The sequence below is a fragment of the Tyto alba genome, unplaced genomic scaffold, assembly GCF_018691265.1.
Source record: "Tyto alba isolate M040663 unplaced genomic scaffold, T.alba_DEE_v4.0 Super-Scaffold_5, whole genome shotgun sequence".
NCBI lineage: Eukaryota > Metazoa > Chordata > Aves > Strigiformes > Tytonidae > Tyto > Tyto alba.
In genome coordinates, this window is record NW_024881326.1 from 8,871,153 (window position 1) to 9,151,784 (window position 280,632).

The 280,632-nt window shown below is 39.7% G+C and overlaps 1 protein-coding gene across 3 annotated transcripts; it reads right to left on the bottom strand.

Moving 5' to 3' along the window:
• Positions 1–12,607: 12,607 nt before the first annotated feature.
• Positions 12,608–238,656, bottom strand: MAMLD1 (mastermind like domain containing 1). 3 transcript variants are annotated; one of them, XM_032996076.2, is made up of 6 exons: positions 238,622–238,656; positions 46,127–47,396; positions 45,687–45,913; positions 16,636–16,782; positions 15,067–15,148; positions 12,608–14,780 (listed from the first exon to the last, which is right to left on the bottom strand). In XM_032996076.2, the coding sequence occupies exons 2-6, from the start codon at positions 47,274–47,276 to the stop codon at positions 13,762–13,764; spliced, it is 2,625 nt and encodes an 874-aa protein (XP_032851967.1). In that variant the 5' UTR covers positions 47,277–47,396; positions 238,622–238,656; the 3' UTR covers positions 12,608–13,761. The 3 variants fall into 3 exon arrangements, with proteins under 3 accessions (XP_032851967.1, XP_042663318.1, XP_042663317.1); XM_042807384.1 differs by lacking the exon at positions 238,622–238,656 and adding an exon at positions 95,956–96,299; XM_042807383.1 differs by lacking the exon at positions 238,622–238,656 and adding an exon at positions 95,956–96,299 and having other exon boundaries at positions 45,687–47,396.
• Between the last annotated feature and the right edge of the window lie 41,976 nt (positions 238,657–280,632).

Genomic DNA, 280,632 nt, shown 5'->3' on the forward strand with positions numbered 1-280,632 from the left:
TTGTTTGGTGACTGTCTTCTCCTTTTTTCCCTCCTACATTTCTAACCCATCTACTGGCACATTTCTGAGGAGCTTTTTCTTACATGCCTTCCAGCTTCCAGTAGATATTAACCAGGCCTTTCTCCTTGGATCACTCCTCTCGTCACTCTACATTTTATCCCCAGATAATGTGTACTACAACCACAGTTCAAACAACAATTTCCACTCAGATTTTTCACAGCTATGCCTCTTCACTGCAGATTGGCATGCTTTCCTAACTGAACTCTTGGCTTGTGTCTCTATTACCTTCTTATGACTGTTCAGTGGGACTTCCCCTTCTGCTGCACGCCATCACACATGCCCCGTGCGTCCCACACCTGCATGGTCAGATGCTTGAAGATGATGTGAACTGGAAGAAACGTGCTTTGAGTCAGCTGACTGATGATTCACCTGATGGCTATTTGGATCTGCAAGAGCATACGTTATTAAAGTTTTATGTGTGAGTGGGGTTCTGGGATGTTTAGGCTATCTCTGTATTTCTGAGCCTGGTCCTCATTCTTTTGTATTGCAGTATGTGGTGCCAGGGTCATTATCAGCCCAGACAGCACACAAATAAATACTGCAGCCTCCAATCCCTGGACCATCTGGATTAAAACTGGTTAATTGACAACCCTAATGTCGTTTTAAGCTCAGTACAGTTAAAATAGTGTTAAGTCTTCTTCCACAAGTACTCTCTACTTTATCTATTACATTATTATCTGCCTGTATATAATCATCTTTGACTCAGACCTTTTCCTAGCCCTTTATGTTCAAACTATGTCTAAATCTGACCATATAGCTAAAACTCCCATCTTCTCAAATCTCAATTACTGCAACATCCTTTCCTTTGGCCTTGGAAAATATAACCTTGTTTTGCTCATACTTATTGGGAACGTTGCTACAAAGACCATTTTTCTTAGTCTGCCATTTTCACCGTGTTATTCCTCTCTTTTCATCCCTATGCTGGCTCAGCCTACTCTATCATGTCAATCCTTACCTATGTGTCTTTACTTTGGAAGGCCTTGGTAGCCTGTCTTCACCTTACTTGCCATTTCCATTCACTGCTGAGATCTAACTGCAGCTTGAGTCAGCTCATGATGCCGATTTTCACAGCCCACTTGTAATACATTTAAACAGGTTCTTTTGTGCATTCAGTTGGCTGCCTTTTATTTCCAAGTGTCCTATGAACAGCCCAAAAGTTACTGAGAGTTTTTCTTCAAAACTCTTCTCAAAACTTTCCTGTAATGTTGACAGCACTGTGTCACATTTCTTTATGCTGCCTCTCCTGCCTGTATTCCTCAGTTCTCTCATTTCATACTCTCTAAAGCTCTCGGGGCAGCATCATCCTTTGTGTTGATTGTGATCCATAACAGGGTCTTGTAGCACGATGGTAATGCAAATAATAAATACACATGGAACTGAGATGCCAGGGAGAACCTAGACATTACAAGATTGATGACAACAAGATGCAATTTGGGAGCATAACCATACCTGATAATAATATTAGCTTGTTTTCCTACTATTGTGGAGAGTAGAGGAGCAAAACTAACTGGAGGTGGGGAGTCTACATCTTTAAACAAGTGCATGGGTCAAGTTAAAGATGTTCTATGTCCATCTACCTCACAACATTTTTTGCTCAGTTAAAGTTGCTGTTGTGACAGATAAAATGGAAAAGTCAGTGTAGTGTTAAACATATCATACATACGTAAGTATGTCTGCATTTTCACACATGTACATTTTTTTCATTTTATGAGTTAGATGTTAGAAAAGATATGGTATATCAGTGGTTCTTTTGCTTTTCTAGCACTGTGCCACTTACACCTTTTGTTTCCTGTTATTGTCCTTTGTTTGCTAATTTGATGTTTATTTTTGTCTCTGCTACATAAAGACTGCCAGATTTAATTCTTTTAAGCTGTACTTTAAGACCGCTTTAACCTATTTCTATCCAGCTTTTCCCTCAATTAGCCTAATCATTTCTTTATCAAGTAGCATGTTGCCAAATAAAACACCTATAGCCCCTAAAAATAAAATGAAAAAAATCTGGCCCTTGCTGCTTGACTCACAATAGCAGTAAGGTGAGTTATATAAGAGGCTGGTTGTATTTCTGGATCCTGAAATCCCCAGGGGGCTGGAAATAGCAATTGTATTTTGGGAACCATTTTCAGAAACACTGACTGAATATACGTACTTGTTATTGTGAAATCGGGCAGATGCTAGCTTTCAGATACCTAGGTTTTGCATGCACAATACCGCTGTCACCAAAACCTGGCATGTGGCAACCGAAGCATACATATACATATATATATATGTATAAGTGTGTGTATATACAACATTTGTTGTGACTAGTAGACAGATACCTCCTATTAGATGTTGATTCTTTGTCTTCAAAGACAGAGAAAATTAATATCAGGTATTTCCTGATCCTATATTTAGGTAGGAAGAATCCTCATTATTTTCTCTATGCAAATATTAGAAGCAGTTAGCATGTTTTATTTGAGAAATAGTTGCATTTCACAGGAAGGCAAACTCATTCTCACATGCATCATACCTAATTTGCATAGTAAGTAAAAGGTTTTCGGAGAACTAGAATGAAGGTGGAAGAAAAGAACCAAGCAAATGGGAGTTAGTAATATCTGCTGAATTACCAGAACTGTTAGTGGAATTAATTTTAGTACTGTCAGAACAATGCCCCAAGTTAAGAGAAATTGAAGAAAATCCTCTTAAATTAAATAGCACACAAAGGAATAAGCTTGCAGTACACTTAAATGTAAATTGCAATAGAAAGTTACTTGTTAAATGTGTAAATATAGCTCGTAAAACAGAAGGACCTTTTAGACAAATGCCTGGTAAGTGGTTTGCTTTTGCTCTGTGCTCTGAAGTTCTCTGAAGGGCTGAATTTTCATTCAAATCCTGACACAACTCAAGTGACACGGGGCAGCTGAGACTCCAGCAGTGAAGTTAAAGTTAAAATACCTTGTAAAAGCACAGCACATTGGCATCAAACAGTTTTATCAGTGTAAAAAATTGTGTAACATGGACCCCCCCAACTCACTTCTATTGTCAAGGTCCACACATGCACAATTTAAGCCACAGTAGTGGCTGAATAACTTAAAATTCAGCATGTAAGAGTTACTTTAAGCATCACTTTAAGTAATCCAATGAGCACAACAGAGACAGGCTGTCAAAAGAGAGTTATTGCATGCTCTATTCAGAAATTCAAATGCTTTTTTTTTTTTTTTTTTTATAGTACAAGAGTCACAGCAACTGATAGGACAGGAAGGGAAACATCTTCACCAGCATTTACTACTCACAGTGGATTATTTGTGCATTTTGAAAACACAGCAGAGCCTCTCTCAGCTGTCAGTCCCCAATGAAGAGGAGTTAGCTTTGAAATTCAGACAGGCTCCAGGCAGCAGGCTGTGGTTGCTGAACAGCAAAGAGTCCCGAGGTCACAGGACCAGCCAGAGAGCCTGCAGAAAGATCAGCACTGGGAAAGCCCTTCCTCTTTAGAAACGTGCACCTATTTAGATCAGAACATATTTTTGCTTGATTTCCATGATAGTATTCACTGGCATATCATCAACAGAAGCGACTGTTTATGCAGGTAGGCAGTCAGTGAGTTGGCAAGCTATTCCAGGCACCACTACACCCCAGAACATTACTAATTTCTCTCTCTAAAGCCCAGTGGATCCATTTATTCAGGAGAAATTCTGCACTCTCAGGTGTTGGTGATGAACTTCAGGTTGGATTCAAGCCTGTATCAGCAGAGGCTGCCAGTGCCTAGCTAGAGGAATTGAGAATATAGTTTCTTTTGGGTTCTCCAAAGCTCATGCTTTATTGATTTGGTTTAATTCAAATTTCCCCATACTATGCTTTATAGGGAAAATGGATCTAATCTTGTTATTCTAAGGTGTTATTCTTTATAATAAAAAAAAAAATCTACCACCATGGTCAGTTTGCCTAAATACGTCATGGTGGGGAGAAGAAAAACTGGATTTCAGATGCAATATTCTTTCGCGTTGTTAGAGAAAATTGTAATTTATTGGCAGGATTAAAAACAACTGGCGTTCATGGTGTTAGCAGGAATCTCCATTGCAGCAGTCAATGAAGGGTTTTCTCTTAACACCCATGGGACCAAAGATCATTCCTGTTAGACTGAAAGGGCCATGCTGCTGTGGATCAGCTAGCATGCCTCATCTTTGCACTCTGGTGAGTAGGGGAAAATTTTTTTATTATGAAGTAGAATTTCTTTAGTTGATCTAATGAGTGAAACAAACCCCCTCTCAGCTGTGCAAAATCACTGAGATAAGTGGAGTCTTCAGAAGCCCTGCATATCACATCAGATGCTGATACAGGTTTCATCAGACAATTAGTAAAGCTTCAAGGAGACACCTGAAAGAAATAATGGCTTTTATTGGAGCTAATGCAGCCATTTCTTCCATGAAGTTTCTTGTGAATAATTCTTGCTAGAAAAATTGTACATGATTTCTTTTCATTTATATTTTAATGCAATTTATTATACAACAGTGACCTCCATTCAGGGTTCAGAAGATCAGAGTACTTACAGTAATCTTCACAGCACTTTATATCTCCAGCTAGAGCTTACATTCACAGCATGAAAAGAATAAGAAGTTAATGTACCAAATCAGAAAGTCTCTGTGTGGCAGTGTTAATCTCAGTGTTGAGCTATTATTTATTAGTAGTATTATGGTAGCGTCTAGAGATGAGGGCCTCATTGTGTTGGGCACTGCATAAAATACACAAAGAATATATTTGCTCTTTAGAATAGCTAACAGTTTAAGTTTGAGGATGATTTGAGGATGTGGACAAGAGGTACTACAGCTATCATTACTGCCACAGCCAGAGGCAAAACTATTTTCATGCTTATTGTGGATGCTGACACCAGGAATAAAATTACCTACTGACAGACAATTAAAATGAAAACATTATTCTGGGATCAGACCTCAAGGTGCAAGAAGATGAAAAGAGCCTCCCTGTCTGATTTCATGCCAGGCCAAGCACAGTTGCAGATGGTGTCTTGCTACACTCTTGGGTACATTAGCCATCCATAAGAAGCTCAGGAGGTGTCAGGTGTTTGTGTTTCTAAACCAGTCGATCATGGAGATGTCTGCAAGATGAAACGGTGGGTAAAATGGTGAAGCAGTTACATATCCCTGAGAGTTAGAGTGCTGAAAAAGCGTGTGCCTGTGATGGCAGGTCTACACATGGTTTAGCATGTTAGCTCTTGGCATAGGAGCTGGAAATGTGGGCATGTTTTCTGGCTTACACACTGGTAACCATTCCAGGATGCAATGACCTTTTTTTGCTACCTCTAATAAACAATGTTTGGCTCCTCTCTGTTGAATGCTGTATTCATATCACAACTCACTTCTAGCCAGTTTACTCTGAGAATGAGTCTAATGGAATAATTTCTGTGTGTCTAGGCACCCCCCACACACACTAGATGATTTTGAACTGTTGGTTAATTGTACCAAATTCAAAATACACTAGGGATCTCAAGATAATTAAGTTTCATAAAGTAGACAGCCAGGGAGAAGGGGGTCACTTTCCAAACACTCACTAGTTCACCTCTTAGAGCTTTGGATTCCCATCAACCATTCTTTACAGCCAGATATGGCAGTGCACAGGTTATCATCAGGTTTGAAGGACTATGTGAAGAAAATAAAGGAAATGTATAGGTGTGTGAGGAGATACAAAAAAACCCAAACAAAAACCACAAAAGCATACATAGTTAAAAAGTCAGAACAGCTATAAATGCCAGATCTGTAAGAAATCACTTCCACTGTTTGGGGAAAAACTGGTCAAGTAATACTTTAAAGATGAATTGTGAATCCAAGAGCAGATATCCTCTTGGAGTACTCATGTGTATGAACAGCATGAATTCAGTCTCTGAGTGGTTGGCTGCAAATAATTACAAATGCACAATTGTCCACAGAAATAGTGAAGCACCAACAAAACACTAATTTTCCAGGTAGGTTCAGAGCGTGGCCTGAAATTCATTGGTGTAAAAACTCATTTCCCTTTTCGGCAAGGGATTGGGTTCTCAGTCACTCAAGCAGTAAAATCCAGCCTGCTGCAGCCAAACATTTACAAGTATTTAGTTTAAATTTTTCTTTGGCTACTCTGTCACCCGCCACATGCTGCAGGAACTGCTGCTTTTGGCCTGAAAAGGCCAGTTGTAGGCTAATCTGCTTTACATGGCCTGTCCTGTGTTGGGAGTGGGTGCTGCAGGAGGCTGCTATGGTACCAGAAGGCTCCTTGATCTGACTGACACAGTAAAGCAAAGATATGGGACTAATAATGATATTTGGCACTTTTATAGTCCTAGCTGCTCAAAGTACTTTATTAGTGTTAACCAATTACCCCTCAAACTATCTCTGTGGAAGGGGGACTATCTCAATTTTATGGGTAGGTAAACTGAGGTGCACAGCTTGTCTGGGACACTAGCAGCCTCTGATTTACAGTGACAAGCACACCACTGGGCTCAAAAGCCTCCCCAGACAAAGGGAAGGGCTCTGCAGAGCAGCAAAGGAGTATCCCATGGCAATCAGCTGTGCAAACCCACCCAACCACGCTCCCAGCTCTCTACTACCAAAGAGACACCGTTACATTTCTGCATGTTCTGGTTTGAGCGCAGGCTCTGGGGGAGGTGATCGTGCTATAGGATTTGGGGAAAGGTCATCCCTGTGCAGAGGGGTCACTTGAGGCTGGAAGTGAAGTCCTAGCCCTGAAATCTATCTCCAGTGCACTTGTGTGCTCTCTCTCCCTCCCACTCCCTCTATCCTTCATTTCAGGTTCACCCCAGGCAATGTTACATTCCCAGCTTTGGCATCGTGGCCATGGCCAGTCTGGCATTCGTGTGGTAATGCTGCACCCTGCTACCCAGGGCAGCAACCGTGGCCCCAGACCACACGGGGGGGAGCTGTGCTGCACTGAGACTGAAACCAGGCTGCTCCCCACCCAAACACGTGTCCGTCATCCCCACTGCAAAGGGAACCTCCTGCTTCCTCCGGAGATGGATCAAAACTCAGATCTGTCCCTTTTCTCCTGATGTCCCCTGCCAGGTCTTCTTTCCCCTGCTAGCTGTCTGGGTACTTGCTGCCTCAGTATTAGTATACTACAGTTCATAAGCCAAAAACCTTAGCAGAGTAAAGATCTGGAGGTTTGAAGCAGCAGTAGGACACTCCACCTACTCTTCAAGATGCACAGGTGGCACTTTTAAAGAGTTTGTTGGCAGGAATATTGGCCAAGAAGAGTGAACCACTCAAGTTTTCGCCATGAGCCCAGCTCCTCTGGCAGGACGAGGTGTGCCACGTCCCAGAGCTGGGAATAAGGCTCTGAGTAAAGCAAAGAGCTTGCACAGAAGATAGGTGAAACCAATGGCTCATCCTCCCCTGCCTACCTGCTGGGCTGCATGCTCTCCTCGGCCGGAATGAGCCAACTGGCTCTTGAGGTTAGAAAATTAAGACATGGAGGGGCCTGACTCACAGTCCCATTTTGCCCACAACAGGCCATACAGAAACAACCAGCTTCTCCTCCCAGATCTGTAAAACAAAGTCCAAACTGGTGCACAGCTAACAACGGTAATACTCAACCCACTGGCTGTGAGATGTGGCTGCCGGTCCTGCTTAACCACACTTGAAAAATTCTACTGGTGTCTGCCTGCCTCATTAGGCACTTAAATATCTTTGGGATTTGAGTCCTGAGCCTTTTGTGCCTCACGGTCCCCCGCTGCTAATGGATATCATCAACTATCCTGAAAAGGGCACAGGAAAATATATATATTTATTAAAGATTGTGAGGCTCAAACAGGGGGTTAATGGGAACTGCTTAGGCAAATAGTGTAGCCAGCTAATAGGTGAAAAAGAATAATAATTTATGGGCTGAGAAGAGGAAAAGAACACAAGTCCTGGTCTGCCAGGTAATTCTGTTTCCCCGGCTGCCATACAAAGCCGGCAGGTCTGACAAGGAGCAGTCTGTAAACTTGAAACAAAGCATGTTTCTGCAGCTGGACGGAGTCAAGCACAGCTCTATGTTAGCAAAGAAAAAAAGAGATTTCACAACTTTATAGCTTTGGGCTCGTTTCCCTTCAGGGATTGAAAATAGGCCAGTCTTACCACCTCCTGCCACTGCCCCAGGTCTTGTCTGTCCCAGCCATTCATCAAACACAGCACAGCTCCAGAACATGAGACCAAGCAGGGTCACCACTCAGGTCCTTTTGCTCCTTGAAAAGGGATTAAGACAACATTAGAACAGTTAAAATGTCCTTTTTTGATAAAAATCCAACTCTGAGCTTAAAATGACATTTCTTTTTTCTTCTCCAACCAAATTATTTAAATCTCAGACATTAAATTACAGGATCATAAACCTTGATAAGGACAAAAACAACGCGATGCACAAAACCCAGGAGCTTCTCCCTTGTTTCTGGCTCTGACACATGTGAGACCAGCATCAGGGTTCAGCCGGACAGCAAAAGGCCCTTTCGGCTGTGAGGACAAATCATTGCTGTAGCTGTGGGTTGTTTTAATCGACACATACCTGTGATGCAACCCAGACCACTGTCATGCCAACCTCAAGAAAAAAAAAATCTCTACTTCCCGAGCTTAGGGGAGCAAAGAAACCAGGACCTATGTCCCCACCATGTGCATGGTCATGCATGCTTGGCTACACAGACAGCACACAGCCCAACTGCAACACACACACAGCCCAACGCAAACAGCCCAACACCAACACAGAGAGCCCAATGCAAACAGCCCAACGCACACAGCCCGACACCAGCGCACACCGACCAACGCAGACAGCGCGGGCCCTTGTGAGGCAAATGGCTGCCTCAGGCAGAGCGAGGATGAAAGCCAAGTCCCAGACCTGCCACGTAATGGGAAATGGATCAAGACATGTATAAAACAGCGTATTTGTTCTGCGCAGTGCTGCAAAACCATCGAGTGAGCAGGGAAGGAGCAAAGAAAATGGCTGTGATTAACTACAGCTCTACTGGTTTCAGCCCGGCTGCTTTAATAAGGCGCCTTTCCCCAGTTTTATGCAGGATTGTACACAGGAGGCCTCTTGACCAGCCAGAGTCTTAAGTTCTCAGTAACTCCTGCAGCTGCCAACTAGTACTTGTGTTTTAGCTTGCCCAGGAGAGACCCTTATTGGTATTTAAAACAATTTAAAACACCTCACTCTCTTCCAGACTTTTTTTTTTTTTTTTTTTTTTTTTCTAATTTGCTATATCTGCAGCAGGGAATAGAAGGTGAAACAGGCATTAATTTGGCATCAAGCACCAAAACCTGAGCTCAGCCTGAATAGATGGCCGGGCAGATGTGCCAGGGTCAAGTGTCCCCTGGGAGCATGTGCCACCTGCCCCTCAGCGCAGACGGGCGGCAGAGCCGGCGCAGCGGCCGGCCGCTCGCCCTCCCGCCTCCCCTGGCCCCTGCCAGCCCTGCAGCTGGGCGCTGGCGTGGAGCGGGTCCTCTCCCAGGGCCGCCCTGCACGTCCCCGACGCCTCTCCCACAGCGCGGGGCCGTCAGGGCAGGACTGCGAGGCAAGTGCCAGCCTCTCGCCAGGTGCTCGCTCCCGCTCCCAGAGTGGTGTAAATCAGGGGTTATCCTGCTGCAGGCAGTGGAATAACTCCTGATTTACAACATCCTACACGAGAGGAGAACTTGACCTTACACTTCAACAGCAGTGCAGCTTCCTTTGTTGAAAGCTTCTTAAGAAAGACATGTAATCAATCCTGGAGAGCCACCGAGCAGCAGAGCTCAGGTTCTGCGTAAGTCAGGGCTAGGCTTCCCAGGGAAATTGCCTGATCCAGGCTCCCATGACATCTGTCCCTAGGCACTCCCTGCATGCTTTCTGATAGGTGTTTTTCTGTTTTGCCTTAGTCAAAAATGGGGTGCTTTAGATTAATACAGTCCACAAAGAGAATTTTTTTGTAGTAAGTCCAACTTACCTATGCTACTAACCTTTCATACAGACAGGCTTTTAGTTAGCTCAGGTCTTTGGAAATTCTGGACTTTATAGGCACTTGATGTTATTTTAGAATCCAAGAGGAAAAAGCTTACTGCCTTGCCTCTGCTTTCATGGCCATAATTATGAGGGCAGTCTGGTGATGTAACTTGTTTGGGAAACAAATGATAGCTTTCAACAGCGAGTGCTGTCAGACACTTCATTCCTTGTAACTATTTTAGAAAACCAAATTCATTTTGCACTTCCACAGCACCAGATACTGCTCTTATTTATGCTTGTGTAAATCCCGTGCTATGAGACCTATTCCGTTTTTACACTGTGTGCAAGGCAGCAGAATTTGGCTCATGGTGTAATTTTACGTACACCTTGTGGTGTGATCTGCTAGTCCAGTGAATACAATGGGAGAACCATGCAGACATACTTAGTCTTCCTCACTAGCTCTAACTAGTCACCTTAGTGGTAGGGACTGTGAAAGAGAAGGCAGGATCAGACGCTGGGCATTTTCACACCTTAACAGAGAAGAAAAAGGGAAGGCAAAGTACAAAGGTATTTTCTGTAGAACAAAACAGACGATTTTTTGTGATAGAGGCATTATCTGTTATAGCCTGACACCAACCAGAACTCAGAACTGCAGCGCTAGTGCTCTGGTTGCTGAAATGTTTCCCCGCAGTCATCACGCCTTCACCCTGCACATCCCTGCACTTTGTGCTCCAGTCCGAGCTACAACCCAGGCAGAGCACTGGCCATTGCAGTTACGTGCTACCCTCCCAAAAGGTATGTTTAGGAATCAGAAGTTACAAATACAACCAGAGACAGCAAGATGATAATAATAATACTTAGTCCTGTTCTTCTAAGCTTCATATATTCCTGACTCCTCACAGCACCTCTGTGGCAAGGAAGGATCATCATTCCCTCTTGAGACGTGAGGAACTACAGTATGGAGGGGTGAAAAGCTCTACCAGCTCAAAAGCTAGACAAAAAACAGAGCGAAAACAAATGGGTACACAGCACAGGTACAAGATAAACTGCTTCGCGTGAATTTTGTGGGAAACAGCTTTTGAAGACTTCCCCCCGCAGCGTTTGTAACCCAAATCCTGCAGAACTGAAAAGCTGAAAGGTGCATTGACACAAACAAAATGAAGAATGAAAAGAGGGCATTTTTGTTATTTTTATTAATATCCTAAAGACGAGTGTGTGGGCAGTAGCCTTCTCTGCCATCTGTGACTGCTGTGCTGCTGGCCCGGAGGGGGTGAGGTGCTGCTGGCTCCCAGACCTGTGGTCAGACCCGCTGCTCCATAAAGCAGCGAGGCCCGGCCGCAGCCAGCACTGCTCCCTGGCAGGACACAGCTCACGACAGAAAAGCTGCTGAAATGGTGCCAGTTTTCACAGCCAAACAAACTCACCTTTGTCCTCGCCACAGACATACTCACAGGCATTTCTCCCCCTCTCTACTGTCTGGAGGCGAGTCGGCATTTCTGTCTCATTCAGACACTTGCTGAGTTTTACAGCCCGTTTTGGGCAATTGTTTGGTGGGGCTGATTTCCTTTGCTGGAAAAACTGGCTTCTTTCCTCCTCACCATGCTTTCCCACAAGTACGTGCCGTTCTCAAGGTGAAGCCAGTTAGGAGTCATTTCCCTTGGAGCCTCTTGCACCGCGAGGACCTGCCTTTGCCATCACGAAGCCTCACAGATCTCTGGCAAGGCCTGGGGTGGTTGTGCTTGGGAGAGGTCTCCTGCCCACCTGAGCACTGGTGGCAGAGCTTGTAGTTGACTGCTTTAAACTCTGACTGCCCCTCTCATTTTTGACTTCAGGAGCTGTTTTCTGCCATCCAGCTCTGGAGAAGCTTCTAGAAGGACACACTCCAGGGTGCCAAACTCCTCCCTGCAGCATGGACCAATTTGAGGGAGATTGCCCCCCAGGAGATTTCCTCAGGCTTGCCATGCCCACAGCATGCCTGGGACAAAGGGCAGCACCAACACGTCTTCTCCACCAGCCCTAGGAAGCTGGGGCGGTGTCTGGCTCTGTTTAATTTTAGCTACAGATTCTATTTGTGCATTTATTTAAGATTGCTAAAATTTTCCTGTTCCTTCCTACCCTTCCTCCTGGCCTCACCTCCCCCAGGGCAGGTACCAGCTCTACCGTCAGACAATTCCTGTGTCAAAGGAGTGACATGCTGTTCCTGCCACCGCCCTCACAGGCATCACAGAATGAGCAAGGGGGGACTGTGCCGCAGCCTCCGAGCCCTCCTCACTGCCTCACACCGGGCATGGCTGTTTTCTGATGGGCCAGCTGGTACGGGCATTTAGAAACAAGAACTGTTACTTAAATAAACATTGTGCTATGTAAAGAAAAACTCAACAGAGATTAATTTCATGTTTACCTATAATTGCACTGGAAAAGGAGAGTGGGCCTAAGAAATCCCACCTTACAATAAAATTAAAGCCTGCTTCAATTCTTCATCTAGCCCATTTCTTTTACTAACAGCACACACACATTTGTACAGGTTATTAGATTGGCATTGTAGCATCCTGGACAAATCAAATTAATTCAAATATCTGCAGATACAAAACGCTGTGGCTGAGAAATGAGCACGTAAAGTATATGCAGTTTTCCCCTGGCAGTTTATTATGGTATGAAGAAAAAAAAAACATTCTGTGCTTGAAGCTGACGTTATATTACAAATGTATTGCGAAGTATGACGTGACTATTAAAATATGATTACACAAAGTATGAACATTTTAAGAAGTTTACAGTACGGTGAATCTTTTATAAACAGACTCTTAAATATACATAGGACAATAGTAGCTGACAGAAAAACATCAAAAATTAACTATTAATGTTTATAGACTTTTCCCCTGAAAAAAGTCTCACATTAAAACAGAAATTATGAAAAGCCTTAAAACCAGGAACAAATCACCTGTACACTACAAATATACATGGCAGAGGCGTGCAAACCAGAGCTGCCTTTCGGCGGCAGGGTACAGTTGCCAGGGAGGCTCGGCAGCGTCTGCCCCGCGGCGTCACCCAGCGCGGGGTGCACACGCGCTGGGCCGCAGCAGTAGCACGCAAGCACACTCTCGCTGTCGGACAACGTTGTCGGGGTCGAATCGACCTACCGGAGTGTATCAAGTCGAGAACGTGCCCGGGTTCTTGCAAACGGATCTCTGCGGGCAGATCCCTGGCGGCACTGGGAGCCCAGGTGGGACCCACACACCAGCACTGGGCTGCGAGACTGAGCTACGAGGGAATCAGCAGCTCCTTTGATGGATTTTGGTTTTTTAAATGCAACTTTTAAATCTTTCCTCTTGCTATGGGAGAACAGATGCCACATTTGATTTCTGCTTAGTCTGGTTGCAATGACACCCCTAGTTCATGTGTTAAGTTATGTCAAAAACATAAGTATTTTATGCTGTAATACACAGTATTACTGAAACTAACAATATTATTTGCATATTTATAACAAGGTATAATGAAATCCCTATAATAAAACCAAAAGGTATGCTATAGATTTATTTACAAACAGTCCAGCAAAGAAGTATAAATACTTCCACATTTAAGGTTTAGGAAAACATAATTTACAAAATATTCAAATATATACAGTCATCTGAAAAACTGCCAATATTAAACTTTGATGCAGGCAAAGAATTGGCTGAGTCTATTCATTCTGTACTAAAAGAGGCGGCGGCTTTCACGGGTTGTCTGTTATGTTCAAAAGCCATACATATGTTATATACAACGAGACTGCTTCTCTCCGAGCTAAACATGTCCGGAGCTTTGAGCATGCTGTCCCAAAATGTCGTCTATCATTGTCAGATTGTTCAACCACTCTTCGTCGTTGCTGCTGCTGTTCTTCATGAGGGAGTCGAGGAAGTCAGTGTCACTGCAGTTCGCGGGCATGATCGAATTGCTGTGCTGGGACACAAAGTCATACTGCGGCAGCTCGGCAGCAGCGCTCATCCTGTTGAAGGCGTCGGGCGGCTGGCCCGTGGAAGGGTAGCTGGGCGGGCCAAGGCCCGAGGCAGGATTGAGCTGGTTAAAACTGGACACTCCTTGCGGCATTGATTTCATAACATTCATAGCTGGCAACGGTCCTCTGGTTAAATTGTGTCTCAAGTTCTGATTACTCATTGAACTCAAGCCCTGGCCAGACTGCCCCATGCTCAGTTTTTGCATCTGTCTGACCTGGACGCCGGGAGCGATCTGGTTGGGCGGCACTACAGCCTGCTGCGAGAACTGCTGACCCGGTGCACTTGGTCTCACGTTCTGTTTGGAGAAGAGAGTGTTACTGGAGAACTGCTGCATGCTGGTATCTATTTGGCTTTGATTTGGCATTCTTGGCACAGCGGTCGGCGTCCACATCTGGGCAGATGAGTTGGGGTAGACGTTAGGGATCCTTGGCATACTCGGCTGCCTCAAGTGTTGCTGAGTTGCAGAGTGATTTGCTAAGGAAGCAGAACTGAAGCCTGCCATCGGCATTCCCGGCCGCACAGCAGAGTGGCTGTGTGCTGTTTGGCACCCCGAGTTCATGCCCAGTGAGTTCTGGCTTGGCCGCAGTGGGACACTGAAGTCAGAATTAGGTGGAAAAATCCCCTGCTGCTTGCCAGGGTTGTGTGGAATCATCACCATCGTCCCACTGCTCTGGCTGGCGGTGGCAGGGGCCATGCCAGAGCCCAAGGTGCTCTGGAGCATGGCTGGGTTAGATGGCAGCATGCGGTGGTTGGGCGGAGGAGCTGGCATCACTTGGCTGCAGTCGGCAGGAATGGGCTGCTGCACGGCTGCGTACAAAGGGACACGTTAGCTGGTGAGCACACGTTCACCCTGGAAACATGGCAGAGCCTGAAAAGCCTGCTGCTCCATCCTTCTCTTTCATTACATGGGCCTCTCCTCTGTGTTCTTTGTAACATAATTATTAATGGATTGATAAGGAAATGGGTGAATCTCATGATATGTGATAAAATGCGAAATGCTTTTATTTCAGGACAGAGGATCATTAAGCGTCCTGTATTTAATCAGAGCCCAGGCTCCTCGAAGCTTTTTATAGTGCACTGTTTCCCTCCTTACCTTGAAACTGATTGATCTGCTGAGCCGCAAACAAGCTCCTCTGCTCAGATGTTACTCCCAGCATATTTTGTCTCTGCTTTTCCTGGAAAACAAGGGGCATATTAATCAAGTTACAGTCTCTTGACAAGCAAAAATAGCAGCTGACACTTGAAGTGTAGCCACTTAACAACCTCTCCCTTACACACACACACCCCTCTGATGAGATTCAGCCCAGACAGTTCATTTCAGACCGGATCTTAATTGTTCCCATGCCCCTTCTTGCAAAGGTGTCCTGACAACAGCCCAGTATTAGGAAGCGCAGCCTTCAGCAAACGCTGTGCAGGCAGCCCAAGGGGAGCTGGATGAACATGGAGACCCTCGTGTTCACCAGCTTATGAGTAAAGTGCAGCACAGCCGGAGGCTGTAGGAATCCTGGTGTTTCCCCTGTGCCTCTTGTGCTGACTATTTGGATGTGTTCTATGAAGTGCCAGATGCGGGGACAAAAGGTGTCCAAAAGTCTATTAATGAACAGAATCTGTAGCAGCATTGCAGGGACATGCTGACAAACAGGAGACTGCTGGTGGCCATTACCCTGTCCGGAGGATGGCCTCGCTCATGTGTACCATCACCTTTTTGTGCTGGCTGCCACTTCTAACCAGAACACAGCAGTTAACCACGGGACACCAGGGATCCTTAGCAGGTACTGCCTGAGAAAGACATTGCTGGCTTCCTCCAAGTGACCCATTTTGCATCTCCCACTATTGAGCCCCAGAACCCACCACTGCACTCGCACCGCTGCTGGGGACGGCGGCTGTGACCTGGGGAGCTCTCCATCAACAGTGGAAGCTGAGGCCTCACGCCTGCTGTGTTAGAGCAGCACAGGTAAGCTTGAAGCCGACTGGTGACAAGGAGACAGGGTTGGTTTTGAAAGGGAGTTTGATCAGTGAGCAGGACAGTACTTTGTTGAGGGTTTTACTGAGCTACTCTTCTCATGTCATTTCCCATCCAAAGAAATGAGCCTTCTTGACCCAAATCCAGCAGGATGCTCAGAAAGCCAGAGGCACATGTTCAGTGCTGCCTCACCCAACTCATCTGTGGGAGTCTCCCATCCCTGCTCCTTCACACAGCATGTTACAAACCTCATACAGGGACTTCTGTTGCTAGAGTCCAGCCAAGTCTAGGAGAAAATGGAGCCTAACATCCGCTCTGGTAAATCTCCAGGGAACCAGGAAGGCAAGCAGGGGGAACATCTCTCCTGGGGCTGACTCACTCTCCAAGCCTCCCTTCTCTGCATCTTCCCTCCCAACTCTGTGGCTGACCAAGGATGACGGCAATGATATGGAGGTGACTGAATCCTTCCCTTGCATGCAAGTGGGCAGATCTGCACTCAGACTTGCTGAGCAGCACTTGGCCTTGGCCTCTCTTGGGCATGACATCCTGGACTCACCACAGCCCTAGTCTGACTCAACCCAGCAATTCCAGGTTCAATTCTTAGTGTTTGCTGACTGGCGATTTCGCCATTCCAGTTATTCCTGTCCTTCCCAGTGAGGGGGACAGCACAGCAACCCACAGAGGCACTCGGCATCGTACCTGCATCAGCTGTCTTTTCATTATTTGCTGCTTCAGTAAATGGTTCCTCATCGTGTACCCATTCACTGTGGCGGGTGCCGGCACAGAGCCTCCGCTTGGGATGGAGCCCGGCTCCTGAAGTCTGGCAACAATTCCAGGATTTTGATCCTGCCAAGAAAGATGAAAAAAGAAAATTAATCTCATCAGGGAGATAACAACAGAAGCCCTTACCGTCTCTGCTGATGCCCTCTCCCTGGTCTTTGGCTGTACCAAGGCCAAAACACCTTGTAAATTCACATGGACCTGCAGGTCATGGTGAGGACAATGAGGGGCAGGGGACTGTTCTGATTTCTGAGGAGCAGCACAGGAAGAGGTGAGAAAAGCAAAAGGTTAATCCAAAATTCTTTGTGACTAGCCCAAGGCTATGGGACTGATTCACTACCATTACTGGAGTCACATGGCTGCCTGGCTGGCAGAAGGGATGTGAGTAAAGCGTCACATTTCCCACCAGTTCCCCAACTGTTACACTGAAAGACATAAGGAAAGAAAAGTTGCATCAGGGTAGGATTTGGCAACTGAACATAAAGAAGAAGCCTGCAGTAAAAGTAAACAGCAAATTAAAGGCAAAAGAGGGGAAAAGGTGCCATTAGACCAGGGACCCAGAAAGATGAGGAAGACATGGGCCTGGGATTGAAGTGGTTTTTGTGGGTTCCATGATCAGACTAACAAGGAGAGCAAACTGTGAAAGGAGAAGAGAGCATGCAAAAATGCAGGGCCAGGTCGTGACTGGGCACAAATCAGTAATGCACTGGGCCTGATTCCTGGCTGGTGCGAACTTGCCTCGCTGTAAGTCCCCAGTGAAAGATCTGAATTGATTTTCACCAGCTGAGGACTTGCCTCTAAAGAAAGAACATTGTGGAGAGAAGAGAAAAAAAATTCACAAGAACACTATGAAGACACAACACAAAAGGGAAAAAGAATTTTAAAAGTACTGAAGTCTAAACATCTTATGAGTTGGCAGGTAGTCAGAGAAATACAAGAAAAAAATGAGGGAAGAAGTCAAGGCCTCACTGAGGACAAGGGAAGTGATTCTGGAAGTGCTGTACCCCGGCACAGTAGTACCAGTGTATTCCCCTTTCTCCATTTTCACATCCAGCTTCTGTATTATTTATGATGTTTTGTTATTATTGGCAGGGACAAGTATGTATATTATATTCAGCATCCTTAGCTGGGCCATGCTTCCTTTGTTTTCAGAATGGAAGCCCACATCCTTTGTTTGAGAATCAATGTTATCAGGAGATAAGCAAGAAGAAAATGGTTGCTGCCTTTTGACATCTGACAATTAGAAGCATGCTCAGATGGGGAAAACAGGATACGAGCCATGTTTGAGAGTGGCCAGAAGAAAGCCTTGGAAGGCATCTGTCACCAGGCAGGCTTCTCAGGCCTGGGGCACCTTTCCACAGTAGCTTCACCATGAAGAATCACCCAGCTCCTTCCAAGATATTCTTTGTAAGAGCGATTACCAAGGAGGTCACTGAAATTACTCATTTTTATGGTGCCTCCTTTTGTTGTAGCACTTCGGTCTATTATGCAAGAGCACAATTGATGAAATGTAAATGCCTGCTAGATAATTTACTAAAAGACACAAACCTGCAGCTCATCACTGCTCTCATTATCATTCCTATTCATGGGCAGTCTCATAAGACTAGACTTTATTATTGGTGCTTTGCTTACAATTCTGCTGGACATCTCTCCTCCTCCCCCTTCCCTCCTACCCATTTTACTCCCTCTCTCCCACAGAAAAATAGGGAGGGGAGTAAAAAAGTAAGTATGATTTACTACAGATGTAAATATGAAAGTTCATGTAAAGCTAGCACTCTGCTTTCATGTCAGACAGGATTCTGCAGCCATAGTTAAGCTTTGAATAATGCAGATTGCCTCTAGGGGAATATTTGAAAGTGGAGAGATTCAGTTTGTGTACTCTGCACATGAAAGACACTGAAATGTTCATACCACCAAAATCCCTGCCATCTATCCAATTTCCTCCAAACTTGTCTTGTTGCGTGCAGAGGGTCTGTGCTTACTGAAGCAAATGAGTTTAGAGCAAGGACAATCATTCTGATGTCTTGCTCAGGGCTATTGCATTAACAAGTCATAATATTAAAGTCTCTTTTCCTAATCATGTCCACCACATTCTAATTTCTCCTAAACATTATCAAGAAAATAATGTTGATTTTTCCATGTTATTAATGGTAAAGAAGTGTAAATCACATTACTAATTGCGGCTCTTGTGCTGTGGCAGTAGAACAGCTTAATTATATGGGATTTTCTGCAGGCACCCTATAGCAATAATGACAATCAGTGAAGTTCATTTGCAAATACACAGAATGGGTCGCTGAGTTTTTCAGAGCAAAGTTGTATAACACTTAATTAGCCAGTAAAGAAACAATCTATAGATATAAATTTTGCTTTGGGGGAAATTAGGACAAAATAGCATACATGAGAAGACAAGGAATGAGTTCAAAATCTTGCCTTCTACAGTTCACATTTAGGTTAAGCCAAAAAAGAAAGAGGAAAAAAAAAAAAAAAAAGAAAAAAGTTCTCTCTTTTCACCACTAGTGGGAACTACTGTATTCCCTTACAATAAAAAATAACTATTTAAACGTCATGACTAAGAATAGATCTGGTGTAGTCTAAAGGACACTGCTATCTGTACCAAAGGTTAATGAACTTTAAACATTTTTCCTTTTCATCACTCCCCAAGAAAAATCACTTTCCTTTCCATAGTAAAGCCAAGCCAAACAAGCCATAATCTTGTCTATAGTTTGGACTATGCCATTTTAAAATCCAGGAAGACAGCAAAGAGAGAAAGATTCTAGTGTCAAAGTTGGGAACGATGGAAGCGGGTGTTCACATGCAAAGGGTCGTGTGGCTGAGCCAGCTGTAAGCTACACTGGATGGTACAGAAGGCTACGGGGGATTCTGATTCTTCAACTTCTAAAAAACTGTGTTTGCCTGTAGGTATCGGGGTTTTTTTGCCATTTTTCCCTCCAAAAACTCATATTAAAACATCAAATGGGCAGAATTCCTAATCAAACGGCATGCCACACAGACCTGGAATTGGAGAGCATGTGTTGGAGAGCATGTGTTTCTGTTGCTAGGCAAACTGCCGCACAGCAGGGCCGGAGCTCCTGCCACACTCCCCACGCTCTCCAATGTGGCAGTTTCTGTTCACAAAGGCACCGGGGCTAACTTAACGGTTTTGACTTAGTATCTCATGCGCTAGTTTTGAGAGCAAGGAGAAAAGAATCAGGTTCCAGGTTTGCAGGAAGGTATACTGTTCGTGTCAGTATTCTGCTGCTGACTGCAACCGTAGGAGCCGTTGCACAGCCCAGTGAAACCAGTCCCTCCCAGCCGCCCAGCCGGTGCACAATGGCAGGCTGTTCAGGCTGGGCAAACGCATCTGCAGATTACTGCGTCCAATTGTAGTGAGCGTGGGTCTGGTCCAACAAAATAGTCAGGCAGCCACTTAATGGAAAGTGTGTGAACAGTCCCACTGAGACCTACCACGTATGTTTATGAATCTACATCCTTCTAAAAATCCACTGATGAGCTCAACCTGCCCAGCCCCATCATCTGATTACATATAAGATGCACAACTGCAGTAAATAAGCACAGAGATGAATTGTTCTGTGTGAACGTGGTTGATAAACTCCAGTCCTCAGCACTTAGTTATATATCCAGTAATCACTTTGTGGCTTCACTTAAGCGAGAATGAAGAAATTTATGGCCTCTAATTCCTCTGAATCCTCATTAACAAACAGTCCAAAAAGAATTTAAAAGCAAGACTTTCTGAGGATCTGAGCTAGAGCTTTAATTGCTCTTTGTCAAATTATGTAAAAATCCCTCTAATCTTTAATAAAGAGCATTCATTGTTTTTTAGGACTATGTGAAAACACTAAACTCATTTATCATTATTAAAGTTTCCCATCTGCTCTTACGGTGTAACTCCAAAGAATGTAACAAAGAAATGTACATGTTAAATTGTATTGACTTAAGCCCAGAGCTATTGGAGATGTACAATTTATTTCAGCGAGGGCATGAAGGGGACTGCAGGCTGCTAGACAGAGTCATTTGTCCAACACTGAAAAGACAGTTATCTGCACCAAAATGGCTCTTGGAAAGGCGCATTTGCTTTATAAGAAATAAGCTGCCAGGTGAGACCATTCAGCATTATGTTACAGACCCAGACAATAAAACTAAGCCATGAATTTCAATAGTTAACAGATGGACTAATTAAAGACTGAATTCTTTGTGGTTCTAACAGATAACCAGGTCACAGCAAGGTTACCGAGAGAGACACAGGCAGCTTTGCAAATTTCAGTAGATATTTGCAGAGTTGGGGAAGAACTGCACATCCTAACTGAAAGTGTTAGCAGCAGTGGAAGAACAGAAACTTGTCTAATTAAAAATGTGTACAGTACCTGCATTTAAAATGTTTATTCCATTTCCAACAACACTGCTGATTTGAGAAATATTCCCTCTGCTTTCAATGGGGTATCCAGCTGAATCCAGTAATTATAGAGCTTAAAACAGAAGGGTTGTTGGGATGATCCACAGCACCCCAGCATGAAAGGAAAAGACTAAAGGAAATGGTTCACTCAGGGTAGATTTTTGCTGTAAATACGACAAAGGGACAAACTGCTTTTTCTACCAAGTTGGGTTTTTTTTTTTGGTAACAAAAGATAATATAGCTTGAAGTATTTACTGAGACATCACACAGTAAACAAACAAACAAACAAACAAAAAAAAACAAACAAACAAAAAAACAACACAAAAAAACACCCTAAAAAACAGAGAGGAAAAACATGGCTACAGGACTTGACAGGAGCCTGTGCTACTGCCCCGCTCTGCGGCCCTGGCTGCTCGGACGGGGGACACTGGGTGGATCAGTATTCACAGCAGGGACAGCTATTCTCTAGGGGTGGGGTGAAGTTTCATTAACCGAGTTTTGTTCTGTATTTTAAGAACATCTGTTACATATGGAGAGTTCTGTACTCTGCTGAGGAAATGCAAATACTAGTTTCAAACTAATGCCTCTGCATTTCCCTGTGCTCCCGCCTGCCTGCCAGTGCATCGTCTCCAGTCGAGTAGGTGCGCTGCATCTCCTTGGTGGGGCTTTCATGCCCGGGCAGGACTTCGCTCTGAAGTCCAGGACTAAGACTCCTAGGCACAACAACTCTACAAATACTACAAACTAAGCAATTAAAGCACTAATAGTATTAAAGTTGCCTCACCTATAGAATTTCACGGTTGTAAGAGTTTCATGTTTGTATCTACAGAGAAGCCACACAGAAATACCCAGTGTTTAGTAACCTTGTGTGGCCCCATAGAAAGTCTTGATGCCACCTTTATGAAGGAAGATCGTTGCTGCCACAGCTGTTAACCCAAGTAGATACTAAGATGGTGAATCTGTTTGGCCAATGCATACAAACAAATCGAACAAAAGCCAGGGTCACAGTTTGGCAGAATGATCTTGTCAGCCCACTCAAGAGTGTGATGTCTGTGAGATGCCATGATCATTTGCTTCATGGAGAAGTCAGGGGTTACATATGCTTCATGCCTTTAACAGAACTCTCCATTTGCTCTTTGGAAGTCTTCTATCTGTTTTCTCTATTCTATTCTGGCCACAATTCATAGACGCGCTTTGAGATAAAACAGCCTTTCAGTTCAGAAATACTCCAAAGCTTTTTGTTTGTTTGCATGTTTGTTTTAACACAATGTATGAACACTGATAAAACAAACTGTGCAGCTCAGTGGATCTTTTTTTTTACCAATTTTTCACCCATTTACTTGATATACAAGCACATGAAATACTACCAGACTCAAGTTTCTAAGCTTATCTTGGGGGCTGCCAGTCAGGAAAGGGCTTTGTTTGGAGATTGTAAGTGATCCATGGGTATATGGTTTTGTTAAAAAAAAAAAAAAAATTCTTTTAAGTTTTTCTTTCTTTTCACGTAGCATGAGCATATACATCTTCCTTCAAAGGTAGTTATCCTTCTTTACTAGGAACAACAAGATCACCACACCTGGCTAGCAACTGTATCAGGATCTCCTCCCTTCAAGCAAAGCAGATGAAACACTAATTTCCCTATAGCTGCTCTTATACTGCATGCTGTTCAAAACAAAACAAAATCCCATCAAAGTATCCAAAGTACTTTAAAAAATGCACCCAGAATTTTAATAAGATGGAAACTGAATGCACCTCCCCTCTTAAAAAAAAATAATCTAATTAGTAAAAGCTTTTGTGCAAAGACTCTACCAATATTTTCAGAGCTGGTTTCATCTATCAAAACATGCTGTCGAAGAGCAACAGCAATCAGAGCAACAGAAAGATAAAAAATCCAGAGTGAATTATTGCAACAGTGATTTTTCTCTTTGATGAAAGCACATCCTTTAGCAGGCAAGTTTAAATCAAGCTGCGATGCTGTTACCAGCACCATGTTGTTAGAAAGAACATGGGGAACGGCTTTGGGAGCAGCCAAGAGCCTGAGGCATAACATGGATGGGAGAGTTGGTGTATCACAGACACACACAACCTCCCAGGGACTACAGTGCTTGTAAGGAAGCATGATCAAGACTCCAGCAACAGCAGCTCCCCTGAAAATAGATCCAGATGAATTCCCAAGGCCATGGGTGAAGGCAGCCCCAAGAACATCTTTGCTCCACCATCCTAAGTGAAAGGCAAAACTTTCAGGAGGACTAAGAGATTCACGGAGGTTCTGCCAGACCCCTGATAGCAATGGGACCTGGGTACCTGCAGTGTTACACACTTTTCCACCTAAGAGCAATGCTCTAGGGCTGGACTCATCCCCACCAGTCTTAGTACCACCACACTTTAGCATAAACTATATCTGTTGCTGGTTTTATGTGCATACACCCAAAGATGCAGAGATGGGTGGTTTGTACCTGTCTATATAACGTATAGTCAAGATCCAAAATTGAATTCTCGGAAAAGAACAAAATATTTATATTTGGCTTGTACAGCTATCATGATTCTCCAACCCTTGACGCCACTTTCTCGTTCCCATGGAGGGCAGCTTGCCTATAAATTCAATGAGATAATCTAAAACTGTATTTATCTCACCCAATTTCAGCTGGTAGTCCTTCTGCCTGTCTCTACAAGGTTGCACTAGCTGTGATGACAAACTACAACATCTCGTATCTATAAAGTGGTTTGACTGAAGTAATCCTTGTGTTATGTCAAGGCATGCTCTCAGAGGTGTCGATGAGATTCAAAAGGAGCTGGGTTAGCTCAACACCCAGCAGAAGCTGCTACAAAGAAATGCAATGACTGGCTGGTGAATTTATGTATTGGGGAGAGCAGAAAAGAGCTGATCAAAAAAAAGGAAGATTTCACTCTAACAAAGTGAAAGTCAGGAAATCTTGAGCTAATGGGAAAAATCAATTTTCTCTCTGCCCACTTCTGAAAAGCTCTGCAAAATGCAGTGAGGTGGTCTGGATCACAAAGATTTGGCAATCCCTTGATTTCTCTAAGTTAATGATTCCATGATTTTTTTTTCCTTTTTCATGCAAAGGTTCAATTTGGAGAGGCAGATGCCTCCAAATTGTTCACTTTCAATAGCAGTTGGCTGCCTAACCGCTTCTGAGAAGCCCTTTGCATGAAAACCTGCCCACATGCAAAACTCAACAGTAAACACTCCTGATTTCTCATGTAAGTGCACAAACAAAGCACACTCTGGCACAAAGTGTCACATCACTTTTTCAGTAGAAAACCTCTCATAAGCTTACTTTTTCCTAACAGATGAAACTATTCAAACACCTAAAATGGTTGTATCAGATTGTCTACCCAATCAGGGGCCAAAAATCACCACCATGACTTACAAAACAAAATGCAGTGATAAAGAATATGCTAAAATAATGGATACAAAATAGGCAGTGACTAGGTAGTCCTCATGATCAAATTTTTAAAACCAAGATATTGACATGTTAAAAATGAAAAATGTATTCAGGTGACCTTGAGTATGGGGAACAAGAAGCGATTCCATTATTTTTTAAAATGGAAATTATTATTAAAACACCCGAAGCTGAACTCCTGTAACCAAGTCAACTCAATCTCTCCTTAAAAATTCCTTTTCTCCCCTTCCATTCAGATTGTATTTACAAACTGTAGATGTCTCATTTTTTTCTTGTGTCATTTCATTATTACAGAGTTGAGATCACTAGCCATCTGCAGCTTCATTTCATCAAGCCCTGATTTGTCCTTGGAGCAAGGTCATCTGGGACAAGAACATAAAATGCTGCTTTCCTCAACTGACAGTTCTTTATGCCTTCCTGTAAATATTCCCCACTAATTTTAAATAATTTTACCACTTCATACTCCCCCTCACACACACTGAAAAGGCTGATATACACGCATATTAATAAGGATCTTGTCATTTAACCACTGCATGACATATTAGAAGCAATTAATGGTGTTTATTTGCTGATAACATAGGCATTTCAAACTCCAGCTCAAGAATCCTTGGCAGCTTCGTGTGACTTGCAGGATATTAGCTATGGGTCAGAAGTTGGGACCCCCCCCATTCAGTATTAGCATATGCTTGGAGCAACTCTGTTTTCCATCAAGCAGAAAAAAATGGCAGTCAATGCACAAAAATTACCAGCTGCTATATACCCTATGGTGGGTGAGTGATAATAAAACATCACTAGGTGTATGTGGGTTCATTCATCGAAATCAATAGACCAGTAAGGAAAGATTTCCAGGCGCATCAAACAATGTTTCAAGCTAAAACCAAAGATGGAACATGGAATTTCTACTTGGATCAGATTTGACTTGCCATAAACTCTGGAGCATCTTCACTGAAACATAGACTGCTGCTTTGGATTATGTCAAAACCAAAACAAACCAATCCCCGCCCTAGAAAAAAAAAAAAAAAAGCAGAAAAAAAAAAAAAAAAAGCAGAGTAAATTAATTTCAGAATATTCATTCTTTATCACACCCATAAAGCAACTAACTGAGTGATTGAGGAATAATCAGCACTAGCTCTGGGGGTCAGTCACCCCCCTGGTCTCTGGCTGCAGATGCTGGCAACAGCAGACTGAAGGTCTCGGCTCTAATCTCCAACCCAAGGTGCATATCTTTTGGCACCTGGAAAATTCACTACTGGGCTGATGTAGTGGATTCTGAGATATGCTCTGCTGTACGCAGCCATCTGGCTCCCAAATAATCATCTAAGAGTTTTTACCCAGGTGCTTTTAATAGCCCCACTAGTCCTACACATGAAGACTTGCACATCATAGAGGTCTGTCTGCAAACACACCTGGATATATGCTGTGCAGGTAGGCACACGAGCCCCTGATGAGTTTACTTGCACAAACAAGTGTCCCTTTGGACACACAGGGGAGGGTTAGCTCATGAGACTGTGAGCATGCAATTTCTCAGGAGATGTAGAAAATGGGATCATTAAAGGTGAACTCCCAAGCCGCCTCTAAAGGAGATGATCTTGAACGGTGAGTTTGTTTTGTGACTGAGTCACGGGATAAAAGCTGGCCATATGGGCTCGGGCTCACGTGACCAGGTTTAGTTTTCAGTTCCATCATACATAATTTCTTCACGTGACTATGGACAAGTGGCTTCATTTCTCCCTCTCTCAGTTTGCCCCCAAAAGGAATTAGTTACTCCCTGAATAGGAGGATGAGGGTCAGTTCCTGGGGCAGCATGAGGGTTATGTCTTCAGCCTCCTGCAATGGTGCCTCTCCCATACTCTCGTGTTATGACCCCAAAGACCAGCAGCAGAGCTGTGCTCCATGCTGCTCACCAGTGAGAGGTTGAAGGGCTTTTTCTGCTTCACTCCGCATACGAGATTTGGTCGTGTCCTCCTCTCTGCATCTCTCCTCCGGGTTCAGCCACAGCTGGTTGCATCTCAGAACAGCACTAAACTACAGCAAGTTGTAATGGTCCCCTAAGGCCTCTAACCTGGCTGCACAGACCAGCGGAGCGCAGCATGTCCCAGCCACACGTCCCATGATCTCATGACTTGCCCCTTATGTGCCCGCAAAAGAAGCCGCTGCAACAACTGTGGACATCACCACACCTAGAGAATCCCTCGGTGCCCGGCTGGGAGCGGCGTAAAGAGGGCTGCGTGCTAGAAGTCAGCCCTATGTTTTAACTGGTATAAAAAGAAGAGGCTGGCTGAGGTAGTTATGGGCAAGAATCCTAGGGTTTTCCTGCAAGTCTTGCTTGATATTTTATCATGAGAGCTTTTACAGCGGTGAGAATAGTCCTGCTTCACTCCACATCCTCTCCTGCATCCCTGGCTTCGGCCCCCTCCCATCCCCATTGTATGTCCTTTGTCTTTACATGGCAGGAGATACTTTTCATTCAAAATTTATCCACGATGAAAAAAGCATCCAGTGCCTCCAAATACCACCTTTTCAAGTCAGCCAACATTTCCCTGAAATTCTGTGGGATTTTGGTGCCTCTGTCACTTAAGATAATAGGAGTCTAAGAAACATGTGCCTTTGAATACTTGGCCAGCTGCACTTTTGCTGTAAGGAAAGAGGGAAGCGTATAAAAGAAGCAAGGAGGCTGGAGCTAGTCCGCGGTGCCTGCAAGGCAGAGAGGTTGCAGAGAACTCACAAGTATTTCTTCCGTGGAGACACCGCATGTCAACAGTTAACTTCCCTTTGTTCCTATCCAAATGATTAAGGTTAGAAGCTTGCCTGGTGACATCACCAGAGTTTAAACATGCTGGATATGGTCCAGGGAGCCAAAGTTATTGCTGACCCCATGGTTACTGATCCGCTCCGCAAGTAGCTGATGTCTGCTCTCACTTTATGAATTATTTAATGGGTTAAAGATTGGTCAGATCTTCTTTATGCAATGTACAGCTATACAGTGGGCAAGAGGACATAAACATGCATTAACAAGGTTAAAGTCATATACTGTAACTACACTGTTTTCAGCTTGCAGCTTTATTGACTTAATCATGCCGGCACCGCAGCCAACAAATCATTAAATCCATTCCATTCTTTTGCCGGTTACCAACCACAAAAACAGAGGCAGGCAAACACGAAGCAAATCTCAGAGGGGGTGGGGAGCAGCGGCGGGGTGCGGGGCAGAGGGAGAACAGTGGGATCACTATGGAGCGCCGCGCTGGCCTGTCACTGCCAGCACAAAGACGCCAAATCTGTCTTTACGGACTAAGTGGTTTCATGGTTTAAAGTGACACACTCATTTGTTCCTGTTTTGCAATGATTATAGAAAAGAAGAAGAGGTGTGTGTGTGTGTGTGTGTGTGTGGAATAAAAAGCAAACTGAGCTTCTTCATACCGTAAGAATGTGTGTGTGCGTGTGTGTATCCTCGCAGAGCCACAGATCTCATCTGTAAACACACCCCAGGGCCAGGGCAGAGGAGATCTGGGCACTCGCTGCACCCCAGGGGTCTCGGGCTCCACACCACACTCCCTGCTAATCTGCAGTGAAATGCAGGCATAATTAAGAGTTCAGCGTAAAAGAAAAAAGACATGGAGCATTAAATCAGTCCTTCTGCTGCCCTCCAGCAGCAACTCTGACCACAGCGAGCAACGGGAGAAGTCCCCATTTTCAGACTGAAGTAACAACTTCACTTTCAGACAAAGGCTTTCATTTTTGACCTGGCACTTACTGTAACTTTTCATATCCATATCCACATCCAGGCCGCCCCCAGAAGATCCCTGATTTTCAGCAGTGCGGAGAACACAAGTGCCCACTGCAGTCAGCAGATTGCCAAAATACTGTTTCTAGGTCATGTTCAAGACATCTAGGTCTGAAAACGGAGCTGTCAGCTTATAAATTCTGAACCCTTCTGATCTTTATTTGTCACTGCTGTCGTCCCCGTTCATTTCTTGATGGAAATCATCTTCTCTCTCACCATAAAATACAAGTGGCTTGTTCTGTGCTAGGGGAGCATCACGTCAGGACACGGCTCCTCTGTTACAAGCAGGCTATGGGAGGAAGAATTCAGCATGAACTCTTGGAAACTTTCAGACATGAGTGTGTTCTGCTTCTTTCAGGCTAGACCCAGCCTATTTGCAAGCCTTCCTCCACTGAGAGAACATGAAATAAGCTCCCCCTGCCTGGGGAAGACTCAGCTACACCAGGAGAAATTCTTAGCCCATTTCTATCTATTATGAAAAGAAGGGGTGGCCAACAAGCTCCCTTTTCTTCACCTTCTGGGTACAGGCTGCTTAGAGCTCCCTGTAACAATAACCCAGATTTTTATGTCCTACCAGTGCAAAGGCTTGGCAGATACATTTGAATCTTGTCCTGAGATACACCACTGCAGATCTTTTTGAACACTGTCATTATTTGGTTTTATAGTTGTTTTCTTTAGACCCAAAGAAGCCTTCTTACAGTTTGAGTTCCAACCTTGCCTTCTTTTGTTTACTAGTCTCCAGATCCTTATCACCAAGAGATGTCTCCTGGCTCCATATATTGCAAATAAACATATCATTACTCGGTGCAGGAGGCAGCCAGAATTCCTCTCAGAAGCAGCTGCCCAAGACGTCGTCCCCCAGCCACTTGCCTGCGGTACTGAGGTGGTGGAACACCATCAAAGCTGCTACTTTCCAGCCACCGCACTACAAAAACAGACAGAAATGAAAATGCGTTCTGAGGCAGAAGTCAGCTATTTAAGGTACCTATATGACTTTCAACTTCACACGCTTTTGTATATTGGATCACCACAGCTGCTGCTGCTTCCAAAGATGGAGAATAAAGGTATATCCAGCAGACAAGGGCCAAGCCTAAGTGTGTTGTCCAGGCTTCCCTCACCACAGAACATCCATCACATCTCCAAGGTGCACATTAGGGTGAGGTGAAATTACTCTCTGAAGATCTTTTCCTCCACTGGCCACAGGAGGAGCCTAAATGATGGGAGCAGGAAGATGAATCCTAACCTGTCACAGAGGAAGGCTGACAATGGAGAGCACTAAACCCACATCTCATAAGTCCCAAACCAGCACTTAACCACGCAATTATTTTGTTTTTTGCCTGGGGCTCAGCAGCCCTGGCTCCATGGTTTGTGCTCAGCAGAGTGAGCTCTGCTTTACCCCACTAATGCCACCTCCCACCACTGAATCCCAGCTCTGCAGCGCTCCCCACCAGCGTGCACCCACCTTTGCATTTGTGTGTGCTCGCAGGCCAAGCCGGCAAAGCGGGGGCTGGTGTGATGGACACGTCAGCCTGGAGAGCATCTTATCATTTGACCTGTGCTTATCGAGAGACCATGGAAATGCAGAGGAGGCTCCACTGCCACGGTCATTAGCCAACAAGCTGCTTCAAAGGGAACTGACAGTTGTGGTGATGTTTTAGGACTGACACACCCATCCAGGAGTAACACACCAGTTGGGCTATTTATAATCCCTGATTCTAGAGTCTTAAAATAGCACTGCTTTTACTTTTGCATTTTAGGCACGCTTGTATATTTAAGCAACTCCATTCACAGGCTCCACATCAAACACATCACAGCCAGTCTTGGAAATGAGAGCGTGCCCTATGTCTCCCCCCGAAAGCAGAGGTGAATTCCCCTCTCCCCATGGCCCCTATCTGCTTGGCCAATGTGATCAGAGTCCCCAGGCCTATTTTCACATATAGACTGGGTCTTCCAAATGCACAAAGCAAGGGACATGCAGCTTGGGCCTGCAAACATCCAAATGCAGGAGAGCAGCTGAGGTGTTTCACAGCCCGCAGTACATGGCCACACGTGTGCTGCTCTTATCAACAGACACTGCAAAGTCTCTGAAGGAGTTAATGGGTCCTACAATAAAGCAATCCTGATTGTTTGTGTTTTTCTTAAAAAACAAAGGTCAATATACAGAAGTTGTCAAACAAACCATGGCTGCGTGTGGGAAAGGAGAGCTCTCTACAGCCTCGGCACAGGCGTAGCTATTTGTTCTCTGCTCCCTGGTGCCACAATGTACCTTGGTTGGCATTTCTTAATGACTGGAGCATCCACCTGCTCTTTGTAAAACAATTATAAAATATTCAGGGCAGGAGAAAAAAAATTCCTCGCACAGCCAAGGCTCCATCAGACTGCATAGGTGTCAAATGGTAAATCGTTAGGCATTTTGTTTTAATTGCAGAGTTATTTATACCCTGGAACTTGTTATTAACAGAGGAAAAAACAGAACCTATTGTTACCCATAATTAAAGGGACTATTATGGGACTGCAAAAGCATGGATGGCCCCAGCCAGACCACCCCTCCTTTGATAGCGGTGACTGGCATGGAGAGGAACATTAAATAGAGGCCCTGTCTTAAAATACTTCATCCAAGAGCTTCAGAGGGGTCAGTCCCAACATGTGAACCCCATTTTTTGCACCGAGCCTCATCCCCCAGCACCCCTCCTCCTGTCTCTGGCCACAGACCTGGCATAAAGCAGGGGTGCTTTGGGGAGAGGATACTGCAGGGGTGCAATCCCACCCTTCCCTATCAGCAAACCCTTTCTGACCAAGGGGCACACGGATAGGACACATCCTGGATTTGGCTTGAAGTTGCATAACCATCCTTGTTAAAATTCAGGATTAACAGGTTATATTTTCATTTGTGAGATTGTTATCTGCCCCGAGAAAGGTTTCCAATTTCACCAGCACTAATCAGGACGCCACAATGGATTTCCGGTCTCGGCAATGAGGCTTGAGAGCCTTTGTACCTTGTGGAGCCAGTTTTAATTCAAATTTAACTGGCAGAGCTATTGTAGGCTGTATGTTGAACAGATTAGAAACAAAAAGAAGTCACTTACATGTTACTGCACCTTATTACTAAATCCATTTCTTACAGACACAAATCCCTCTGACCACCAAAGCATCTGGTAGCTGTGCTACCTCTCCAGGAATTACACCCTTCATCTCTACAGTGGCCCTGAGCCAAGATCCCCATTACAGTTTTGTGCCTTAAAAGAAACATGCCAAAAGCCTGCACTGGTGCCCACCTCAAGTTCTGGTTTATGCTATTAAGGATATCATAAAAAATAAGCAGCAAATATTTCCTGCATAAAGAGATTAGCCTGCCATGACAGCCCATGCTCCCAAACAACGTGGGGCTGCATGCCCTGCACCGTACTGTCGGCTCACCGGGCATTTCATATTTTAATGCTATCACCCAGACATGACACCCTGGCAGAGGAGATGGAGTCAGCCTAGGAGGACAGTCAAGTACGAAACTACTGATGCCATAATTATAACTGGGAGGCCAAACAGACTCCCGAGAGGGACTATCTTTGTGGACAGAGAGGGGAAAGGCTCATTGACAACTGGCTTTACCAGATGAGTAAATTAGACCTGGGTTATAGCCTTCTTGTTCTCCCCCTGCCTCTGCCCCCAAGGACTGTGTGAGTCAGTGGAACTGGAGGGAAAATATACACTAAATTCTACAAGTGCAGGAATTAAAGAGACATCTACAGAGCTGGCCTCTGGCACTTGATACCAGCTGCAAAATTGGGTTAGCTTGACATTGCTGCTGGAGGTGAACAGACCCAGGAAAGCTGGCTGAGCAGGAGGTGGCCAAAGCCTCTCTCTGCAAACCAGGTGAGCTGAACGCTGACTGCAGTCTCATTGCTAAGGCACAGAGAGACCTTTTTAAAATTTTAAATCTGGGAGTGGAGTGACAGCAATTAAGAAAACAAACTCTGTTTCCTGGACAAACATAAGATTCAGACAGTTTGGGATTATGAGATACACGCAAATCTGCAAGCCTGGCCTGAGCCAGTTTCTGAGGGATGGAGACCCCTGCAAGTTCTCTGAAGTTCAAAAAAACATTTTCCTTTAATAGTCAGGATAAGAACATTTCAGTGTCAAGACTCTTTTACCGGTGAGAGCACCACCAGATCAACCCCAACTGACATTCAGGCTGCCAGGCAGCAATCTGGGAGATCTCTGTAAACGGTATCACAGCTCTGGAGCGGAAATCTCAAATGTCTCATAAATCCTGCTGCAGGGAGTGCCACATCGCAGGGGGCTCATTCGAAGGCTCTCCCGGTTTGTCCCCTCAGACAGGATGCCAGGACCTGCCAGCGATGACACCCAGCTGCCTCTCCTCAAAGGAGGCCACCTGAGACGGCTGCCTGCCGCTGCCCTGTCCCAGCCCGCCCCTTGCCACAAGCAGTGATCAGAAACCCATGTACAAACTAACCCAGACAAAAAGCAACTAATTACTAGGTTATGCCAAAGAATCTTTTTTTCCTTAATACTCTCCTTTCTGAGGGAAGGGTATAAAGGCTGATAAAAATGAGTCCAGAAACCTCTGGTACTTCTCGCTAAATTGGGGAGGTTTCCTTGGGGCTACAGCTGTGGCTGCCGCCGGGGTCAGCTGCGAGGAGGGAGAAGAGGGCAGGGGAGGGAGAAGGGGAAAAAATGAACAGCTGCACAGCAATTAAGCCTGCCTCTCTGCCTTACTGTCCAAAGCAGGAGGCAATCTAATTCAGCCTGGTGCCTCTCTTCCTTCAGCCGTCTGGTGCCTGCCTGGGATTCAGGAAAGGGGCTGTCTGACTGCCCACTTTGTCTGCCGAGCCAAAGGGGCCCTTCCCAGCCACAGTTTCCAAAGGAAAGAGATCTTGGCTGGCGGTGTCTCTTCTTTTCTGAGAAAAACATGCGCTGAATGTAGTGGCAGCAGCTTTATAACCCTCTCCTGCCCTTCCTCAGCAAACAACCAAAGTGGAGTTGGAGCAAGAAAATGACCCTGCTGGCTCCTCCGCTCAGCACTTGTCTCCCAGCACAATGAATCAATTAGCGTCCAATCATTATTGTGGTAACTGTATCTTTCACAAGCAAGATTTTATATAGAGATAGAATAGGATGTTTTCTGCTCATTTCCTTCCTGTCATTCCAATCACGAACTACTGTTAAAAATACAATGCATTTAAAGTCTGTAATATTTGCAAGCATGTGTTCCAGTTTCCCCGCTGAACCGCTGGTCTTTTGTTTTCTGCACAGTAAAGGTATGGAGGAACAGTGATAAAAGGGAGCCTGTAGTGCAACTGGGTTAGAAACTCACACAGGGCATATACAGAAGGTCATCTCATTTTCATGTTCCTAATATCAAGGATTACTTTAATTCCTTATTCTGGCCAACTGTTTCAGTTTATAATCCATGGCGCAGGACTCCTTCCAGCATGTCTAAAGTGGTACTTGTTCTGCCTATTTCTTCAGAAACTGGCAAAAACGTTTTATTTGGAAAATGTTAGTGTAGCAGTAAAAGCCTTTTAGTACCCAGTCAGAAGGAGAAAATAGGCTCTGTTGGGAGAACAGAGTACAATTCAACTTTACTTTTGGTTAAATTTGACAGTAATCTAGACAGCAGGTAGGTACCCTCCCTCTAACTTAATCAAGACAGAAATAGGCAAAAATGTGTATTTTAAATGCAGCTAGACAGAATTTCATCTTATGAAAAACATCAATACTGTTATTATAAGCAAAAAAACCCCAAGAAATCACAGAGAATGCAAGATTTTAGCTTACCATACAAACAAATGCTTTATCAAGTATGCAATTTGAGGAAACCTCTGTAAACTAGAGCACAACAATTTCCTATATCATCAAACTACAATGGAGCAGTACACCCAAGTCAGGATTTCCACATCAGTTCCCTGATGAAGGTCACAGTTCTTTATAAAATTAGAATTTATAGACACATAGATATCTGCCACCTACGTAGGAAAAAGCTCAGACTCTGGACTGGGCATAAAATGGATTTGTCCATTTCTGCGCTCATTGGCAATAATTTTCTTAATAAAATAGTCTTATTAAGAGGGAAGTTTTTCTTTTCTTTTTTTAAGTAAAATACAACATAAATAAATGTTGGGGACTTTAGACAAAGTCCTAAACTATGGGAAAACACTGGCATGTCTAGCAAAACTTTTTTCAGTTAAAGATTTACTCACATTTCAGGACCATCACACAGTCTATGGTGATGTTATCAGTATTTCTCTGTTCTTGCTGACCTTAAGCACTCTTAAACCATTAAACACATAATATTTTCTGATAATAGAATGCCATTCACATTTCAGTAACAATAATTCACATTAATGAGGTAAGAACTTAGACATCAAATGAGACTATCTCTCTTTGAGAAATATTAGCACACTTTGGGGAACCATAGAATCACAAATAATGACATCAGGAGTCCAGCACTACTTCTGGAGAACTTGCAACTCCTGGTTACATCAGTAGGAATTTGAGATGTGTAAGGATTGCAAAATCAGATGTTAAACTGCAGCAAACAACACAGGTATGGGCAGTCTGCATTTTTGCCTTAAGCAAACAAGAACCAACAAGACTATTAATGAAAGAAAACAGCACCAGTTTCTAACTGCACATATTAGTAGGCATTAAAAACAACTGTATTCCTTAAGTGAGTCATTATATCGTCAAGAAAACTTTTACAAGAAACTTCATGTTGTTTACAAATTTCTCATTTACATTTTTTAAAAAATTCTTTCCTTCCCACTCATAACACGCACACCAACCTCAGTAGAGAGAGCTGCAAGAAACAGAAACCTGATGCTTAAATTAAAAAACAGAGAATCATCAATATTGACTCCGGCACCTTCAGGTAACAGGTTCTCCACTCTTTCTGCTAGTTGAATAACTAATGCAATCTAAGCACGAACCTTCTTATCAAACTAAAACAAGATTACTCAGCTTTCTCCTGGCACAGAGAGATGCAGTTCTTTAGATGCTGCAGGCTGCTCGCCTGGTCCGGGGTGTGGGAACGGCCGCGCTGCCATCAGCGCTCCCCGGTGCGGCGCTAGGCACAGCGCTATTGCCGAGCCAAGGACGAAACATACAGCAGGAATAGCTTAATTCCAGCTCTAAATGAGCTCAGCGGGGAATCTAAACAGTCAAGTCAATTGCCAGAATCTGCACTTTTCAACCTCGTTCTGTTCCTTTGATCAGACTGAATTTTGAGCTACGGCGATTAATGGACTAATAGAGGAAGTCACAGGATATCTCTTGGGAGAAGAGGGAAAGCAGAGAAAAGTATCTCATCCTTGTTGTGCATCTATTCTGCTAAATGCCACATTTCCATGTAGAAAACTAAAATGCTGCTGCAGAAAGTGTGCTGACTGAGCTGGAAAGGAGGAGAAAAAGGGGGTTGTATGAAACAAAAAAAATAATGCTCATACGATCATTCATTCACTGCTTAAACACGCCCTTCGGAGCAATGGTAAAAGAAAACAGACTATCCAAACAAAAGTGCTGTGTAAACTACCCTTCAATCCAACAGTAACAGTTTATACTTAATAATGCTGGAGAGTAAAGGAAGTACGAAACACATTTATTATGCAAAAAGAAGCTTCCAAAAGCCCCGAGTATTTAAGTACTGAGAGAAATGGATTTGTTTATGACAGGGACACATACTACTGTTATCCCAGGATAGTATGCCCTCATCTTTATGGAAAGGGAAGAAACACATTAACATTAGCAGCCTGCAATCACCAAAGAAAAAGAAAGGGAAAAAGTCTTTGTTAGGAATTTTTTTTTTTTCCTCATTTGCTTTTGTTATTGCTGTGCCTGAGAGAAGGGGGCAGCTTTTCTTCATTCAAGGGGCAAATTTTGCTTCTGCAATTTATGACTGTAAAAAACAAACCCCAGAGGACCGCAAACAATCAACAGACTGATTAAAACATAAACTTATTTGAAGTTTGGCATATTTACAAAATGCTGGTACTAACCCTCAGGAAAAAAACAAACAAACAAAATACCAACCCCCCCCAAAAAACAACAAACAAAAACACAACAGACAAAAATAATTCAAATGTAAACTTGAGCTGAAGTAAGAACAAATGTATCAAAGCTTCCAACTCTCTTTTTCTGTCGTAGCACCAATATGTCATTGACAATGATTACTGTGACCTTTGCTGCATCCTTCTCCTCCACCTTTGGTCTTTCTTGAGCATACAAAGACTATATACATACATGATTCACTCTGCTCTCAGAAATAATCCTGTAGTTGTCCTGGAATGACCTCCCACTGCGTAAATTTAGGTGTGTGTGTTTGAATCCTTACAAGATCAAGCTGCTAATGTAGTATCTTAGACAAGGATATCATACTATTTTGTCTGCATTACAGGGCTTACCCTCCTTGTGGGTCTCTTATCAATTCAGTAACGGGGAAAAATAGCTCAGCACAGCTTGTCCATAACCTGCATTCACATCTGTATCTATCTGACACCGATCTAAGGTATTATGCTTTCATTACTTCAATGAGAAATGTTAAATAATTTTGCTGGTTATATAAAGAATATTATATATGCTAAAGTAATGTATTTCCTATCTTCTTCTTTTAACATTCCCATATGCAAAGGGTTAAATTGTATTATAGGATTACTTTTTGTTAACAGCAGTGCTTTTAAGAATTATGTACTGATAATGATAATATTTGCTTTTATATATGCTATAAAAAAATTAACTTTAAACCGTACATGTAATGAAGTGATTAGCCTTCAAAGCCCTAAAAAGAGCTGCTACATTCTGATTGTGGATTTCTATCAATTATTAGTGCTGGCTGCTTGAAATACTCCAAAGTGCTCGAGACAGAAATATTACACAGCCAACATGGCAGACTGATATGCCTCCTAAATGTACAGTTTTTGAAGACAGCTCATAATAGTGTTTGGCTTTTAAACCTTAATGTTAACAGCTTTGATGGGACTGCTTCTAATTTGTATTTAAGACCCATTACCTCTTCCTCTAAGCAATCTTCGTGAAAGATCATTTGTTCTAGGGGGATATTTGCCATCCAGCACAGCTCTGTAATGGCCGTTAATTCACACCATTTTGCTTGCTCCTGTATTAATCAGCAAACTGTGAATCATCCCAGTGTTTCCAGACCCGCAGATGTACGAGAGAACCACCGAGGCCAGTTCAGTTTCTCTCCCCATTCAGACGTGGAGACAATATCAGTTCCTGTTTACAGCCACGGCTTTGTTTTCCCCCACCCACACACTGAATTTTCTCCAAAATGCCCAGAGAAAGAGAAAAAAAGAGGCTGAGTTCATTTTACCAGGAAAGTTATTTCTAGGTATTGCATCTGAAACAAAACATGTTTGTACTTTTATTTTGTGTGCAGCGTTTGCTGCAGTGAGAGAGAAATGACAGAGGAGCGGAGCAGAAGGACAAAGTAGGCTGCTCCAGTCACCCCACCCTGCCGAACCGCCGTCCGGCGCCAGGCACATGATTTAACAGCATCTGAGGGCCTCTCTTATTTATTTGTTTGCTTTTTATTCTAATTGTTAAATTAGACTTTGGTTCTGTAAGTATTTCTGCCCTGTGGAATATAGATGTAATTTTAGACTACTACAAGACAGCACCAGGTAGAAACCACCCCAAAAATCAAGGTACAAACCACGCCCTCAGACTATCACTGAAAAAAGTATTAAAATAAATCATTAATTTAGGCATCAAATTTGAGGTAGTAAGAAGGGCACGGTTTTAGGGAAGTGAGCACATTTTCTGAAAGCCAGGCTGCTTTTAGTTCAAAATAAGCTCCCCTAACTGCCATTTACTAAGAAAGATGCAGAGAATACGGGCAACAAACAAACCTATCTTCCACAAATGTGGGAGAAAATGGAATTAAGATGCTCTGATATTAATGGGAATTTACAGCACAGATGAAACGAGTTGGGTGTACAATCAGGTCATGAAAACCATTTCCTCATTGCTATTCATCAGCACACCGTGCCACGAACACACCTTTTCAATATAAGAATTATGGGTGCACTGACTTGTAAGTGAGGATGCAAGTAGTGTGTCTTACCCACCCCTAACCACTATTCATGTTGTTATTTGTAAGAATGATACACAGAAGGAAGTTATAGCATTCATTATGAAGCCAAACAGTGAGAAGGTCACCAAGGCTTTCCCTAGATTCCTAGGGAGTTTAGAACTTCATTGCATCTAAGAGCACAGCTGTCAAAAAATACCGGTTCAAAACCTTTTGCTCAACTGCTTATAAATGAAAGATTTCTGCATATGGATGTTTTGGGTTTCTTTTTGTGGTAATAAAGAAAGCAAAATGGGTTATTTAAAAAAAAAAAAAAAGGGCGGCAAGAAAATCTGGAGTTGGGGCCTGATTCAGCCGGTGTTTAGCCCAGGAAAACTTGTGAATACTGCTACCAAGCTGCCTAGAAAACCCGAGAGAAACTGCCTACCTAGGCTGGCAGGATCAGAGTGGTTTTAGTGCAAACGGGTGTCACAATATGGTTTTACATCAAATGAATCAGACACTTTTTAGCATGATACCACCACTTTCCCTACACCTTTGAGAGAAGAGGTTCTCTCCCACCCCGCACTGCAGAGCAGAAGGAAACAACCGTCTGCTGCTTAAAGCTCAAAACCACAAAAGCAAGGGTTTGGGTTTTTTTTAGAGTTAATGCAGAACCTCTGTGTGATGGCACACTCTCTTCTGCTCAGCCCACGGCTGTGCAGCCCTGCCAGGAGCGGAGTGGGGGGATACAGCACTGACATACAGCCTGTGCGCGGGGCACCAGGAAACTCATTAGAAGCAGCCTGTCAGGCTGAAATTCAGTGACTTGTCTTAAATTTCTCTGGGATAAATCACATTTCCATCTGTGTGTTCACAGTACATGAGCCCTGCTTCCTCTTGTCTTTCTCCACCAAACCCCTGGTCAATACCACATCAGCCTGTACTCACATCGCTTCATCGTCCTGCAGGTAACAAAGGGAAAGAATTTCTTGAACACCTTGCAGCACCCCTCACTGGTGTTTATAATACCTCCCAAGTCTCTTTTTACTTTCCAAGTGGATTTTAATTTGTCCAGCATGAGATTCTCCTAGAGTTGTCTGTGTCCTAAGAGCTAAATTGCTGGCAAAACGTCTTCTATTTTATTAAACAGGTCATAACTAAGGGAAAGACCGTGCTGGATTGAGGGAAGTGCTGCAGCTTTGATGTAGTGTCCACATTAATTTCAGATCCAAAAGGAGGGCGATGGTGAGGGTAGGAAGGGATGTTCTCCACATGGTGTTCAGAAGGATTTTATCTACTTACAAGCTTCTCCTCTGCAGATTGTTTCCCCTAATAATGTGATATGTGGTGTCTGAAAGTGCTTTCAGTGTAACAGATAGCTAAACTGGAAGGAATGATTGCATTAGGCAGAGCTGCTAGAAATACCAATGCCTGTAAACATCTTAAAATACAAGCCAAAGAACTGGGAAGGTTAAGACATGGCTACAAGGTCTCCACTACAACAGGGAAATGCTTTGAAATACCTGTAATGTAACAGAAAACAACAACACACACAATTTAAAAAACACTGCAAAAGAGCAATGCACTAAGAAGATCAGATGTGAACTAAGTTTTTTAACTTGATTACTGCACTTCTGAAAATGTCGTATTACCTTTGGCATGTTGAGGCCAAACACCGCATTTCTTTCCACAAGTTTACTCCTTATTTTCCAAAATCTATCTTACATTATTTATTCATAGGGGAGGGAGGGGAAGGGAGAAGATGGCAGTCCGATAGTTTCAGTCAAGCTTCTTTCAGACTCTCTTGAAAGAATGGAGGGGAGAATCTCCAAGTTTGGGAAAAAAAAAAAAAAAAGAAAAAAATCAACTCAGTTGCAAGTGCATGGATAAATATAAATTCAGAAATGACCATTCAAGAAGATGTTTTTACATCTGTGGAGAGGTCAAACTCCAGGCCTGTAATCCAGATTCATCACCAGCTTCCTTTATTCACCTATTCAAAGGCACTTAATTAGCTGAAGGGCTTGTTGTTGCTTTGCCTTCAAAAGCTCTCCATTCCCTCAAAGGCTTTGCTTGGGTATTGTGCTACCATTGCCCTTTGAAATTAAATCTGTTTTTCTTCTCCACAGCATTAGTAAAAGAAAAAAAAAATAGAAACTTTTTCCAGATAAAAAAGGGAAAAGGGAAGGGGAAAGGGAAGGGGAAGGGAAGGGGGAAAGGGAAAGGGAAGGGGAAGGGGAAGGGAAGGGAAAAGGAAGGGGAGGGGAAGAGAAAAGGAGAAAAGAAAAAGACGAGGGGGGAAATACTAACAGAACTCCATTCAAAGTAGCTTTAAAGATAAATTTGACACTTAAAGAAAAAGGGCGGGGGGGGCGGTATGTGAAACTGCAAATGAAATCTGGCCAGTACTTCTGGTCTTATTATTAATACATGATACCGTAGTTGTTTTATGTGTTAGGAAGACTCCTTGTGACATCTTGGAAATCCCAAATAAAACATGATTTCCCCCTGTACTTACAAGAGGACTGTATGTACTCAGATGCTGTGGGCTGCGTTCTTTGCTTTTCCAAACTCTTAATCAATCTGCATCAGAGCTTATAAACATAAAGTGCTGCTGAATCAGAACAGTCTTACCTAACAGTCATAGTGCTCTGACTTTTCACAGGCAGAAATAACTTCACATAACACAGGATGCCCCGGAATCAGTCTGTGGTATTAACATTTCTGTTTATATTAATAAAAGCTGTATTTTGTATTGCATTATATTTATTTAACCTTTGACATCTAAGCTTCGGGTCAGTTTGCTCTTTATAACTGCATTTCTTCTTCAGCTTTGTTTCTATATTTAGAGAACTCATGCTCAGAAACAAGACTTTTTGTTTAATTTTTTTCCCCTAGTATATTTAATCTAGCTCAGGGGTTTTGGTGTTTCTCTGCAACCTATAATTTTCTCTGCCAGCTCAGATACTGTATTGCTGCTTTTACCACAGTTAAAGAAACTCTGTAAAGTCCTTTTCAAAGGTTTTTTTAGCCTTCAGCATGTTCTTCACTATCTCATATGCAGTCCATGTGTAATAAAATGTAGCCATTTTTACTGCAAATAATATTATTTTTCTCTCTGTCTCTTCTCCCATCATTTTTCCTCTACCATCATTTTTGGCAGTGGAGCTGAAACAAATATACCCTTCACTGACAATCCAGTATACAACTATCTGGATGTCAGCAGGAATGCAGAGAGCTCTAAGAATAGCACATTTGGTTCCTAAAGTGCAAGTGGATCTCAGAAATGAACAGCATGTCCCACCCAAACAATAGCTGTTTATTAGTTACATCCCCCCCAACAAAACAACCTTTTAAGCCATGGTTTGGTTTTCAACATTTTACACACAGAGCAGTGGGCAATGCTGCCCTCCTTCCCAAGACTCAAATTTTAACTCAGACAAACTTAGGCTTGGAAAGGTAATAGTCACCCAAAGGGTTTCTTTTATTCCATCCTGACTTAAACTGAAGAGATCAACGGCTCATTTTCCTGCCTTCACGGGAACCCTCCTTTCCATTCGCAAAGACCTGTGTCTGTTCTTATATTGAAGGAAGTAAAAAAGAGCTGTTCTGGAAACAGTGATATTGTATCAGCACTGCTGAAGGCAGAATTGAGCCCAATATATCTGACATGCCAGAATAGGAGATCTGCAAGTACAAACTGTATTTAGACATGAAAATCGGGAAGATGCCCAACTATTCAACCTGCCTGGGCAAATGCAGCTTTTCATGCACCCAGAAACAGCCCATAAAGTCAAGTGGCTAAGCTTAAGCCCAGAAAACAGTGTGTGATAGTGCTGGAGACTATCTTGGACTCTCTGGCATTTACTACCATCTTTATATTGTGGATTTATGAGTTCAGACCTTTGAGTATAATTTCACTCAGCAAGCAACAGTCCTACATGAGTAAAATGAAAACCTGCATATATCCACAAGAGCAATGTTAGCACCATCAGGCTTTGCAATATCGCACAATGCAAACTGTCAGTGCCTCAATCAATATCCATCAATGCTCAACAATAAAGACATAGAGCTTCAGATGGGAAAAGATTAGCCCTTATCAGATTTACCAGTTGTCCAGGCAATACAGGATCTGGGATGCAGACTGATTACACTTAAGAGATATATTGTTAAGTATGAAAAGGGTAGAGCTGTGAGGTGCCAGTAGTAACCCAGCTTTTGGAGTGTGGAGCCTTTGCTTTAGTATACATTGAAACAACAGCAAAAAGCTCACTCTGGGTCTATGTCCCAGCCGCTGCTCTCTTCCCCATGTTGCTCTGCCTGCTACAAGGATCAAATTTCATGGTTTATTGTTCTCCCTCCAACTGGCCACCATCCACATTCTTCTTCTGTACAAAGCTGCACCTCTTGCTCAAAAGAAGAGAGTACTATGCCTTCTTTTTATAAATTTCAGTCACATTTACAAACACACACACACACAGTAAGAGGATGACTTTTAAACACTAAACATTTCAGGGAATGCTGTTATTTTTCTTTGAGCAAATTTCTGTGAATGAGGCTAAAAAAGACAATTTTCCACCAGAAGGTTACTGATTTTTGAAGATGCAGAAGTCTCTCCTGTCTTCTCAATCTTTAACATTTTGCCTTTTAATGAAACAACTGCTCTGTGCTTGAAAAGTCCTATTCATCACCTGCCTCAGGAGAGAATTGGCACTGAGATCCTTCAAAGCTCAAATTCAGCTCTGGGTACAATGCTGGCAATCAAAACCACACTCAGTGGAGCTACTTCACTATAATGGAGTAAACTGGTACACAGCATGCTGGGTCCAAAATTTCAGTATCAGTATCTCAATGTAAATGTGAAATCTATTGCAAACAAAGAACAGATCTACATACTAGATTCAAAGAAATGTAGCAAGTTTATCAGAATTTTAAGGATTCCTAAGCAAAATATTTTTTCCATGTAATTTTTCTTTTAATTCAGCACTTAGGATCCATTTTCTTCTATGAGATTTACAGTAAAATTATCAAAACCTAACCACATATTCAATTCCTGAACATCCACCATCTTTCTTCAGCAGCTCAACAGACTGTAAAACTGAAGCACTGTCATCTGGTGTATAATTATTGTAATAAGTCTTACTTGTAAAATGAGGGAGGCACCATAAGCTTACCTAACTAGTCTGAAAATGTAAAATGTAATCATTGTCTTAACTGCCCTTGATCTTTACTGATAGCCACCAGATTATAACAACTCTCTGTCCGACGGTTAGAATCAGCTAAAAATACAGCACAGGCAGAGCACTAGGAAAGTTGCTGGAAGAGGGGGTATTTTGGCTAATGAAAGAGACTCACTGCAGGAATTTTATTCCTCTTCTTTTCTTTTTTTTTTTTTTTTTTTTTTTTTTGGCTAATCAATGATGTAGTGGGTTCAGAGGTGTAAGACAAAAATGCAAAGCAGGGAAAACTAGGGCACAGGAAACCTCAGGAATCCAACAGGGACGTGGCAAGTCCACACACCCAGCGGCAGAGCCAGAAAAAAAAAATGCTCAAAGGTTATGGACATACGATCAAAAGCAATCGTGTTACTGCAGTTAACAACTTACTAGCCATCATCCGAGATGCAGTGAGACACCATGGATGTACTCTTCACACACTGCCTCCAGAGTAAACCAACTGATGGACAGTAATTCATGAAGCCACAGCAATTTACTCACTTTGAATTGTACATCCATCCATACCCCTAGATCCCAAGACAGCAAGACCCTCTGCTTCATGTTTAATTTGGGTCCCACTGAACACAAACAGGTTCCTCACGTGCTTAAAGCAACAGAATTGCTTCAGGCCTTCAGTGAATTAGGGGCCTTATATTGATGACCCTTCTAAATGAACTATATATGCCATTTCATTACTTGTTACTTATTTGGATAAGCAAATTCAGCAAAGTCACCAGTCGTTCCCAGCTGTCTGTTTTAAGCTACTGTATCGAAGCAAGGGAATACTGAGCATGCGTAACTTGGAAAAGAGTGAATCAATCCTAAAGTAGCACAGTGGACATGTATCTCATTGATTTACCACTAAGAAGCTGACTTTTAGTAACTACTCCCTTATTTCTCATTGCTATCATAGGACAAGGTTACACCAAACCACCTACATTGAAGAAATCTACCTCTTTAAGAACCAGTCACTTAGCAGAGAAAAAGATCAAAGAAACCCAGGCTCTGGAGTGTACTTCCCAGCTAAGCACAGCACTCTTGAGCAGATCCTAGCAGAGCTCCAGGGATCAATCTCTGGTTTGTTGGGTGAAAAGTGTTTCAAGCCTTCACGAGGAGTTGATTGAGTGCCTGTGTGCACAGCTAAGCAGCTTGAAGGATTCTGCTTCTGAAGTATTGGTTCAGCCTAACAAAGTACTTGGCTTTGGTGGTGAGGTTCAATGTTTCCTACAATTCTTCCTAACAAAAAGACAGCTATTTATTCTTCACACCCAGGCTGCTCTCAGACTGAGTCCCCAAGCCCTTCGCTGCTCTGAAGTCCCTGTTCACAGTGAATCTCTCTGATCTGGGATAGCAGAGGTTAGTGCTTCACACCTCTCCCTGAGTCTCAGGGAGAAGGGCTGCTGGGGAGAAATCAGGTCTGTGTCTCACTCCTGTCAGATGCATTTTTGCATTTACCAGCTAGCTTGGTAACACAGATCAACAAAGGGTGGGGAATGGCCCTCATCCAAAGCAGGGCATTGCTTCTGGCAAATGCAAATAACAGGTATTTCAAGTCTGCTTCTTTGCTATTTGGGAGCTGTACTGTTTGACCTGCTGTCCATGGAGTCATATTTTAACTTCACTTCTCACCCCACCTGGTCTTTTCTAGCTTCACAAGTATAACACAAATATTAATTTATTGACGGGCACTAAATAAATAAATAAATAAAAAGATATTCCCACTAGAAGGATGACGGGAAACATGTTACAAGAACATCTCTACAGCTTACAATATAAGCTAAATAAGAATACCACCTATACATGTAAAAATAATTTGTTTTAGTTGTATGAAATGTGTTTTGCATAATAGCACAAAGTTCTCCACTGGGCTGAAAGAGAAAATGCATGGTGGAATTATAGTACATTTCAACTAAAGAAATAATTACTCTGATAATGCCAGAATGTTGTTATTGCCTAGTCCATGTACACACTATCCACACCCCAGAAGTTTAGTGACGTCGCATTTGAAACACAAAGGAAAGTAAAAATAATAAAATAAATGACTCAGTATTTTCACATAAGCCCTATAAGACAGAAGAGGCATTCTCACCTGTCTGCTTTGAGATGGCAGTGTGGCAGGCTGCATGTGTCTCTGCATCCGATGTGGCTGTATCAGCTGTCGAAACTGCTGCTGGAGAAACTGGCTGCTGTTAGCCTGCTGGGACTGCTGCGTGGCTGGAGACTGCTGCTGCTGCTGCTGCTGCTGCTGGAGATAGTGAATGAGGGACTGCTGCCCTTGTCCTGCTGCCAGAGGTGACATCTTTTGAGTAGCTGACTCTGAGGCAAAGTGAGACAGTGGCTTGGTGTTATTGAAAGAAAACTGGTCTTGGCTAACAGGGCTCTCATTCACCAGACCTGGCTGTAAGCTACTGGATGGCTGCGGCATAATTATGTTCATATTTTTGGACTGGTTTGTAGTCATTGATTTAAAAAGCGAGGTCTGCATGCTTGTGGGGTTGCTGGTGGGAGTGATGTTAGAAATTAATGTACCTTGAGGACTGAAGGGCTGCTGATGAAGAGCTGGACTTGACAGCTTTTCTGGCCTGTACGGTGGAGAAGGTCCAGTATTTGTGGAGGCTATGTTGGCAACCAAGTTGTTCTGTGGACTTTTAATGTTGTTGGCTGGTAAGCTGGCTGCTGTCAGGGTGGGCAGCATGGAGCTCTGCGGGCTGAAGGGCTGCTGGTTCAGAGCTGGACTGGAGAGCTTCTCAGACCCATAAGGAGGAGAAGGGCCATTAGAAGGGGTGCTGCTGGAAGTCATGCTTGAAAGCAGAGTGTTTTGAGGACTCTGAATGTTGTTTCCTGGTAAATTATTAGCAGGCATGCCAGACACCATAACATTTTGAGGACTGAAAGGTTGATGGTGTGGGGATGATCCTGCCCTGTAAGGTGGAGAGAGACCAGGAGGAGACATAGTTGGCCAGCTGGGAGTCTGTACTTGTTGCTTAGTAGTAGACACCTGCTTGCTAGCTGCCAGTTGCTTTAGCTGCTGAGCGTGCCAGTTGGAGCCGGGTATGTTGGGTAAGGGTACTGGAAGCATAGGTGGTGGCTGGTTCTTGCTCTGAGCTGCTGTAGAGATGGGCGATGCAGCAGGTTTGTTTGAGGGAGGAACTTGGAAGTTAGCTCCAGCAGATGATGGTCTCATCTGAGGAGATCCTCCACTGGTTGGATTGCAGCCTGGAGAAAAATCTTTGTTAGCAACATGGTTCTCCAAGTGGGAAGTCTGTGGGGAGGACTTTGGAGTGGTACTTATGCTTGGCTGAGAATGACTCAGCCCAAGTGGCTCTTCAGCCTTGCTGCACAAAATCTTTTCCAGATCCAGGTCATTGGGAGAAGGATCAGGCATTTTCGTCAGCTCTTCCAATAGATCTTGCAGCTCTTGGTCCACAGACTGTAAGCTGTTTCCTTTCTCATCATAGTGGACAATGTTATTGTTTTGCCCTCCTATTGACCCCTTCTGATTTATTTCTGTGTTGGATGGCACTGAAAACGGGGAACCAATGCCACCACCATTCATGTGATTGTTTTCGAGGAGCACTGGGTGACCTGCGACTCCCAGGGAAGAAGCGCTGTGACTGGTGGAGAATGGAGAACTTTGTATTTCTGGACATGCCACACTGGGATTGGCACCTTGGCCCATGGCAAGGTTTACGTCGTCAAGACAAAGTCTTTTGCTATCGTTTGGGAAAATGACATCAGGCACACCACCGGAGGCAGGAGAGCTATCACCTTCCAGTTTTCTTTTAATGGATCCCTGTAACTGCAAATAAAAAAGGAAGAAGAAAGGATCTGTTATTGACCTTATTCTAACATGCTCTGAAGCTCCATACTGTAACACTGGGTTGGAGATAAAGAAAATGAAATAATACAATTAAAAAACCAATCATGTGAGACAAATTCAATCAGGATTTAAGTGGGTGCAACTTCATTGAAATCAAAAGAGTTATGGTCAGATAAAGGCTAAATCTCACATGTTAGCCTTAAAACAGATGTTAGAGCTATAAAATACTGTCTGTCATGTGAACTGTAATAGAAGTTTTTAAAATAGTTTCTGGTACCATTTCAATTAAGACATTATACTCCCTGCCTAACAAACATGCCAACATTTTTATGGTAACATTTTTTAGGTCTAAATGGCAGATCTGAATGAAACCCTGGTCTGAATTGAGTGACCTTCTGCCAGTGACTCAGATTAAATTCAGACCCGAGACAACTAAATTGTTTTACATTCTCTATAGGCAGAACATCTGAAATAACGGGCATACTTTATAAACAAGCCAAACCAAAACAAATCCTCAACTATCTGAACAGAATTTCAAGAGTCCTAATCACAGATGTTTCAGACTTCAGAAACACTAAATAACAGCTAAACCTCTTAATTTTTGTTTATTCTTCTAAGTCTAAGGAAGTATGAGTTTTGTTCTTTTGAAGGACTGCAACTCATTCATAAAAATGGAAATGTTTTCAAAATACAACTGTATAAATATCTTGATCTACAAGAAATGATAGAGTTGTAAATCTGCAAATCTCAGGGAAGAAAACCTGCTTTCTACATATAAAGGAAGTGAAACTGAAAACAATGCTTCTACTAATTCAACATGATATGGCAATCTCTTCCAAATATAATAATCTGTGGCTTTCAATTTTAACAAGCATGATCTGTATGTCACAGGATTAATCAGACATTAACATTGCTGCTTCAAGTTAAGGGAAATAAGCATTACGTCCTTGTTTATCAATAGAGGGAGATAACATTTAGAAAAGTATATAATCAGCAATGGGAAAACCATAGAAAGTCACTGTTCCTCTAAGCCCGCTCACAGTAAAGCCCCTCCCAGCTCTGGCTGACAAGTGCAAGCACTGCCAGTCATCTAGTACCATGAAAAAATTTCAAATCTAATAACAGCTCGTATCTCCAGAAAAAGCCCCACCACCTAACCCCAGCGTAACCAGATCCACTCTAGGGCTGTGGTGGGTATGATGACCTTCTAAATTTTACACTAATTATTAAGCACATCACAGTTTTGCCTGAGAGTCACTATGCAATGGCCAACAACTTTGGTGCTCTGAGACAAGTGTCACAGGACCATCACTGTAGGGTGTGCGGAGGCTGCAGGGCACATGAAGGTCAGTGTGCAAATGGCCAATGTCCACCCCTAAATTCAGCCTGTCTTCAGGCAGTCAACCACGAAAATGCATTGTTCTGACCTGGGAACATAGGAGAGCTGCCCGGTGGCTCACGCAGCTGGACTCACACAACTGCTCTCTTGTCACTTATTTCTAAATTGGTGGGCAGAGAGAAGATTGCAGATTTGTGCCTACAGCTGCTTACACTATAAATGTAGTTTAGGATTACTATTGTATGTTGCCCTGCTAGCATACAGCTTACACAGACATTTGGAGGTGAGAGGATGCAAGTTAAATGTACATGGTCATCATGGCAGATGGAAAAGCAGACCTGCATACTACGGAGAGCTGCTGATCAGGAATTAGGAGTTCACCTACCCTCCATCAACAGGCACAGCAGTTTTGAATGGCATTGTGGCAAAGAGACCTTTTCAAATGGATATTTTGCTCTTACACTCTAAGAGGTATCCCTTACTAGAGCAATCAGTGCTTCTCTCCTGTGATCTCCAGTTGCATTGCTTGAATGTGGGTTGCACTCATAAAACCACTGGCAAGTGAGAACTGACACTAAGCGGGAAGATGTGTCTTCAGTGCACCACTCACTGGTTACCTGACAGCCCTCGCTGGTCAGCAGTGCTACGCGTGCTTTGCATCGTTGCTCTGCAAGAGACTGTCTTTACATCACAGCCGGAGACAGCTGAAGCATCAGTGATTTGATTATTCCTCTGGGCTGGCCAAAATTTGCTTAGCTTTAGGAAATGGAACAAGGCCAAAATCTTCTCCCAAGTGTTGGTCTAATGATGGATGAAATTGTTTTTCTTCATTTTCTTTGATAAAACTAAGCCAGAGTTGCATGTTTCAACACATGTTGCCCTGTGTAGGCTGAAACATGTTGGTAGAGCATAACTACATGTATTTAAACCCAGACATGTATAGAGAATATTTACAGGGGCTTCACACATCCAAAACAAACACAGTGTGTTCCCAAGTTGCACCCTGGGAACCCTCAGGCAGGAAGTGGTGGGGGATCTCCCATACTTGGCCAGCTGACATGCTGGCATGCGTGTCCTTGCCAGTGCTTCTTTTGCCATAGGACATTCCTATGCTCTGAGTTACTGGGGAAAAATTTGGGCTTTCTAAACACTTTGAAAAATAGTTTTTTAACTGTTGCACTGGGGAGTAAATGTGATGGGAAAACAAAACTCCATTTCCCCAAGATTATTATTAGATATAAACAGATAAAATAAGGCCATAGCTTTCAGATGGCGTGGGCATTCTAAAACTGGGACAGGATTTTTAAATAGGATGCTCTTGCTTAGCCCTTGTGAGAAGCCTGGCTGTAAAAGAGGAAGTGAAATTAGCTGGGTGTCATGTTGTCTTGAAAAGCAAGACTCCTGTTTCCCAGGTGAGTATTTGCACCAGGACCATAAAATCCAGAAGACCAATTTCCCCCAGTGAAGGCAGGTATAACTTCACACAATTTATTAGCATTGCTTTTGCTTAAGATAGACTATATCCCCAAATTTGAGAGAGAAAGATACTGTCGTTAAAGCAACTAAACAAATCATAAAATAATTTTGGTTAGAAGGGACACCTGGGTGTCATCAGCCCCCTGCGTCAAGCACATCACAAATGAAAAAAAAAAATAGATGACTATTTCACCAGGCACTTGAGTATAAACTATTAACTACATACAGAAACCCCTTCCTGGGCTGGACGGGCTAGCTGAAAGGTTCGTTTCAGTATTCCTCACTGAAACACAGGTGGTTGTTACTCCCGCACAGCGTGATCCATGCTGGTGCTGGCTGTGAGGAGTCAGCAATTTTCCCCCCAGCTCCCAGTGACTGCTCTCCATGAATGTGCCACTGTGGCTGCCCTGAGCAGTGCAGGGGAACAATGATGCAGTTCCGTATTACGGGGACACTGGCTGAGTCGGTCATGCTAACAACAGTGGCAGGGGATAATCACGGAGGCACTACAACTTTTAGGACCAAGAGCTCCTGATCGAACTAATTCAGGAAGCTGCTTGTTGCAGATCATTCACCTAGTACTCTCAGATGTCTCACAACCATCTCTTTAAAGCCCATCTATCCTTTTCTAGACTCTTCCCTTACTAAAAACATTTTTACTGCCCATTTTCTTCATCTGGACCTGGAATCCCCAGGAAGGAGCTGATTTATTCCAACTCTTTCTCCTGTCCTTTGAGAGGGATTATGCTATTTGACAAAATCAACAGAAACAAGAGCAGCACCAAAATATGTTATTCCCCTTTCTCTGCTGATTAGTGTATTGGTCAGCTCTGTTTCAAACTGAATACCTGAGAAATCAATAGAAATATTTTAAAAACACACACACGCACACACTTAAGCTGGCTGAAGGCTGCCGTGGCTAAGTATGGGAAAGCTTCATTCATATGTGCAAGCAAGGATGAAGCAGATAAGCAACAAAGGGGTTCTTGCGACCTTGTCAAAATTCATTAAAATGCATTAGCATGCACAGGCTAAGTTCTGCTTGGGGATACCTGGGAAACAAAGGCAGGCCCTCCAATTTGGGGAATATCCAATTATGAGTTCTCCATTATCTCAGGTTTGCTTTTAGAAGCGAGAGTGCCATGATCCCAGGACTACTGTTCTCTCAAAACCAACAGGCTGTCTTTCTGGGAAAGACTCAAGTTACAAGCAAGTATCACTGCTAGCTCGCAATGGCAGTATAACAAGAATAAATAATAACTATTTACTGTGACCCATCCAAGGAAGCTATACAGCTGTGGCTACAAACATCTAATTTGTCACACGCTACCTCCTCACACAGAACTGATTCTCTGCGTGTGGGCAGAGCGCTCCACAGGCTTCTCTTGTGCAAGGAAGAGAAGGTGGACTCGGCAAGCGAAACTAGTCCTCAGCTGCACCCTCTCCTAGATTGAGCTCCCTGAAGTTGCCTGCTCAGGTGACTTTTAGTTCCAGGCAGTTTCCAAACTTAGGAGGTAGTGCTGGCCTTGAGTAACTGACTATTTCTCAATGAAGGGACAAAGGAAGGCTGGAAGTGGCAAAAACTGAAGCAGAGAGAACAAATCGCTAATAAATACACACTGTGGTGGTTCCACTGGATTTTAATAACCAACTGAATGGGCATTTCTGGACTGGCTCCCTGCTTTGCTGTCACTCAGCCTTCCTCCTTTCTTTAGTACATCAGCTGTCCTCAGTTGCCACTCCAGGTCTCCACGTGAGCCAGGCTGCCCCATTGCCCTGCTGCCAGCTCCAGTTAATTCTCTGCCCGTCACTTGCTCCTTCGCCTGCATGGTTTCTGGGAGGAAAGAGCCACCGCGACCTGTTCGGGAGAGCCTTGTTTCTCCAGCCTTGCAGTCATCCCCCTTCTGCCAGTAATAAGCCAAATCTAACCAGAGATTCCTATTTAGGTCAACATAATGTAGAAATGAGAGAGAGGAAAAACGTTAGCCGAGGTATTTCTGTGCCTCTTCCTGGCTTCTGCAGCCTGTCAGAGATTCAAGCCTTGATTTATAGCAACCGCAGGGTGCTGATTATTGATCTGCAACCACCCCACCCCACTCACTGCCATTGAGAGATCCAGCCTACAGCAGCGATTCCCACACCTACACAGCTTCTTCAAGCGAGAACCGAGCCCGATGGGACGCTGCCTTTTTGAACCGACGTCTGTAGAGCCTGTGCTGAGTTCTCCTTCCATGGCTAGTCCACTTGCCCCTGTCACCAGCATGCACCATCATTATTGGAGACGCTCTTGATGTAATAACATGAAATCTATGGATCCATGACTGGCATATCCAGAATAGGAGTCAGATAACCTTCTTTCACTGGGAATCTCAAGACTCTTGTAACTCTTGGGAAATCCCAGGTGTTGGCTTTTCTGTTTGACTGAAGAAAAGAGAAATTATGGTAAAAGGAGACAGGGCAGGTGGGGAAAATATCAGCCTCACCACAGATACTGGGATTTGCTAGGGTTGTGGCAGCTTTGCACAAAGCCTTTTAGAGCAAGACACCAGTGACTCAGAAATCTGAGGAATCCAGGTCACCAACAGACTGCTAAGACCTGGCATATCTGAATAAATTTGACAGAGAGAGCACATTTAATTTTTGGTGGAAGGGCTGAACAAAACAGAAACCCAAGATGAGTAGAAGTCTTTTTTTTCCAGTATTTTTTCAAGGTATATTGCAAACTGTTTTTTTCCTCTACAAAGTATAAAACCTGGGTCTAAGGTTTGCTCAGCTGAGCTGACCAGAGAATCTATCACTCTCGGTCTCTTTCAAACACTATACACTGCCAAAACTGGAAGTATGTAATTGCCAGAGGCAAACTGCAGCATTCAGCGATCAAGACTTCAGTCTCTGTGGCTTCAACAAGCTTCAGCGAGAGCTATCTGCCCATCAACCCAAAATGTTTCTATCTGTTCTGACAAAAACAGTCATGTAATGAGAAAATGAAACTGGCAATTTTCCATATAAAACAAGAAAACGTCACAAATTTTTCTCCTGTGCCTTAAATACAGAATTTGGAAAGGTTTGTGCTATCACTCATTTATCCACATCCTAGATAGATTTAAATGTCCTGCTAAACTTTGAGGACAGTTCATGAAAAAGAGGTGAGAATCTGACTGTGTGTTTGAAGGCTGGAAAGTGGATCTGATATAATACTACCTTTTAAATGGCAGCAGTTACTTGCAGCCCTGCTTGAACTCTCAGATGTGCTGCTTTTGGTAGCAGGCTGGCTTGCTACTTTGCTACATAAGCAACAAAACCCAAATGCTCATGGGCAAAGATCCCATTTAACTACAGAAGAACCCGGCACTGCATTAAGTGCATTTAGCACATCTGCAAATTTCCATTTGTGCATGCTGGCTGCAGTTTGGTAACAGAAACTCACATTATATATCTGAATCCAAGAAAAAAATGCCTCCTGCTGACCAGTGAATAGCCACAGCAGTCCATGACTATGAGGAACATAAACTATGCTTTAACAAAGTCACATCTTGGGCTACAAGGAGAACTCAAGGAGGCTCCAGCAATTAAAAATACTATTCACTTTCTCCATACTAAGATTAAACATAAGCTAAAATCACATTCTTCCTACTGCTTTAGGCTGTTTGACTCTTCTGATTTCCAGTGATTTCAGCATGGACGGACGTAAAGTTGTCATTTCACATTGTCAGGAAAGAGATCACATTGCGATTCCAAGCTACCAGAGACGTGTTTCACTATGCTTAAAAATAGCAATACCCCAACTCCTCAGCTAAGGAGTACCAGAGTAAAGTCTGCTTCAGGGTCTGTTGCGTATTTGCAGGCTGGAAAGGTGGCAGATCCATTTGTAATGAGGTGTGGTAGTGGAGAAAGGAGTATGAATAGGGAAAATTCACAGGGTGGATTTCCTTCTATTCATCATGCTCATGGAAATAGGCAACTGGAAGGGAGGATGTAGGAAGAACTGGGGATGTAAGCAGTCATTCTAACCATGAAAGGACATTGGTTATTACCTAGCTTGTATGCATTATGTGGATTATTTTTACCTGCAACTACAGCTGCTCCCAATTTATAATTTACAGTGGCAATATGAAATCTGGCATATTTAAAACAATTATATTAACATAGATTGGAAGTTGCTACTTAGGCTATGCACATGTAAAATGCCTCCTAAACACTGCTGCTACATTTGTAGAATTTGATCTCCCACCAGCACAACAAACATCAACTGACTTGATGGGAGCGTACTGTGATCCTTTGCCCCAATACTGTCACCACTCATTGTGATCTTCTCCAGTTACTCCCTCAGTAAATCAGGAACTTCAAGCTGTGTTAAAAGTGAAAGAAGAAAACAAGGCATGTGCTTTCTCTTAATAAAGGTGGCAATGCTCCCTGTTGTGAGAGCAAAAATGTAGGAACTAACAGAGGAGTTGCTCGCATGCCTGTGTGCATCACCTGGATCCAGGCTGACAGCCACACCTCATGTATGTTGCCAGGGCACATGACAAGACATTTTTCCTTGCTTGCACTGTTGCTCCACAGCTACGATCAATTCCCCTTCCCTGTTACATTGCTGCAGTACAACAGGTCTCTTGTTTGACTGCTAAATATATGTGAACTTTTAAATGGTGACTGCCAACCTGGCACTTTCTTTTGTCTACGTGACCTTCTTCCCCAAGTCACCATGCAGCATAGGAAGTAATCCTGGCTGCAAATACTCAGAACTGCACCATTTAGCTGGTAAGCACAAAAATCCAAAACATCATGACTATACAAAACCGGAAAGATGTGATCTCACAATAAGCTTAAACCACAGAAACTAACAGGAAATTCAACCTGGACTACCAAGAGCCTAAGGTATTAGCTTAGTTTTCTAAATCTTAACCAAAAATTAAAGGGAAGGAAATACTACAGATATGATTTTCTCATACTCATCTGTGTGAATACAGTTACGCTCATAATGCCAGAAATATCTATATCCTGATTTAAACCGGAACATCTTACAGACTACATAGCAGCAAGTTTGTGAACAAAGTCTTTCTAATCACCCTTGTGTAAAATTACAGACAATATCACTAATGTCCATGTGAAGTATCAATGTAGGATCAGTTCCAAGGAGAAAAAAAACACAGCCAAGAATATATCTATTTGGCCATTCCACACAAGCCAGTTGCATGCAAGAGACCAAGTAACATTCAGTGTAAAGAGAAGAAAAAAGAAAAAACCCTAAACTAGTAGCTTTGCTACTTTTCAGGTCAGACAGAATCACCAATCTCATTTAGAAGGCACCAACAGAGATCTGCCCTATCAAAACAAATGTTCAGAGCCTTCCCATCTTTTCTTTCCTTAGCAATTCATCTGCTTTTGTTATTAACGACACTGTTAAAATGGAAATTTTTCCAGGAGAAAAATTGCTGTTGACAAATGGATCTGGAGGAACAGGACTACTGCTTGCTCCTGTGTTGTACTGCTAGCAGGAGATCTCTGTACAGTTGCCTCTTAATTAGTCATCTGAAGACTTACAGCAATCACGTCACGCATATTGTTTGGCTGTAACTTCCACATTCCATTTAATGACAAGTGTTATTAACTAGACAGCTGAAGACAGAACAAGTTCTCTGCCTCTCAGCTTTTAAGCTGTAGTACAAGAGCATTTCTTTCATATCTGGCCTTAAATCAAAATCAATCTTAGACTCAACACCTTTCCATCACTATTACCTCATCTTACCTCAGTTTTAATACCAGCAGTATTGTTTTATATCTCTTTTTTTATAGTCCATTAATTCCAAAGTCCTATGGAACACTTTCCAGTAATTTTGTAGACTACATTAATTTCTCATGGCAATAGCTAGGGTGAAGAATTGCAGATCCTCTCCACTGAGCAAAAAGTGATGGTTTTCCTGCTTGGGTCTACTGGGATTTGAAAGATTTAAACCCCTAACACTGGCACAGTTACACAATGACCACAAGTTAACAGGAGCTATGTATAAGAAACAGTCTGTATATGTTCCTAAATTATGAGTTAGGTTTATAATTTACTACATAACCAGATAAAACCCAGTCTGACTCTTCTTTTCTGCTACATATTGCATTATTTTTAAAAATCTCAGAAGACTTACTCCTGTGGTTTTATCAAACTACAGGTTCCATTTTGTCAAAAGGTATGGTTGGGGAATTAACAGCCTGGAGGCAAAGCCTTCAATTAGGTCAAACCTGGGGCCAACAAGCTCTCAAATTCTCAGAACAATAAGGAACAATGGGATTTCAGTCTGAAAAAAAGGCTTTTTTGTTTCAACAGCTGAAGTATTCACACTTACTCCCCCAAAGAATAACTGCTCTAACTTCACCCGTGTGGCTGCACCTGAATGCTAACTCTGTGCGGCCACACGTCTGACTGCTGAGTGGCCTTCTGCTCACGTTCTGTACTGGAAAGCAATGCATTACTGCACCCAGAGCTCTTCTCTAGGCTTGTTGCAGGACAAAACATTTAAAAGACTTGTTTGAAGTTTCTCCTAAGTGGTGGCAGAAACTGGAACACAACTCTAAGAAGGATGGAACAAATGGGCAAGGAAAGGAAACATCCTACACGACTCTCTTCCTACCCATTAATTGAGGGCCTCTGTTAGCCTCCTGGATGTTCCTCTGCCTTTCAAGAAATGAAACAATACAGAACCATAAAAACAAGCCTCGCTTAGCATTAAAAGATCATGAATCTACTGAGTCTCTCACTGAACAAGGGTGTAGAGAGACGTCTTAAACAGCCAGAAGTAGGAATGTTTTGTAAAGCAGAAGAGTCTGGTAGTGAATATTTAATTTCTTTCTGACTACTTCATTTTATCCTACCACCTTTATCTTTACCTACACAGCAACTCCACTACTCTCAGCATGCATTAACTGGAATAGGAACACGGTTCATTGGCAACACGTTACTTGTAGGCTTCCTTCTTTGTGGACCAGCAAGATGACCGGACCAGCATGCAGCTATGGCTTCTACATCACACACACTTTGAGCAGTATCTGTTACTTATCCAGGGACCTTTAAACAAATTCTGCAAAACAGTGGTGCTAAAATCCTAAAACAAAACAAAGACCCCCTGCCCTCCACGTGAAGCCCTCATTCTGTATAAAGCCACTGAAATCCTGGCTTCAATGAAATAAATATTTTGGGACACTCACTTCAGCAGGCATGGGATTTCAATCTTTGCTCTTTCATTACTATTAACTAAAGGAGCGAATTAAAAATACACAGGATTTGGAGAAATTCTCTCCAGCAGAAAACGTAGTGCTTAAGTTACTCAGTTTTTAACTAGAGAACCTCTCAACTTGCTATAGATACCAATTCCCCTCTGTCCTAGAAGCAATGTTAATCACACATTCATCACTGCAAATTGACAACATAAATGCTGACTTGTGCAAACAATGTTAGAGAAAATGGTGTTCTTGCTGCAGAAGTGAATTACACAGCCTTTCAAGCTTTCTACACTTCTCAGTTTTATGTAAACTCTAATTTCTAAGCCTTTGTTCTGCTTTTAAAGGTCACACAGTTGAAAGCTATGAAGCATAGCATGTGTTCCCACTGATATTAAAATACTGTTTACTAAATCATGAATATAAATGTAAAGAAGAAACTGTTTGCAACCTACTGTGTTAATAAGAGACGATTTATCAGACAACGCGGTTCCAAGTATCAACACGTGAAATGTAAAATCTGATCTTAATCACGCAACGTGATTTTTTTTTTGTTTTTCGAAGTAAAGTCTCCACATTGCCATGCAATCACACTAACTTCTGATGACACTGTATTTGACTGATTAAACTCTTAATCTTGCCAATGCTTAACTTCAGGAATACAAGCGGTCTTTTTAGATTTGAGCATATGATTGCACATTTGCAAGATCAGGGTTTCATTTGCATATTCAAATTGCAAAACTGCATCTTCCCTTTGTCTGTGTAAGGCCAACTATAGCGCTCCAAATGCTAAATAACCACCGTAGAGTTGGACAGTATTTTTAGCATCTCTATGGTGCACTTCTATCTTTAGCTGCTGTGTTCACAAACAATCCCCCAGGACACTGCATAGCTAACATAGCTCAGACTCTTCACCATGTTCAACTTTTCTCCCAAAACATGGTGAAAGCAGACTATACAACAGGCCAGTTCAGGACCTACCTGCCAAAGTTTCCTTAGATGCATTGTCCCGAGCAGAGCAGAACTATATCAAAGTACTAAAACATTAAAGCATTAGAGCATTCTGCTCTGGCATGGTGATGGAGGTTGCCGTGACTTCCTCTAGGGAAAATACAGCTCTACACTTTGAGTTTGCACTGTGTAGATAAATCAAGGAGGACAGTGAAGGAATTTTGCATGTTGTTTCCTAGCAGGATGTGCCCATGGGTTCATGGCAAATTTCTGGTCAAAGCTTAACCCTGCAAGAGAAGTTAATAATTGAACTTGCCAAATCATCACAATTTCTAAATCCAAACGCGTCTTGTTTTTACAAAGAGGCATATTAAACCAGTGAGCCATTTTATTAGACTCATGCTCATGTAACAAAAACATGTGTTAGCTCTTGAGTGCCAAGTATCATCCTGGAGGGTTACCAATCCCTGTTACAGATCTTGTAGCCAGACTGCAGTTATCTGTCATAACAGAGGAGGTAGTTTTGAATACACAGAATGAAGCATGCTGCTCGGTTCAGGAATACTTTACATGGTCCTGATCTCTGTAAAACTAGGAAGGATATGTGCTGCAGGGGGAAAAAAAAGATCTTGAAACTGCCGACTGTAGTGGGACTATTCCATGGAAGACTCCTGGATGGCTGGGGTATGGCCCCAAGCTTGCTCCTTCATTCCCTAGAGGAACTTCTGAAAATGGCTGCAACACCACCAGTTCCAACACATAGCTGTAGCAGCTGGGTCAAATCTGAGCGCATAGAAAATGTTTTTAGAGTCATCTGTATGAGGCGTTTCAAAACTACAGGTTTATCACAAAGAGAGAAAAAACTCATTGTGGGAATGGCAGTATTAATCAGATGATTGACCTTTGAAGCTTCAAGTCTGAAATGCTTTCCACACCAAGCTGGAGCTGCATGTGGAGACAGCCTCCGATATCTTGATTTACAGAGGAAGTACTGATGGAATCCTATATATCCCGTTAATGGTGAAGGGGAGGAAATTATGTAAAGGAACTATGTTTTTTTTTATTAAGTGCCTTAGCTGAGGTTTGCAGATGAGCCTAAACACTTGGCTCCAATTTAATTTCAAGGGGACAGGATAACTTGAAAACCTTTAGAAAACCTTAGACCTTGTGACTGCTTCACAAATGGGCTCCTCATTTACACTTCTCTCCCATTACTACATGCCAGCAAACACGCTGTTATTAAAATTCTTCAAATGATAATGGCACTTTCCAAACAATCTGTTCATTAGCTTACTCTACCCTACCACAGGTATGGCTGTATGTCTGGGAGGTGTGAGAACTGGGAAAACAGCATCAGGGCTAGGAAGGCGTCCCTTGGCTCTGCAGCAGCACCAGAGCAAGGCTGAGATGCACGGGACACAGCAGCCAGGCAGCAGCATGCACTGTACATTATATACTATATATATTACTATATATATACACTAATATACATATCTGTGGGGTTTCTTCTTTTTTTTTTTTGGGGGGGTGTGTGTGTATTATTTTTTCCTTTTAAGCATAGCATGCATCCAATCAAGAATATCACGGTTATTCATTGGAAATGTTCACATTATGTAACATGAGCTGCAGGTTAAGCAGAAAAGAAAAAAACCTGAAGGTACTTTAGTTTTTCTGAGCCCTTTCTTACAGGACTTAATTTTTAAATGATTAGAGGCTTCCCCTCCACCCAGAATGCAAGGTTGACATCCTGGGGTATGGTCCTCATCCTTCTAAGGCCTTCTCAACTGAAAACTATGGGTTGCATGACTTGGCCTTTACTAAGAAACAGTGATATTACAGGAAAACTCACTGCTTACTTAGAAATATCAACAGTAAATTACCCTTCTATTTTCTAATACAGACACAATGTCTGGAGTTTAGCAAACACATTCTTGAAAGGTCAGAACACTTAAACTGTATGTACCTAGTTTAGGATGAAAAAAACCTGTTGTTGCCTTTTAGTTATGACACGTCAGTTTACCCGCAAGACTTACATTACTTCCCCTAAAAGTTTTCAAGCTCAAGAACATGCTTTTCTCTCAGTGTTGGAAAGTGAAGGTAAAGCTCTTTTTCTGTATTAAATTATCACAGCTGTCACTGAGTCCAGTGATTTGCCAAGAATACAGCCATTCCTCCCCAAAGGCCTTCAGCCACCAGCAGACACACACGTGGGGACGCCCTGTCCGCCTTCGAGGAGAAGGGGCTGGAGGAACCCAACGCTCCTGGATAGCAGTCGATGGCATGTCGCTGCCCAGACCATTCACACCAAACTTTGCAAATCTGAAAGATCTAGAAAATCTCCTAAAATAGAGAGCTGAAGGGTGGGTAGCTCTTCATTTTTTCTGAAAGAATGGGAGGAACTTCCTCTTTCAGTTACAGTTACAGTCTTGTGAGGATATAACTGCTGTAACGATCAGGAAACAACTGTCATGTCCGGATGGCTACTGGGGAGCTGCAAGGACCTTGCAAACTGGGAACAAAAGTTTGGATTTGCTGGAAGTGCCCAGATCTGTCACGAAACACTGTTGTGTTCACCTTCAAGTTTCAGGGTATTAAGGGAATTCAAGGAGCACCAGTGCAACCCTAGCCCAAATAGGTGAGGTTTACTTCACTTCAACAGAGCTGCTTGAGATCGCTTCATCACTTTAGACTGTATTCCTTCCCTGGGACTCAGACATCGTGAAGCCAAGGCTGCACTAAGCCAGCTCTGGGACTAATTAGCATAGGTGAGCGTTGCGCTAATGCCACTGCACTGGGCCATGCTGGGACCTCAGCAGGACATTGTGTGCACTGTGCCCAGGTAGTCTCAGCAATCTCAAGCTGAATTGTACCAAGAGAAAGTCCCCTTAGCTTATTCAGTGCTGGTGAACAGGGATGTCTTAGGCATGGTAAGATGACTGTCCTCTATAAGAAATGACAGCCCTTCAGGTGGAAGTTGCTGAACTCCAGCGGAGAAGCACTGTCAGACTGCAAATGCAGTGGAGATTGAAACAGGTTAGCAACTAAAAAGTGGTTGATGTACGAGTTATTTCATACCGGCACAGAGGCTGTCAGGTATTGCTTTGTAGAAGGGAACGCAACTTCTTCAAATGGATTAACTTGAGCACTTCCAAGTGCTTACCACGGCTGCAACCCCTCACCTCCATCCTTATCAATATGCAAAGCTTCTGCCAGCTTAGCTTTGATCCTTGACAGTATTTCCAGCATGCATTGTGAGCACTGATACACATTTCACAAGTCTCCCATTCCCAAGTTCCTAATGGAGAGCCAACTTCTTTTCTGAATCAAATTTTCAGTAGAGTCCCTCCTCGTGCCCACCAGTGCCACTAGTACCACACTGTGGTGTGGCGTGTACCCAGCCCAGTGCTCATTCCACCGCTGTGGTTGCTTTGGAGGAAGAGAGCTTCAGTTCTTCAAAATGAACCTATTTCCTATCGAAGTTGCTTGCGGGGACTGCAGAGAAACTGTACCTGGTTTCCCGTGCTTCAGTCACTAGATTTGCCAGACATGATACAGGAAATGGGCAGGAAACGTCAACCTTGCGTATCGCAGCAATTCTTCCCCTTCGCTCCATGCCACGTCTGAGCAGTGCACCAAGACCTGACCTTGCACTTTTTAGCGTGGCCTTTTTTATACAAACATTTGAGTGAGATCTGGAGACAAAAACAAATAAAAAGCCAAACCCATTGCCTAATTACTTTTTTTTTTTTTTTAAGTGAAAAAGGCTGACACCCTGTTTCATATCTATTTGTACTCAAATCTAAAACAAACTGTGCATTTTTAACTGCATGAATTTTGAAAGATCAACAAAAATTTAAAAACTCAACTTAATTTTTTACTCCTCCTTTTACCAGTGTACAGACTGATAAAGAACTGATATTCCTGGAGCACTGTACAGATGTGAGAGGTGCTGATGCACAAAAAAGGTGTACTATGATTGAGCACATGAGTTAGGAAGTTTCAGATGTCATATTTCTCCCTCTCCCTTTTCCAGTCATCTTAATTTTGCTTCCATTAAAAAATCCAAGGCAGAAACCCAATGAGGATCTAGTCCTTCACCTTGCTCCTTTGTGCAACCATTTGGACAATGGATGCAAAATAGTACTTTTCTAACCTGGCAGAATATTATATTTGCTTTATCCAGACGTAAATGACAGCGTAAGGAATAAGGAAGTGGAATCAGATACAGTGTATATTTCTCTAATAAAACTACCCCTATTTTCCTCTTAAACACCTTAAGTAGAAATACAATTTTCCTCTTTTGTTTCCCCATTAATTATATATGAACAGGGAATTATAAATGTCAAGTGTATCTTCAAAGGAAAAATGCACAACAATTTATCAGTTCTCCAATTAAAAAGTAAATAATCTCCTTCTTCCTGGATCAGTCCTTTCTTTTTACAATAATTGTCTTACTTTTTTGTAGTTTCTATTTACTGCCAAGAAAACATGCCTTATTATATCACTGGAGAATCTACAGGTCCTAATTGATCACCCACTATCTCCCAGATCATGCCATGTGTACTGCTGGTAATTTTTGAAAAATCAAGTCTGTATTATATTTGTTCATGACCAATTAAGGATTAAGTCACAAGATTGAACCCAATTTGAAGTACTTCATGTTAGTACACAACGAGACACCAGAAATAAGGCATGGGAGAAATGGGGTGACAATGGGGTGGACTTTTGATTTAAGGAAGTTTCTTCTCCAGCAGAATACAGCATGTTCCTTTACACGGTGTTTCCTGATTTTTGCAAGATAAAACTGTTCTGTAACAAGACAGACACTAAGTCAGAAGTGTCAATATGAGTAACTCCCTGAAAATAAACTTTGCTCATTTACAATACAGTGTTTCTAATGTAGGACATGACACTAATCTGCAGGGAAGGAGCTTATCCGGTTGCCTGCCAGCGAGCGGCACTGACAGCAAAGCACAAGGCCTGATCCTTCAACCCAGCGAAGAAAATGTTATTCCCTGCAAGAACTGCTGCACGAGCGGATCAGACGCCATGTCACCACATTTGTTCACCAAGCGGTTGCGCAAAATGAGATTTTGCTGGTTGATAAGTACCTCCCGGTGCCAGGGTGGCACAGGTGCCGTGGCGCCCGGCGGGACGGGGCTCTGCTGGGAAGGCGTCTCCGGCAGCTCTTGCACAACGACTCTGAAAACCACCAGCTCATCAGGACTGCCCATTTAATTACACCAAAACGGAGCTGCGACAGGATTCCTAGACAGCTCTTGCATTGCCACAATCTGAATCTCTCATTGCCACATATTAATTTTGGGTTTCTGAAAGAGGTTGAACTTCCTCCTTCCCCCCCAAAGTGTGTAGAAGCTCATGGATTGAATGGGAGGGAAGGAGAATTAACAAGTACAATTCCTTTACTTGCTAATGGTTTGGGCTTAACTCTAAAGGTAATGCAGGAATAAGGAGGAATTTTTGTTACCCCTTAAAAATGTGTTTATCTCCATATGAGAAAGTGGCAGCAGCCTTCACCAGCACGTAATACATTCCTGGCTTCTGAAACACACGGCTGTCAAACAACTGAATACTTTTAATAGAAACCTGGTCCATTAACGAGCTGAACCATCAAATAGTCATGCAAGAACAGAAAACAACCCCAGGAAGAGCTGCTGTCTTTCTATGCTGAACAAAAAGCCATTTACAGTAAGAAAAATAATGCAACCTCTATCGTTTCTTTGCCTCTCTCTCCAACACATCTGCACACAACTTTCCCTTGGATCCTGATACAAATTTAAAGAAGCAAAGCTTGCCTTTTCCTATGCTCACTTGTTCCTGGGTGCTCCTCTGTACAGATGTCCTCCCAGGACCCATTTTGCCACATTCCAGCGCTAACTGCGGCGCTCATCGGGTCCAGGCTCTCCGCTGCCTTATGCATCAGACACATTTCTGTGTGGGTATCTCAGTGCTTGCCAGTAATATTTTTTAAAATAAAAGCAGAATTTGGTCTTTTCCTTTCTGAAATCTGTCTTTGTGATATTCTATATTCAGAATAATCTCTATTCTGCTTTATAATGGGACCTGAGCTGCTGAAACAACTGGAAACTTTCCTGCTGATTTCAGTGGGCATTTCTTGGCATGTCTTCTCACAGTTAGTTCTTTTGAGAATGAAATGATCGCCACAACTTTTGTAGCAATACAAGTGCTTATTCTCATCTTCCACATACCTGTGCATATAAAGAGATTTTATTGTTTATGCATTCATCATATCTGACTTGTTTCAAACCCCATGTGCAATACAAATAACCGAACTACATGGAGGAGAAAGTATGTGTCTAACACAAACAATTTTAATTCCAAAGCCTTAGACAACAATTGAGATAAACCTAACATCAACTGCAGTGCAAGCTGTGCTGTGCGATTCAAAGGGGGCCCTGAAGGTGCAATTTGCATTTAATGCTTTTGCCGTTAGCTCAAGCTTTAGGTGAAACAAACAAACAAAAAACCTAAACTTCATTAGACAGGTGAAATAAACTGAAGGTGAAGTCTGTGGCACTCTTACTCCATGTGAGAAGAATCATGCTCACCTGACATGCAAGGTGATGCTACAACCTGTGATGAAGATTTAATTTCTGAAATTTTTATTTCTGAAAAAGGATCAATCCCTCACATTTTAAGTATGTTCATGAAGGAATTCTTAACAACAGTAAACCCGCATGCAACGCTTTCCTCAAATCTTCTGCCTTCCACATAGGACAGCTGCTTTCTAGCCAAACCACTGGGCTATAGAAATGGGCTGCTCTGATGTATAACTGAGGTGTTTAAAATCAGTCAATCTAATTATGAACTTGATAGTACACAACGTCTGCAGTCAGCAAAATTTAAAAAAATGCAAAATATTGATAAGATCAGCCAAATACATAATGAGGGAGTTATTAAAATGCAAATTGCCTGCCTTCTGGTACCCCTGTTGTGTATGGCACAGGACCCCAGAGTCTGCATTCAGCCCCAGCCTCCCTCTAACTCCATGCTGGCTATGAGGGGGGAGAGAAACGGAGCTGGGGAAGATGACTGGGAAAAGCTATCACAGGCCAACTGGATGGGCCCCCACATCATGGGGTCCCCCCAAGAGAGACCGTGACTGCATGGGAATGGGAGGCTTTGTGATGCATAAGGAACAGGCAGCCCCACACACATGGGACCCCAGACCTTCATGGGATTTTAGAAAGGCCCTGGGCTGCAGAGGGAAGCCAAACAGCAGCAGCTCAGGGCTACGTCTTGTTTGGGAGAACAGCCAGAAGTGAAAACTTTTTACAAGTTAGTAAAAGGCACTGCATTAGGACTTAGTCAATAAAAAAGTCCAAAGAAAGGATGTGATGGAAATCCTCTCTATCCAACCTATTCCAGGATGCTTAGACCTGGCTTTGAGAAGAGAAAGTCCAGTGCCCTTGATCTGGTTTGAGAAGTCCTATCTGGAAGTTGAAAGAGGGTGTCATTACAAGCCATATAGTTCCCTTCTTTCTCATCTCTGCCCCCAACTTGTTCTTCTAATTTAAATAGCCTTCTAATCCTGTGGACTGCCTAGTACAGGCTTATTACTTCACCTTGCAGACACATTCTTATAAGTCTGAGGGCTGCGTATGTGTCTGGATGTCTATAATAGAACAAGTAAAATAATATCATTCCCAGCTGTGGGCTGGATGATCTAAGCCCCCACCAGGAGAAAACTTTGATGGATATTATAATTTTATGCAATGCATTTCAATCATGTTACTACTGCTGCAACAATCTCTGAAAACTATGCCAATATAGATGGTGACATCCAATTAACAGGCAAATACTAAGGGGGAGGTTACATGCTAATTTTACGTTGGCATTCAGCCTACGAATTTCATTATGCCATCTTCTATTTTAAACTGTAGCCATCCCACCTTGTGCTGTGCTGCTGTCCGTTCTTAGTATTACGTGAATCACAATAATTGCTTACAAGACAGACAGGGTCACCACTGTTGGTGCTAGATACCTGCCCAAAACCAGAAGAAAAGCTGGTCCCTGCCCCCAAGAGCTTGCAGTAACTCTGAGGCTAAGCTTTATTGACACTTAGAAGGGATATCTGGTGCAGGGCTTTAGTGATGGTTCAGATAGATGCATGTAGCTATTCAGTGCTCCTGAAAATGCACCAAGAGGAAAAGGACACTGCAGCGATACCATCTCCACTGAATAGTGGCCCTTTTCAGTATCTGGTTAGCAGCGTCCACGGGCAGTGTGGAGTCAGGCAGTCAAAAGGCTGCTGAGCCTCCTTGGCCGTTAGTGAGCAGCACTGATACAAAGCGAGGTCTTTATCTCATCTTTCAGATAAATAAAATCACAAAAAGATGGAGCTTAACACACACAGATAACAGCAAAGGTACAGAAACAAACTGAAAAATACTACAGCATACTTGAAGCTACAGCCAGGACTGTGGTAAAGCTGTATTGAATTTGCAGAGAAATTAAATGCCTCGTTAACTGTGGATAGATGCACAACTGCCCAAAATTTAAACTTCCTCTTTTCCCCAGCTCACCACAGTCATTACAAATCATGCAGCTGAATGAAAGCTGAAAAAGTACTTGGAGCTTGGCAATTTTGCTGCGGTGAGTCCCATAATAAATGAGGGAAGAGGGGTGGCAGCCCTGATAATCTCTATATCAAAAACACATTTTCTGCAAAGCAACCCACTATTGTTCATATGTAAAATACATCATGCTGCTAGTAGGAAACAAACTGTCCTGCATTTTATAGATAGTAATTTTATTACAGATTCCCCCGATTGTGACTCAAAAACCAAACACTTCATGCATCCTTTCTTCATAATAAACGCACAAGATACACAACATTGCTGGATTATGTTATGCTGCTCTACACAGTGGTTTAAAATGCATTGTTGGAGGGATATTTCTACTGTGCAGTATTGCACATAAATTATTAACAAAATTTAAGGAATGACAGCAGAGAAAAGCTTCATCTGTCCAACTAAAGTCAGCTCCTGAAACATGCTGAGCATCATCCCCCTGTTCCCAAGTCAAACGAGCTGCAGGCAGCACGGTACCCAGGAGCCCTGGTCCCTGTGGCATATCTTCCTGGTCTTCCCGCCTTTCTCCCCGAAGCAATTAAAAAATCCTGAAGGTTTTTTGGCAAACCAATTTTTTCTCTTCTCTCACTCCCTCTAAAGTGACAATGGCTAGGTGGGGTTTAGTTTTCTAAGTGCTAGCTCTTTTTCCTAACGCTAAAAATGTTTGGATAGATGTGAGCAGCCTTGACCACATGCAGGAAAATCTAGTCCATTGCTTATCAGCCTATTTGGCTTCACACCAAGAGTAACACACTGCTATAAAGGGCCAACACAGTGTGAAAAAGGAGCTGTTCTACTAGAATACACTCCGTTAATTCTGGTTGAACTGACATTCTCCTAGGACAACGGCACAAAACACGTTTAGACTATTGTGCTAAGCATGGCAGGGAACAGAGCAGCAGGCTGGTTTCTCTCTGATGCCACTAAACAAGAGGTAGAGTAAAAAAAAAAATCTCTAAAAAATCAAACGTGGGACAAATTCTCACAGCATCATCTTTCACCAAAATAATCTATCAGGTTTTAAACAAAAATCCCCACTGCTGTAGCAGGAAAACAACACTGAAAAGTAAAAAATTCCAGACTCGCTATACTTACTGTAATTGTCCTTTATAAGAAGAGCCCTCTAGTTATGTGAAATGACATTACCTCACAGCCCCAGGCTCCCTGTGCTATGCACAGGAAGGAAGCAGACACACATCTCTTTAAGAGCCGTTTCCTCTCTGCTCTATTAATTTCAGAGATTAAGCAAGCCACTCCTTTGTGGCATAATAGAGCAAGATAGAGCCATTGTGTTTGCAGAGAGTCCTGCTCACTGTTTTTATACCTTTGAGCAGGGGGATGCCTTACCACTTTATTCTCAGATGAAAAAAACAGAAAACTTCTAGCAGTCCTGAAGCCCACCTTATTCTTAAATTACGACTTCAGCACTTAAGAAGCCAGCAGTCCCATTCCTTTCCCCTACCACTGATGAGGATTTCAGTGTCTCACTGACACAGTTCAAGATGGGAAAAAAACCCAGTCACATCAGATGAGGAATTATCTTTTTCAAGGGTCCTGAATTAACAGGACTAATTTAATCAGGATTTTTTTGCCTGGACACACACATGCCACCTTCCTGTCCCCTCCACAGTGTTGAAGCTGAGGCATTAAATTTACTAATATTTTTTTCTTTGCTTTGCTTCTTTTAAAAAATTATATATCCTTTTTGCTCTTTTGCCTTAACAGTACAAAATCCCTTCAGCTCGCACCAGATGACTGATGACCTTTAATAATACAGCGGCCATCGCCTCTCTGTTTCAAAGACTATCAGCACATCTGATGTTGGAGCCTGGGATTACATGGGCTACCAAAGTGACCACCAGCTGACCAGAGCCTCAGCTAGTCCTGAAGTTTTTTTGAAGGAAGAAGAGAGAAGCATGAGAAGATTCAGCCAATGCCAGAGCAAGCTAGGATCCCCACTCCCAAGCCTGGGCTTTCAAATTTCTTTCTAGAGCTCACACAGATAATTTATCCTCAACTTCCCAGATTTCTTTCCAGACTGTTAAACAAATGAGGTTAGAAACACGGGAGTTTTTTTGGAGCCAACTGCCATAGGAAATACCACTTTGAGGGGGCGCACAAAGCTGCAGAATCTTTGAGACTAGTTCACATTTTTTACAGTGTGTAAACGTGGCCGTTACTAAATAAAAATACCATCAGAAGCAAATGGATTTCTTTAGGGGGAAGAATAAAAAGATAACACATGCTCAGAGCTTTTGAGCATCAGAAGCAGCAGGAGAAAGAGCGATCTCCTGGCTGGAGCAGGAGTGCATGAGCCAGAACACTGTTTCTACTGTACCCTTCCCTTGCAACAGAGTCAGGAACACAAACCCCATCCAGATAAAACAATTTGCCTATTCAGCAGCTTTCTTTTCATGAGCTGCTTCATCTTTGCAGGCTGCGCCTCTTCCCCCCCCCCGCCGCCTCGAGTCGCCAACTGAAAACTTCAGAAAGAAAAGAAAAGGAGAAAGGAATTGTTCAGACAAAGGCCTGATTCTCTGCAAGAGGAGGGCACATGCACCAGAAAACATGGTCAGGGTGTCTTGGGCACGGTGCTGGCAATTTACTCAGCCGGTAGTTGTTGGAGTCCGCTCCCCAGGCTCTGCTTCAGGTTTCAGGACCATGCGCCGGCCTCCTGGATGTGTTCCTGGCCAACGCTGCCAGCTGGGTATTTGTGATCTCCGCACCTTCTCCCAGCAGCTATGTGGGGCAGGTTCCTCACAAAGTTTTCCCTGCCTGCTGCCAACGGAAATCTTAACCCCTTTCAGAGACTTTCCTTCTGGGGCAGTCCCTTGCAAAAGTGGTTTTTTTTAATTATTAAATGGAGATACATTTCTGATGTATGAATGTAAATCACCACTTCATATTGCAGAGGTGACTCAACAGCATTTAGATGCCAACATGTAGTTACTTCTGGATGGAGCAGGATGTGATTCAGCAACTACAGGCAAGTAGCAGTGTATCCCTTGCATCCTGTAGACTCCTTTATGCTTAATAAATTAAAATTCAGTTTAGTCTTTTTTACTTTGGTCTTTTTTTTTATTACAGTCGCTACTGATCTAACATAATACACACCTCTTACCCTCTCCTCCACTATTCAGAAGACCTATGAGGAATCATAGCATTGCCACACATCAATAATGCTAAATAAATCCTGTGCTCAGCACCACATCAGTCTTAGCCTCTGCAAAGCTTTCTTCCCCATATTATCAAAAATTCACCCAAAATGCAACCCCGACCACAGCTGTCTTACACCAACAGCTGGAAGCAGTTTATCTGTTGCTCCAAGTGTTCGGACCATGCCAGAGCAGGGAGCAGCAGCCGCCTTCGGCCAGTGGACCTTGCTCCATGGGCAGAGCCTGGAAGAATACTGTCATCTTCCACCCACATACATGGGCTGCAGGGGAAGAGCAGAGATAAGGTGATTGCAAAACACAGGTGAAACATTTCTTTTTTACTGTGTTCTCTGGGAAGTGCGGAAGGTAACTGACTGCACTTGAAAATATCAACCTATAAAGTTGAGCAAGCAGAAGCCTTGGTTGGCAGGGATGATGCAAAAGGTGCACAAGGATACTGGCAGGGACACACCTGGTGCCTGGATGTGCTCCTTAGCATCTTCTCTAGGGCAGTTTTAAATGGCTTCATGGAACTGCATGGAAGCAGAAGTGTTTATCTTTACATATAGCTCTGCATCAAGGCTGGTGGGGGAGGAAGCAAAATACCTGAGCAGTCTTACAAGATCTAACAGGCAGGATTTATTAGTTTTAATATTAAAATATTAAAAAATCTACCCCGATCATAAACTCAGGGACTTTGAGTCACTGGAGAAAAAGACATGATTTTTTTTAAATGTAATTTTGGAATTTAGAAGCATAGAATAAGTAGCAATATTAAAATCATCAGTCAAAAAACCCCGTCTCCAACATACAAACTTTTTCTCACATCTTCTATAAAGGCATATCTTATTCTCATATTGCTTTTATGCCAAACCTGACAAAGGAAAGAAGCATGCTCTTTGCCACCCACTTCACCAAGGGATTGCCAGAGGTGTCTCTCCACAAGGTTCTCCTTGTGTCTGGGGGCAGCTCCCTGTACTGAAGAGACTCTGCACCACTTCCAGGGATTAAGTGGAATTTGGTAACAGGGAAGGTCTGGACCAGGACTTTGCAGTAGAGAAAATATCATGCTCATTGTAAGCTGCTTTGGCTCCCAACTCCAAAAAACAGCTAGCCATTTACTTATACCTTACCTGCACAGCAAATCTGCATTGGATTAGTTAAAAGTGTGAGTTTAAGCTGCTTGTATAAGAACTTTTTCTAAAGCGGAACAATGGCCTATTAGCTTTCATTTAAATTGGTTCCTAACAGAGGTAAATAGAATGAAAAAGAGTGGGTTTACCTAAGCTTGTCTAAACCACAGCATACACCAGCTGATAATCAGTGTTCAGACAAGACCTGAGACCTCCTGATTTAAACTCTGTCCTGAACATAAACAGTTCAATGCAACAGTTACCTTCAAATAGGGTAAAAGCAAAACACAGTAGAAATAAACTGCATAAACAGTGCTAAGCACTCTACAGACACTTTGAGAGAAAAAGGAAAATAATTATTAAATTAATCAGAGCATAATTGCTTCAAAATTTGGTAGTTCAGAAAAAATTACCAGACTTCCTTTGCACAAAGAAATATCCTTCTAGTGCTTTGCAAGAAACAAAAGCAGGTGCAAGGAATTACAGTGGTAAGTTTAAAATTGTTCAACCCTAACAACAGATTGTAAAATGAAGGGGAAAACTCCTAGGGAAAGCTGAGAATAAGGTTTCTTAATCTTACACTGAAGGGTTGTAAATGTGCAAACTCAAAACCTCACAACCCTTTTTGAGTAAATAAAGGTTTAAAATGTTCTTTCTTTAGCGTGACTGAATTCCTTTCCAATGTGACCTCAACATGCCATTCCTCTATCTTTATCTGCCGACACAGCAGAGCTGTTGACCTTTCACCAATGACCTGCGCAATCAATAAACAGCCGACAAACTATCTCAACAGAAATGTTCCATGGACAAGTTTCTCCCTCGCTTTCTACGCCATCAAGCTCTGCCGTTCCTGAACTTTTCCTCAGGCCCTTGGTTGTGCGTCAGCACGACTTAACAAACAACATGGGCTGAGACATACAATTTCTTGGGCATTCCCTATCCAAACATATTAAACTTGTAAAGTGCTTTTGCTGTTGTTTGCAGTCCCACAAACTGCTTTCATGTTATGTGTAGGATCTACAAGATCTCTACCTCATGCTGAGCACTGTATGTTGACTTCCAAGGACAGAGTAAGCACTCGCATAACTCAAATATGCACAAACTGTTGGAGAGTAAGATAATAACTTTAGAAAATAAAAAATCTTACTAAAAACTTGCCCAAACATCAGTTGACAAAGTCTCAAAGAACTTCATTAAACAAGAAAAAATAACACAATCAATTACAGATGCCTGGAATAAGAAAAGAAATTAAGGCTGGTCAGAAAATACTAGCATTATTATGGATGTCTTTCAGATGACTTCTAATTCTATAACTTCTGTTGTACTGTTACACTACATGGAAGAGGATCTAATTTCTATCAATATGATTTAGGAAAGCACTGTATGCATTTTGACTCAAACAGATCCATATTTTAAAGGTGTTACAAAACAGGGAACCAGTAAAGTGCTGCGATATGCTTTACTGGTGTACAGAAAAGAGAACAATCATTCCCTGCAGTGCTTACAGCAAACATACTGGAGCATTGATCAAGATCTTAGAATCCCAAACAATGAAAACTATTAGAGACCAGCCATAAGCAGAAATGAAACTGATTAGTCCATAGAGTCTGTATCAAATTGAGTGAACACAAAGGTAAAGCAGAAGTATAAGTACTGAAAAGGAATTTAAGGTTATTAAAACTGAAAGAATAACAGTTTAAAGAGCTTATTCCCATGACATCCAAGGTGCTTAACAGGAGATGCAGTTTCTCTCTCTATATATATATACACATATATATTAACTTTTCTTAGTATGTATATATTTTCATATATATAAAATCTAAGGACTACTTGCAACGACTCTTAAAATGTTAATAATATTTGCTGATGGAAGATAGTTGAAATTTCAAAACAGAATAAGCCTGCTAAAATTTGAAATACTTCTTTCTCATATGGTCCACAAGCTCCAGGAGATCAATTTATTGTTTCTCCTCACCATCTAAAAAGAAATTGGTAGCATGATTACAACCATGGTTTGAATTGTTCTGTTAAATTAATAATGTAAATCAGTACTAGGTGGAGCATAACATGACGTTCTTTTATACAGATTTTGTTTCAGTCTCTCTAACTTGAAAGTATGTTCACTGTGCATTTTTAGGACCCACCAATGACAAAGATTAGCTCTCTAAAGGGCAGTGGCAGCAAAATTTTAGTAAAAGTGATCAAGTGATTAACCTGCACATTACAGAAGTGAGAGTGTTTGCATTATTATCTGCACAACAGAGAGCTGAAATGCATGTAGCAGCTCTGATTTATTTATTTATTCTTAATATAAGCAAGTAAGCATGGTTCAAATTGCAGTATTTAACAGATTGCATTGACAGATCAATACAATATTCCACTGAACTTAAACTCCAAGCAGACAAGGCCTATCGAAGCCTTTGATGAAAAAACCCTCAGTCGTTCTCATTTGAGTCCAGATTTTACAGCCTGATCTCCCCAAGCAGGATTTCATTGGCGGGAGCCCCTGCATTTCACTGGCACTCGGGCTGCTTTCACCCATGGTCAGGGTGCCTGCAAGAGCTGCCGAGGCTCTCTGCAAGCACAGGAGAGTCACCTGCACCGACCCCCAGGTATTTCTGAGGCATCTGCTAATCTCTTGGTGAAGTGAAAGAATACACACTTCAGATTTCTGCATGTTATGGAAATTTCTCTGTGTGACAGTGGGAGTCAAACCTCCTGTTTGGGATTGCTTAAATAAACTGGCACAGATTTCCAGCCATGGGTGTCTGCAGACCAGGACCAGTAAACACAGCTTTCAGAAAAGCCAGGCATCCCTCTTGTCTGGTTTGTAAGTGCAGGACACAGGCGCCAAAGCAGGATGCTGGGTCAGGAAGGGAAGTGGTGTGACTCCGCTGGACAAGGTGGAGATGCAACCAGGAGCCCTTGGCTACCAGCCATGGTCCTTACCTGACTCACACTGTGACCAAAGCTGCACTACCCCCCCGTGCTGCCTGGTCACAGTGCTCTGACGAGGGAAACGCGCCGTGACTAATATAGGTGGAAGAAAATGCCAGCCCACCTTCCTTTTTTTTTTTTTTTTTTTTTTTAACTCCCAGAATGTGCAGAAACCCCTTGAGTTCTCAGCACTCTCCAGGTCAAATCTATGTGGAAACATTTGAGCTGTGCTGGGGTTTTGGGTTTAGGTTGTTCCAGGGGTTTTTTCGTTTTTTTGGTTTTTTTTGTTTTTTTTTTTTTCCTTCCTTCTTCTAATCTAGATGGAATGAATTGAAAGTGCTGCTTAAGAAGAACATAAGAATGCAAAACTGGAAAAGCGCTGTAAGTAGGTATATTAATAAACAGGCTCCTAATTTCTTATCTTTGATGGTGCTCAGTACTATTTTAAATATTCTCAGAAGAATCACAAACATACAGAAGGTCATATATAAAATCCCCGATGAAGCAATTTAATGCTAAATTAAAGCTGAAACTAGGTAGGCCCAACTCTTGGGATCTTGGGTATTTTCAAAGACTAGAATAGAATCGACACTACCCAAGAACACCGTGTGTTTTTCAGATTTTTAAATATTTATTTCCTAAATTAAATAGAGCAGGTTTAACTGGTTCTTACAGCTTAGCAGGAAACAATTTAATTTCCAAGCCAATTGTATATTGACAGTTGGCAACAATGGTTTTAATTTATAAAAAGAGAATGGGAAAATAGTTGTGCATTTCTGAAACGCTCCCAGAAAATTTCCTTTGAGAACACGTTCAGTGAAAAGTATACAAACAGGCATTAAACATGAATGTAATTTAATAAACATCCACTCAGCTATATGGTGTGATAAATAGGTAATAAGAATGTAACACAGGCATTTAGCTTTCAGCTCCTTTGGAAGCTGAAAGCTAAAACAATAATACTTTCATTAGGCTCTCCTGCCTGGCATCAAGGGCCAATTTCCACCTATTAATATGGATTTCTATTACCTGCCTTGTGAATACTGTTAACCCATTTATCAAGCACGAAGCCATACTTTTGTCACTTATTACAAGCAGAAGGGGAGCAGAAGGATTGCTAAACCATGTAACATTAGAGCATCAGATTAAATCATTTGACCTAGAAGATAAAAACATTCCACTTACATTTAAAAAGGAAAAAAAAAAAAAAAAAACAAAACAAGAACCCAACAGCCCTGCTCATATTACAGCTAATAAGACCTCTTGCAGGATCAAATCTTTCCTTGCTGCGTCAGAAGAAAAAAATAAATTAAAAAAATCACTGTCTGCAGACTAGTTGTAAACTTGGTGCATGTGTAATTAAACATGCCTCATTGGTTCTCTTGCTATATCAATAGTGGGTAGGAGGAGGTTGATTTAAGTTACATGACTCAAGTTTTACTGAACATTTGCCCCTTTCTGTGTCCTCTAAGCAAAGCATCATTTAACAGAACAACCTCAGCCAAATATGAGGAGCTTGGAATTAAGTGTTTATTATTCAGATTACAGTGGTGCCCAAAACACGTCAAGCACTTTTCTAAGCACAGAGGGAGGAACTGGGATAGATCCCTTTCTCGGCTCCTGATTTACACCAAGAGGAAATGTGCCCTCCGAGCCTGAAGCCGCTCTCCCGCTCCCCTCCCCCAGCAACCGGGGAGATGAATGGAGGGACTATGGTGCTATCACAGAGAGGACAGGCACGCATCTATTAATCACATGTTTGTTGCTAAACACACTAAATTCCCACTTTCCCGCAGCACCGAAGTCTCCTTGTCCTCACACCCAGCTCTCAGCTGCAGTGAGCTGCACTCAGCAGCTAGTGGGTCCAAATAAGCATTTAGCTTTCTCCCCCTTGTTATCTCACTGCTCCACCACTGGTCTTCCTGTTAGGATATTAAGACCACAAAATTTTTCTTGCTATTCACACTGGAACAGATTATAAAACACATCTGCTTCCATGCCTATAATAAAAGCTCCACGATATCAGCCTCACCCCCTATCTCTGGAGCAATGACCCAGGAAAAGTTCTTGTATGCCTCCTACTCTACGCATCTCAGCTACAGATGCCAAAAATACTTAAGACCTCAATCCACAAGGGAGAGACAGGATCTGGTAAAGCAGCAGAATGTGAGCAAAGTTTCTGAAGTTATAATACTTCAAATTTTCTGGTCTCTATTCAGTGGAGTCACTGAAGATATGTGAACTCTTCAACCAGGATGTCTCAGCTTTCCTTGCCTCATTCCCCACTGCTGTAACCCAGCAAAACTAGTTCGCTTGACTTCAACAGCTTAGTGCTGGTCTACCCCACTCAGCTGACTATTCTTGTTTTAATTCAATTTTGTCAAACCACTGAAGTCTCCCAATGTGTTTCTTTTGGTGAGACTTACATACAGCTTCCACCTCCAGCACAGCAGAGAGCTTCCTGCCCCACGTGCCACAGTGGAGCCAAGGGACACCCCAAAACTCCTACTGTGGAAAGAACATTTCTCTTTTCCTTCTCTGAAATCTTGCACTGATCAGTAAGTTAGTGAGTTACTCAGAGGTCATTGAACAAATCAGGCTGCTCATTATACTCCTCAGTGAAATTATTACCATGAGTAATTCTCAGTGCAGTACTCCAGGATAACCAATCTTACATCCTTTCAAAGCACTGGAAGAAGTACTGCAGCTTTGTGAAACAGATCTTTAACTCCTCTCATACTCTCGGGTTGTCATTTTATTCTGTATTTTACCTTTCTGCACACTGCAAGTTCATCCATACCCATTTCTTTCTCAGTGGTCCTTTAATCCTTTTCTGTTCATGCTGCAGCTCAGCACAAGGACGGGTATATTTCTGTAAGACATGTACTCAGGAGGCTCTATCAATATGCATGCACGGTGCAAGGAAGAAACATATTTCTGCTGAAGAAGAATCAGAAGTTGGGGTCAGACATTTTATATTTTAGCCAGATTTTGATAAGACATATTAGGAATTCATAGGGCTTTTATCATTTTCAACAGCAAGAGGATTAGACCCTACGCTGACAAGAGCAAGAACATCGACTGTTAAAAGAAATATGTTCCACACTGAAATACAGTAAAGCACCTGAAAGACATAACATATTGTCTGATAAAAACACTATAAGCACTTTCAAATTCAACCCAGTGATGACTTGCCGAGTCAGTGCTTCATTTGTCTGGCAGAGCCAAAATTACAATGGCTTCTGTTCAAATGCTCAAAAATGCAACAGAAGTGCAAAGGGAAGCCATGATTTAAAGCATGGCCTCACACAACAGCAGGGATTCAAACTACGGATAATATACTGATGCCTAGGCCACAGAACAGAAACAAACAGTAAGAATCTTTATTTGGATTCAAAAATTTTATCCAGCAAGCTTGCAATATTGATGAAAAGACTCAAGTCTTAATTTAAAAAAATTTTTAAAAAGGCTTTTTTTTTTTTTTCAAGGAAAGGTAAAGATACTGACTCAATAATAACAATCTCCCTCCTGTCTAAAGAAAGACCCCAAAACCAAAAAGCATCTCAAATTTATCCTTCTTCCCCCTAAAGTATTCAGTGATGCAAATGTGTTACAAACTAAATGACTTTTTGTACTGAACTTCTAAAACCCTTGACTTTTAATAAGGTCATGCATCATTTGATTTTAATTACAGATTTTTTTATCCCTTAAATTTGACTAAAAATGATGTGATTTACAAAGCAAACAAGCCAGTTAAACAAAGCTAATTAAATTCACCAGAGACAGCCTTGCTTTTCCCCTCAGTGAGTGTTTATTTCAGCTCCCAGTGCTCTGATAGCTCCTGACAGCTTGCTGGGACACAAGAAAGAAGTAGGTCAGGGTAAGCCGGAATCAGCAACAGAGGATCCCATTAGACAGGCTTGTAGGGTAATACAGAGATCGAGGAAGTGTGTGATGTAGTGACAGTGTTAGAGACACATAACAAACAGCCTGAGGACAGCCTCCAGCAGAACCGGTACATTTATCTTCGCTGTGTTATAATGACCCCTCATACAGCTTATCCAGTTTGTGATTTCTCGTGCAAGAGGTGCTGTATAAGCCTAATGACAAAAAGGCACTCACGGTTTGCAAGATGATGCCGAGCCAGAGGCAGTGCTGGCAGAGGCTCTCCTCCCACCGAGCCCCTGCCCTTGGGGTGACAGAGCCTGCCAGCTTCCTGGGACAGGCAGCCAGTCACACAGGCAGAATTTGTCCCCCTCGCTCCAGCTGGAAATGCAGCGAGGAATCTCACTGTGCACAGAGATCAAAGGAGAATAAGACTGGTTTCTCCTAACCAGCTTCTAAAACATTAGACTGATGATTATGGTTGCGGTGCCTACACTGGATCTGAAAACATCAAGCAGCCCATAGCAAGAAAAGCCGCTGTGGCAGCGAGGAAGCACAGCAAAACTGCATTATGAGGCACAAAAGACACCTGCTTCTCACTGAGCCGTGGTCTGGGGGCTCCCGGTGAACCCCCACCCCAGTTCCTACGTGCCATTTGAACTGGCAGGAGGGCTTGGGTACGTCTTCTCATAGCACAGCACCACCTTTGGGAGCAGCTACTGGCAGACAAGAGAGGTTGAGAAACCTGTGGTTTCTGCTGGCTTTCCCAGCTGGGATTGCTGTGTAATGAAGAAATATCAGCGGAACCAGGGAGGAGAACAAAAAGACCAAAGTGATCAATGTAAAATACAAAATGCTTTATGTTTCTACCACTCTATTAAATTATTTAATGTAAAGCATATTTTTACTGTGTTTGTGTATATAGCTGGCCACTTGCTAATGCAACTCTTCCCTCTCAAATAAAAAAAAAATACTTTTATCCTTTTAAGTGCCTTGACAATAAGAGCAGAAAACACAGTGTCAAAAACTCTGCAGTGTAATATTAAGTCAGAGGCAAGTGGAAAAGCAGAGCTCTAACTCTCCTTGTTCTCATGACTGCTGCTCACACCATTAAAAGTTCAAAGTCTCTCCCACCATCTCCGGCAGCGCTGTGCATACCCCAAACATTTCAATTATGAGGGTCAACTTCTCAGGCTCACACACACAGCCAGAGAGATTCTCCTCAACTCCGAAGTGTGTAGCTTACATTAAAAAGAAAGCGCAAGCGTGTGCTATCTCAGAAAATAGGTACGTTTGACAGGAACAATTTAAATCGCCACGGGCATAAACAAACACAAATGGAGAATGTTGTTTTATTTTGTTCAGAGCTCAATACATTCACTTTGCTTGGAGATGTCTCCAGCATCCACTTCATCAGAAGTGCCCGAGTGACTTGGTTTTCAGAAATGATGGAGGCTATACTGATAAAACAGCTCACGTTAATTTAAGGATTTTAATTTTTGTCTCCCTGACTTCATTTTCATGTTTATTCAATAAGAGCGCGTCATGTTCAGCATTTATCCCCTTCTTTGTTTCTAGTTACAATCTTTCCGCAACACAATTCACCTCCTGTGCCAGCAGTGCTTCCTGCTCTTCAGGGGGTCACACTATATGGTCACTTGCACCCACCCATTTTACAACACAACACATCCCTTTCCTGCAATTTTTACTTAAACAGACAGTTCCACTGAGTTCACAGAGGTTTTGTCTGAGTGACGCCTATTTGCTCCAGCCCTGAGCATCCAGGTAAAATCATGACCCAGTTAAATGTCCTAAAGAAAAACATGCATGTCCTAAAGAAAATATGCATTAAGATAAAAGCATTAAAATAAAGGAAGACAATGAGAATGATCAGAGCAGCACTGCCTGCAAGGAAGGAAGGAAGCTTTTAACAGCACTAAAATATAAAATTGATTTGTACACATATTTGATAAAAATCAATACAATTAGCAAGTAACTGAATACTAGAAAGGGAAATTGATTGCTTGAGGACCCAGAGGACTCAAGGCAATCAGTCCATTCTTCTAGCTCCTCCACTCTTAATAAAAATTTACTTTTTCATAATCCTGTCTGAACTCTTTGCCCATTAATAATGCTGCTAAATAGCTCTTCTTTTAGCACTATTATTGCAGACCTGCTCGAATTACACTTAGAGGCAGTTTCGAGTGGCATGTCCTGGCCATTTTGCTATCTGCAGCACAAACCTCCAAGCAATAGCATGAAAGAATACTGGCTAATGAACGGGAGCACAGGAACACTTGAGAAGAGCTTAGTACCAAAGTTTAAATAAACGGATTACCATAGAATTGATTTGCTACCTCAATTTGGTCAGCTTTTGCTGATACATCATTCCTTCCTCAAAGGAGAAGGGCCACCCTTTCGAAACAACTAATTAAACATTTTGAACCATGGCCTTACAAGGAGAGCAGGGCTGCATTGCTCTGCTCTCCTGTCTCCCTTCCCTTGCCGAGTGATTCCTCTCTACAGCGTAAAAATTGTTACTCCACTTGAAAGAGAAGACTGAATTTATAGTCAAATCTAGACTAAATGAAGTGGTTTCTACAGCCACCATCTCCGAGAAGATTCCAGTTTCAGGCAAAGGCATCTTCTCTTCCTTCTTTAAGGTGGGACTGGAAGAACAAAAGTGCAATTCCTCTTCCTGGCACAGAGGGAGGGAGGCTCCCGTCTCGGCCTCCCCAGGTGAGGATTTCCATTACAGTCAACGGGCTGTACAATCTGATAGAGGTTGCACACAACTCGAATGCACCTACAAAGGAGGTTTCTCTTTCAAAAGGTCAGATGCCTTCTCAGATAGGAACTTTCTCAGATGTTAAGCTTTGTCCACTGACTCATCTTGATAGGAAGCTCTTTAAACCAAAAACTACCTTTGGGCCCTCAACAGCTTCTCTGACAGTCTGCAGTTCAGGGTGACACAGCCCTTGTTGTTAACTAGGGCCCTGATTCAGCAACATGCTTGAGCATATACTTAAGTCGAGCTCTGTGAGCAGCCCTATCCAAGCCAAAGGGAAACAAATAATTTTTCCATATTAATGAGACCACTTGCATGCTTAAAATTCAACAATATAATTTAAGCACTTTCTACTGCCTCTCCAAAGGAACGTCTCAAGAAATCATTGAGCTGAATAAAATCAAGTGTGCACCTCATTGTAGTCACTCCAGCAGAAACTATTTTACTCCAGAAATCTCAACACATGCTTACATCTCCAATGACTAAACTGAGCCATTGTATAGCCTAAGAAAGGGTCAATGGATGATTTGCGACTCAAGCAGCAATCTGTGGTGATGCCTCCATAAGGGTGGAGGAGACTGCAGTGCCAAGGGAGGAGAACAGTGCATCACTGAGCAGGGCACCAGTGTAAGTGCCACAGGTGCAGCTGCAACATCTGCTAAGTTGCCTCACTAAATTGTTCTGATGTTCTTACTCAAAAGTTTGTCCTGCTGCTTCTTACAAAGAAGAGACATTAGTCTGGACACAGAAGTAGAAACCAGAAATGACACAGTTTCTGCGCTGGCCTTCTTTGTAACCATGAGCAAACTACTTTAATCTCTTTGCTTTGGTTTCTCTGCCTTTATTAATAAAGCAGAGACAGTAAAACTTATTTCACCTAACTCATACATCTTTTGTGAAGATGAAATGCTTGTTCTGTGTAAAGTACTTGGAAGATGAAAGACATCAAGTAAATATTAATCACAGTCACCACACCTACCAACAGGATCTCTAGTACACTGATCTAGATCCGTGTTTGAAGAGTCTTTCTTTGTGTAATTCAGGAACTATGCTTTCCTGGAGTAGTAGAGCTGAATTAAAGCTAATCAAGAATTTCCATGTTAATCAGCCTTCTAGCCTTCAGAAGATCATAAGAAGGATGATGCTTCCATTTCAAAAGACAGCACAGTGCCATAGAATGAATTACATCAAACTGGCTGAAGCCCATTTACAGCATGGTCTTGGAGGAAACTATAGTTCATCCACTGACAATTCATTTTAAAGCATACACACTTGTAAATCAGCTCCTATTCAATAATGAAATGTCGAGTGACTCATTCTTTCTACATGTGAAAACGGTCTCTGAGAGAACCAAAGAATTTTTTACTTTCCCGTCTGCCTTTATGAACACTGAATTACATCTCCTTACTTTGGAGAAGCTACAGTGCTTCAGAGCCAGCTGTAAAAGAGAACATTACTGCCTTAGGTTGACAGAATCCAAGGCCATTTTAAGATCCCAAATTTCTGTTGAAGGAGATTTGGGAAGATGGTTCATTAGCAGCTCAGTTGATCTTCTGAACCAGCTTCCCAGGCATAGTGAGACGCACTGATCTCGGGCAGACGTGCCCGCAAGGCTCGCCCGGGGAAGGCTGGCGACGCTGCTCGGGGCACTTCTGCTATTCCATGTGGGTCAAGTGCCAGATTATTTACTTAATGTCTTAAGCAACTTCTGCAACTCAAACTTAGCTCATGCAACCATAGCTGTTCTGTTGGCAGTAACCAGCAGGTTAGCTAGGTGAAAGCAGTCTTCACTACTGCCACCTGAACCAGTGAATTTACACAACAAGGACAAGAGCACAGACATACATTGACTTTAGTTCCAGCGTTAGCACCGGCTCAAAGCCAACCGGCACGTACTGCAGCTGCACACTGAACAGCAGTTGCGTACTCCTGTCAGCTGTTCAGTAGCTGGGCTGCCCAAGCACTGTGCTCACCCAAAGAAAAATCCTTCTAATAAAATAAACCAAACCAACACATGCCCGTGATCACAGGGCAATCAAAACTGTGCAGCCCCAGCACTGTAACTGCTCCTTGTCAAAGCTCTGCCTCTGAAGAGGCAACACAGAGTTAGCTCCCTGGAGCATCTCTTCACTGCTGCCAAGCGAGTCCAATTTCTCCAGCAGAGCAATCACAACAAAAGTATGAAAGCAAGAGTACAAGGAAAAAAACAAGAGTTGCGAATTTGAAAAAAGACAATGGAGATAAAGAAAAGCACTGTCTGCAAGTCAGTGTTGAAGGAGCACAGAACAAGTTTGCACACAGGACACACTTACTGCTTGACTGGAGGCAATAAGAGATGCTGGACCCAGCGGACCAGGCACATGAGGGGTCCCAGCCCTCCTGAGGCAGGCCTGGATCTGCCGTGCCTCCATCCTCCCCTGTTACCTGCCCAGCTTCCTCAGCTCTCCCGCTGTCTCCTTGGCTTTGCCCTCCCTTCAGTCCCAGCCCATCCCTGCTCTCTCTCCCCTACCATTGCCTCCTCATACTTTGGACCTCTTCACCTCTACGCCCCGAGGTCTCTGGCTCTCCATCGGCGGCTCGGGCAGCACCAGCCCGTGCAGCCGGGCCGGCCAGCGCCACAGAGCAGCTCAGCTCGTGCCTGCAGTGCTCATCCACCTCCTCCGGGATCCAGCAGTATGCATAAACAAACAAATTATGCTACAGACACAAAGCTATGCCCCAAAAGGAAATGACCACTGGATGTTATTGCTTAACCTTTCTTAATAATGAGCATGTATTTCTTGAAAATATATGCCACCTAATCCTATTGGCATTGCAAACATGTACAACAGGAGGGTAATTTAAGTTAATCAGGCCCTAAGCTCCATGTGAAGTTTAACAGTTTGCTTCACTACGTTCTGGGTAGCAGGTGGCAAAGCACTAAATGGTATGTTTTCTGCAGTCCGTGTACAAAGGCCTATACCTGTTTCTGTTCCAGGTGCAAACGTCAAAGGGACATGCCCTGGACTAGCTGAAGGCTGCAAAGTGGGTGACCATTTTAAATCGTGAAATAATAGACATGTAGATACGAATATAGATGCTCCAAAGGGAGGACTCGTGGGCAGCCAGAACTGGTCATTTTCCTGCTAGTTCGCCATTACTGCCATTTTTAGATACGATAAAATTAAAGTGACAGGCTGGCATAAGACTTCTGGTAATTTATCTGTACCTTATCTGCAGAAGTACTAACATTCAAAATCAGTTCCATGCAGGTGAGTAGGACAGGTTTTCTTACACAACAGCACTTGGCACTGTTGCTGTAGCTCACAATATTTCTATGCATGCTGTCCTTACAAATGACTTGAGACTGTATGTAGCCTGGCACATGGGCATCAGAAACCAGTCCGAGTAGGTAATTTGTATTTCAGACTGCCTCTGTGAACAGTCACTCAAATGCTCTATTTCTCGCTAGAGTTTGGGGGGCTGGTGTAAGGGGAGAGAAGAGCTGACAAGAGGAAAAGAAGAATTTGTAGATGATGTGTAGAGCCAGAATGATTTTAAAGGAAGGGCAATTAAGACTGCCTAAGTCAAGCTTTTTCCATGTAGGTTAGAGTGACTGGGAAGTAGGGGGATGAGCAATAAACATTTCAGCCTGTGACATTCAAGATTTTCATAATTTATAACCAACAGAAGACACACACTTCTTCAAAACACAGAGCGCTTTCCCAGCACCCAATTAATGATGATGTGTACAGTGAACATACTTATACTAATTGACTGGTCCAATAGTCATGTCTGCCTCCAAGCATTTCTGGAAGTAGCATTTCTGCAGCAGCACTGTGAAGAAATGGTTCACATCTATTAACTTGTTTGGTTTTGATTGTTGGATTGGCTCCCCATTCCCAAGGCACTTAGATTTATTCTTTTAGCTTAACACTACAAAGTAATCAAATCACTCCGTTACAGCTGACAGACTGCAGAAGCCCTGAAGGGGAGGGGAGAGTGGCATCAGAAGAAACATCTACATTACCTCTTACACCCTTCACACTTGCCTTAAACTTTGGATTTGACTCATTTATATCTCTGGAAATCAAGAATATTGAACTTTAACTGACATGGGAAGTTATTTGAAGATGCAGGACTTTCACTTGAAATTAAGGCTGATCTACCTTCTGGGATCAGGGACCAAGATTCACTTCTCACAAAGACTGAAAAGCCCGAATGCACTCTCCTTTTGCTTCAAGTCAAACACAAGTGTTGCTTCATCCAAGAAAACATCCTTCCAATGCAATGTAAAGTTCAAACTAACCAATCCATAAATAATAAGAAGAGATGAGATGGAGGATGCAAACATGTCCTCGTGCCCTTCCATCAACTATGTAGAACAGGTAAGAACAGGAAAACAGAGGAGATGGCTCAGAGAGTCAGGATTAATATGGAAATTGGGAAAAAAGGGCATGCCTTTGATTGGGTTTTGACTGTGTCTCTTCAGTACAATTTATTTTCAGCTTTATGCAATGCAATATTGGAAAATGCTTAGCACACAACCCTTGATGTGGAAGACAGAATTTTTCTGATTTAGACAAATTCCAATGTCCTTGTCTAATGTTACCCAATGCAAAATTAGATAGAAGTTAGTGCTTGCATAGTCCTGTGTGTTTAAAAATAATTTGAATGACCCACTGCTTAAAGTATGGAGAGGGTCCTCTGTTTTTAAAATCCAAATAGATTTCATTTTAGACTGTACTCAGACAGGATAAAGCATGAAGCAAAGCCCCCAACAGGTTTTTTTAATCGAGAAAAACAACAAAACAAAACTTCATGGAGCCTGTGATCAAATAATCTTACAGAGTTTGGATTTAATACACCAACAATGTCAGGCATTTCAATGCAGTAGCATCAAAACTAGATATTTACTGCTTGGTAGTGAGTAACCCTTTGAAAAGGGAGGAACAAAAATTCCTTTTTAATGAGTCACCATTTGGCAGTCAGAGAAACAAAACCTTTTGCCTGTATTTCTGACTGCAAGATTGTAGTTTTTTTCAGTCTCCCTAACTTTATTTAAATCAGCACAATTAATTAAGAAAATAAGTAAGTTAAAGGAAAAGTTAAGTCATTAAAAGTACATGACGATCAGCATGATATACTGGGTTACTGAAATACCAGATGAATTCAGAAATTTTTCCCACATGTAAATTTGGAATTGTGAAAATCCTAGTAAGATATAAAGTAACTGGTCAAAGCAAAATTAAATTATACTTAGTATCTATTCTGATAGCCACATGAAATAATTGTGGCATAATTATTCCTAAACTAATGAAAATGTTTACATCCTAAATGGTACATACTAATGTATGGGGAAGAAGCCATACTTCTGGTGTGTGAGTGGAACTGTGTATGACAAATATCTTCATAAAATATTAATTTCCTTACCTTCACCCAAAACTTAACCTATGAAGATCTGCAGTGGAGAATGAAACATTAAAATACATGCCTGAGAGTATATGCAATTTTTGTCTTTAAGTTTTCCCCTCGCCCCCACCCCTCCCTATCAGCTTCTGAAGTTTCACCAGAAAGGAAGATACTATGATGTGATGTCAAGGGAAATAAATAAATATATAGATAGACAAATTAATACACCTGCACTAGCATTATAGCCAAAGCAAAGAAAACTACCATTAACACTGAGAGGGTCTTACAGTAAGATGTACCTGTCTTTATTTTGAATGTAATTTCCAACTCTGTGAAAAGTCCCTAAAGACCTCAGCTAGTAACAAGCACTTATGATTTACAAAATATTTAACTAGTTAAGGATGCTTAGTGTGAAGGTTAAGGTAAAGCACCATTATTCCAATTTTATAATGGACAAGTAAAAACCTGGGAACTATTTACTCCAAAATTTGCCTCCACCTCTGGAGGCCTGTGGGGCTACAGATATTCAAACCCTTTGAAAAAAAATCTTGACAGTTTTGAAATTAGAGTAGGCAATATTTGGGCTTGGCTTCTATTTTAGGAAATCTCCAAGCTGTTATATGAAAACTCATATCCACAAAAATTAGAGCAGGGATTTACCATTCACTCCACACCCCTATCAAACAGCCATCCTGTGTAACTACTGATCAGCAAAAGTGTCTCCATACCTTACTGTCAGCTCACTGAACCATCCTGTCCCTTACATCAGTTGATCTTAATTTATGTTCAATTTACTTGTAGATTAGAAGTAATTAGAGTAAATAATTACAGTAACCAGTTACAGTTTGGGAATTGAGAGAACTGAAGAAATAATTCAGAGAAATAACCTGATCTACTACTGTAAAGAGAATCAATCATCCATCTCCTGCCATTAGTCTTTTTGGCAATCCCATGTCACTGTTGTCACAAGCCTGGATAACGACGCCACGTTAATTCTCCTTTTGAGAAAGGGACTAAAAGATTTGACTCTGTAACTGCGTCCTATCTGACCTTGGGGAATCTTTGGGGGAAGCTTCCCATCAAATGCACTTACAGTTTTTACTGAAGGAGAATTACTGAGTTGGGCCCATGCTTTATAACTCAAATGTAGGACACACAAATATACAACCAATCTTCTGTTTCCACTAGAAATAAATCATGAGTACATAACCGATGATTTTGCAGATCCAACCCGATGTCAGAAATTACATTTTCAAAGTCATTTCAACAAGCCTGCTCAGAGGTGATGGACATGGGGCAGAACAAAGAGACAGCTACTGCAAATTTCTTATGTAACAACAGTCCTTTTAACTACATTTACCTAAACTGGAGATAGGCTACATTTCCCAATCTAAAGCTTCCCAAAGGAAAAAAAAAAAAAAAACAACCTTATAAATATTACAGAACACAGAACTAGAAAAGAAGAAGTCATCCTATATTTCATAACCGAAACAGACTCATTCCCTTCCTTCAAGACTACACACTGCTCTCAAGGCAACATGAACTGCGGCATCGCTGATGTCAGTGTGAGCAGGCAGAAGAGGACATATGGCCTTTTGTACTGTTCCCAAGATGCTGCATGTTAAAAAAAAAAAAAAAAAAAAAAAAAATCAAAAATCATTCTCGAGGCTGGAAGAAACCCAAGCCATTGTAAATGTTTGCTTATTGCAATTTGGAAGACCTTTTTAGAAAAAACAACAAACAACTCTTAGACATGTAATCCTAAATCCAAATGGTGGACAGGAATCAAGCAGAAACCATGCATTATTTTGGGGAAACCATGAATTATTTTGGGGAAACTTTTGCTGCTATGATTATTTGAGTATTTCTCTGTAACTAGATATCATTTCTATTACTGTGGCTATGACTAACGAGTTAACAACTCTATTTACACTAGTACTGTTGTATCATTAGAAACAACAAGATTATGTACTTTAATTCTAATGCCAGAACAATTATTTTAACACCAAGTGTGTCAGATCTGACTCTATACCCCCTAAATTAATTTCAGAGTAGTGGCTAAATAAAATGACATACTTCTTTGTGCTTTTGTTATAACACGCTCATGTGCAGCAAACTGTGAAGAAAATGTAGTAATTAGAGGTTAAATTAATCCCTGACAGACAGGCAGCTTAGTAAAGCTGGGCCCTCTTCAGAAAACACAGCATAAAGCTTGCCAGTCTTTCAGAATTAGGCACAAAGAACAGGCAAGATTGGCAAGTCCCTCACCACTGCAATCCAACCAAAGGGTAACGCTGAAAAGTCAGAGTAAGTCTTCGAGCAGCCAATACTACCAGGCAGATCTTGCGACAAATGTGATTTAGAGCTCCAAGCAATTGTTGCTGCAGCCGCTCTAACTGCCTGATCAGGATCAACCACTTGAAATTAAAGACAGCCTTTCCCACAGCAGAACAGGCTTCTGACCGCCATATAATCAACCTTCAGACGTTAATAAAAGCGAACAATGGCATTACGTTTCACAACATAACTAGAAAGTTAGCTTGCTGCTTCTGATTTTAATGCAGGTAATGGATTTCATTGCCCACAACAGAGTAAATGCACTGTGTTATTCTGACAACAATAAATAGGTATGTCTTGAGTAGGTGTAACTCCCAAACCCGCTCGGAGTTCTAAGGTACTTAATTCTAGAGAAAAAGAAACTTCCACAGAAATGCAAAAGCAAACCAACACAAGACAAAAGAGGCAGCCAGATCATGTTGATGATATCCAGTAAGGTATTTTTTTTGTGCGTGTCAACAGAAGTAAATATTTTTCTGATCTCTTTAGCTGTGGCTCGACAAAAGTAGCCTGTTTTTAAATCCATGCAAATACAGGCGAGAAACGTAAGGGTGCTTGCTCTGTGCTGTGCAAAAAGCCCCCCAGCTTCCCCACGCTGACAAATCCTGGCACAGAAACTGCAGATGCACCACCGTGTCCGTCCTGCTTGACTTACACCTTACCTCCAAAGGTGGAAGGTGCAAAAAACTGGCTTCTGCCTGGGCTAACACTGATGCCACTCAATAGATTGCCTGACATGGGGTGAAACAATAACATAGTTAACACCCTCCCCTGCAGAGGTAATCTATATCACGTCTGCCACAGGCTGAGCCCCCAGCTGTCCCTGCCTGAACGGGAAAGCACAACAGGCAGCTGTGGTTGGATCACCAGGTAAATTCAAAAGAAAAAGAAAAAGAAAAAAAAAAGTAAAAAGCCTGTATTACATTAAAGTAAAAGCAAAACAGGGGGCTTGTGGAGATTGCAGATCAGTGTGGGAGTGCATTAACACCACTGGTATTTCTGTACTACCCAGATCATCAATTATTAACAAATTAGGACATGCCTGATGGGGTACTTATGTAACAGTTCTTTATCAATAAAACTGCCAAGTCTCTTGCAGGGAAAAGCAGAGGGGATTTCAACAAGTCATAATGTGACACCTCCCTTTGGACCGGGTGCGACAATGAATTCTGATTCCCCAGCCACCCACTCCCAAAGAGCAATTTTGGTCAGTCTGGCAGCCCCTGCCTGAAGCCCAGGGGTGGGGGGGTTGCAGCCCCAGCCTCCTGGGAGCAGCCGCCCTTTAATCAGGTCAGCGCTTATCAATGGCTCATTGTAGTGATGAGGCAGCGCTCAGAGTAAAGGGCCATATGAAATCCTGCATCCCCCTGCATCTCCCACGCCTGGGCCCCACTGGCACTTCACTGGCCCCACGGCCACCGCCACTGGCCGTGGGCTCCCTGGGTACAGCCCACGTCCCCCAGCCAGACCCGCTGGCTGGGCTGCATGGTGGGGAGGAAGGAAACCCACAACTTCTTACCCTGCTCTACCCTTTGGGCACAACTGTTCCTCCATGGGAGCAAAGCGCCAGCTAAAATTCAGCCTGCAGAGACAATATCCTTCGCCTTGCTTTGTCTCCATTTCACTTCTTCCAACAAGCAAGAGTGAACAGGGTGGGGGGCACATAACAATCCCCCTTCCCTCCTCAAGGGCCTGATCCTTAGGCCCCTTAATTCTAGGATCAAATCTGAGTCTCATCTACTATAAAATGAAAAAGGACTGCTAGGCTGGGCCCTGATAGGAGAAAGACTGGTGTACTCTCCTACCACCAGGACTAGCAAACACCTTTCATTTCATGCAAGATGCACACCGCAACAAACAGCTCTAAAAAGAGCTACTGCAACTTTGCAAGCAAATGCTGCACAAAATAAGTATTTTCCTCTTGAAGGAAAGTAATGACTTTGTAATACATTTTCTTCCATTTAAACAGCTAAAATTATTATCAGTGAGGAGGCTTCCCAAGAGGAATAAAGACTCTTCATAGCTCATTTGTAGTTGCTAGTTATCCCTCTCTGACTGCATCACCCTCTGGTAGCGCAACTGGTGACTTCAAAAACGATGGAGTCATATCCCAAGAGCCATGAGCCCTGCTTATGCTGTCACCCTGAGATACACTTTCATTTTGAACAGAGCTAACAGGCCAGACCATAGCAACTACAATGAAAAATATCTACCAGAAGACAAGGACATAAAGTAAAGCCTTTAACTGACAAAGACTTCAATTTTCTGTGCAAAGCGCTAGCAGTAATAATAAAGAACACGGGAAGGAGACCGTGATGCAAGCACATACTGTTTTGCAAAGTTTCCCTTCAGCTGCTGGTGGCCCTGAAATGGGTTACAGAAAGTTAAAACCATGTTATTGATCACTGCCTATTCTTCAGGGCTGTGTTTTTTAAAAAATAAACCAGCGCTGTTCTTTTGCTATTTTCACTTCAAACAACAGTCCAGTATCTTCCAATATCTGGTCCAATCTGAAATGACACTAATGAGGGTAGTTTTAAATACCTAGTTTCTTCACATATTTGTTAAGCAATTGCCTTTCAGAGTGCACCCGTTTTGCGGGTGCACAAAACAAAACTTACTATGCGTACACAAAGGTATCGTGCACAATTGGCATTTTACAGCAAAGCTCTAAAGTTCCCCTTCAAAATTACTGGCAAGGAAGGAAGTTCTGCATAATTTTAGCACTCAACATCTGAAAAAATTAGAACAGTCCCAACTGTTCTTTGAGATGTATAAAAGAACAGTTGAAAAACTTACAGTTGACTGGTGCTACCTAGGTTACCCGTCAATGGCATTGAAACTGGTATATTATTAAGAGAGGTGTATGATGGGAATTGGTTTATTGTGCTGATCCATAGTAACCAACTCCTGTTCGTCCATCATTTATCTCTCTCACCAGCGACATATGGGTTTGTCTATTCACACTCTCAGCATTCTCTCTGCTCCAACAAACAGTCAGCCTTTTCTGCTGGGATAAGGAGATTTTTTAGTTACATCCATTATGTGCGTATCAACATTTATGGCAGGAAGATAATTGCCAAAGAGCTCAGGGGGATAAAAGCTCCCTCTTTATAACACAAACCCCCTTAAAAAATCAATATTGATATAAAACAGTTCAACGCAAAGCCTTGGTGTGTCTTCTGCTTCCTTCAGTTCAAAATACTTTTTTTTTTTTTTTTTTTTTTTACATAGCAAGTAGAACTGGAACATCAGGTAGAAAGCCTTTGTAATGAGTTACACTACTGCTCTTCCCGTAGAGCAAAACATAGTAGTGTACAATATTAATTCTTCCTTAAAGAAGTGAATGGCAAACGTGTCAGGTATAAAGAGGGTTCATTGGAGAGGCATCGGCATAATTTAAACTGATTTAACTATCTTTATTTGGAGACCATACCAATTACTAATGAATTTTAACTTACAGTCACCTTCACCTAAATGTTGAAAAACGCTGACACTCAGAAACAGCCAGCACAAGGGAACAATGAAAACCTGAGGATCCTGCCTTTTTCCCTATTTAAGGAGCTCAGACAACCTTCTACTCCTCCATCCTCCGGTTTGGATAAATCCATTTGTCACAGCTTCTGCAAGATTTACTTCACTTTCCCATGGCTATGTACTCATAAAAGTTATTTTAAGGCGACTTTGATCAGAGTAGCAAGTAACATAGAACATTTATTGATTAAATGACTGGGAACCAGCGAGTTGCACTGTACTTAACCTACAGAACGACTCAGAGATTTTACTTACTGTTATCCTTGCCCTTGTGTTACCTTCTGCCTTCCTAACTTTTGTCTCTCTCATGAAGCCAGTTCCTAGGTCAATCCTTGTCCTAGAGCTGCATCCAGGCAGGTTAGCAACCATTTAAGTCAGGGCAAGAGTGTCAACCTGACACCTTGGATCATGAACCCTTGCAGTAAATCTTCCTGTATGTTCAGAAAGCATCTAGCACAATAGCTCCCTAATCCCATTTTAAATCTCTGAATGCTACCACATTGTAACATTTGTAACAAGGTCAGGTAAAAAACAAAACCAAACACACTATTTATAAAACACTTCTACCTGTGTAGCAGGAAGCCATGTAAAAAAAATTCTAAAAAATATAAATGCTTCCTGTAATTACTAATCCCCCACCAAACCCTTTAACAACTACCTTAGCTTTAAAAAAAAAAAAACAAGAGACTTTGCAGGTTCTAACTGCTTAGTTACAAGGGACTAAAAGTGAAGCCCTGTCAATATTTGCTTTTCTGATTCTGAAGTATTAGTTAAAAGGATTAAAAATAGAGATGAAAAACCTCAAGTTGGAAAAAAAAAAAATACAGCCCTCTGAAAATAAAAAGCTAAATTAAATTTGAGCTGCTCAACTCTGAACATTAAACAGCTTTTCACTCACTCAAGAGGAGCTGTTAACTGCATGTTACCTGCCTTACAATATATACTATTTGTTTTTTATCCCCGAGCAACAGACTATTTCCTGGTTGAGTTTAAAAACTCAGTGACGTTCCAATTTCAACCCACACATGTGTGTCACTGTCAACGTCAGTGGCAGGAAAACATTAGAAGTCACCCTTCGCTAATGCTTTCCTAACATGGAATTTCCTTGTATCTCGCTCCCTCAGCCCACCTCCTCCCTTCAGCTGAGAGCATCTTTCCCAAATTGCTTTTTTTTTCCCCTTCCAAACATATGGCACAGAGAGAGAACTGAAAATGGTCAGTGCCAGAACTAGATCGCTGCTTTTTTAGGTGCTAGCGTGTAACTTGCTCGAACAGCTCTTGCCTGCCTGCAGCTCGGGGAGCGCGGCCGCAGGCCAGCCCCCCCCCCCCCCCCCCCCCCCGTGCGAGGGAGCTTCTCTTCTCCCACCGATGCGTGTGTTCGGCTCCCGAGCATCTGGCAGCCCCCCCCGCCGCCCCCCCCCCCGCACTATTAGTGCCTCCCACCCCCGCTGTTACTCTACTTGCCGTCAGCTTCTCGCACGGGAATACACAAAATTACATCCCGGCGGGTAGCCCGGTTTGGGGGTGGCGAGGAAAAGCCGCTACCGGCGCAGAGGGGGCGCAAGGCCCCCGCTTATCCGGGGGATGCCCGGGCCGGGGGGGGGGGGGGCTGGGACACACCGATCAGCTGCCCGGGGCGGGGGCGGCAGCAAACAGCTGCTGGGTCCGGCAGGTTCAAGGCCGTTCCGGCTCCCTCTCTCCCGGAGGCACCATATGGTCCATCTCGCACATCAGCAGCTTTATTTCCCCATCAGCTCGGCCCAGAGGGGGAGCTCCGGGAGGGGCAGCCAGCCGCCCCCCTTCCCCCGGGGGCACGGGCATTAGGCATTACCCGGGGATTACAGGGCTAAGCAGGGAAACACTCACATTATATAACAGGGGGAGTATCTCGCCCCTCCCTCCTCCCAAGCCGGGGCAGCCGCCCGGCAGCGGGAGGCGGCCGGAGCCCGGCGGCGGGGGGTGGGGGAGCTCGGCGCCTCCGCCCCCGGCTCGGGGAAGGGGCCAGACGCAGTTAATCTCCCCGCTGGCGGGTCGGGGGAGGGACTGCGGGTGTCCCGTCCCCCCCCCCGCCCCGTGCCGGAGGAGGAGGAGGAGGAGGAGGCAGGCTTTTCGTGCAGCGCCCGTGCCAGGAGGCTCCCCACCAGCGGCCGCTGCCCGAGAGGCTCATCCGCTTCCGACGGGGAGCGGCGAGGCGATCGCGCCTCCGCACCCCCGGCCCGGCCCGGCCCGGGGCAGCGGCTCCGCGGCGCCCCCCGGCCCCGCTCCCCGGCCCCGCGCTCCGCCGCCTCCCCTCCGCCGCCCTGCCGGGTGCACCGGGGAAAACAAAAGCAGCCTTTTAATTTATTGTTCCGGGGGGGCGGGGGGGCGGGCGGTGTGAAAGGAAACCAAAGCCCGTTTTCTTCCAAGAAACGGCCGTTCTCCCCGGGATCCCTCCGAGTCACCCTGGTGACAACCCCCCGCCAGCCAAGCCCGAACAAAAGCCGCGGTGCCCTCGGCCCCGCCGCTCCCCCGGGCCCAGCAACAGGCCGGGGAAGGCGGCGGAGGAGGGACCGGGAGGAGGGATCGCCTATTGACTGGGGGAGAGGGGCAGCCCCTGCCTTAGAAGCAGACGTGGGACCGAGTCAGCGAGCGCGTTGTTTACCCTGCAATTGCTCTAAACCCCGATCTTAATCACAGGATGAGAAACCAAAACAGTTTAAACCGTGAGTCAGCATGCATTTTATTTCAGATACACGTATAGTCTCGGAGAGAGTGGCAAACACGCCGCGTCTGCACCATCTCCCTCACTTTCGGGCTATTCCCGTTTCGAGAAACGCACGCACACACACGCAACCTGGCCGAAAAGGCGGCTCGGTGCTAGGCTCCACACTCTTTTCAGGAATAACCGAGGGCTCCTTCTGGGCTCGGCGGAGCCTTTTGTTCAAAATCCTGCCTATATAACGTGCGCTTCAGACTCCCTAAATAACCGGGCACAGCGCTGCCAACACAAATACCAGGAGTTATTAAAAAAAAAAAAAAAAAAATCACAGACCAGCACTAGCCCCTCTACGTCTAACGCCTTCCCGGTGAAGTCCCCTTGCGATGACGGGTTTATCCTTCCCTGCCCGTTTGATCTAAGTTTAACTAGAACCCCCCCGCGGTGGGCTGAGGCAGCCTGGCCGCACGGCTGGTTACACGGGGACAGCCCCAGTTTGCGGCGCCGGGCGCACCGGCAGCTCCCCAGTCCCGCTCCCCCCGGGCCGCCGCCGTTTCACCCCGACAGAGACCGGCATCCTCCTCCTCCTCCTCCTCCTCCTCCTCCTCCTCCTCTTCCCGGCACCCCGGCGTGTCGCCACACCGGCAATGACACGCCAACCCACGGAGCGGCCCCGGGCGCTGCCCGCCCCGCCGGCCACCGCACCGCCCCGGAGATCACCTTGTACACCACCATTTTAAAGCCCACGGGCCCCCTCCCTCCCGCCGCAAGCGACAGCCTCCCCCCCCCCCCCCCCCCGCCCCGGACTGACATCAGCTCTCACCAGAGAGGGGGGCGAAATTTTCACCCCAAGTTTCTGGTTTCTTCTCTTTCAAAGCCCCGGCGCAGCCCCTACGGGCACGAAGTAGCCGGGCAAAGCCAGCACAAGGTGGGCACTTTCTTGCATCGCGGCTGCAAACTTTACAACCCCGGCCGAGAGCGGCTCCGGCTGCAGCCGCGCCGAGCCCGGGCCAGCAACTCCTCCGAGGGTGTTCAAGTCCTTTTAAATCAACTCCTACTTTTCCAGTCCGTATCGATTTCAAATGCTACTTACTGGAATATGTGGCTCCATGCGTGGTGCTTCTACCCGCTGGGAAACCAGCAGCATCTTGGACTGGGGATCAACCGGCTTTTAGATCCACTTTGGCTGTATTTCGCAAAACCCAGCACCGCGAAGGACTCCGAGACGGTTTTCTCCTTTTAGGTTCCAGACAAGTTCATCCTGGCGTTGCAGTTTGCTAATGATTCACTGTCTGTCTCAATCTGCTCACTACATTTCCATCAACCCACAGCTTCCTCACTTAGAAGGTGGAGTTTGTGGGGTTTAAGTTACTGATAGGCATATCTAAGTGCTGTGTCACTCAAAGAGGAGGAGACACACACACACACACACACACGCTCTCTCTCTCTCTCACACACACACACACACACACACACACACACACGCTCACACACACAAACGGCTCCAGGCTTAAAGGGGAAGTAACACTTTCTTCTCTTTAGAAACTGGAAACCTCACACATCCAAGGATTTTTTTTTTTCCTTCTGTGCAAGAAGGCGAAAACCATGCAGTCTGTGGACAGTATTTTAACACGCAAAAATCTGCTTAGCATGTTTACCATGCTCTTCGTAGAGCTTCAAGTTCATTTAGTACAAAAGTAGGGTAGCTCAGAAATACACTTGCATTTAAGGTATTTTTTTTTCCAAACCAAAGTGTACAAATCACTGAAAACAGAGTTCGAGGCACGAAATGTAGAGGTTTGAGTTATTCTTAAAAAGTGTAGTTTCCTGTCTCTTTATGCCATTACGATATGATATTCAGCACTCTTAACGCTCATCAAAGGGTTAAACTCATCTCACACAGGTGAAGCCAGGTTACCAAGAAGGAAACAGTAGAGTTGTATCATTTTCCCTCTTTGTGCTATATACATGTATTTTTGAAGACAGATACAATTCTGAATAGAGATCTCCCATAAAACCACGCACTTCTCATATGACTATAAATGTGCTTGTTACAAGCTGCAATCTCTGAATATTAATTCTGACAGACCATCAACTGAAAGCTGAGAACCTATTCAGACCTCCTCTTGGATTGTGCAGAATGGACTGGGAAGAGCAAGCTGCAGGCAGCTAGGAGAACACCCTGGGTCCACAAATAATTGCTGGTATAATTTAATTTCATTACCTTGCTAAGTCAGTATGACTGTCACTCCTGTCCTGATACACTGGAGATGCTAGAAACCCCCATCCCAGTACACTGACTCGATGGATGAGATGCGGAAGACGTAGTACCATTTCTAATAAAATGTCTGACTTTAAATCATTCCTAAAATACTAATATTAGTATATTATGCTCTATAAAATTAAGAAGAAAGTTATTTGAATAAAACTCAATTACTGTGGCCAAATAAATACAAGCGGGAGCCAGAATCTGGCATCACTTTCCTGAAAGTTTTCCGCATATCAGTCATCTTCAACTTGCAGTTAACTTACAGACAAAAGCCATCTTTGTACCCCGAGATAATAAATATCAGGAATATTAGTTCATCAACATTGAAAAAATTGTTTTCATCTTTGCTGGAGCCTCTAACTTTCCTGTGACTGCTGTAATAACAGGCCCACTCCCCTGAGCAGTATTTGTGCTACTTTAGATTGCTTGGAAGTTTATTGGTTTGCTTTTGTAATGATTTTGCCTTCTATATTATTTAAAATTACTTTAATGTATTTTATTGAAAAAAAAAAAAAGCACAAAAATAATAAACTTATGTGGGTGCGAGCACCCTGAAATACACAGACTCTGAGGGCTAGATCTCAAAAGGTTTTTGTGTCTAGGGGAGGGATATTGATACCTGATGTTTGGGTTTGTTGGGCTGCCCAGATTGAATCTACAACCCTGACTGAAGTGCCAGGGCTCAAACACAGCATTAGGACGTCAGCATGGGACCTAGAGGAGCCAACATGCCGAGCAGGAGTCACTTAAAATGAGCAAGCTCAGTGGAGACACGCACTCATCATGCGTGAATTAAGCTCCACCTGCAAGGAGGTGCCGCTGTCTGCCCAGTATGCAATGTCTGGAGCCCTCCCCTGAAGGTATATGTGTGTACAGAAGGGCTCCCATCTATCTCCCTGGATTTTTTTGGACTTAAATATGCATGCATGAAACATATAGGGGTCACAGGGATTCCCACATTCTGTGGGTATACTGGGCCTACTGACGGCACCGTGATCAGATGATGACTGGATGGTAAGTCCATGTCAGTTTTTCTGTTGCAGCACCCACAGTGCACAGCAGTCATTTGTCCAGAAGTTTTGGACAAACCATGTCCTTTATGACACATCCCAGACATCTGAAGTTCCTGACAAATGGCAGAAGTCCCAAGGACTGTGATTTGCTTCGTTCACTTCATAAAACTAGACTAAAGGACTTCCCCAAAAGGAAGATGACTTGAGTAGGGTGTACAGGAGCCCTGTCTGTATCTGCTCATGCAGCAGGAATGATGCTGTTGTCTTTAGTTGTCAGGGGTATCTGCCTGCCAGATAGTGGTTTGTGTTCTCCTCTGTAAGGTGGGATATGCTCTCAGATGGAAATGAAATTGAGACAAGTACTTTTACCAGTTGGTCAGTCAGTCCACAACAGACTTGTGGCAACATTTTCTTTTCTTGAACCTTCTGGCTTAAGCTGCACAAGGTCTGGATTTCACTCTGGCAGCCCAGTGTCGTGTCCTCACGCTGCCAAGCACGGTGCTCTGCACTGACCAGACGAAGCTGTGGGGTATGTCTGGGGTGATCAACAGTGTCACAACAAGAACAGCTTTGGGTGTACATAGAAGCCTAATTCCAGGCACTGTGAGCATTTAACAAAAAAGTAAAACCCTTACAGAGATCACTCATTTTCAGCGATAGGTAGTGGCTAAGCAGGGGATTTCAGGGCTGCAATTTTGGACTTTTGTGATTAGATTATGAACCTTTTCTTTAGGCATACTTACTATAGCTGACCTGGGGGAATCCCCGGCTCCTCTGGAATCAGTGACAAAACTTTTACTGGCTTCTTTGGGGCAGCATTGTATCTTCTTAGGTTAGGCCTACCCTAAGCAAATTACAGACTATCTTATTATTCTGCTTCTGTCTTATTTAGAAAAGGTGAGCTGTGGGATTCTGCAGAAAAGAGGCAATTCAAAGGGCATCCAGGCTGTTGTTATGGACACAGGCTGAAGCTTGACATAATCTATCCTAGTACCTCAAGTGCTTCCCCCAAGGCTGGGTATCAAACCCCGGCTTGATTGGCTGGGATTAATCCTGGTTTTTATCAGTTTTACCGTAGTTTGACATTATTTTACTTAGTATCTTTAATATCCATAGAAAAGATAATTTGCTTTGTTCACTTAATAAAATTAGTGTAGTTTCTTTCCTAATTGTCTGAGAGCTGAGATGTTATAACTGTATCTAAAAAATAACAAACTGATGAAAAGAGTGCACTGAACTGTATCTTTTCTGGAAAAAAAAAAACAAACCAAACAGGACCAATGCTTGTTCTGTACTCCATAGTTTTTGAAAAAGCAGCATCTTTTTACCTAAGGAGAACTGTTAGCTGGAAAGCTGCAGTGTGCTAAATAACTGCCCAATGTTATGTTCACCAAGTGAAAGGATCACGCACTAGACACAATCTTGATGAGTTGTGTGAGCAGCAGGCACTGCCAATACAAGATGGCCAAGGGCTAATGGAAAGATTTGCATCTTTTGGGTTGGTGTGAACTAAAGGTGCTAAAGCTGCGTGTCCAGGTAACCCTAGTGCTGGGAGCGTTCTCCCAGGAGAACCATGTCTGACACCCAGCTGACCTCTGGCTGTTCCTGACATCAGTAAGGACAACAAAAGTCTGAGCAGACGGGGGCTGCTCTGCAGCACGTCTTGTACACTGAAGGGAAGCAGCAACTGAGCAGTGCAAGGATTCACCGCAGATTCACTGAAGGATTCACAAATTTGTCAGTGACCCAGAATCAGATGGATGGAAATCATGTGATGCTTGTTACTTGCATGTTTTTGACTTGAAATCAAGCAAAATCAGTGGCTTTGGCTGAAATACACTTTGAGTGTATGTTTATTGGGAACTAAAATGTAAAGCAAAGCTCCCAGGGAGTAAAATCACATGAACTGCAGCAGATATACACAAGTCTTCACAAGCTAAAACATGACTTTGTCCTAATTCTAACCAAACTACAAACTCTTAGCATGTGAGCATGAGGTGCAAAATTCAAGGGAGAGATGTATAAACTGGGATGAGAACAACTCCATCCCACAGCAAAGATAATTATTAGGCCAAACATAAACAAGGTGATAAGGAAAAATATAAAAAAGGATGAAATTATTCCTCTGATAGAAAATTACATAAAACCCCTCATAAATCTAACTGTGTTTGCTTTCAAGGAATGAAGACAGCTGTGGCATAATCACAAGTCAGCATAATATAAATAAGAACATAAGAATTCCCATCAGATCAAAGGTGTATCAACCCAGTATCTTTCTTTGGGATATCAGTGTTATCCATTTTCAGAAAGCACTTAATTAAACTGTGGAGATCATTACCACGGATGGACATTTTAGAATAAATGGGTTCAAATGGGATTGGAAGAACTTTCGGAGGGCAAATTCATCAGTAGCTCTTTAACACAAAGGTCTGGATGTGACCTCTGGTTCTGAACCACTAAATACTGGAAGGCTGGCATGAAATACAGGGGGAGGAAGGACTCTCTTGGTCCAGGCCTTACGTACAAAGCAGGCTCCTTCCTAAGGGTCTAGTAGCAGCCACTACAAGGCACAGATATTGGGCCTGAAGAACCTCGGGCTTGACTGGTCAGTATTGCATTTCTTATGCTAGATTAGATCAGGGATCTAGCTAATTTGCTATCTTGTCTCTGACCACGGACAACAGCTGATTCTTCAGAAGATAGAAAAGAAACTTTTACTGAACAACTGCAGGACAAATTGCACATAGCAGTGCAAGTTTCTTAGCAAGTTTCTTCCAAAGGATAAACAATCTATAACTGGCTGATGCTCAGTACCAGGAGGGCTCATGTCCTTTATGTAATTCCCCCATAGTACACTATAATATATTGGGGATGAGATTTCTAATGCATGCAAAATTTCAATTCATTTCTGAAATCTATTGTACCATTAACATCAGTAACATCACGTGTTGTGTAAAACAGCATCTCAAGTCATTTCTGAATGTGTTTGATGTCCTTTTTTTTTTCCTAGTAGAAGTATATGGGAAATACCTAAAAATAGATAAATTGCACCAATAAACAATTCTATTTTCCTCAATAATGCTTGCTACATTAATTAATTTTATAATTCATGTAGAAAATAAATGTATAATTGTTAATATCTAATTTATAATTTTTTAGAGAAACATTACTTTTTAAGAAAATAGGAGGCCTTAAGTAAAATGCTTTTGTTTGTAAGCAGTTAACTAAAGGGTTTCAGCATGGCCTTTGTTGATTTGGGCATGAAAGAAGAACAGAGTTGACCACCTTCTCCTTCAGTAGGTCATTATTTACATGAGCGCCCATGGAAGAGCATATAGGTAAAATCATCAAAGGATGGATTGGCATGCTAACATTCAAGTGGGTACATGAACTAGTTTAGGAAATTATATAAATTAAAGTGAATGCTGATTTTGTCTTTCATACAGAAAGCCAAACACAGATCTAACTAGAATCTCTGTGCTTAGGAGTTAAGAGATTACAACGCTATTAGTAATTTCTTCATATTTTCATAGAAACTTACATAGCATGAAGTTTGTAGCTTCCACTAAAGTATAGGTTAAAATCATGTCAATGTCTGCTTGATTGCCATATGCTTGTTCCAAACTGATCTACTTTGAACTTATATTTTAAATACAGAAATAAATTATTTGCCTAAGTCAGGGATACACTTAAGCACGTGCTTAACATTATGTACAACTCTTCCAGAAAATGAAGGAACTACTTGGTGCAGATGTATCTGTGTGCTTACCTAAGCACTCATCAGCACTGGTGTGATCAAGTCTTGCATAAGGCAAAATCCTAGCCCTACTGACATCCCAAGCTCAAAATCTATTCATGTAAGCAAAAGTCTGTTGATCTCATCTAGGAATTTCATTTTTACTTGAGTGAAATATGGCCTGCAGGATTTAGATCCAAAATATTTTACCTCTTTTCATCTCTACTTGCCATCACGCCATACAAAGTTGCAATGCACTCCAGCATGACTGAGGCTAGGAAGCACTGCTAGGACAGTATCAAATACCTGATGCACCTTCATTAAGGCCAAAATATTCTATAGAAAGGCTGAATTATGAGCAACATGTTTAACTGTCTTTGTACAGGACTTATGGTCATTTCAATTATGATCATCTTTCAGCTAATAAGATTTTTCTATTAAGTGAACATAATATCACATTTAATAGCTGTATTGTTAGCAACAATACATTGAAAAAGTTTCCTAATTAATGGCACCTCTCCAGGTCTGACTTGTGCATAAACCGTCTCCCCTCTTGATTTACGACTTGTGCTCCCTGTGTGGCTGCTGCTGGCTCTGCCCGGTGAGCACCGACTGCGCACTGGCCTTCCTCGCTGGCGGCGCTGGGCTGTAGGGCATGCGATGGCAGGGCTGTGGCCACTGCACATTTCACCTGCAGCCCCAGTCACATCTGGGAATAAAAGCTCTCATACGCTCAGCCAAAAGCGTACGTGCAAATTCACAGACACTGCTGAAATGAGCCTGCGTTTGCAATGCCTGGCACTACCCAGGAGGTGCCTTTTCTCCAAGCGTTGCGTTCTGTAGCGTTCTCACATTTGTCGGTTGCTGCAGAGCTCCAGCAGCCAAGTGGGCACGGAAGCAGCTTCCAGTCCATGGAAGGGGGTATCGGATCAGGAGCAAACAGTGACAGGTTTCACTTGCCAAATTTCCGAGTTAACAATAGCCCTGGGCAATGGGACACTCTTGTTTGACTCCTGTACCTGACTGCAAGTAAGGCACCACTCAGAAGATAAAATAATGCAAAGAAGGCTTAGTAATAATTCTAGCTTTGCTGTTTTCTCACTGCTGGGTCACACAGTTCATACACACATGCAATGATCAGGAACATATGGGCCTACCTCAACTCCTCTAGAAGTCAACAGAAAGGCAGATTCTGGCCCATACCTGATACAAGCGATTACAAATTGCTTTAAATATCTAAGTCTGCAAAAATAGTTCTATAGTTATTGTTTCTAAGACAGGATCACATAATTTTGCCTCCCTCAGGAAACACACCTTTCTTCCTAATTTTTCCTTTCGTTCCTAGAGTTGTCCTCTCTTTGCTAGAGCTGACACTATTTTTTAAAGCATTCTCTACTTCATGACTGTCAAACTATTCTTTCCATGCCAGATACATGGCAAAGTTACATATTCTTCAACTCAAAACAATTTACATGAATATTCATAAACTACCTGATGGCAGAATTGGCCTTGAGATTTAAAACCATAAAGCCCACAGAAACAAATGTTACCCTCTTTCCTTTGTCAGAGATCCCTTGGATCAAGTATAGAAATTATACTTTTATGCAGTTGTCAAGAAAATGCAAAACCAGTGCATGAAACATCGTATGTTCTGTTTATTAAAGAAGAGTGTCTGTGATGATACAGATATTCAGCCAGACTAGGATGTTGCCAATGCCAGTTTGTGATTTACTAAAAATTATTGATTTCAAATCTTGGTTTCCCAGGGCTACTGAGCATATCCTGTCATATAAATATGCATCCATTTGCTAGTGGCTGCAGCCTTGTATAAAGATGTGTGTTGTCTCAACTAGTGTCAGATATCTTGAGCCAAAAAATAAATTCCCTTCAGTTCAGGAATGGGTACCAGCTATTAAGATATGTTTCTATGTCCAATACAATGTCAGCATGACTTGCACACTATGGCATCCATCCAGAATTATATATTTTGCTATTAAAATTACTAAGAAGGCACTGTCCTGAGAAATTGCCCCCCCAACTCCCCAAAGGAAATAACTCAGAAGATTTTGTAGAGCACCTTTAAATTATGGGACAGGTGCAGTCTCAGACTTCTCCTATAGCTCAAGAAACAGCTTGAATTTAGCTACTTTTAGGTCCAGATCTGTCACAAGCAAGTTACACAACATGCAAATGCAAAAGGATGGTGGGGATGGTAACTCTGTTCATTAGGACCAAGAGTGATAGTTGAATTGCCAGAACTTGTAAAGATTAGAAAGGAAGGAGAGTTCCACTGTGAGCCACTGGGCATTTGGGCATGTGTGTCCTCTCAGCCTGTCCCCCTCGACCCTGCTCTTCTCCTGCCTATCTTCTGCTCCCGGGCACCTGACACATTCCTGGCACAGAGTTTTTTTCATTTGGCCCTACTGCTCCTTAAGCCTTTCTCTGGGTCCTTCTGTTGTGCTCACACCTCTAATCCCAGCTACCAACTCTGCTGCCTTCCCTTCCCCAAGGGAAACGCTCCTGGGAGGGGACGGGTGCGTCTCTGACCTACTGCTGGCTGAACGCTGCTGCTGGGATGTGCCACGGACTCAGCAACAGGCTACCTGCCCACTGACAGGGGACTTCACAGACCAACAAAAGAGTGTCCACGGGGTTTTGGACCTTTATGCCTCAATCATTAGCTGCTTATGAAAGTTCCATGGCATTTGTGGGATTTAGTGAAAGATGCTGACAATTCTGCTGCATGCTTGCTTTGGTGCATACCCATCTCAGTGTTCAAAGTCTTTTTTTGTTTTTGTATTTTTCTCCAAAAATGAACTCTCTGTTTTACTATCACTTTTCTCAAGTCACTTGCATGTCATTATGAGTTCTCTGTTTACTAAAATACAAAACCTTCAGGGCTGACAGCAGTGTCAGAAATGAGAGAATCAACAGGACTGCATTTTCTTTTGTCTTGTCGCTTCACCCTCATTCGTTTTTGTACAGTGCAGAGTAGATTAGCTTCGGGAACTGCAGCAAAGGGTGCAGCCCTCACATGACCAGCCAGTCTAACCCTTGAAGATAAAGATTGCAAGAGGTACAGGAACCAGCTTCCCTCCCTCCCTTCTGCCACAACTGGGGCAGCTGGGGCTGGGAGAAGGCAGGCATTTGCCCTCTCAGAATGGTGATGGCAATTACCCTGCTCTGCCCTGCAGTTCTTGGGCATCCATTGCTATTTGCAGCAGCATCAACTGCAGCTTACGTATTAAGTTGAGGGAAGTTGCATTTTGCCATGGGAGGATGGCAAAGGTGGATGGATGACTTCCAGTCACAGGGGACGTCACCTGGTTGATGCCTACTTCATGCAAACAGTATAGCCCCACGGATGCATAGTGATTTACACCAGTGAAGTCTCAGGACTGCTCATTCAAAGACAATTTTCAGCTGCCTTGGAAATGAACCTCTAAATTCCTTTTGAGCACTCTGGCTCTTCCTAAAGTATCTGAAAACAACTTACTCCCAAATTACGATGAGATCTTCTTGCTCTTGCAGGAAAAAGAAAGGAGTGAGAGAGAAAAGGAAACACTGCAACTTCCCAAGCCACTTGAACACTAATAGCAGTATGATCCTGAATCAATGCAGAGGGGCTGACAGCAACAATAAGCATTAACCGCTGCAGTGAACGGGGCTATTTAACCTGGCTGCTAAAAGTTATTTCTGCCACAGCTATTTGAACAAAACATTTGGCAATTAAATTAATTCAAGCATATCCTCTCTTTTCATGGGAAAAATGCAGGAAAAATGCAGGCAGAGAATGAATGGCATCTAGATTAATGAGGAACTGCACAAAAAGAGAAAAATAATGGTTTTCTAAAATATATTAGTATTTCATTTTGCAGTAGCACCATATGCTAGTTTCCTAGATGCTGGTAATCCTGATGTATTTTTATCTTGGCTAGTACCAAGGGGGGAGCTATACAAGGCCAAGTTCTTCCCACAAATCTATGTTGAATGCAGTTTACCTTCACTCTATGTTGGGAATCTGAATCAAGACAGCCATGCAACTACTTAAGATCACACCTTTATTTCCTGGCAGTATCCAACTTATGCTTTTAAATATCATAATACTCCAGCTCTTGAGTCTTCGATGAAGACTTTTTTTCAATGATAGAGCCTGGAAATGTTGGACTTAAAAATCACAAGCCTCTACCGCTTCAATTTAAGGGTCAGATACACTAATTAGATACAGCAGCAGACTATAAATTGCTCACGTTCCAGACAGAGAAGAACAACAAAAAGCCATTCTGTCTTAGTGGGGATGTATTAACATATATGTAGGACTTCATTCTTCTCCAAGTTGAACAAATATTCCTTAATCAGTCCTTAGAAATCACTTCTGAAGCTGGTGGCATTATTCCATTATTAGACAGGGAAGAATAGCTATGACTATTCTAGAAAAAAGAACCACCGCTAATTAACATTGTTTAATTGGATGGATTTGAAATACCTATAGCACAGGTGACCTTAACCCCAGTCTGCTAGCCAAATTATTGTACTCCCCTCCCCTGTGTGCAGCAGTCACACTACTCTGCTTGAGCTGCATTGCCCTCTGGACACTTATCACAGACCTTGATACAATTTCTGGTGCAATGATTCTGAGGATTTTGGGGAGTCAGCAGTTCTGGGATGAAAGCAAATTGCACATTCAAAATTCACCAGGATTCACACTATTTTGAAGGATTTTGTAAGATGTTAGTATGAACACATATTACAATTTCTGTAGGAGCTATGGGAAAGTGTTTTCAAGAAAGCTGAGTTGAAGTCAGTAGCAATGAAACAGAGCAGCGTGGAGCTAAGAGCAGTTTTTTCAGTTGGGGCTCACCTCTGATACAGAGATGATGCCAGCTAAGCTGTGATACAAACATGGTGGGTACAACATCCCATCATCACCTTTATTTGCAGAAAGTTCTTCTGTGTTTGAATATAATAGTTCACATCTTCAGTGTTAATGTGCCCTGTTTGAGAGCTGTTTTGAACCTGTCCATACAAGTTGGCCAACCAATCCTCTGGCTACCTCCACCCCCGGCCAGGACTGCCCACAGAGTCTGAAGGGGTGGGGAAACAGGCAAGTGCAACTTTGGGCTTAATGCATTTGAGGGAAGCAAGGCATGATATGTCCCAGCAATGCAAGGAGAGCCGAAGAACAATTCACCCACAAAAAAAAAAAATTTGCCTTTGTCAGTTAGAGATTCTGAGTTGAGAATCCAAGTGTCCCCAACCGCCTAGTTAGCAATTCATGTTACGCTCATCATCACGGTATGCGACTCCCTGTGACCACGTTGCCTCTTGGTAACTTTTAGCCACTCTAAAGATAGGTGTGGTAGCACCTCAGAGTCACTCTGGAAACCAGGAATACACGTTTGGGAGGCATCTTTTATAATTGGCAGGGCTGAGCTGCAGCTCTGCCTCAGGCAGAAGGTAAACTCCATCTCTCTGGGGGTGGTGAAAGGCAATTTCTTAGCACAGAAACAACATGGAGCTGCTCAGAGGCCTGCAGCAAGGGGCTGGCACCTGGGTTTGCACAGAACCTCCTTGCAACGCAACTGGAGGGAATTTTTTTCCCCAAGTGAGGAGACTGTGCAAAGGATGTTGTTGCCCAAGTCACTGGTGAAGTTGTAGGGAAGTTGAAATCACGGGCTACAGGAATCTCTGCATTTTGGCAAGATCTGAATCCACAGCTGTTTATAAAAATGTAATTAGTGGCCTGCCAAGCACTTCGAAGATGTTCTGAGTGCTAGAAAATTGTGATAAACTTATCTTTCTGTGCCTCTGAACCTTGTGAGCGATTATTCAATCAATGGGTTGTTGACTGGAAGACTCAATGATCGGGCTTCTAAACTATTCAATTACCTCTAATGAAGAAGGATCAGGGAAACAACCCTTAAATACCTTAAACAGAACAGCAGTACAAACAGACAAAATGACTCTCAAGAGAAACCCCCAGACACATGCCAAGGTTGGCTTTGGAACCAACTGCGATACAAATGCATAAAATATTAGTTGCTTAATGGTTGTGAAGTGCTGTACTTTAAAGGTTACTGTCTTCCTGTCCAGACAAGGCTGCAGCTGAATGATGAATGAAGCCATCCGTATATCTGAGAGGTTTTCAAGCACCTGCAACTCCCATTGGTGTCAACAGGAATTTTGGGTAACCAGAGTTGGGCCAGTAAAACCTGACTCTGCATGATATTAAGAATCCCCAGGGCTATTGGCCTCCTCAACCCCAGCATTTAGCTGATGGAGTACTTGGAGCAAGGGCTCCAAAAATGCTGGTTATTTGGATGAACTTTTGTGATGGAAGACCTGATCTCTAAATCACAGGGATCAGGTGTCTGTGCCAAAGAGTAAATCTGCCTGGAAGTGGAACTGGGAAGAACTCGATCTGCTGCTGGGGAAGAAGCATAGTGATCACTGCAAAAAGTGCAGCAAGACAGGATTTTGCTTCTGAGCAGATTTGTCTCTCTTCTCCATTACAAGTCTCACCATATACAAATAGCTGACTTATTATTGCAGCTCAAAGGAATGAATGAGCTCAAAAGAATGTGAAGAGGAGAGAATGCTACAATTCCACTGGGAAGAGCTGATTCTTTTTATTTAACTTTTCCATTCAGTTAATATTTTACTGTGGCCTTCGAGAGCAGCCTCATCAGAATGCCTCCGTCCTGTGCTGTAAAACTGGACAGTCATCTGAAGCGTAAACTCTGCACCTGCCTGTAGCTGTCTAGAAGTGTTTTGTGTGTCTGCATTTTTGAAAGTATCTCACGGTTTTGTTTCCTGTGAATGTGCATTCAGCCCTGCACACTCATGAAATGCTTAGCTGAGTTTGGGAGCATGTACATAGCGGGCCGAGGCTGGGGGATGGGGACAGGGGAAAGACAGAAGGGGCTGTAAGGCAGCTTGAGAACTGATACAATGTTAGTGTGAAACTTCTTTGTGAAGGGAACAACATTGCCAGGTTTTGGCTTAAAGAGTCTCAAACACCCCAGCAGCTTTAGAAACTTGAACGTGTACTAGCCTCTGCTGCACGCAGATACAACACCAAAGAGGAGCCTCAGTTTAAAATGGTGCTAAGTGCTCCGACAGCTTCTGAAATTCCAGGATCAGGCCCTAAAAATAACACGTTTGACCCAATATAGTCAGTGAAGCCAGATAAGATCATAGACTGCACCGCGTGTTTTTAAGGCTGCTTTCCTAAACTGCAAAACCATTAAATATTTAGGTGCCCATATGCAAATCATTTAAATTCTGTTTCTCAGAAGCACACCATGTCGTACAAACATGCTTTGTGCTGAGATCCTCTTCCTAAGCTTTAATTAACTATTTATTTTAAACATGTAAAGGACTAAATTAATGGCTAATTGTGGATTACCTTTTTTCTTTTTTTTAAGTATATTTATATATGAGGGAGGAAGGGGGAGAAAGAAGCTGAAATGCAAAGACCTGTGTTTCTGTCAGAGAAAACTAACATAGAAGAAAACACATTTTTGTGACCGTACCAAAGAAAACCCCAGGACTGCTCAGATATTTTCAACCCCCTCCACGGGTAACAATCTGGTAATTCAACAAATAAACAGCCCTTTATGTAGGAGCTGTCTCGTGGACACTGTGAACACTTTAGAGACTAGGGCCCCAGATCTTCTTTTCTTAATGTCACTGTGAATTTGCTTGTGGAAGTGTATGACACCATGCACAGAGCCTGAACAGCTGAGCTCATGCTTCAGGCATTCTCCCAGGACCAGAGGGGGAGGGGGCTCTCCGCCAGCTTTCGGCCGCCTCTCCCCTCACATTTACACACATACAAATCATGTTATCATAGTGAAAATATGTAAGAATTCCAGGAAGCAGAGGAAGTTTGTGTGTTGACCTTAATTTATTTTTTTCCAGAGGAAGATCACTCCAAATGTTAAAAGGACAGTGGATACTAGCTAAATTCATTTGCAGATATTTTAATTCTCATTGCACCTCTCTCTTCTGCTGTAGTTTGTTTTTTAGGATTAATGCTGTTCGTGTTTTATCCCATGTGGGTACTTTGACTGAGAGAAGCAAAATCAATTGGTGAGAAGCTCTGTGGGACCTATTTGGATACTAAAAAAATTGGTAGAGGAGGCCCAAGTGATTTCTGGTTCCTATTTTCCATTACAGTACAGTAAAATTGGGTGAGACTGTTTCTGGAGGGGAGGGAAGGAAAGGGTGGATGAAAGAGTGGGCTAATGCATTAGGCTCTTGCACATGGAGGCCTGCATTTATTCTGCTTTACAGTTCTGGGTTGAACTCTCAAAATGCTGATCAATTTGGCCCCAAACCCAATTGTGCTTTTAAAAACACACTCAACTTTAAACCTGCAAGTGATTTTGTGTAGACTGTGAGATCTTAAAAGTTAACCGTGTACCTGAAAGCTTAGTTACCTGGCACTGGCTAGCATTCAACGTCTTGCAACTTCAGGCAGTAATTTACACAGCAGCTAATCCCTGGCACCCTGCCTCTCTCACTGCCACATACCATCAGACTTGACCTTTTGTCAGTGCTCACACTCATATGGGTTTGCACACACTCAAACACAGCCATTCCACCACATCCAGCACATTTGTGTGTGTGTATACACAGAGCCAGGAAAACAGTACTCGAGTCCTTAAATACTCATCTCTCCCTTAATCCCATATACTGTGAACAACATGGTCACACATAGACTTACACTTGTAAAATGGCAAGTAAAAATACCCCATGCTTCTTGACTGGCCAACAAGAAATCCAATCAGTGAAAATATTTCTGTTTAATTGCAGGAGTCAGACCTCCCTCAGCCTCGTAACCTCCGTTAGGAGCACAGGCTATGCCTTGTGTCTCCCAGCACACCTGAGCCTGATGGTTATTCCAGCAGAACCCTGCACTCTGTTGTATGCTAGGGCTCGCAGAATAAATCATAGGCACTTTCGTCTTCTGTAAAACGGGATATGGCCTGCATGCATTTAACTTGGAAGGTGACTGGGCATTAATCCTGGACAAATCTTGAAGAGTTTGGTTTGAGAATCTATCAGATTGCATAAGATTTTTTTTGCAAATTATTTAATTTCTTATGTTTCCCTGTTACAAACATAAGCTAAAAGCCTGTTTCAATTTTAAATGAGCAAGCCTGTTCTTCTAGCTACCAGGCAGCCTATGATGTATATTAGGGCCAGGCATCCCCACCCAACAGCTATGCTGTAACAAGACCATCAAGACGAAATAGCCTGAGCAATGTACAGTGTCAGAGGCCTCACTGAAATCAAGGGATCTGTGACAGTAGCCATCAGTGTAGGACTTGAATAGAAAAATAAATTCTGTGGGACAAATTTTTCTCTATTCCTTTCTACAGGTTTTCTGAATTTGCTTGTTTTCCCCCTCTGCTTGCCCTCCCCATTTTACTCTTTTGTCACAGGTTTCAAATACATACTTGTCTTCCCTGCCTCATCTCTGTTGGGCTCAGGCAGAAGGCAGCGGAAAAAGTAGTATTTGAATTATATTTTGGGTTTCAGACTATTCAGACTTAGAAGTAGGCAACACAAGCTTGCTACTTTGAATGTTTTGGTGCTGAGACTTTTTTTTTTTCTTTTTCTAAGCATACAACCCCCTACCAGCTGCAGTCTAGATTTATATCATGGGGAAGAAAACAGTAGAACCAGATTGAAGATTAATCAAAGCGAATTCTGGCCCACTGTTCCATGTGTCTCAAAGATTTAAAAAGTAAAAATAAAAAATGAGGGGGCTTTGCTTTGGTAATAAACATTACAACAAAAAGGCACAACTTTCCCAAATATGTTGCAAAGAGAAGACAGATGCCTTCTAAGGCTTCTTGGTGTCCCCGGCCATTGTTGTGGATTCATGGCTGTAAGCTGACAAAACAGGTGCTGCTGGGTCTTCCCCAGTGCTGCTCACAGCACGGGCAGAGCATCTGACCTACCCATTTTGGCTGTCCCAGCAGGGTCCATCATTCCTGGATCCTGCATATGCTATAAACATTTTTTTCTGTGGTGTCTATAAGGCTGACTACAGAATCCAGTTTGCCCGCCTCCCTGGCCATTGAGCAAATTAATTATCTAGAGGTTTCAATGTAATAGAACCACACCGCCCAGGAGGGATCCAGAAAAACACCCGATCTTTTCTACACAGAAATTGTTTCTATCCACCCATTTCTTATTCTAAACTATATAACTTGTGAATAATAAAAAAGTAATCACAATGATGAATTAAGTTATCCTGAAATATGATATATTCTTCAGCTTTTGGGGGCATTGCTATTCTGTAGGGCTTAGAATAAGGTGAAAGTTTGTAGTTAGCAATCAGTAGAATAACATAGCTAATTTTCATTAAGAAAGTCTGCTTAAGTAAACTTTTGGGGTGCAATCCTCAGTTGGCATAAACTGACATAGCTCCATTTAAGTTAATGCAGCTATGCTTAGCTACATCTGCTGGGGAGACAGCTTTTGCTCTCTTGTGGAGAGTTAAAAAAAAAAAAAGAAAGTATTAGTAGGGTCAATTTAAAAAAAAATATATATATACACACACACAGGTAACGGGTAAATAATTGTATTTAGATGTAAGAACCGAGAAGATGCCAGGACTAGTGAAACACCATCTATATCAAGCAGAAGGGCATGTTCCCATCTTTAATGGCCTGTATGAGGTATTTTAAAGACATTACTAATTCTTTTAAATATCTTTCTCAGTAAAGACATGGCTGAATTGAACAATGTGTGTAGTCAGGGCAGTGGTTATACAGTAAGGCCCCAATTCAGCAAAGTGCTGAAGTACACCTTCAGCTTTTAGTGCATGAGTGGCCTTATTGAAGTCCTTAGTAATTATGTGTTTTGCTGAATCAGGACGTGAATTTATTTGGGGCAGGAGGACCTTAATATCTTCCAAGGAATTATTAAAGGGGACAGTCTATAAATTAGGGTTTAAGTTAAAAATCAATTTCTAGATAATATATATCCCTAAAAGACAGATTGTTAGTTTGTATGAGCTTTGTAACAAAACTTTAATTAAACCCTTTTTAAATAAAACCTGTCGTACATTATACTGCTAATTGACTTGACCTGGTACAAAGAGGACTCTGCCAGCTAGAGGAGACTAAAGGAGATTATTCTGTCTGGTGCTGCAGTGATTGTGTGTTAATAAAATTTATTTCTGCAGTCTTGCCCAACTCCCTATTGTGTATTCAAGAAATGTGTGGGCTCGAAGCCAGTCATCACAAAGCAAAAAGTAATAAAACCTCAAAAGCTGACTTTTTCTACCTCACATTCGGCTGCTTTGCTGTAGCACAAACTACGTGGTATACTCTGCTTACATGTATACCTCAGCTAAAGTTGTCTTTTTTTTTTTTTTATAATTTATTTTCCCAAATATGTAAAACCCTGCACTTTAATAATGTGAGCACAGTAACAAGGGAAGGACAATTATAGGATCCAAAAAGCTTGGTGATGAAATATTCTGGGTGTGGCAATCATATTTTATTGCCACTTCACTGATTACATGCAATATAACACATCTAGCAATTAGAGAAACATGCTTAATCCTCCTGGGCTAGACCTATTTCACACAGAATTCATTTCAGTGGGCCGAATTCTTCCTTTACCCTCATGTAAGTAAATCTGAAATAACTTCTTGCTAATCAGTAGAATCATTTGGATTGACATTCATGTAAACGACAGCAAAACACGACTTGCTGACTTCAGAGTTACTCCTGATATATGCTGGGTGCAATCACAAAAAGTAATCACAAGAACTTATGCAAGAAATATGGGGAATAAACAGGAGGACTTGAAAGTTTTAATACGTGCTCAAAATTATGAATTAATTGGCACGAGAAACTTGTTGGGACAATTCACATGCCTGGAATATTAATATAGATAGTACAGTTTGTTCAGGGAGAAGAGGGATGAAATGCTGTCCATAGACACATTCACTCCACAGCGTAGAATGTGAAAAGAGACGAACCAGTTGAAAATCCCTAGCTAATAATAACTGGGGGAATGAAAGCAGGTGCTGTCACGATGGGGGTGTGCGGGGTGTCTAGAGTGAATCCATAAAGAACAGATGGATGGAGCTACTTCTTTTGGAGAGCAACAAGATGAATCATACATCCAGTGCACTGGGCTTGAAGGTGATGGAGGCACATGGCAGGGAGGCCAGTGGAGATACCTGCTGGGACAAAGGGTGTCACAGGACACAAACTCCATGATGCCAATATCTTGCTACCAAGGCTGGTGAAGCAACTGAAAGGAACTCTCCTTACTCTTGATTTTAAGAGTCAGGAGAAACAGGTTTAGAAATATGAAAACAGAAGGCGATTTGGGTGATAGTTACCATGGAATGAGAAAACTCACTGCTTCTGGAAGGGAAAAAGAACAGCAAAATACAAATAACAGACTTGAAGAAGGCAAGCTTAAATAAACTCAGAGAATTGGTAAGTAATATCTCATGGGGAACAAGCTCAGAGTAGTTGACAGTTCCTTAAAATAGTTCTATTAAGGGCATAAGTACAAATTATCCCAAAGCAGCAGAACCATTAGAAGTGTTGTAAGAAACCACCTTAGCTAAATCATGACCTCCTTGCTAACCTCAAACACCAGAAGTGCGTAGAAAGTTGAACCTAGGTCAGATTACTGAAGACCATGATGAAAGAAAAGAAAGAGAGCATAGGGCCCAAATCAAGAAGGTCAGGTGAGAACAGGGAACACATCAGTGCAGAAAGGATAACAAGAAAACATGCTGCAAACATACTTCATAATAAGAGGAAGATGAGGAAAAAGTGTTGGCCTACTGCTGAACAAGACAGGGAATGCTATTGACAGGTGATGCTGAATAGGTTGAGTGCTTAAAGCTTCTTTGCTGCAATCTTTACCGAAAAGGTCAAATGAGATCAGGCAGGAAACAGCACTAGTGACAAAGGGGTAGAAACACAAGTGAAAACAGGGAAAGAACAGATTAAATAGTACTTAGATAAATTAGATCTTTCAAATTGTCTAGGTCAGATACAATTGATCCTATGGTATCCTACTGGACTGTCTGAAGCAATCTCAGAGATATTAGTGGTTATCTTTGAGAGCTTATGGAAGATGGGTGAATATCCAGAAGACAGAAAAATGGCACATAGTGCATTTCCTTACAGGGAGGGAAAATATTGTAACGGGGAGTTAAAGAGCAGTGAGTGAAGGTCAGTTTTTGGAAAAATACGGAAACAATCAAATTATTTGTAACCACTCAGGAAATAACAAGGAGATGAGTAACAGCTAGCATGGCTTTGTCAAAAACACAGATTTGTTAAACCAATTTAATTTCCTTTAGTGGGAATAGGGGAGAAGCAGTAGATAAATCTCAACTTTATTAAAGCTTTCCAGTATCAGCCTTCTCATGGTCATAAGTGAGCTAGGAAAAATATGGTCTCCTTCCACCTACAAAATTCTCTGTCAGACTGGAAGGATGTTGTTAAGTACATTTCTGCAGGCATCTGCCCTGGATTTTCTTCTGTGAAATACTTCTGCGGTCTTGTTTGTTAGAACAGAGTGACTTACTTTCTGCATATAGTAAAACTGAGAAGGGCTGCACAAGCGATAGCAGGTTAGTCTGAGGATGTTTGCTTAGAATACAATGTGATTTTCACAGCTGGAGCAGTGTATCCAGTTTGGGGCAACACGTTTCAGCTTCAAAAAAAGATAACAAACAAAAGATCTAGCAGAGAGCACTGTGTGCAGCAAGAGGTCTAGTAAATCCAAGCTGCAAGGAGAACTGGAAAGAATGTTCTCATATAGTCTGCAGAAAAGGCTGAGAAAGACTACATATGCACATGAAGAAAGGAGAAAGTAGTCTTCCTAATCCACTGTGAATAGAATAAGAAGTATTGGGTTAAACAAGAGCACAGGAAATTTAGGTTAAACATTAGGAAACACTTGGTAATAATATGTCTAGTTAAGCACTGGAAAAGACTGCCTGGGGAAGTTGCAGAACCTACCTCCTTGGAAGTTTCTGAGAGTATGAAAGACACTTATCAAAAATAATGCTTTTACTTGGATGACCTCTCAAAATCCACTTCACCTTACTAGGACTATTTTCCCCCCAGTTTGAAAGGATAATTCACTCTGGTGAAATGGAAGCCTTGCCTAGATGCTAGTATGGCACACCACCACAGCAATCCCCACCCCAGCCCTCTCACAGTGCCACAGTCTCAGCAGTGTGCTGAAGTAGGTGCTTCACCTCAAGCAGAAAGGTGATCCTTCCTGCAGGTATTTCTGTACTTGAACATACGTTCCAATGCTTAATTGAACAGGGAGGCTAAATTGTCAGCCTTTTCCCTGTTAAATTGCAGCACCACTATCCAAATTTTTATCATGTACTGTTTGCATGTGTGGCAGTGTGCTCAGCCTGGAAGTGCTTCTGAAGGCCACAAAGGGGCTTTACTCAACACACAGTTCTGTTCCATGTTTCCAGAGGAGATTTAACTGCTGGGAGAAAAACATAACCTGCGCTCCATGCTCTAGCTAAGAATTAATTTCAGAGCGAAGCAGAAAGTACTGAACACTGTCATTAAAACCCAGAAATGCTGAAGCCCAAGTTACAGTCTCCTGTAGCAGATTATATCCTACCCATTACGCCACCCGCCCTGCTCAGGAGCATCTGCACGATCTGTAGGTGATGAACATGCAAAGTGGAGGCATTGAGGCATTGGCCACTAGCCAAGAATTTGTCCCTGTGACAAACGCATTTAAACCCAGACCTAGCCATGTGTAGAACACGCTGAACTATACAGTTGTTGAATCTTTCCATTAAAATTGTCTCTAGCATCCCAATCACTTTAAGTTTACAGCAACAAATATATTCATGTTCCTACCACCCACAGAAGTCCCAGACAAACTTTATCTCTGCCCATTGAAGCCACAGCTCTCAATAAATAAAGAATTTAATATATCTTAACTTATACAGTGTGAGTTGGCATAGCTGAAATAATAAAAAAAATGGGGGGCGGGGGGGGGATCAGAAGAAGGCAGAGTTTGTCTGCTGGTAAATAAAGTGTACAAGAATTCTTGCATTTGCCTCCTGTACAAGCACTGATATATTTCTTAGGATGGCAGTTGCAAAGGAGGTGCGTTCTGTTACACAATGTATTTAATTCATTTAATAACACTTAGTTACATGCTAGTAAAATGTATAAAGAATATGTCAAACTAATTATTTAATCACAAATCCTTCTCCTATTCTTCTTAGCCTGCACTGAATTTGAGGCATAAAGAGGATACATTAAATATTTTGTTGTTTCAGTAGATGGTTTTTCTAGCATACTGGGCCAAGTTTCTCAAACTTGTAGTAGGAAAGACAAAACCCCCAACTCATGTGCATGCACACACATAGACACAGCAGGGAACCAGGAGCTGATGTAGCCACTGGCAGGATGTGTCTGCTCTTGATTCCACATTGCCACCCAGCCCTGCACTGGGTTACAGAGTGGGGTTTTTTCCATGTTATTTTGTGTCTCAATGCCAGCACTGATTGTGGTGATTGATTGACTTAGCTGGTGTTGCAGGATTCAAAACAACAACACTGGCAGCGCAGCTCAGGGAAATACAGAGAGCTGGCTGGGTTAATCCAAGAAGGGAAGAAACAACGCTGGTGATCTGCCAGCTCTGAATCCTACAATAAATTAGGGATAACTATATTCATTGTTTTAAAATGAAAGATGTGAGCAGAGCCTGGCAGAAGCATTTTAAACACTCTGCCTGTGCTCCAGCCTGGGGGCCCAGAGCAACAGCCCTTTTTCCTTCATCCTTACACACCTCATCTCACCAGCTTCAGTACACTGGCTCATCGAAGCCATTCCCTATCTTTGGGGAAAAAGGGCTCTCTACCTGTCTGTTCCCACTATGAAAATTTACTATTATTCTCCTGCACTGAAATGTAAGAAGTGTTCCTCACACAAAGCTTCTCCTCCCCTCTAACAGCCCTGTCCCTTCGCTCAGGGTCCCCCGCCTCTCACTGAGGATCAGTGAAACCCTCTCAGACTTTCCTCCTGCAGCTCCTACCTCCTACCAGCATGACTGCTGAAGTATTGCACAGATTCTTTTCCAGAAGTAACATTTCTCCTTGCCAGAAAAACAGAGAATTAGAAGATAACCCTTGAGCTTTTTAACTTTGTCATGTTCCCCCCACAATTCCTTTATTTTGTGTGATCTTCTGTCCCCCCTTTCTCCTGCCCTTGCTCACTCCACTGCTGCTGTCTCTTAATTAAACATCCTCATTTTGACACTGACCCTATTCTCATTTTATCTAACTCCCCTCTCACTCCCTACAGAAGAGGAGAGTCCCAGTGACCTGCTCCCCATTCTCTTTCTCTTCCCACTCAGCTCATAGTAGTAGCTACTCGCCTGTTTTCCTGATAGTAATTCAGACTTCCCTTGGCTGCATTATGAAGATAAGCTGCTCCTTCTACTGACAAAGGAATTGCTAATGGACATGACCTCTTTCTCATCCTGGGGACAGCGGCTGCTTCTGTCAGTAACTTTTTCCCTAGCACAAGTAGTTTTCCAGCATGCCCCATAAAATAGACCACATTTATGATTGTTGGCATACTAACAGGGTTACTGGGCAGCTTTTTTCAGGACAGACTTAACAACTCGCATATAGATGGACCCAGACACGGCTCTGGTTAGAGACAATGGGAGATTTACTATTGCATGTATTTGCACCAAGATTTGGTGGCTTTGTATGAACAAAATGGAAACAGAAAATAATTATTTGTTTGCCAACCCACTGAATGTAGGGGAGAAGCACAAAGTTTTATTCATCTGCAAGCTCAGCAGATGTCAGTGTATGAATAGCCTGATTTCAGTCTCATTTTTGGACTAATGAAGATTTAATATAGCTAACAGAACCATGAGATAATTCTGGCTTTGAACAAAAAGTGATTCCATATCATCCCATAACTTGTCACAATTAAACATTAACTAACTCCATGAATTTTGTTGGTGGTGTTTTGTTAGAACAACTTCTGAGGAAAGTGATAGTTCAGTCATTATTTGAGTGTCTGCTATAGTGGAGTCTATCAACACTGAAAGCCTAGAATAATGGCCAGTGTTATTCTTTTGCATCTTTTTCTATACTGCTTTTGAGGGAGTTGTAATTGAAGAGAAATGAAAGGGCAGCCAACCAAGAGACAATACTGCAAGGATCAGTACTGGAATGTGAGACAACATAGTTTAAAAGCTGAAACTTTAAAACTCCTGCTATGTGTGTACTTTTGAAAAGGGTGACATCAATAGCAAAAAAGAAACCCTGGCTATTTTTTCCTCTGGTTAAGAAATAATAAAATATTTTTTTTCCAACTTCGTGTTTATAATCTGATGGCCTTGTATGAAGGCATGAAAAAAAGGATTAATGCCTTCATTGATACCTATTTTTAACTGCTGTTTCCTTTAGAAAATATGAGTAACTAAAAAGGTGAAAAAGAGACCAATGGAACAGAGACATGAGAGCACCAAGGCAGGGTGTTAAGAAGCAGAGACCCTACAGCAATTTACAAAAAGGTTGCAAAATATGAACTGCTATTTAGCATCAGTTCCCATGTCAGCTGGCTCTCCAGTAATGTCAATGTTGTATCTCCTCATTCCTAGTGTTTACAGAGAGCTGAAAACCGCAGACAGCATTTTCCATACTTCAGTTTCAAACTCCAATACTTATAGGATTGCCAGAGGCTTACCGTTGTGCACTGACTGATGCACCAAGCTTAAAATTTCCTCCCGTTTCTACATATATTAACAAGTAGAAGCTCTCTAAGGGCCTGATGTAAAGCTACTGAAGCCATTTTAAAGCCATTAAAGTCAGTGGGAATCTTTACATCTGTCTCTTGCGCTCTTGGATTCTCCAAGTACTTATGTACATCATACTTGCATGAACAATCCCACTGAAGCAGCTGTTTGTCTTATCCACAAAAAATGACTAAGTTTAGGATGGCTTTAACTAAACTTGGCCAGGCTAAGCCCAAATTCAAGTTTTTTCCGATTCAAGAAAATTCAACAAGACTATTAATTTCAGAAATTATCTGTGCCTGTGAATATATCTGGGATATGTTTGTGATCAGGACTTAAAATGATATAGTCAAAGACTGAGCTTATTCAAAATATGCTGGATCCCAAACATAGGAGTCATTGGATCACAAACATAAGAATACTGTAGCTCTTTCAGGCTGCAATAAGCAATGTTTCTTCCAATGTACACCCTAAAAAGATTAAGTAAATTTATGTTGCTTTTAATGATGGAGAATTGAACAAAGCATAATTTGGAACCAGTTTTCAGTACTCTTGCCAAAATCCGAGTAAAACATCATTTACCTCCTAAGTGAACATTTTTCTGGCAGTTTTGTATGAATTAAACATTTTGGTCATTTAAAGTAAAAATGTTAAAAATCTGGAGTGTTCTTAAAATAGCTGATCAGTACACTTGAAATATCTTTTTCTGATTTCAGGGAACTCCCCCTCTGCATGTAACTTGCTATGAAAACCATAGCTATTTTGCACTAATTTCAGAGCAAGCTTATGAAAATAATATAATGAGACAAAGCACTCAGCAATGCCAGAGCATAGGGACCACAATGCTGTAATAGATGATATCAAGATGATGGCAAAATAATGTCACTGCAGTCACTGGAGACTACATTACTATGTCAAGATGATGGCAAAATGATATTGACGCAAGCCTATTGAAACTCTGTTAAAATATCCAGATGATAGCAACATATCTGGCAAATTCCCCAGAGGCAGTGACTGATAAATTTGTGTTAAAGTATTTAAAATACACCACTCTAACCTATGTCACATGGGCAAGATCCTGGCTTGCTAATGCACTAGCCTGACTCCACCAACATCAGCTGAGGCTCTAAAAGGGAAGGTTTGCCTTTTGGGTGGAAAGTTCAGATGATCCGAGGCATTTCAGGATATGTAGTTGATTTTGTCTTCCGTGCATGCACAGCGATAGTTTGAGATTGCTGTGGCAAGATGATACAGCTGAGAAAAGAAGCTCACTTGCAAATGTGGCCTTATCCGAGGCTGAGTAGTTCTAGGAATTTATGCCATGGAGAGGCAAACTGTGCCCTGGTGCTTCAGAAGTGGAAATATCAGGAGGTAATTGAGCAACACTGCCAAAATAAGGCATAAACTTTCCCATCCTAGAGAATGGTAAACATGCCAAAGGTAATAGTTAAGGTAGCTTTAGCATCTTCTCCCCGTATGAAGTAGGGAGTTAATCGTCAAAGGAATGCCATCTTAGATGAACTCATCATTTACCCAAGGGCGCTTATATTTTTGCAGTAGAGAAAGACTGCTCCTGAAAGTCACAGCTGAGCTCATGAACACTGATAGAAGTTAGCTGTGGAGATCCCCATGGAAGCAAGGACATTTATCCGAGCAGATTACAGTAAAGAAGTGTATCAATAACAAGTGATGTCTTTTCTACCTCTTATGCAAGAAAAACTTGCAGAACACCAGCCAGTGCTGCTCCCTGTTCTTCCAGGGCTGACAGTCTCTTAGTTTTAAGAGCACTGTGCTCAGCAGGAACTGTACGTACTAACTGCAGGATTGAGCCCTCAGAAGATTGTTAGAGCAATTAGTGCAGAAGCAGCAACATTCCTGTTATCAGAACTAACAAGAAGCTGCAAGAGCTGTTTCAACAGAAATAGTCAAGGCTGCTCTAATTATATGTTCTTTGCCTAGGCTGGCAAGTATGATGATTTTAGAAACTGGGTTATTCAAGCTTCTGAGGTTACAAATGCTGCTATGCCAGCTCCACCCACTAAGTAAAAGGTTGTACACTGCAGTTGGCTAGCTGATTTGTTCAGACTGTAGGCAACTCAGGAGGTAAAATAAGGCTGTTCAAAGGATAGCTAGTCGTATTTAGAAGGTGGCCATGCTAGACTTTTGGTTCTAATACAGGTCTATTTCAACAGCAGTGAAAAGTGTTTTCTGCCATTTTCAAGAGAAAGAAGCCTTTACTATTTTCTAATCTTGCTGCTCTGATCCACTTGTTCTTCACCTCCAGCTGACGCTGCTGGGCTCTTGGTTGCATTCAGCTGTGCCCTGGATCTTGGGCTCATCAAGTCTATCGTGAACAGATGGAGCTTGGGGTTCCTACAAATCCCATCTGCTCCTGCTACAGCCAATATTAGTACTCCTTTAGGAAGAAGCCTAGATCCCCCCAGAAATCCCACTCATCTTTATTGCTTTGCATTTTCACTTACTGGGGCAGATGGACATGTAGAAAATGGCAGAACGTGTCAGCAGCACCCCCAGAACTGGGCACACCCTATCTTTCCAAAGGAATACAAGAAAGGTCCTTCAGGCCTCACTCTGCCATGGTGGACTTGTGGCTACTTCTACCAGAAATGTTCCTCACTGTAGTGTAAATTCAACTAGAGAAGTCAGTATCCTCTTAGTTAAGTGTATAAGGAAAGATGATGAAAATACATAGCTTTGCACAACATGACTCACAGCCTTAGTTGACTCCTGAATAATTTCTGGATCAGATTTAAAGTCCTAATCCTAATTTACAAAACCTTTATTGGTCCAGGACTAAATTACATCAAGATTTACATTCAGGTACACCTCTCCACACAGCTACACTCACAAGAGAAACTGCATTTAAGCAAGACAAATTCTGTCCAAACTCCAAGAAACAGAGGGCAGCACAATACCCTGTGGGAAATGCAGCTAAACTGGAATCTGGCCTGCTTCAGCTCAGCATTTCTGCTCAGAAAATTGGTGAGAAATTAGTGGAGAAAATGGGAGGTCACTTTGCATGCAGCTCATCAGCTCAGATGTTACATGATGCTTATGCCACAGGCTCAGACTCAACCCGAAGATACAGGAGCACATTCCCATTTCAGATGCCTGCCTCAGCTGTCTTGCTAGCCTGCGTCAAGAGGAGACCCAGCAACCCACCACAGGCTCTCCTGATTTCACAGGAAGGAGCCTGGCTGCCTGGGCAGAAGGGAACAGATTTGGGTGACTGGGGGACTCAGACCCCCTGGGAACTCCCCTAAACCATTCAGTCTAGATGCAGCCCCCATACAGGTGACTTACAAATCCTAAGTTAGAAAGCCAGATCCTGTACAAGTGGCACAAAGGACCAGATTTTGCTTTAAGTGATCAGAAAAAAAAAACAAACCTCAATACGGTGATAAAGACAAGTGAAAGTGATTTCTGTGCCTTTGCAATCTCATTAAGGATTTTAACTGGGAACAAAGGGGGTATTTGGGATGCTCTGTTCCAGTGATTCTCCGTTTCATCAACTCCATTCCAGTAGTATAGACGAATGATCTCATGGTCACGTTTAAGTCACACAGGGTCAGTCAGTATACACTGATCAGCATATAGGAGGTTATAGCTGCATCTTTGACATCTTTCCCATTCTTCAGTGCTGACTAGAATTGTGCTACTAGAGAGAATCTGGTAGAAATATAGATTTTTTTTGGTTTTGTTTGTTTTGTTTCCTATTAAGACAAAATTCTGCTTCCAGTAGCACCAGCCGAATACAGAGTAATGCCATTAAATTCAGCGTTGATAGCTATTAAAATTAAATTATTTGGAGTTCAAGGCTCAAAGATGCAAATCAGTGGTTGAAATACAGGCATCTCTACTGTAGTCACCCTGACACCCAGTAGCAGTAAGCAACTGGAACGTGAACACTGTTCTTTTAGCATGAAACTAGCTGTAGTAGCTCAATTATTTCCTTTATTTTTCTACTGTCACTAATATACATCAATACTTTTCCATCTGCTGCCACTTCTAGACTTGAACTGTGAATTTGAACCATGTATCGCCTTTCTAACCATTATGCAACCTTGTGACAGAAACCCATTATAAACCTTTCAATTTATTCTGCAGCACAGCTCTCCTAGTGATATTTACATCTATAGCATACACATCTCATGCTCTTTTCTTTGTTGAAGCCTCTTTTATTGCATCACACTTGCACACTGTACTCACTTCAGCCTCTAGCCAAGGAAAATACAGACAAAAGTATACTTCTTAAACATATTTCCGTTTTAACTGCAGACTTCAGTATTTCCAGTGAGAGGATCATAAAGATCTGTCAGCAGAAAAGGGAGCTGACTTCAACTTTTAATGCCTTCATGGTACAGGAGACTTGTTATAGATCATGTTACCATTGTGGATGTTGAGCTGTTTCAATCAGTGTACAAAGCTGCTCCTTAGATGTGCAAGATATAGCATCCACACAGCTGCTGATCCCCTGCTACTTGCTTATATCAGGCAACCCTACAATTTCCTACAAAAGTATTTGCAGTATAGAAGCAGCAGCCTGACGGGACCCATCTCTTTTGTGGCAGGAGACAACAGGTTTCATTGCTGACCTTGGCAGGAGACAACAGGTTTCATTGCTGACCTAACAGGACCGTACTTGTTCAAAATCACACCTGCTTTCCAGCCAGTCACACCTGCAGTTTCTGCTGGTCTTGTAGCAAGGCAGGTGATGGCTACAGAAGCAAGGCCCTGCCCAAAGTAGATCATACGAGATAATCTCCCAATACAGCCAAGATAAATTTTTCTTTTTTTTTTTTTTTCCAGGATAACTGGGAACTCCTTTTGAAATTATGTTTTGCGTAGTCCACAGCCTGGTCATTAACAGCAACACACATGTATGGAAACATTCCTTGCTTGCACCAGTCACTGGCTAATTGGGTGTAACATCAGGTCAACAATCAATCCACACAGTAATTCAGGAAGTTTTCCTACAAGGTTACCTGGGCAGGAGCTTAAAATGAGAAAAAAGAAGTGGAAAACCCCAGATTGCCTGATGAAACCCCAAAATGGACTCTACTTTAGCAGTAGGCATATCTCAGACAACAGGGGTTGCTGGCCACAGACTTCATCTTGCAGGAAGATGGGAACTGCCATCCTGGATCACACTGGCTGTCCCTGTTGTCTGGTGTCATGGACCAGAGGAAGTGTGCTTGTAATGGTTGATTATGGAAAAGCCTGCCCCAAAGGGAAATATTTCCTTAAATCTCATCAGTCAGTACTTACATACGCTGTGAATCATAAGCATTTAAATCTCTTAAGATTTTTATCCCAGTTAATATCGCTGTAGATAAGCTCGTGACCTGTTTCTGAGCATTTAATTGCCCTTTCTTGAATACTAGTAAGGTCTCAATATTTTGTTCCACCCACTACACATGGGCTGAAAAAGAATACCTTGTTTGTGAGTATGAAGTCTGAGCAACTTTACTCACTGGTCAAGTCTTGGGCAAGCAAGATCCAGGGTTGAAAGCAGATGGAGAGAGGTTCTCACGCCTCTCACTGGGAACAACATGCCAGAAGGGAGGAAAAAAAAATAAAAAAAGAAAAATATTTTTCCATATCTTGCATGGCTTTTGGCTTTGTTACAATGAAAGGTGTCTTGAGAATTCCCTGATGCACCTTTTGTCTTGCATTCATTATTTCACATATTGCTATTCTGTCAGATCTAATTTGCCCATTTCCTAAAGTATTCTAAAAATCAGTTTTTCTTTAGGTATTTCCATGTGTTCTTAACAAAAGAGGAAGCTTCATTTTCAAACAAAATACAACACCACTCACTATACTCACTGCTGCTTAGTGGTTCAGCTATAGCAACATCTTTAGCCAACTAGTCTATGTTAGTTAGAACAGGGCTAAAAATAGCCTCCCCTCTTGTGTGCTCTGCAGCTAGTTATTTCAATTGTGATTACTAAAGGGCTTAAGAACTTGTTTTGCTCTCTCCTATTTGACAGTTTATAAGAGGGAAGCTGAACTCACCAATTGTTACTGTTTTATTTAGGGTTTTTTTGCCTCTTTGATCTCCCTCAATGTTTTAGTCACAACATTTTCTTAGGCCAAAGAAATAAATATTACTTTATTTATGTAACAATATTCTCATTGACTTGAGATTTTTGTCTCTTATGTTTATAGCAAAGTTCAGTCAACACAAAAAATGTAATCTGTACACAGATTCTTGGCTGTAGTACTAGTTGCTGTGCTGAGGAGCTAGTCTGCTCTTCATATGCACTTTATACCTTGGCACCACAGCTTGGCACCTGGTCATATTTCAGTACTGTGTCCAGAAAGGAAATAGGACTGTACACAAAAAGATACCAGAGCTACCCAGGGAATACTGGGGATGAGGTATCTAGTTGCAAGCAGGAACATGACTAAGAAATTAAATAATATAATTTTGGTGTGAATGTGACTGTGCTGATAATCATACTGAATTGCTTGCTAAGAGCGTCCTGTGTCTACCAAAAAGGTGAAATCCTGGTTCTACTGAAGTAAAACTTCCGAAGTTCCTAAACACCAGAGTAAAATCAGACAGAGCTGACTGCTCATGCACTTAATAACAGGTAGTGTGCCTTCTCTCCTGAAAAACCTGCCTCTTGAGTATTTATAAAACATTACATGGTGTCAGAAGTTATCTTGAGTCAAAGACGGAGCAATTACTTCCTCCAAGTCTGCTGGATTTATGAGGGAAGCTTGCAGAAAAATGGTGTCAGCTTTGCAACATTTTGAAATATTCTTCTCTGCCATGGGGGCTGCAGAGGAATCACCTGAAGGGTGAGCTGTGACACTTCTTGGGGTGGGGGGTGCTCAGCAACCTCCCAAATATAGAGTGTATTTGGAAAGGAGAAGATAAAAAAGAATTTGACACAGTGATGCGTGCTAAATAAAAGCCTTACAGTGATTAATAAGAGCAGCCAGATAAAGTTGTATAGAAATCTCAAAGCAGAAGGAAGTTAACTTCAGAATCAGTGGGAGATAGTGGGGTGTGTCACCCATACATGAGCATCAGAGAAGTACACACAGCAAAAATAATCACAGTTGCATACACATTAATTTCAACAGTTTCTACCCTTCTGACCACCAAAATACAGTGCCAGAGCACCAAAGATACAAGATCAGGTTTTCAGTCACAATCCGGTTTCTTTGTGCATTTACACTAGGAAAAAGAGGCTATAGCAGCTGGTGTAACCTAATAAACAGCAGTTTTACCTAGCTCTGCTTTGCATAGAGCTGACAGGTTTGGCTCAGCCTCCTTCTTTAAGTTTTATTTGTCATATTTTCCTGGTCAAATGAGCACCACTAGCTACTGTTGACAGTAACCCCGCAGAGACTCCCAGCTTGGCTGGAGCCACGGTGAACTTTCTGCTTCTCCTCTCTGGGTGTGCCCTGTCCCGCTAGGGATAAAACAGAGCATTCAGCTGGTGCTCACCACAAGGAATAAATAAAACCAGGAAGGAACTAAAGGCTAGTAGAAGAGCAGTCAGTAACGGTGACGTCTGCAGCATGCGTTTGACCCTGGTCTGTGCTGGCCCTGTGCCCTGGCTCACTCACTGTGCACACTGTTAAAGCGTCAGCCCCAGGCGCCCGCTGCGGCAGGAGCCTCAGTGCACAAGCAAGTGCTGCTCTTCACCTCTGCCGTGGGGACACGCCGGTGGTGGCCCCCGCCAGCTGGACGTGGTGCTTGGTGGGGGAGCCTCGTGGGAGGAGGGCCCCAATCTCCAGCCCTGCCTGGGAAGCAGCTGTGCCACCGTGGTGCCACATTAGTGCTGCGCCACTAGCTAACCCAGACCCATGAAACCATTGCAGGAGAACTCAAAGTACTTTCTTCTTTTTTTTTTTTTTTTTTTTTTTTTTTTTTTTTGAAAGAGGAAAAGTAACAGGAGAGTTTCACAGTTTCACAGAGCCAGGCTAGCATGCCAGCACCGTACTCCTGAAGCACCAGTTGAGCCAGGCAATTCCCAGTATCAACCAGGAACTTGCAGGAACAAGTGAGTGAATGCAGGTAGAGGGGATCATTTAATACAGAGTCTGCCTGAATAAGCACCTTGTGCTACTGCCAGAAGTCCCAGCTATCAGCACCACCTTTCACCTGAGACCACAGCTTCCCGAGCCAGCTGGAGGAATATGTATGTAGCCAGTTTCTGGTGATATTCAGGGAGTGGAGGACCATTAGCAGCTGCATCCCACGAAGCACTCAGCAGCTGGGAGAGCCAAGCACTCTGCTGCTGGGGTGGATCGAGCACCAGAGAAGGAAGGGGCTGAGGGGGAGAGGTACTGGTAACAGAGATCTGTGTTGTCTTTCATGAGTGGTTCCCCCCCATGCACATACTGCTTCACCTGAGCCATGTGAGGTGTCACCCGAGGTAAGGGACAGCGAACACTTTGCTCAGCTCATTGGCCACGGGTGCTTTTGAGAGTTCAGGACTGCCTGCTCTCAGGCTGGCTGTGTCCTGGCATGGGCATAGCCCACAGGTTCCTCACATTGCTGGGTCAAAGCCCAGCAGCAAAGGCAGAAAGCAGACACAGCCTATGAAACCACTCCAGTGAGGCATGTCTCTTTCGTTTCTTTAAAGTCTGACAGATTTCAAAATGACTCAACAAAAGTCCCAATTCACAGTATTGAAAAAGATGGTTTAAGGAAGGCACTTTCAGATCATCCACCATGAAACAGTACTGGTGTTCCTTGGGAAAACAAAAAGTCACTGTGGAGGAAAATGGGTATATTAAAAACATTGCAGAAGTGTTTTGCCAAACAAATTGAGGAAGAAATTGATCACTAATACCTAGATTCAGGACCTGATTTTCTACTTGATAAATTCTAGATTTCATTATGTCCTTAAAAAAGTGCCTATTCCAAAAAAACACAAAACCAAATATGACGTGAAACAACTTATCTTTATATATACTTCCAGGCCTTAAAAAAAATTGGCACACAGTTTTCTATACCTTAGTTTAAATCAGTGTTTTATATAATCGCTGTATTTCAAAGGCATGTGAAACTGAAAACATAAGAAAATGAGAAATGGAGTGTTTAACTTCAAAGAGAAAACCTCACTTCCTACTTCTGTCCCACTGTTCTACATTGCAATTAAATGACTAGTTTCATACACAATACTGATTTATCATTAGTCAGAATGTAAAAGCTAGCTTGTACTTTAGTAGAAAAGACTGCCCAGTTTGTAGAATTGTGATGCCCAACTGTAAATTTATTTGACTAATAAATTAAATCAAGTCAAGAAGACATGAAGAAATCTTCAGGATGAAATCAAGGACTGGGCATTAAGAAATAGCAGGCTAAAACAGCTCAAGACTGAATACATTAACTGGAAACCTACATCAAACTTATATTTTTTGGTTAATTACTTATAAATGCTAAGCTAAAGAGTGAAAGTGAAACTCCAAGGCTAGACCAAAGGTACCAGTTGGGAAAAAATACATCAGTAACCAGCAATATAGAAACTATGCTATAGGGTTAAATCGATATTTTCAGGAGTCAGCATCCCTGTACTCTCCCGTTTCAAGTTATCCAAACAAACAAACAAAAAACCACCAAACACATCTACATCAGAAGAATCATTGGTTTTGCGCCTGCTGCTCAGCCCCACCAGGGACTGGAGGGAAGTGGGCAATCAAAGGGCCTGCCCTGCTCAGAGCACCCCGTAGGGCTCAGCTCAGCCAGAACGGGCTCCCCAGGGTCCGGTAGCAGCCAGTGGGGATTACACCAAGCAGCAAGGGGGAACAGGAACCCAGCGGTGATCTGGATTCCCCAGCTTCTTCGGTGCACACTGCCTTTTATCCAGGGCTTGTGGCAACTCCACAATTAAGAACTTAATGCACGTAAGATATACTTTGCAAGCAAAACATTATTCATTAACAAATCTGATTAAACTGCTAATGCAGTGAGCACTAGCACAAGTTCAGAAAGACAAATAGTCTCAGTGGTGCAGTGTTTGTGAGGAACGTTACCAGTAAATGGATTTTAACTATTTAAATTGGCTTCTGTTCAGAAACTATGAAAAGACACAATGGGGCACAGAACATTTCATTTAGCTTACTGGCTTACTGTGTGTAATGTGAGTGGAAAAAACCCTACAGATTAAGACTTCAGAACAGTAATACACATAATTCTGCAAAGATACCTGTATCATAATCCCAGATTAAAAAAAAAAAACAAAAACAAAAAAACAAACCAAAAAAGACTTTTTTTTCCCCGGCAGCACTTTACTGATAACTAAAGATTTGTTGGTAACTGGTATTTCTTACTATGTGTAGAGCATTTAAAACTCTTTCCATACAGACTAAGTCATGTTCAAATCCTGAATTCCACAAATGTATGCTGTTCCTTTGCTGATGTACCTGTAAAACTGTTATGCTTTTATCCCTTTATAAGTGTGATATTTCAGATTGTGGACACAAGTTATTACAGGAGAATTTTAGCTTTTATCTTTTTACTAAAGGTATATTTTCACCATTTTGGCAGGACTAAAAAAAAATTCCAGCTGGCCACAACAGACATCTGATGGCTTTCCCTCCTTGCACATGCCTACTTTTCACATGTTTTTAGAAGCCTGGTATCAAATCCTGTAAGCAAGTCAGTCTGAGGCTGATACCTGCAAATAAAGAGGTCTTCTCCAAGCTAACAGCTACTCCTGCTAGATACTGCCCCTGCGAAATATAGGTCCATTTGAGTCCTTTGAGGGGAACCTATTTCTTTGCATTCAGACAAGCCCTTATCTCTAGCTTTTCCATTCCGCAGTGAACAGCCAGGGCAGGGTGTGGTGTGGACTCTCTGGGAAAGATTGCCAGCGCTGTGTTTTATTGCCTTTCTTTGATCCCTGTTTGTGCCGTAGTAGGTGCGCAGCACTGACCTAATGAACTGAGCCATGCTAATATGGCCAGAACGCTTCAGTAATTATTTCATTGTGTGACTGAGAGCTTCAATTGCTTCTGTACAATGTCAGCCCACTGAAATGCATATTCTTGTATAACCTGAAAAATTAATAGTTTAAAACCCTCACGTGTTTTTTTTTTTTTTTTCTCTTCCCATCAATCTTTTATTTCATTCTCTAAAACTCAAGATGAGCCCCAAACCAAAAGTCCTGAGATCAATAGGAGTTTTGACGAAATCAGAGCTATAAGATTTGGCCCATGATTTCTAGAACTGTTCTTTCTGCCTGAGAAATACTGCTGGTCAAATCTCCCAGTGATAATGAGCTGCGTAAATACCATTTACAGTGGCCTGATATAAACTTTCCAATATAAATTCAGCATCTTTTCCTCTTATAGAAGCCTATTTCATACATTCAAATCTTGTTTGATGGCAGTCATGGAACCAAGCAGTTCAGAATTTCTGAAACACCTAGGGAGATAGAAATCAAATGGTGCTCAAGCTAGTTAATTAAAACATTTCAGAATGTTTCACCTGCAGTGTCAAGCTGTTTTGTTAAGTGAAGAATTGAGAGACTAACAGAGCAGGTGCTGCTGCAAGCACAGATTGCCATAGAAAATCACTTTATAGAAGCCTATCAGAAGTAGTCTGACTACAGGATCTAATAGAGAGGGCAGCGTATGCTCATTGCTTCTCATTACCTGATTGTGAAATCTTTAGTTAAGGAGAGCTCTCACTGAAGTCGACAGGGATTTTCCCAGAGTAAGACTGCAGGATTGGGACCACACTGTGCCTTTATGGTAGATATCACAAAGACCAGGCTGCTTATATTATGGTTTTCAATGGCAGCATCTGATCTGAAGCCAAATGAATTTAATAGAACACTTCCCATTGATTTCATTGCAGACCAGATCAGGAGAAGAGTCACCACATGGCTGGTTCAGGATGAAATAGTGGAACGAAGCTTCCTTGAAGTTGTTTAACAGGTTGCGTGTGTATGTATATATATATATTCCTCCCTCTCCCCCCCAAAGAACAGTTAAGTTTTTATTTAAGGAATATCGAATGATAGTATGGAAGGGAAAAATCTAGCGTGCAGTCAGCTAGAATAATGTGAATGGACTTCTGTTTGGTATTCCAGGGCATCATTTATTTATTTTTAATGGAAAAGAATGTTAGAAAGGTCAGAAGAAAACATCTGCACACCACTGCACATCTGAGCAGTACCAATTAAGTCAATGATGCTCGATCCATGTGTGCAGAAAGACTAAGTGTGATGACTACGATACCAGTAGTCCAAGACTTGTTCTTCTGGAAGGTGTCTTGAGGAACACATAGAAATCATTGCCAATATATGTGAGCAAGAGCATTTGCCCCAGTCAGCAATTTCCAAGACAGAAACCTTAGTCTGTATGATCCTTGGGGCACAGGGTGTAATTTATCTGTATTTATATAGTGTGTATATATATACAAGGATACCCCAGTCCTATCTAGGATTATAAATAGAGTAAAAACAAGCAATACGTACAAATTATCTCGAGGCTAATGAGCAGATTATTTAAATAGTTACACATCACTCCTTTCCAGATAAACTAAGAGGAGAGAAACTGGAGAACATTTTAAAGGACTTGTCTGAATACATTTACTTTAGGAAGAAACCTTTGCTTTCTCACTGTGCTCTTAAAGTGCAATCCCACTTTCCTACTCACCCTAATAAAAGCAATAGCCAAGATAAAGCTCCCTGAACTGTACTGAACCTTGTTTTTCCCAGTGAACTAACCTCCTCCTGGAAGTTCATCTTTACTAGGACAGATAAGCTACCTCTTTCCCATGGGAGCAGCTTTGTGTTAGTAGTTATTTTTCATGTTGTCCCAGAAGACTCTAGTTTTACATGGGCAGAATAGAGAGATACTAAGAAAGAAGGAGTGACAGAAAGATAGATGTGCAACAATGAAGCTTCTTTTTCCAACTTATCTGTGTGTTACCATAAATGAACCAAAACCACATCTACTAAAGTGTACATCTAGTCTCAGCTGTACTGCTTGATATCCATATGTGAATCAAATGCAGATATAGCTACAATTTACAAGAATTGCCTTGTAATGTAGAAGATTTTTTTTTCTTAAAAATAACACAAAAAGATAATTCTACCTCAATACATATTCTGTGTTTGCAAATGCACTATTGTTTGATATGCATTAGCTTCTCAGGCTTTCTAGTATGCATTACTGCCAGTTACCATCTCTCTCAAATGAGCACACCAGTCACGATGTGGCTTTACAGATGAACTTCTTTATTTTTCAGAGGCAATCTGTGCTTCTAGTTCCCCCTCCCCTCAGATGTTCTTTTGGAGATGAAAAGAGCCTTTCTCAGAAGTTGTTTCCTTTCCATCTCAGTTCCTTTTATAATAGGAGATGGCTCAGTTGTAGAAGATTTCAGGAAGGATATCAAACTAGAGTCAGAAACTTGAGATTCCCTGTGCCTCTGTTTCCCCACATACCAACTGCTACAGCACTGAACCATCGTCCAGGCTTAGTTCATTAAGCTCTGTTCATTATATGAAGTATTTTTATGAAAAATGGTAGGGGCACAGGTGTTATTCTGGTATCACTGTGATTTTAAGACAAGTCTTAGCATAAGTTTTAATTCCCACTCCTGATGAGGGAATGAATAAATATGACTGCCCTTCTAGAAGGATTTTCCTCAGGCAGTAAACCTAGACTTTCTGCACCAAAGTGTCTAAGCACAACTATCTTATATGAAAGGACCAAAACTATTAGATGGATGAGAAGCAACAGCAGATTCAAGCCTCTGTGAACATGTAATTGGGACAAAGAGCCACACAAGTAAGGATTACACATGCATGCATAATAATATGTTCACCCAGTGATTACTGTGGAGAAAGCACTGCCCATCTAGATCTGTAACAGCTACTGTGCATGCACACAAAGCATCTACACTCTGCCTTATTGATGAACAGAAATGAAACAACCTTTTTTTTTTTTTTTAAAAAAAAAACACTGAAGAAGACAAGGAAAGCATATGCTAAGATATGATTGACAGCCGCCATAATGGACTGTCATGTCAAAAGAACTGCCTTGCTAATTCTCTTACATAATGAGCTAGATGCTAGGCTCTCCTTGCAAGTTTGATTGTGCACCCTTCCATCAATCTTACCGACATCTTGGCATCTAAAATACAGCAAAACCACTTAACAAGGGCTCTTTAAACAGGCAAGAGGAGGGATGTCTCTGTGTATTAAATGTGATGTGGAGGTTGCTATGGTAAATTTGAGCATGTGAACATTGCAGTGCAAAATTCCACACTGGTGGCTAGAGCTGAGGCTAGCCATGCCTCCAGGTTCTTTAAGTGTACTTGGATTGCATTATTTAAAGAATATGGTTCTGGTGTCACTTTCATGGTGGGAAAAAAAAAAAAAAACCAAACCAACTGCTTTTGTCTAATCCTCTTTTTGTGTGTGTGCAGATCCCTGGGGTGTTGATGAGGAGCATCCAAAATGGATTGTAGTATGCTCTCTCTGCAGATTTCGAATATGGGGCTCCATCCCCCAGACTCCTTCAGTAACTAAGACTGGAAATTTATGTGTATTGCTCTTTCATTTTTTTTTTTCCACTTCGTCTGGTTGTCACAGTTACATAATGCTGCCAGTTGTAATCGCAGCTCAATGGCGTTGTTAGGCAACTCAGTTAGCTTTATTTATTGAATTGAAAATTGCCATATAGGTGTCGATTATCTGCCCTAGAGTTCTGGTGATTATAGCTTTAACTATTGGCACTTCCTTTATTACCAGTTCTCTGACTTCCCATTTTGCTTGCTAAATTTATAATCCACAGAGCCCCTTCAGCTGTGAACTGCTCCCTCCCAAGCAATTGTAGATTAATTGCCAGCTCCACCCCAGGGCCCTGTAGTGGAGGGGGGTTGAACTGCACATGAGAGAGTGAAATTTAGTGTATAAACATTTACTAGGATTTACTGTTCTCTGGGTTATTTCATGTTTTCCTTTTAGAAGAAGTTCTATGAGAAACATACTAGTTCCCCAGCTTCATAGTGACATTTTTTAGATCTATTTTGTTCCTGTTTTGTTGTTACTACTCATTTGTGATTGCAAAGGTACCAAAATGAATAATGTACTACAAGCTAAGTGGTATCTCCACCATGGCCCAGCACCTCAGCAACATGTAGGAGCCACCACCATTACGCCTGCTATTTTATCCAGTGACTTTGGAGCTATTTATTCAGGGATATTATTGTTTCTGCTTGTTCCATTTCTCTATTTCTTCCTAGTTCTTCTTTCTCATGTATATAAATTTTAAGCACCCGTTTAGTCCATGTTCTCTATATCCACCTTTTCCTTTTGATCAAGAGACTACAACATTCCCCTCCACAAAGAATCATTTTTCACATGCGTGATTCCATTGTTCTCACTTTGCAAAATCATACTCTCTGGCAGACAAGTCCTGGTCTGACGGAGCACAAATGCTGATCTGACTGTTCAGTATGACCCTCACAATCAGAGTTGTTTTCAATCTCACCCACAATTCCCTCTTTCTAGCTCTTGGTTGGTTTCAACTTCCAAAGTTTTTATGCAATTGCCACCCAACAATAAAGACTTCTCTGTTTTTGTTTAAATATGTTACAGGACTCTTAACTTCCTGCAACTTGAAAACATTTTCCTAAAAAACCCCAGTGGCTCCAAAGTTCAACCACCTTCTATGTATAGCAGTTCTAGTAATAACAGCACCAACCCTGTCTCGTCCCACCAACCTCTGTGGTATTCACAGTCAAATGCCAGCCCACAGAGAAACAATTTGATACCTGAAGCATCATTTCCCTTCTCAAACAACTTTCAATACAATACTTGTTTTGCTAGAGTTTCTTACCTCATGCTCCCCATCCTTCCTCTGCGGCTCCAGGCTCCTCCAGTGCTCTGGATTCCTTCCAGCCCCTGAGCACTCCCTCTTACTCAGCCCTCCTCTCACCATTACAGACCTATCCTCTTTCCCAAGCAGCACCCAGGAGGCCTCAAAAGCTTTGCCTCCCTGCAGGACCCTCCCTTACTTGCCACAGTTGTTGCTAAATTAATGCCTTGAATGGTTAATTAGTAGAATTACACCAACATATTTAAAAGCTTCTGGCTTTATCTTCTAAGCTCGTGGGAGTATAGGTGACTTTCTAAAAGCATGAATAGAAATGGGGAAGTTATCAAGTCCATTTTCTTAACATAAAGCTCTGTTAGCAGTCCACTGTTTCCTTGACACCTATGATAAACTTCTTTCCAGTACTTCTGTATGGATTTTTCACAGCTGTATGTCTGTCTTGGCCACACGCTTGTTCGGTTCACCCATGAACACATTCACTTTATCAGCTAATTACCATCTTCTTTGGTAACAAATTAATCCTCTGGGATCCTGAATTCTGCTCCAGACAATCTAATATACAAAAGTCTTGCCCATCCCGCACATATCAGTTCAATGTGGGTGAGATATTTGCATAGGCCCTGGGAGTGGAATTTGGGGTGGGGAGAATATGTGATGAAAGCATGTATCAAGGACTCTGTTCAGCTCTTGATTTTATCTATCACAGGCTTTCTCGGTGATCTTGGACACCTTGCTTTATTCCTACATGACTCAACTTCCTAGCTGTAAAATAATGAGGATAATAATCCATTTGGAATGACCGGTGCTCGTGATGTTTTGGGAAAGAGCTATAGACAGGTAAGTAAGTAGAAAGATAAAAAGATCTTTTGCTGTCATAGGTTGGAGTAGGTTTTTTTTCTACCTAGCCCTCTTCAGAGCACTTGAAAGTGAAAAAAGGATTATGTTTCTCAGTGGGCCAGATAGTCTCAGAGAAAGCATTTCTCCATTTTTTTAGAGGTATCTCTCATTTCAATTGTCATTCAGGGAATCTTTTTTATTTTTTTTCCCCTCCACTTGTGTATCTGTTCTACTTCTAGCTTTGTTATCCTGAGTTCAAAAGCATTTCCGCTCACTATTCAGGTGGTTTTGTGTTTCAGAACTCCAGACATCAGCAGTATATGACTTGTAACATGGCATTTAATATATTTTTACATGTAAGTTTGCTCTGTGGGGCTTTTAAAATTGCTTCTAGTAAGGGCAATCTCTTAAGAGAAAAAAAAACTTTCATGGCTATCTTGCTTTGCATTAGCATGTAAAGCCACCTCTCTACTTTCTTGCAATTCTGTGGTTTCTTCTACAACAGTACAGATTAATGGATCTATTTTTTGTTTCTTAGAAAGGTCTAATCATCGCATAGGAAGAGAAGAGAAGCCAGTGAGAACCTTCTGATCAGCCAACTCTCCCTAGATCAAATGCTCTCTGTTTGGGAATGTTTGCCTTAGAAGATACCACCTGTTCATAAAAAAAATACCAATAATAAAGTGCTCATATGTCAAATATTGCAAGGAATGTTTAAAAGTTCATAACAATTGTTCCATGTAAACTAACTAGGTTATAATTTTAAGCTGAAAATAACATCCAAATGCCAAAGTTAGTGAATCTGCTTCTGTGGTTGGTATGATGGTACATGTACAGCCATGAGCACATTATAACATTTGATAATTTTAATCAAATCCCATTTTAAGGTGTGATGTGTTTTACTCCGCTAAAGGTCATTTTAGTTACAGTAGCATTAAGGGTTTTCAATAAAACATTTTAAATGCCAGTTATATAACGGCTTTTAAAACATTTAACAGCCACATTGGTTACATGACCTGAGACAAAGGATATTTTCTCAGCACTTTGATATATCGTGGTTAGATTATCCTTATGGGAACGTTCAGTTTCATAATGGCCTCAGGTCATCCCATAATGTGTGGTGTAGGATTTTTTTACACCAAAACAATAATTGCTAATGAAGCCAATGGTGATGGAAGTTCAATGACATGGCAGAGGATAGAGACTGTAGTCAATAACAGCGGCAGACACTGGCCAGTACAAGAAGTTCATCAGCACTATTCAAGGACAAGAAGATGTAGCAATAAGGAATGGAAGACACACTGATCTGTGTCTTAGTGCTGCACTGTACATTAAAGAAAAATAATACAGGTAAACAAAAGTTCTTTTTTTCCTCTGCATCTCCAAGAGCATTGCACTGTTAAAATATGATCTACAATAGGATATGAGATATACAGAATATAATATAGGATATATAGGATATAGTTTCAGGACTTCATACCCAGCTGTACCTGGGCACATAGAGAACTAGAGCACTCCATTAACTGGGGACAAGGGGATGCTGTGAGATGAACAAGCTCCATTTGATGTACAAGAGACTCATGCCAGATCTTATTATTGAGGGTAGACAGCTATTTTCTGTTAGGTTCTCTACAGAAAGTTGTCACATGAGCAGCATTTTCCACTGTGGCGCCTCCCCTGCCAGCACTCATATTCTGCATCTCATTCCCAGACCCAGCAACATTTTTGACTCAGGAGTGAGACTCCACATGTCAGAGCACCACGAGCCAATCAACAGGACACAGTCCTCTGTTTTTATTTTTTTTTTTTTCTTATTTATCTCTCTAGATTTTGAGTTCTTGTGGTTAAAGCCACCTATTCATGTCTGATCCTGGACTGTGTAGAGTGGCTGGTGGTTGGCTGGTGGTTCTAGCTATGCTTGTAGACTTCTGCCTTCTCAAAACCAAAGGAAGCAGCTCTTGTCTGGTAAACTATTGCCAAAACCCAAAAAATATATTTTAAAAGCAAGCTTTTTTTAAGCCTTCTTTTTTAAAAATAACATCTTTGTTCCAAAAATGAAATAAAAATGGTATACCATGTATTTCCTCCTGCTTTGAGCTTCCTAGGGCCTGTCCTTTCTGAAAATGTGTATATTTCTTGAAAAGCAATACAAGCAAAAGACACAGTGACAATCCTTTTTCACAGCTACTAAGCATCATGTCTTTCTCTGTGGCTTCAGGTCGTAATGAAATTAAGAAGTCACTGTGTTTCAGAATAATATCTTCCACAGCCAATTTTATCATGAGCCAATGAAATAAATGTTTCCAAAGTGAACAGCTGGCATCTCTTTCCATAAAAGATTCCCTTTTAGAACACTATTTCCAAACAATATTACAGTGGCTCCATTCACATGGCTATAGTTAAGACTGTGTCAATACTTCTCTTATAAACCTTGTTTTTCAAAGGTTTATAACTTTACAGCTGAGCCATAATTAGCTGGGATTTGAGTTACAGCACAAGAATTCAGTCTGTCTGTGAGGACAGTTTTGCTAATATTAATAAAATCAGATTTAAATCACCGAGTAAAACATAGTGCTTTATATGCATAAAAAGGATTCTTGAACATTAAATAACTTTGATTTTAAAAAAGGAATTTTGACAAGTGGTTAGAATATAATATGATCTCATTTTTTTTTTTCCTTTTAAAAGAAAAAGAGAAAAAAAATCACTTTAGAAACTTAGTTTGACAAACATATGGAAATTCAAAATCAAAGTGGACGGTCTCTCCTTAATTTATGCTGTTATGAAGAACAGGCACAATGGTCTCATCAAAAGGCAGAATCAACCAAAGCTCACATTCTGTGTTTTTTCTCAGTTCTTACTTTCATCTTGCTGTCATGTAAGCATAGTTTTTAGTATTTGATATCATTTTGTTTGGGTATTTTACGACAATACCAATTTGCCTGTGGTTTTATGGTCGCTTCAGTCTTAGCTATTAGCCCAGCTTTCTGCACTCCTTGTTTCCAATGCCATTCTTAATTACAATGCAAAACAAACACCTCCAATTTCCCATTCCAGTCATACTAAAATGTACTCCATTGTGAGCCCAACTCACCCTTTCAGCGTGAGTCAGCTCTCATTTCTGTTCATGGAGCTCTCCTGGCTGGATCAGGATTTCATGACAAGGAGAGCCATATCAATTCACTTGCTGTATATCTTAATGGCAATGTCTACTAGATATCCCAAAAGAATTAAAGAAGTCTCACAAAATGAGGCCAAGTAATTGATGTTTGTATGAAGGAACTAATTTGTTCATAAAAACTTGCCCTTTGTATCATAAATTACTCTGAAAAAATACATGCAAGGAAAAAATGGAAAAGATATGACAAAGGTGGTTACTCAAAATGTCTTTTTCTAGCAGGTAGAAACTATTACAAAAGAAATAAATGACAATGTGGAAAGCCAGTAGCTCAATAATGCCCTAGGATGGCTGCTTTCCAGTAACTTTATTCCTTCACTTTACCCCTTCCCAGCTCTTCTCCTCTGTGGTTTTGCTCTGGGCTTCAGTCTCTTCCTCTCTCCCGTGACAATTTCCATGTCAGTGTCTCATGACCACCCTAAAACCTTGCTCTTCCTAACCTTTAAGTTTCTAGATTTATCTCTCCCACAGTGATCATATTTGAATCATTCCATTTCATGCAGACCATGGGGACCTTGGGGTCCTGTGCAAAACTGCTGGGTGTTCATTTATAAACCAAAACAAAGAATCATCCAGAAGGGCAGGCACTGCATGTGACAGACTCACCTGAGACCAGCACAGGTTCAGAGAACCATACCTTGGTGTCAAAACCTTTATCAAAGCAAAATAATGATTCAAGAATATCTATGAACTGGTTCTCTGCAGTGCCACTGGTTCTAACTGTTTGTGTTCCTGTTGCCACCCCTCAGACTTCTTACCATAATATAGCCCAAATGGCTCACTAGATCTCAAGGTCAAAAGGAAGTCTAGCTCATGTTTTTTTATAATTTCTTCTGCCTTCCCTCTCTTCTCTCTCCCAAAGCTCCCAAAGACTTTATGGTCCTAAAAGACCAAGAAAGAAATAGTGAGAGAACAAATAGTGAGAAAATACTTATAGTCACACACAGGATGGGTATAACCAAGGACCTCAATTCATAGACATTCAGAACTGACTCTCTGCATTAGTAAAACCACATTACACTCCTTCCCCTTTCTTCCCTGTACTATGTAGGCACTGTCAGTGTTTTCCTCTTTCTTCCCTTACCAGTTAGTTCTTCATACACTCTGAATTTGGGAACATAATCTTAGTTAAGATAGGAGACTTTTCCTAAATAGAAGGATAAGCAGGGTGATTTGGAAAGATGCCTATTTTAGCTTAATATGTTATCTGCAGTGATGCTGAACAGGGCAAAAAGGATAGACTTTCACCTCAGCATTACAACATTGTGGAAACAAACACGAATCTTTAATGTTAGAGTGCAAACAGCAACCACAGAGCTCTCCTTGTTATCCTTGCTGACTGATCTGTATGATAATTGCAGGCTAGGATGACTGTATCCCTCTCAGGCCAGAGTTAACCATATTATACAGTCAGAAGCCTTACTGAATTCTGTGGCCATCACCCTGCACAAAAACATCAAGTTAAAATTGTTTCTTCAAATTCAAATGGGATCAATACCTCTCAGGAGACAGATGGGGTTTTCTTTTCTATGCTGAAAAAAGAATCAGTGTCTGGAGTTCTGGCTCAAAGTATTCATTCAGCTACAGAACAACACCAGGAAAAATCAGCAGAGAGTGGGCACCTGCTCTTTTCCTTGATCAGCCCTGGATCTTAGAATTTGATGTTTTATATAAAGGGAGCTTGCTGTTGCTCTTGCATGCTGCTTTTTAAACTACACAGTCTGGCTCAGACAAGAAGGGCATGTTTATTCTTTTTTGGAGCTTTTTCATTTTTACTTGTAGCTGAATCCTCTAGGTCAATTGTATCTGCAGGGGTGGGAGAGGAATTTAATTGCTTTTACTTCCTACCTTCATCTCAGGGTGACCAGTCCATTAATAATGCACAGGAAGCAACTAGGAAATGCATGGCAGATTAGGGATTAATTGATATTTGGAAAGATTTCAATCCACATTTGAAGGAAAAGGTTACGCACTGTAGTCCAGCTCTAGCTACTATTTGCATTTGATTGTTTTATTATTTCTTATACCCCTGCTTATTCTGGGTTTTAGATCTGTTTTCCCCTTTCCTTGGCCAACCAGGATTTTTCAAAAATTTCCTTGTTTGTTTTCTGCTAGAGATATTTATTACATTTCTGATATATGCTGCCAATATCAAACAAATACATACATCTCTCTGTATTTTCTAGTAAATATGTGGGTTTTTTTCATGCATTGACACCACCCACAGTTCCTTTATGAACAATTTGACTTTCCAAAACATTATTGATTTCTGTGCTTGGAAATTACAAGATTAATAGCTTTAGAGACAAAAGTCCTTCAATCCTTTCACCGAATAGGTGCTGCAAGCTCACCTCAATGCCTGCTGATGTGCTTCGGCACAACAGTTTTAGTAAGAAACATGAGCAATGCACTCCTCAAATGAACAAGGCACTAAAATACAGGAAACAGATGGGTAATCCTAATGATGTCAGGGCAGGAAGGTATGATTTAGTTGGTTTGAAAATGACGAGCCAGAGAGCTCAGCTTGTTTTGCCTGTGTTGTCCATAGGAACGATAAAGACTTCAGTAACTTCTTTAGCAGTTTTAATGGCTGCAGAACAGCTAACATCGACACCCATAAAACCAGTAACTACTGGTAGCAGAAGTTGACTCTAGCTGTCAAGAACAAGAGACAATGTGAACAGAACAGAAGACCCAATAGAAATGATATATTAGATTCTTTTAAAACCTCAAGAAATTCACCATCTTTTCCCAATGCCAGTTACATTAAAAACAGACTAAAGTTAAGACTATAACATAAATGTCCAGTTACAAGCACTTTGATAATTTTAGGTGAATTGGACAAAGACCTTTTGAGGACCCCTGGTGTTACAGCAGCTTTTATGATAGTATTTGAATTTGAGAGTAATGGAATCTTCTAAGCAGCTAAAGCCAGACAATTTGGAAGCATTTCAAGGCTGCTAAATGCACACTGCAGAGAGACACTGATGACTGTAAAATTTCAGTGGCCATCTCAATTTAGTATTAAAATGTCAAAGGATAGGTAGACCTGCATTTCATATGTTGTACTGTGAAGTATTTGGAATACTGATCATGGAAAAACTTTTTCTAATAAACTGCCAATCTGGAAGCAGACCTAGACTAGTTACAGAAGTCTGTTGAGATACAGAATGTGAGTAAAGAAACAGTGATGATGACTCTCCTTTACAGTAATCGATTTGGGATTGGAGAAGTTCACCTCCCTGTCACTCAGAGGTAAGAAAGGTCACATCATAAGTGACTTTCATAGTCCTAACAGTGAGTGTTTTGCACCTGAAATGCACTTCTGTTTTTTCTTCCCTCTTTGACAGACCAAGAGAAAGGGAAAATCATTGAAATATAAGACAGAGCTCAAGAAGATGCCCTGGAGGAATCCATCTCACCACATCATGGTGATAACAGCTGCTGAAAATGCCACCTATTTTCCACTGCAGGATATCTCAATCCAGGCCTGAATTTTATTCAAAAATTCACTGTCTAATAGGTAAGAACAATACGAAGCATATCCTGTATTGCAGGATTAAATTAAAAATATATGTTATTTACAACTATTGTTAAGAGCTGTTTTCAAATCCCCTTAGTATTTTTTGTCCATAGAGATATCTGGGGAATTTTGCTAATTCTGGTTTTATTAACATATTTGGTGAAGGTTATCTGAGTTTCATCTCTTAATCTAGGAGACTTTGCAAGCAATATTTGCTGATTTATCTGCTTTGACTGATTAAATAAATGAAGAAAGAATTGTAAACTGTAGTGGTGTCACAATGGGGCAGTTATGCTTTATTTTAATTAAAATCAGGGTCTAAAAAAATATTTTATTCAGTGGCTATCTACCTGGGCATGCTTGGCCTAGTTTCTTCATGTACCTAGAGATTCTGCTGAAGTCTTCATTTGCTCAATCTGCCAAATCCACAGACCTGCATTCTGTGTACAGCTCAGGCTGCAGGCACATTTTCAGCCCAAAGAATCTGAATTCACTGGTTACAAGCATTTGTGTAAGGCCTGCATTGCTTTTACACAAATGTGCTCTTTCTACCTCGGCTCTGCTTTCCACAACTTCCAGGCTCTGCTACTCACTGTGGTTCAAAGATTCCCCTGCAACATTTGAGGAAAGAAGGCTCCATGAAACTTCTATTTCTATTTTAATTTCCACCTAATCTCTGTAGGAGTCTGGAGATAGTAATGTACAATCTCTGGCCCAAGTGAGTTTTCAGTCAAAGAGGAATGACCAATAATCACAAAAAAATAGTGAAACTTATGAAATCATTACAGCACAAAGCAATATAGGTTTTTTCAAACAAAGGAATCAGAACCTAAATAGCGTTAACTTACCTGTGGTGAAATTCCTAGCTACATGGTTTATGGCTGTGCCTGTGTTCTTAGCCATGCCCAAGATATCCTGAGTTTTGCTGGAGGAAGTGAAGCTTTCTGGAATTACCAATCAAATAAATATAAATTTCCATCACCGTTTATTTTTCATTTTAGTTAGCAACCATCTCACCATTTTCAAGAACAGTTACATATTGAAGACCAACAGGTTACCTAGATCTTGCTAGGATGCACCATTTGCCTAAATCTTTGTCCTTTTTCTCAGCCACATTGTCCACTCCCTGTGCTGTTAAACCATTTGGAGATTGCCCAGGGTACTCTTATGCTGGGAAGTCCTTAAGTAGCCATGTGACTTACATTCCTTCTCATATTGCATTGCGCTTATCTTGAAATACTGAAAAGATAATATATGCATATGCATTTTTTTTTCCCTAGATGGCCTGCCTTGGCCTTTTGTGGGAAATATTTCAAACGGACCAAAAATGAAGTTGATGTGAAGCTGAGAAAAGCAGGTACGTAGGGTTATATATGGATAAATTGAGAGGCGATGTGAAAGAATATATCTACTATCTAATATACAATCAATGCAGCTCATGTGATTGAATTGTATTAACGTCAGCAGTGAAGAGCTGCAGTTGGGAAGCCCTCATTGATACAGAGCAGCAAAGGGAAATGGAGTGAAGAAACTTGAATGAACTGAGTTGAAAAAAAAAAGTAGCCCAAATACCCTTTCCTTCCTAATCATAATGTTTTAATACAACAGAATAAAGTGGCATATAAAAAGGTAATGTTCATTTTCTTCAAGAACTTGTTGAAAACTATAATACAGTATCTTTGTAATTTACTGGTAATATGTACACAACGTGAAAGATCAGGAGCAGAGAGTACTATTGCTATATTTAGAGATAATGGTGCTTTTCTTTCATAGGCTTGATATAAACTTTGATTACATAGCATTTCTTTAATTTGCTGCTATTCAAGAAAACCCTTAGAGCACTGCAGCAAGCAATGCCTCTATTTTACATTTGCATTTTTTAATTTGCATTTTTTAATTTCCCAGACTACAGCTCCACACCTACATAGGCTTCCCCTGTGGGAGGGAAGAGAATATTTTTCAGTATGAATGATACTGTTTCTCTTCTCAAATAGCTGTAGTTATTAATTCTAGAGATTTAAAAAAATCACTTTGCTACTGTATCACTTAAGTGCTGAGGCTTTTTTTCTAACTAACATCAGATGCCAATCTATTGCTCCACTGGTACCCATTTTAAATAGGGCAGCCAAGCAAAAAGTTCAGACTGCTCAAATGACTCGCTGCCATTCTCAGCAGCCTGCTCTTGCATTCCTTGCATACCCCAAAATGCCATTGAGTGCAGGAGTCTTTGGTGCTTTTAAAGGAAGAGCCATTATGTTCATAATAGGTCAAGCCCCCCATGGCACACTAATGCCAAGAATCTAGACCAGGTTAGTCAGCACAGCAGACATCAGGATCTTCTATTTACTAACCAACAGGGACCAGTTTAGTAGATGCCTTTAAAACATGTACTAAACCCCATTTTCTAAGAGCTAGGGTATTTGCCTGGGATCTGGGTGATCCGCTTTTTAAACCTTACTCTGCCTCACTTGGATGCAGACCTCAACCCATATCTCTTCCATCTTTTGAGAGTGTCAGGCTCTTCTCCAGACAGAAAGGTTATGAGAGGAAGATCCTGCTAACCAACGGTTACATCACTCACATGGCAGATGACAAAGCTAGGACATCTCATCAAGTAATTCTTTCAACCACTGGTATTTCACTGGCTACGCAAACTGGAGCAGTGTTACCAGAAGAGACTGAAAGAGCCCACAGGACTCAAAAACCCTGGTGGGCAGGGCCCTTTCTGAGATATGGGAGACCTAAATTTAATTCCATATGCCAGATTTGGCAAAGGGACATTTAGCTCCCCATTTCTGAGAAGATGCCTAATTAACAGAAGAAAAAAAGAAATGGTCTCTTTCCCACTCTGCTTTGGTAGGGAAGGGTCTACTTCTTTTGGGTACTTACCTTCAAGAGAAATTTTGGAATACCAGGTGATACCCATGGAGCCAGCCTGAAAGTCTGTCCTTCCCCGGGACATCTCCTCCCGACTCACTCACTAACTCCCCTTCACTATGTTAGCTCCTGGGACTGCCATTTTTAAGTACCCAGCCTGCCTCCTGCTTTGCAGGCAGAGCCTGTGCCTAAGTTAGATTTCTGTATCTAACACAGAGTCTTTGCTCTTAAAAGCCTGGATCCTATATTTGAGGTATGACATAAAAAGGGAAGGCAACAAGCAGAATTAGACCTGGAAAAGAGATGGCAACAGCAGGGCAATAGCTTTCTTCTGGAATTTTAGCCAAATACTAATGCCTGTCTATTGGGGAGTGACTGTCTCCAGAGCAACTCCATCCAGAGGCTGAGGCAACAACACAAATTATTTATTTGACTTTCTCTATCCAGGACCTCGCAGAAGAAAATTTACAAACACAGCATGTCTTTCCAAGACTGAATGTTTGTTCACATAATAAGGTGGGAAAAAAAGAACTCAGAAGACTTTATATAACAGCACCATCTCATGACACCTGCCATAACAATATTTTATTTGTCAGTCTTTTCTCATCCTATGTCTCTTGAAGCTTGACTAGGTTACTGCATCAAATGAAAGGAGTAATAGTATCATTTCAGATAAAAGAAAAAGAGAGAAGTACGCTGTACACAATCTGCCCATCATGTCACCTCACAGTTACATTAACCGAACAGGCAACACATCTACAAAAAATACACAGCCATATAATATAGCAATCCATGTAAACTAGAGCTTCTTCTCAGGTATGATAAAAAATGCTCCATTCTTTTATAGTACCTATAATTCAAAATGCTTTACACAGATTAATTAATGTAACATAGTTTATGCACATCAATATACTGAGGCAGAGAAAGATTAAATAAATGACAAAGCACAAAAATTAATAGTCACAGGAAGTGGCAGAACCATAAACAACACAGAACTGGATTCCAGAATTAAGGAAAGAAAAGACTTATTCTAATGCAACTATTTCCTTTCCCTTTCTTAAAGTATGTGTCTCAGGCAGCAATTTCTGCTGTGCATAGCAGAGTACATCATCAGCTCTTTGCCAGTACTGAACTGAATAAATAATATTAATTATAATCTCACTACCATATCCTAAACTAGTAAATATATTGACATTTTAAACCTTCATATTTAACTGACTTTGTTAAAGATAACTATGAAAGCTGCACTATCTTGGTACTACTAATTAATATGTAATAATAACAATAACAAAAACAACAATAATAATAATAATAATAATGACCAATAATGCTGCTCTAATAAGGAATTAATCCTACAGATCATTTTTATGAAAGCACTTTGATAATAATGATTATTTATTCTTACAGTGCATTTTTCATGCCAGTAACTTCAAGTACCATGATGATTAATAAAGCTAAAGAAGTTGAGAGATACATAAAATAACAGGCTTATGAGACAGCCAATGTGCCAATCTTATTAAATAAACATTAACAAAAAATAAAGCTGTAAAGGAGATTCTCTTGGGAGAGGGGAAAAATAAAAAAATAAACAAAAAACCCCCTGAGGCTATGTCAGCAGGATTGAATTGACCTGTGTATCAATGTCATTTCTATTGTCACTCTAGCAAACAAAATAAAATAATAAATAGCACTTAGTGAACTGTGGACTACACTGTCAGCTGGTATGAGTAGGTGCATTGGCATTAATCTAAAGCAGCTGTGCATCTGGTCCTACATTTTCAAAGGGCTGTATAAACATGAGAAAATCCCTAATATGTCTTGTCCATAATGACTTCAGTGCACAGCAGAGGAAGGATATGTACTGTCAATGTTCACATACTCTGGTGATAGTTGACGTATATATATATATGTGAGCTCCTTAGCTGGATTAGGCATACTGAGATCTGCTAGGAGCTTTTTTGTCTGCAGTGTCTAGCATTTAAGTTTGGTAGAGGTGCCTCTCACCTTCCTCCTCTCATCTTCCCACTCCTGCAGGTTAAACCAAAGGTTTTGGTTTAACTCTGACCCAAGTCAGATTTCCACTGATACTCATAGCGGGCCAACAGACAGAATTCTCCTGGTTCAAAAAAATCCCCCATAAGGGATCAGGTTAGCCTACAAAGCATTGCATAGGCAGCATTTTGCCAAAGTAGCTTAGAAAGGAAATTACCTGGGCTGGCACAATTTATAGCAGCAAAAGAAATCTTTTGCAGGATGGTTTGTGTAATTAGAGAAGCCTGGTTAGCAATACAGGCAGTTTTTATACACAGAACTTGATCTTTCTCAAGAAGCTTTTACTGGTTTGACTTCCCTGACAAAGTTTTAGTAGTACAGATCAACCTTAAGGGATATATTAAACAGCAAAGACCTCTCCTGGAAGTAGAAATTACTCTAGGGGTGAGTAACTTTCTACTTCAAAGAGTCCCCGGACTTTGTTCCTATCTGGCACAGATCACTCCAGCAGCAGTGTGAAACCACAAAGAAACAGATTATGGAATACACAAGAGAGGAGTCCCCAGATGGAGGCTTACTGAGACATCAGATATAAATGGAGATCATCCACGCTGACTTGCTCACGGGCTCCACATCAATGTCCACATGCTGGTGTCAGAAAAGTGGAGATAGGGAGCACAGGGCTTTGTGAGGAATTACAGGGGGGTATCCAAATCCGAGGTGTGGGAAAGGGGGGAGAGGATTAAGTCTTTGGAGGAAAAGCTGAAGGAACTTATTGCAGGGGAATTCTGCAGTTCTTTCTCTCCATAACTGTATTTACTTAGGCAGTTTAGGAAATGACTGTACAAAGATACAAAAGAACAAAAAAAAGACGTCAGGTAAATAGAAGCCCTCTGATAAAACAGAAGCCCAGCCCATACTCAGAGAAACTACATGACAGTAAGAAACAGCTGGCGTGTTCTGAATACACACTATATAAACACTGTCTGAGGTTCATGGAAGTACTGAATGGAACCAACTATCTCTTTGTTAAGGGGATGAACAATATTTCATTCCAAATAAATATCAAGAGTAGCCTCCAGCAAAAGAAAGCAAATCTGAATAGGAAGAGATCTTAGCAGATCTAATACAGGCTTTCTACATTACTGGTCGATCCTTCTCCAAACTAATTTGTGAACAAAGAGAACAAAGGGCTGGATGTTTCTCTGGGGACAGTCATATTTTCTAACTCAGGAGTAAATTATGTTGAATGAGAATACAAAGTCATAAAACATAATCAGGCTATTAGCTAGGTAAGAACTGTGGGGAAGATACAGTGCTCCACAATGAATTCATACTGTTACATATGATAAGTAGAGACAATAGAAATCAGTGGGAAAATTTGGCATGCAGTGATTTCCTTCACTGGGCCTCCTGCAATTTGCAGAACTCTGCGGAATTTCTTGGGCTGCTTGGTCAGCTTTCTCTTTTGCTGAAATATACTTGGATTTCAATGCTAACTACCACTGCTACAAAAGGAGGGTAGTTACAAAAGGTTGATTTGCAAAAATATTTATAAATTCTGTAGCTTTCTATTTTTAGGTGTTCAATTTAAGGCTTCTGGTGGCTGCAGACATCTGTCTTGTCAGAGATTTCTCTGTGGTGCTAACAGAAGTGAAGCTGAACTGAAGACTTAGATTCATCATGAAGTGGGAACTGGGACTTCGATTCTAGAGAAAATAGAACCCAGAGGAGAATCATAAATACACACATTTTCTTTGCATATATATATGATTCTATTATTCCTAAGATTATCAAATAAATCTTGAAATAATCACATGAGCCAATTTGTGCAGCAGTGGAAATAAATAGCAGTTTTGTTAGGGATTTTCAGTGGGATTAAGATAGAGCCTGGCTGTAGTCAGTAAGAAATCTCAGGACACCAGCAAGCTTGTCTGTTTGACTCAGTTGTTGCTGTTCAGCCTGATCTGAACTTCTGAGGCTTGTGTCCTGTCCTGGTTTGTTTTTTGTTTTGTTTTGGTTTTGTGTTGTTTTTTTTGTTTGTTTGTTTGTTTGTTTTGTTTTGTTTTGTTTTGTTTTGTTTTTCATGGGGCAGAGAATGAGAAAGAAAAAAAAGTAATACTTGTGGGTTGAGATAACAGTTTAATAACTGAAATAAAATATAATAATAGTAATGAGAAGGAAGATAACAAAAAGAGAGAGAAATAAAACCCAAGAAAGACTTGAAAAATAAACTTTTTCCTTGAAGGATTAACCCAAGTAACATTTTCACGAAGGTTGGAGAGTGTATCAAGCACAAAGCAGAGATCATGCAAGATTTCTCCTCCATCAACACCATATTTGAACAGACTGAAATCCAAAAGGAGGAGGAAAAACCTGCATGCATGTCAGTGGGATAATCAGCATGCAACACATGAGAGGTGTGTGGTGTGTTATGAAAATTCTGCTAGCCAGGAGAAGGCTTTAGAACAGCAGAGTCTAAAAATGTGATTATTCAGGCTATGATGAATAGGACGTCCTGGGAAGTTCTGGAGTACATGGAAAGGATATTAAAGAATAGTAACTATCAAAACTTTTTGGAAAAAAAAATCACCCTGCTTAAGGGAAAGCAGGTATGAGAGAATCAGGTTGTTAACAGGAGTCCTGTTCATTCAACTTAGGAAAAATAAATCAATTGGTCAAATTACAGTTATAGTTTGTACACGCTGGCACTGCTTAAAGGATCAGGGAATGAAGCAACAACAGGTATACCGTGACCGACAATACTGGCGCAGAGCTAATTCATGGGTTAGAATTTGGAATCTTTAACAGGGTGAAACAAAGGCTGAGGGAAAAAAACACAGGCGTGTTTCATGAGGTAAGCAGTGTGCTGCTGCCATCAGCAAGGTGCAGGTGCAGGGCAGCCAGGACTGCATGGAAGACAAAATTATGCTCAAGAATGAGCTGGTAAAAACTGGGAGTACAGCTTCTTGTCTTGGATCCAACCATGTGGTTAATGACATGGTTGATTTTGATCAATTTGATTTGCATGCTGCATCTTCTGTTAAACAGAAAATCCATCACAGGATATAAAGTATAATTTTGTTTGTTCTTTAGCTTTCCATTTTTCCTTTTCTATAAGGTTCAAAAGAATCTTTTGCTCATACTATACCTGAAAGCACTAAAAAGTGAACTGTTTGTTTATCCTCAGGGCAGGTGCTCTGTAGATTATCACAGTCAAGCTTTGTTCTGCATTGCAAAGTCTTCAACCTTGACCTAAGAGGTGGTTCTTTCCCACTTCCCCACCCCCCTAACAAAAAGAAAAAGGGAAGACAGAGAAATCATTCTTTATTCTAAGCTAGTGCTTTGTCTTGCTTTAGTCAAGCCTTTTCCATACATACACATAAACAAGTTTTCTAGTTTCCTGTACTTGACTGTTACTCAATACTGAAGCTAGTCTGTGGCTGAAATCACAGTCTTAGTACGGGTAGAAAATTAGAAGCACAGACTCTCTTGGGGAATTCAGCAGTGTTAATTGCATGACTTGGTAATACTCAGGGGAAACCTTCCAGGTGACATGTAAGGAAATAACACACATATATCTCACTTTAATATGAAGGGAACTGGAGCGCTCATCTCCCTGCACAATCTGTTGACAACTTTACCCTTACATTGAATGATGACACACAGGTGGAATTATGTTGTTCCATTAAAGATCTTTAGAAAAACATATATAACAGCAAAAGCGTGCAATGGTGTTTTCCTCCCAGACAAATATTGTACAAATCCTAAATTCTGGAGTTATTTCAAATGAATAAGTCTATAAAAGATACAAAATGTTTTCTATTTATTGGTGTGTAGGGAAAAGTAATACAGTAAATTACTGTTCCAGTCACCTACCCTGGTATGATCTGGGATACAAGATAAAAATGCACACTGCAGCTCAAAACAGGAGGTGCAAAGGTGACTTTTGAAATCCCCTGATCCCAAGCTAATTGCTAGACAGTCCCTAAGCATAAGTTAGAGCAGCCTTCAGCATCAGCATCTAAACATGCCTTTTGTTCCAGTCCAAAGCCCATTAGGAACCATGCTCTAATACCACAGGAGTATTCTCTGGGAAAAGAATTAATAGGTTCCAGAGCCACTTGCTACATCAGCCTAAAGAAAGCCTTATTTAACTCTTTGCATAACTTCAGCACTGATAGTTTTCACCACCTCCTATGAGATTATACCATATTGGCCATCATTCATAGATTAACAACATTTCTATACTATCTAGTTAAAATATCCTCCTGATAATCAATGTGTGCCTCTTACAATATCTGAGTCTGTAAAAGTTTCTGCTTTTTTGTTCCTCTGCAGAAATTTAGAAGCCATAAACATTCATTAATCTCAGGAGGTGGTCTGTAGACCTCAAGCTGTATCCAGTAATCTTGGAAAAATTTTCTCAGGCCCAGATGAACACTGCCTTGAAACTTCTGACTAGGTTGGTTAAATGACTAAAGCACAGATATATCCCAGATGTTACCATGGATGTTTGTCTTGACTAGTCATTAAGCTTTGATATGCATAGATACTTGGGATCAAATTACATTTTCTTACAATCTTTACCAGTGGAAATTCGATATTTGTGAAAAACCTTTTTCCTATAAATGACAAAATGTGGCAATTAACAGTACATAGGGCCACCAGATTTACACAGAATACTCATTTATGAATAAGGGAGAGACTTATTTACATGCATGACAAAAGTATCTTCCTACTTTTCTTGCAGTGTCAGAATGGCAGACAGGAGCAATGGGTTTGATTCAGATCACATAAGGTCACAGCTTGCAAGAATGAGTACATGAGTATAAAAATGAAATAGGGCTAAAACCAGTGCAATAGATCTTGTTCTAAAATAAGACTTTTGTTGATCCTTGGATTTTCAAACAAGTCAAAGGTAGTTGGAAACTCCATTCCTATAAAATGCAGAAGTTAGATGTTTCATGCTTATAGGTTCCTTTGATAAAACCTTTGTTTTGTCCCATTTGCAATAAAAACCAACCAACCAACCAACCAACCAACCAACCAACCAACCAACCCACCCTCTCTCTGTTTATACTTTTGCTATTTCATGTCCTTCTCCATGAGGAACAATATTGCAGAACTGCATAATCAGGTGGCTGGCAGCTGGGTGCCACTGTGCTCAATATTCAAACCCAGATATTACAAGTGAAAGGAGAGAAACTGTGTCAAGGAAATCTCCACCATCCGTACTCTGTAACTTAAAATCAGAGGTCCCAAGTGTGTTACTTTTGAATTCTTGCAGGGTTACAGGGTTCCAAAATAAATCAGCTCTGCCAATTGTGAAACACCCTAGAGCACATATTGGAAACATTCACTATCTTTTAAAGTGACGGATTAAAATCTCTAGTAACAAAGTTTTGCTCCTTTCCTTGAGCAATCCATAAGCAATCCCACTCACATTTACAGAGAAGGATTTGAGTATTCTTCTGAAAATCTTCCAGCAAACCACACCAGCCTCCTTCAGACTGATTCTGATCTTGTACCAGCAAAAAATAAATCTAAGTATACTGTATCAGAGATACTTTTGTGCATGCACCAAATTAGGCTCCAGCTGCAGAACTGTATATATTTATGCTAAAACAGCCTAAGTTTGGCATGTAGAAGAGCACTGCTGGAGGGGACCAGGGAAGACTAGTACTTGGGTACAGTAACTCAGCCACACAATTCAGTTTCTAGTGACTCTTCCACAGATGCCTCCAATATTTTCTCTCAAATGCTACCAGTATGCTAAGGCAGCATTGGGGACACAGAATCAGGGGTACAAAGGCAACTGTAATGTCTCACTAAGCCACTTATGGAACAATAGTAGATACCTGCCTCCAGAAAATTTGAAATCTGTTTAGAGAGCTGCCTCTTTGCGTGCTCAAGTAGAGTCCTCTGCATTGAAGTGAGTGAAAGGTCCTTCCTGACCACAGACAGCATATAAGACCATTCCCAGACACTGCTTGAGAGAAAAGTTCCAATTATTTCTAGTACTTTCTGCAGAAAACATCTAAGAAAAATCCTCAGTAGCTGCACTGGCCACAGGCTCCACAGTCAGCTCACAATAGTGCCCGTCACAGCAACGTGTGCACTGACCTCACCCGAAACAACAAACATGGCTCATGCCTGTGGAACTGGCCCAGCACCAAACTGCTAAGAGAATGAAAGAACAAATCTGGGGGAAATTATTTTTCAGTATAATTTCAGTTGAAGAAAAAAATATTTCTTAAACCGGGCAAATACTAACTTCAAAATCAGGAGTTGAAGATACCATGATTAATTCTGTCTTTATGAGTTTGCAAGCAACTGCTCCAGGAAGTACAAATGACTGTCTTATTTGTAATGGACTAAAATTACCTCTGAAACCTAATGATGTCGGTTAAAAAAAAAAGTTTAATATTTCATTACCTGATAACGTTAGCAAAAATATTTATCTAACATGTCTACTCATAAATTCCATACAATCAGCCTCCATATGTGAAATCCACATGTGCCATAGACCTCAACTGTGTTCTTCACTGACTTTGTATGTGACATTTGTATGACAGTTACACATTTTCAACCCAAAACCCAGTTGGATTAGCAGTACAACACTGCAGATGGAAAATGGAGAGGATGGACTAGACATGAGATACACTGAATATTGTATCAGAAGAAAAAATATGGTGTGGCCCCTGCTCTGACTACATTATTCATTTTCATATTTAATTCATAAAAAACTTTGTCTAATTTCCACAAGGTTTCCAGCCTCTTAAAAAATACTGCTCCAGAATCTTGACATCCTCCTGCAAAATTCTGGTTGAGCTGGGTACTTAAAAGTAAAACGACTAATTTTAAAGACAAAGCCTAAAGCCCCAGTTACATACTATCTTTAATGTTTAAGGCTATTTTAAACAATTTTGGACAACAGTTCTGAAAAAGGAAGTGGCTACCTTTTCTTCAAACACCTTTTGAAAAGGGCCAGATTCTGACCGATATGTAACACTAATGTAAATCAGAAGCAATCTCCTTGAAGTTAATAGGGATCAGATTCCAGGCTCATAAGCTTTTGCACACTGAATTTAACTATCTGTCAAGCCTGCGAGGTTACAGCACAGACCTAAAAGAAGGTATGGTGTAAGATCAATGTTAAGGAAAGAGTTTCATTTAAAAGACCATCTTTTCCCATCAGACACGATAGGAGATTTATTATTCCAATATTATTGTTGAAACTAGAAGAGAGAGAAAAAATAAACAGGAACATATATTTTCATTTTATGACTGTGAACAACATTTCATACTGTAAACATATCTTGGTCTATAACATTTACCCAGTAAAAAAAATAATTTCAATACAGTCCTTATTGCAAGCTCGGCAGAGCCTCCCCAGAACATTGTGTTAATGATTAATATGAAGTCAGTGGAATTCCACAGTTGCTGAGAGTCTTGTGCCCAAGAATGAACTGCATTGCTAAATCAGCAAAGACAGTTGTCAAGGTAACCTCTATGTAATCTATTTAACTGGCTCCCAAAACACCAATCAAGGTCAGATAACGCACTCAAGCACCATATGAACACACTCATATGGCATAAAGCTTTGTATCAAGACAGCAGGGAGGAAAAAACCTCATTAGGAAGTAGGGGAAAAAAAAAATAAATTCAGTTTTGAGAAGTGTTAATTGGGATTGCAGTTAGCTTTGTGGGGAAAGCATGCCGCTCATCTGAATATGTTTTATCTATAGTAGAAGTAATTTCACTCCAGTTCAGCTTGAATAGAAATATCCTTCTACTAGTGTTTAAACAAAACCCCAAAACAACCCACCCCAAAAGTACAACCAGCTACGGATAAATTATTAATTTAATTTATTGTTTTATTAATGCAAGACTGGCATCTACACTCTGATACAGAGTTCTCATTTTGTTTTGCTCTACAATATATTTTTGTGTTACTTAACAACAAACGAAATGCCAGCAGCATCTCAGGGCTGGTGATACAGCTCCCCACACAAGCAGAGTTCCACAGGTCTTGCTCCCCTGCTGCCTCTCCCTTCCTGTGGAAACTTTCCAGTCATTTCTGGAAAGGAGAATGATCTATTTGGAGTTACAATCTGACGGGTAGCTTGAATTTTAAGTTGCATTTACTTTTTGTGCATTTACATCTCTACAGCCATAACAAGGGCTGGCAAGAGTCACTGGGGTCTGAACTGATTTTTATTCCAACAATTTCTGTGCATACAAATCAACATCCTCTGCTTGATATTTACTGCTTTTCTCATCCTGGAAGCAAAGAATAGTAAGCATTATGAGAATTAAAAAGGTTGTCTCTTTCCCTTGGAGCCTCCATACCCTTGTCCTCTGCTGGAAAGCTACAGTAATCTTCAACTTCTTACAGCCTCTACTCCTCAATGAATCTCAAGAAATATCCCTATGCTACTTACAGTAAAAGTACATACCAAGGGAGCTATTTCCTTCCTTCAGTTATACAATGTCAGTATCATGGAGCTGTACTAAATCAGGACACTGCTCCTGTTCCACAAAGATGCCAAAAGGTCTTGCTGTAGAAATGAAGAGCTAAAAATAACAGCTCCAAAATTGCAGAAGGCAATCACAGTAGAGACTATATAAACATCTGTGTGTTTACACAATATTTTTGGCCGGTGCCATCCATACCAAAAAAATCAAAATTCTTCTTTAAATGCAAAATGGCTGCATACATCATTATTTAATGAAAGAAGAGATGCAATTCGGAGAGATGAGATTCACTAACAACTCTGCTTAAGTTGTAGACATTTAGCATTTCTCACGGCTTCCTCCTTTGTAACAGTGTGTGAGATCCATATGCCTGTCTGGGATCAGAGCAAGATCCAAGGGCTATAAAATCATGTACTAGTTTAGGAAACAAGGAAGACAACTGCACATTCTAGTCATCCCCAGTGTGGGAGGGTGTGATGGTGCCACAGGCTGCTGCTTATCATGTTGCTGCTGAAGGCAACCATGTAGGCAGAACTCACAGCCTTCACAGAATTACCCCAAGGACTGCTCTGGTTCCACTAGGCTTGGAATAACAAAGCTGCTAAGATGCCTCCAACCTACTTGAGAAAGCCAAGCTTCAGGAAAAGACAAACTGTGTTGCATGTCACAGCATCTTGCCTTATGGTAGATGTGCTCCATGGTGCACCCCCACACACTGCACATCACAGCTGTGTTCCAAAACATGCTCTTGAGTTTCTATCTCAGGGAAACAAGACTATGGGCTGGGTAGGACCTAAATCTCGTCCAGATGTGGAGTCAGGATAGATGCAGTGTGAACAACTCCATATGAACACCTTAAGGATCCAAATATTATTCATGACACTATTCTGTAAAATAACCATCACCATAAAACCTGAACACATTACCAATATTCAGGAATTAATCTTCACCACAGACCTTATGAAAAGCTACAGGCTCCATTCTGAGATCAAGAAGCTGAAGAGGAGGCAGACTAAGTGACTAGCTCGAGGTCAAACAGGGTGCATGTGACAGAGTCACAGATGGGTGCCAAGAACCCCTCAAAACCCAGCCATGGTCTCCATCTTTAAAAGAGCCACTCGAGAGCTCTGAGCACCCACAAAACCTATTGATTTCAGATTTCACCGAGAGGTAAGAACACAAGGCACTTGTCAGGTATGTTAGCATAAAAGGATGGAGCTTGTATATCTTTTCAAGCTCTAGAGACTGTGGCTGGTTTCAACAAGAAATTAGCAGCTTGTCTCTGGGTTTTGACGTGTCAGACACAGAGGGGAGGAGTGACAGCTAATGAAGCTCTGAGACAATTACAGTAACTCTCCCATGATGAACTGAAATCCACCCCTGCATCACTGGGCACCAGTATAATGAAAGTTGGACTATCCACAGCATACCCCCTTTTGTGACACTACAAACACTGATCTGACAGTGCAGATAAAAAGGAAAGAGTATGAAAATTGAAGGAATGCTCATTTCTAAGAGAGACTATGTCAGAAGATGAAGTATGCAGTCAATCAATGTAAGAGTGTTTCTTGCCCCGGCAAATATGTAAGTCAAGTTTCAAACCAAACTTGACTGTAAATATAAATATTTATTGCAGTGCTTGAAGTAACTGATATTTCAGATCTCAGAAGGTGGTTCTGGATTCACAATGACTTGGGTTTTTACATGCCTTTGAATGTGGACCCAGGTTACTTTTGAGATAATTTGGTTACACAAACAGAATCCATTTAATTTTAGTCAACACTCTGCCAGTGTACCTTTTCTTGTTGTGTGTATAGACTGTCTGTTTTCTTTATTAATTCCAATTAGAATTTTAAACATGGTCTGTACCCAAAATACTCCTCTTTGCACCCATAAAATTGTTTTTATATTTCTAGGAAGTTTAATGCAGGCATAGACAGCAGGTAACATCAGTTGCTCTGTGAGGGTTTAGCACAGCCAGTGTAGGCAATGCTGGCAGGAGATACCGTTCACTTCCTACTCAGACACGATAATATAGTTCTTGTGGATGGCCAAATATAAATATACGTATGGAAGATAAAGCAGGTTGGTCCCACTATCTAGCCACAGAAGTAATTTTAAAAGCCATGAGTAAATGTATATGAAACCATCACACTTACTGCACCATCTCTATTTTGCAAGTTATTACAGTAAAATCATGGTTACAATCATTACAGTCAGCACTCCCTTTATGGAAGTAATTTCTGGAGGTCAAAACCTGAAAGCATATTTATATCTGAAGGAAAACATCATGCTTGCAGGTTTTTGAGACTAGAAACAAAACAAAAATACCCACAACAGCATCAGCAAAACCTGTCGTGAACAATACTATTTATTTATTTCAATAAACAAAGTTTTTAAAAGGGATTTCTGATTTTTCTGATTTTAACTTTTAAAAATTAAGTTTAAAGGCTTAGTTTGCTTATTCCTAATGCCAACCAAATACAATGTAAAACACTGAAGTAGTTCAAAATTGCAGATGTGGTTTTTATGCGTGTCTCACTCATCCCTCATGTGCATACACTTCAAATATACTGTTAGAACCTGCATTTCAAAACCTCAAAATCTGGAGGGGAAGGGATCCCTGCAGACTTGGCCCCCAAGCATGGCATCAGGATTGACACAGTAGATTCTTGCATCTCCAAAGGAGCATGAACTAATCCATGCACTAAAACAGGATTTACAAGATGGACTGTAACAGTTCCTAAGATAGTTGTTACTGTCTCTGTGTTGTTAATGTGCTTGCAAGATTAGTATTAATTACCCAGTAAGGGATATATCTGTTTTGAGAGCTTGTAATAAGTCCTTACTTAATATTAGGTAAATAACATGCAAATGAAAGAATATACTGTATAAGCAACAAAGTATTTAATTATTTCTATGTATTTTAAGGGTCTATAATAAATAATCCTGTCTTTCCAGGATCTATTATAGGTATATATTTATATATCTCTCTATGAATAGTGATTATATAAAGGATATATTAGATACAGACTTTCAAGGTTAAATAAACAATGCAGAGGTGATATGAACTAATGATTGCCAATACATTCAAACTTAGATACCTTTGATTCATGCTGTCTACCCTTAATATAAAGAATGGTGGGTGCCTGCCTGCCCACCCCCCTCTCCCTCTCTCCCTCCCCCCTTCCATCTTCATGGTTCCTGGCTCCTCCTGGGTTCGTATCATATTCTGAACCTCATTTAAACACCCTGCTTGATATATGGTAATTTGAACATTTTTCTCAAGTAAAGGAGGGAGAAGAAAATAGCTGAAAGAATAAACCCAGTGTAAAGTAGCATAATTTCACTGAAGCCCACCAAGAAATCCTGACTATTACCAGCTGGGACCCCAACTAGAGACTCTGCCCCCCCCCAGCCAGGCACCTCATAACTGCCAATCCACCAACCAGCAGGAAAAAAGCTGCTTTTCCTCCTACCATTTATCACATTCCCCATGCTACTTTTAAAGTAGCAGGAGGAGGTGGGGAGAAGAGCTGAAGCTGATCATGCCAGGCTTTGCTAAGCCCTTGGCAGCGCGGGTGCGGGACGGCCGTGCAGCTCGGTGCGGGTCTGCAGCCCGGCGCGGGTGCAGCGCTGCTCCAGTGCCTGCGGTGTGTGACTAATCAGCCCCCACAAGGCTCATGCTTGTTTATTCCACTTAGATTCTTCTGGTTCGTATCAAAACACCACAGCCAGTTATACTAATTCATCTTCATTTTCTGAAGTAAAAAAACAACATGGCAACTCAGGCAAATGTTTAGATAAAAATGCTCTTTTTATCTCTTGGTAACTCTGTGAGTGAATTTTCCTTCAAAACTAACAGATGGCTTAACTGTACCAGGTAAAGACTGCACGAGTCAGTGACAAAAAAAGGGTTGTACAGGTTTTTTTTTTTTATAACATAAATCTCCCCCAAACCCACTCCTGTAAACAGTAATAAGAACATGCAGAGCTTTTTAATTGAACATTAAACTCAGAAGTCCCATTACACTCACAATACAGTATCCAGTTAATATATCCTTTGGGTTTTTTTTCTTGTGTCCCACCCACAGAGATGTTACAAATTGGATTTAAATTAAATTTCATTCTAAACACATATATTCAATCATAACAAAACAGTGACAAATTAGCTTATTCCATTTAAACTCATTGTATGCTCAGCCTGAGTACCTCCTGCTCCAACCCAGGGCCTGTTTCCCAAAGGTCGGGTATTTAAAGAACTGACGCACAAATGTGTGTGTAGCTATTAGCAGGGGAATTGGTTTGATTATTACATGAAATATCAGATTGAACCACAGTGTGTGTTTTAAAGTGTGAATATGGAAAAGGTTTGATTTTATTATTGCATGAGTAAAAGGGTATAAACAGATGGGTACAGAGTAGTGCATAGTGCTACAGCTGTTCTAGAAGTGCCTGCATTTATTTTTCCCTCTTTCTCAAATATGATCGGATATAAAAAGAAACCTGAGTGGTAACTTCCCTTTTAACATAGTCCGTTATATACCCATTGAAACACCATTCCCCATTATCTACCTTTACTGTACAGGGATAACATGTAATGAGATTTTCTTGTTTGTTTTTTTATATCATGGCTGAGTCCTTGCTAGTTTTAGCATTTAAAGGAAGCCAGAATGGGTCAGGTGTGAAGAGAACGGAGCAAATTTGATACTACTCCAGAGAGAATTTGGACAGTTTCCAAATCAATCCGTCTTGGAGGGTGGAGGGGGGGGCAGAAAAGCAACAGGCATGAAAAAAAAGATCCTGAGTGTTACCATGGCTAAACATCAACTGTGGTTAGATCAAACACTTGTGAAGCAAAGGATATTGAAACTGTTATTTGTAAAGGAAAAAAGCCATCATTTCAAAATTACAGTGGAATGTGTTTAGAAAATAAACATTCTCAATTTGCCCTAAAATTTGCTAGCAGTAAACAAACTTACTACTTTTACCAGGTTTATGCAGTCTTTGTGCTTTGTGGATATTTTAGAGATAAGTCAGGACTCATTTTTGTAATAAATTTCCCAAACTAGTAGGGATGTGGTGTCCCTACATGGGGATGTGCTTTAGCGATCTATTGGCCTAGGGTAGTTAATCACAACTGCTAACAAACAGAAAAAAAAGAAACAATTAAAAATCTAATTGGTTTGAAGCTTTAAATCCCATCCCAGCATGTGCACTCATTCCTCTACATACTATCCAAATCCTAACAAACCCTCTTCCCTTCCCTCGGGGGGCCACCGAATGGCAGCTACAGCCACGCACAAACTTGCGGCCTCCAAAACTCAGGCCCCAAGTTTCACTCTGGATTTAATCCTGCAAGATACTCAGCTGCCATGATCTTCCCTGAAGCTGCTAACAGCCTCACAAGAAGGGCTCAGCACCTCATTGAATTGGCTATGAAGGAACTCTCTTGGCATCAAAATGATGAAATCATGGCCAACAGGATCAGTTCACAGTCTTTCCTAATACATGTGTATTTTCTAATTGTGTCAGGAATAGACTTGGGTCTACCGGTGAATTCCTCCACCAGCTCACCTGTCCCTCAGCAAATGACTAGAACAAATCAAAGAATGCAAAGAACTCAGAAGTCTGTAAGGTACAGTTCATTGTATACACTTTGTCTGATCAAAGCTTTCATGTTCAATTATCACATGAAACACAAAGGGCCAATTTTTTCCAACTTTTCACTCTGCAGCTTCGGTTGGATGTAAACTGATGGGTATCAGCTGAGAATTCAGTCCCCAAACTTTTCTCTGACATCCACTAGATGCAGAATAAATCCCTAACTTGGGCTTTGTGGTTACTGACAGCTGAGTTTGTTCCCCAGGTGCCAATGGATGTGACTGCCCATGAAGTTCTTTTGTACCTTCACAGCTGTACCAGACTCACTGCCCAGGTGTAACAACTCCTGGCGCTAGTAGTTTTTTATTTTTCAAACTAAGGAAAGCTACAGAAGTGCAGAATACTTCTTCACCAATAACTGTTCACAGCAACAGTATCTCAGAATGCATTTCCTGTTCTGCACAAGGCCTACGGAGTGGTGTTTGAGGGCTATACCATCTACACAGAAAATACTTCCACATTATTACACCCTATAAATCAAATACAACTGTAGGAAAGAAGGTGGTCATAAACTAACAGAAAAATCAAACCTATAGTGCACATATATTACACTAGATCCACTCATCATGTTGCCCAGGGGTTGAATGCAGACAACAGGACAATTTATTTGGGTTGCCTGTGGCTGACAGGTAACAAGCATGCATGGGGCACAGGGAGAGGGTGCACGTGTTCTGGATAACAAGGCCTGCGTGTTCTGACTGGTCTGATAGGGAAATACCTTCCTTCAGTCCTCACTGCTACTTGCCTGCTGGGGTCCCAGAAAAAAAATCAAAACAAAACAAAACAAAACAAAACAAAACAAACAAACAAAAACCAGAAGGAGAATACCCAGAAGGAGGAACACTTACGCTAGGGAAGAGACAACTGGGGCACCCAGGGTAGATGACAGTGCTGAGGTAGGCAAATAACAGAGCCAAAGACAAGGGGGAAGGGATGTATCAAAAGGGATGTGGGGTGGGAATCACAAGTTGTGAGGGACTGAAATGGAGTGAAAAAGGAAAGGTTGATCCTCGCATTGATAAGTTGGAGCCTTCAACAGCCCATCCACTATTTAAGACCAGGTGTGCTGGAGAAACATCAGGCTCAGTGGGAACTCTGCCTGAGCAAGGATCTCAAGCTCAGACCTGTAGTAAGGAATCTGTGCAAACAATTTTTTTAGTTGGTTGGTTTGGGGGATTTTTTGTTTTGTTTGGTTTTGGTTTTTAATAATCAGGGAGCTTGTGCACCACCAGCAAAATAAGAACAAGAGCCAGTGATACATCCTCTGGGATAGGAGAATGGTAAATCTCTTATCAGGAAAAATGACCTCTCAGAAGTTAACGGCTGTCGCAAAAACTATTAATACATTCTTCTTCTTTGGGTTTCCCTCAAGGTGTGAAACACAAACCATAACAGATTTTCCAAGCAGCTTCCCGACTTTTACTGTCAGGGAGCCGGAGGAGTGGGGCTGCCTGCCGAGGGCTGGCCAGCCAGGAGCCGCGCGACCACAGCACAGGCTGGGTGCTGAGCACCAGGGCACAGACCCCCGGTGCCAGAGCCCAGCGAGCAGAGCAGCACAGCAACAGCAACAGGTCCTGGCGACAGCCCGGTGAGCCACAGGTGGACAGCAGGTTACACGCTGGGTCGAAGGCCAACCGAGGAAATCCCAGTGACAATTCAGGAGCTGGGCTGGGGCCACGCACGCCTGCCTGGCAGCCCTGGCAGGGCCTGGAGCCCCCCGTGCTGAGCTGCAGTGGGGGTCCTGGGCCACGGGCAGGGTGTCGGGCAGGCTGGGCAGGGCCACGGAGGACTGTTAGTGCACTCGGGGCCCTGACAACTAGAGGGTGTCAGGCCTCTATCCATCAAGTCTACCAACAGACATGTGTAGAATACTTAAGCAGCAATGCCAACGGCACGTCATATCCTAACACTGAAAGAAGAGCTTAACCCAGCAAAACTTAACTAACACAAGTGACCCGTATCCCAAACCACTGGAACTGCTCCGGTGAGCACAGGTTACACTGGTAAGAAAAGAACCAGTGAGATCTGGCCTCCCTTGATTCTGAGGTCAGACCCATGCATATTCCAATTAAAGGACTGAAAAGGAAGCAGAATGGTATGAGTTAAAAACTACTGCCAGCAAAAGCCTCATCTTTTAAATATTCTTTAAGACTATTTAAGTATTCCTGCCCCAAGGAAGCAAATAAGATTATTCATATAAGTAAAAACTACTTACACAAGCTGTGGTTTGCAAGACGCTTTACCAATTATGGTGAGAGATTTCCACAACAAAATCTTATAAAATACATAGGACCATTCAACTCAGGTTTTTTACTCTCAAAATAATTTAAAAAAAAAAAAAATCACCGACTATCCAAAATTGCAGATTGGAGGGAAGAAAGGAAAAATAACTCCCTTGCCAATGCTGTTGATCTAAAAATTAGTTTCCTTTTAAAAATCCTATATTCACTCTTTACTTTCAGTTTTTAGAGCATGATTTCAATTTAAAAGAGACACTTCAAATAGCACCAGGAGTTGCTCAGACACACAGAAATGTGTCTGGTTACAAAACTGCTTACAATGTTAATGATAAAAACCTTTCCTGTTTGTCATGGCCACAAAACCCACCCTGTTTTTGGAAAGGATAAGGTCCTTTATGATGTTGATAAAGCACTCCTCTTGGAGAAACATAGGGTACCATCAATCAACAACATTTGTCTTTGGCTTCTTTTGTTGACATCCCAATATTACTACAGCAAATCATAATCCTAGTGAAGTAAAAAGGCTCTGGGGAGAGCCAGCTATAAATTGGGCCTGCCTGGATAGATGAACTCTATCATGAAGGTCTGTTAAGCACCAAGTGCTTTAGTTTCTGGCAGAACATTCAAATAGAAAAGACATAGGTGAATTGAAAGGAAGAGGCAGAGTTAGGAACCAGAGAGCCAAAGTAATTTGGTTCTTCACTTAATTAGTAGCAGATCACCCTGATAATCACTGTTGTGCCTTGCTTTCCTTTAGCAGTTATCGATTTCAGTTTACTTCAATATTTTTACATTTTTTTCTCCTCAATTTGGAAGATTTCCTTAAGTGCAAAATTCAGGCTTGATCTAAGCAGACATAACTCCATTGCTTTAATGAGCACTAAGGGCCTGTCTACATTAAAAGGCTGCTCCAGATTAAACAAAGCCTGTTATGTAAAACAATTGAGTTACACTGCTGAAAGCGGCAATATTTTTATTATGGTTTAAAGTGGGTTCATTGTGGTTTAACTCAAGGTGACCACGCATCAGTCTAAATGAAACTGAAAGTTTCCCTGGCACTGGAAAAGGCAGGCAAATAGAATCTTGCACCGAAATATGCAAGTTCAACTGATACAACTCTGTCATGCAGATAAAACTGAGGTCTTCTTGTTGACCCTCCAGTGTATAACTACTAATCCTTTACTTTTTTGGGGGGAGCTTAATAGTAACTAATACCATAAATGAACTCTGATTTCCATAAACAGATTAAATTTTGTATTGTTATGATAAGAAATTATCATTACAGTTGTTATCCTTTAGTACCCTGAAGTATACTGTGTCAAGGTTCAGTTTTGATCAGAGTTGCACCTGTAGCAGGCTATCAGAAGGAACAAGTTTGAGCACATTGGTATTAAGCTGCTACTTCCCTTTCACCCAGGACAAGAGCACAAGCAATCTGTCATTACATGTAGGGCAGCAAGACCTCAAACTGGGGAGCTCCCCTCAGAGAATATTTTACTGAGGCTCACTGATGCCAAGACTATGCAAGAGGTCCAGCTGAAACCCAGGACACAATCTAGACCTTGATTTTAGCTAAAACACAACAATAAAAAGGGGGCAAAGTAATTAAAAAAAAAAAAAAAAAGGAGCTAATACTGCTGCATTGACGTGCTGCATAGATACTTTGATGGTGACATCTCCCTGCAATTCTGCAGTACAGAGTTCTGCTACACGCATACTCTCACAAATGCATTTGTTTTTCACATGCATTTCAGTATACACAGTATATTCAAAATCCAAACTTCAAATCATATTTTAATTATTATTAATTATCAATTCCAAATTAAGTGAAAGATATTCCTGTGGACTGCTGGGATGTATTTTTGACACAAGGAATAGAATGTAACGGTAGATAGATCACCTTCTGACTCAAGTTTTTACACTATTTACAATAGCTTTCCCAACCGCACAGGTGTCAAAAATAAAGCAAACTGTATTGTGCAGAAAAAGTAACTTTGACAGGTCTAATTTACTGAGACTGATTCATGTGACAGCATAAACAAATCATTCTTGTCAAAGTCTATATTGAAAATGGAGTAAATTGATCGTGGAGTCAAGTGCACTAGTAATTTCAGGGAGTATTGTGATTTCATTTGTAAAACTATTGCAAAGAGGGGAAAAACCTGTCTTTCAGAGCTGGCTTCAATTTTTGCACTAGTCAGAGTAGTAGAAGAATATGCTGTTTAAGAGCATACCCTTACTACCAGCACTTTTCCTGTGCAATCCTGTTACTGTGTATTCAGGGAAGTAACATGAGAAATCCCCTGAGAGCTTTTGTACAAATACACAGTGGAGATCAACAAGAAATCCTCCCAGTGAACAAAACATTCTGTATATGTTTTCTTACTGCTTCTGTAGAGCAGAATGTTGTGACTGATTAAAACACCAGCGTAACATTCAGTTTCTTACTGGAACTGTTTTTTTATGCTTAGGAGGAATTAGAGAAACAACATTATGAGAATGGGGTTTTTCAACGTAGGTTCAAATTATATAATCTCTGAAGTCATTGTTTTCTTCCTCTACAGGGGTGAGGGAGAGTTCCTGGGAGCATACTTTAACTGACAGTGCCCGAGTTTCTTAGCTGGGAATAAAATGCAGGGAGATGTAAACTTTGTGAAGATAAGCAATAGCAAAACTTGTGTGTAAGGTATCCAGTGAAGCTAACAATCCTCTGAGCAGAGAAAGCGAAGCCAATAAGTTATGCTAGACAGGCACTTACAGAGGTCTTCTGGGGTCATGTTTACTAATCTCTCTCTCACTCTCTGTCAGAGTGTTATGAAGGAGCACAAAGCATGCAAACTACAAGGTAGATGAACAGTGAATTATTCAAAACAATACCTTCACACTTTATATAAAAATAACAAATGTTAAATCAAGAGTGCATTTAACCAAAGGGTGAATTTTAATAACCCAGATCCTCAGTATGCCAGAATGACAACTGGGACGTGTCTTGCAAGAATGGTTTTGTCCATTTCGCAACAAATGGATTTAATAACATGTCCCTGTCTTCCCCAATCCCTTGACTTGGTACAGCCCTTTGGCTTAAATTCCAGATGACCCCCTCTCCTTTTTTTTTTTTTTTGTTCATATTTCCAGGAGAAAAACAATTCTGTCTCAAGAATATTCACCTTTTGTGTTCATCTTTAAGCTTCTTAAGGTCAACATAAAATAGGGAAACAGAGCATTAAATTTCTAAAATCAATAGCATGTACATAAATTGACATTCATTACTTTACAGCGATTTCCAGTTTCTCCTTGATTGATTAAAGCTAGGGGTTGAAAATAAGTGCTTTTCCCCTGCCTGGAGAAATTCCCAATTGTCCATGCTGTGAACCTTCCATTATGAGACATGAGACAGCGGTAGCAGTACATGGTTCATTTCACACCGCCACAAAATAGACTTGTCATTCCACAATCGAAAGTAAGGAACCTGATGGAAGAGCAATGTGTCAAAAACTTGTCAGAAGAGGCCTGCGCTTAACGACAACTGAGAACAAGGAAACCATATATTGAGGTTTACACTGGCTAGCTTTCACATGCAGAGAGTAGAGGAGAAAAATTATCCTGTTAATTTGTTACATATTTAAATGTGATATTGAATGGCAATTCATATTTTTCAAACTAATTAATTTTGATTCCACATTAATTTAGGGAAGATAAATATTTACAATACAATTAAATGAGTTAATTTATAAAAGCAGAGGAACAAAACCATTTGAATAAGAGCTGCCTAAATTAATGCTAAGAAAAAAAGATATTTTTACTGCACTGAAAATGCAGGAAAGCTAATGCTGCATAAAATGTCCTGTTATTAAGGGTGCTCTATACTAACATGGTAAGTATAACAAATTGATCTTTTGTATGAATTATGTTAGACCCTGAGAAATGATAATGTCAAATTCTGTGGCACAGTGGAGCTGAACCAATTAGATGAGTAGATAATTTGGCCTTTCACACTAGTAACACATCGTTAGTAGGAATATCTTCAAAGAAAAACATGTATTTGGGGAATACTTTGCAACTAGGTGATGCTTTTAAAATGTTTATACAACGGAGATGGGGATTTAATTTCTTAAACCTCAAACACTAGGAAGGCAGTTCCATAAGGTGTGGATTATAATTGTATTGAGATGACAATATTGCTGTTTTTATTAATAGTTACAGAAGCACATGCATGTACATATGGTGCATATGTCTGTAATATTTTTTCAGGGATGGGCTGATTAATGATGGGCAAAGCTTCAAAGATTCACAAGGATTCATTAGGATTCAAAAGTTTGTCTGCTTACATCTGAAGCTCTTCAGCTAAAAAGTCAGGCTAGAAATACCACTGAAAAGGACTTAGTGTTAGATTTATGGTACATCTTGGTCTAACATATACTGAAAGTTGTGGACAGGCTTTCTTTTCTCACAGTGCATTTCTGCATTTATTCTGCTATCTAAGCATGCGGAAAACTTGAAAAGTTTATCTCAGACCTTCAAGAAGGCTTAAGTTCGCTTCCTCAAATCAAAGTTTAGACCAAATCATACGCATGCCAATTCACTTGATCCCATAGGAACCTGCACAGGTAGCAAGTCAGGCTGCCTCGAGAGGTCTAGCAGTGTTACAACTGACAGAATGATTTTGTGTAGCTGCGACCCAGGGAGTTTCCTGCCTGTCTCCTATTTGGTCACAAACTTCTCAGTGTTCACAATTTCCCTGAATTCAGTGCATTAGAAGAGCTGCAATACCTCCTCAGAGCAAACTCTTCTAGGTAACTTACATATAATTTGTACAATTCTATTTTAATTTCTTGATCAACAAAGATTCAAAGGAAGACATTCACTGAGACATGGGACATTCTAGAGTAGCCCACTGTCAGACACATAGTGGAAATCCACAGGGACAGGCAAGATCTCTCAGTCCCACAAGATTTATTTTGTCCACATACTACATGATCCTCCAGCAAGATTCACAGATGAGTAGAGTAGGTGAAGGACTTGTCAGGGCTCTTGGCCTATTTGCTTGCCAGAACGGTCCCACTATCCTCATTTGTCTCCCACAGAGTGCAAGTCATGGAGCCAGGTTTCCACTGGCCATTTGCGATCTGTGGACTTTGCAAGAGTTTTCTGGAGCTTAGGAAGTAAATGGAAGAAATTAATTTTATTCCTAGCAACCCAATTACTGGGTGGTGTGTGTGGTGTTCATGGAAGCCTTCAGGAGGGTCTCCTGCCTTCATAGGAAAGTACAAGAGTTTGTGTGGAAGGAAAGGGAATCCATCGCCAATCCTGAAACCGGCCAGCTCTAAACTTTGTTCAGAAGTGGAAGGATGAATAAGGTTTACACATACACAACTCTTAGCCCACAAAAGTACTTGAGAAAAAATGAGTAACAAAATTTAAAAATCAATGTTAAGGTAGTACGTAACCTGAAACTGCTCTCTTAGATTACTTTCTGCAGAATATTTATAATTTTAAGGTGAACTGAATGCAAAACCCAAGGTCAAAAAAGGTCTTGAATTAAAACAAGCAAGCACACCATGCTTTCTTGCACTCTCTTCTACCTCTCTTTCTGGGAAAGATTTTACCACCACCCATCTGTGTTAGGTAAGTATTAGCCTTTAACATTCAGATCCACAGCAAATACACTGTGAGATGGTTCTTGTTACTGAGTAGCATGGGATTTTATAGGAAAACCCAATCACAGTTTTTGAAAAACAAAACAAAAATACAATTGGAAAATGTAACATGAGGGCAATTATGAAAACAGCTGTTTAATTCTGGACCTTTTATGCAAAAAAAAAAAAAAAAATCACAGAAATAACAAGACTCATAAGAAAATTTGAACTTGGAGGCAAAATTATAATTTCATTTCAATAGTACTAGCAAACAGCTTGACTCAAAGGTGGAAGGCCATTCCATCCCCTATTCAATACTGAAGAAACTGCTGCTGCAGAGCACTAAGAGAGCACGCGTGGGTTTCTGCGTGGCAGAGGGGAGGTAATGTCCTCTCTCAGTGTCACCCTCCCCAGAGCATTTACTCTGTCCCTGTTCTAAGAGCCATCTCTTTCTTTTATTCCTCCTGTTACAAAGACTAAACAACATATTTGGTAAAAAATATCTTTCCATATTTAAAGGAGAATTTTATAATTGAATAAACTGATTATTGTAAGGTCATTTAGGATTCTATTCAAAAACCATTCACCCCATTGTGAAAAAAAATTCCTATTGGTGTTGGGAGTTGTCCTTAGGGATACACCAGTATAAGCCTCTCAGCATTACGCTGCCAATGTCTTTGTTCTTGACCTGACCTAAAAAAACGCTCTCTTTATGAGTCACAGAGGATTTATTTTCTGCCTTAGCTTAGCCCCAGCTTCTTTTAGGCAGAAAATGACAGTTTTGCTCAGTTGTGGCAAATAACCTGAACTTTTTATTATGTGGGTGATTGTCCACCAGAATCTATGCTGAAGCTACCAGTTTAATTCAATTTAGGAGCACAACTGCCTGAAAATATTTGCTACAAACAACAATTCCGGGTAGCAGTAGGTTGTGGAGTTCTCTCCTATTTTCCTAGGGATATTTAAGTCTAAAAATGCAATTTATCAGAATATTTTACAATATACACCTTTATTGTGAAATTAAATATTTAAATTGTGAATCAGATCATTAGCTTGTGTAAATCACATAAGTTCCTATGAAATGTACAGTTTTATCTTAATTTATACCAGCTGAGGGTTTGGTTGTTTGAAAACTCTCTCCTCTCCCCAATTTTACATGTTAATTTGTTCCTTGAATCAGCTTAGAACAAAACCCTACAGTCTATATACTCCGTTCTGTAACTTGGAAGAGATTTCAGTATGTCTGCAGGGAAACATTTTATGATATGGTCATTAAAGCTTATCGCTATGTGTTTTATGTCTTATAGAAAACTATGAAAATATGTTTCAGCATGGTGTTTGTTTGTGTAAGAAAAAACCTGTCCAGAGAGAAGGCATAAACACTATCTACTCCTACAAATGCAAATCAGTTAAGAATTGCCTCTCCTAGATTACCTAAGGGAACTTTCCTTAAAATGATTCCTCTTTGCAGCCCAAATCCCTGCTATAATCCTGTTTTAAGACATGGGACCTTGGTCAGAGACACCTCTCAAAAGCTTTCAGCCACGCAGGGTAGGTGTGATACTGAATGTCTGCATCCAAAGATGGACCGAACACAGCAACTGCAGTGAGACAAGCATCACTTCACATGTAATACAGCTATTCTGGGCGTGTGCAGCATGCTCAAGACATCCATAATCTTTATGAAAGTCCTAATAAGATACTGTAATTTTCCTAGGCCTTCCTTTGACTGAGTATTTTTGTTTCTATTCTCACTTAATTGTTGCCCTAAAAATTTTAATTTCCAGCTCTTTGTAACAAAATCAAAACTTCATTATCTAACATATTAATTTTCATTTTTTTCTTTACATTTCCGATCCAATTCAAGAACTTCTAGAAAAGCCTGAAAATAAGATAAAAAATCTCAAAATAATGAAAAGCTAGAAGAATAGAAAATTGAACTATATTATTTTTAAATCCACATGATTTTTGAAGTCAACTTTCAATTTGAGGAGGCTGAGCACTCGATTTTGTAGCTATGGCTAGTTATTTAATTTTTTTTTGCCATAACTAGCAGAGATTAGACTCCTATCAAGGTTTTATAGGGCTGTGCTCTGTACACTAAGAAAACAATACAGTGCTAATACTTCTTTTCCCCTCTTTCAAGCTTCCCATTGGTTTTTATATCCTGACATTTTAAAAAATGTAAATGTTAAATGTTACCTATTTATATACAGAGGCCATTTACTCTACCATTCAGGGTAAAAGCACACCATTACCATCTGAAATATTAAATCACTTTCCAATTCATACCATGTGGGAGTTAAGTTTTGTGCAGTAAATGGATTTCTCACTGATTGCCAATGTTACTTCCAAAAAAAGTGCATGTAGTAAGTGGAGGACCAGACTGTGGAACCTGCAGTGCAGCAAGAGGCTTGGAGCCTCAGTCTTGCAGATACACAGAGTTGTCATCTGCCATATCTCCACTAAAACGTGAAAAGATAAGAGTTTAGCACGATGGGACTTGTGGCTTGCACATTTTCCACCCATGTTGCTGGCTAATAGCTTAGCTGTAGCCCATCTTCCCTGTCCTTCAGAATCCCTGACAGCAGGATGCGTGCTGCTGGCCAGGGCTGTAGGTAGCACGGGTTGCCTCCACGATACCCAATCCATCCTGCTAGCACTAACGAGCTCCATTCTCTGCTAAGGGGGTGAGCATGGTTGGGCTGTTGCCCTTGGGTGTGCTCTGGAGCTTTGCCTATATCCACACTTTAGCATAGGCTTGTGCATAAACAACACTGATGATGAACAAGCTGGGACAAGAGAATAGGCTCAGATCTGCATTTAAACAGTGTTGTAGACTGCCGAATACTCAGCTCAAGAATTCAATTTAGTCTTGTCTGGCAACAAGGGTTGTGCACAGATGCACAAGGGACCTCTTGACTCAAAAGATACCAGAACCCATCAAGGTCAACAGAAGCTTTGGATTTGAAGTTGTTTCTATTCTGTAACTACAGGAGGTTTTTAGATATGTAAACCAGAGAAGCCCACAAACTTTCTATAGTATGAGAAAGTTATAATACTACTCTAACCACACATCGTTAATTCTGTGTGGTAAGTATTACTGTGTCTGCAGAAGCAGGGAGTCCCACTGGATGTTATCTATTTCTAAGAGTAGTTCCATAGACTTCTCTGATTTAAGAAGCCTGTATGCCCAGATGTAAAAGCAAATATTGCTCTTTGTGTGTAATGTTTGCTGAACTGAGCTCTAAACTGATGTCTGCCTCCTTTTTTGTTATCGTACATCCCTTACAAACCCATGCAGTGTCAGATGTCATCTAGTATTTGTACATTTCTACAAAAAAACACATAAAATCTTTTGTTTGTTGGATACCTTTGCTTAATATGACATATACCAAAGCTCTTCGAAGTCAGCTGTTCGACAGATTTATTGTCCCTTCAAAAAAAGTTCATGAATAACCACAAGATGTTACTTCCTTGTGGATTTGTGAATTAGGAAACTGATGTCTCATAACTTAAGTGTAAAGTAAATCTTCCTTAACTAATAACATCAGAAACAATTTCTAACCAGATCTTCTAGGAACTATCCAATTCACTGTCACTGTGCAAGGTTTCATTTTTATCTCTATATTATACCACTGATGTGCCAAACAGGAGCAGAATTGTCTGCATTGATAAAATAACATGCTCTAGCTTTCTTATGTGTCCTGGGTTGAGTGAGTGGTGGAGTTTTTTGGTGGCAGGGGAGGGGGCTATTGGGGCGGCTCCCTGTGAGAAGCTTCTCGAAGCTCCCCCAGCTCCAAGCCAGCTCCACTTCTGTTTGGGAAACTGAGCCAATCAGCTGCGCCTCTGCGATAACGTATTTAAGAAGGGACGTGGTGACGGGCAGTGGGACTGGTGAGGAGGAGTTGCTACAGCTGCGTGAACACCAAGGTCTGTGGAGGAACAGAGGAAGAAAGGAGGGGGGAGGTGTGCCGGAGCAGAGACCCCCCTGTATCCTGTGGGGAGACGGCAGGGCGGCCCCCCCTGCCACCCATGAAGATCTATGGTGGAGCAGACATTGATTTATGCCCTGTTGCTCCTGCTCGCCTGATCAAGGTTCTGTGCCCGAAGAAGGCCGGGGTCTCATGGGAAAAGGCAGCCCCGCTGCTGTAATTCAGTGCTGGGAGGATTGCAGCATGCGGGGGAGTCCCACGCCGGAGCAGCTCGGGAAGGGCTGCAGCTGTGGGAGAGAATCCAGTCGGAGGAAGTTAGTGACCCATGACGGAGCAGTGTGGGGAACGCTGCGGCCCATGGGAGGAATTCAAGTTGGAGAAAGTTTGTGGAGGACTGTCTCCTGTGAGAGGGGGACCACGATGGAGCAGGAGGAACAAGTTTTGGACACTCCCCTCACCAAAGGTGAAGGAAGTGTCAGCGCTGACTGCACCCCCCATTCCCTGCCCCTGCGCCCCTGGGGGAGGAGGTAGAGATATCGGGAGCAGAGCTGAGTCTGGGAAGAAGGGAGGGGTGGGGGGAAGGTGTTCTCAAGATGTGGCAATGCTTCTCACTGTCCTACTCTGTTATGTGTTGTTAGTGTCTGTAATAAATGTATGTTCTTTTTTTCCTTCCCCTAACGAGTCTGCCTCTTGCTCGTGATCATAAAGGGGAAATTTTTCCCCATCCCAGTCCTATCTCGAACCCCAAGCCTGGCTCTCTGTCCCTTCTCATTGCCGGAGGGGAAGGGGGAGAGAGCTGCTGCCTTGTGGTTGGCTGCCAACCAGGCCTAAACCACAACATTATGCTAGCCATTTGCTTTAGTCTTCTTTTGTGTTCTTTGGGCAGATAAAGGGCATGATATTAAACTATTCTGCCATCTCATCATACTTTGTCGGTTACTATTTAAACCATAGCAAATGTAGTTTCAAAATGATATCAGAATGCAGTCTAATAACTAAGCACAGTACATATACCTTACTGAAGGCTATTTATTTAGGAGAAAACATTTCACACATTTGCGTGTTATACAGAACATGCTTTAATTAGGTTATTGTATTTGCCTGTCGTATTCTTCTAGCTTTGCACTGCAAATAGTCTTATTAAAAAGAAAGACTGTCTTTTCTATGACCAAGGTTTTTTGATATTTAGAGAAAGATAAAACAAAAAGAACAAACTGCCTGAGCATTTCTTTGACATTCTGACACACTATTTCCTAAGATGATGCTCTTGAGGTGAAAGCTAAGAAAAGCAGAGAATGAAATGCTTGCCTTTTCTACTCCCTAGCCAGTAATAAGCCCTTTCATAATCAGCAATAGTCAAAGATATTCCACTTCATCCAAACCAAACACAAGTCATCCCCTGTGGAGCCAACAAGAATTTTCAATTTTCCACCCTTTTAGTACAGGTGCTTTTTAAGAGTGACTTAGAAGAAGAGTACTCAGTGCTCAGCGATCTAGTCATACCCAAACCCCCAGGTACTTTGTCTCAAAGGCTATAAAAGAACAGTTTTAAGGCTCATGAAAAAAAAAAAAAATTAGGTGCACCATTCTTTATTGTGAACTGTACTGTGAGATGCTGTGCTTTCACTTATTCAGGGACATCCCCTCCTGAATTGTAAAACGAATTTCATCCAAGTCCTTAATTTTCCAGGATGGTGGCCACCAAGGGATTGAAGCAGAAAAAATGTGAAGATCTTCAAGGTACCATTAGCAGCTCCATTTTCTGTTCACACACATGCACATACCACCACAGGAAGAGAGATTTTTACTAGAAAAGACATTCTTTCTTATACTCAAAATGAAGTCTTTTCAAAAAATGGTTGTAGTTGTTCCACCTTGGACTAATGTTCCATTTCCTCCAATATGTCTCTGCATTCACTGTTCTTATCTGTCCCCAGTTAATTCTATTTTCACAGTTTTCTGCTCATTTTCTCTTTTACCGTCTTTCTCATTTTTAAAACATCTTTTACTATTGATTTTCAACCCTAATTACAACTACAACTGTGCATTTTATTTTCTCTCACACAGCAGGTGAAATTTCATCACTGACGACAATGAACTTGTACTGATGACAAACACAATGGACTACAACTGACAGCAGATCATTTATCAGCTTCTACAATCAACTCATTTGAAATAAATATAAATGCATGGGAGTGAAACAAGCAAAAAGTTCATATAACAGGCTGTAATAACTTCCATTCTGAGCTTCATCAATCTTTAAGGTTTTTATTTTCTATTAGCCAAGAGAAAATACTACAATATCTCTAATGCTTCTGACCAATCACTTAGGATTTGAAAGCAAGCACCTGATGGCACCTCTTTTCCCGTGCTCATACTTTTGTCATCTTTCAGCTGTTGGGCTAACTTCTGCTTTAAGTTGACCTTTCTAATGAGCTTTTCTTCCAAATGATGATTCCTTTTATATTTATGGTGTGTTTCTGTTTGTGGGTTGTTTTTTGTGTTTTGTTCTGTTTTGGGTTTGTTTGTTTTTTTTAAAGGACAGAAAAGGTAAAAAGGATAGCAACAATGATGCTTAAAGGTATAAAATAACCTTCTTACACAGAAAGAATTAGGATTTTTCAGACTGGAAAAGTGATAACAATGAGTGGATAAGCTGGAGGGCTATAAACCAGAGAAACTGCCTACGAATAATTTTTTTCCTCGCATCCCAATAATTTGATAGTGTGCTCATTAGTTAGGTAGGAAGCTTAAAACAAAGAACAAAGGAGTAATTTTTCACCCTGTACATAACTAAATTGTGGAGACTTACTGTCACAGAATGTTGTAGAGGTAATGTGTAAATAGGTTCACACAAAGTCACAGAATAACTCCACCAGCTGCTCTGACCATGATGATTCAAACACTACCTCTACTCAAGAAAACTCCAAACTAGTGTTTACAGGTCTGTCTCTATTTGTCGTTATTCTTACCCTCTTTCTGTAGGTATCAGATACTAACTGCTATTGTAGAAGGACTATAAGATTAAATGGCCCTTTAGTTTGACCCAGGTCTCTTCTTGTGTTAACAATAAAACTGCAGTATAAACCTTTTGATTTGACATTGTTTACTGGAAACTGGGGGGCGAAGATGTTTTCCCACATTCCGCATACTTTCTGTGCTGGCCTTACTTGATCCAGATCCACCTCCACTGCTGTACCTATAGTCACTTGCACATGAAACTGCCTTGTGAATCATGCCTAAAAAGCATACACTACTTGTTATGCACTGAAGCGTACAGATAGAGAGAAAATGTGGTTTGGGGTTGGGATTTTTTTCTTTTTTTTTTTTTTCTCCTTTTTTTCAAATGTGCGAGTGAATGCCTCAGTGGTTTGCAGTGATCAGGCACACCGCTAAAGCGTTTTCTCTCCTAATGGTTTGATATCTCAACACTATAACTTTCTCATTTTTTTCCTACCCACTTCCATAGCTCAATACATCTTAGCCATACTGTAGACATAGAAATGAAAATAAAGGATTTACTGAAAAGATTTTTTTAATTTAAAACCGACAGAAGTGTCATTAAATGTTTGATCCCAAATTCAATAGCACAGATCTGTTTGCCTTGGCTGGTGAAACCAAACTTCAGATAACAAAAATGCAATCATTCCCTTTCTTGAAATTATTTACAATGAGGTCTCATGTACACCATGGTAATAAATGTAATATAATGACAAATTACACTAATGACCACATTACACTAACCTACATATTGCACTGAATGTCTCTGCCAGGTACAGAGGTGTACTTGTTCTTTCCAGTACCATTCAGGTTGTTACAAATTGTGTAGTTCAGCCTCAACTCAGCAGCTGTCTTTTGAAACTGCACAATATATAAACCTTTTTCTAGAGAGTTCAGTGTATGAGCAAATTAAGTTTAATCATGTTTAAAATACAACACTTATTCTTTGATATGTCTTGTTCTCATACAGAAACAGCTTTAAGTTTAACATTTGTTACTCTGGACTCACGATTTAAAAAGCATTGAAAAGCATACGCTATCCTTCACAAACACAAGGGACATACAGGAAAGATTCTGAAAAAGCTGTAAAAGACTGTATATTGTCTCAGACTGGCTTAGCAGAAATATACCCTATTAGTTTAATATAGATACACAAAAGAAAAGACAAGCTTTTCTTCACAAAACATACATTTTCAGGTGCTGCTCAAGTAACTGTCTGTCTAATAATAAGATAGGTTATGAAGTACCCTTAATTTTATGATTTCCATTTATCCTATGTTTTGCACTGAACACTTGTAGACACATGCTTCAATTAGTGTGAAACAAATGGCATAATTCCAGATCCTCTAAACCTCAGAGACCTATATTGTCATGCACATGCAGCATGCATTTACTACTGTGTATGAAGCTAGATTTCTTCACCACCTCCTCTTTTTCAAAAGAATCCACTTCTGAATAAATGGGATAAATAACCCCCAGGTGGTATCACAGCTAAAAATAGACCCTCATTTATTTGTAGGCAATCTTAGCGAGGTGAGCAGTTGTAAGTGCAGACAAAACTTGGTCTCACAAACTGTGACCCAATTGAACAGCGTGTGAAGCTGCCCGCTGCTAGTGTTTATGCTAGAAGGAGACTCTCTCTTCCCACAGGTTTATGTGGCAAGAGGAAGAGAGACTTTCCAAATTGATCAATACCAAGCAACATCTAAAACAATTACACACCACAGAAATGCTCTGAAATTCCTTGGGAAGCTCTTCAACAGCATCATACCCTGCACAGGCCTCATCCTGCCAGGCTTCACTCCAACCTGATTTTTTGTTTGTTTGTTTTTGTTTTTTAATTGTGTGTGTTTGTTTTTGTTTGGGTTTGTGTTGGGTTTTTTGTTTTTGGTTTTTTTTTTTTTTTTTTTTTGGTGTGGGGGTGGTATGTGTGTATGCTTTTGTTTTATTTATTATTTTTTTTTTTTTAATATGCTTATTCCACTTATCAGGACTGCAAAATCTTCCTAAAATACAGTACTCCTCTGCAGCACCCATGTACCTACAAACATGCTCATAACACATATGATGCAGACCTACATAGCAGGTTACAGTCTCTTCTGTGTCTGGCAAATGAGGCCAATTACCACTTTGTCAGTGGGGTGGAGGCACGTGCATGTGTGTGTGTGTGTGGCAGTTCTGTGCCATGGTCTGCCTCGATTAATGTAGGAACTGTTCTGAAAGAGTACTGAATCTACTTTATTAGTTGAAGACATGTTAGAGACTTCCCCATACAAACAGCAGCCACCTTACAGTAACTATGCCCATAGAGCATCCTGTTTACTTTGCCCACAGAAAGAGAATAAATACTGAAAATTTTCTGCAGTCATGCTGAAGTCACTTCTAGGCTGCAGTACAGTTGAGAAGAACAGTTGCAACGAACTTAATGGGTGATATTTTGGAGCTGCATCATCCTAAATAACAGCAGCAGGGAGTAAATGTGAGATCCTCAAGAGCCTCAAGCCACAGAAGACTGTATATAGCAGAGTCCTATAGCCAGCTCCAGGAAGGGGGCACCTGGCTATGGCTGGAGATCTCTGCCCAGCAGGAAGAGCTTGCTGCTGCCCCTGTTAGCACAACTTTGCCTAAGGTGACCAGAGAACCCAACCGTGTTATAAAAGGAATACTGAAGAAGTGTGAAGTTTTCAAACAACTTATTTAAAGCTCACTGTGATGCTGACACTTGCCTCCTTAACAATGTGGGATGTGTTTAAGTATTAAAATTTGCTTGGTAGGATGGAGTAAGGAAAAAAAAAAGGAATGCCAAATACAGTGATCTCTAGTTGCTGAGCACTGAATAAATCCTGAGTGTTTTCAATTAAGTGGTAGTTTTACTATTAAAGCATTTGATTTTCATAAAGCTATTGCAGCATGTCAGAAGAGTAGAGGAAGAAAAGGTTTGGGTGTGGGAAGTCACAGAAGGAGGAGGGATACTTCCCCCTGTAGAAGTCTAACATTCATTTTACAATTGATTCATTGAACAGAAGCATCTTGCCACAGCAGCCACCCACTTAATGATGACAAAGCACAGACACCTCAGTCATGATGGTACAGTACAGTCAGACATGACATCTTGGATTAGGTATGGGTGGCTAATGTTATTACCCTGACACCTACTCTCTGAGCTCTGCCCACTCCTACCATGTGAAAACAAGTCACTTCAAACCTCACAGCAAGAAGTATAATAAACTCATATGTATTCAAACAGGAAATTTATGTTTCCTTATGGATTGTTAGAAAAATGCTTCCTGACACAATGCAAAGTAGGCTATGCAACAAGAAAACAATGACATTTCATATAAAATAAGTAAATCGGAACTTTATCATAAGTATATAATTTCATTCTTTAAAAACATCCTAAAATTCAACACAATGACTGACATTATTCCAAGGAATTCAAGTAATCTTGAGGAAACTGTTCAGCTTTCCTGCCGCTTGTGAAGGATGCAAGAGGTTACATTTATTTAGGACAGAGATGGACATGTCAAGTCATGGCACAGTGTGATCTTGAGGGAAATGTTAATGCATTAACTCTAATGTGTTTTTATATTACTGAATCTCTCTCCCCAACCCCCTTCCCCAAGTATGTAAATTGGCAATAAATGATTGGCATTCACAAATGTGCCTCCAAGCAGGTTAGGGATAATTAGTAAAGCATGTAGACACCCTGCCTAAGAGCCAATTGTGACAAAACCACAAAATAATGAATCTCAACTAATAGTTAATGATGTATGTGAAGAAGAGCATGGTCTTTGGGCTCTTCCCCTTTAAGAGTATGTGTTCTCCTCTTGTGTTTCAGCTGGTCAAGCTGAATGCTTTCCTCCCCTTGTGCTGGCCTGCTTTGAATCCCAGCCAAGATGAAGTAATTGAAAACTACCACCCTGAATACTTCAGAAGTCTATCATGGAACAAGATTCAACAAGCCTCTTCCCAATTTGTAAATATGCTGGAATATAAGTAGTAAAAAGGCTCCAATGTCAAACAAGTTTAAGCATTAGCCATGTTGTTTTACGAGTGCTACAGTGGTGCTTAATACTTTATATATTAAGCCTTATTAACATTGTAAAGTTACTTCATCCCTGTGTTCCTCACGATGATTTGCTCCTGGATTTTTAAAGAGCAAATTATACATATTTTTTTTTTAACCATTCGAAGCATTCCGTTTGTGCAGTAGTGTATACGTATAGATAGTTTTAAAGTCATACTTAGAGGCCTAGGTTCACAAAACATTTTCTTTCTAAAAATTGCCTTCCTATTCTGCACTACGAGTTGACAAAAAAAAAAAAAAAGTAGTTTTAAAATATACAAAACACACATTCTTTCTATTTCTATCATGGTAAATTACCTATGTTGGGTATCTACGTATTCAATAATGATGACCCACTTCTGGGTTGTCGGAACATATCAAAATACTGAGGTAAAACATAAACAAAACACAAACCTTTGCCATGTGGAGAGAGACCAAGAATAATAGTGAGAATTCAGTTGACATTACAATTTAATGATGAATGTTCTTAAGTCCTCCTGGTTGTTTGCAACAAACTGCCTCTTGATGTCCAAATATTACTGACAGGCCACGTGCTATTAATTGGACTGAAAAAATGACCCACTTCAAAATTCATCACTGTTAATAGCTTTGCCTCTTTACTGTCTTCACAAGTAATTTTCTTACTAGTAGAAAATTTGAAACAGTTAATTCTACACGCAGTGGGTTGTAATCAGTGGTGTTACAAATTTGAACCAAAAAAAAAAAAAAAAATCTTATCCCAAACTTGTGGGAAGTATTGATTCAGATCAAAGAGTAGCAGTCCATGTCCCTCCCCAATTATTTAGAAGTACAGCTGGCAGAGATTTTGTAATACTTGATTCCCTCTGGTTTACACAGGAATCACATTTTTTAACTTGATCTCATTGAAAATGCAGAGTTTTAAAAGAGAATTCAGGTGATTTACTGTAATCAGTGGAAGAGCAGTGCTGAGGATTGTCATAAGGAAGAACTTTTAAATTATCAGACTTTAACATGACAAGGTCCCTCTTAGAAGCTTTCACACCCTCTGTTTAAAAAGAATAAGAAGCCTATAAAATCTAGGTAAATTTTCTGATTATAGCCCCTACCTTTGTCAGACAAGGTTAGTGAATCCCCATCCTTTATTTGCCTTTCTTTGTTGTCTCTTCAGAGACTCATCACTGCAAGTCATCGAACCCTATGGAACCATCAGAGGTAAAGAGCAGCTGAGGGTTTGAAAAGTGCCAGAGCATTAATTAGCTCAGAATTCCTGAATCTCCACTGATCTAATGAAAGTTATTCAATCACAGGATGATGTGGAAAGCCTAATAGTGGCTTTATAGCTAAAGCACAAAAGTGGGAGGCAAGAAGTGCAGGCTCTATTCTTATTGCCAGCACCTGTGTGCAACCTTCAACAAACCATCAGTTTTCATTGCTCATTTTCTCTGTATGTAAAATGGAAATAATTGTGCTCATAGGACTATTCTTAAGCTAACTTCAGCTCCATCTGAGAAGCACTTTGGGATCTTCAGGTTAGAGAAACCACTGAACTGTAAAATATCATTTAAAATGTATTTTACTGGATGTGCTTAAAATAAATATTCCCTGTACCAGTGTAAAGTAGAATTTTGAGTGTGGGATACCAAGTCTTGATAATTTAACTGTTACCTTGAAATGCAGAAGTGTTGTTTGTAAAAGATTTTTCAATTCAGCAGATGACTGTAAAGCAGCACTTCAAACAGCTTTGCCTACAATATCTATTATTAGTAAATAACTATGCTTTACAGGATTATTTTGCAACATTTTGCATCAGGTATACTTGAAATAGGCTTCTGAAAACAGAGCTTTAAACATGTTAAAAGATAGCGTGTGTGTACATTAATATATTTTTACATTTTCTACAAAAATGGATTTCTGTTTTATCAGAAACAAAAGTAATTTCAGCAATGACATTCAATATCTGACTCATTTTTATATTCAGTAGAGGTGACACATTGCAGAAGAACAAAGCACAGAGACAGTCTGGCTTTGGCTATTTCCTGTTTAGTCAGAAATAACTGCTGGAGCTGTGTTTATCCCTAGCATCACATCAGCAAACAGCAATCCTCCCTAAAGACAACTGTCCAGTAGGTCCTGGATGTAAACTTCAGAAAGCTTTGGTTTGTGTGGCTCCTATTAGTTTCAGGAAGTTTTAGGTAAGAAAGAGTAGAAGAATATTTATTGTATTAGGAATGTTAATAGGACTAGATGACTGCTAAGATTTTTCCTTTCAAACAGATCCACAGATTTGTCTACTAAAGTTGTTTTGCTTAGTCTTCATTCAGCATTGTGCACTACAACTTTTGTGCTCATCTTAGTGTGTTTTTTTTTTTTTTCCTAGGGCCTTTCTACCCACACAAATCACAAACATTTACTAATTATTTGTTGAAGGCTTCAACTATAATCTACTTCTCATTGCACTATAAAACTCAAATTCAAACTGTTGGCCAAACCAAAAAGGTATAGTCTGTATGCCATCATCAGTTCAGCTGAGTGAACTGGGGCTGAAAGCAGGTCAAAGTCATAAATAAATTCATAGCCTAAGACTAAGCCTCAGTCATTAACAAGGGCAGAATATCACTTTCTTTCAAACCTGAAAAAACAGAATTATTTGAGTTCAAATTCCTAAAATGAAAAGGTTGCCGCATTAACTCATCTACATCAATGGAGAAAAAAAAAAACAACCTTCACCCAGAACAGATTCCTCCTTATCTCACAACTTTTATTGGAGAGCTCTCCTGAAATCTTTCCTCTATTGATCAGGTTTCCCCACTCAAAGGGAAACTGAACCATGACAGCGAGTATAACAGAAAAGATATGGCAGCCTCATTTTAATGAGCCAAAAATACCAAAACCACTGCTCAACAGTTTAACTTCACTACCTTCTTCAGTAATGCAATTGTCTGTTACTCATGCTTGGCTCAAAAGCCTCATACTGCTATCGAAAGCGCCAGACTTTCGATAGACAGAGACCAAAATCAACATCAGTAGAAGCAAGTATAAAAGGTCAATATATGAGTTAAAAGGCAACCAGTTGTTTTTTTGTTGTTTTTGTGTTTTTTTGGTTTTTTGTTTTTTTTTGTTTTTTTACCTGATGAAATCAGAAAGATAGACAAGTTATATTTTTTCCAAAACTACACTTTCCAAGTCTTGTTATATAATGACTCTCACAAGTGCACTTCCACCTGAAATCAAGGAAGTTCAGTTTGCTTTAGGATTTCCCTTATTTCTTTTCAAAGAATGGGAGAGACAAATCACCACGCAGGGACAACATCCAGCACTGCATGCAGGGGCAATAGGTGGGCTGTGGTAGGGTTTTCTCCCTTTTCTGTAAGGGTTTTCTCCATTTTTGCAGTGGGAAAGCCCCAAACACATTTCTTATGCCACCAAAGATATAAGAACAGAGATGAATTTTTGCCTTTGCAGATGAAGAATGACAAATCTACCCAAAGATAGGGTAACATTAGGTTAGTACCAATAACAAGAATGCCTTTACCTTGCACATCAGGAGCAGACAGCATCACACATGAGCTCATCATGCAAGGTGACAGCTACCAGCACTCTGGTGTAAAAAACCTCTAGAATAAGCTGCTATTTTCAGTCCAAGAATAGGACACAACTGCCAACACCACCTATCTTCTCCAAGTTAGGCAGCAATGCTCAGCTCTTTACGGCAGCCCAGAAATCCCCAGCCATAGGTTTACCGCCCCCATTCTATGCCTTCTCTTCTGCAAAAGCTCCCACTACATAACCCACTCATCTTTCTAGGCAGAAAGCCTATTTAATCTGCCGACAGGGACTAAAACCTTAGCTGATTCCCAGCACCTGTGCCATTTGCCTGCTTTGGCCAGCTGTTCTTCCAGGGCTTTAAAGATCAGGAAGCTCTACTATCCTGTTCATCATATAAAAAGAGGATATGCTTTCATAGTGGGAAAGTTACCAGCTTTTGTTGTACTTGGTCAAGCAGTATGCTTAGAGAGCACACATACAATCCAAACCACTGATAAGTCATTTGCCTTACACCAAAGAAAGCTGAGAAGAGAGAAATGGAAACTGTCAGAAATTACCTGAATCAGGCATACAGCATAATCTTTATGCAATGTGACTTTGTCTCAGACTGAAATAGGGCACAGCTGAATTTGTAAATAGCCTAGTATTCACCCTCTGTCCTTGTGTAAATTAAAACATGAACCTTTTGAACGACAATTCTGGTGTCATCTGCAATCTCTTCTGGAGGCTCCATGTGGAGACATCTTGGCAGGTGAGTGAGATCTTAGCAACTCCCTAATTTAGGTCAACTTCTATCCTATTATTTTACATCTTTCCTCCCCCTCTTAATTGTCTAGCAAAATGACACCTGCATTTGTCCAGATGGACAAAAACGAACTGTCTACCCCAAACCAACAATAATATTGTACATGTTATACATCAGTTTAGGAATAGCTGGGTTTAATTCATCTTTTAAAGCTCAACTTCATCACTGTTACTAAGAGAATAGAGTATTATTACACGGTAGTTAAAATCTACTACAGATACAATCTCTAAAGTGAACAAAAAGGCTAATTAAAATAAAATAATTAGAAGGGGAATGCTTGGGAAGTATCAAAATATGATAAGCCCACATGCTCATAAACTCTGCTAATTTGCACACGTGATGCAAATCCACATGTAAACATGCTTCTACTAACAAGGTGACATTGATGTTGTAAAAACATTCCACTGTGTGCTATTGGGATTTTTTAATGATTTTTTTTTTCCCATGGATACATATGAAAATATATTTAATTATTTTAAATTGATACTTATTATTAAGACATTCCAAAATTAGACATGGACAGGACTGCTGAGGAGTAGTATATAATACTTAATTTAACAGATTTTTGCCATGAAACAATTAGTCATTCTAGGTTCAACTGTGACAGAAACTAACGTGGGCATCTGCAGTTCACTATTCACTATTAGCTACTTTTATGGTCTTGTGGATGTTTTTTGAGTTGAGCATTAATTATAAAACATTACATTATAAATATGTATGTATTTCTTGGAAAAATGACACAGTCACCATTACTATTTGTGTTGTTGTCCATACTTCAGCCATGTTCAAGATCCTATTTGTACCTACAAAGGAGAAGGTATGTGTCTAGCAGCTTCCCGTCCAGGAGAGTGGTTTTGTGAAGAAATGTAGCCCAAGCTTCTCTGTTAAACTTTATTCATTTTATTGTTACTTGATTTTCCCATGCCACTCATGTCCTTGTTTTGCCACCTGCTGTATCTCATGCAGCATATAATTTATAAAACTTTATTGGAAGGATGATGGAAACAATCTTCTTGTCACTGTTCTGTACAATATGAAGGCAAAATGATCTTGGGTATAGACAGGAACAAAGCCATAGTACAGTATCAATGATTATATTCCTCATCCTCATTTCAAATTAGATTTGGAAAAAAATCTGACTAGTTTGGTAACATTGAGATTCCTGCATATTCTAAAATGTGCCCATTTGTATTTGCAGTGTAAATAGTCACTGCCAAGAACAAATGGTATCTTGTAGTTAGTGAAACAGGGGGGATCAGAAGGCTGCTGCTCCTATTTAAGTAATTTGGAATTTTGCCACTTGTGCAACAGGGCTGAGATTTCATGCTGGGATCTAGATGTGAATGACCAACTTTGTGCCAGAGGGGAAGCCACGTATCCTTTTTTGTCTTGGTGGGCTCAATTTCAAAAATAGGTAAAACCAAGACCATGCTGCAAGTCACACTGCGTCAAATGTGAGATTTCCCAGAAAAAAATGGGTATGGCTCCATTTGCTACACAGCCACCTAACAGTGATGTGACTGATTTTGGTGCAGATGCAAAAGAGGACAGAGAAATTGATCTAGTGCCTTTTTCAAAAAAATAGGACTTCTAAGCTTCCACACAGATACTGTGAGATGTCATGTTTCTGCTGACCATGCTTAACAAACATGTTCTATTTGCACTTGTGTGCTAAACCATGAACACTTTAAGCAATTCTAAACTATATCTTGAAAGTTATTTTTCTTTTTCTCACTTATACTCTGACTTACGTATGATATATAATATTTCAACTGGGAAAGCTTCATAGGCCAGTAAGCTTTCCCTTGTGAGGTTTTGTACATTACCATTTGAAGACATCTTTTTACTTTTACTATGGTAATATTTCCTACATCGATTTTCAACTTCATCGTTACTGGAAATTGTCTAGGTAATAATTTTAAAGATGTTAAAGAGCTGCTGGTATTTCATGGAAAAGCCTGACAAACATTCTATTAAAAATTGTGCTGGTGATAATTCATCAAAAAGCACACTTCTCTAATTCCTTTCTTTTATTACACACTTTGCTACCTGAAGTTACATGCTTAATTTCTAAATATATGATTGGCTCCAGTTCCTCATTTATATTCTCCCTGGGAGAAGACACTGAGTCGGACAGAGATAAAGAAAAAGAAACTTCTAACATAACTAGTCATTTATTGTGTTCAACCCAAGATAAAGAGGCTTGAGTTGCAACAATCTTTCAAGCTTTCTATTTATCAGGAACCTGTAAAAAGCTCACACTGAGACTTCACGCAAATGGAAAAGAAATAGCAGTTTTATTGGTACAAATGCAAGATCATCGGACCCAGTTTATGTAATGAAATGAGCAAAAATGAGATGGCAAAAATTAGGAGCATAATCTCCACTTCATTGAAGAACTTTTTTCAGACATTTTCCACTTGTAGTTACCCTTTTTAGTTGTTTTCAGTCACCATTCACATACTAGGCATAAAGTATTCAAGTTTTTATCTCTATATAATTTTTACCTAGCTATCACTTTCATAGGTACAACAAATTAGCTACATTTTCATTCAGTTCTTTTCATTAGCACGTTGAGTTTAAACAGAAAGTGTTCAGATTACATGGATTAATTAGATGTTTTATTAAAAAAAAAACAGGAAAATGAGTTGCAGAGTATAATATAAAACACAGCAGGCTTTGACTTTCTGCCTGGAAGCTGTTTAAAAAAATAATAATAATTAAGAAGGAAATGAAGAGTACACTGTATTCTATGCATAAATCAGAGATATTAAAGACAAATATTTGCTTTTAGATTATGATGAACTCAGATTTATAAAAAAAAAAAAAATATATGGACTTGAGATGTTAATTTAGCTAAATATGAGCTCTAATCAGTCATTCCTCCTGCATCATCTTCCATGGCTATGCATAATAATAGTAGAGGTGTTCATACTGTAATGCAACCTTTCACTGTAAGCTAGAGCCTGAGGATGTTTTCTCCCCTTATCCTTGAATCCCCTTTGCACAGCCCTAAGCCCCATCACACATTTAGAAGGAACAGTTCAAAAACTAGATGGAGTATAATAAATTAATCTGGACTTAGTGGGTGGATAAAAGGTCCAGCAGGGGTTTGTTACAGACCCTGGGGACAAGAAGAGAGAGGAAAATGGAATATTGCACAATGACATTAGTAAGGCAAACAGAGATAATACTCTGTGTGCACGCCTGTGTGCATGTGTCTGTGTGTGTCTACAGAGAGTGATGGGGGAAGGGAGGCATCAGTATTCTTAGCCTTGAATCATCTTAATATAATAATGATTGAATACTGCTAGCCTACTTCCAGAGATCCAAGGAAGCAGTGTTTCTACATCTGTCCTTAAATTATCACACAAAACCAAATCACAGACACAGGAACTCCAACAGCAAAAAGAAAACAGTGTTAGCAAGTCTCCATTCTGAACACACTTAGGAATTTGAAAACATCTTTTTCTGACTAGACCACTCAGAGAAGGAAAGTGTGCGCAGTCTGGATTAAGTTATTATGATACAACTTTTTAATATGAAATGCAAGAATTAATTATTGTCCTTTTGAAAAACAGATAAACATAAGTGTTAAATACCAGAAACCAGGTTTGTTCTTATATGTACTCTTAAATATACCACTAGTGCCATTTCAGTGTTGAGAGCCAAGGTGGCACCTGCAGTGGGTTTTAGCCAGTGTTATCACCTTTCCAAAGCAAGATTAAATGACAAGCAATAAAAATGCTTGTGTCCTGCCCACAAGCTGTGAAATGGGTTCTCCCTTTCACACAGACTCAGCCTTGCTATATGCTATGAACCACCTTCAGACAGGACACCAAGGTAAAAGTATATAATTTTATAAAGGATACATCACAGAATGCAGAGAAGCACAAATCAAAATGGAGTACAAGGAAAAGAAAGAGCAGGTTTGAATGGATTAAGAATCATATTGTCAGAAGCCTACAAACTAAAAGATTTGGAAAAGTAATTTCTGATGATCCATTTGAAATTTGAACTGAAAATACTAAAGGTATGAATGAAATGTTCCTGTCTTGAATATATATTCATCAAAACCTGATATGCAATATGCACTTTGAAACTGGAATGGAACAAAACTTCAATGTAATTCTAAAATATGCCTAAATACCAGTTGGTCCTCATTTCCTTTTTCCACACCTACTGTAAGCTAGGGCTTGCCATAACTCATGCAACAGACTTGGGTCATTACACATTATCTATATATTAGGTGTCAGTGCTTCCTGTTTTCTTTTTTTTTCAGCAGGATTCTGGATGACATCTTTAGATGTACACAAGGAGAGGGAGACACGCACTGTGAGCTGCACCCTCTACTGCACAGGGGCCTGAGAAAATAGAAGTGCCCTCTACCAGTGCTTACAATGGCCAGAACCACCCCTCTTGCAGATCTCCTAGAGCTGTCAAGGTAAAGTGGGGACTTGAAGAGAAAGCCTGTCAACACAACTGGAGATCCTCTTGAACATCTCATATTTTCCCCATGTCCATTCTTTACTAGCACAACTTCACCAACATAGCAGACTTTTGCTTTTTGAAGTAGAGTTTCCAAGTATGAGACTAGCTTTAGTTTGAAAACATTTTTTTTTTTTTACACATTCTCTCAAAAAGTTAATCTGTAATGAAATCTTTGGAGTGTAAGAATGATGTGTGGTTACTGGCTTAAATCTGCTGGATTCCCAGTGGTCTATTTTTGTCTCATGATCTCAGAGCAATTTGGGATGTTGCACAACATCTAATGGTTCTGATGCAAAGAAATGGTATTAATACAGTTTTTCAAGTTAAAAATCTAGATATGATGCTGGACTGTCAACATCTGACTGGCTGAAGATTTGTGAAAGAAACAGCTACAGAACAGTAAAGTATGTTACCCAGAAAGGTATATTAATAACAGAACGAAATTAACACTTGGATTTACAGGAGAGAGCTGAAAGTTAAAACAAGTCCAATGTTAACAAGTTTTTAGGCAATATCCCAGATTTAATCCAAAATTTGAAGATAACTAATTAACTGGACAGTGAAAAATATTTCCAGGACTTGCAGGGAGAGTTCATTTCGAAGTCATAGCAACTTCATTCATCTGCTGGGGCTACATCTGACTACTGCCAGCATGTATTCAGTGCAGAATATCTCTATTCCTGTATAACTTTTATTCACAAAACACAAAAAGAACACAAATAACATTTATCCTTTCATTTGTTTGTAAGTATGTTTTAGGTAAAGCTATTGTGGTAGCTTAAGATTCTTTGTTCAAATTGCACAAACTATTCAGTGCCAGAGTTATTTAAATCCTGGGAAGAGGTATTACAATAGATAGAAATGATTTGTGAATAGGACATAAATGATGATGATGGAAGGGCTGATTTAATAAATGGAAACTTTAAGCTGAAAGCATGAATGAGAAGGCACTGGATCTACAGCTCCACTGATGCAGAACATGGGGTCACGAAGAACTGAGGAGAAATGCTGCATGTCACCCTGCCAGGATTTATCCCTATGCTCTGAAAACTGGACACACTGTTGGGTAAGATACTAGAGCTGCCAGCTTGCAGATGATACCTAAAGCTGACAACCTAATCATCTGTGGCATTAAAAATCCTGTGGCACTTTTTGTAAAAGACAAGGAATTAGCTGTAGTGAACTGGCCTAATTTCAGTCTGCATAATTACATTCTGCACACCTATGATTCCTTTGCAGTTTCTTCGGGGAAAAAAGAATGTATTCTTCCCATGCTATAAACCTTTTCCCTAGAAAATCTCAGATACAGCTGTAGTCATCTTGTGCTTAAGTCTGATATCAAACTGTTAAATTTGCAATGCACTTTGAGAACCTTTATTATAAAACATAAGGTTATTACTGCAGACATCTCAAAGGACTATATAATCCACTCTATATGTTCCAATAACTAGGCACAGAAGAGTAAACTGAGAATTTGGTTTCTGATTCCTTGCCTTTTTTTTCCCTGCCCATTTCTGTGCTTTTGAAACCGAAGTCATAATGCTGTCAGAACATTTTTTTAGTGGTTTAATAAACATAACATGCTTGCACTTGTTTTGCATTTTAATAGCAATGCAGTGGCAATAAGACACTTCCACAAATATAATGCATGCAATTATATACGTTTTTAAGTGTTAACTTTTTGTCAGGCATATATATATACACACATATATAAAATCCCTTTTGTTCAAAACCTGAAAATTCTCTTTTGTTTTTCACCCTTCCCCATTATGGCAGTCTGACTGCCTTTCAGGTGGAGTTTGACAGGCACACAGCACCTTTTCAACTGGAGCTATTAGGAGCTATATCTTTATGGCTATATCACTGTAGCTAGCTCCAGTGGAGAGTTTGTAATGGCACCTGAGGAGTGCCCATGGAAGTGGTCATGTTGTTGATCTGACATTTTTAATTTTCCTTTTCCATTCTTGAAGACAGTTTCAATATGAGGAATCTGATCCTTAATTTGCATATATATACTACTATATATATACTACTTCAAAGAGTACAATTCTGCTTATATTTGTATTTTTCCTTTTCTATCTTTTCTTAACTACTTCTGTGCTGTTTTACTTTCCAGTATATACACAGGATCATAACTCAACTGTGTACAAGGTGTGTTAATGCACTGGAGTACGCTGTCTTTCAACATGATGTATCTGGTGCTTGTGACCAGCAGACGGGTGTGACAGACCACTGTATCACTCAGTAGTGACCATTGACAACATCAGTTCTAAGAGCAAGAATGGACAAGTGTTGATAACACATGAAGTATGGTTCAGGATTTTTAAAGTCCCAAAGTACTGCAGGGGTCTGTCTAGAGTTTTGGTTTGACCCATTTTAAATACCCTGTGTCTATTACAGGAGTAGACCTTCATTAACCTGCCCTGAAGTTTTTAAAAATTAAATTAAATCTCACTAGAAAAGATTCAAGTAGTAAAGTGCTAGTTTTAGTTCTAAGGGATATAACTTGTACCATGTTAGTGCTTCTGATTTTAGACCATCACCCCACTCTCTCTCTCTTGCCAGGCTCAGGGTAACATTTCATTCATTTTTATTCAGAGGTAAATCGCATGATCAGGAATGAAATTAATTCCAGGGTTTGGCTCACAGTGCATTATAATAAAGAAAAGGGCTCATATTAACTTTAGTAGAATACCTATAGTGTTAATATAAGTTAATATAAGCCATAATATGCACATATATTTTAAGGAAAAGATTTAATATTCCATACCATACTGACAATATTGAATTGGTCTATGTTTATGCTCAATAGATTAACTTCCTTTTACGTTTCAGATGTTACTATGCATAACTTTACAGTATAATATCCTATTTGCCTTCCGCATTATGTTCAGCTAGACAGTTACTCTTACAAACATTATTAAAGATTTTTTACTTACAACCTAAAGAGACTATAATCAAACGTTTTTTGTTAAATACCTTCACTGGTGTAGGAATTATAGGCTTGTGCAACTTCCCTTGTATAAAAAACTGCCAAATGACGTGAGGTAACAGTAACTCCACAGAAGGATCTAATTCAGTGTACTAGTATTAGTCAGTTATTAGGTTATTAAATCCTCTCTAATTATTATCTGAAGCTTTTCATAAATAGCTTTTTGCAAAATGGATCTTATCTAAAAATTTAATTTATTAGATGTTTACAGGCTTTAAAAAAGTGATTTTATGGTATAAAACCAGAATGATTTCCTTTTTAAATAAACTAAATTGATGCTGTAATTGAGATGAGCATGCTATTTTTTTCACAGAATAATCTGATATGGGACTTTCTTTTCTCAAGAGACTTGCTTGATCTGCTCTTTATAGACATTCAGTCTCTGTAAATATGCTTTTGGTTTCTTTATCAGTAATAGCATTAGACCTGAATGCTTTAGTATACAGTATAATGGGATATTAAAGGGCTTTCTGTATATGTTTTAGACAAGGTAGTCTAATAGAAAGAAATGAACACACATTGAAGCATATTTTTTACAAGTAGACAGTACCATTTATAAGGATTTTCTTCTACCATTTAGCTCTTATATTTTCAGAGAAAATCACATTGCTTTCTTTGCTTTTTTTCTCTCTGTCATTGTTTGCCTTTTCTTCCTGCTTGTACTTTGCTACCTAACCATCTGACTATCTGTGTTGCTATGGGAAGGACTGTAATGCCATAAATTCAGACAAGAGAAGTTCCTGTGTTCCTTTTTTTCCATTTTATTCTTACACAATCATTAGCACAGATTAGCTCCTTTCATAAGGGTGTACTGGCACTAGAGCAGGATTGTAAAATATTCCATTTTGGAAAAGATACAGCAAAAACATTTTACATGTTTCACAGAAAGGCACCAACCTACGCAGGCAAAACCCAATGTTTCCCAACTTGTAGATACCTGACTGTTTGAGAACTGTGCCAAATTACGGGCAGTTATCCATCTAGTCTTACAGTAGCTAATGTGAATTCTGGAAAAGCTAAAAAATGGAGGAAACCCCCACATTAAATCACAAAAAACCCCCTGCTGGATCCCTTAGGGGATTTGTAATACAATACAGAAATTTTAATTGTTAAACCACTGGTTAAATCCGCCACAGACTAGTAGTGACTGAAATTTGCTACCTTCTAAAATCTGTAAAGTGTGGTCTATCTAAAAGGAGCCAGTGGTCTCAGTTCAGTTGTTAGTGCCAGATCTTTCCATTATTAAAAAGAGGGCTTCCTTAATTGGTACTAGTATACAGACACTCAGTGGGCTCAGTGAAAAGGCAATGGACAAAACAACTACCAAGAACAGTTCCTTCAAGTACCACAGAGTAAATAATAGACCCGGGTTTGTTCTACAACTTTTTCAGCCACAAACTAAACATTTCTGGAAAACAGCCTCTGAAAGTCACATCCACTGAAGCAAAAGGGAACGTACCACTTGAGTATGGCAGAGGCAGAATTGCTCACTGTAATGCAGTCAAACTTTCTCAAGAATACTCAGACAAGTGTCTTTACATATCGGAACAGGGTGCCCTGCATGCTGTTCACTGCAAGTGCCAGTTGGCAACATCAGGCCATATCCCCACACTACTGGCATTTACAATTCAGCATCGGGCCTGGGACCTCAGGCTTAATTCCCCTGGATGCAGATCCAAAGCTTCAACAGAGGCAAAACTAAGTCCCTATCTGGTAATTTGCAATTAAAATAATCTAGCCCTACTTCTGCAGTTGTATGAATCATCCAGTGTTGACATGGGTAACAACTTATTTTGACCAGTAAACAACAGAATTATGGTTCAGAAGATACAGGGAGCAGACGTGCAAAGCCAAGTGTAAAGAGTCACCGTCTTGACTGCAACCACATGTTAATCTCACATTTGGCTGATGGCTGTGTGCTGAGCTACTCTGTTCAATATTTTGCATGTTGATTGTCTTGTTATTCACTTCTGCCTCTGTTGGAAGCCAGACTAACCTGTGGGGGAAGTGCTGGAAAACAATTACAGTACATTGAAATGGTCATACAAGTACAGCACACTGCAATACTTCACATAATTTATTAGGTGTTACTACATTCACTGGCACTCACACGACAAAGATTTTAACAAGACCAACAAATAGAACAACATCTGCATTTCTGTAAGAACATTTGAGATTAAAATTTAAAATTAAACCAAAAGCACATTTATTACTTTGCAAACACTGCAATCAAGCGGTCTGCCTTGACTCTCAATATATTATGTTAACACAGTATGGTTGCCAGAGTAAAATAGAAATGTTCATTACAGCAGCAATTAATTGCTTACTATTTTTGAAAATTAACATTTAATATACTTTTCCAAACCAATCCAGTGTTACTGTGAATTTTCATGCATCGTTTCTTTATTTTTGTCCCTATTGTGCACACAAGGTCAATTAACTGGCAAATATAATTATTTTACAAACATAGCAAGCTGCAGCTATTATAAATAACAACTTATTTGCATATTCCCTCGTTTTTTAAGAGAATGGCAACGTTATGGGTCTGAAAATCTTTGCAACTGTAATACAGTGAGATATTATTTTTAAGTAAATATTCTATTTAAGTAAGTATTCTACTAAATATGCTATTTCCTAGATTAAAATCAGTAAGTAGAAGCTGGGTTGCAGATTTCAGAACTTGCTTCATTTGCATCTTGAAAATGGAATAGAACTGAAAGCTTTCAAGCTTTATTGTTCAACTCCGCAATTCTGTTGCTCTTTGTAAATGAAACAGAAAAGAGATGTGTGTGAATATATCACACATTTCAGCCTAAATGAGCTTTTCAAATTGTAAATGAATATCATTGTTTGTAGTCACCTTCACAGTATTCCTGAAGTTGAAGCTGTGAGCTGAATTCTGACAGAATTTTGCGAAGGATTTGGGAAAACTTGACTCACAAGATTTTAATACTGGCAGACTAAGACCCCTTTCTGTTTCTATTTTCGATTTCCAGGGTGTCTTTAAATAAAGAAGATCTTCAAGACTGAGGGACAATAGAGAACAGCTGTAAGGATGCTTTCTTTTAAAATGAGAAATCAAAGGGCAGCACTTCTAATGTGCACTTTATATGGCAATCTCTTTGTCTGAATATTGAAGAACTGGTTGGTACTAGCATGCTGTGCTGACACTGCGTGGCTATAGAGGTTTTCCTAGACATATTTCTTGATGACAACTGCATGCTGTTGGATTTGTTTCAGTGACTGTGAATCTGTGAGCCATGCATATTGTGTTCCATTTGCCACTTCACAAGAAAAAATATTTAGTGAGTTTATGGCAAGCAGAACACCTCATTTATGCTGATTGTGGTATATGGGGTGATTTGTAGATTCACGCATGCTGAGCTTCAGGCATGCTGGCTTTCAGGCACTTTGGAAAAACTGCATTGGGTGAATTTGAGATTTAACCCCCAGCTCCAATACAATTCATGTGTTGGGGTGCTCCTACTGAGACCTACCAATGGGAGCTGACAGCTGCATACAGTGCACTGGAAACATTTTAAAGCTTGCTATAAAGAAAATAGAGCAGTCTACGCCTAGCAGGGAGGAAAATCGATGACTCGGCACTTGGCAGTGGTGACCAGCAGGATGCTTCTGATGAATGCTGAGTCATTGATTTCTCTCCCTGATCAGCAGCAGCTGCTCCATTCACACTGCAGAAAGCCTTCTTGCCACGACCACATGTGTCAGCAGGCTTTACTGTCATTACAGCAAGAGGTATTAGCTGACAAGACATCCAATTTATGTATTTTTGGTTTTGATATCTCTACTTACAATTTCAAAGTTTCTTCTCAGCTAGGACACCTAAAAGGACACACATCCAATAGCACAAACAGCTTTGCAGGTACAAACAATATTTGCCTGATGGATGGGTGAACATTGCCCAAGCCTTCAGTTTCTTTTCTCAGCACAATGCACTTGTTTCATAAACTCAGAGCGCAGTCAAGCAGCAAGGTTAAGATACCTTCTGAGAAGGTAGGCTTCAAGTCACCACAATGTTTATGGTGGGAAAGCTTACATGTTTAAAATTAGACATATATGTAAATATTTGGATGAACTGGGCTCTTCTCATGTGCCATGCCTTCAGTGTATTTTGTGATGTAATATGGTGTGGCTGAAGACCAAAGCATAATTGTAGTTTATCGTTTTATGACAATAAAAAGGCAACAAGTAAAACAGGTGAGACTACACTGAAGGACTGCAATAAAAGTACAGTCAGAGCAGGTTATTATAAATCTCAGCATTTGATGAGTATGTATATATTTCTCAACATGTTCTATCATTTGTTATGTTGTTTATATTATCATAATTATTACTTAATAAGTTAATGTGTTTGTATATCTGTTTGAACTGTTCTTTGAGGAAGCAGTTTACAGGAGATAAAAGAAGACAAGGAGCTATCATGAGATAAAAGCTGTTTCTCAGGATTAAAATTGACTGAAATACGCTATTTATAGCTAGGCACTTCACTGCTAGTAGCAGTGCTGAGCTGCTTCATTTCAGGTTCCATTCATTGCAGAATATGCATGACTCTGCCTCAGAAACACTCCCAGAAAAAGTCATAGGTCAGGCTTCTATGCTTGAACTGGTATTTCAGCAAAACCTTGCGTGGCCAGCCACAAAAACCGTTTTCCCTCAACTCTGCAGGTGTTTGTCCTTCGAAAAAGAGCCTCTTCACCACAGCAACAGGCCTGGATTCAGGAGAGCCCATAACTGGTAAACTGCATTTTCCTAATTAATTCAGCTGCAGACTGGAAATTCCTCTTTTATAGTTGGCTCCCCTCTTCCAGCAGGCACAAGTCCACATAAATTAATTTGCTCTTTAAAGCGACCTCATCTGGCTTCAGTGAGTCCTTGTTAGAGCTGCATCAAACTCAGTGTTTTTGGTTTACATAGATTTTGAAATGTATACATCAGCAACAACATCCACTCACGTTGTAGAGTTTGTGAGTTTATGAACTCTGAAATTTAAGATAAAGATCACTGCCAGCACCTTTCCTTTGCCTTATCTCCCTAAATTTCTAAAAGCCCTCCTCCATTCTGCTATGCCTAGGGGCAGCTGTGTAGGCTCCTCCTCATACTAGCAGTTGCATTAGCACAGAAGCTTTCAAGAATAACTGCTGCTCCTTGGGGAGCCCCAGGAATAGGAGCAGGCAAGAGTGCTCTCATTCTTTTATTCCTTTGCACATCTGGGGTCTGAAGTATCTTAGGCTGTGCTAAAAATCTGCTAACTTAAGAAACAAGTCTTTGAAATCAGATTGTCAGCTATACTGCAGTTAATGAGCCATGTAACTTCTTAAATCATACACATATCACTTTCTTTATAATTGTTGACCAAGGGCATAGAGAATACAAAACAGAAATAGCAAATGAACTCAAGAGTATAATGTGTCATGTCTCTGGGTTTCTCAGAGTCTGTCTCTGAGTTTCTTTAGTATGATCCACGTGGACAGAAATGAATCTCACACATGAATAACAGTTGCAACTGATGGAAGTAGCAGTGTTCTTGAAATTCTCTAATTTGCTGATGATTTTAGTAAAATACTAATTTTGCAAACTGAAGGCCAGATCCTGGTACTGACCAATGGCAAGCTGACATAGAGTAGAAAAGAGATCAAATGAAAAATAAAAAATATGATAGATCCTACATAATTTAATTACTGACTGAAAACTAAGGAATACAATACTCAGGATAAAATTCAGAGAGAATAGAATACTTAGTGTGTAAAATATTTTAAACTCATATAAAACTGATTGGGAAGGGATATGCTACTCATAAATAATGAATTTTCAATACAAATGATGCAGATTGGGATACATAGTCCAAGTTTTAGACAACAAGAAGTTCCATTAGAGATGTTCCATTGAACAAGATCCTGCTGTGTTTAGATCATATCTATCTAATAAAATGAAAGATTTAGTCATAATTAATATAGATCCAGACATTTACTGAATAAAATGGGTAGAAAGAATTGATTATACATTTCCTTATGAATTAAAATAAACATACAAATTAGTGTTCTTCAAAAGATAATGTATAACTCTAATGCTTTGATGATAGAAATCTCACATTATTTTTAACGTAAGATTACTACTGATTAGAAAAAATGTATATGAATACAATTAGTAAGTCAGATTGCCTCAATCAACATATGAGTTGTTGGAGCTATGACAATCTACAATATCTGAGAATCTAGTCCTTATCTTCAACGAATGAAGAGCACAGAATCAACATATGTAAAGAGGAACGCTTCCTTAGAGCCACTATCAAACAAAATCTTTTTTAGATGAAAAATGAAAACAAATGACAACGCTGCAAAGATTGTCACCATAATCGGTAGTCAGCCAGCCTCAGTATATATAAAAGAAGAAAATATATCTGGAAAAAAAAAAAAAAATTAAGGCTTTCCACAATGATATGAAATTCTGAGAAGGGGTTTAAATTTTTTCTTGAGCTCTGAAATCAGATAAAAATCTTGAAGACAGACTTTATTTCAAGACTGTCAATATTTTTTAATGCATTTTATACAAGGAATATTACAAAGTTGATGGAAAGCCTAGCTGTGATGTAACTTTTCCAACATTCCCATTTAATAGACAACATACTGGAGGATGTTGCTTATTTAGCAAAAGAACCTGAAGTATAATGGATATGGATACGTACGGTAAAAAAAGAAACAAAGCAGGAGTTTAGTTTTTTTCAAACCTTATTAAAGGCTTTTTTGAATTTGGGGGAAAAGGCTGAGGTACTTTATTCGCAACAGTATGAGTGATAACTTTTGCATCTAGCAATGCTCAGATTCCAAATTAAGAAAAGGACAAATTAATTTACAAAATTTCTGTCATCCCAATTGATCTGGAAAGGCAAACATGAGAACACTTGATGCACAAGATCTCTGAAAAGTAAATATGATGTTTACCTTTGCTATAGTACCTACTTTTCTAAAAGCGGCAGAACAGAAAATGAAAAAATATATATGTATCATAGTGAGCATATCAGGCTGTCCCTAGATGGAATATCATTTGGAGTTGTTGTATTGTATTGTGTGTAACCTTTCTGTTATATCCCTGAAAATAAAACCAGAGTATTCAAGAGCACCACCAAATAGGCTGCCTTTTGGACACAGAAGACATCCTTAAAATATATTCCACTGGCTCTCAAATGTTCAGAGAAACAGCTGTTCAATGTTATGTCATATCACTACACCATCCTTATTGCAAAATATAGACCTTGCATAATCAACATATTTTCCTGGCATGTCCTGCTATTGCTCCCCATCTCACACTGCTAATGTAACAGCTGCATTAGCAGCACTTTTGTTTTACCAAATATGCTGAAGATTATTTTCTAGAATAGACTTTCACAGTCTGAGCTTCATGAACACTGATAGCCAGAGCTACTGGGCTCTTTCTTTACCTTCCTTCTTTACAAAGACATCATTTTACTTTTCACTAAAGACATCTGGTCAATATTTATTAAAGTTTGTAGATTGGTTAGATGCTATGGGGCTAGAAATTTATCTGATTTAAAACTGGTATGGCTGTAACATATCCAGAAGAGATATGTTGGATTAACATCAGTACAAAATCTATCCCTAAAAACTACAATATAGCAAGACACTAAGTAGGTATGCATCTTTTTAAAACTGATTTGAACCTGAAATCTTCATTTTCCCTAGATGTAACTTGGGAATATTCTGGCCCTTAAGCAAAGCTATTTGAAGATAATATCCTAGTGTAGATAAGAACTGAATTTAGCTCAATGTGCATTCACTGGATATGTTCCATCCTATAGAAACACCTTTCCCCATCCAGCATGACAAATATGTAGGACAGACAGTATACAGTACTATTTCATTCTCTCTCCCTTTTTAAAGCCTTCTTCTCAAGCAGTTCTTGCCTCTATAAGCGTGTGCATGTGCACGTTTCTACCCCTCCTCTTTCATTTCTTTTCTCTGTAGGGCACCGAAAGTGCTTTTCAGGTGGGAGGGCAGCAGTGTAAAATTGACTACCATTCTAGTCAATTTGCTTCAGCAGCCATTCCATGTGTAAAGCACTTTATACAGAAGGAAGCTTTTTAGACATTAAAACCAAAAAAATCTATTCCTTTACAGCCATGAGGTCTCTGTGAAATCAGCGAGGTTTCAAGAACTCATGCGAGGATAGAATTTGGCATGGAACTTTCTGAAAAAAAAAAAAGCCTATTAAGATCTTGCAATCTGTTTCCCCTTGTTTTTCTTACTAGCACGAGAGACTGTCTCAGGAGGAAAATAATTTGTTCTAGAGAAGAATGTCTTTACCTAAGAACTTCAATCAGGTTGTACGCTGAAGCACTGAAACACTTTTCATCGCCTCCTACTGTCTGAAACCGAATTGTAGTGTTATATTAAAATCAAATAGAGCCTAGAGAAATAAAATTATCTGGCTGCATCCAGCTAATGTGTCTCATGCTTGATAGACTTGGTATATAGTCTAATGATAAGTACCACCCGTTTCAGTCTTCTGGTGATTACTATTTTTCTATGACCTTACATAACTTAGGCTTAAACTGTTATTTAATAGGTTCTGCACCTTTAAATCTTTAAGGATGTCTGAGAGCGGGAGGTAATTTTTACTTAATTTGTTGAAGACTGGTGTTGAGGACGAACATACTCGTTCTTGTTGCCATTAATCTAGAATGAAGGTCATTCCCACTGAAAACGTGGTTGCTGCTTGCACACAGGAAAACCCAGCAGCCTTTCATGCGGGCAGGGCACCATCAGACTGGTCAGATATTCAGTGTAATAAATAAGTCTTTTTAAGACACATAGTCTCACTGGATACAGGCTCACAAAGGCTTCAAGACCATCATTAATAAAAAAAACTTCAGGATGACGGAAGACTACAATTACTTTAGAATTAATTTCTAATATCATCAGAGAGGCTACCTGGCTTCCAGTTGCTACCCATACTAAGTTGCCTACTAATCCTATACCAGTAAGAAATACCTATATTTTCTATGTTGCTTTCATTAGTCCTTTTTATAAAATTGTCTGACTCTCATGACAGATTTTAGACCTCACAAGCCCCTGGCCTTGGAAGGGTTTTTAGATAAGTTTTTAAAGGAAACTTTTTCATTAAGAAAAAAACCCCCAACATACCCCCTGAATTTGGACACCCACCCACCCACAGACAAATTTCTGTTTTGTTTTTATTGGAAAGAGAGAACTAAAATGTCATTTTGGGACTACCCAGCTCTTTGACCATGCAGCTTGTTAGGATCCCAGGATATAGCTGTCTGGGATGCCCAGTGAGGCAACTAGTCAGGAAATCAAAATGCAGCCAATTGCTAAGTCAATCATAATCCCTAAGTAACACCTAAAGAAGCTGAGCTGTATAGCTGTGTAATATGTCATTCAGGAGGGAAGTCATCCTGTTACTAGATAACCCAGAAAGCTGGCCAAATAAAGAGTGGGCCATCCTGCATCTCAAGAATATGGACCAGGCCTTGGGAGGCAACTAGAGTGTGACTGAAAGCTACTAGTCAGGGCTAGCCCAGGGATGAGAAGAGAAATGAAAGGGGTTCCTAAAGCCTCTAGTAACAGATCAGAGAATATTACAAAACAGGATATGAAGGAACTTCAAGAAGAAATCTTGTGCCTACACCAACATGTGCTGAACTATACCCTTTCTCATTCCCAACAGCCTTTTTTCCTAACCTCAATGTAACAGAAAAAGGTAAAGATTCTACAGTAATTTCTGTTTAATTATCCTTATTGTCAAAAAATCCTTTTGCCTAAAGCCTAGCCAAACTTTTTGTATTGCACTTGAAATGCCTACTCTCTGTTCTGTCCACAAGGTTATTCCCTTTGGTTTTGCATCAGCTTTTTACATATTTGAAGACTGCTATCATGTTTCTTCTCAGTCTTTTATTCTCTAGTCTAAACAACTCCAAACCTTGCCATCTTTTCTCATGGGTTTCTATACTGCTCTCTTCTGGTCCACATAAGACTTAAACCTGAACTTATCTTAGACCTTTCATGGTTGTAAAGCAGAAGAAATACTTTATGAATTTTGCAGACTATGCTCCTGTTTGTACAACTCAAAATTACTTTCCCCCTTTTTTTTTCACACTAGTACAGCATTGCCCGTTCATGTTCAAGCTGCAGTCAGCTACAACCCTTAAAACTGTAAATTAGTCAGTTGTTTCTCAGTTGAGTCTATAAATGATTCTTCTTGTTCAAACACAGAAACTGGACCTGTCTTTAATTGCATCCTTTCTAATATGTCAAGATCCATTGGAATTCTAACCATGCTCTCCTCCATATCTGGAGCCTTCAAAGCTTTGTGGCACCTGCAAATTTAAGAAGAACATTCTTTAACCTGTCACTGAAGTCACTAGTGAAAATATTTAACAGTATGTGGCTCAGGACAGATCCCTGTAGAACCACATTTGATATATACTCCCTTATTTAGAGTAAACCATTGGTAACTATTCTTCAACTTTGTGTTACCAGCTCATTTTGCTAACACTCCATAGTAGATTTTTTTCTAGATCTTGTTTTTCCAGCTTGTTTAAGACAAAGTTATGGGAAATAAGAATGTTTTAAAGCATCTCCAAAGTTAAGATCTATAGCTTTGAGAGATATGGGGTAGAAACACTGTTCCTAGTCTTCTAGTACCTTCATGCCTTTAAAGAACACTCCCTGAGTAGTTTTACACCCATGGGGTGTCATCCCTTCACCTGCCCTGACTTTCTCCCAGTGTGAAGAAAGCACATCCAAGCTAAAAAACCACTAAGCTGATGCAGAAATTCATGGAGTTTGGAGTGGTATGAAGTATGGAGATCAACAAGTTATAGAGGCATGCTGTCTCTGAGTTTATTTCTTCACACCCTGGAAAAACCACCTTTTAACTAAAGATTCCTGCTCCCATCTTATAATTGTGGAGGGATTCTGCAGGTATGTGCAACAAAAATTATTACCTCCCAACCAGTTCATCCAATCTAGCCAGTTCCATCAGTTTTAACTCCTTCACCTCCACCAGCGCATGAGAAAGGGAGTATCCAAACCCATACCTTGTGTATTAGCTTGGCCCAGTCGCTGATCAAAGGAAGGAACGTTGGCCTGAATTTCCTCAGTTATGTGCATTACATTAGGCCCTTATCGTTACTTTGATGCCAGTTTTTGTGGTTGAACTGTATACTAAGAAGTATTCTTAGGTAAGCTAGGAAGATATGTCCTTATGACTCAACCATCCACTTTTTGGCCAGCTGACTGTACATTTAATTAACATCCTAGGCATCAGTTCTGCAGTCCTACCTCAGGCAAATCTCCCATCAAAGTGAATGGGAGTTACCATCTGTGCAAGGCTGAATGCAGAGTCAATAGTACAGCACTACAAGTTTGGGCAAACAGTCAGTTGTTATGAATGTTTTAGTAATGCTGCTAAAGTGTTCTTAGGTTAAAATATTCCTTTTAGTTTAAAGAGATTTGTTCTCTCCTTAACTAGTGTATTTGAGTCATTTGTAAGTAGGATATTCATGAAAACATTAAGAGAGGTCATTTTCATTCAACCTATTAATTTGTATTCCTTCCTCTGTGAGAGGAGATTTGAGCATGCTAGAGAAATCTGACAGATGCAGCGTTTATGTACCACATCAACTGCACATAAAAAAGTTACTCCTTTGACATAAATAATTGTGCATTAAAAACTCCAGGTTGAAAGATACATTCTGGTCAATGCCTAGAGGCAGCAAATATGAGGTTTTTTTAAATGTTTGGCAGTAAGCTAACATTTCACCCATTGAAGTGAATGATAAATCTCCTCTTAATAAAAAAAAAAAAAAAAAAAAAGGCTTTTCTCAATACGTTTGAAACACTGTCCTGAAGTTTCAAATTCTGCTACTGCATAATCTTAGACAGCAATAGGTACTATAAAATCAATTTAGTGATGGGTCACAACCGTTTGGAGCTTCTATAACAATGATTTTAAAAGAAAGTATAACAATACCAATAAATCCATGATACTATTAAAGACTTTGGAAAAAGCTCAATGGGATCTGTGGAAGCTGAATCCCATGCTAACCTCTACTTTTTCTGAGTCAATGTGATTTTTCCATTACCAAGTATGCATCTTCTGTAATGGTGCTGAAACCCTTCATGAACTCTGCTCACCTCAACACAACATTATCCCTCAAAGACTCATAGACTACCCACACCAGCCACAGCTCTGCTTCACTTCTGAGTTGTCTTGGAGACAAGGAGGCGCTGAGCTGGCTGAGAGGAAGAGAGTAGCAGCTTTGCTTTGAGCACCCGGTCACCCTATGGCTTGAGTAGAAAGGCTGTAACAGCAGGTAGGTACAGGGGAGTATAAATGGGTTGAATACCCCGGAGATCAGGATACCAGACTAATCTTGCAGCATCAGGACAACACAATAATGTTGTGTATTCAGCATGTCACCCATTACTAATATACATAGGTATGAAAATTGTTCAGTGTGCTTCTTTAAGAAGCCAGTGAAATCAGACTGCATACCCTGCTATACTCAGAAACGTAATTTGGATTGACAGAATTTGCCACACTTTGCCTAAGAAGGCAATAAGCTTACTTTAGTCCCCAATCATAATGGCCACAAGAAGTAGCAGTAAACTGCTTCTGTGATTCAAGGGAGAGTAAAAACTACAGGAAAGAAAAGCAGTGATGGACAAAAAAAAAATTTGCACTGGAAACATACAAAAATTGTATCTAGGATGCCTTGCAGTAAATCTGCTCTTAGGCATAAATAAAAGACATTAGTTTATTTTCTGGAACAATAGTCATAAAAGACTTTTTCATACTGAAATGATCAAAGAATAAATTCAAATTTTAGTTCAAAGTTTTCTCTATATTGTGTTTAATTGGGGAGGGGGGGTAGGTGGGGTTGTGATGGGGGAGAACTTAAGAATCTAGTTATCTTTAAAGAAGGTTTTCAACCTAATACTTTCAGCAATGAACTGTGCTGGGTAGAAATCTATCTTGTGCTTATCACATCTATATTAAATTATCTACTTTTTTCATTTTACAAGGGAAGATGTGAGCAGAACATTACTCAGCTGTCAGGATACAGGACTGTGCTGCTGAGCAGAGTACAAGTGAATATATTCTACAAAGCTGCAAATCTAGCACAAAGGTATCAGAGGAGGGATTTGTGTCACCAGTTTTACTTACTGTGGTTCCTGGAAGGCAGTTTTCAGTAGCCTTTGTTTTGACTGCTTTTTCCTATGATGATATTTAAACCTGATCAATGGCCCCTTCTTCTGCAAAAATAGGATCTTCTGACTACAGCATTACAGATAAGGACTGGAAAAATATTTTTAGCTTTCAACAAATACCAACTGACCAATGTAAAGACACTACAATGACTTATGCAGATGTTCCTTACTTTACTACCCAGAGCATAGTAAAGAACAGTCCTTGCAACTCAGCTTTTAGTATGTTTTGCAGGTATTCTGGGCTTATCACCTTAAAACATTGTAGGTTACATAAACATTATGACAGATCCTGATAACATTATAGATATCATATTCATTCTTCCCTAGACTACACGTGTTAAAACAGAAAGACCACAGAATTTCCTGATCGTTTTCTACTTTTGTCTTGCAAGCTGACCTTGCAGATCTTAGACTTCGATGTAATTAATTTTCCCACTTAAAGGAATAAACACGTAAAAAAAAATCTTATATTCCTTGTAAAGATATTTTTAAACCATAGAGTTGTATCAAACTTCCAGGGTTCAAAAAATTCCATAAAGCTAGCCTTCAGTGACTGAACTGTGACCATATCAGGTAGGCAGGAAATATGCTTGAGTATGGCTAAAAACTGGATTATAGAAAAATTAGTGCCGAAAACTTAGTTCCTGTGCCTGCCACTTCCTTCCAAAATACTTGCGTGTCAGCAGTGCTTCTTACTGCATTTCCCTGACTGTCAGGGTAGTAACTTGTACCTCTATGTATAACAAGAAGTTGAATAAGGGCTTTTTTACATAAGAAAGTTATTGTACAATAAATATAGAATGTCATATTACAGTGAGTTAGAAACTTTGCAATGTGTGCATGTACTCAGTATACTACAAAGTAACCTCCCCTTATGTTTACTACTTGTAGAGAATATCAGAATGGGATGCTAGTACTATCCAGCTAGTGCTGTCTACATTTGTAGCCTGATATATCATACAGTTCATCATACAGAAAAACCTCAGGACACAAACAGAATAAAAAAATAAGAGAGAAAACAATTTTATTCCACTAAATAAGCAAGCAATCACAAAGGAAGAATATCAAATATCAACCTTGAGACATTTTACATAAAAAAAACAGACAACCCAACTCTTAAATATTCCTAACTTCTACCCTGGTGAGTCACTATGCACAAAGATCTGGACATTAGTTGTTTGCCAAGAACATGTTTAATCTGGAATCTGCAGACTCTGTCACCAAAGGTGCAAGAGATGCACACGGTGCACTTCACCAGCTCATTTTCAATAGGGGAAAACACCAAATCAGCTGCCAAAACGAGTGCAATCTCTGGTGTCATCAGAAAGTGCTGAACTGGACTATGTCTTCTGCCTTGTCTGCTCAGTTTCGTTTCCCCTCTCACAGAATCCTTTCAGCAGTTGCACTTCATGTGACATTCAGTTACACAGAAACCCACTCAGCTCTGTTTGATCTTGTTTGTTTACCTTAGTCATGTTATGTGCACTAAATCTATTTTCTAGCTTATGACAAGTGCTTCCATTTTATTTTCTTTCCAGCATCCTAAGCATGTTAAATTGCTGGCCACAGAAATGCTGCTCTTTTCTAATATTCATTTTCATATTTGACAGAAACATATATATAGGTTTATGTGTAGTTTGAGTTTTAAAGTTCAGCAAGCTTTTGTTGTTCCTTACTGATATGATGAATACATGGACACATTACATTTTTAACTCATTTGAACTACTTTTGAGGAGTGAAAAGGCAAACTGACAGTATGAATCCAACTATGTAATTCATATCTGCTAGGGGTAAATTGTAACAAAATACCTTGAGAAGGGAAAATAAAAGGCAATACATCTATTCAGATGTACTCAGCCAGATGTTCTTGGGAGGAAAAAATAAAATTTCATCTTAAGTATCAACCTAACTGCCAGTCAAAAGGGTCCATGCTGATACCCACTCCCTTGAGCTTGTTGGTCTGAGGATACTGCTGAACCCCCCTGTGAATGTGATGAGTTCCTCCTCTTATGGAATGACCCTAATGTTCTTCGAATGCATGCCCCTGGACCAGCCCCCCCAGCTTTCACTTGTGACAGTGGCCTATCTCATGGATGCTTGCCTTTCAACATTTCTCGTTTAGCTGTATTGCAAAATGAAAGAGCAGTATTTTCCCTTAAACCAGAGTGACTTACAAGAACCTACCAAATCTGTTTGATAAAAAGCACATTCTTTTCTGCTGCTGAACATCCTGCACTACTAATAAATTCATAATGAGACTAAAGGGTGCTCATCTCAGCAGGGAAAGGATAGATCCTTGTACTCCTTATAAATATAGACGCATATTTTACAAAAATCATTTATAAATCAGACCCATTATCTCTTTGCACCTTCTGTAGTAGAGTACTAGAAACAATGAATAGGCTGTAATTGGTTCTTGTGACACACTAGCAACCTCCATGACAAACACTTACACTCATTTACTGTGTGATTGCTAAACTGCTAATAATCAGTACTCTATCAAAAACAGCATCCTTCTCCACTTCAGAGTATATTTCCATATATTAGGGTATTTCAAAGTACATGTCAGAGCATGTAGCAAGATCTCCTTCGGGCAGTGACTTTGACTTCTGTGGCAGCAGCAACTGGACTCCAAGACACTGTATAGCTTGCAGAAGCATAACACTTCTTCAACAGTTCTCTGAAACTTATGAATTCAGGTCTTTCTAGTCCCTTATACCACAGCTTGGCAGAGCCACTGGAAAGCAAAAAAGCTATGGATCTTCGTCATTATTAGCCTTCTGCCCAAGATGGTTTTCTTACTATTTGAGTTTTCTTCCTTTGTATGTTTTCCTTTAGCTTTAGTAGCTCTGTTTCAGCTGTTAGAATATGGACTGCCAGAACCCACTCTGGCTTCATGAAGTATTGCACTAAAGCTCTGTAAACTCATATGACACTAATCCCCCCGTGTACATACAGCACATGTATCTGACTTGACATCCACCCTAAAATTTCCCAGAGCTTGCCTTCAAGACCTCAAAGGAGACTTCTTTACAGTTCATGTGCCTTTTCACTATTATTTTCAAACAACGTTGTATGTAAATGTAAATGCACCACCCTCACACAAATGAGACAAGCAATAAAAAAACAGAGTGCCATTGTATGAATTAAAAGAAAGATTAAAAATACTGAGATAGCACTGTTAACCAGAGCATTAGGTACTCTCCTTAAAAAAACATCACCAGACACTGATTCTTTAAATCACCTTTCAGTAAATAAAACTCATACATGTAATTAATGAAATTGATAAATAATAAAAATTAGATAACATGATACAGCTGAACTACAAGTGACATGGCTTACTCTTTCTATTTTGTCCTATGGCATTTTTGCTTGTGGTTTCCTACCCCAATGTTATTTTTTTAGGGCACTTAAGTTATTTTGGACAAGGACTGCATTTTTACTCATTTAAATGTCATATACACCTACTTATTTACCCAATAAATAACAGGAAGGGTTCTGATAATTTGGGAAATCCGATAACATACTGTTTATGAACTCTACCTGAAGTTGAGGAGGGACCAAGAAAACCACTGGAAAGGATAAATTTCCTATGAGGAGAAAATAATTTTCTAACCTGTAAAACTCCTGATGTTGAAAGATGCTGACTGAAAAGGACAGCAACACTCTATGTTTGAAGGAGAGGGCCTTAACTAAAGAGGTATTTGAAGAGAAGGAACTCACCACAAATCCTGGCAGGACACATACCCAAATCCTAAAGAATAACTGTAAGCACTGAGGAGAGACACAGAAAATTTTATGAGAATTGACTGTTCTGTCTTAGTATGTCCACTTTTTGTGCTAAAGCAAAGAGGGTTTGCACTTAAAATCCATCTGCACAATGTGTTGATTTCATTGTGTATGTTTGTGACTGTACAGCTGAAACTAGTCCACCAGATGGAGGGCAGGAAAAAAGAGATAATTAACCTTATTAAATGCCCTGACAGGGTAATACTGGTCCTGGAAATTAAGGGAAGGGGAGCCGTAAGACCCTCCTTTTAAGTAATGGTGTCAGATAGAAAATCTGTGCCAGTAAGTACACTAAAGATGATGTCTGGAGCCTGGCCAGTGATTTTGGAGAAGTTTAGAATCATGCAGCCAGTATGTCTGTAGATCCAGTTACAACCTGATAAATGCTGAACTTCAGGAATGTTACCAGAGCTGTGCAACAGTCCTCACCAGTAGTGCTGCTTGTATATGTACACATAAAACTACTGTCCAGACATGGAACTACACTTTGAAATAGTTGCTTGGTGTTTCCAAAAAGACCTGATTAACTTGAGCAGCTCCACCTTCCAGCAATTACAGATCATTCATTAAGATCAAACCCCACAGAAAAGTATGGATCTGAACATTCACAAATACTTGGGAATTTTTTAGAAAGTTTAAACTGTAATCTAAATTAATTGAGTGTACACTATGAGCCACACAATTATTTCATAATATATAATCATCATGTATCCATCCCATCTATTTAACAAAATTGATAAATTTTCTAGTACAGGAAGAAAACTGAGTAAAAATGATAATGTTTTGGACACTAATCTAATATCAAGAAGACCTTGTACTTCTCGGTATTACTGCACAGCTCCTCTACCTGCACAGCACTGTTTGTATTTCTCTGGGTCAGCCTCCACATATGGAGCTCTTAACCAAAGCATGGCTGTTCTGGATACTCACTCATTCAGTTACAAACAGCCAAATTCAGCCACAAAACTTCATAAACAGAGTTACATTAGGTAATGCTTGTGCACAGCACTACTGGTATAGAGATGTTTGATATTGAAATCTCACATATGCCCTTCATTCTAAAATAATTAGTGATTGTAATTTTGTCCCAGGCTGTGCACTGTCTACTCAGACATCACACAGAACCCATGACTGTGCCATCTGCAAATACATTTGAACAAGGAAGTTTTGAGCACCTGCCAGAAAGCCAAATATCAGCAGATAAACACATTTACTCAAAGAGAATGAAATTTTGCATGGCAGCAAAAATAAACCCAACATCACCATCACCATTACACTAGTGAAGTGGTATTGTAAACGTGTGTTGCTTGTTTGCTAACACTGACAGCAAATAAGAAACTGTCTGCTTGTGTGTGAGCAGGATACAGTCTCTTCAAAAAGAAAACCATTTTCTAAAATATCAAGTCAAACTGCTAGGAAATGCATCTGTCCATTTTTATTTTTTAGGTGAGAAAGATAAATGGTTTTGGTAATGTTGAAAAAAATAAATTAACAGGCTTTTTCCTGGAAGTTACTGAGAAAAAGCTATATTCCCCTATGAGCTTAATTTCTTTTATTACCATCTATAATTGTTTCCCAGGTTTTAAACACTCATATGTATTTGCAACAGTACTGACTGGAGAACGTCTCCTATATAGGCTTTATTTATTTTTTCCAGAGGAGGGAGATGGAGGCCTGAAGCCATGATTTTGTCTTCATTCTGTGTGCAACATATCTCAAGGACAGAGCACTGGACTGTAAACAAAAGGGACAGCTGTAAGGTCATGAACATTCCTGGAAGCCTATTATATACAAATACAATGTGGAAAGAATATGGAAATCGGACAGAGCTTCAGCAATATTCATTTTATGCAGTTTTACATGTTTCTAAGAACCCAAGCTATTTCGGATTCTATTAGATCTTTTGTGTTGTATCATTTAATGTATTACAAAGCAGCTTTAGCTAACAGGAAAGGTGGGGGAGAAGTACAAATCTCATAGCACTGCATAATACAGCCTTCTTCAGTCAAAATGGTTTTGTCTTTATTGGAACAAAAAAATAACCCTATATAGAAATGGGAGCTTCAGTGCTAACTATAAAGCACCACATGAAGACAACCGAGCAGGTATGAATGGGAAAGAAAGAAATGTTATCTATGTGTTTTGTAGAGTATTTTAGTCCTACAACCTTCCATTCTGCTTCCAGGCCGATCCCTTTCAACTCACTCTAAATAAATAAGAGATCAGTCTGCATAGCCCTGATATTAACAAAGTGTCATGACTCCAGGAAAGGACAGAAATCCTTTGCAGTATAACAGCTTTTTTTGTTTTTCCCCACAGGATAATATTTTCAAGACATGTGTTTCCCTGCATATTGTGCTTACACAGACTTTTTGGTGGTGCTCCAATAGAAAAACTTCTGCATGTGCAGTTCTAAAAAGCTTTTCAGCGATGTAAATGATTAAAGACACAGGGACTCAAAACCATATAGATGCAGTAAAAAGCAAAATCCCCGTTGGCTGCTGTACATGACTGAGTTATGTGTTCCTTTCTTCTTATGTTCATTAAAGTTTGCACAGGAAAATCATTCTCTGTGGTCCCTTTCTATATCAAATGCTCAACCATAGCCTATGTCCACAGCACTGCCTCCTCATGCAACAGGCTAGTATGGTGACTAAAGTAAAATCAAATGGATACTTCAAAATTCTTCACCTTTTGGATTATCACATGGGGGTTTTGGCACTGCAATATCATGGACAAAATATATAATACATACCCGTTATTTTACTGGATACTATGTGCCAAGAATGACACAACGTCAAGTTAAGAAAAAAAAAAAACATCTCACCTGCTCCTAATAACTCCCCTTCTTACTTAATCCTTTTTTTGCCCAAGAGAAGAGATAGGCCTCAGAATAAGCTCTGAAGGTCAACAATCCTGAATTCTGCTGGAGAAGCAAGGGTACAAATTCCACAACTAAGAACTAATATAGGAATGTCAGAGATCCAAGTGATTCCAGTGATAGTAGTGGAGGTTCAATGCAAAGCATGAAAGCCCTGCTCATTAAAAATCAACACCTCAAGTTACCCCAACACACAAACTGGAGACCAATGCCTCTTTAGATGGAAGTTTAATATTGCTGAACACTGAGCTAATATTTCTTTGTTACTGCAGCATCAAGTCTGTGTGACAAGCATATGCTAAAGTGCCAAGAACCTCCAAAGACAGAACCTCTTCTGTTCTGGTTCCTCTACAACTAACAACTGGCATAAGGAATACAATATTGTTTCTGTAAGAGCTGAACAGTGAGAAGTGACCTGAGGTAGTCTTTGACAGACGGAAAATCAAGAGCAGAAAATGCATTTCTCACTGAAGCACACCACTTTTTTCCTTTGATATCATTATAATAAAATCTTTTATATTCTAAGGAGGTCTCCTGAAGGAATCCAGACATCACAGGGAGACGCTAAGTATTTTATTGCCACTTCATCCTTTAGCATCTGCTCAATCCTATGAACCTATTCTACTCTACCTGCTCTGCATCATTCCCAATAAAATGTGATAGATCAGTAGGCAAATGGGAGAGCAAAAGGGAGGAAGTAGCATAGATGGTCTGAGTGCCAACAGCTATCACCCCTGCCAGGCAGGTTTGCGTGCCATTAGGAGAAAGAAATACAAAGTGCTCTATTTCTATGCTCTCGTTTGCATTAAAGTAAAAGCTCCAGGGAGTAACTAAAATCAAAGCCTGACAGGGCACAGTGAATCTGTACTGTTATTAGCAGTTTTAAGACTGCTGGGGAAGAGGAGGCATACAGGTGCAGAGCAAAAGGAGGAGAAGAAGGAGCAGAAGACATGGATCCAGAAATAAAGTTGAGCAGTAAAGTATAAATCCACCTCACCACTTCAGCTTGCTCCAGTAGATGTTGGCAAACAGTTATAGAGAATACAACTGATCTTGGCACCATCACAGGGGTAGCATTTTAACTCATTTTGGTTATTTTAGAGTTTTTCTGAACTCTGTTGAGGTACAAGCAAGCTTTAAGTCTGTCAGGGACATGCGGTTTGTTGGTTTTTTTGTTTTGTTTTGTTTTTTTGTTTTGTTTTGTTTTGTTTTGTTTTTTGTTTTGTTTTGTTTTTTAATTGTTCAAATGCATTTAATAGAGCGAAGATAAATAAGCATTCTCCTCCATCTCTTTTGGTACTCTGCTAATATACCAAAGTGCTGAGGCAATCTGAGTGGATATACTTGCAAAACAGTTCCTGTCTTATTTGCTTTCCATGTTTACAGTCCAGTGCCACAAAGGACTTAGCAAGCCTATAGCGCTCAGTATTTACCATGAGGAACTGGCTTTTTATTCCTTCCCAGGACACAATGTTGATACAGAGCATGAGTCTCCCTCCTCTCAGATTCAGTACTAAAACAATGCCTCAGGATGACATTAACAGGCACTGCTGTGGCATATGAAATCTTTTAATATTTATTCTGATCATATTCCTGGCAGTAACGCTGTAGTTAATAAATTCACCTGAAGTCTCCACTAGAATTTTTCATTTCCCATTTTAAGCTGTTTTGAAGTGCTCCTCTGCACTCTACAATAGTTGCAGTCTTTTGTCACAAATGTGATTCCATTTTAAAGGTGGAAGAGTCTGATGCCTGTGGATCCCCAAAATACTGTATGCTACATATTAATTAAAGTTTGGAAATCTATTTAAGATCATCAGATGAAAGAAATTTAAAAGTTTAAAATATAAATATATGTATATTTACCGTTTAAAAGAGTTGGAATATGTTGGCAAGCAACTGATCCTAGAAATCACACTGTTTTCTTGTTGGGTCAACAGAAAAGGATTTTCTCTGCTGATATTTGAAACAGACTGCTGCTAAATCCAATGCAAAACCTGGAGTGCATTATGCCTACATGTGCTTACTTTTTTTTTTATATCACAAAGATAGCTAATTACACAGCATTGTTTATTTATTTATGACTGTATGACTTTGATGCTCCTGATGCCTATGAGATTCCAAAATTGAGTTTGTTGTTTTTATATACAGAAGAGATTCAACACGAGCACCTGCTTCTTAATGTAGGTACCTGAACAGCACAGAACTGGACTATCTCAACTCGTTTCATGTATGGAATATGGCAGGTCTTACTTTGTATTATACTCCAGGTTATTAAAAAAATTAAAAGCATAGGCTAAAATTCTGTAGTGCTGTAACTGTTGTACCTCCACTTGTTTCAGTGGAGCAATGCTAATTTACACCAGCTGAAGAAGTGGACACATTTTTAAACTTCTAATAAAAATTCACTTAAGTTTTCAACATTGGGATCATTGAATGCTGCGTCATTGTGTGGGTTGTACGTGGAACAAAAGGGTTTTCTTTAATACATGCTGAAAATGGAAACTATCATTAGTGATGATGTTCTGACTGTGAGGCATCTTTCAGTGACAACTTTTACAGAGAGAAGTGATCTGGACTAACGTTGAATACAGGGTTGTTTTTAAGCACAAGTGCCATACAGAAATCCAATGACTGTTACTCACCATTCTACTCACACCTCAAAGAAACACATATCAAAGAGAGATGTTCACTTGGTGTTTTCTTATTGCAGTATTTATGCTGAAAAAGCACTTAGGCACTTAAGCATATGTGGGTATATTACATTTACATTTACAGATTCATGCATCCAGATCACTTCACCCAAGACTAAGCTAAAATCACCCCTGAAACTGAACAAAAAAAAGTTAAATGTTTCACTAGGATTTTAGGAAAAGAAGAATACTACAGCGAGTTTAAATTGCAGCTCCTTGAGGAGATGCTGCCTCTACAAGCAGTCTCTTTCTTAAAAATAATTTTATTCTATAATAGTCTCTAAAATATATGTACCTAGAAATACAAAAAAGACTGTTTAGTAAGAATTTTATGTGCTCTGCTCTGATTCTTAATTTATATCACAAATGGATAAAAGAGGCTGCATTGTGAATGAAACTTTGAACAAAAATAATGTAAACTTGAAAGGGCTATTGTCAATTTAAAGAACAAACTACTGTCTGAAAAACTTCTACCAGTTCTTAACTTATATTTTACCTACTTCTTCCATTTGTTTTACATCTTCATGAATTTAAGTACACTCAATATCCCATCTGTACAGATCTTTCATGTTGCCAAACAAAAGACAAAATTTTAATAAAGATGGGTTTAAAACCACAGAAAGATCAGTAGATTTAACAGCAGCTGCAAAACACCTTACTATTAAACTCTTATTAAATTAAACTTCAAATAAGTTAGACCCCACTTAGGTAAGTGCAGATTTATTGGAAAGGTATGTAATAATGCAAAAATAATCATAGAACCTATTCCAACACACACATCTCCAAAAAGAAGTTCTGTGGTAAAGACACACATTGACTTTGAATCTAAACACAGGTTTCTTCAGCAAATCTTCTGTATCTATCAGCAGGAATAAAATGCATGCATGCTTCACATGTGACTTTCCACTCACACTTTCAGTCTAATAAAAATAGAATCCCTAAGTGTTTGAATGTACAGTTCCCACTTTGTTTCTAAATTTGGGACATTACTTTAAATTATTGTTGGAAGCATCTCTCACTAAAGGAGATTAGAAGGAAAAAGGACAATGTCTAACTGTAAAATCGTGATTGTGGAGGAGTTTTCTTTTACTTGGTGTTCTGCAAAGAGCTGTTTTGTGGCATTGCAGAATGCCATGATTTGTTGCGTGTTATAGCAAGGTGAAAGAAAACCTCATCATCTGATCACCACTGTATCTTTACAAGCCCTGAAGATAAAGTATGGAAAATCTATAACTGCAATGTTATGTCTGTTGCTGCTGCACTCTTTATTAATCAATCAATGCCTCTCAGCAAAGCTCTTTCAGCCTCCTCCTGTAGCAGTTAGACCTATAATCAGCTCTACAAAAACAGTTCAGAGATGCATCCTTTCTGCTTCTATGTAATTTACATATACTAAAAAAAAAATCACTCAGCATGCTATTCATAACTTGTTATGTAGTATATAATGCACCGTATTAGGGTGCTATAATCACAGCCATTATTTAAATAGGCTAAAATGTTTTTTACATTCTAGAGTAAATTTCACTATTAAGACCAAATGGATTAGATCATTGTTTCCCTATTTCCTTCATAAGTAAAAAACAATTGTTAAATAACTCACTGACCTTCCTGTGCACGTATGGTAAGACTAGTGATTTCTAACATAAATGACTGCTCTAACAATTTGTAAACATTTGTACCTGATATATAAACCCTCTGGCAAATTTTTAATAATGAAAGAGAACTTTCTGTATTTTCTGAAACTGAACAGCAGTCATCAGTGGAGCAAAAAGCATTTCCCGCTGCATCGATACAAGCTTCAGCTGCTGCCATTATCATGCCATTTCAGACACTGTGCTATCCCATGGCACATATTGATTTACTCGCCTTTCCTTCACCATAGTTCTCAAGGGGCCTGTCTCACCTGCATTTAGCCGAGTCATTTTCACCCCCTACTGTTTTAATAAAAAATTAGATTTGGAAGAGTTATCATTGTAGCTAGTGATTGTACATAGGATTTTACTTTGCTCTTTTGTAGGTGAATAGAGATGAAGGGGCAAGGAGCCTTTATTTCACCAGCTTGTCGACCTTTTGCATCTAATACAGCCCCTGTATAAGAGTGTCAGCAGATCTGTGGTTATCAGAACTCTGGGTCAGCTGCACAAAGGCTCTCAAAGAAAGTCATCTGTTAAGTACACAAGGGAAGATTTATTTAGAAAGCCTTCCATGGGAGGCCAGTGAGGTGGATACAAAGGATAAGAGCACTGGTGAGGAGGTCAAGTCCCAGGTGCTTGACTTGCTTTCAGGGCAAGAGCAAGGCTTACACTGAGATGGGTTGCACAGTGCTCTGGAAAAGGCATAGGTAGAAGCTTGGTTGCAGGTTATGTTGCCTGACTCTTAGAGAAATGTCGGAAACTAATGAAGTTTTACTATTAGTTAGTAAGACATCTTGTACTTCTATAAGTTTTTCTGAAGATGTCAGCACAGTAAGAGATTATTTCTGTCCCATAAACAGCTCAAACTTTTGCCTGTTAGAGAAGATGATAGTACCTCAATTACTAAAAGAACATGTTAATGCATTATAGGAGATGTATATTTTACACGAACCAAACTACAGTATGAAAATATGTTATGGGCACAACATGCATTATGATCTCTACAGATAGCTGTTGGTCAGGCATTTTGCGAACAAAAGTAACACACAGAACTTGCCTAATATTTAGATCCTTCTTTGCATAAATATCTGGTTTCTGCCAGTCTCTACTTTCAACTCCTTAGAACAAGCCTTGATGAAATAGAAAGCAAAAAAGCTAGAACAGTTCAGTAGTGATGGTAAGAGTAGAGAGAGTTTCTCCCTCTGTATTTTCATATCACACTTACCATGACAGTGCCTGAGAATATGAATTTGGCTGGTCAGAGGATGATTCTCATCTGATTTACTTACCTTTGAGAAATTCATGGTGGAAAATACTCTTATCTAGAATATGAATTCTTAGGAACCATCATTGGCTACGAATGGAATAATACATTTTCATTTTGATTTTTTTCATCATGACAATAATGCCATTAATTAGCTTAGCTCAAATCCACGTATTCTGTGAACTGACAGTAAAAGCATGAGTCACAAAACTAGAACCTATTCCTCCAGACATTTAACTTCCCTGCTTCACTTATTAGCAGATACGACACCAAAAAATTGCACCCTCTAATTCCAGTTTCCAAATGCTATCATCATCATTTTGATCTTCAGTGATATGCATACCCCACAGAACATTCCACCCAAGGAGAATGGTAAGAAATTCAGAAAGTGGGCAAACAGGGACAACATTCTCTCCAAATCATTGCTGAACTTCTCTTCATTACTGTTATGTCTTAATCTCAGTTCTGAATAGATCAGAATTTTATGGAAGTCTGAATCCAACATTATTTTGCAGTTGAAGTCCATATTAACTGATGCAAATATAATATCTGAGTTTTGATTCAACTTCATCTATATATCCGTGTTATCTTCACAATACATCTCAGGCTGTATAAAGGGAAGTGGGGCAATAAGACTCTCCCTGAGGGTGAGCTACATTGGATGTAACATGCTCCATATATTTGCATTCAGTAGCATGGCATCAAACACACAACTGTATTAGCAAATCTCATTGGACAAGTCTGGAAACCACAACAGATGTTGGCAATCACAGAGGCAGTGTTGAAGTGCAGCCTCACATATTATCCTCACTCTCTGTACTGTTATGTTGAATACTGACAGGGGACTGACATTTAACAAGCTTCTTTGGATAGAAACAGTCAAAAGATCTTTTCTGCTTATCTACTATCAAATAAATAGGTCTTAATGTTTATACAATATTTTAACAAAGATATATTTAACTATGTGGATCCAATTTTGTCAGGACCTTTGTTAATTTAGACATAAGTTGGTAGAAGCTTAAACTACTCACTTTTGAAAAAGGTAATAAACTGTTCAGGTATATGGAGGTTTGAATTATATCCACGGACATTTGTCTCCTGCCAGACAGAAGCAGAACTTCCTCTGCTTAGGAGAAGGTTCTCAAACACTGCCAAGACCAGTTCTCTATATGTGCAAAACTTCTCCCCCCAAAATAATGTAGCAGAATTAAATTAAGATCAGCTCTCTGTTATGTGACTAACAAAACAGATACAGCCATTGCTGAGAAAATAAGCATGATGTGCTGTGGGCCTCTGAAGTCTGTGCTGGATATGATCACTCAGAAGTTGGCTGGGAATTTTAGATTAAAATTTTTCTATCATTTTCTTCTGCAAAGTATCAGTACATTTGTGCAGTCAATACAGGAATCGGGTTGATTTGACAACATACCTGAACATGGCACCACAAATGTGCCTCTTCAATGCTTTTATTTACTTATCAATCTGAAATTGTGGTACACTTCTGCAGGTGTTTATATGGCATCTACAGCTGGAGAGAGAGCTGACTCGCTTGTTAGCTTCTACTAACAACTGGCTAATCTGGTTAGGACTCTCTTTTTGGCTTGATGTTTTTAAGATTAGCTAACATCCTCACTTCCTTCTTTCTCCAGCCTTCTCTAACTCCCTGTTTCTTCTTCACCCCCTACCCAACCCTCACCTTTTCTTTTTCTCTCAGAAGCAAATGCTAACAGAATTTATATTCAGCAGCTTGTCACATGACAGACATCTATTTTTCACTTGTCAGACTGGCCCAAAAAAAAGCGAAAGCGGGTTAGTATGACAAGCAACTAATATAGATTCTTTGGGTCAAATCTTCGTCAAGAGATGGGTGCAACAAACATGATTGAAAGGTATTTAATTAAAAATATTCAGGCTCAGACAACAAGGGACAAAATTTCTGCATACCTATTAAGGATATGTTTTTTAAAAACTAGAACAAGGCACAGGATGGGCACAACTACAAGCACACTGGAAAAATCTATAGCCATATAACAGTGTATCCCTTTTTAAACAAATCTATCTGTAAAAAGAAAACTGAAAGTGGCTAATCCCTTATCCTCCAATAAAGAGCTAAAAATTTACACATGCTGCCAGTTTGAATAGGAGCTATCATGTTTAGTATATTCTGGGTTATATTTTTTCCTAGATAAATCAATATCAGGCAGCCATTCCCCAAGGTGAAAATATACATTAAGAGAGAAAGACACCAGGCTAAACAACCTTCCACTTATTTAAGAAGTAGTAGTAGTGGTGGTTTTCCCTTGTTTATAATGAATGTAGGTGGATTTTATCTCCAGTGAAACATCAGGATGCAATGTAACAGTGTTAAAGAAACCAAATGACACTTCCCCCTGTTTGATAACACAATACTTACTTTTCCATTATTGATTCTTCCACATAAGTGGCCTGTATAGAACATAACATGCTGTTTAGATTATGCTCCACAATGTCTGAGACAGAGGCGAACCCAGTAAGCAAAAGGTTCACAGCTGCATAAACAATCACACCCTGCTTACTGCCCGATATGATATAAGAATAAAACAGCTGTATTAGCCTTGGCAGAGAAATATTTCAGACACAACTGCACTTGATTTATGTAGGGGATCCATGAACATAAAGCTAGACTTGAATTTCTAGAAGCTGAGATGGTCAGACTGACTTTATCTACTGCTGCTGCTATGTGAAATCAAGGTAATGGATGGTAAAACAGCAGCTGCCTGGGACAGGATGCTTTTGCCCAGTATTGTACAGTATAGTAACTTCATGTAAGAGAAGATGGTTATCTTTCTGCTTCTACCAAAGGCATGGAGTGCAATAAGGCCTTTTCTCAGTGATGAAGAGATCAGAAGAGTTTTTCATATTTTAAGATACACAAATCACAAATATAGCAACTTAAGTTTTAGTTAGACTGAACCAGATTTGGGTGGATGTGCTCTGACAACCTACAGCCCTTTAAGCGCTGTTCTCTACATATTCCACTATATCAGTTCCTTGCAACTCATCTCCAACTGTTCTGCTTTCCATCCCCACAGCTGTACAATCACCTCTAAATAACACAGCAGTCTAATTTCAGAAATGGCCAAAAAAACAGGAAGCCAAACTATCTAGTGCATCTAGCCATCCCTTCAAGTTTTATGAATGCTGGTTTTCAGAGTTGACAATTCTCTCTGATATTACTAATGTCTCCAGCAGCACAGGGAAACAACTGATTAAATTCAGAAAACTTTCCTTACATAACAAGGCATTTAAGAACACTCTTTTCATGAAGAAAAGTAGTGGTATTTACTCTCTTATATGACTATAGACTATAGCTGAAATGTCATAAAGCAGTTTACAGATTGTAAATTTTGTGACTTCTGTAAAGGCTGTAAAAGCAAAAGACCCAGGGATCTTTTAAAATTTTAAATAGAGAAAAGCGTTTCAAAGCTCAAAGATTCTAGCAACACAAAGCGATTCCACTTCCACTGCATGCTGCCTGCATGCACAAAACATGTTTACATGTCTGAAAATAAAATTGAGATATAATAGTTAATATTGGGGGGGGGGGGAGGCGGAGAGAGGGGTGGAAGGGAAAGAATTTTAAAAAGGGATTTTAATCCCTGTATTCAGAGGACTAAAATAAATTCCAGGAATGAATTAACCATAAAAAACCACCACAAAATGGGTGAAGCATGCTGCTCCCAGAGAGTACGCTTAGCTTGGTGGATCAGTAAACCTGTCCCAAAAGGCAACTTCTTTGTTCCCTTCCACAAAGCACATTTATGCACATTTATATGCAGGGTTCAGGATTTGATTCTAGCATTTTTAAAGTGGTAAACTAAGTGTAACATCTCAAATGCCATCCTGAGAGTCAGGAGTCCTGAGTTCTGTTCCCACGTTGGACTCCTGGTTGCTGTGCGATCTCGGGCAGGTCACCCAATCTTGCAGTCTTTCAGTTTACCAGCCTGCAGTATGGGTATAATAATATTTGCCAGTGCGAATAAGATATTTTAAGACTGAGTGTTTGCGGCATGGTTTGAGAGTCTCAGATGAAAAGCATTACATAAATCCAAAGGATTTAATGCTTAGGAAGATGAAATGGGAAGTATTCTTTTCAGTTATTTTAGACTATTGACAAGAACTGTTTTTAAAACCCATTTTATCAAATTTGAACATACACTTAGAAAAAAAGCTTTTGGGGTAAAGTTTCTAATTCCTTTTTGATTATCTGTTTTTATCAAGTTTGCTTCATTAGCAAGAATGGGAGAGCAATCGAAATGAAACTGTAAGCCAACAGAAGTCTTAGTATATTGTAGATGTGTAAAAAACCCACCAGTTTACAAGCTGCAAAAGCTTCCATTCAAAAAGGAAGGCAACCTGCCACACACTGCAAAAGCAATCCATTTTGATAAAATGCATGCCTTTGTGAATCATAAGCAGACTTTCTACAAAACTGTCTCTCTTTTTCTCCTGATTCCCTGCAGACGTGTGCAATTTTCACTGCCTGTCAGTTTATCAAAAAGACCAGAGCATCAAATTTCAGCTCTGGATTGTCAGGTCTGATCCCTATTTCCTTTCAAATTCCAAAATACTGACACATTGATTGGAGTTCATAGTGTCAGACAACGGCACTTAAGAGACATTTTTGCTAAAATATAGCTTCTGATCTATCTTTTATGTTGTTTTTTTTTGCCTTTTGCAGCCTCAAGAGTATTGATCTGGGACTCATTTGTATATGATTTTCACAAAGTAGAAGGCAATTCGCTCAAACAAAACAGTTCTTTTGTATAACCTTTTAAAAGGGGGCCCATCAAAGGGGATTGATCTAGCTTATTTAGTTTGCCAAGACATCTTCCTAGCACTTCCGTGAATTGCCTGTATCTTTAAGTTCTGAAATACTAGCAAGAAAGATCTAAAACAAGCACTCATGGCTACACAGTGCTCAGTGTATTGCAAAGTTTTGGCATGTTAGCATCATGTAAAAGTTGTAACTCCATAGCAACAAACATTTTTATACACAAGTACACACATATACTCTGATAATACTGAATATTATCTGTGAAACATCTTTAGTAAATATATTATAACAGCAGATCTTCTCCATCAGATATCAGAATAATGTCATCAATATAGTGTTTTAATTCTGACATAGACCTTTCTCTAAATTATAACTCTCTGAGCCACCCAATCATCCTGTCTTCTCAACAATTGTTCATTTTCACTGGAGACTGAGACTGTGTTGGAAACGGCCTATGCATGTATTTCAGAGGTAGTAGCATCGTTTGGGGGTACTGCAGTAGTTCCACTAATTGCATAACAATGGATTTTGAAGCACTAATTTGTGTGTACATTATAATTTAATGTAAATGGCTAATTTAATTCTCTCTCAGCTGTGGAAGTCAGAGTACCATAGCATCATAGAACCACTTAGGTTGGAAAAGACATTTCAGATCATCAAGTCCAACCATTAACCTAGCACTGCTAAGTCCACCACTAAACCATGTCCCTAAGCTCCATGTCTACAAGTCTTTTAAATACCTCCAGGGACGATGACTCAAACACTTCCCTGGGCAGCCTGTCCCAACACTTGATAACCCTTTCAGTGAAGAAATTTTTCCTAACATCCAATCTAAACCTCCCCTGGTACAACTTGAGGCCATTTCCTCTTGTCCTATCACTTGTTACTTGAGAGAAGAGACTGACACCCACCTTGCTACAGCCTCCTTTCAGGTAGTTGTAGAGAGTGGTAAGGTCTCCCCTGACCCTCCTTTTCTCCAGGCTAAACAACTCCAGTTCCCTCAGCTGCTCCTCGTAAGACTTGTGCTCTAGACCCTTCACCAGCTTTGTTGCCCTTCTATGGACACTCTCTAGCATCTCAATGTCTTTCTTGTAGTGAGAGGCCCAAAACTGAACACAGGATTCGAAGTGCAGCCTCACCAGAGCCAAGTACCCGGGGTCAATCACTTCCCTAGTCCTGCTGGCCACACTATTTTTGATACAAGCCAGGATGCTGTTGGCCTTCTTGGCCACCTGGGCACTCTGCTGGCTCATCTTCAGCCACCTGTTGACCAACACCCCCAGGTCCTTTTTCCACCAGGCACCTTTCCAACCACCCTTCCCCAAGCCTGTAGCATTGCTTGGGGTTGTTGTGACCCAAGTGCAGGACACAGCTCTGACTCTCGCCTTGTTGAACCTCATACAATTGGCCTTGGCCCATCGATCCAGCCTGTCCAGAACCCTCTGTGGAGCCTTTCTACCCTCAAGCAGATCAACACTCCCAACCAGTCACCTGCAAACTTACCAAGGGTGCACTTAATCCCCTTGTCCAGATCCTTGATAGAGATATTGAAGAGAACTAGACCCAGTACTGAGCCCTGGGGAACACCATTTGTAACCAGCCACCAAATGGATTTAACTCCATTCACCACCACTCTCTGGGCCCAGATATCCAGCCAGATTTTTACCCAGTGATGAGTATACCCATCCAAGCCATAAGCGGTCAGTTTCTCCAGGAAAATGCTGTAGGAAATGGTGTTAAAGGCTTTACTAAAGTCCAGATAGACAACAGCCACAGCCTTTCCCTCATCCACTAAGCAGGTCACCTTGTCATAGAAGGAGATCACGTTAGCCAAGCAGGACCTGCCTTTCATGAACCGATGCTGACTGGGCCTGATCACCTGGTTGTCCTGTACGTGCCACATGATGGCACTCAAGGTGATCTGCTCCATAACCTTCCTCAGCATGGAGGTCAGACTGACAGGCCTGTGGTTCCTCAGATCCTCCTTTGGGCCCTTCTTGTAGATGGGTGCCACATTTGCTAACCATAAGTCAACTGGGACCTCCCTCGTTATCCAGGACTGCTGGTAAATGATTGAAAGTGGCCTGGTGAACACTACTTCCAGCTGCCTCAGTACCCCTGGGTGGATCCCACACAGCCCCAGAGACGTATGAGTGCATAAGTTGTGTAGCAGGTAACTAACCATTTCCCCTTGGATTATGGGGGCTGCATTCTGCTTTCCGTCCCTGTCTTCCAGCTCAGGGCACTGGGTACCTGGAGAACAACTGGTCTTACTATTAAAGACTGGGGCAAAGAAGGCATTAATACCTCAGCCTCTTCCTCATCCTTTGTTACTCTTTCTCCCTCTGCATCCAATAAAGGATGGAGATCCTTCTTCACTCTCCTTTTGTTGCTAATGTATTCATAGAAACATTTTTATTGTCTTTTACAGCAGTAACCAGCTTAAGTTCTAGTTGGGCTTCAGACCTTCTAATTTTCTCACTGCATAAACTCATGACATCCTTGTAGCCCTCTTGAGTTGCCTGCTCCTTCTTCTAAAGGTCATAAACTCTTCTTTTTTTCCTGAGTTCAAGCCAAAGCTCTTTGTTCACTCAGGCTGGTGATCTTCCCCAGTGGCTTGTCTTTCAGCATGAGGATGACCTGCTCCTGAACCTTTAAGGTTTCCTTCTTGAAAAATGCTACGATGTTTCTTCAATTACACCTAAATAAGATCACTTCTTTTCTAAAAGTGTAAGGTGGTGGGGTTTTTTTAGTCCCCTCCTCCATCAGTATATTTAGCGATGTGTGTAGACGGTATGTATTCAGCTGTGATGCATAGCGGAAGATTTGTTGCTACCTTGCCCTTCAGGGAACACACTCTTTTTTTTTTTTAATCTTTCATATTTAAAGCAAGCGCCCCTCAAGGCTAACTTTTATATATATAAATACACACATGTGCTTTTTAAAAGTGTGTGTGTGTGTACATGTATATATGCATACACACAAACATGTTGATAGAATAATCACCTGTTTCTTGGATGGCCACTAAAGGGAGCAGAAAAAAGATATATCAGTTCCACCATATTCTCAACTAGACCTCTTCCTTTCAGAGACAACATTTCTCAAGGCTACTTTCAAACTGCGGGTGCACATGGAGAAAGATGGACAGGGTAAACACTGTCTGTACTGACTGGATTAAAATCATGAGAAGTTTCTCAATAAACTTTGAAAGGGTAGAGGAATAAGAGTAAATGGGAAATTTTTCAGTGTTAGAATTTGGATCACAGGTCAATGAATAAGCAATTCTTAGAACTTCCGAAGAAGAAATATTGGCTAAATTAATATAAAATATAGCAGCTAAATTCCTGATGTTAGAGCAAAACCTGATTTATCTAAATCTCTGTACAACCTACCCACCCCTCAAGAAAGCTGTATGAAAGTTACATGAATTTTATCACGTTCACTCTATCTGAGCAGTGATATGAGAAGCTTTTGTACTATCTTATCATTTATTCTCTATTTGTATTAACTTCAGAGAGCTTCAAAACTTATGTTATTTTTAAAAGGGTACTAGGAATACTTTGAGGGTAGAGGGGCAGTGAGGAGAAAACAACAATACATCTAAGTGGCAAAATCCTAAATTTCCAAAAGCAGAAACACCTTTGCCAACCACCTGAACTAAGAATGGAGAAAGATATTCTATTTGCAACTCAAACACATCATGCAGCTAAGGAAAAACATATATAATTAACTGAAGAGAAGCTTAAGAAGTTGTTGTGCTGGCAACATTTAGAGTTTGTGGGACCCAGGACTGTGCACGTGGTGCACTGCAGTCTGAAGCACAAATTTCCTTCTGCAGGAATTGACCTAGATTTACAGAAAGAGTTGAAGCTGCCATTTGCTCATCTTACTGAAGGGGATGTCTGTTTTTAGCCTTCCATATGACACCGTTTATATCCAGAACAGTCATGTACATAACAATGTAACCATGAAAAGTTAATATGTAACTACAAGCACATATGAAACTTTTATTTTTAATACACTGTATTTGTACCTTGTGTATACATCATAACACACACATATACAGCTACAGCCACCTACACTAGCTAAAAGAGCTGTTTTTCATTTTTAGGCATGAGGGAAGTTTTAAAAGCTATCATGGATAGAACAAATTCCTTTTGCTCTTTGGTATGCTCTTTGTTTTAAAAGATCAAAAATATTTTGCTTCTATTTGAACATGAAATAGAAGGATAAACAGAGCAGTGACAATACAGGATATGTGTCATGATGTTCTCCCTTTATTACAGAAGCCTATTTTTATGCAAGTAAACCAGCACCTTCCCAAAAAGATAAGAATATATTTGGCTAAATGAAAGACTGGTTATTAAGTTTCCAACTTTATTACTTTTGATCCATTAGCACCTGAATCTTAAGCCAAGATCAGGGTAAAACTCTTGTTTCTGCATCGTTTACAATTTAGTTAATTAATACCAAAAGAAAACCAAGGCACATAGAAGTTGAGTGACTTACTAAGGGTCATAAAGTAGCTTAACAGCAGAGGCAATAAAAGAGCCCTGGCTGACTTTCAGCCCACTTCCCTTCCCACTGTACCTTTTACACTGCAACACAGAGGGCCCGATTTTCTCCATGTGTAACTTCGTCAGGTGAAAATATAAACTGGTAAAAATTACATAGAATTCTTTTTACTGGAATTAACTGGCATTGGTATTTCACTTGTAAAAGGATTCCGTCATTTACCTTTCACAGAACAAAGCAGAATTTGTAGCTACCCACACTACAAAAAAATGTAAATTAGAAAAAAAAAAAAAAAACAAAACTGACGATCTAAAACATATCCAGTGACTTTAAAAAAATGGAGCAGAAAGATACCATTCACAATTTCTTAATTCTTTTAGCATTATTGCTAAGTTTTGAGACAGCAGGTATGTGGAAGCTATGAAAACTCTCAGACTGTGAATGCCCCCAAAACGCAGAAGAATCTTCTGTCAGTATGTTTGCACGTATGTGGGTTGGGATGCGAGATCTTTACAAAGGCATAAACCAGCTGGGTGTCAGCTGGTCAAGAAGTCAGATAATTCTACTTTTAGGGAGATGGATCAACATATGACTCAAATACTGTGCAGAAACAAAAAACATTAAGTAAAAGCATGTCCTGAACTCCCCTAGAATCATCATGATGAGACTGAGTTCTTCCTTGCTTCATCAGTTGTCATGAATTACCGTTTATGTCCAGACCTTCTATGTCATCTATAAAGCACTTACACAGCAAAGTGTTGGACATGGTATCATCTGGCAGACCATTTTTTTCTGTGTCTTTCCTCCAGTGCAGAGAAGACATATTTCAGCTCTATTTCCACGCAGGTCATTGGTAAGGCTGCCACAGCTTCAATCAGATATGGATTTTACCTATACAGGCCTAAGTAGAGCAAGACCAAATGCACCCGTAACACAGGATTCTATGCTATCAGAAAAGAAAGACTTTCTAGCAGAAGAGCAGGCAGTAATGCTATGTCAGCTGTCCATCTAAACCAATCACCATTTGGCAGCAATGCCTTACTGAAAATGGCCAGTGAGCTGGGGAAGTGGGCACAGTGCCATTCAGACAGATGGGCAGGGGTCTTAGGCAGCCAAGAGACCGTGTATGTGTGTCAAGTGCGGGTACTTAGGGCAGGATTCCCAGCTGGGAATTTCCACATGGCTATCCAGTCTAAGCTTGCACTTTGACAAAGAAACGTGCCATTGCTAATCCAGCTCAGGATTGGATTAAGTGGGAAGGAAAAAGAACAGCTTCCATCACCACTTTGGACTCAGGATGGCTGGGTGGCTGGAACAGAGAAAGGCCTGTTTCTGCTTTTTCTTTTGTCTTTCACTGCAACACCATCACGGAAAACTATGTTCTGATTGGATATGATATGAAATACAGGAGCCTGTATCTTCAACTGAGGAAGAGCTTTACTTATTCTTTTTAATATACATACACATAAGTAATATTACTCTTACCAACCCCCATTCTTAACTAAGTAACTATCTGAAGTGTCAGTAATTGTCTCACTTTTTCTGTCATAACTTTGGTTATGCAATATTGGGAATAACTGCTATGCAAAATGCACTTCAGTCTACATACAACATTAGGTTTTCTGAGTCCCTGCATGGAATTCATATGAGGTACTGCAAGGCAGAGTTGTGGAACAAAATCTCCATTGATGTCAAAACCTAAATTACATTAGAAACTAACATTTTGGGTCCAACCCTACCCTATTTTAAGCTCTAAGTAAATCACAAAACAATCAATAGGATCACAGAGGGGTAAGTGATAGCCGAATGTGTGCCTTTAATAACTGAAGTAAAGAAGTGATTAGTTACATTTAATTTGGTGTCAGTGCATGCATTAGCCCATTGGAAAGAATACTATAAACAATCAGATGTTTATCATTTCACACACAATACAAAATCCACAATCAGGACTAGTTATACTTAGATGATAATATTTAGTACTTTTAGGTCATTCAGGACCATGGATTTTAAATAATTTCCATTATGATTCTAAGAGCAAGAGGTATAACCACCACACTACATATAAAGAACTGGCACCACAAGAAGCTTTAAGGACTTGCTTACTTTGGATGAAACAAGTGGCAATGGTTACAGAATTACAAAGAAGTTTCTGGTTTCTAATTTTGTGGTGAAACCACTAGATTTTAACTAAGTTTCTAGGGTGAAATAATTTCGTGACTGCTAGGATTGTACTTAAAGTAATTTATGCTATAAAGAAAAAGCAGTCACCCTGGCAGTTTAAGAACTACAGGATTTGAATCACAATGGTGTTTGTCAGGTTTAGGACATGATGGGTTGGGTAAAAGAGGTTGGATGATGCAGAGAGTGATAGGAAGCAGAAAAGAAAAAGTGACTGCACGTCTTTTGCAGACCTTGGCAGACTTTTGGGTTCATGGAACTCATACAGCTTTGCAACAAAGGCCACTGTAAATAGGTTTGAGCTTGAATGCAAGTATTTAAAATACTTTTAATATTATTTTCATGAGACAATGCTATAATTTGCATTATTCTGTTCTATAAGGGGCTACAAAGCAATTATATTCATGTTCTCACCAGTATGCATATCATCACATTTGTGTGAAGAGTCCCCCAATGTTTCTCTGAGCTTTAGTTGCATGTTCTTAAAAAGGCACAATACATTTCAATAACAAATTATATTCCACTTTTTCATCTAATTACTAAAAATCATCATAAATTTGACATTCTGACCTTTCACTTACATCTCCTTCAGACAGAAAAAATAAACAGAAAGAAACTTGGTGTTACTTAATGAAAAAGGTGCAGTATAGGAATCCTCAAGTCCTATTAAAAGTGAAACTCAACAACCTGTCTGTATTTTAGCTGTAATCTTTTTTGTGAATGATACCATTAATCTAGTACAGCTAAAGCTAGACTTCTATACCTTTGCTCTTATATTTCAGAAGCCTACATATTCACATCTTGACGATTAGTTACCATTTTCAATGATATGCCAAAGGAATATTTTGTGTTTTTAGCACACCTGAATTTTTTTCCATCAGTGTCAGTCATTCTGCAGAACCAGTCTTCAGAGGTAGTATTATGCCAGGAGAAGTAATAGAATGACAGCATTTAACACAAGGACAATCCCATCCTCTTTAAACATGGATTGATGAGCTGGGGAATACAGAATGCTTTTGGATTTGCCTGTCTATAAGTGGCTCTGCATAGAGAACATAACAACATAAGCTTTGTGAAGTTCCCAAAAATGAGAAACACATATTGTGCTGTATCTCATTTCTATGTAAAATTAATGAAAATAAAGCAATGCACTTGCCATGCATAATGAATAACCATGCCAAACTATCAACTTTTTCAGACTTTTCCTCTAGAGGGCTTTTAAATGAGGTCAACAGCAAACATATCTTTACATTTGATCTGAGAGTGAACAGTATAGAGTAACAGAGCTTGTCCATGCAAAGTGCATTAACAAGCTTTTCTTGATTTTGATGATGAAAAATAGAATACCAAATACTACCCTTGTATTTGTACCAGATATGGATTTCACAGACTCGGTTACAGAGAGAAGACAGGACTGTGAGTAGAGATACACGTAGTCCCCATTAACAATGCTGAAAAGATCAATGCTAGCTAAGCACAAGAATGACAACCCCATATGTCAGATTCAGTAGGACCAACAGCACATGCCTCCTGAGGGAGAATATTATTCCACAGAGGAGTTTCAAAGAATCAGGTAAAATGTTCACATTCTACCTTAGAAACTGGTAATTAACATCCTATCTTAACAGAAAGCAACACCAGCATGACCACAATAAGAAAAAAGCAGCTAAAATTTTAGGGCACTATTAAGTGAAACTACCATGACAGTTGATCTCTTTTCCTGGTTGGAAGCAGACCAGATTGGCATAGCTCAATTGAATATTGTACCTTTTTTCCTGGTCCACTCAAAGGCACTATTGCTTGGCTGTGACAGACAAACAACGCTCTGGAAGTACAATAATACACAGCAAATGCAATGCATAACACAGAGCTTGTTCTTACTGTGCTTAAAACAAATCAACAACTGTTTTTGTTACTTTTATAAGTGTGCTTTTATTATAGAAGAGAAACAAATTCCATTGAAGAAATTATTGGTAGCATTCTGGAGATCTCTGTTAGCCCTGGCATCTGCTGCCTGAATTCTTACTGACTCTGCTAATTCCTCTTTATGTCCAGAGGCCTCACATTGGTATGTCCCAGGAAAGAAATACACACAGGAGTATCAAGGAGCCTTCTCAGACAGTCCTAGAATCTGTTTTCCCTGTATTGCCTTGCGCTCGTAACAAACACAGCCTGGGCTGGCTGTTTCATAACCTTCATTTAGGACATACTGTGTTATCTTTTCTACTGAGAAGCTGCGATGTAGTGGACATACTAGCTACCCAGTCTACTAGCCACAGGTTTGCTGTGCATGGGTAAGTTTAGAACATGTTGCAATTCACATCCCCGAAGCAAGATAAATTTGGAGCAGGCCAGCCTTAAGTCACTAGGCTTAGCAGCTCCCTCTCCTGGAATGATGCTCTCTTTGGTCAAGAAATAAGATCTTACACTGCTGCTTGGGAGAGGGCAATTTTTATCTTTAGAGTTTATATAAGATTTTGTTGTAGAGGTTTTATTAACAAAACTAACCTAATTAAGAATCAGTCTTCTACACCAGTGAGGCTAGAATTAAAGTATAACATCCTTACAATTTTCCTTATTAAGGGTCTATTTTTTATTTGTTTTATTTTTTTTTAAACTAATTTTACTACTATTATTTAGATTATCATTAAACAAATTTTCAGTAGAACTTACAATATCCAATTTCAATTGAAATCATACTGTCCTGGGCGCTGTAAAACATATTCTTAGTCCTTTGTCCTGGAGATCTTGTCACCTGTATAGACTTTTATTTATTTATTTATTTAAATGTAGGACATAATCAGGGACAGAGTAGTCTTACAGGAAGTATCACAGAAAATGTCAAGAATTGAATCCACATCTCTGAAGTGCTACACTAATATTTTAAAACCAAGGCAATTATTTTTATAAATACATTCGAACTTTTTTTTTTTTAATGTAAAGTGTTTCCCTTTTCAAAATCTTCTCTGCTTCTAGAACTTTCTAACTCTGTAGTTGGGATGCTTTTAGATTTAACTGGCAATTAACCATGGTTTTTCATCAGTCAGTACATTTTGTGAAGTTAAAAGTAAAAAGTCTATACTTGCTCTCAAGTAAGTTAATTATTTTTTTGTGGCTTCTAAGAAGATACATTGTTGGAGTGTTTCTCTGCAGCACCCTTCTGCATGACTTGTAGGACAAATCAAACTAGGAACCAGCATTATAGAGCTGGGCCACCAAAACTTTGAAGGCATCTTGATTACAAACACAGATATTGTTGTTTGCCTCCCAACATTAGTACCCATAAATCATAAATCACTTGACAGTTAGCTCTTACCAAAGACTAATCTCCACTTAAAATGGTAGTAAGAAGGAAGAGGCATCATTCCTCCCCTGTAATGCCAATTCTGGAATGGGAGCCTCACAGATCTTATATAAACTTAGTTTTTCTGCATTTGCTCCCATAATTGAAGACCTGTTGGGGAAGAAGTGCTTACTGTGTTTGAAACTCTGGCACATATTAAAACTATGAGAAAAACCTAATAAATACAAACATAAAGGAAAGATCCTTCCTTTATCTCAGCTCTTGTCACACTGTGTCTATTCAGCCAGACTATTCACATCCACGATGGTGGGAACACAAAATTTTTATGTTGCTATCCAGAGTGATCATTCAAAATGGGTATTTCAACTTTCACTTTATCACTGAATTGAAAATTTGGAATGTACTGAAGTTGTTTGCTGATATAGAACTTGGTAAACACATTTATCTGTATAGTAAATTTTAATGTATTTAGGACTATCATTAAAAGCAAACAATCCACAAAACAATTACTGCTTAGGAATGTGAACTGCAATGCTATGCCCTGCCCTAGTCCTGATATTCTTCTTATCTGTATTTCAGCATTTCTCCCCCCCAATGAGTTAATACAGTTGATTTTGTAATTTTCTTTATACATATTATTTAAGACAAAAGTTAGTAAGTAGTGATACTTCAACAATTCAACTGTATAAATAGTAGCACTAAACAGGCAGAAAGGGATTTGGAAGGAAAAAGACATCCTAAAATTCCTGGAGAAGCATGCAACTATGCAAATTGTTCACAATCTCAGCAGTCTGGATGGAATTTAGGGAATTTGGGTTAAGCCCCCAAAGTGAGCAGAACCTGCTGGGAAGGTGGAATGGCTAGGCTAAGTGATCACTAATTTGGGCTCTCTATGGTAATTTACATTATAGTAATTAAAGTTTAGATTCCCTTGCTGTTCTATTACGAACTCTATTAACCTATGACCTTTCTCTGAAGTTTACACCCAACTGTTTTCATTTTTTTTTTTTCCTGAGCAAAAAGAAAGCCGTTCCTGTGGAAGTTATTTCTCATAATAATTAATTGTATTTGGAGCCTGAGAGGTAGATACATTAAGACAATCTGGCTGTAGTGTTGTGCTGTGTAATTATACCAGAGATCTGTCTTTGTGATCCTTCAGCTGAGCCATTGATAATATCCTTGGTTTTGTTTGTATTGATTTTGCTTTAAGTACAGCCTGCCATATGTTTTTCATTTAGTTGAATATAAAATGATGGGTAAAATTCTGCTGCAAATTACAGTGAAGCAAACAAAGAAGAAGCTTTGGCCCTACATTTATATTTGGCTTTTATTAAATCAATGTTAATGACATTTTAATAAGCAATCACAGTATCTTTTATACTATGCATAGGCACATTATAAAGGCAGGCAGAAAAAAAAATATCTGAAGCTCTCTGTTATAGCTGAAACAATGTGGTATCTGCTTATCTGAACATATACGAACACATTTCCTCACATATCCTTGTCAGTGAGTCACTAACTAGTTCATTCTGACCCACAGCTGAATGGGTCTGGAATAAACGTCATTGTTTCTTACTGTGTCTTAATATTTGTATTGCACACTGTTACAGCATGATTCAAAGAGTGCTGCTTTTGGAGGACAGATCTTTAAAACTGAGAGCAATCATTCATATCCAGGATGCTCATCACGTGTAATACAATGGCTCAAGAACATAAAGAAGCATAAGTAGCATACTCAATAATGTGGAGTGAAAGAAAAAAATCTTCCCAAAGAAAGAGAAGTGAGTTTATCTGTGAGCTTTCTGCTTTGGGGAGCTGAAAATGGGCAACATGGATGCTAATTTCTGGAGAAAGGGGCAGGTGCTAGGCTACACAAAGAGCACACTCCTTTTCACAACAGGGGGAAACACTGCACAGAGAGAATTAATGAGTATGTTGGGCACCAGGGAATAAAATAGCATCATAAACTTCAGTAAACAACAAAGTTCCAGAGTTGGTCTTAATTTGTAATAGACTAGGCCTCAGGAGTCTATTGCCCTTCTGTGGGACTAGCCCTTGAGAGACAGCTGCTTTGCATCAGGCATTGATAAAGCTACATTTATAGATTAATCCTTTTATATATATAATTAATGTGAAGAGCAGAGAGATTCATGCACATTCACAAAGACGTTAGCCTTTCTGCTGTGGGATGTATGACAGAATATCTTCTACTTGGCTCCAGAATTATATTCATGTACATATCTCATGTATTTTATTCAGAAATAACTTATTACAAGATCTCTATACAAAATAAAGATTTAATAAAAATGGACTTCCCGGTACAACAAGCTAACTATCCTTCAAGTTTATATTTTCCCTCAGAACCTGGATATGCTTTTTTGAATTTACATCACTAAAAATAAAAAGCATATTCATTTGTATCATTGACACAAAGACATGACCATCTGCCATCCTCAAGACACCTTCATGGTATTGGTGCTTTTCTAACTAATCTTGGATATGATATATTCATATCACTTTTAATGTCACATGGAAAAGACATCAGCAGCTGAACCACCAGACTTTGAGACAAAAAGTAGCGTGCACTTATTTCTTTAATAAATTAGAAAAGTTGTCTCCTCCAAATTACAAGTAAATTCAGAGTTAGTGGATTAGATATATTAATCAGATTGTCAATTTGTTGTGCTGTTAGTCCTGTCCTACCAGTAATATTTTAAAGGATGCAACATAATTCATAAGCAGAGATATATTTTCAACCAAAAAACTGAGTTAATTGAATTCTACCAAAATCACTGTCCCTAGTCAATCTGAATCCAGTTTCTGATCCACAGTTGCTCACCAATATGTAAATAAATGTAATGATGGCCAAGAGCATCTTATTTAAATGCTTATTAAATAGTAATCACTCCCAATAATTTCCCAGGATGTAGATGCCATTGATTGGGATTGGTTTAAGATTACGATCAGTGAAAGAGCAAAAGTTTGTTTAATTAAATTTATTTCAAATTATGTTAAAACACTTCTATTTTGAATGAGGATACATCATATGCCACAATATATGTGGTCATCTAGCTGTTATTCTATTCTATTAAAGGGTCTGTTTTCACAGAGGACAAATTTCTTAAGAGTGAGTGATGCTTAGGAAAGATACAGGTAAGATGCACATCCTGAGGTAAGAAGTCAAAGTGATCTTATGTGAAATCTGAAGCAGCAACCTCTCTGAAGAGGAACACTTACACTGCATGTTCAGAGGTATGGAGGAGAAAATGTATTTCTGATAAACGCAGCAACAAGCTATATGCTAGGCTAACCTTTCCTCTTGACTAAAGCACAAGGCAGTGCTGTTAACAGAACAAAAACATTTCCAAATATTATTTGAAGCAACTCAGAACTTTCCATTTTCAAGAAACTCTTGCTATTTTTCTCACACAAAGTCATGACAAAATTCTCTGGACTAAGAAAACCACTCCTCTATAAGTTTTAAACTTGCATATTAGTCTTAGGCACATTCCAGCAAAACCCAGAATGATATAAAACATGATTATTAGGCTTTCAGGGTTTTGTTAAAACTAACAAACTAAATACATATTTTGCTGAAGTTTATAAAAAATATATTCATCTTCTCCATATTTCAAAAGGAGAAACAATTCTGACTTGCAAGAAATGACATTTTATGGTGTTGTGTAAACATTTAACTTCTGATTAGAAAACAGAAGTTTGCAAAGTCATTTGGTAAAAAAAAAATCTGTAAATTATTGAACTAGCTTATTTATTTACCAAACAACTGTATGTGCAATAATTTTGACATTTCACCTGAGAAAAAAACAGATTTTTTTTTTTTTTAAACACTGACTAAAGGAGTAGTCCACAGAAGAATTTATTTTCCTGGCCCAGGGCATGGTAACATGCTGCTATTCGCTAGCACTGACAAATCTCAGTGGTAGTACCTATGTAGAGTGTTGGCAGAAGTAAGACTCCACCTATTGCCTCTCCTTTTTCTCTCACCTAGGACCAGAAACTCCCATAATACCTATGTATGTACAGTATGTATACATTGTATAAATGTATAGCACATAGTACACATGCATTATCAAGAAACAAAATAGCTAAGCTGACTAAGTTTTTCTTAAAAGCATTTCTACTAAAATACGTCTGCTCTTCACAGGCTGTTATGTCACTTTCTTTTTATTAATAACATGAAAATCCTTGAATACTTGAGGTTATAGTTTACAAGTAGCCATGCTTCCAGAAAGAACAGCATAAGCCATGTCCCAGTGACAATACCGGCTGAGTCTACGGAAATATCTACTCTGTAGATTCTTTTGTATCCTAAAATGATTCCAGCATTTGGATCCATTCCTAAAGATGTTTCAGAAATGTGTATAAATCACATCAGTCCCCTTGGGCAGAAGAAAACCTATCTTTTTTCTCTGCTTGATTTCAGACTGTGCATACTGTGTGCTATCATTATTAGATATCAAGAACAAGTGTGATTTTCTTCCTTGGTGTGAAAAGAACATACAATCACTTAGTCTCCAAACCTATAATGTAGGCTAGAGCAGGAACATTTCTGTTAGGGTAGCTTCAAATCTATAATTTTCATTCATTCCCTGCTGGCACTGTTATTTCTTATCTCCTCTCTGCTCCCCCAGTAACATACAAGAGGGTATTAAGAAAAATAAATAAATAGGTGGATGGATGAATGAAGTATTCCTCACTTTAAAAACACATTAACTAAAATCTAAAACTAAATCTCCTAGACCCCAGTATTTCAGGAACCACTTGCTAACATCCAGTACAACATGATTTTTCAGCATACTCAGAATAAGAAGTATTTGCCATAACTATACTGTACCTCTGACCAATGTTTTACAGATGACCATTCTGTCATAAAGACTATAGACAGCATAGCAAATTCCCTATTTTCTGTTTCTTCATTTGTAGCCTTGTTACATGCAAGAAAAAGAATTATATAAAATGCCAGCTTAAATTAACCCCTAGATTTAGCACCACTTTTTTAGCAGAGCTACAGCTCAATTTGGAATACTTTAAGGACAAATCTTATCTTAAATGCCATGTATAAAAACTTTTCCTCCCTCATCGATCTGCTCTCCTGGGAGAGTAGTTCACATATTTTTATATTCAAAATGAAAACTTTTAACTGTGTTAACAGAAGTGGTTGTTAATATCAAAACAGTTCATGAATCAGTGAACAGTTACTAACAACACGTACGCTGACATCTCAACTAGTACCTGAATCTAAATTAACCACACTATTAACCACATTGGTTCCAGGATGTTTCCCACCTGACCAAAGCCACATGCGTAATTTTCACCCAGATCTGCAGAGTACTGCATGTTGCATCTGACACTATCCACTTCAGAGTCATTTAGACAGTGAAGGATAATGAAACAACATAACTATAAAATGTCTCATTTTGTATTCAAATGAAAGTCTGAGAGATGAGCCAGTACAATCTCTTTCTATGATTTTACTTACCAGTCTGCTCTTGAAAGTGTCTCAGAATCACTTAGTGCAGTAAGATCTTGAAATCTGAAGACCAAGTGCCCCATTTCTCTATAGCTAATTAGTCCACACATCCTGCAATGCAAAAATATAATTGACTCTGTGTGTAAATGTATCTGGGGGGAGCCAGTGTATTTGCATACTAATACAAGGAACTGTTTGTAAAGATAGACCCCTCCATTATAAATGGGATATCAAAAAGGTGCCAATTATGAAGAAGGGGTGTACTGCATTATAAACCAACTGCCTTGTGCAACTAATTGCTCTACACGCTGTACAATCCAAAAATATAATTGACCCTGTCTGTAAAGCTATTTTTGGGAACAAGAAATCATTAGCATGCCAAAACCAAGTGCCAGTTACAAAGCGGGGAGTATGACCACTGTGACCATCTGCCTCCTAGATGAGTGATCTACACTTTCAGGAAAAAAAAAAAAAACCACCACCCCCCTCCCCTTCTCCTCCAATCTCCTCTTTCTTACTGCTGTCCAAAATAAAAACAGAGCTCATGGGATTTTATGTACAGGGCATTTGCAGTACTCTGTAGAAGAGGAATATCTTTCAAAAGAGTCTTCTGTTCATATTGAAATCCTGCTGGCAAGGATCACTGTCAATTGGAGTACTGTGTCTTTGTATACTGTTTTGGGTTGGCAGTGATTCTCTTCTAGGGGTGTTCCTTATTTCCACCTGGAGAATGGGTTCCACACAAACACGTGCAGAAAAGTACTTTAGTCAGGCAACATGCTAACTTTTTCCATTACTAAGCAATAAACATTAGTGAATTAAAGACACAGGGTAATGGCTGTCTGTGTACTCAAGAATAACAACAATGGGGCAGATGCTGCAGTGTATATGTTTCCAACCCATTATGAATCATCAGCTGTACCACATAAATACTCGAGATTTTTACATTATGTTTTTGTCTTCAGCATGAATAAAATGGTTCAAACCCATATAAATCCTATATATATGAAAAATGCAGGTCTTTCTGTGATGCAGAAATACTGATGTTTACACTAATCGTATTTGTCTGTATTTCTTCTGTATTGAGACATTACTGGGAAAAAGCCCATTCTTCACAACTTTATTACCCTTGGAGAAAACTGCAGAGAAATTTCCATTAGGTTGTACCATTTTAAGCAGCTCCTGGAAAATGCTTCTGTTTACTTTCCTGGTACCATATATTCTCTTGGTAAAATAATCCAAACTTGTTTTTATAAATAAACACTGTGAATAGCCACTAAAAACCAACTGAATTATAAATGGAAATGAATCAGATCATTCACTCTTTTCAGAGATTCAGATACGGCCTGGTATGAACATAGGCCTTCTCCTGTGCACCATCCTGTAATAGAGCAGATAAGTGGACGAAAGTTTTTGAAATGTGCACCATTTTTCCTCTGGCTTCAGGGATTTCTCAACATGCACTGCTCATGTGAAATAAATTCTACAGTCTGCATTAGGGAATTGTGACTCTTGGGCTTTGATCCACAGACTTCAATCTGTTTTGGGTACATGCCAGCAAAATCCTTGGTGAAAAGCAAATGAATAAACTTCTTGCAAAAGGGCTTACATGTATATACAGAGTTCCTAACTGTAAATATTATTTTACTAAACTCAAACATCTGTTCTACTGAGGAGTATAAGTAATCCTGTTCCATCACATTCTGTCTGGTTATATTTATTTGCTCTTTGTAACAATTTTTTTACATATATGTAGTCCAGTTTTAAAACAGTTTAACTAACTTCTTCTAGAATGTCTATAACAGCACAGTTTACTCATTCTTTAATAGATCTTCACTTTACACATATAATGGATTAATGTAATTTCATAGTATTTCAGGAGAGGCATGTATCTCTCATCTCCTTGGAATGTTTCCTTTAATTTTCTGCCTAGCTAAATGGAAACCAATAAACTGAGTCAGCAGGAAAAGGAAAAAAAGAAGAAAAAGAAGAAAAAGAAAAAAAAGAAAAAACCACCACTGAACAACAAAACAGGAATGCAGTCAGCAAAGATTTGCTTCAAAGAATGTTTATAATCAAAACCAAAACAAAAATTATAATGATTAGCAAACAAAGGGTCAGAGAAGACACTTTCTGGCTATCAATCTGGACACTGGAGCTTTCTTTTCTGTCACTTTCCCCACTCCCTTCAAAATGGCTATATATACTTCCTTGATCCCTTGCATCAGGAGAAAGAGCAGATGAAGTTTGCCCTTAAATTATATTACAATAATTAATTATATAGCCATAATTAAATAATTAACCTTATTTATAGGGATAATTGTCTAGCTTCCCCCCCACCATACTGTATTAATAAAATAAAGCAGGACTTTACAAATTACAAAAATGCAACTGTCATGAGAACTTCATGGTAAATGATTTCCTAAATTCACTTTCCTTCCAAGTCTGTTGGAAGGCACTGGACTATAATACTTTCCTACCTTGTATTTTTTTATAGTGAATAAAAGTAAGTTTAATCCCCATTCATTTCTATTCATAACTTTATCAAGTAAGTACACAACTGCAGCAATAAAGACAATTTAATTTGAACTAAGAAGCTGTAATCACTGAGAACAACAAATATGATCTTTTCACCCTAAAGACTAAGTGGATGCAGTGACATAATGCAACACTACCTATCTCTTGTGGTTTTAAGACATGCTGGTTTTCTTTCTTCTTTTTCTGGTTTCTATTATTTTCTGGTAATAGTAGAAACATCTTGACAAAATATCTGGGAATATCCAGCATCTGAATTAGCAGAATAAACGTGAGGTTCCTGATGACGTAAACATTATTCATCTCAAAACCATGAGGATTCCTCCTTAGCAGTTGCTGCTTTCAGTTTGAGAGCTCACTGAAAAGAGGAAGTGGCTGGAGTTGAATATGGAGAACTCTGCTGCTTTTACTTCAATGACGTATTTTTCTGTTTCCTCTAATTGCAACGGTATCTGTATCTGATACATCTCCACAGTCAGTATTTGGTGGTGTCATCAGTTTCAGCTTCAAGAGTTCATAAATATTATCTGAGTTCACATCTCGCATAGACATCACATTCACAAAAATTATTTGCTCTGATACAAGGCTCACCTTAAAATTCAGTCTCCTTCCTAACAAGCATTATAGTCAATTTTAAAATTTAAATTACTGGGTGCTAAAATACAATTACTATTTTATAGTCCTTTTAAGAAAAAAAAATATATCTGCAGGAACTGTAACATTTTTAACAAAGTTTCAAATTCAAAAAAGTAAATGTTTATACTAAGCAATTCTACTTCAGATTGAAAAGCTGGTGTGCTCACACTGGTCATAACAGTCTATCAGCATTAAAGTGCATTCTCAAATCATGTTAAATAGTGCCAAACAACCTAGCATAATTTGCAATATATAAAATATTTGAGAAATTTAAGAAATAATAAAAATAAAATAATAAGTGACAAAAAAATCCCCTTTTTCTTGCCTTTAATTCACTGCCCCACTAAGATGAACACTATTTGACTTCCAACATGCAATAAAACAATGTTAAAATTCTCTTCAGTGTTTCTGCAGCATCTGCTTCACTGATTGGTGTCAGCTGAGGTAAAATTTTAGTCTTTATTTTGTAGGATCTTGCAGTGACTAGCAGATGCTTAGCTATTGTCTCAAGCAAGTGGAATCTAAGCAGTGAAGACAGCCGTATCACAAACAAATGGTTTTTAGCATAATCATGTAATATGAGTATTCAATGCACTTCCTCATTCTGCATTTCTAAGATCTTGCAAACTATAAGGTGGACAAGAACTTTGTGATATAATTGTCCTCTTTTGCATGGGGATGTTAAAGCTATAGAGGGATAAAATCAGGATCCACTGTAATAATTAAATGCAATTAGAGCAGTTGAACCAATTATGGAAATAGGACCCTCAAATTTATAGACACTTCTATTTAATCAAGTATCTTAAGTTTCAAAGCTTAAAAGAACAAATATTTAAGTCAATGGTCACACATTATGTACCCTAACAATTCACAGCCTGTAACACATGCTGCCTAGTCATAAAATGAAGTGAAAGTATGAATTTCTCCTGTTAGAAAATCTTTTTGTTAGTGCAATTCAGTTTGTCACTGTTACTTGTGGTTATATAACAGGATAAAAGTAAAAATTTTGAAAAAGGCTGTCACAACCCTCAGCACTTTTTGGCAGCTTTGGCTGGGACAAAGAAATAGCCCAACCTACCAACTTCAGAGAGGCATTCATAACTCAGCGAAAACTCCCCTCACGGTTCTGCTCATGGCAGCTGAGTCCTGAGCTCCAGCATCCCCACTGTTCAGCTACAGAACCTCTCCTGAGCAGAAACTGTCAGTTACCAAAATATGGGCCAAACTCTGTCTTGCTTTTGTAATTTGGACAAATGTCTTCTTGGAATCGAATTGCATGGACTAAGCTAATTTCACCCATCCAAAACTGTTTCTGAAGCAAGGTCTGCAGAGGTGGAAGGTTATGAATGAATATATTAAATTCCAAAACTTGACCTATACCTACCTTCCTTTTTTATTTTGCTTCTCTCAAGAACTAGTTATGCTCGTTTATCTGAGGAATTTTGGTTTTTCAAATGTTCAGTAGCCAAACAGAAAAAAAAAAAAAAATAGATTCGCTTATCAAAGTCTTTATAGTCTTAGAGTTTTAAAGGAAATAAAGCCAAACTATGGTACCTTGAATTTATTCTCTCCTTCATAGGATATGAAATATCAAGAAATAAAAGATAGCAGTAACTGCACATCATACTGTCTCAATGCAGCTCTAAAGAAGATGCAAAGAAAACTCAAATAAGTTTATGATAGCTGATTAAAAACCCGGTATGTAGGTTACATCTCTGTTAGATGAAACACTATTACTCATATTCTGGATTAACTTGAAAGCACATGAAAGCCCCTTACTGAACTTGTTTCAAGAGTTTCACCAGACCTTGAATCAAATGTTCCAAAATCAGTAGGAGTTCTCTGATTGACAAGATATGGATTTTGATCCGATACCTGCAGAAGGCACCTGCACAACATCCAGCTGCTATGAATATATCCTGTTGCAGCTGGGCTTTAGTTATTTATGCCCTGATGGACATGTAGTCATCATACTGCTAAATGTCATCACAATTCAGGTAGTCATACCCCATGGTGATGAACTTTATTATTGGTTGGGCTGTTATATACGTCGTAATAAAGCCCTTCTTTGACATTACTCTGGTGATAAATTATTGAGGTTGAAGCCTCTCTCCTGCAAAGGTTTTCCCAAATCATTGAATCACTCTTGAGACAAAAATCTTGTAACATTACAGACACTAGAACTGCTATCACAGCAGTCTCAATGTTGCAATATATCTATATATTTATATAAAATCCTTTCTTTAGTTCATTTGCATATACTGTGCAGTGTTACTATTCAAGGCTTCTTAGTGGGGGCTCCTTCTGAATTGTGTGGTGACAGGATTTGCTTTCATAATCAATTACGAATTCCACCGAAAAAGGCAATCCAATTACTTCCTAGCTCCCAACTATGCCAAGTACAAGTGTGGCTTATAAGGCCACACATTCAGCTAGATAAGGGAACTGATCCAACTTAAAACTGACCTACCAAAGAAAATACTGAGCCCTCATTTGGGTGACCACCTGGCCAAATGCCAATGGAAATGACAGGGTAGAATCTTCCTTCAAGAGCAAGGACTTAAATTGTCTTAACATCATCATTAAAATTCACCTATGGATTATTTTCAATTTTCATTTCTCAGAATACAGCCCAAATTTTTATATAGGTTGCACTGCTTGTTCCTAATTATCCAGCTTTATAACTCTGCATTTGTCTGTACTAACTAAAGTGAATAGGCAGATTGTTGGCATGGGCTGAAATCACAGAGTAACCCAAACTCCTCTTCATGGGTGCCCTGACCAGGTGATGACCTGGCACCCCAACAATTTTTATGTCACCCTTAGATACTAGTAATGATTTTATATCTACCATTTGAATGTGAAAATGCAGGAAGACAGGCCTCCTACCATTCCCACACAAACATGGTAAAAACATTCCCATTTAAGCGATGATGCCCCATTAACAACTACTTTTTGATATCTGTTAGTTAACTAGCACTTAATCCATTTAAGATGGGCTTTGCTGATATTGTAGAGTGTTAATTTTTTATCAGAATGTCACACAGTACTAAGTCAAATGCTCTACAGAAGCCTAAGTATATTACATCTACATACATAATAAAGCCCACCAGTTTATCACCACAGTTTTACAACCTGAGCTTCCAAAGATGCTAAATTCTTTTCTATTTTTTAATATTCCATGTCTAAGTTTTCAACCTTGAACAGTAACTGAAAAAATGGAAATTAAATAATTTACCAGTTTCAGATTCTAACCAGTAAATTGCTGTGAATTTGTAACTGCACTATCATTTTCATTGTACTACATTGGCCATTTAGGTGAATGATAACCCAGGAGACAGCACCATGCAGGGCTAGCAAACAAGTAAATCATTTAGATTGCGCACTGCTTTCAACTGAAAAAGGGGCAGTAAATCTGTCCTGCCATTGCCTTCTCTTTTGTTGAATTTCCAGGATGGTGCAGTCTTTTCATTGAAACAAATAAAAAAATTCTACAGATTTAATTTATTGTCTGGGTTTTGCGCATAATGACTAAGGCTGACCAATACAAGTCAATGCGCTAGAACAATAGGTTTAGTCATTTAAGATCGTGCCAGATAGAACATACAGAGAGTTTTGAGCCTATGAAAATTCTGGTTACAGCATGGCACCATCTAATGGCTTTGGCTTTAACTGCAAGAACTCTAAATAAACAGCTCTAAGTGGTGGCAATACAAATTGCCCTTGTATAAATATTTTGCTCACCTGCCTCACTATGTATCATAGCCATATAGAATGAAAAAAAAAAAAAAGAGGAAATCATGTAATTTTAAAATATAAATCTGGACTGGCAACTTACATAATAGTAGCAACTGCAACCTATTTTCAAACCATGCTTGAATATTTTATTTCCAAGATAAGTATTTTAACACAAACAAAATGTAGGTGTACAAGCAGTACAGTGTTTTCTACACACATAAATAATTGAATGCTCTGTTTTCAGAGCTTATAACTTACTTTGTGATGATTTTTGCCAACAAAAAGTATGTCTCGATTTTCTGTTATATTGTACAGTGTAACATTACATTTCTTTGAAACGTACACTCAGAAAGACAGAACCTTGTACAATTCATTGGAAACTTCTGTTTTGATTTTGTTTGTCAGCAGGGTAGAGGAAGGTAGGAGATAATCAAGGCTCTTGAATTGCATTCCCATCTGCTGGTGACTTACTATATCGTACTAAGCAGGTCACGAGCTTGCCTACATGAAAATTGTTTCCATTACAAGTATGGAAATACTAATATTAAAATTCCTTGTAAGGATGCCAAAGATGTATTAATCTTTTAAGTATATTAAGAACTAAAAATATGCATTGTTATGAGAAAAATTATTGTTATAGAAATTTCCCATTTAGACATGCAATGGTGAGTATTTAGCCACAACATAAGCAGAAACCTTCATTTCAATATTAAGTATAATTTAAGAACACGATTGCCATTTAGATGTCATCAAAAAACAAGTTGTATATAAGAGACTTAAAAGTGAAAGGCTCTGTAACTTTATCACTCCATCAATTCCATTCAACACAGTTAAAACACAGTTTAAACCTAAGAAAAGGGTGATTGAACACAGGAAGAGGTTTCCCAGAGAGGCTGTGTAGTCTCCACTCATGGACATATTCAAAACCCAACTAGACACAGCCATGGGCATCCTGATGTAGCTGCCTTCACTCTGAACAGGGTCAAGCCTGGCTGTTCTCCAGAGGTGCCTGCCCACCTCAGCCATCCTGGGGTTCTGTGATTCCTTCAATGTTTGTTGCTGCTTTTGAAATAAAACCCAAAACTCGACATCAATTACATTGTGTTCATCTCCAAATCTTGTGCTTATCCTCCAGATCTCCTCAGGTTTAGAAAAGTTCCCTCTCTTGTAAATATTTAGGATAATATCTGAGGCTAGTCAGTGAGTGAACTACTGGAAAGACTTAATACTGAATCTGGAACTAACTCAATGGATCCAGAAACAAACTAAACACAATTTCAAGTCACTACAGTAGGATTTGGTGACATCTGATATAATACCTATTACACAGATTATTTAATCTACAAAAATAGCCCCGTGAATAACACAGCAGAAACCTAAAGGCAGATCTATAAAGTAATTCAACTGTTCTCACATATTAAAAAAACGTTTTTACAAAAGTTCTAAGAAATGAGAAAATTTTTTTAAAGAATGAAGATACAAAATTAAGTGATTAATACACATACCCCAGACCTTCTCTTTTTTATCCTCAAGAGATACATTCAAAAGATCTCCTTGCTACTTCTTCCTCTATACAGACTTTCACATGTTCCACTCATGCACAAATAATCAGGTTTTTTTATGATTACTGCTGGCTTGGAGCCTATTCATATCACTAATGCAAAAGCATCTGCTGACTCAGCTATAATTTGGTCATCCCCTTTTATGATTATGGCGTGAATCTGTTTGGAAGTGCAGCTGGTTCTGAATTGTGTTCTAAGCAGCAGGATGTGTATGAATACACACACTTTGGCAAAGCCTAAAGCACTGTGATAACACATATCTATTATATCCCTCTTGTAAAACTCGATCTTGAATATGGCTTTGAGGCCTACACTTCAGGGATGCAATAACGCATTTATCCAACTCACAGAAAACTGAAATGTGAACAGGGAGCCACTGTTACTCCTGTCCAACACTTTGAACAGTAGTGTAGTGAATACCACAACCTGCACAGAAAAAAAATAATCTATTAATTGTAAGAGTAGATAAATTATTCAAACAAAACATTTTTAAAAAACAAAAATAAAAATTCATTTAGTGTACTAGAAGTACACATCCGTGGGGAAAAAAAAAAAAACAACAACATAAAATAATTAAATACTCAGTCACAGAATCATATATTACAACTTTGCATTTATATAATATCTTTATAGGTCGGCTCCAACTACAGATTCTTGCAACTGGAAACCAAAAGCCCTGTGGCAAATATTAAATCTAAAGGCAGACATAGTTCTTGATTACAAGGATAGTTCTAAAAGCAAGAAACAGAAACAACAGCCTGAGGCATTGACAACAAGTTCTTTCCAGCTAGAAACCCCATGCACATAAGGTAAGCTAGTTTACAAGGTAAGCAGAGTGATAAATTTACCCTTGGTTGTACAAACACATAACCAAAGACTACCATAGGATATATATTGGGGAAATAAGTGAAAAGACAGTTGGAGAAACAGAAATTGACAGTTCAGACTGAAGAACATCATAAAGAGCAGCAGTTTAAGGATCACACTGAAACAAAGGAATCCAGGACAAAGACTAGGCCACAGTAAGATTTTCGGAGAAATCAGTTATGTTATTTAACTGTGTAAAGAAACCCAATCTAGTTAAAGCATAGAAGAAACCACAAAGTCTATTAAGAAATGTTGCCTTTCGGTAGTTTTTATGCTTACAGTTTAATATAACCCCAAAAATTTATCTCGCCGTATATTTTAAAATATTAATATCAGATTTTCCCACCATTGCCCTTGAGAATTTTACCATACCCTTTCTGTGAAAAATAAACAAATAAAGGTAAATTAACAACAAATTACATATTTTTCAAGCTGCAATCTCTGTATGCAGAGATTCCACTGTGTCTGACAACTGTTCAAAAAATCTATACTGCTTATGGTATCAAAGTCCTACATAAGCAGAGATGAAGCAGGAGAAAGTACTGTCTTCCTGCATTTTAACTTCATTCCCCTATGCTCTATGGTTTTGTTCAATAAAGGTAAATCATGGTGAGAAATTTATTGTTCCTCTAAACTAACCTCCCACAGCTCAGAATACTTCTGTTTTTTTTAATTTCTTTTTTTTTTTTTTTTTTTTCCTGTGAAAACAGCAGCATAGTGGCCACTCACTGTACCCTGCTTTTTAAACTTCTGTCTCCACAGAACATCAGTGCTGCAGGTCATGCACAGCTTCCTGGTAGAATACCATGGGTGGTTCAACACTTCAGCAGGACAGAGTTGCTACAAGTCACATCTTAGTCACCCTAATAAAACAGTGTGTGAAAAAGCATATTGTGCTTGCCACTGAGAGGCTGTCTTTTAGTCCTTCTGAGATCAGGAACATTAATATCCACAAGAAAAAGAAGATCTACTGTTAGAGGTTTAGCTCCTTTTTTCAGCTGTCTCTTCTTAAAATGTTAAGTACATGTTTCTGGGTTCTTTTCAACTCAAGTCTGCAAGAGAAAAACTGTCTCAACTTCTCTACCCGATATCAGTATGTTTAGCCTTTACATACCTTTCCCTTCCCAAATCACAGATACGTAACATGATAAAAAATGGTGCTATTTAACACCCTGATATGTGGCTGTTAAAGAAAAGGAAACTAAGCAACTGAAGGTGTTAGTACTACACAGTTGCGTTATAGTGATATCCTGAAGCTACAGGAAGGTATTATGGTAGAAATATGGAAGAAAATCTGTAAGACTAGCAACAGAGTCTCTGTTTGTATTCCTCCAGATCTGAATTTCCTTCTCTGTACTACGTACTCCCCAAATAGTCTATCATTGCCAGCTTTTATTTCTGTGATCCTGTATGGCTGAGAAAGAGCAGGATGGAATGCAGATTACAAAAATAGGGGACAATAGAGGAACAGCATAAAAACAGTAGTGGGAGAAAGGCAGAAGTCACAAAAGCATTTCACTTACCTTCATGGTGGTAAATCACCTACCAGTCCCTAACAAAAATGCTTGAGTAGTGTTGTATAAGAAGGAAGGACACAATTCTACTGAAGCCATGCAAGAAAAAAAAGGCTGATGATAAACTTGTTTTCAGAATGTTTAGGATTAGTGTACACAGTAATGAGAGTAAGTACATACATGAATAAGTGTGCTTTTTGTATGAGAAGAAATAATAGTGTTTGGCAATAGCTAGCTGACTAGCATTAAAACAAGGGAAAAAGATTCACCATCTTCATACACATAGGAGAAAACAGAATGCAGATCCAGACTCAGTGGCATTATAGATTGCCTCCTCTTCAGTGGAAATATTTGTAGAGATGTATCCCTTATGCTGACTTTGAAATGTGCCTTTAATGAAATTCTTCCTTTTCCTTTAATCCTTCCATCAAGCTTGATAGCAAAGAACAAACCTTTCAACAAATAGCACACTTTCCTTTCTGCATAAATTTGGCTCATCTGACTGGACAATGTTCATCCAGAGGTTGAATAACCTAGTTTTGTAAATATTATCCACTCCACTCCTTCAATTATCATGTCTGCTCTTTCCAGTTCTTTAAAAACATGTCACATCCTATTGAAGTGTTGAGAGACAGAAAAATGCAGATTGCTGTTCACATTGAGAGGAAATCACAGTTTAGATGGGTATTTGGAGTACATGATTCTGAGTGACTATTTGCTGCTCCCTCCTGACTTGCTAACTGCCTTCATGACAACTGATTCATCTTGCTCAGCATTCCAGTTCACCAGTCATGAAAATGACCAAAACAGTATGCTCTTCACAAGCCTAGTGATACCTACACAAATGAAGACAAAGTCCTTGTTTCAATGAGCTTATTCTGAGACTTAATGTGTGGAAAATATTTTTATTGCTTAGTTCAAAGCCAGTAGCTAAGTAAAAAGCTATTTAGTTTATTTAACAACAACTACAATAATCTCAGTGGGCAGATACATAAGCAGAAAAATTGTTTCTCTCATGAGCTAGCTTCATTTTGGTAGCGTAAGAAAAAACATCATGCCTTTTAATCAAGACTGGTTAGAACTCCTTGGTCAGAAAAACAATCAGTGAACTTTTTTTTTTTTTTTTTTTCATGGAGCTCCTTGGAACTATAGAGTTTTTGAGTCAGTTTCCTCTGGTGCCACTGAGCCATGGTCTAGAATAAGGCAGAGACATGAAAACACTTTGTTCTTCCTCTTGTCACAGATTTAAGCCAGCTGTTCTGGAAAGTCAGACAGGGGAGATTCTCTGTGTATCACTGAAGTGCTCTGATACTTATCCAATCAATCAATACCATGGCATCCTCATGAGGTTCCAGGAGCTATGAGGACTGCACATATCTGTACAGAAAACATCTCATTCAAAGGACACAGGTTTGTTACTACCCAGCACTATCCCTTCCAACACAGTCAACACTTCTAAATGCATATACTCCTAGCTCAACAGACTACCCTGGAACCAGTGTATATCCTCTAGATCCATACAGCTTCCTGGATTCATCAGATGCTCATAAGCATGGAAGAGCCAGGGGAGGGGTCCATAGACAGGCATTAGAAAATGGTGGCAAGAAAAAACAGCCTACTGCCAGCAGTTACTGCTTGATCATACTATTCTCAAGAGTAAAGACAGCAGCAGAAGCAGCAATGCTTCTGAGTAGGGTTTGCAAAACTCTTTGTACAGCATATTGCTTTGAAGATCCTTGTGTACTGTTAGTGGTTTGTATAGCACAATTCAGAAACTCTACATTATTTTACTGCTTGCATGTATATCTTCTGCTACTGACTGCCCCAAGTAACTACAGTGATACCAAACACTTCTCAGAAAAAACCTCAGTCACAATTTGTTAATTGAACATTTTTTCTCAGCAGAGTACTTACAGCAACTTACTCCCAATAAGTTACTCTAATAAAGGTCTATTTCCCTTTTAATTTGTGGCCTTTTGTATTGCATACATGGAAATATTATATGATATTCAGTGGCTTTAAAATTAATAATTTGACCGCTTAAACAAAGAAAAATACTTTTTTTTGTCCCCTTCATATTAGAAGATGTCATTCTAATGAATGTCTGTGAAGATCTGATAATCCTCCTAGAACAGAAGACACATCATATCTACACAGGGAGGACAACAACAGTTGCCATTATCTGTTGTTTTCCTTCTTACTACATTTTGCATTACAGTAAGCCCACTGCTGATACCGTGCACTTTCTCTAGAGTACTGTCTGTTACCTTGACTGACTTTCCTTTTTTTCTATGTGCTCTCTCCCCACAAAGCTCTCCGGATCACCACCTTCTTCCTGGTCTTATTACAACAAAGTTATATAAGTAATTCTGTCCCTCTACATTCAATACATTCTCCAGCTTACATTTGGTTATGCTGTTTATCTCTCTATTGTACAGACTGAACATCTTACACTATAAAAAGTAACTCGGTCTAAGTAGTTTATATATGATTCTCTGTATTTTCTCACTGTGATGATTTACCCTGAGACTGCTTAGACTCAGGATCAGTTCAGACTATGCACGCATTACTACCTGAAAACCTTTTCTCTCAATTTTCTTTCTAGGAAACAAAGAAGCAGAATAACATTAAGGTTCTGACACTATACTTCAACAAACATGACTGTATCAGCATCAAATGTGGATGAATGGTTTGAAATTGATGCTGAATGGGAAGTATGTATTATATACGAGCTTTAAGTTACATGAACTAGTCAAGCATTTTCAGTTATTAGTCTCTTTATAGCAGAACGGAGTTTTAGTTCAATTGCTTCAGTTAGTCAGAGGCACATACATGCCAAACTCCTACACCTTTTTATTCCAGCTGGATTGCCTTGCAGGGGAATAAGCAGATATTGTCAGATGCCAGCCCAGCCATGCTTTACAGCAAGTCTTCACAGCTCAAGCACTACTTCAGTCTGATTTGACTTAGACTAGGCTAATTTAAGTGGATTTATCATGAGTTAATACTACTGTTATCAGACAGTTGATACAACATTCCAGGAAGTGATTAGATGGAATGAACTAATTTTAGGATAGTTTTACATTGCATGTCTAGGAAGAGTGTACAAAGTTTTGTCTTAAAGTCTCATTAATGAAACAAAAAACCTGGGAGAAGGGCTGACGTATTTGTAAATAAATCATCTGTGACTGTTAGCTGAAAAAAAAAAAGCATTCTGGAAGAGGGAAAAAATAGAGTACAAATGCTGAGATCATACTGCTAGACCTTTTTTTAGTAGTGTCCCATGGTATGTAAGACACTCTTAACGGAATAGAGTTATTATATTTTAGTTTCATTTCTACAGTACTTAGCAGAATTCTAAGGACAGTGTAATAGCACACAGAATGGTAATCCCTTTTTGTTGAGCAGATCAGAGTCTCCCTGAACAGGCAGCTCTTTCACCCTGCATTTTAATCACTCAGGAATGTATGAAGAAGGGGTAATCCTCTATGTAATATACATATAAAAGTAACTTGGATATATTACAATGATGTCTGCTTAAGATGATTTTACACTTCTTCACCTCTAAATTTCCCACTAACTCTACTCTGGCATTATCAGCAAAGCTGAAAGGGGCAGATAAAGCAGGGCAGAGGAGCATAAAGAAGGCCATACCATTAACTCAGATATAATGAAAAGTCACTTATGGCACTTCAAACAGTTCTTAAAATTCATGAAAACTTTGCTTATGCGAAGTTTCACTCCTACACAGTCTTCTCTGAATTATACTTCAGTGGGATTTTTTCTGTGATCAGCAGCTCTAATAATCAGGCACTACAAAAAGGTTCTGCTCTACTTGTGCTGGGGTGATTACGTAGATGCCTGACAGACTGTGTACTGATGACTGTATGTATGTAATACTGGAAAGGGGAAGGAGATTATTAATCTATTTTCCATAACCTTTTTGTCCTTTTGCTCCCCATGGGATGATTTTGCAGTGGCATAATGCAGGGTTTGTACACCCCATTATGAGTCTGGAAGGAGCTAATGGGCTGTTGGGTACCTAATCAGCCTCTCCTAGAGGCGAACAGACTTCAAAGGAGGCACTAACAAGGAAGAACCTTGCTTAATTAGTGCTTAGCTAAGAAGAGGAGCAGACTTGGGGGTAGACACAAGGATAACTGCTCCCTGTCAGAGTCCCTTGGTAGAGAGGTAGACTGCCAAAATATGTTCTCTTCTTTGGCTGCAAATGTTCAACTTAAGTTTGCCTGAGTCATGGCAGCATGGCCATTTTTCATTTATTAATCATTCACAGAAAAGAGCAAAGAATTTACTGTCAATACAACCCAAAAGCAAAACAGAAATGGAACTGTTCTGTATGTTTAGGTCTCACTTTACACAGGCCAAAAGAAATAGAGGTTATATATATCTTAAGCAGAGGGTTACATCCTTTCACTCCTTCAGGTGTGTGAGGGCTGGGTGGAGCAGTGGAACGCCAGGAGGGAAGGCAGGCAGAGGGACCAGCTGCTGTACGCCCAGGAAAGCTAATGAGGGCACAGTCCCAGGTACGCTCACTGCCTGGCGAGCTTTAGAAAACAGAGACAATTCAGGAGGCATTTTTATAAATCAGCTTTAAGATGCAAAGGATTCTTAAACATTAACTTCATACAACTTTTGTGCTTTTATTATAAAAGGCATGAAAAGATTTGGTTTTGTCATGATAGGTGGTTTTAGTTTTTTCCCTTTCTTACTGTTTTACCTAAGAAATCTGAAACTAAATCTGGTCTTCGGTGACTTACCTGTGAGAGCTGGACAGTAACCGAGAAGAGGACAATGTTCTAAGACAAATATATGTTCATAATAAGCTCATAAATAAATACTTAATAAAGGACAAACGAAACCTGAATTTCTTTTACAGAATTCATACCTCACAGAATTGTGAACCACACAGATACCTCATCTGACTCTTTGCAATTTATCATCATATTATTCAAAGCAATAAACTTTCAAAAATAATAGTGGAGTAATTTAAAAAGATAACCAAGATAAGTTTTAATGGATATATGAAAATATACCCTCATCTTAAGTGTATTTAGCAGAAAGAGATTATGAGAAAATATTGTTCCAGAAGAAACTTGTTATAAACAAGTTCACTAACAAACCATCTAGATATTTGCTGCTTAAATGTTTTATGCAAGCCTGTGTATAAATGCATATATTTAAATAAAAAATATTTTGTCCTCTTTTTGTTACAATCAATTTTAATTTTAATTGTTCTTTCTCAATTTCAGTATTCTCACTCCAGCTGCACCTCAGATCAAGGTTGGGATAACTAGGTACACTGATATTAACAGAATATACCATCTGAGCATAGAGACCACCAACATGAATATTTTCTCTTGGAGACCTTTTAATTTCTTGCTGGTATCTTGCTGTCTTGGAAACAAAGTAGATTGATTTCTCATAATACCCAGGAGAATACAAGGCATCGACAGCTGAGGAATGGGACACAGAAGCTTTGGAGACATTAAAATAACAGAAACAAGAGCTTAAGAACAGCATCTATACAGACTGCTTCACATCCTGTATTATGAAACCTACTCACGTCTAGAGGATACCACTTTGTTTTCAAAGACCAAATGAAGTGCACAGTCAGATTTATTATATGCTTCAAAAAAAGAGAGATATGGTCTCTGAATAAGGAATCCATGCTCAAATACATAGTAAAACAAATGTACAATTTCCCTATTTCACATTCTTCATACTGAGTATCATAGAGGTGCACAAGCTTTCCTATGCAGGTTAAATCACAGACAGGAAAATAAAAGTCATCTTAATAACAGAAATCTATAAAAGCTCAAGCCTTTAGAACACAGGCTTTAAAAGCAAGCTGAATTAAGAGTGGCTGTTCACCACAGGGTAACTGAGGAAAAAAAAGTATTAAGGATGGATAAACTGTGGTGACAGTGTCCTTTTATTTTTATCTTAAGACTAAACAAGTGAAGTGTTATAAAGCAAATTAGTATAAAGAAATAAAGAATGTGATAGACAAATGAGTTTTAAAATGGAAAGATTAAGTGTTATCTCTCCTAATATTTACTATGAGCTTTTGACAGCCAAGGACCTGCTGTAGAAATATCCAACTCTTGGGTTTTAAAACACAATGAATTAAATCTAATTTAGAAACATCTGGTCTTTGTGTTAAAAAACCCCAGAAAGTAAGTAAAAAAGCATCATGATCGAGAGGCTAAAGGCTAGACAGCATGAGAGAAGTACTGTTAAAACTGAACAAATGATTATATTTTAATATAGAACAGATCTAAGTTCAGCATGAAGACTGCCACTAAACATAGCCTGAAAGTAAGGGCAACCTATTATTCTATAGTAGCTTCAGCCGTTTCAAAAGGATGTGATATCTTTATCATTAAAATATTAACCAGTATCTATTTTGTATTAACTTTTCACTTTATTCATGGCCTACGTTAAATATGTAACAGAGCAAAAACAGTGTTAAGAAATAAAGATGCCCATTTAACATGAAACAGTCTTGTGAATAACTACATGCAATGTAAAGCTAAAATTTCTGAATTGAAGAATGTCTTTGTTTTGCCACTTAAAATGAATAAAACATCCATAAGATTATTACAAGAGGTTTTACTAAAAACTAGTACTTTGGTTTCCTAGCTATGTATTAAGAAGAAACCTACGTTCTTTCACATGTATTATCACTGCTTCAGAACTTGATATAGGGCTAATAAACCAAGAACCTATACTGTATTGAAAAAAATCCTTCAGGATCCCTTGCAAGTTCTGTAAAACTGGGAATATTAAATGCAGTACCTGGCAAAGTTGGCAGTTCTGGTTATTATAATTCACATATCCAAAAAATCTCAACACACTTTCAATTTGATATAGCACTGGTTCCCAAACTTCCATTCCAACAAACCTCCGTCAGCACAGAACTGTTACTGAAGGCCACTATGCACACCTCATGCTTCCATTTTAATAGGGAGCAGATCATCCTCAGCCTGTGCCTCTAAACATCACCAGAAGCACAGGCCTATGTACATCCCATTTCCTGTTCTGTAGCATTTCTGCTTTCAACATCAGGCAAATCTTAAACAATTTGGAAATTTAGCTTTTCTAATAAACTGGAAGAATTACAATTTTTGTAAACAGTGACAATATTTGTTGCTCTCCTGGGGGAGTCCTGCTTGCATTTGGCTCCCCTGTATTCCTTGAAATGGACACCCATATACATATGCACAAAATTGATAAATATATAGGCAGAAAGAAAAGCAAAATTAGACACAAAATACTAGTATTGCCAAACCCCATTAAGAAGATATGCAACTCCCATTTGGTTAAAATATTCAGATAAATGTGAAAATTCCTTTAACAACTTTTTAGATGCATGTTACTTCAGATTACAAATGCTATGTCAGTGTTGTAAAATTTCCTTTCATTAAAAATATATTTCAATGCATTTAGAACATCTATTCAAATACAAGACGTACTAGATATACAATCTGCCCAACATTCATGAATAACTACTAAAATGCAACAATAAATAAAACTCTATTGGAAAGGATCCTTATCATGCAGTTCATTTGATACTATGGCCCATTTATAAATAATAAAAGGTCCAGTAACTCTAATAGAACACACCAGAAATACTGTTATTTCACAGCTGTCAACCCCATATTCTGCCTTTGAAAATCTGGGAAAACAATCACTGCAGTATGCCCCTAAAAAGAACAAATCCCAACTCCAGTTCCAGAACTAGGGAATCTTCAGCCATATCACAGCTCAAGTGTCCCCTCTCTCGTACAAATTACTGCTGCCTAAGGAAATTAAATCTTTCAGGTATGAAGTTCAAAATAGTCAGAATATTTAGTACAATAGCTCACCAGGTTACTTTTCACTAGAAGTTAGAGAAAACAAGGGGAACAAAAGGCATTGTTGGCCCCCTGTTGCTGTATCAGTATAATCTTACATAACTAAATGCAACTGAGTAACAAATTAGCAGCCCCACAACTTTTTTTCAGGGTAAATTATTATTCAGCTATTTCTTTTGGTTGCTTTCACCACACAATGAGTATTTCTTCAGACTTCTCTGGGTTGAAGTTCAGTCAATTAGCTCTCCTCCAAATCTTACTATAATTCAGAGAACTGTTAATCTGTTGGCTAACATGAAGACATAGATGTGAACAACAGTTTATTGGGGGTATTATAATACTTATCCCTTGATTTATTACTAACCTATGCATACAGAAAGGGAGTGGTGGTAGAGGTGGTTTTATGTTATGCATACTGCGAGTTTTGAGAACAAGTATGTAACTGTTCAGTAGAACTCTGTATGATTTCTCAGAAAAAAAAAACAGAGAGAGCTTCTCCAAAACATTTTTCCTTACTCTTTCAAAGGAACAGCAGCACTACAGGCATGTGATGGCACTAAGGCAGTGCAAGCAGACTAGCACATGCTCAGTATCTACAGGAATGGACTACTATGCTATGGTTAGTACAGAGCCTGCATCACCTACAAACTGCCTGGGATAAAAGAAATATGAAGGCTCCAGGTATTGCCATCTTCTCACAAAACCCTAACATTACTCCCATGTGTGTCACTTCCCAGAGACAATAATCACATAAATCCTCCCTTATCAACCAGCTGGGGAAAGCCCTGCGGGATTCTAGAGTCACCCATGCAAAGCAGCACATGCAAGTGTCTGTCACAGCTTCCCTCCACTGATGATCACATATTTCATTTTTGTTTTTATTCCATCACAAATCTTAATGCAATATCTTCAACACAGTCCTCAGATTCTAGCAACTACACTCCATCTGCTTTACAATATTCAATAGCCTTTTGTGACCTTACTTCCCTATTACCCTATGTTTACCAGACAGTCAAGAAAATTAGTTGAAATACAACTTTCCAAGTGATAAAAATGTGGAAGGTAATTAGGTAATTCATTCTGTGCCACTGTAATTACTACTGGAGCTGGGTGAACTTAAGTAAAATGAAAATGTGTTGTTGAGGGACATCATATATGACATAACAACTTAAGTAGCTGTCCGAAGTGCAAAAGATGACAACAGTTTACTACTGTAGGAAAGTATGTGGTCTGAAGGCATGTGCATTGGCTCTACCACTTGGGCAAAATTATTTTTTTGTGTGTGTGGCTCAATTTCCACCACTTCAAAACTAACAACAGTTAAAAATTTATCTTGCAGAGGTTCCTGAGAATTTACTGTTATGTGATATTATTAGACAACAGTAGTACGGACACTAGATGCATCTTTCTGTGAAAGTTAATATTTACTAAGAAGCACAGATCAATAAGCAAAGATGTGAAATACTACTATAATACTTCCTCATTATACGTCAGAAGCCATCTCCCCTACACATTCAAAGTAACTCATATTTCCCAGGGACAATTATAATTCTTAATTATGAAATGATGACTTAGTCATCATTCCTGCCCTTTAAGCATAAAATACCTTCTTTACAAAGCATGTCCCTCTTTTGTGATTTCAAAGAAATTGTAAATGTAGAAGAGTGTGAAGATAACAGTCAGCAAAGAGTCAAAAAAGTTTCTGGTGATGAATAACCTTTGAAGTGGTCAACTTCAATATTGTTATTTCTGGAATTTCAAGCATGAACTCTGCAAGCAGCCAGACTACACATTTCTATTCAGTGGCAATAAAGTCAGCTAATTTGGTACCAAGTACAACAGGATATTATTGTTTATGTATGGTCTTTATCTCATACTTAAGGGAAAATCTGCCAAATTCCACAAGTTATTTGCTTATTAAAAGGAATTTTGGAAACAGAGGGAGGCATGATGTTAGGATGCAGTTGTCTAATTTTTTTCCATTGAAACTAAAATGTCATCCTTGGAAAATACACTTCAGTACTGAAAGTATTCATTAGCCTTTTGCATTTGATCTTAATTTGACGACAAAGACATTAAATGGATGTCATATTATACTGAATGCAGTTTTGACAATGGGTTCATTCATTCATTGTAGTAAAAAAAAGCTTCTTGTATTAAAATGGCTTAAAATTTTCAAAGAATCATCTCAAAAGGTGATTAATTTACATGTTAGCTTAAAAAAAAAATCCTGTCACATTCATTTTAAGTTTTTTCCTTAAAAAAAGTAATCGAAACACATTTGCACGTTACAACACTATTGGCTGACCCTTGCAAAATCACAGTGCATAAATTACAAAGCAAGCATTTTCACAGTAAACACAGAGCTGTGCAGAAATTATAATGGTGTCCTCCTAATCCCTAAAGCAGAGCAAAGCTAAATGCATTTTTAAAATGTCCAAGATTTGTTACTTTTTTTTTAAAACAAAACAAAACAAAACATATTGCTATGCTATGAGTTTAAATTTCTATCATTGCATTGCTCCAGGCAGTGGATGTCTGAACATACATGCTTTTATCCTGTGAATATATGTGAGAGGATTTTCCCCCCCGGTCTGTCCCCCCCATAAACCAATGCCTGTTTTCCAGTCTTCAAAATAATGGTATTTGCAATTTCATTCTAACTGTAGTTACACAAGAACCTGTGAGATATCGAACAGGCTAGTGAAACCTGACTGCTCTGAAAGGGACTGGCTGAGAGCTTGGCATTCATTTGCTGAATAAACATCTGAAGTTGTTATCTACTGCAAATGCTTTCACTTGAGGTCCAACAGTAACTTTATTGTTATAACGCTAATATTTCAAGTAATACCATAATGCATCGTATGTTAACCAAGTCATAGTATTTGACTGTCATATTAATTTCTGAAACATTTAGGCATGGAATATATAAGCCTCTATAAACTTGATAGAAAAATATAGTAAAAATTCAGTGTCTGAATAAAATTTCCTAATATTTGTTTCAGTTTCCGACCATACAGTTTAAATAGAAACTGATTATTATTGATAAGAAATATCTTTCATCTCTTACTAAAGTATATAACTATCTGTGAAAATTGAGGTGGACTATAAAATAGTGAAATAATAAAGTGATATTAATGAGGAAAATACTGATTAAAAATAGAGTGATTTTTAAAAAAGTGTTGATTTTACCCAAATCTGTTTTATTTTTAAGTGAATTAGTCCCAGTATGAGTGTCTGAGCAGTAATGCCATAGAGCACTAGGCACCAAAATAATTCTTCTTTTGAATACTCTGAGCTAGAGTTATGCTTTCACAGCCTATCATATTTCAAAAGAATGAAATAGGGTCATGAAAATGGCTTTGGTTATTAAGCTTGATTTGAATGAAATTATCTGTCATTGCTTTTAAAATTAATATATTAATAATTTGTGATATTTGTAATACATATTCCTATATTACTTCAGGAAAGAGATTCCTAGAAATGTCCCGTTGCTTAATAGTATTTAAACTGGCATACAATAGCTCTTCTTTCCTGTGCTATAGCCACCCCATGACAGAGTGCATGCAAATTCAAAATGCAAATTCAAAATGCTTTCAGTTATTGTTATTTATATCTTTATTTTGTATTTTTAATTTTGCAAGGCAAGGTACTTTTTCTCCAACATAGGAAATTATTTGATCACAGAGATAAAAGAGCAAAATATGGCCTGGGAATAAATATCCTGATACGATGAGTAAAATATCATGGGTCTGTCTCACCCTTCGTTCAAGAAAAATAGAAACTTATGTAATGAGGAGGTATTATTAATGTCTTCAACTCTTGCAATTACAGCCCCTGAAGTAAGGTAAGATTTCGACTGCATTCTAGCCAAAGCACAAATCAAAGGTAAGACTGTCCTGAATCTGTTAGATCTATAGCTCACCTCTTTCAGGAAACATTAACATTCCTTGTACCTGCTCTACATGCTGTATTCATATGGCAGTCAGCTCCCAAATAAATGGCACCATTAAGATCAAAATAGTTACTTGTCACATTATGCAAAGAAAAGGGAATTTTCTTATCTGCACATACAGTACTTTGAGGCTGTCCTATGAGAGGTATCTCTCAATTAAATACCACTCTTTCCCCCCTCTCTCCTCCAAAAAATGTTGAAAACCTTGTATGTGACTTTTATTATGCCTAGGGGAACGGATGAAAAATTACAAACATTGCCAAATGTGTAACTAGAAAAACTGCCTTGAAGTGAGTGGGGGAGTTTAGGTCTTGGCAGCCGCAGTGTAATCAAAAGCTTTTACAAAAGCTAAAATAAATTAAGTCTTGTTACAGAGGCTTGTTGATTCTGGGAGTTATTTTCCTGCAGACACTGTAAGATATTCAGCTTTTCAAGGTATGTTCAGCATTCACTGGGGTAACTGTCCAGAGCGAGTGCACTGTATGTCCCCTGAACAGGAATAATTCACAAAAGCACCAGATTTTTGAAACTATGCAAAATTAATGCTTTTGAAAGCATGAAATATAGCTAAGAACAGAAACTCTGGCTATTTGTACATTCTGTTTGCTAATTTCTTTAAACTTAAGTCCTGTTAACCAAAGAAATCTGTAGGGACTAGGAAGTTAACTTCCATGGCTGACAGGGCTATTCAGGAATCTTTACTGATATCTGTAATGGCAAGCCATAGGCATTGAACTGAATCTTAATATAATTTTAAATTAAATTAATTTTGTCAACCGCATTTTTCTTAAGATATTGTTGACATCTAAGGAAAAATTAAGGTAAAAAACTTGCTAGAAAGGAAAACAGGATTAAACTATGTCTTGTGAAGCATGGTTCAGAACTCATGATCAAAGATGTACCGAGGCAACCATAATACTTTACATACCATTATTGGTTTCATGTATGTCAATAAGGAGACAAAGTTGAACTTTCATCTAAATTCCTAACTCTCAAATATCTTTCCTCACTTGTGAGAAACTACAGCTCCAAGATGGTGTTCTTGCTATTAGGCATCCAGCAGTACAACAATGCCGAGCTACTTCTTTAGACACACTGGCAGCTGACTAGACTGGAAAAAGCCCCCAGCACTCCTAATAGCTTTAGCATATGCTTATAACAACAGTAAGGTTTCATAGTAGAATGGGATTTTGAAATCTTCTGTTTTCAACCCGTAGTTGAATAGAACTGCAGAATCTGGAAGTCATCTACACCCAGATAATGGGATAGAATTTGGGCAGAACACCTGTATACATAGCCTGTGAAGAATTGCTAAGCATCAAGCAGACTCAAGCTTCTTGTTTCTGCTTTGGGATTAAAGCCAAACAGCAAATACAAATAACTTTAGCACAGTCAAGAACAAGTGCTTTTTAAAAACCAGAAAATTAATCCTTTCCTGAACAATGGACTATAATTTTGTGTTTTAAAATAAAATATTTAATTTTCAGGTGTTTCCTGAGGTGCATATTGAGTCGCATACCAACATGTATTCAAAGCAAGTTTTAAAAAAATTTTATTTTTAAATATGATATGAAATGCATAACAACTCCCAAGGAGAATTCCACAATATAAGTGGAACACCCACATAACTTCTTTTTTTTCCCATGTAAACAGAGACCTATGATTAGAGTCTGAGCTCCCATGGTTTTGATGCATACAAGTATAAATTACACACACCGACTCAGCAGGCACTCATTATGCAGTCACAGCAAAGAAAAAGTAAATGCCTCACTGAACAAGGAGGAAGGAGGAGATTTTTCACTAGTTCTGTCGAAAGGCAACAACAATTTAGAGAAAAGATAAATGATTGCACACTCCTTTTTTGTCCATGATATGTGATAAAATTATTTACTAATAATAAATAGCTAAAACAGTACTTCAGCTAAAACTTGTTTCTGGAAGCTATAAGCCTCAAGAATTCCTTACCATTCAAAGAGTAACTACACAAGCATATAAGATTAACTAGGTAATGTAAAACTTGAGTAAATTATTAATTCAAGTTAAACCAGAAATAACAACCTACCCTTTAATATTTTGGCGGTAAATGATATATGTTCAATTATTTCAGACATACAGTCACTGAAAGCTTGAATTAATCCAGGAGACATGGTCTAGTTCTTCATAGTATTTTTGTTCTACAGAGGATGTAAATTAACCCATTAGTTTCAGATACCAGAAATACTACAGATTATGTCCATATGCATACTTAAAAGAAGGTTACTTTTACATTTTGTCCCCCATTTTTTCTCCAAAGACCACCGCATACGTTATCTTTATGACTTTGCCCAGTCATATGAAATAATACAGGCCATATGCATCATACATAGTGTTGCATTCAACTTCAAAATAACTGTGTTTGCCTCATTCACCTTCCTACAGATGAATGAGGCAAACAGAGAAAACTCTACTCAGTATGTCAACAGCTACACCAAGATATCCAACACAGCTCTTGTGTGGTCACGGGTATCCCAAAACCTTCTACTTGCATTATCCCATTATCTGAACATCAGTTTGGGAAAGACAGAAATAAATATGGCTGGATTCCACTTCTGTTTAATTAATTTGATTCTCCTGCTACATCAAAACCATAGAACTCTGACCTGCAGGTTTTCCATCGCCTACAGTGTGGTGCAGAGAGCTCAGTCTGAATGAGAAACAGTTGTTCCCGTCTCACAACAATCAAGTTTTCATTTATTTTCCCACTTAACAATATAATGACTTCCATCCTCCCACCAAAAGTACAGATTCTGCTATTAATTCCTTGCAGAGTACCTTGCAATAGATTAGACAGATTAGCAATAGATTAGGACATTTGCCTGATGTGAGAGAAAAAGTCAAGCCCCTAATTCAAATATTATTCAATCATTTATAAAACACACAATTTCCAGCAGTGGAAATTTGGATATTTCTTGCCAGAGCAGACAAATAGAACACAGCCACAGCACCTACTCGAGTCACACCACAGAACCCGGAGTTTCTGCACTCCTATACAACTAACTCTTCTTGGGCATGTTCTACAATCCTGTAAATAAACAAATATTGACTAGTTTCTATTGAAGGTTTTCAGAAAACATTATTTCCTTTTACAATGTCATTCAGTCCAACACTTCAACTTAATGGATTTCCTATTCCAATTATATTTTGCATTTTCAAAGAGTTATACTTCTCTCATTTAAACCAGAAATCTTATTCTTGACAAAAGTACCTCTTACCAGCCTACAAAGAGTTGTGATTTGAAGAAATCTGGCCAATAAAACATCAAGTTAGATAATTTCTGATCAAAACAACTAGAATTATTTAGCAGTTTGGGGGCCTGCATCATCTGAAAGCAGGACAATTAGTAAGAATATAAAAAAGGGGTTATTCTTTTGCAAGTAACAGATCAAAAGAAAACCAACATTTGACATTTTCAAGAAAGTAGTTTAGAAAAGACATTAAAGTGACTTACTATGGTAAGGACTGTGTATCACACACTGGTACTTACATGCAATCCCTATTGATATAAATGAATGTGTTTATCTACACTTGAGGGAAGAATTTATTTTAAAGAATGCAAATACAGATTACATATTTAAATTAACGAAGCATGTAATGTATGTCAAGGAAGAATTGTAAAGAAATTTTTTGTACTAGTTTTAACGCTATCTGTAGCACTTTTAACACTTTCTTAAATTAGTCTGTAGGCATTCTGAAGGTTAGAAAACAATGAACTTTGAGAACATGAAGTTCAATGTGAAGAACAACATAAATCACACACTGGAAGGGTGGCATTTCAGTTTTGCCAGAGGCAATGCAAAAAGCATATAAACAACTGTGTTAAATGGAAACTTGTTATGTTAAAAGTAAAGGTAAGAAAGAAAGAATAAGACTAAAGCTGAGCCTGAAAATTACACATTTATCATAGTTGTTTTCTGCAATGTCTCTTCTATTCAGGCTTTATAATCTAAGGAATCAAAGGGTACAGTGACTGTGTAAATTAAAGCAGCATTTTGCAATAAGGCAAACAACTGTAAACGTTAGGGGGCTGTTCTGAAAGTATATATCTGGAAAAGCAAATTCTGCCCAGCACACCAGGAATCCCCTCTATACTTAATATTATACACTGATTATTCCATAGATTCTTCCACTTCCATCTTAACACTACTAGACGCTCATGGGTGGGACTAAAACAAATATTCTGTGAGAAAAAATAGCAGCTGGAACTGCACTACAGTGTTATTGATCCAGTTTCTGTTAAGAAACTCTCAGTATTAAGTTTTAGACTGGTATATGGCCAGGCTTCAGCCCATTCATGTGAAAGAGGCACTATATTCAGTGTACAGCCAGTCTGATAACATAGGTGCCAAAACTTACGCAAAGTAGGTACTCTAAACATGGGCAGTGAGTGAATCATTTAAATAACTTCACTATCAGTTTTAGGATAACATATTTAACAGATGCAGCTGGTTAGAAAATATCTAGCATATTTCTTTTCTCTCTAGCCTTTTCTTTCTTGTAGTGGTTGAAATCTTACCATTTTGTTGCTAACAGTATTAGCATAGCCACTGTTGAACATACGGTGAAAGGCAAAAAAACCTCTACCCATAACTATAGGCTTTTTGCTGACAGTTGCTGATGCCTTTAATTTCCTGTTGAATAGCAAAACCAAGTCCTCCTCTTATTAACAACATAATTGGAGAATTATTTCCAGCTAGTACTGATACCTCTTGCTAAATGCACTCCTTTCTGCACCTTTACCTTTCCTAGGGGAGTAATTACTGTGCTACACCTGTAAAACACCCTGAATTTGAAAAGAACCTTTGGAGGTCATTTATGCTAAACAGGAGTAATAATTCCAAACAGGGCTAGGCTGGGTTGCTCAAGGCCTGTCCGGGAAAGCTTTGAATAACTCAAAGAGCAGAGAATCCACAACCTCTCTAGACAACCTGCTCCAGTGCTGGAGTTCCCTCTTGTGAAGTTTTGGGGGTTTTCCACCAAATTTAATAAGAACCTTCCTTGTTGAAACTTTTGATGTTTGGTTCTTTTTTGTTCTTATCCTTAACAACCAGAACCATTTTACACCTTCTTTGATTCTCCCAAGTGTTAGAGGTCAATGACGACTTCATGATTTACAGCCCCTAATGGATAAAACTCCATCCACCCTCCTGAAAACATATACTTGAGCAGTTGTGTCCAGTGCAAGAACACTGTTATAAAACACAGATTAAAAGTCCATGTGTTTAAATTTTTATTAGGTAAAAACATCAGATCAACTGTTGAAATGTACTGCATGTTAAAACTGTAGTGTGTTCCATCACATGCTTGCAGGAAGTTTTGCCACAACCTAGCAAAACACTATGGCATGTACATAGTCTTAAGCACTTGAGTAGTTCCACTGATCTTCAAAGGGATTATTCACATACTTAAGCTAAGCACTGTATTAAATGTTTTGATGTATCACAGTCACAGTCTAGGTCATAGTTTCAGTACAAACTTGGGCCACATCTACGTTTCAAAATTACATCAGAAGATTTTTTCAGACTGTACAGCACCTAGTTGAATTTTAGTGTGCACATATATAAACACAAGGAATATTTTTCAAAACAGGAATTTGTTCTACTAGTTCTTCAGCATTATGGATATATAACATATGTATTTTTATCACATTTTAACTGTAGTAATTTGATTATGATACGTATATAGATAGATATACAAAATAAATTCAGCATTGGACTAAATACTGTAGAACTAGCTCATTTAGACTATTTGCAAGAATAAATCAAGGAAGACTTGGCTCATTATTTGTAAACATATTCAGTGCCTGCTGTAGACAGAGACCAGAAATACTGAATATTCTAAAACAAATCTATCTTAGCTCTGTAATGAAATTTTAAATTTCTAAGCAGCTATGGACTGTCAAATGGAAAGAATGTAATAAACTTATTAGTTTGTTGCAAGGTGATTAAATTTACATAAAGACTGTGGCCTTGATTAAATGCTAGGGGGGAGGGAAGAGTCCTGTAAAACACAAAATCCCTGAAGTCTTACATCTGACTGTCAGTTTTATATCTCATGCTTATAGATTCAGTTATAGTGGTAGTAAAAGCTGGGGTTTTTTATCACTGAAAAAACTGAATAGCTGTAAATAAAATATATTTGGATTTTGGCTGTGTACCACAAGTTTAATTTTTAAAATTAAATTTAGAGGAAAATGTAAATAGAAACGGTAGCTTTAGAAGTACATTTTTTGTCTATTCTTTTGTATGTGGTTTGCTGAAATAACAACATCAACATCAACAGTATGAACAGACAAAATTCATAGGACTGAAAGATTTCTTCCATGGTACGCATATTCTTCATTAAAGTGGTGTAGGCTTTCTTATGAAATATGTTTCTCAAAAGAATTACAGTTTACAAATTGCAGAACTCAAAAATCCTGACTTTAAGTGAGTAAAAAGGAGTGGAACACAATGTAAGAAAAATACACCAATAATATGTGGAATATATAATACTATGCAATCAAAGCAACAGCATTTCCTGTATCACAGTACTAAACATATTTTTGTTCAAGCAAGCATGCAGTTTACCTGCAATACGATGTCCTATTTAAAGAAACAGTTTGCAAGTACTCACCTTGGAAATACAAGACAGTGCAGTTTCAAGTAAAAGATGCACAGTTGTTTTCAAATATCACAAATGAAATCATTATCAAAATAAGGTATCTGAAAATCTTGCTTTGATTAAACATAGCAAAAACTTTTGAATTATTTTGCTCAACTAGGAGAAAAATACTTAAAATAATTTAAGTACCTTAAAAAATACTAATAAAACCCATTCTTACCACTTTGAAGTGAAATTGGAAGAGAAGGGAACGTAGCAGCAGCATCTTATCCACTGAGTCTAGGTTGCTTTATTCATTGTGAAATTACTATTTCATTGCCATATTTGAAGAATAGTGCTTTCCTATATGTATTTTTTACAAATATGTAGCCTAAGTACCATCAAGTGCCTTGCATAGATTCCCACCAAAATATGAGCCCCGTTAATGTCTGCAGGTTTTGTAAGGTAACATCACATCTATTCATCTTCCCTAAGACATCCTCCCGGTCAGTTTCCGACATTCCAAATTTACTGCTACTCATTTACAGAGATCAAAGGGAGCTGCATCACACCAAAAGCACCGTATTTTCACATTAAGGAAAGTCTCTTTACCACACGTTGTGACTGGTATATAAATGATCTACTAAAAGTGCCTTATTAGTCAGTTATAAGCACTTGTCATCTTGTAATCCAGTAGCAACTTTGGGTAATTTATTAAGACAATTAGCAAATAGAATCTGTTTCTCTTTCCACTGAAACTTCTAAACTTCTAACTTTGAATTGAAATGCTAAGACTTACCAACTCATGATCTGCAAATCACGAGAGGCTTTAAAATTATTTTATTAAAGTATGTTTTACAAGATAGCCTGTTTGATTTGTGAGATAGCCAACCTAAAAATTATTTTTTTATGTTTCCAAAGGATGTAAAACAAAATCTTCTTTACCCTTTGATGCTGTTTCAAAGAGCATATAGAAAATGCCAGTAAGATACTACAATTAAACAAATAGAAGCAAGTAAATCTCAACAGTGACTTGAAGAAAAACAGTATTTCCTTGTTGCTGCAGTTACAGCTTCTAGCAAGGCCATGATTCATCAGTTCAATGCCTCTACAATAGAAATCTCAGCTAACAAATCTATTAAAACACTCTACCTTGTTTTCATAGTTTGAGGATAATGAGATTAGTACTGGTCGCTTATTTCCTTTTTTCCCCCCCCTTACAGACACAAATGGCATCAGCAGCACTAGTCAGAGATAGACCACATGTTGGTTCCACAACTGCCACCAGTAAATAGTTGCTTCTAAATCCCCTGATGTTAACTTGCTGGTATGAGCAGCTCCAGATCTTCAACTGGGGGCCATATGTGCAGGACGTGCTAATACTAAGCAAACCCCATAGTCTGTTGAACCAGCAAGTTTTGATTACTATTACAGCTGGATTTTTATGTGCTAATTAGTTTCACAAATTCAACATTTGCACATTTCAGATTCCACATAGAGCAAACAACAAAAGTCAGAGACAGAACAATTGCTTTCAGTTTTCTTGGGGTTTTTTGTGTTTGTTTTTTTTTTTTTTGTTGTTTTTTTTTTTTTTTACTGCTGGACTCCTCATGATCTCTTTTTCTTGTTTTCAGAGCAGTCTATTGTTGTTGAACAGAATGTTTCTAATAATTTGGTAAATAATTTTAACAATTTGATAAACTTTAATAATTTGACAAAGCATTTCATATTACAAATGCTACACACAACTATACTGGTAGATGACTACATGCATCTCAGTTTAATGAGTTGTATATACAACAGGCCAAACCATTGATGGCATCTCAAGGGTGCATCGCTTGAGGTAGTCAGCTCAGGTAGACCCACTGGGCCTGACTAGGAGGTAGCTCTCACCCAGGTATGTTACTCTCACATCTCAGTGCTAAAACTGGGACTTTCTAAGTTGGCTACACACAAGGCAGAAGCACAGAGCCTTATAGCTTTGTTTGCTTGAAAATATACCTAATTAGCTAATCCTGCTTAAAAAAAAAAAACAAAAAACACCTATAAAAACTTACGTGACTAAGGCACCATGATAACAATAAGTACCATTAAGTCCTAATTTTCAAAATCCCTGTGTATTCATATCTCCTTTGGGATAAAGGGCATCATAATTTCTGGGACGAAGCCACTTCTCTTCTAGTGCCTCCCTTTCTGTACATTAGGATAATACATCTCAAACAAACAGAAGTGTTGAAAATACGTTCATCGATGCTTGTATGACAGTTTCACACTTACGTGTTGGAGGATATCTAAGGACTGTGAAAGACATCGTTATCATTTTTTAGTTAGTTCTAATTTCTATTATCTTCTTTCATGTGGCTAGTCACCAGGTTCTAGCCCCAAAACTGTTCTGCTGAGCATTGCTATCTACTATTTTTGCTCTGTGTTTTAAATTAATCCACTTCAGCTCAGGTCTAGACTGCCACCATCAGCATTGCTACATATCCCATTAGGCAGCTACAGCAATGATTTATTATTTAATGACAGCAATGTGGCAGAAGTGCTGGCGTTATGTTTCTTAATATCTATTAAGAGTTCAATAAAACAATCTGCTGAAGGTCTTTTTGTTTGTCTGATGTACAAAGACATTTTCTACAGATAATACAGCAGATCACACAGTAGTAAGTATGACTCTCAGTAGGAAACTTGTATGCTTTATTTCAAATCTGTCAACATTTTTCACGTGTCTCCAAAGAAACCATTCATTGCATTGTCCTCCCCACAAACCCTCCAAATTAAATATGTATAATACAGACTTAGAATGGAAAAAAATGCAGGTATTAATAAAGTCAGAAGAACATGTTAAGTTTTTCATGTATCTCATTACATCATCTTTCACTTTGCATAAAATAGCGTGCTAAGCTTAAGGACATAATTCCAATGAAGGTACATAAACATTTGCATATCAGTTTGCATTCTGTATGCAGCTCATATACCTGTAAATGGGCCTGGGAGGCCTCTACCCTCAGTACATGGATTCATAGTTTGCAGCAGCATAAAACATATTAATCAGGTACTACAGACATCATTCACTAATCTAGGAGCCACAGAACTAGCCATGAGGAAACACATTTCTGTCATCCAGGCAGTAACTATAAAAGATGAAATTATCATTCAGCAGTAGGGAAATTCATGATCACAGAACTTAGAACTTCACAGGAGTAAGACCTACACTCTTGAACTCAATGCCAAAAGGATTAAAGCTGTCAGCTTTACTATGTTCAGAACAAAATGCAAGAAATGCAAGAAAGCCAGTGAAAATCAAAAACTTAAGCTCCAAATTCTACCCCATTTAGGCCCAGCTATAATTTTCATGCATCCCAGTCAGCCATGTGAAAAGAAACCATGACAATCCCAGGAATGAGAATTTTTCTTTGAATATTCATCAGATGTTTGTCATCACAGCAAGCGTCTGTGCTTTCTCTTTTTACTTACAGACATGTCTTCAAAATTAAGGGAAGTTTCCAGATACAAGTCACTTGCAATCCAGCACTGCTACTGTGTTTTTTGACTTGCAGAGTCACTAGTTGTGTGTACCTCCATTTTCCCATCTGTAAAATGATGCCAATAAAAGATATTCTGCTCAGACAGCAGAAGTGTTATTTTGCAAATAACCTGTAATTCAGAACTCTCAAATTCAGAGTTCTAAACACAGCTTGTGATGTTGGACATGAACTGCAATTTAAATAAAAGAGCACTAGAATATTTTGATTTTTAGCAATGACCAGTCAACCCACAAATATGATAGTTACCATGCAAGTTCTGTTTAGAAAATGAAAGTAAAAATCCCTCTTCAGGTATGGGAGCATCATTAGACTACCATCACTTTATTGGGGAGTCATGCACAATACAAATGCAGTTATATCAACTATTTTAATTTACTAAACAAATTCACAAGATTTGTAGTGAATTAACCATAATATTTCTTTATTCTTCAGCTATTTTAACATACACATTTTTAAAGCATTTTAGTAAAGTATTTCTCTTTGATTATCTATTCTGACTGCCCTATCCATTAGCTCAGGCACCTTTCAAAAGGGGCGTGCACTGCTCTGTATTTATATTTTACAAATGAAAGTGTACTGTGACAGATGAAACTTGGTGGGAACAGGGAGATTCTCCCTCTCACACAAGCAAGATGCTGTTGATCCCCAGAATCCTGCTCATGTGCAAGGCAGGAGCTTCCAGCTCTGAGCGAGATCAGACCTCAGTGGGAGCTGGCAGCAACTGCTTCCCACAGATGCCTCTTCTCATGATGCCACAGCTCCCGGCCATAAACCCTTGGCGCTCTGCCGGCTCTGCTCTGTGCCATTCACAAAGTGCCTGCTTACACACCATCTTTCATACCTGTGTGGTAGGTTGTTAATCCCTGCTTTAGTGCTTTGCAGTGTAAATTATATTTTAAACTTAATTTCCTTGTGACAAAGCAGATATGATTAAGAATCTAAAGGTAAGCAGAAATCTTTGGTGCACGTGCTCTTTTACTCTAGGATTTAGCAACCCAGATTGATGGAACCATCACAGCTCCCTCTCCTGCAACCTTCTCTCCTTTTTCAATACCTTCAATTTAGTGAAGAACCATCCAGAAGAAAACACTTAATTCTCCTCCTATTCCTAATGGGTCCCAGTAACTACAATGCCTTTTTTTTTTTTTCTCCAGGTACCTACAGCTCTATAGGCAGCAGACAAATTATTTCTGAAGCTCTGACAACCAGGAATTTTCAGCTAAGAGATCATGGATAAAGTACAGGTTGCCAACAGCTAAGCCATCTTTCTTTACTTGATCATCACTTTTAGCAGTAACAGCCAATTTGTCACTAAACAAATAAACTACCCATGCAGTGAGTTCTGCAGTGACTGAAGTGATGTTCCTAATCCGTAAACAGGGAGTCCTTGAACTGCAGTACTTTTTCCAGTTGAAACCCTCATTTACATACGTTTTTAAAAATATTACTTTGCATTTTGCTTGACTTCAGTTACATAATATCTCAGTGTGGTAGTTGGTGCATGAATTGTTTAGCTTAATACACCGATTTGGGGTATTTCTGTCTCTTTCATGTATACACATGTAACAAATGAGAAGACTTGGGAACGATGATTGGGTGGGACAAAAATATTTGAAAACAGCTCAGGGTTGTTTTTTTTTTGCCTTAATTTGCACTTACTTCAGAGAGTGCCTAGTATATCAGGAGCTTTTAAAAAAGCAACCATTGTTGTTATACAGTTTAGTGGATTCGTGATGTGAAATGCAGCTAAACAGTTCACACTAAAGCTGACTCAGATGGTTTAGACATACTGAGCACAGTATTTTACAAACAGTTTTACAGACTGTGATACAAACACATGTAGATATACATGATATGTGCCTTTAAAACCTTCTGTTAACAGTTTTCTTTTAAAGGCCATCAGGTTTCTCATTCTTTCTATTTTTGATAACAACCCTTTAAGTATCCAAGGCCAGTTATGTTGTGCCAAATAGGTATCCAAGTAAGTATGAAGGCAAAATGACAACTTTACACAGAGACTATAACATGGAAGTTGCAATCACAAGTAATTAATAAGCATTTAAATTGCTGAAAATTATGGCTTCTAACAGCATTGCTAAGACATATATTCACAAAATATATAAGTGGTATCAAGATTTCTTAAAATTTTTTAAAAATTTCTTTAGAAATTGGTCAAAATATTTAAAGATTTCTTCAGAGCTGTCATAGACAGAAAGCTAAGCAGCACACAGACTGACCACCTCATAGTCTTCCATCTTCAGTTTACAGGGCAAGTTCAGTTCAGGTTGATAGAATCACATGCATGACTCAATTAAAATTTTCAAAATGTGTTTAAGAAAACCCAGACTTTAATACACCGTATTTTTCATGCTTGATCTATTTCATGTTGATGAATAATACATAGAAAAGGTAAAATAAAGGCCTGTGATAGGGATGAAATAGTTGGAATTTCCTAGAACAGTATAGATATTTATGAAGATGGATGTCTCTATGACAAAAATTTTAAAAGGTCACCTCAACAAGGTTTCAGTGGGAACACCAAGCTGAAGAACAAATCTTAGAAGACATGTTGACATCATTGACTCATGTGCAGAATAAGTACAACCTAAAGCCAAATATGCCAATGGCATTAAAGAGGTGAAGAAATGGTGCATGCCAAAATGGAAAGAGAAAAATAAAGTTATAAAGAAATTGTGTTTAGAAGGGTTGTATTGGGAGCTTAAACCAGAAAAAATAAGTTAAAAAACTTGACAGTTTCCCTTTAAGAACTACCAAATCTTGTGATAAAGTTAAATAGTTCCTGGAATGCAATTCATAATTTTTACTAATAGTCTTCTGCAAAGAATCACAATAAACCTTTGTTGAAGTCTTCTAAGATATGCTCAGAAGACGTACAGCAACTCTGAATTTGTCTAGATGATAATTCATTGTACTGATTTCTAAATATACTAACAAAGAAGGTTGTTTAAAATGGTACAGAATTCTTATGTTTGCAATGCACCTTGACTGTAGCAGTCTAGTCTCTTAGCAGAGTACCCTTGAAAAAAAAGGCAAAGGACATTATGGTTCCCACATTAAAACAATATAAACGTCAACATTTTCAAAGGAGAAGCAGTAGGTAATTGTTAGATGTACTGTAATGTTTGAACAAGACATTTCAGAGATCCACTTTGCTCACTTATCTGGTTGTATAAGGCATTATCCACTCCTTGAAAGCAAGCTAGCAATATAAATGAATTTATAACCATACAAATAAATCTACCTAAGTCTTGGTTCTTATTCTGAATATTCTGAAAAACTATTACACTTTCTGGCTAGGATTAATGGATAGAAACTCTTAAAACAAATTATGAAATTTTGATAGCAAACCAGAGGTTCATACAATGCTTTATAATGCACTAATAACTATCGCACAGTAGAATCACAGATCAGATTAAACAGTTGTAATAATTGCCTTTCAACAATGTCAAAAAGACAGCTATGAAAAATGAACATTTGCACCCAAAAAGAATAAATGCAAGGTTAAAAAAAAACTGAACAAGAACTGAGTATCTCTAGGCAGGCCTATTTAATACTTTTGAATAGATTTCCTGTGTGACCTTGGTTAGATGATTTTATCTTCTGCCATTTAATTTCTCTATGTCTGTTTTGGGCAGAAACTGTCGTCTTGGTGTGTGTCTGAAATTTTAAAAAGTGACTAGAAACTTTAAGTCACATATCCAAATTAAATTAATAGTTTTCTAAGGAAAAAAGAAATCAGCTTGGAAGATGCTTACAAAAACAAGAGTACACAAGCGCAAGTTTTTCTGCATTTCAGATAACTGGATAGCTGCATTAGCACAGCATGATGTGCAATCTAGTGTGACTACCTGGCTTGCATCCAATCAATTCAAAGAGCAGACCAAGAAGCTGTATTTCTAGCCACCCACATAGTTCTGAAAATCCCCATATGCACTGCTATTACAAAGGGGCTATGCTATAATTGTGGACATTTAGGCACCTCTAATAAAAACTGCCAACACATAAATATAATAAATAGGTATCCTCTGCTCCATCTTAGCTATGTTACATAATTTTGTAAATATTTTCCAAACTTATGTGTTTTATAATTATTAAATTATTTCTCACTGAAACCAGGGTCTGTGCACTGTAATGACTCAATACAAGATCAAGCCATTTTGATGGATCATGTGACAGTATTCTGAATTTTAAGTGCATGAACAGAAATAACACAAGAAGTCCAGGATGATGACACTAGGGTTGAACAGGTAAAATAAATGTTATTTATTGAATGAGCAAACTTGTTCTTTTTTCCACCCAAGAATGACAGAATGACTTGGAAATTTTTTAGAAATTATGGATGGTCCTTTCCCCGAGCTGCCATCACTGACACTTGGAAGTTTCTGAAACCTGCAAGGAATTTAAGACCCTGTGTAATGAGCTGAGACTTCTGCAATGACTTGATCTTGTAGTCATTGTATTCTTAAGTTATCACTAACTGTATGTCTCATGGTGTGTGTGTGTGTGTGTGTGTGTGTGTGTGTGTGTGTGTGTGTATTTCAAAGGAGAATTAGCATGCCAGTGTTATTTTCAAATAGATTTCCAGGCAAATGTCTTCCCAGTAGAGTATCACAACTGAAATGGCAACTTTCAATCCCTGTACTTAGATACACTCAAAATCCAAATATTGATGACTTGCTACTCATGAAGAAGGCCTACAGAATCACTCAAAGATGAGATGCAGAGAAACTATCAGTCTTTCTCTGAATCCTCCTTTGGGCAGATGCTGTCTTAAACAGAAAACAGCTTCTCAGAGTTCTTGTGGTTAGGACAGGTTGTGGTCAAAGCTTAAACGGCAAAATATAAAAATGTAAATGAAAATGATGAAACAAAGAAAATCTATGTAAAGTAGCTGCTATCAGGAAAAAGGAAAGAAGTACTCTCCAAGTATCCCAATATACAGTAATGGAAAAAGAAAACAGGACATAGAAGAAAATAAATATTTCTTAATACTCGTTTACATGTACTTAAATATCTCATTACCTCTCTTCCTACATGAGTGACCATCTTTTCTGAGCCTGCTCTGGAAGTTAGCAATAGCTATTCCCAAATGGATAACCAGAGCAGGAGAGCCAATAAGGAGCAGAATAGGTCACATGCTATAGAAGGAGACTATAATGATGCTTCAATTATTAATAATTTAGTTTAGCATTCAGCTTTTAACATTTCATGAGGATTCATTGTCACATCATCCAACAAGGATGGAAGATGCAAGGCAAGGAGATAAAATGCAAAAAGAAATAGAAGGGGGAAAGAGACAGAAAATAACAATTATTTTTATTGTTCCAGGCTTATTTATTTGCTAAAAAAAAAAAAAAAATCTATTTCAGTTTTACTCTTCATGCATCCCTTATCTGAACTTGTAACTAAAAGAACACTTTAGGAACACAGTCCCATGACATATCTGGAAACCACTTTTTGAGTTGTACAGATTGTGGATTATATAAACCACTATCTTTTTCATACGTGCAGGCACTTTTTTTCATGTAAGATACCTTTCCAGTTTATATCTGATTTTATGCATGTAAATATGTAAAAACATAAGGGGCACATACATCTCTTGTTAAAGGCAACCAGTCATACATGTACACATACTGTGTCAAAGTACAACCCTGAATTTTTTGTTCTGTTGATTGAAATCAGACATTGCATGTAAAAGCACACACCGCCAAGTACAGAAGAGTATCACATGGAGGTTAACATCCCCTTGCCTGCAGAGGATCAGTTCTTTCTTACATTTCTCCAGGAAAATTCCTTACACACAGACTGTTTTTTCAGGAGCGTATCAGAACTTGAGCAGGGACACTTTTGATACTGCAGAAGAAAGTGGTAACTAAAATTCATTAAGGAAGTCTGCACAGCTTGTTCAGGCCACAAACACTGTACTCCATTTTACCTCATTTACTGTGATGTAGAAGCTCCAAACAGTATCGACTAGATCAAAATTCATACCAAACAGACTCTCTGCATGCCAAATAAATTTATCATTATGGATCAATCAGTTTATAAGTAATATACCACTGAGTTCTAATAACACTTTACATAATTAAGTCTAGACTGATAAAGTCTAGTCCTAGTGAATATAAAGCTATATTTCAGTGGTTCCTCTACGCAGATAATTTTGAAAATGCCAACACAAAATTGCTTTGTAAGGCTAGCTTCCTATATGCTGCATATTTACCAGGCAGATCACCCTTTGATCTTGAGCTTCAGGTTCTCTTGACTTCACACACCAGTAGATATAAGTGTAGCCACTTAATTATGTCAATAAGCTACATCCGATTCAGCTGTTAGCATTTCTAACTCTATCAATTTCAAACACAACCATAGTAAATGTTGAAAAACTACTAGAAAGCAAGATATATTTTAATAAAGGTGTTAAGACTCAGATGAAGAACTGAAGAATCATCCTAGAGTAAAGAAAAATAAACATATACAATCCTACAATGGTGAAGTAAAAAATTTTCCCACCGATTTTCAAAAAAAAATGCAAAAGCATTCATTTTTAACAAGCTAAAGATTACTTATTAATAAATTTCCTTGCAAAGAATAATGTTTTAAAACATATAGCTACATTCATAAGTAGTACAATTAAAAAGTATACTAGTGAATCAATAGTTTGTTGTTCTTATAGACTGGCTAAAAATTGCGGTGTTACAGAATTACAGCTTGGAGTGAAAAAGCACCCACTGTGTGAAAACACACCAATATTTAGCAGCTATTTGTTTATTCTCTTGTTCCTGAAGCTGCATTGGAAATTACTACCTGTCTGTGGTAACTGGAGATTACAAGCAAAAAAAAAAAATTAACCAAAGTAAATATTACCTTACTAAAATGGAAGTAGACATTTAACAAAACAACTACAGCATGCGAGTTACTAAGGATATTTCAGTCTCTTTAAGCAGAACATATAGTATATGTAACAAAGTTTCTGGCAGCTTGTGATGTATGGTACAAGCATTTTAAACAGCAATAGAATACATAATAGATGATATACAAGTAAATAGTGTAGTGGCTTAACAGTCCTGTTCCTTCACATCAACATAATTGCATAGCTCCTGAGGTTAAAAACTGTTTTGGCTTTAGATGTTAAGTACTGGGCATAGAAATAATTTACATGTGGGTCTCTAAAGCTGCAAAACTTTGTTACATTGCATTTGCCCTGTGCCATTTTCACAGGCACTAATAACACTGGAGGCTATACTGTCTTCGATGCTGCCAAAATTGATATATCAGACTTCAAGTAGGTTTAAATATTTATATCTAGCACTGCTATTTTCAGGCTGTGCACAGATTTAACTGCATTTAGTTTTAACTCTGGTAATTTCTGTGAACACTTTAAACTCAAGTATGCCAGATGTTTAAATGCCACAGAGGATTATTATTACTTATTTAGTTATATAGATCCATTCCTCATGTATGCAGATGCCTAACAAGAAAGTGGAGAAAAGACACCTTCCAGAGGGGGTAACACCTCATTCTAGTGAGACTTGTAGCAAGAGACTTGCTGATTCTGAATTCTAGGTATAACTGACTCATTTCAGAAACTTCTGTCTGCATTCTCAGCAGTTAACTTATAAATTAAAAATGTTCAGACTTTCACAGGCTAAACTTATGTAACCATGTTCTAAAACGTTGGCCTTCCTTCTAACTAATGTTTGCAAAAAGAATCAAAACATTTAAGGGAACTATACTGCAAAATGTTGATTGTTATATAAAGGTAGAAATACAAACTATTAGCAAAACTCCCCAAACAAGGTGCTAAAACAAAAAATTATAGCAAAACCCACTATTCATATAGCATTGAAAAGGAAACATGCATAGATTAACCACAAAGTTTAAGTGTGAGTATAAACATGAACTTATTCCTATAAAATATCAAACTTAATAAACTTTGGTTGAAAAAAAACCCCAAAACCTAGCACTCAAAAGAAACATGAACTTTAAGAAATGACAGGATAATATAACAAAATGAAAAAAATAAGAAATTAAATAAAGGAAGCAGGGATACTGAACTTACTACTACTGCAGCACTTGAGTTCACATTTCATAGAAACCCTATGAACTAACATCACAGGGCACTACAGGTGCTGGGGTTCTGGACACCCTCAACTTCACACCAATACTTGAATTCTCTATTAGAAAAGACCACATTGACCAGACCATTCCAGATACATAATTTCTGCCACACAGCCCTAACTTCCTCTTTCTTTACAAATAATATACGCTTATCTTGCATTCTGTTACTTCTGTCATTAATATCTGACCAGCAACTAGACAAAAATTGGCAGTCCATTGGAAAAATACTATACATAGAATATTTGTACCAGACTGGTCAATCTACAAGGCTATACTCTGCTTTTACAACTTCTTCCAAATCCATGAACTGGAACTACAATAAATATTTGGAAAGAAATGATGTCCCATAATAATGCAGTTCTGATCAAAAGAATACTGATCCATAGAACCAAGTGACAAAATTTAGCTCCAGAAGAACACTGTCTTTCCAGATATGAATTTCAACTCACACAATCAATGCTGTATTAAAATAGAAGAAAGTAACTTGGTATGACTTTGCATTGCTAAGCAATCATATAAATCAGATGTATTTGAAAAAGCCCCTTAGATGAGCAGTAAAGCAATACGGTCTTAGAAAAGGAACTAGAATTTGCTACTAAACAAGCATTCTCTCTCTGTCTCTGACAAAATGAGTCTAGGTACAACAAAGAGACAACACTATTTCACTGTTGTAAAGCTGAACTGTTGCTTTTTCAAAAGTGTAACTAGACAATGAGGACCTATTAAAAATGCCAAAACCATGTGTGCACATGTGTGAATAGACCTTAAACTACACACTGCTTATGGGACATCATCAGTTTGATACTCTCAGATACAGTAAATGTAGGTTGCATTTATATTGGTATTTTAGTTCAGAACAGGAACGTCTGAAGTAAATGACCAAGACGTCAAACAGACTCCAGGGGATCAGGTCAGACACTTCATACCTGTAACTGATAGCACATAGATGACAGTTACAACTGTGCAGATATTAAAATAAACAATTACAGACTTAGGAGCAGTACAAGTCATAATTATATCATTATTTGTTG

Excerpts from the sequence above, each read along its gene's own strand:
- MAMLD1 (XM_042807383.1), bottom strand. The coding sequence starts at position 96,009 with ATGCTGCTGGTTTCCCAGCGGGTAGAAGCACCACGCATGGAGCCACAT. Across the intron at positions 16,783-45,686 it reads TGCCATCTCAAAGCAGACAG|GATCAAAATCCTGGAATTGT; the intron begins GTGAGAATGCCT and ends CTTTCTTGGCAG. Across the intron at positions 15,149-16,635 it reads TGAAAAGACAGCTGATGCAG|GAAAAGCAGAGACAAAATAT; the intron begins GTACGATGCCGA and ends CTTGTTTTCCAG.